Genomic DNA, 226153 nt, shown 5'->3' with positions numbered 1-226153 from the left:
GTGTGTGTGTGCGTCCACACGAGGCCACCAAGGACACTAACACAAAGGCGAGGTGGTGAGAAGAGGCTGCATGTGTGTGACTCAGTGTGCTCAGGACACACTCTTGACGTCAGCCTCTGGAAAACTCGATGAAAGCAAAGTGATTTGTCCACCATCACCAGCTCCCTTTTTCTAAACTCTCAGTCTCCGAGACCGCAAATGGGATTCGTTCAAGAAACTCTTTTTTTTTTTGGAGATGTACAAGTCTCCTCTCCTTGTTCACTTTTTTCCCTTTTTGGCCGAGCCACCCAGCTGTTCCTGTGAGCACATACTAACACACACTGGGTTTTATTATGCTGATCTGACATTGCTGAAGTTGGGAGGGGAGACAGCTGTACTTGTGTGGCCCTGGGCGCACCCGTCATTAGTGCCAGCCTCACTCCACTCCTCCTCCTCCATCCCTCCCTTGTTCCAGATCTCTCCCTCTCTCTCTCCCTTCCCTTCCTCCCTCCCTCCCTCTCTCCTACATTGTTTCCAGAACAACACCACACCCTTTTATAATATTTACTGACCTAATTTCTGCCAGTCTTCCCTCCTGTCCATCCATCTTTAACAAGACACACCGCACCCTCGCGAAGACACCTTCACCTCCCCGCCGTCTGCCGTCAAGACGACAGAAACAAGCCGCATTGTGTCGGTTTGAAAAAAGAAAAGAAAAAAAAAAGGCTGAGTCCTGTGTGAATGATCTGTTCAAGATTTCCTTGAATAGATCATTTCCAAATTGATTCATGCTGGGCTCACGTCTAATGGTCTGTGTGGGCTCTAATGTGAGCAGGAGATAATCAACACGCTGCGTTTCTCAGCTCGTTTTTTTTTTTTCAGACTGTGTCTTCATGCCCGTACCTTCTCTCAGGATCTCATCATCCTGCTCCTTCTCATATCTATGCACCTCTCTCCATCCCCATTTCTTGTGATACTATCTTGTGATACTTAGAGGTTGATTTCCCACTGTGCGTCATTAACCTTTTCTCTCTCCTCTTGGTTAAACCCAACCGTGTACGTTCGTCTGTTTGAGACGGAGGAGACTCGGGGAGCATGCTCCCACTCAAGTGGGATGGAGAGTTTCACCAGCGATCATAACTACATCCTTATTAGAAACTGAATTCACTACTGTGACGCCACTTCTTCTTCCACCAGTGTTTCTTCCTCCCTTTGCTCTGTGTTACATAATTTCTCTCTCGAACCTTTTTGTTTGCAGACGAGGTGTCGGAGAAAATGACGCTATACGTGATACAAATCTCACCTGCGTCTAGCCTTGTGACATAACACACCATGGTGGGCAAGAATGCACATGCCATGTGTCGGAGAAAGAAGATGACCCGCTTCATGAGATGTCATTCAGAAGATGCTTTCATGCCTCGAGGGAGGGCGAGGGAGAAAGATAATCTTCGTGCATAAAATAAAGTCTGTCTAAAAGTGTGTTTAATCACAATGAGTGAGGTGTAATTAATGTTTCACTGGTGCACTGTGTATGTGCAGTCGAGGACTGGTGGGTGAGAGGATGTAGTGTGCGGTCTCTCTAACAAGCTCCCACTCACCCCAGTGGAGGCAGGCAGGCAGGCAGGCAGGCAGGCAGGGAAGGCTGGAGTGACTGCGAGGCTGTTAGAGCAAGTGGGTTGCGTTGGACGTGTCCATGTCTGTGTGTGTGTGCATGTGTGTGTGTGTGTGTGCTCGTCAGTGAGTGTGTGTTAGTGTGTGAAAAAAAGTGTGCATGTGTGTCCTTTTGTGTGTGCTGTACTGGGATGTGGAAATTGAATGGAGCCTTTCAGTTCTACTGCTCGTCTCCCCGGGGGTGAGAGACTGGTTGCCATGGTTATCCTGGAATCCTGCCGCTAATGGGTGGGAGTTTGTGTAGCTCTGGCAACCTGGCCTGTCTAGGGTGGAATACGTGTGTGTGTGTGTTTGCATGTGTGTGTGTGTGTGTGTGTGTACCAGGGGGGTGTGGTTGGGTGGAGGCAACATTCTAGGACACAGGAGGTCACATATGTGAGAACACAAGCTTTCATTCCTGTACGCTGCTGCACGCACAAACGCCGACTCTTGTCATGTTTACACGTAACTTCAGAATATACGGCGTGCAAAAAAATAATAAAAAATCAAATCTCTCTCCGTCCACCATTTCATTTTAAAAAATCTACTCGCCCTGCACGGTGGATATCATAATCACGCGGTGATGAAATAATCTTCTACCTTTGCTACATTATTGCAAGTGTAAAACATAATGCACTGAAATAGTTAAGCCCTGCTCTCTCCCGTCATCCCCATTACCATCCTTTTACCCTCAGGCGAGTGGGACTCTTAACTGGGCACAGAGACCCCACTGAACAGGAACACAGTGGATAGTGGATAATGAAAACCTCCACGCAGAGTAGATTAGTGTAAGGGAAAGATTCACTCTTCTCACTCTGAGTGTTTCACCATTTCAGATATGATCGTGCACAAAAAAATCACAAGTGTATATATGTGTCTGTGTGTGTGTGCATCAAACAGCACATGCTAATTGGGATGTTTTATTCAAATTGAGACACTTTGTGGAGAATACACGGCCGTGATATGCAATGTGACCAGATAATCCTGGTCTCCCTATTCCCAGTGTTCTGGTAGAAGAGGATCAGTCTCTGCTAGTCACACAGATGTCTTGGCTCCTGCTCCTTTTGGAAGGCTGATCCATATGTTGCGTGAACCCCTGTGGATTTAAAGGAACTTGGCTTAGAGATCCCACTCTCCTCTCTTCCAGTCATTATGTATGGCCAGTTCACTGTAGCACTGGAAACATTAGGAAAATGTTTGTCTTGTACGGTGTCCAACGTGCATAAAAATAGAAAATAAAAGCGATGTTGTGATTACCTTCACGCGGGATACTTGGAGTATGCGCTGTAGGTTGAGAGACCAGAGGCCCGAGAGATGAAATCATCTGTCAGGAAAACTTGCTGCTGACATGTTTGATGTGGTTTGATTCATTTTTATTTGAGTGAAAAAAAAAGAGCACAGACTTTTCTCAAAAAAACAAAACGCAGTGAGCAGAGGCCGAAGAATGTGGGGCTGGACTTTTGTGGTCAAACCCAAAGCGAGTCATGGGGGGTAAGACGGGGACCGTGTAGACCCACCCTGTGCTCCTTAGCCCAGATTTATGCCGAACAGTTATATAATTCAATAAACACTTCCAAGTCTGTTGTTGGAAGTCCAGCCACAGGCCATCGAACAGACACGCACATGATCAGCAGTGTTACTACCAACTATTTATAGACGAATTAGGACAAAATGAAGCACAAGTATCTTTCAGCCTCCCCTGTTCACTCTTAGACGACCAGAGCGCTAACTCCGTGTACGTCCTGTTGAGTGAATATCTTATCTTCTATGTAATGCATTCCTTCCCTGTGTGTTGCCATACAAGCACGCAAAGGAGCAGTGACAGTAAACTTCGCGGTACTCACACCCATTTCCCCCCTTCACCAAAATCTCAGAAACCTTCTAACCAGGTCACTATGAGAGTTTCCTCTAATCCTTTATTTCGCATGTTCCCCCTCTCCTCTCCTCTCCCCTCAACCCCCCCTTTAGCCTTTTTTGAGATTTCCACTCACTAGCCCAGACAGCCTTAGCCTTGACTCCGGGCCACCCCATGCTCTCACTGTCCAACTATTTAACTAACCGCAGTGAAACAGCTTTAATTTCAGCTTACTGCTCAGCCTGGCTCAATGCAGCATCGCTTGGGGGTCTTTCTGGAAAAGCCGTGGTATGGGGCCCAACGGGCCAGGCCAGGCCAGGCAGACAGGGGAGAAACAACAAGCCCTGTTGCAGTTAGATCTCAGAGACCCTGGCGACACATACGTCAGTCAGAGCAGCCTCCTCCAGGAGTCGTTCGGTTAGTTACGGCTCTTTTAAATGCTTCTCTGCGCCTCTGCAGAGATGCACGGAGATGAGAGTTATTGGATAACCAGTAGTCAACAGACTAAGAGTGTACACACAAGCTTTGGTTGCTTTGTTCTAAGGATTACAGACATACAAGGAAGAAAACAAGACGTGGGCCATCGTTCCCATCGATGTGGTAACACCTCTGCTTTGGCAAAAAGGTTATAAATGAACCAAATAACGTAAAAACGAAAGTGAGCGTGCAGAAAACATCTGCTGTTATCGTAAGATGCATTGTGAAACTGTTGCACTTTCTGAACGTAAGCTATGGTGAAAGACAAACCGGGAAGCAGCTTTCACTTCTAAGAGATCAACATTTGGGAGAGTTAGACGAGGAGACTGATACTGCTCATATCAGTGTGATGAATATGCAGCTGGAGCCAGCGGCTGTTTAGCTTAGCCTAGCAGAAAAAACACAGGGGAAAGTGCCTGACCAGGTCCAAAGGTAACAAAGCCTACAGCGCTCGGACCAGTCACCAGGTCCAGCCAGAAATAGTTTGTCGAGTTCTCGTTTTTTACACTTTGGTTTTTATACATATTAAAGAAGAGAGATGTTTGTTACCTTTGGATAAACGTAACACCAGACACCCCAGGTCTGTTTGTTTCAAGGCTACACATACGGACAAAAGTATTCGGACGCCTGAGGTTTATACCAACAGGGACGCTGTATTCAAATACTTTAATTTGGAGCTGGTCCCTCTTTTGCAGCTATAACAGCTTCCACTCTTCTCAGAAGGCTGAAGTGTTTCTGTGGGAATGTGTGCCCGTTCATTCTGTAGAGCGTTTATGAGGTCGGGCACTAATGCTGGACGAGAAGGCCTGGCTCGCAATCCCCGTTCAGGTTCATCCCAAAGATGTTCGATGGGGGTTGAAGTCAGGGCCGGTTTAGTCAAATTCTTCCACACCGAACTCATCAAACCATTTGCTTTGTGCGCTGGGGCACAGTCGTGTTGGAACAGAAGAACAGGGGCTTCCCCAAACTGTTGCCACAAAGTTGGAAACATAATGTGTTGGTATGCTGAAGCATGAGCATAGACCTTCACTGGAGAAAACAGCCCCCATACCTCCAACAAGACAGGTGTGGCCAAATACTTTTGTCCATATAGAGTATATTAGGTATATTTCCCAAAATATTAAACTTTATACCAGACTTAAAGATGTTTCAGTGGAAGTTTGACACGTGAGTGACACATCACTACAGTAAGGGGAGAAACTAAAACACTGGAAGTCAGCAAACACTCACACGGAGTTTTAAAGTGCATCTGATTTCTGATTTAGCTGCCCTGCAGACGTCTGGCGTCATAAAATAGTTCCTCCGTCAGATTTATCACCAAAAACAACAACAACAATAACAAAATGACCCAGGTTGTAACAATTTTTCCTCATCTCATATTTCAAGTTGTGAACAAAGTGTAAGGTGAAACAAAAAGTGAAGAGTCTATGTTCCAGCAAAGGTGTGTGTGTGTCTGTGTGTCTGTGTGTGCATATTTTTGCTGACACAGTAGACTGTGGATTTGTCTGGATGAAGGGGAATACATTTATGGTTTTTGAGGAGTGAGGGCCCACACCGGCCACCCTAGGGTCTTGTTATCCTCTCCTATGCCTGTGCTCTTGGGGGCGACTTTAATGAATACTCCTGCTTCAGTCCTCTTCTGGCTCCAGTCAGGCTATCTTACAGGGGCTGCTGCTGCTGCTGCTGCCCCCCGTCTCCTCCTCCGCCTCCTCCTCCCTGACTGCGCCTTGCCTGTACGCCGGAGTGGGTCGTTCTGCAGCAAGACGACGGGTAGACTAAGACGGAGACAGCGAGGAGGCTAGGTGATCGAACTGAATAATTGATGTGAAGGGTTTCACTCGGGAACACCTCAAGAGTTTGTCTGAACACGCTGACCACCATATGTGCACTTGCTCCTGGACAGATTTGAAGGAGAGCGAGTGCTGAGATGGTGTGTAGGTTAAAAGTTTTGCCAGAAGTGCCTGAGATAAAAACTGAAAAACTGATTAGTAAAAATCAAACAGGCTGTGCTAAGGGGTGAAATCATCCCCCCCTCTCGCCGAGCCTGATAAAGGACACTTAGTGTCTCGAATGTGTACTACTGATAGGTGGCCAAGCAACAACAACTGCTGCTGGGGCGCCTCCCATTACCTCATGGATAATGGGAGTTGTAAAACTGCCAAGAAACACGAGGCGAGTAACTTCAACTCGAATGTTTCAACACCATATCTCCCCCTTTTATGATAAAAAAAAAAGAGTCTCAATAAAAAGTTCTGCACACTGGAGCTGAACTGAGTTCGAGGAAACGTGCTCGAGTCAGTGAGAGGTGAAGCAACAGCTGTGCGTAGATGTGATGTGTGGTTGGTCAGTTTTTTTGGGGTGGCTAAAATTGATCACATTTGAGATTTCTCTGGTGTCACTGATTGACATAATGCAGCTGAAACGTGCATAAAAATGCTCATTCTGATTGTATTCTGAGGGCACAGTGTGTCTGGATGTACAGTGTGTGTGCGTAGAAAACTAACACTTCTGGAATGCCCCCCGCGGAGCGAGGACTTCAGGGTTGGATGTGTGTTTATGGGGAGCGTTTTTTTGGCAGGAAGAGGCAGGAGGGACCCGGTCCAGAATAACGGAACAACAGTGGAATGTGGTACAGCAGGGAATATCCTGAGTCAAACACAAGGCAGTCCTGGGGTTTGAGGAGGAGCACTTTGTGGCAGGCACTTTTATAAACTGCGTTTTTGTTCTTCCTTCATATGAAGATAGATGACACTCGACGCAGCGGCTCTCTTGTGCGGCTGACAAACGCAGCGCGGATGCCTGCAATCGGTTTTTCTTTTCGACTCTTTTCATTTCACACCACAACTAAATTAGAAGACCATGTCCCATGGAATATCTCTCAAACCTGTGACTCATTCACTGAAAAATCTCTATCCAAATGTGAGAGCCTCAACTGTGGCGGTGTTGAAGTCACAGTGAATATGAAGTGTTAGTATTTCTCTTCAGGCTGTGCATTAGGCCGGATGCCACGCACCTTCGCCCACATGCCTCCCACGACCCAGCACCCGTATATAGAGGGCAGAATCTGAGCCCAAGCTGCAAGCAGGCAGATAAAGACAATCTCATTGATGTAGGAGCAGCCTCGCTGGTAAAAAAGAGACATCTCTGACACAACCCTGCTTGCGTTAGCCTTGCTACAGAATCAGATTAACCACTGCGAGGATATTGTTCTAAGGCTCGAAGGCGTAGAGTCAGCCTTTACATACATATATCAAGCAGTTACGGCGTATCTGCGTATGTGGATGTGTGTGTGTGTGAACCTGGTGGCTGTAGGGGAAGACCTTTGACATAAATACACGCTGTGCAGCCGGTGATTGACAAACTATCACGTCTTAATTTGATTTTATAAGTTCAAATGTGAGCGTGAACGCCTCTTTCGGGAATTCAAGGGACGTTTTCTATCCCACCTCACTACCTACCTAGCGTCTGTGAAATCCACACAATGAACCGATCAACTACCACAGTACCACCCACGTCACACCAAAGGACATTTCTGACAAACACCACCAACACCACCTCGGTGCCGTATCTCTTACGCTAAACCTGCCTTCAGAAGAATTCCACCTGCTTTGTCTGTTTTTTATCATTATGACTAAGATTTGTGCAGACTGTCACGAGCTTTGCTTTACTACAGCGTACGGGGCTGGGCTGGTTTGTCTTGCTCAGTCTCTTACACTCTTTTTTCTCTCCCCCCTCTCACTCCCGGTCTGTTTCCTTTCACTCTCTTTGTCTTTGCTGTTTTCTCTTGCTCTGCCTCTGCCAGACCTCTACTTTACACTCTCTCTCTCTCCCCACCACCACCTCCTCCTCCTCCCACCTCCTCCTTGGAACCAACTCCTTGGCAACCAGTTGCAGCGTCTCCCAGAAAGGTAGACAACCTCCCTGTAGTGCCACAGCAACCCAATGCAACATCAGACAGTGAGGCATGCTACATTATTAACCAGAAACAGCCAAGAGGGGCTGTCGAGGACGGGATCGTTGGACGTTGAGGGAGAGAGAGAGAGAGAGAGAGCGAGGGAGACAAAGAGAATCAGGAGGGGTGGTGGTGGGTACTACTCCCAAACTGCTGGCTGTTGCAGTATAAACTTCAGATGGGAAACAGCACTTCTAGCTTTTGACTGGACATGCATGAGCATAAGCACAGAGTAACACATTTGCACACTGTGTGTGAGTGGTGTAAGCATGTAGGAGAGAGAGGGAGGGAGGGAGGGAGGCAGATAGAGAGAGAAATTTTGGAGCGGTTACATTCAGCCAAACCCACAGGGGGATCAATAAGGAACATCTGGGTCTGGGGTGGACAGGGTGGCTTTTGTTTGCAGGCAGTACATTGGCCTGACACCTCACCCAGATTCTCTCTGGGTTTCTACACGAGGGGAGGGGAGGGAGGGAGAAATTGCTGGGGGGTGCGATCGGGGAGGGGGGTGTTTGCTTTTCTACAGGCAAAATGCGTCTGTTCCAAGGCCAAGGATATATACCGAGGGTACTCGTATCATAGTATTTGTGAGAAAATTAAGTCTATATTTAGATAACAACAAACAAACTGAGCGGTTGTAGTCGGTGATACGTCGAATTAATTCCTTCAAAATGCAAAATCTGTGAGATATCAGACGTCAAATTGTCTAATTGATTGATTCTCTGTAATTTTTACTAAATAGTTGATGTTAAAGTTCAAAAAATAATATACTCACAGTGCCAATGCTACCATAATAAAACACCAACCTTATTCGTGAAATCGACAGTACTAACATGGTTTTACTGTAACATTAGAAAAGGATATACCGTATTTATTACGGCACACCTGCCAGTTTCTTACCGTGAGAACATCATCATCATTTTACTATGATGAGTTTTTCCTCAATCCATGTTCTTGTTTTGCACTCGGGTCCTTGTGGACGTAAGAGACACAGGGGTCGTCCAGCAGTGTGTCAGACAAATCAGTCAATTCATGTCCGTCACACTGGGGTGTATTAAGCAAGGTCAAATGTGCAAATTCACTGAACAGCTAGCGTTGAATTTGAGAAATGTTTTTATACTTTATACTCAGCAAGGCTCTATGTAGGCACAGCTGATGTTTGTGACAGTATAAGACTGTGAAATATTTCATAAAGTGTGACTGTGTTCTCCTGTATACAGTAAAACACATACAGTATTTTAAGGGAATTTACAGAATAAATAATAAAGTAGTATTTTATATTAGAGACAGTAAAACAAAGTGATGTTTAGTTGCATATTTTACGGTCTTTTACCGTCTTGGTTTGGCAGTTTGTCCTCGTAACATTTACAGAAATATGGAATAAAACACCAACACTGAACATGAAGTCAACAGTACTAACATTTTTTAAAAATGTAATATTACAAAAGGATACACCGTATTAATTTCAGTAAAATTCTGGCAACCACAGCTGCAAGTTTTTTTTTACCGTAAAAACCACAGTGAATGTTTTCCATGAGCCTTTCTCAATCTGTGTTCTTGTTTTGCACTCGGGGTCCTTGTGGACTTAAGAAACATCATCAGTCACAGCCCGAGTACTGTTCCAATTCAAAAGGTACACACGGCCAAGTACAGTCAAATGCCCAGATGTGTTCTTGTCACGCCCGTTTTTTATCAGGGATGCATCGGGTGGTGACTCGCCAGCAAAGATTTCCCAGCATTCAGATTGAGAGGGAAACCCCCCAGAGAAGAAGAACAACAACAGAATTGGGGGTTTTTTTGTTCGACATTTCAACAATAAATTCACTTTTAAAAACATCTGAGGAGAGAAATCAACGGTGTTGACTTTATTATTGGCAGTTACACGAGAACTAGCCAATCAGAGAGAGGTGGAGCTGCCTGACCTATCATCAAGTTATTATTTTAATCTTTGGACATAATTCTCAGCCACAGTCCAAACCTTTGACTAGTACTGTATGTAGTGTCAAAAGTTTGGAGTATCTGGAGTGAACAGTGATAGCTGCAGTGGTTGAACAGACCGGGGATTAACCCGTTAGGGGGCTTCAGGGTAAAATTCAGCTGCTAGCCCCTATTGGCCCACCAAGATCTCCACAATGTATTTTATATGTATCTGGTTGCCTTTAATCACCCATCAGGTACAGTGCACACTGCAGAGCCCCAAAAACTGAGACCACCATGGCCTACCTGTGGCTTTGTCTATCTAACATATAGTGTACTACCCCTTTGTTTAATCTATATGCACTACACACGTGTACAGAGGAACAAAATGTACTTTCAGTCTCACAGGGCAATGAGTTTACAGACGTCAGTAATGATGCAAAACGACGGTGAATGTCCATGAATGTCTGAATTTGAGTGTGAATGAGATATCCTCAGTTTGAATTCACTTTGTCAGGTACATCCTGGAAACAGGTCCTCATAAGTATGTACAAATGCAGGCGGCTGTTAAATGCTTTAGACGTGTGCATCACTTGAACTGAAGGACCTTCTTTCTGAATCCACCACATTTTCACTCGGCCTCGTCTCGGTCTCAGACAAACAGAACTCTGTTTGGGTCTGTGAGTCTCTTAATTGCTTGAACATTGTACATTTATTCGTTAACGGTCTAAAGAGGAGATATAATGCAAATCCTCTTAGTTCCTAGGTCCAGAATAAACTGTATATTCCCAAAAGCATAATTGGCAGACAGTGTATGCCAGGAAGTTGTGGTTGATCCCCCCCGGGGCGGTCTACCTGCTTCACCTGGCTTGTAATTTTGCAATCTAGCCTTGGAACAGACAACAAGATGAATGCCACCTCTAGCTATCTGAAGTCAAGAGTAAAGACATCACAGCAGAGGAGTGTCAGAGTGTAACAAAACTTTCCACAGTCGATAACACAGGGTGCGATCGACACAAACATCAAATCTATTAACTTTGCTTCATTGTTTGACCACAGCACACCGCCGAATCCTCCGGTAAAGGGTCTGAATATGATTAAAATAAATGCCGAAGGGATTGTTCTGTTGTATTAGTGGTTATCCTTGACTGTGCTGAAGTCGCAGAGCTCCACAGAGTCACGGCGACGAAAAAGAGAAACATCATCTATTCTTCATCAGGTAGTCGAGTCTCTGACTCCGACAGTCTACCCTGCTTGATGTTCCTGGAGATGAGAATGTACTTTCTCCACTTAATTCTGCACCGCACTTTAAACAGAGGGGAAATGTTGAAAAAGGGAGATACAGACGGAGAGAGAGAGCACAAATATAAAGGGGCGACTGAAATGGAAAAAAAAAAAAGTGGAGAGGAGATGATGAGAGAGAGGCTGAAGTGGATAGAGAGAGAGAGAGAGAGGGGAAAACTAAAAAAACAGAGAGAAACAGAGTTGGAGGAGGGTGGTGGTGGTTTACTCAGAAAAAGAGACAGAGAGAGAGAGAGAGGGCGGGTGCTCGGGTGGAGGGGAGCGAGTGGAGGAGAGGTAATGAGGCCAGTGACTGGCTTTACACCTCGTCTCTGTGGAAACTAATTGGGAGAGAGCTGGAGGGCACTAATTTGAGCACTCTGCTGGGTAAATGTAGTGCAACGAACTATGAAGGGTAAATCAATGTACTACCTCTCCCTACACCTTGCTTTCTCTCTTTCTCCACCTCATACCCCCGCTACTCCACCCTCCAACCCCCATTATTGTTTCCTAATAAAAATTCCATTGACTTCAACTATGCTTGTGGGCATAAAGGTATCGACCCGGGTAGACATCATGCGTGCTGATGAGGTACAGCTCGCCCCGTGAGGAGTTCAGCTAGTTAGCCGGCTGAAAAAAATATATAAAAATATAAAAATACTGAATCATCAGGACTGGAGATCTCTGTTCAATCAAGCTGGCACTGTGAGGTGTTGGCATGTGGCATTGTTCCCAGCGAGCTCAGCTCTCTTACTGTACATCCTGTAGCGCCGTACGATCAGCCAGCAGTCTGCAGATACATTTTCTTGACACAGCCGCTGAGCGTCAGAGAGATGTAATGATCGAAAACCCCAGCAGTGCTTACTTGGAATCTATTATGTATCATGTACAGCATGTGTGTGTGTTTTCTCTCCGGGTGGTGTGCGGCGGTCTGATGGGAGAAAAGGGAAACAGAATGTATAGTTACCCCCTGTGGTGAGCCCAAGGGTGGCTGAACAAGGAGCCAGAATTTGGGAGGTCTTAAGGGGAATAATCCTCACCCTCAGGCTCGGGGATAGAGAAGGCTTTTCATCCTCACATAACAGGGAGAGCCGTACTCTCCTACATCGACGCACACGGCGAGATTCAACAATGCCGAAAGAGGAAAAAAAGGGAGGAAACAAAGGCTGAGCTTTAATAGAGAGAGAAGTTTGAGTGCCTATTGCCTATTCATCAGATACAGTCGGTCTGATTTGAAGTGCGCGTCATCGCAACAACTCACTCTTGGAGATATGAAGCGAGAGGAGCAAAGTTTCTGTTAGGAAAGGCACCACACTGACTGATTATGTTTGTCTAACTCCACCTTTAGTTGGAGGATGCTGCTCCGCTCAGCTCTGCTCTGCTCAGCGCCATCTGCCCCCCTCTCTCTCTCTCTCTCGGTGACTGTGCCTTGCAGCTTGGCCCCCTGGGAAATAGCTGTGGATAAGTTATTCAATTAGAGGGGCATTATTGGCCCCGCTCTCTCAGAGGACAGAGCTGATGATGCTGTGATTATACTGCTCTGCATTCCTTTATGGCTCGGCACCCCTGTCTGTGTGTGAGTATGTGTGTGTGTGTGTGTGTTACTGCAAATCAACAAATAATGTTTGTAGGGTGCATGCGTGTGAAGAGGGAGGGCAGCAGGGTTAAAAATAAGGATCTATCAGAGACGCTTGGGTGATTTCAAATGAGCCCATCTTAGTTTCTCGCACGACAAGTACGGGCTGACCACGCGTCGGCTTGGAGAGGATGGAGACGTGCCCCTTCTAGAGTGACTAATCAGTGGGATACGAAAGAGTCTCAACGCCCACCGGCTTCTAATTATCAGTTCATTTCAAAGTCGGCCTTTATTGCAAAGGAGAGCTAAGTTACAGTAGATATTCCTGATCATGCCGGATTCAGGTGTCACCAGAATACCAGTCACAACACGGCCCGAGACAAAGAAATGGAAGGAGGGACATCTCAGCAGGCCAACACACCCAAATCCAAACACATTCCCTCTCCGCGGACCAGTGAGGTGGTCTTTAAAGTGCTGCCATGATGGGTCTGCCCTATCTGCCCAGTGCAGACCCACAGATGCCCTCCCGGGGGGACAGGCTAGAGGGGAGCAGGGCAGCGGGCCTGGAGCCTCATCTGCTCTGCTCTGCCCAGAATACAAATAGGTCAGTGTGTGGTGGGAGAGGAGGGGCACAGGGAGGGACACACACACACGCACACACACACACACACACACACACACACACACACACACACTGACCACGAACAAGAAGGGGTCCTGCCAGCTGAATTCCTCCATTGGCCATGATGGGAAGGGCCATCTGGTATCAATGTGGGGAAGTCAAGCAAAGCTTGTGAGAGTACCACACACACGCACGCACACGCACACACACACACACACACACACACACACACACACACACACACACACACACACACACACACACACACTCATGCACACACTGCAAGCTTGATTCTGAATTTCTAAGAGATTCGGGACGGCACCTGAACATCATGTCAGTGACCTCTCTCACGCGTTTAGCTGAATGCACCTTGCAGCTTTAAATGTTGCAGACGTCCGCTTGGTGCAACCGACCTCGTAATGACGCGGAGCGTTTGATTACACACCATCCGCCTTCTTAGAAATACAATCAAATCATTAATAACCAAGCGGCAACACACGTGGCTGTGAAGTGAAGTGACAAAAACTGCAGTTCCTCTAACGTCCACCTGAGGCTGGCTCCAGAAGTGAGTCAGTCTCCATAAGTCCCCATGTCCAAATGTCCAACTTCACAGCAGAAATAAACATGTTTACAGCCTGGTACAAAAAACAGTTTTGGTCTCTGTAGCTAATTTCCCCGTTCATGACAACTGTACTGAGGGTGAATTTATATACAACTCACCTGTTCAGGTTATATTAAGGCTTAAAGTTATGCAGGATTAAGAGCGTGGACGCTTTGATTGACAGGTGGGTGTGGTTACAGATAGCGTATTAGAGTCATTAGTTCTGCTGAAGATCCAGGTGTTTGCAGAAGAAGGTGAAGGAAGCTGTGCTTGCATGCGCTGTCCATTCTTTATGTTGTCATGAAGTTTTATTAAAGACAATTTTTCTGCATTTTGGGTTTATTGTTATTCGAACGTTAGAACATGCATTACAGCTTTTTCCACAAGAAAACCTTCTGAGACAGAAACTTGGAGCTCGTCACAAAGACTCCTGACTCTACATAGATTGCAATTCCAAACACCCCTGGACAACGTTTAATCCCCGTTATGACCCGGCTTTTATGACTGCAGCTTAATTTAATTTTGCAGCCCTGCGCTCAATCTTACAGATTTTCTCCTGTTTTGGAAATTCCTGGAAGTAAGAAAAACTTTAGCCGGGGTAAAAATAGACATTGTTTGGCTGTGATGTAATCCTGTGGCTGTATTCTAAAGTTTTCTTTCTGCTTGCTGGTGCAGGCTCAACATATCGCTGAAAAGGGAAACTGATTTATTTTGGCTTAATATCAAAACCCCGGCCTGATGAGGGAAGGCTTGCACAGAGTAAATCAAGTAGAAAATAAGCAGGGTTGAATTATTTTCAAAAGCCAGCGTGCTATTAAGCCAGAGCAGGCCTGTGGCAGCAACTCATGAAAAGAAAACATCTCTGGGTTTTCCATCATACAGTTTCTTGTTCTTAATATCAGCACCTCTTAGTAGATACATAAACTTTCAGTAGGACACACAGAGCTTTACATCAGATGTGTATAGAAACATGTGCGCCTGCTGCACAGTATATCTGCCAGAAGCAATGCATGAGTAAACGAGAGTTGAAGAGGTCTGGATAAGCACTACTGTTCATGTACTCTGATGTTTCAGACACTAAGCTACAAGTTACAGCCATGCATCTGGAAATGAACCTTCAAAATCACATTAACAGCAAGCTTGGAACAAGGAATTGATTTGTCTCCCAGACATTCACGTCCTCTCAAGGTAGAGACTCAGCATTTGAAATTATTACGACCCCCCCGCTCCTGCACTTGCATTAGCAGGATAAGTTCTGCACCGTGGCTTGCAAATATCTCAAGCATCCTTGTCTCCGCCCACCACAGTCGTCTTACGTCTGGAGAAGAAATCATTTGTTGTGCAGCAATCTGCGTTTTTTTTTTTGATTAACACCCCCATTCTACTTCCTTGGCGTGCCCCCGCCTCACCTCCCTTTCTTCCTCCCTCTCTCTTTACGCACATCCATCTCTATGATTATTTAAACGGGTGCCAGAAAAACACTGTGACCCGTCTAATTTGGGCTGTGTGAGAGCGCAGAGAGGAGAAGGAGAAGGAGAAGGAGAAGAAGAAGAAGGAGAAGGAGAAGGGGGCCCTGCGATTTTCCACACTCCCTTTTTTTACCGAGCGGGGAAGTGGCGGGTGAGAGAGAAGCTGTTGCCATGGCTACCTGCTGGCAGCTTCTGTCCTTGTGTTTGGAGAGCACTGGCTGTTCCCTCTCTAACCAACGCCTGGGAGGGGAGTGGAGGGAGGTGAGGGATAAGGAGGTGAGGGGAGGAAGGAGGTAAAAAGGGGTGTGTGTGTGTGTGGAGGAGGAGGAGGAGGAGGAGGAGGGGTTGAGCTGCCAAAGGGGAACAACGCGAGGTCTCGTCGGCACAAAACTAACTGGCTGCTGGCTGAGAAAAGAGCAACAAAAGAGCAACACTGTAGGGCTCTGGTGGCTGATCAATCCACGCACACACACACACCAGTGTTGATGACAGGCTTGACAGCAGTGGGGGGATGTGGAGGAGTGACAGTGGATAATTGCTTCAATGCTGCCACATAATTCAGGTGTCTCTATTGCCTCTCTCTCTCTCTCGAACGCTGCTTGAACTCAGAGAAAACCAGCAGACTGATGTTCTCCTTTCATTCTTACACCTTTACATGTTTGGTCGGAGTCACCGTGAACCTTTCCCCGTCATCCTGCAGGTGTCAAGGTGTTGCATTTTCACTTCTCCCCGATTCCCCCCGATGTTTCAATTACAACCTTTTGCTCTCGGCACTTCTTGTGTGTGTGTGTGTGCACATACTGTAGGTGACTCAGGTATTTCAGGCTCCACCCTGAGTCTAGCCACCCGGTAAGATGATCCAGGTAACGGATAGCTGTGGAATGGACATAATACGCAGCGAGCAGTTTTAAAACACACAGGTCTCCTTGTTACTTTCCTAGCTACCCTTTCATCCTCTTAAGCTCGGGAGCAATAGTTACTCTGTGAGCTAATCCAAACTGTTTCCGTCCTTTTGTAGCTTTTCTTTTGTCTTATCTTATTTGCTGAGTAAAAAAAAATATACGAGGCTTGCTGCAGGAACCCCCCCCCCCTCCCAACCTTTGAATGTGTCCCTATGTTTATCAGGAATGTCTCTGTATCGGTGTTAAAGTTCATTCTGGGAGTGTGTGTGTGTGTGCAAGAGCTTTGCAGTTGCTATTACACACAGTGTGCCTGGTGGTCATGCTGAACCACCCCCCCTACGCCCTCCCCTCTCCTCCCTGCTTCCACCCCCCCCTGGCAGGAGGCTGACCTTGGCAGGGCCTGACAGAGAGTTGGCCTGGAGGGGGATCCACGGAGCTCCACGCCAGCCCACTGAGCCAACCCACTCAGTCTGTGCAGGTGTACTGACGCCTGGACAAACACACACACACACCACGGCCACTAGACCAGGGGAGGCCCCCTGAGCAAGCAGATGTCCTAACGCTCCATTTCTCTGTGTGTTACCTTTCTTCTGGATCTCCATGTTCTCTTCGATGAGACCCGCGACTGTTACTGTACTTGCAGCCTCGTTCACCGTTACACACAGTGGAAAATAAAAGTCCATAGAAGTCACACTTGACCGCACAGTGCCCACATACTTACAATAAATTAGCTGGTGACAAATGCACATGAATAAATAGACGTATTAAATGTATGTATGAGTCGATAAGTCACTCTCTTCAACCCGGGGTTTATTATTAACAGCATACATGTAGCAGAATATTGAATGACTCCTTCCGTGTCTAAACAGGTGGCAACGCTCGCTGTGGAAATTCAGCAATCTGTTGAAACAAATCATCTCAATTACATCAGATAACTTAGGAGTCAGCTGCAGCACAGAAGAAAACACAACGCGGCCTATATGAAGGAAGAGGAAATTATCTGTAAGTAAAAGGACAGATCATGATTTAAACTTATATTTATATATACTGTATGGACTATAGAGTCGCCAAGTGCTTGCTGGACTTGTTGAGTCTCTGTAGATAATGTTATAAAGAGCACAGCGTAGACCTGCTCTGTATGGAAAGTGTCATGTGATAACTGTTATGATTTAGTTACGGCACAGTGGTGCAGTGGTTAGCACTGTCACCTCACAGCAAGGAGGCTTGAACCTCTGTGTGGAGTTTGCATGTTCTCTCCGGGTACACAGTCCACGTGTGAATGTGAGTGTGAACGGTTGTTTGCCAGCAGACAACAGATGGATTTATAGGGCATATATCTCTCAAACAGAAATAATACGGAGCTACAGAAGACAAGAATGTGAGCGGGTCATCCACTGATCTAGATGATCGGCGGTTTGATCTCCAGCTCCTCCAGTCTGCATGTCAAAGTGACCTTGGGCAAGATACTGAACTCCAAATTGCTCCAAAGGCTGCGTCATCAAAGTGTCAATGTGTCTGATTCCCTAAGTCGCTTTGGATAAAACCGTCAGCCACAATGACTCAATGAAACAATAACAATTACATGGATTCATTCGCAGATTAAGACCTTGTCTGCAGTTGATTTCAGTTCCTGATGAAATCTCGTAAAGTCAAAGAATAATAAGTGCTCTTCTTACTGTTCCTTGAATTGGTGTGACCTTCACTGTGCAGAGTTTGCGAGAAGGTTTTTTCCACATTCACACTGAAGAAGGTAAAGTTTCTCCGTGCTGTGACACAAAGACAGTCATGACACGCATCATTCACCCCCCAAACGTAAGTTTTTGTCAAAAGATAGAAGATATTGTGCATGACAGGCGAACAGGCTGAGGCCAATCCATTGTACTTTTCAGATTTCATTGTGGAGCACCAAAAAAACAAAAAAACAAGAAACCTTGAGTTGTGAAGCTGAGAGCAAAAGCATTTTGTGTATGTGGGGCCCTATTGTGTTGGCCATTGGGAACAGAGTGGAACTGCAGGGGATAAAGAGAAGAGGTGAGCACTTTATTGTCTAGAAATCTGGGCTGTCTGACAGCATGAGTATACTGTATATACTCGTCCGAGCGTCCTACTTTCAAGGTTTCATGTTGATAAGATAATTTTCTCACAGTCACACCACTTTATTTATATTTTTATTCACATCCTGTCAAATTTGTTGACACAAATCCTTTGTGAAATATTCAAAAAAAGGAGATATAAATTATATTTCAGTGTGCCCTCGTCCTCATTCGTGTGTTTTTAGTGCATACATATTGATTACAGTGATATCCTCTAACTCAGTGGTTCTCAAACTGTGGTACAAAGTGGTATGCAAGCTCTTTTGGGTGGTATATGCGTAGGAATCTCTTAAATACATATATAATTTCATTAAAATAAATACATTTAGAAACATTTTATACCACCTTAAAGGTCGAGTGTGTAAGATTTATGAGTATTTCTTTGCAGGAATGGAAAATAATATTCATGAATGTGTTTTCATCAGTGTATAATCACCTGAAAAGAAGAATCATTGTGTTTTAGTTCAGACAAACCAAACACTGATCTAGATTTAATGTGAATTTGGCAGCCAGGCTTTTTTTTACATGCTTGTAAGGAAGAGGGTGAGGCGTGGGGAGAGTATTCATTTGGCTGCAATCTGCAACTTTGCTGCCAGGTGCCGCTAAATCCTACACACCTTTAATGCTTTGTTTTGAATGATAATTTTTTGCACTTCCTGTAACAGTTCTGCTGCTCTGCAGTCACGGTCAAGCAGGTAAGCACGCATACATCCATGCTTAGTTATGAGCTAACATGCAATGTGGCGGTAGGATAGTAAGACTTCCGTGGAACACAAGTGCGGATCAGGAGAACCTCTTTTGCACCCGAGCAGCTCTGTCAGTCAACAATAAAACCGAGCAGGGCCAGCCCACGCCGTCATGATGTCTGAACCTGGAGAGACAAATATCTTCCGAGTTGGTGTGAGGCGTGAAAAGTTTTAGAAACGCCGCTCTAACTCGACCAACATTTCAGATTCTCGAGTGTTTTCTCTTCCCTCCCTCCCTCCTGACTGTGCAGTAACAGGTTGTGTTTAGCTTCCCCGCTCCCATACTTCCTCGTCTGGCATGTCTGTTCTTTCAGTCCAGAGTCTAAAGTTCAGCCAGAGACAACAGGAAGGGAGCATCACATTGCTCACTTGCGGCATTTCGCAGCACACACACACACACACACACACATCCAGACTTCCTTCGCGCAGTAAGAATGCTCGCCCCCTCACTGTAGAAATTTTGTAGTGTGTGACTAAATGATGAATGGTGTTACAATAATTTGATGAGATTGGGTCAGATGATGCAAGGGGAGAAATGTGTAATGATAATGCTCTTCTTGATGTCTTACAGCTTATTATGCCGCCACACAAATGATGCCCCCAGACGCCCACGCCGTCTTTGAACTGCTCCTCACCCCAGGGTGACGCATTAGCAACCTATCAGGAGTTTGGCACAGCCTTGGGGAGAGGTGCTTGTGTCTCAGGTGTTTAATAAGCCCTACTGGGGGGGACCAGGATGAAGCTGGGAGCCGTGACTCGAGCAGCCCTTCGGATGCCTCCTAACACCATCTCCCATCACCCTCTCTCTCTCTCTCTCTATCTCCGTAGCTTCCTCCTCCGCCCCCCTCGTTTTCCGTCCACACTCCTCCCTCCTCCGCCTGTTTGCGCGCTCCTCTCTCTGCCTGCCTTCAACACATGCCAGGACTCCCGGGGCACCAGTTACACAGCGAGGATTTCATTTGATTGAGCTCCTCAGGACGTCATTATGAGGATCATCACTGGGCCTTATGGCTGATGTTACATTAGTGTTCCATCACACACACACACACACACACACACACACACACACACACACAAAGGGCCTATTAACTAGCCAACCCTCTCATCACGCAAATCAGACTTTTTCCACGAAATGATATCATCTCATATCAATCCGTAATCGACAATCGTCGTCTGTGAACCCGCTCAAAGCCAGGAGATTAATATCCCTGCCTGTGGTTTCTTCATGCAATTGTGCAGATTTACTGAAACAACAGGTAACTCGTGAGATTATGCCGAGAAGAGAGCGACAGTGGAGGAAGTTCGACAGTGTTCTGCAACCGAAACAACATGTTGCATTGGCTTGAAGTGTCACAATGTGCACAGACTTGATATCCCCGCACGGCTTCAGTTGCATGTCACCTTCTGTTAGTCAGCAATATGTCACATTATTGAGATTTTATTTTTTGCCACATGTTCATCTTCCTCTCACATCCTAACATTCCAGCACTAAAATGACCAGATCTGGTTTGTTTGTTTGTATTTTTTTTCCCACCCTCGAGCTGTTCTTGCGGTGTGATTGGTTGGTAGGTGGCTGGGTATTGTAGTAGGTGTCATGGAAACCACACACAAAAAGGCTTTTTTGGAGCTTTACTGACAATAGAAATTGTGTAACACGGCCTTATTTCACCCGTATTCAATGAAAAAAAGGGTTGAAGCTGATGAAATGCTCACTTTTATATCAGTATGAGCTATAATATGATTTTTAAAGATGAAATCTGCAGATAAAATGACACATATGCATTCAAATGTTTCTGAAAATTAAGATTTAACCACCATGGTTTTGCACTCTGCAATTAAATCCCATTAGAATTTACACCACGGCCAGATCATCCCTCTTCTCCATTATTCTGTCCATCCATTCATCCATTCATTCAACCAGCCCCTCTCCTCATTGGACACCTAGAGCCCCTCCTATCCAGGCAGCAGCAGCAGCAGCCCACAGAAATACACTTCTTAATTCACCCGCATACAATCACCCGGCCATCCCTCCACCTCCACCCAGGCCTATCCAAGCTTAATAATCTCGTCCTCCATCCCTTTCGTTCCATCCTCTCGTCTCCACCCAACCATTTTATCCTCCATTCATTGCAAACAGAAGACGTACAGTATCTGAGGTGAAACAGAATGAATATTAAGTGGGTAGCAGTTGGACCTCGCTCACTGTACTGTCTCTCTCTCTCTCTATCATCTCTGGCTCTCTCAATCATTCTCCTCCAGCTCCATGATAAAGAGTGGTGTGAGCTCCATCAGCCATGCAGATGAGTCCTGCTTCCTTTACCTTAATTAGAGCTCTCAGGGGACAGACAGGCTGTGGGCGCTGAGCAGCATCAGCCTCTCGTACCACAGAGATACCTTTCATCAACACCGGGATGAGAACTGACATGGGCACAGCGACGCAGAAGACCATTTAAAGGCATTCATTATGGAGAAATGTTCCTGCGCCTTAGTCGAGGCTGGTCACTCAAACAGCAGGTGGAAATGTGGCATTTCATTGTAGGAGCAGAAAGCCCACAGAGAGCAGAGAAAGAGTCGCTCTGTTATTCATACAAACTCATACCTCATAGAAAAGAACGACGAGTCGAGCAGCACAGAAATCAATCTGCAATTATGATCAACGTTTGCTTCAGCAAATTGTTTTTAATGCACTATTTATTTTGAATCTTATATTATAGTATGTTATATCACTTCTTATTATTAACAATACTAAACTAAATACTTAGAAAAAATAATAATATATAATATATATAATATCTATATATATATATATTTATATATATATCTACTATATTATATATATATATATGTTGTGTGTGTTGTTTTCTGTTAATGTTGTTAGTAAAGGTTTGTTTGTAACACAGGGGTTAAAAAAAACTATAATGTAATCTAATCAAAATGTTCATATTTTTAAATCAGACAATTTTTCAGCTGATATCAAAAGATCTAATTATTTAATTTAATTTATTATATATTATATATATATATATATATATATATATATATATCTATATTATAATACCTTGTATTTATTATAAGCCCTCTGGGTGTACCCTGCCTCTCTGATCAGCTCCACCTTCTGCAACCCTATGAGTATGTGTGTGTGTGTGTATGTCAATATATATACTATAAATTATACTATCTAATATAGTATAGTATACTACACTATATATATACACACAAATGAAAATATATGTGTGTGTGTATCCATATATATGTATATATAGCCACAAGTAATGATTATTTCCATTAGTTTATCGATTAATCATTTTTTTCAAATCATATTTTGAATTATTAATTAATTGATTAAGGGAAAAGAGTGTAGTGTGTGTATATTCATACATATATAGTAAGTAACAGCCAAAATTATTTTCTCATTAATCGATTAATCATCGGTTCAAAGGGCCCAAATGTGCTCTCAAAATGTTTTTTAAATGTTCGTATTAAAACATTTTAAAGTTCATCTTACTCACCTGAAACTCTCTCTCTCTCTCTCTGTGTGTGTGTGTGTGTGTGTTCCTACATGTTTTCACAGTGTAGAAGAATTATCATTTCACTTTCGACTCAACTCATTTAATAACAGAGTTGAAATCATCGCACACCTCCACCCTCTCCCTCCCTCTCCCTCTCTCCCTCTCCCTCTCTCCGTCCCCTTTAAACGGGGAGGCGCTCCGGTGCTCGCCCCCCCACGGCCCCGGGGGCTCTCCGCTGCGCTCCGGGAGGGGGTGTAAGGAGAAGGGAGCTCGGGCTGGCTGAGAGCGGACGCGTCGGAAACCTCCCCGGAGGGGCCCCGTGTAATTCGATGCATGCTGTTAAAGCTTAGAGTATATTGTCTTCCCTTTTGCTTATGAAGCCTCCACCCACCGGCCCACCCTACATTTAGCGGATCATGTGACTCGGGGTAAGTCATTTGCAAGTACAACAGTTCTCTGTGCGCTCCCATTCATTTCCTGAGAACTGCCTGAGCTGAGCAGCTGAGAGGCAGAAGGGGAGGGAGCTGCTCTCTCACACTCACACTCACACACACACACATGCATGCACACACACGCACACACATATACACACACACGCACACACATATACACACGTACATACAGGCAGAGTGAGAGGAGAGGAGAGGGAGAGGAGACAGAGAGGACTGTAGGAAGGAAAACAGTCTCCTAGTCTCCACGGCTCTGCAGCTTCTGACAAGGTCTGTGCATGATTTTATTTCTTTTCCGTCCTCTTCCTCTGCTGTGTGTGTGTGTGTGTGTGTGTGTGTGTGTGTGTGTGTGCTTCATTTGTCACGTTGCTGAGGCTTTGTGCTTGTGTTCAGTGCGTCTCCTCGTCTCAGCTGTCATTTCTCTGTCAACGCAGATGACAGCTCTGATCACCTATGGCATTGTGTTTGGTGTGTGTCAGCTTTGAAAGGGGGTGATCCTGCACGACACACACACACACACACACACACAAGCTTTGGTTGGTGGACATGCAACACCTATACACACCAGTGTAAATTCATAAGCTGTCATGACAAAGAGAGAGAGAGAGATCATACGCTGAATGACCAGCGAGCATCCTGACTTCACACAGTGTGCCGGCACCAGTTGTGTTGGTGGAAGTGTCACTTATTTACTTGGAAACAACAAAAAGCAGCTTGTTGGGAGAGAGTCGTGCAGCCCGCTGAGTGTCTGCTGGAGGAATTAAAGAGAGTGAAGTGAGACAGCAAACTCTCTCTCAGCACTTCTCGCTGGGAGGAGGAAAAAAAAAAAAAAAAAGTTTGCTGCTTGTCAGAGTTTTGTGCATAAAAGTGTGTGTGTGTGTGAAGCAATGTGTGTGTGAGAAAGAGGCTTGTTTGCCTACTGTAGCAGCTTAGAGACAGAGAAACCAGCAGGCTGTTAGCAACGGGTTAAACATTAGGAGGCTCGGGTAGCGGAGGAAGGACACCGGGGGTGTGTGTGTGTGTGTTAGTGTGTTAGTGTGTGTGGGAGTGTTGCAGGGGTGGTGTCTTGGATGTCATCGGCAGCGCTCTCACTTCCAGGGTAATAGTCATTGGTATTGATGGGTGGCTGTCAGAGAGGCAGAGAGCCACCAGGTTGGGGAGAGTGGCCGGGGGCTGGCCCTTGGCTGTTATTTTCAATTACAGGGGACTGGGGCAGAGCTGACAGCAAAGGCATTTGTACATCCAGCAAAAAAAAAAAAAAAAAAAAAAAAAAGGGGAGGGTGGAGGTGGAGGAGGTGGAGGAGGAGGGTGTGTGAGAGGAGAGGAGTGGGAGGGGGGATGAGACTCTGGCCTCTGCTCCTGGGTTTGATGTGGAAACTGAGCACTGACCTCTGTGACTTTACCCCCGCGTTGTGGAGAGAGGCCCTGCCTTTGCTGTAACTGTGTGACAAGCAGTATGGGTGTGTGTGTGTGTGTTTAAGTGGGGGGTCGTCTCATTCACAGGAGGGTGTGAGGGCGGAGGGTGGAGGGTGGAGGGTAGGGTGGTGGTGGATGAGACCCCCTGCAGCTCATGGATGTTAGCCGAGTGAGATTATCGCCCATTTAAAACTCTCACTTAAAGAGGCCTTCTCTCGCAGCGTGCATGAATAATCAGGCTGATATCAGCCACACAAGTAGACGAAGAGGAAGAAGAAGAAGAAACAGAAAACATACAAATATTTCCTGGCACTGAAGTCGGCGAAGCTTGTCGTAAGGAGTAGGTGCTATTATCTGAAAATAATATGACGATTCTGCAGAGAAGACGTCGAAGGATGCACAGACACCGAATCTTTAAACCGTATCGACTCGTCCTGTCACGTCAAGAATCGGCGGCCTTCAGTGTCGATGGAGAGTCTGTTGTTGATTTCCTCGAGAGAGAGAGAGAGAGAGAGAGATCCTGCTGCTGAACTATGAACCTTAGAAACTGTGTTTGTCTCTGCTGGTTTTTGTCCGAACCCGCAAACACACTGACGGCGTCACGGCTCAGTGAGCGGTGATGCATTCGCTAACCGATGTCCAGGCTAAAAATCCAGTTGGACAGCGACGGCTTGCTTGGGAAAAAAAGTGAATGAATTACAGCCGTTGACTGCTTTGAATTCAAAGTTCTTTGTACTTTTTCACCTCTGGGTGCTGTTTTCTCGCGGCGTCTTCATTGTTTTAAGTCAGTCTCAAATGTTTGAGCGAGTCCTCCTCCTGGTTTGCAGATTATACTGTTGGTCAACGCCTAAAAGCTGTGGTGAAGGTTTGGTTAGACATATTTTTAAAGCTATACAGGTATCAACCGTATGTTGTGGTACAGCCACATCAAGCTGCTGCTTATCACTCGATTCCTCCAGTGGCTCGACCCCTCACCCAAGACACGGTCCAGGGAGCTTACGATAGAGATCAGTGCAGGTGGTGGTGTTGGTGTTGGTGGTGCGGGGGGGGGACTCAATTAAAAAGCCAATCATCAACGGATAGACTCTATCTGTCCATCAACACCGCTCTAGCCGGGACATTTAATTGCACGACAGGATACCCCCCCCCCCCACACCCGACTAAAGGCATCATCTGTCCGCCACAGATCACAAATTGGGAGCGTGTTGACGGATTGAATCTTTCAGGATGGAAGTATACGCGATCTAACGAGAGATGAGAAATTCTCAGCCGGTATTACCGATAATCAGCCCGGGTTAACTGCCGGCATATTGACTGACATATTATCGATCCAGGTGGGTGTTATGGAGTGGATTGTTTGCAGATAGACTGCAGCGGCTGGATTCATTCGACTGTAAGCCAAGGCCAAAGAGAGGAACGAGGGTAGATCACAGAGGTCGTGTATGCACAAGGTATATTGTGGGACATCCTGTGGCCTCCCGTGGCGTTGCGTCAAACCTGGATTTTCAGCCACAGCACATACCCACAGGCTCTTACAATAGACTACCAAGTCAAGGGCATGCATATGCAATGTGTGAGACAGGCTGCACCCAAATAGATGGGTGACGTTGTGTAGGTGTACCTGCCCACAATAAGCTCGAACGACAGGGTTCAACATCCAAAAACGTGTGCAGTTATTTTGCTGCAGTTTCACTCTGAATATGAAGACATGCGTTGGTAGTCAACGTCGAACTTCCTGTGCATGAAATAAGTCTAATATGATGAGGTGACAGAGCTGCGAGCTGCTGTCTCACCCCCCTCGTGCTGTTGTTTCACCATGTCAGGAGATGACAAAATGTTCTCTCCCCCTTTTTTTTTTTTTTTTGGCAATCTCTCGCTTGTGGATTCAACCTTTGAACCCGGTGTCCAGCCTACGTTTGTTTACCACCAAAATTGAGTTACATGGAGTGCTAGAACATGTGTGTGTGTGGAGACGACTGAGAGAGAGAGAGAGGGAGCTCGGAAAGTATTGTGCAACAGCCAGTGACTCTGAGGTTAATAGTCTAAAAACTAACATGGGTGATTGCAGGAACACCAACATGAGCATTTTTTGATTTTTTAGCTGCATTGCTCTGTTGAATACTTAAAAGGAAAGCTATATTCTCCAACCAAGCTTATCCTATGGAAGGAAAAACCACCGTCCAACAACAAACAGGCAGAATTTAAGATGATGTAGCCCGACCGGCACCATGATCCAAGTTTTTTCTTCTAGTAATGACACCATCTCTAGAGCAGCACACGCTGCACTTACTGGAAGTGACTCATAGAGCAGAGCTCTTACCCCCAGACTCTAATTTAAGTTTGCTCGACATGTTTCCACAGCTAGGTGTGTCAATGAAGGGCCTTGTCTGTCTATCTGTGCTAATGTTTCCCCGTTTCAACTTAAGCGTGTATTTCACTTTTTTTTTTTTTCTTCTTTCTACGAGCCAAATATGGTCCGAGAACAGGAGGAAGTAAAAAAGGAAGGAAGCCAAGAAAAGAGGATGAAAGAGCACTCACAAGTCAGCAGTTTCTCTGTTTTGGACCCCCCCCCCTTTTTGTAAAAGATGCTTTTACAGGAAGAGTTTCCCTTTACAGATTCTTTGGGGAGCTGCATCTGTCTAGCCTCAGTGCAGATGGTTTCTGCAGACCTGTGTAAGGATGCTGCATGGATTACCGTGAACTCCAGTTTCCAGTTCTGCACTGTAGGTCAACTGTTAGGGAAAGGAAATTATGCAAACAACATGTGGAACCCATTTGGGGAGGTGGGGGGGTGCCTGTGGCATTCCACAGGCTCTTTGGCTTTTAATGTAGGTTCATGCCACGGACCATAACTCCTCTCAATTAGCCTGCTCTCCACCAGGTATCAGCCCGGTGCGGCAGCAGCATCGTCAGTCGAGGAAAGGGAGGAAAAAAATAATCGACGTGAAGGCGTGAGTAGATGAGTAATGGAGGTAAACACAGCTGCTGGCTTTTATGGAGTGGCGTTGGGAGAGCGAGAGAGAGGGAGGGAGCCGGAATGGGTCAAACCAAGAGGAAAAACTCGTGAGCGAAAGAATAACTTTGATGTAACAAGTGTCAGTGTGTTGGAATGTTTTGGTTGGTTCGTTTACTGTCAGTTTCCATGTGCCGTGCGTTTGGGCTGGATTTGGTGTCGTCAGCACAAAGCGAGGTTAGACGGGGCCAGGCAGACACGAGGTGATGCTGAATCGAGTGGACTCTGCAAGACCAGTGCGTGTCCGCGAGTCCGGCTTCGTTCAGTTGTCGCTAGAGATGGCGAGAAAGATCACAGGAAGAAACAGTGTGAGTTTAAGTGTTTGGGCTGCTGTTAGTTCCATGTGACTTGCTTACAGTAGATACTGTGGATGAGTCAGTGTATCGGCCGCCCGTGCACGCTCACATTGTACAGTTATTGTAAAACATCTAGGTCGATCTTTAAGGGAGCATTTGAGTGCACATGTGCTGTGATGCATGCAGCATGTATGTACACAGTGCATATGGTGGGGGAAGGGGTATTGCTCACACACAAATTACATGTTGTAACATAAGCGCACGCACACACACACATATACTATCAGAGAGCCTAGGGGGGGATATAAGGCGGTAGCCTACTCAAAGAACCCCCCATTAGGGCAGGAGTGTACTGTACTGTCATCCCTTGGGGAGGGGAAGGAGAAGAGAGAGTATGTGGGTGGTTGGTTGGTGGTGGTGGTGTAGGGAAGGATGCAGGTTATTGTAAAGATGTTAATCTAATGCTTCCCACCTCGCCGTTAGGACAAGAGATGAGAGCAGTGTTGCACTCTGACCGTCTTGCTACAGCCCAGCGCTTCTCCGTCTCGTAGTGGCATTCACAAGAAAACAAGCAGAGGTATTTTATTTACTGCAAATCCTGTGCAGGACTGTGCCCACGGTGCACCTCTGCCAGTTTGAGATGATTATGAAGTACTGCAGCCGTGGTCACCTCAACCTAGGACCTGTGCGCCCAGAGTAAATAAGAGACGGGAACAAAGTCACCGAGTGCATTTTTTATTGATTCGCCGGTGCTAACCTCTTTCTCTCTCTCTGTATCTGTCTCCCTGTCTATCGTGCGCGCATTACAGTGTGTAAACTTCGCCGCATGCAAAGAATATTGCGGTATCTTCCTGCAAAAAAAAAGGTTGTGCCAGTTACTCCTCACGTTTATCCTGGTTTGCCCAGCTCCACCTCCTCCACCTCCTCCTCCTCCTCCTTTCCCCCCTCCTCCTTCGGTACAAGTGAGGTTTTTGTGTCAGAGGCTATTTTAGATGCACAGCCACTGACCCTACTGCATTTACTGAGGTGTGTGTGTTTGTGCGTGTGCGTGTATGAAGGGTGTTCTAGAGAGGTCACCCGATTACGTTGAAGCAAGACAACCTCGCGGTGTTACTGGCTCTTTAGCTGTTTCTGTGGCGTCTTGTTTGCGGCGTTGAACTCGATCCAACCCTCGCGCAGGAATATTTAACTTATTCTTTCTCGTGATTACATCAAAATGATCCGCAATTGGACACAAACTGTCTGGAATGGTGTCACAAATTGCTTTGACTTCTAAGTCGAAGCTCACTTGAGTAATGCCACCTCACTTTAGCGCTGTCACGGTCACAGCTTGTTTAGCTGTTTCTCTCCTGCATTTGAGGCACATGATGCAAGAGGATGTCAGACTCTTCTGTTTACCTCTCTCTGGAGCACTGTGGAGGAGTGTGTGTGTGTGTGTGAGTGTGTTTCGGTGTGTTTGTGTGTGTGTGCACACTGTAGGTGTGTGTGGGTGGCTGTTTGTGTTGAATGGGCATCTTTATTCTTCTTTCATGTGCAGAGCAGCAATATTGAGAGGCAGAGTTGAGCGCGTCTGTCTCTTAATCTACGGTAAATATGGTTTATTGTGGGTGCAGACAGAGGTCATAAGGTTTGTGTGTGGTAGCCAGATTGTAGAACAGAGTAGGGGCTCAGGAAGTCAGCCTTTTTTAAAGATGCGCGTTTGACACACAGACTGAGACAGACAAACCAGACAGCGACCGACTCCTCTTTTCTCTTTTCGCTTTGAGTGTTTCCTCTCAGAATAAGTAGCTTCTTCATTTCCCACAGTTTCATTGGCGGAGGTGGGGAGCTTTCACAAAGACAAAGACAAAAAAAAAAAAAACCACAATACAATTCTGAACTACGCAAAACATTTCCTCTTTGTCCTTTTAAAAAACTCCTATTTGACACAGGCCGATGAAGAAATGTGGAGTTTTTATTAAAAACGGTTTGTTTTCATGTGGGTTGCGTCACTGTATGTAGTGTCAACTCAGCAAAACAAATTATTTTCATGTATATGTACGTGTGTGTGTGTGTGTGTGTGTGTGTGTGTGTGTGTGCAGTGGACTTGAGCTGCATCCGGCGACCTCATCCCCCTCATCCCGACAGGATTACTGACACAGGATCCCCCTGCCCCTGGCAGAAATAGCAAGGACCCAAGGGCAATCCACCAGAATATGGGAACTTCCGTGGGCCTTGCTAGTGTGCAAATGTGTGTTGTTTGTGTGTGTGTGTGTGTGTGTGTGTCTGTGTGTATTTACATGTATATCAACTCTCTATAAATGGAGCTGGTTTCCTCCCAGGTGCTGAGCCTCCGTGGCTCAGGCAAGAACACGAGTTTACTACTCTTACTCTCGCTCTCACACACACACACTCAACCCTCCGCATTGAGTTTACCGTATGTTAGGCCACTGCGTACTACGAAGGCGCGTTTTCATATAGGATGTGTGCAGGAACTTACATAATGAGGTCATTGCGCTGAGCCCATTTCCACCGTATCGATCCCTGTGAACCCGAGTTGGTCTAACCCTGCGTGGAACCCCCTCTGCATTGCACAGAATGCACGTCATCGAGCTAAACGGACTCTTTAGAACAATAAAAGCAAAGATCTGTAATCTATAAAGAGTCCCAGGGTGTGTCTGTTTTCCTAAACTGGGTCAGATTGTGCATTTCTTTTAGATTTTCATCACAATGGAGCTTGATTTGTACTCTTAACGTGCGGATCAATCAGATCAATAAGCACCCTTCGCCAATGATTTCAGCGTCCGTCATCGGCCTATTCACCTCTCTGCCTTTATTTCTTTCACCGTGCATGACATTTTTTTGACAAGCATTCGTCGATAATATCCTCCCTCATCACCAGCCCGAGCTTCGAGAGCGCTCATGCAAGCCCCCCTCCCTCCCCGCCGTTCTATTTAGTGATGAATCTTGGGAGTAATTTATCGCTCGGTGCTGAGCTATTTAAATAAAACGATGTTTTTGTCGTGTGTGTTTTGTTGCGGAGGCGAATTTCTTTGGTGACGTCAAGAAAAAAAGGCGCAGTAGGAAGCCCAGTCATTCGTGTACATCACATCAAACTCAAAACAACAACAAGTGAAGCCCAGATCGTATCAGACAGACAAGACAGGCTGACATTCAGGTTTTAAATTGATAGGACCTGATAAGCTCCACTTGTTTTTCTGTATGTCCCAGAGATGAAAACACCCAACACGAGACGTGTATTCTGTCTAATAATAGCTGTGTTCATAAAGAAAGCTGTGTTCCCTGCTCTACCTCCCACCTCCCTGTGGAACTGATTTCTTCCCAGAGGAAAAGGGCACGGTGTTTTGAGGTAAAGTGCATCAGTTGAGTGCATCTCTAAGGGGGTTTTAACCCTAAAGGGACCTTTCTTCTCTCCTTTTCATATAGCCATATAGTGCATACAATCTATGGTTTGATACCATTGTGCTCATTGGGGGGAGTTGGAGAAGGTTAGAGAAGTCCATGCTCCTACGAGCGGTGAGGTAGCAGCAGCTCTGCTCTCTTGAGCCCCGTTCAAAAATGTCCCAGAAGCATCCAAAAAGACTTCACTCGCCGCTCCTGCCAAGGAAAATACGGTTTATGAAATGGAAATTCTGAGACCATTCACAGAGTGCCAGGAATGATTAGAAAAAATAAAAAATAAAAAGAGAGAGAGAGACTATGTCCATCTGAGTACATCCAGGAGTGAAGTCTGCACGCACACACACACACACACAACAAACAGCATCATCCTGTTTACCTGGTATGTGCCGTTTGCTATCAGAAAGTCATTAAAGGGGAATTCCACCCATTTTACACATGAAGGTCAGTTCGTTCGTCACGGTGGGGAAAACAGTCGTTACGTATCCTCTCTGTGGCTCTGCAGGGAGTTTTGTCAGAGGACTTACCTGCGTTACACTTTGACAACATCACTTTAAAGCATATTTACCAAACAAGGCAAGTATTGGGTGCATTGTGGGAGATGTAGGATCCGGCGTGTGTTTGCAGTTTGACTCATACAAGTCAGCCTTTCAGCCTCAGCCTCGGCGGCTTTGATTTTGACAGACTTTGATCTGTCTTCTGTGCAGACGTTTAGGGAACTTAACAGCTCGTCTCAGGTTTCTGTCTTCGCTGAGAAAAGAAAACACTCCGTGAGAGCTTAAGTCAGCCATTTTTGGAGTTTTTCACTTCTCCTTTTTTTTTTTTTAGAAGTTTAAAGCTGCTTATTAAAAGTGTACATGTTGTAAGACGTTCACTTCACGCTATTCTATGTATGTTACACAATCTATGGCAACCCAAGGGGACTCGGAGCTGGGTAGCTTTTAGCAGCACTTGTTTATCTGGTGTTATGATTATGATTCCAGTTAGCGACTGACTTATTTATGTGGTTCAATAACAAAATAAATTACCAAAATGTCAGAGCAACAAAAAATCTAAATATTGCATGCTGAATAGAACTAAACATGTAGTTTATGCACTTTGCTTTTGCAGGGCAGGACCACAGACTGTATCAGAACCGTGACGTCAAACATCGGTTTGTGGAGTATCGTTTTAAAGCCTCTAGAGTTGCTGTATTTGTATGAGAGGGTGCAGCTGGTGACTGTAAGCGTGATCATAATCATCAGAATTTACCAAATGAACATGCAAACCAGTGATCGGGATAAATACCAAGGTCATAAATCACGTGAGAGCTGAGGTTATTTTCTCATAGAGCTCCATTTCTTTTTGCATCCAGTGGAGTCGCCCCCTGATGGACATTAGCAAAGACACACATTGGCTCACCGTACGTCCACGTCTCTCATACAGTCCATGGGGCAGCGCTGACGTCTGCGGGTTGAAGGTTCAAGTCTGTTGAACCTTCAACCACACCACGCTGTTAATCCGCCTGGGTGCAGTTACTCTTAAAGTAGTAGCTCTGCGGGGAACTATTCGAACGGACTCTCAAGACCAGAATGAGGCCAACAATGAGATGAGGTCATGAACAGTTTATCATGAAAATCAGCTGTGGCTATCGAGCAAGATGTTTTTCACCAAACATCTCAGACCCTTTATTTTCCAGTTCTCGTTACCGGTCTAACGAGCGTGGTCAGATCACCCGCTTCTCTGACTTGCTCAAAAGAGAGAGAGAGGAAGCGGAGGAGTGTGCTGGTGAGCTTGCAGTTGTAGGCTGGTTATCAGGCCAAACGTGTCACATCGGGGTGTCCAGGGGCACCGAAGAGGGGAAGTGAGTCGCGGCCAGAGGCGCACAACACCGAGCGAAAACACAGGAAACATCTAACATCACCTACAGCTCTGTCCTTTGTGTGTGTGTGTGTGTGTGTGTGTGTGCACGGCCATCATTTGTTTCCCATTTGCAACATTTTGAAATGTTTTTTTTCTTCGCTGCCTTCGTTCTCTCGTCTCTTTGGTAGCAGGACCGGGTGGGAGGGAGGGAGGGAGGAGGAGGAGGAGGAGGAGGAGGGGTCTGTTGGCATTCTTACACCGTGTGCTTTGCGCTCGACCGGGCCTTGGCTCCGGTCCATATCCCCTCTCTACCCTCTCTCTCTCTCTCTCGCTTCTCTGACTCCCTTCCTCCCAACCAAACACCCCCCTCTCTCCCTCAACCTCTTCAACTCCCCTTTGGTTGCTTCCCTAACCACTGCTCCTGCCAGCAACTCCTGCGCTCCTCGACAAGCCCTCCCTTACCCTCGCTCACTTCTTCCCTTGCTATCACCTTCCTTAACACTTCCTCGTGTATCTCCTCCTTCCCTTCCCTTCCCTCTCTCCCCTCCCTCCTACACCTCTTTTCCATCGCTCTTCCATCCCGGCCCTGTAGCAGCAGGTCCAGCCTCTGTGACACAGATGCACCCAGTTGCTCTGGGCGTTCGACATGGGAACAAAGCATTGGCGAGGCCGTCTGTTACAGTGTGTTTCAGGGTGTGTGTGTGAAAGTACTGTATGTGCACATGGGAAAGAGAACAGAGATGGTACACACACACACACACACACACACACACGAAATCTGGTTTGTTTAAGCTTAAATTTCGATGTGTTTCATTGCTGTTTGAACAAACACCCAGAGAGAGACAGACGGCGTTAGGCTGGATCTGTCTTCACACTCGCATGTGCTGAGAGAACTCACAGCACAGGTACGATAAAGCTAAAAGACATCTCGTAGATTAGATTCGTACATGTTTTTGGTTTGCGTGTGGACACGTGTGTCTTGAAGAAGAAGGTCTGAGGTCTGTCACCTAATAATTGATCCATGGGGGTCGGTTTATCCTGCTGCTGCTATCGCCACCCATCAGCACAGAGCGAGCCGATAGCCATCAGAGAACCTGCAGGTCCTGAGGTCACAGGCGAGCAGGCTGCGTGGTGGGAGTTTGACTCCATACTTGGAAATGCATTAGCAAAATAAGCACAAACAGAAAAAAAAAAAAAGGCAAAGAGGGCAGCAGACGGTGAAATATGTATATTTCAAGCATTTATGTCTGCGAGGACTGGCCTCAATCTTCACCTGCTCCCTTTACCTTTTTTTTTTTTTTTTTATTCTGGGGATTTTGGTGGGGACGGGAGGAGGGTGGGTCGGAGACGAGGGAGAGAGAGAAATGAGATGCCTCAACACTCCACTACCCTCCTCTCCTCTCTCCTCTCTCCATCCAACTCCCCCACACACCTGGGATGGCCATTTCATTTCAGAGTGCAGCAAATGGAAAGGTGATCTTAATCTACCCTGTTTCCCTCTAAACCCCCCCTCCCTCTCTCTCTCCATCTCCCACACACAGAGCCTCATACTGCTGATGGACAGCACACTGCCGGTTGCCTAAGCCTGCCACCAACAGACCAAATTTAGCGATAGAGAATGGCGGACACACATTTTGTTTTATTGCCTCCTGACAAATTCCCGCCGTGTCGTTATCTCGTGCGGCAGACGCGGGAACAAAAGCACGTCGACGCGACCTCTTCGATACGCGTCCGCTTTGTTAGCTCATTACTCAGCGTTAGGTCTCTCTCCCACAGTGCTGTGAGCTCTTTAATCATTACAGTAACAAGCAGAGGTATGCGATGGCTATTGATTTCCTATGAGTATCCTGCTTGCAGGCCAGTTCATTAAGCACAGTGATCACAAACCAGACTGGATTAACCCGACTCGGAAAGTTGAGAGATGTTTTTTGGCTGCGTGTCGCTGTGCAGAATTAAAACAGGAGAACAGATAAGTTTGGACGACGTGAACTTTTTTTTGAGTCCGGGGGAAATTCGAAGCGATTTTACGTGGAAAAGAAATCGATATTTTCTCCTCTGAACGTCGGTCATCTCGAGTAAAAAACAAACCTCACTCTCCTGCCTTGTCTCGGTGCACTCCTCCTTCTCTCCTCCTTCTCTTCTTCTTCCTCCTCTTTTTTCCTTCTCTTTAACACATGGCTTGAGGCTGGACCGAGGCTGCAACTCCTACCCCGCCCCAGCCGTTACCATGGCAACGCTATCTGGGCCTACCAAGACCTGAAGCCGAAGGACATCCTGGACAACAATACAATAGCACAAGCACAGCCAGGAGTACCTGAGGGACTTAGACCTGAGAGGCGAGATCTGGGGGGTTGCAGATTGAGAGAGAGAGAGAGAGTAAATCCTCCCCTCTTTCTTTCTCTACCTCCCTACCTCCCTCACACACACACACACATAAACACACATAAACACAGTCAGGATTAGCCTTTCGCTTGAGAATCTAAGAGCTAGTGGAACAATTTGTGGCACTAAATCATTTTTCCTCTCGCAATTTGTGGTGAAATCTGTAAAAAATAATGTCGATAACTTATCTGGAGTGGATTTTTTTGGTGTGTGACGGGCCACATGGGTATAACGTTGTGTTCAGCATCATCAAACCAGCTATATGTCATTCCTGACCAGCTGAGCAGCTTCTCTCTTTTGTTTTTTTTTGTGTGTGTCTCATGACGGCCGTGGTTTTGCTTTCAGAGGACGATTCTGGGCCACACATCTCCCCGCCGCTGGTGCCTGGCAGCGGAGAGTAATAGAGATGTTTAGAGTCTATTTGCCGTGCTTGCATTCCTCCATGTACTGCTGCTAAAATAATAAGAGGGAGGGTTACCTCAGGTCGGCCCCAGCTGAGGGATACGGAACATGCATTGTTGTCATTGGCTCCATCTGAGTATCCCTCTTAAAGCCACAGCGCGGAGCTGAGGAGCTGGGGCACTGCTGCCCACTTTAGCAGAGGCAGCGTGCACAAGGGGAGGGGGTGGATGTATGGACGCACCGAGAAGTGTGTGTGTGTGTGTGAGTGTCATGTGCACAAAATATTATCTTAAAGGGTCAAACATGATCTCCAAGCATCAATTATCGTCCTTACACGAGTGTTTAGAGAGTGAACATCGTCGGCTTGCTGTATATCAAAGCGAGTATTTGTGTTCCATTGAAGTGTTAAGAGGATTTTATTCAGCGTTATGAAGTGTTATTAGCCCTGCAGCAGCCCACCAGGCAATTGAAAATCTTTATTATGGCGAAGAGGGAGTCACGCTGTGCGCTGACTGGCTGAGTTTGCACAGTTTGTGTGCATCTTTTGTCTGTCAGCTTGTGACGGTTTTCCGAAAACATGAGTCCGTGTCTATTTTAAAAATGTGTTCGTCTCTCGGCAGGGTGCACACCAAACATTGTAAATGTCCATGTGTGAATAACTGAATGTGTGTGTGTGTGTGTGTGTGTGGGGGGGGAGAACCTACTTAGTCATGCTAAAACACCCGTCTTACACCTCCTCTGTATTCTTTCACAGGCGGCCTAAGAAACAGGATGTTAATGCTTGACGGAATGCCTGCAGTCCGAGTCAAAGCTGAGCCCCTGGAATCGGAACAAGGGGTAAGAGAGCAGTTGTTTTCCAGACCCCCCCTCCTCCTCCTTCTCCTCCTTCTCCTCCTTCTTCTTCACCCTCCCACCCTTCTTTTTTTTTTTCTCCCCCCCTCTGCTTTCCTCGGGCCCGATAATCACTCCCAGGCCTGAGCAAGTGAGTGAGAGACTCGAGTAAAGTGAGCGTAGGGGGCTAAGAGGAGTGGTCGGAGAGCATGGTAGTAAGCAGGAAGAGGAGAAGAAGAAGCAAAAGAAGAAGGAAGAGGAGGAGGAGGAGGAGGAGGAGGAGGAGAGCCACAGCAGCTGGGGCAGGAATGCATCGGGGTGTTTTTTTCGGGGGGCCAGTGTGCTTTGGCTGAGGGTGATTGTGCAGATGTAGATGGGATAGGATGGAGGAGGAGGAGGAGGGTCACATGGGAAACTCTAAATCTTATCTGTCTCTTGTCTGTCCCTGCCCCTTTACATCTCTCAATTTCCCCTCATCCTCCCCTAACACACACACACACACAAGTAATCACACTCCATTGCACACGTACGCAAACACAACACACCACTCTGAGCTCTTCAAACACTCTCATGCCTCGACTCTCTCTCTCGTGGCGTCGCCTCCGTCAGTCGATGTCGAGTTCGTCTCTCCAGGAATCGCATCTTTTCAAATCTTGCATTACCTTCAATCGGACTGCGTACGTTGACCATGTTTGGAATAATAAGAGTTACCTCATGCCATGGCCCACATTACAGTACCACTGCTCTCTCTGGTCCAACCAACATACCTCGAAATAAAGTGGTCTTGTTATGGAGAAGCTGTTGCTAGGTTACAGGGGCTTTTGTGTTGCTGCCACAGCTGTGTGTGTGTGTGTGTGTGCAGCGGGTGCAGGCCACTTAATATTTGTAATCATGACGAATTAGTGTGCGGTTATTATCGATTTCCGTTCATAACATATCGATAATATCTCGTCCCCTCTAATGTATCACCACAAGCACGATGAGCGAAGTAGTCTCTGTCGATACGAACCCAAGAGCATTAGTGATGGATGAGAAAAATACCAGCTGATCGAGTAACCTCAACTGTTTGGTGTGTGTGTGTGTGATAAGAAAGGAGTCTTCACATCAGAGAGGCAGCAGGTGGTTACTTTCTGGGTGTCCTGCTTTCAGCTGGAGCTCAAGGGCTCTTCTAGAGCCGTCGCTGCCTTGAAAACCCCGAGGCTTGAAGTCATTCTCCATACATGTAGTGATGTCAGTCACAGACAGGATGTGAGCACCGCAGCCCACACGGCTTTGAAGTGCACCGAGATCCAATCTCGCCCCTCCTCGGCAGACTGTGCTTCCCTTTCGACGGCAGTCACAGACAGACAGACAGACAGACAGTCAGTTTAGGCTGCTGCAGAAATGTGGTCTTCATTTGGGTGGCGGGGGGCCAAGGGCTTGCTGGAAATGGTCTGCCTCGTTAGACAATTCGCCCACAAGGGGCTGGAAAATCTGCCCCGCTAACCAGTATCCCCTAATAAAGACAATGGCATGTGGACAGAGGCAGGCAGAGGCAGGCGGGTCGAGCATATCTTTATACGTGTGTCAGCGCGTGTGCGAGTATGTGTAGGTTTGAGCGCGTGCGCATTGTTTGTATCTGTCATTACGAAAGCGGGGGGTGGTTCAAGTTTTCCATTCGAGCTGCTTTAGATGTGTCTGTGAGAACCTGAACCCAGGATGCAAATCACTTTCTGTTTTTCACTTGTGTGCAACATTAAAAACACTTTGTGTTTTTTTCTGACCTTTGCACACAGGTGTTCCCCTTTTTTGTGTGTGTCACGCAAAGGGGCTCGCAGGATTGGCCGATCTTATCAGGTCACATCAGTAACTGACTTTTACTCCAAAGTGTGATGATGATCATCACACATTTACATAAAAGCTCCCTCAGATGTCACTTTTGAAGGATGAATTTGTCCGACCACGTAATATGTTCTTTTCTTTTTTTGTGCTCATGAGAGAGACAGAGAGAGACAGATGTTTCTTAAACTAAACTACGATGGAGAATTGACATTGTTCTGGTGATTTGCGGGGCCCCTCTATGCTTCACTTCAGTCGCATTTTACAGTAGCAGACGGCCTCGCCGCTCCTGTTCCTGATTTACTTCTGTCAGATCGAATACGAGATGCTTCCTCGCGTTACTTCCCGAATGTTTTTGGCATCGTGGTTAAATTCTCCTTTTGCTAAAAAAGATCAACATGTTTGTGTCAGTTGCTGCTTGCAACCCCCTCACCTCACCCTCTCTGCTACTTCAGCAGTGATACGCATGAACAAAGTCAAAGCTTAGTTTGTCTGCTCAGGGCTACTGTACATGGCGGACTCTGTGGAAGAGGAGCCGCGGTGTCTGTAGATATAAAAGACTCAACACATAACAATTCTAACTTTCAGGTGATTATATACTAATGAAAACAGAGTTATGCATGTTATATTCCATTATGTTCTATAAATAGAGCCCCCAGTACAGTCAGATGAATAGGTTACACCTTGGGCTTTAATTACAAATTCAGTTTCATGAACAGGTGTGTGTATTTTTGCCACAATCATCAACATATCTAATTTGTTTTCTTTTATTTCACCAACCACTAAAAGTCAGTCCCACATTTACTCTTGTCCGGCGGCTTCTTGCTTCTTTTCTCTTCTCACCTTCCTCCGTCAACGTCCTCTTCAGTCTTTGCGCCTCTGTCCATTATGTCCATAGAGGCTGCTGAGCCCGGTTACATTGCCTGCTTGCCCAGCTCCGGTTCTGGCACGACACTGGCTCCACTCCTTGTGAGCACTCGCTCGGTGCTCCGAGCAGAGACACCATTCACCGGATTACACCTCAGTGTAGCATCAATGTGATTTAAAATCTGTTGGTTTATGGTACATCAAGTGATCAGAGCTTTAGTAGCCCACCAGACACACTGTTACTGAGAAAGATCATACTCAATGCATCTAATGACGTCAAAGCCTTCGGGCATACAGCTCCAGGCCGTCCGTGACAATCACATCCCGTATAGAAGACGCAAACACAGAGATATGACGTGCTGAAGCAGCTGGATGATAGCCTGAGGGTCTGTCAAGAAAGAGAGGACGAGAGGACGTTTGACATCACAAACATACATGCCATCAATTAAATATTACTTTTGAGATGCTTCTCAAGGTAGAGCTGCTGAGCAGAAAGTATAAATAGATAAATATTATGTATTATAGTCAGCAACACTTTGTTTTAAAAGGTCCAGCGTGTCAGATTTGGGTAAATATTGAATATAATATTTACAACAATGTTTTTGTTAGTGTATAATCACCTGATAAAATAATCATCGTTATGTTTTTATGACCTTAGAATGAGCCTTTTATATCTACAGATGTCGTTGAACACGTTTCTACAGTAGCCCACAGTGGACAAACTAAACCCTGTTTTTCTCAGCGTCTGTAGTTTCTTCTTCCACCCTAGGACGGATGAGGCAAGTCGATCAGCTACTACACTGCTAGAAACCATTAAATCTCACACACTGGTCCTTTTAAAGTTGCCCTATTTAGCATTTATACGCACTATAAATGGTTTACAACACACTATAATGCTGTGCTGAGCATATATAAGTATTTATTTGAGTATTTGTTAACAACTTAACTGCTCCCGTGGGCACACAGAAGCAGACACAGGAGAATATAATAACAAATGACAATATAGTAGTGAAATATAGTAGTGAAACACTGTAATAATACAGAATATGTATACATACTGTAGATCATGGGCGCATCATAGTACGGCTTGTTACATTAGATCCACAACCAGGGCACACATCTCAAAGTCAACTTTTCGTTTGGACATTTTCTGGGGGGCTTTAATGTCACCGTGCGTTCATCCGCCGTTGCAGTGCATTGTGGGATCTGTAGTATAAGAGGCCATTAATAACAGACGTATGTAATTATCTCTTGTCAACCAATAAACACTTAAAAAGTCCTAATAGTTGCATATAACTGCATTTTAAACCACGTATTAAAGGTGCAGTCTGTAAGATTTAGTGGCACCTGGTGGTGGGGTTGCTGATTGAAACCCCTCGCTTCACCCTCTCCTTTCTAGAGTGAAAGAGAAACTACTCTGGCCTTACTCATACCCACTAATATTATATGTCATATCTGTCATATTTTGTAATCTGACACACTGGACCTTTAAATGTTTGTTTACGTGAAGCATGACAGACTCTGATGAACTGAGAGGAAATCAGTCGCTATGCATTTTTCTATGAATATTATGAGAACAATTCATTCTTCCTCTGCAAAGTCACATGGTTGTATTATTTACGAGTCTCCACCCGTCAGAGTTACAACATTCACCGCACCCGACATGACTCCACGACTCAAAAATGAAGCTTGCATCAGCTGATTGGTATCTGCTGCTGCTGCTTCATTCATGCTTCATCATCACTGGCTCATTCATTAGCTGCCGACTGCTCAATATCCAATTATATTTTTACAGATAGCCATTACACCCTCACACCGATGGCCTCCTCCTCCTGTCGTGATATCTCGGGTTAGTTCTCCCCGTGGCGAGACCTCCCTCAAAGAGCAGAGAGTTTTTCACCAAATATAAATGTTTGCTATGAGTGGTCACTTCCCTGAGGGGAGCACCACTAGACTAGAAACACAACGAAAGAATTTTCACGGTGGAAGCATGAAGATTTCTTCATCGCAGCACAACAAAAATAATCTTTATGATTTCCACAAAGGCCGATGGTTGTCGTGTAAAAACCCACAAAAAAAAAAAAATGCTCGCTGGGTGGTGTGATGAATCAGAGCGTACTGTGCTGTGAACCTTGACCTGACATCACTGACCCTGAGCTGAACCCGCACCGGGGTCCGGAGGTCATCGCAGGGCATATTTCATGGGGTAGGGTTTGTTTTCCCAACTGAGGAGGAGTCACACACAGAGCGGGAGAGAGGGAAGCACGATTTGATTCATGGGGTCGTAACATTTCCTGTAGGACGAAAAACGAGTATACAAGTCTGGAGTAAAAATAGTAGTACTACTACATGGAATAAAACACACAAACACAACAACACACACACACACACACACACACACAGAGAGAGAGAGTCAGAAAAATTCGTTATTCACCACAGGCCCACTCTCAGCCAGCATTACATAAGAGGAAAGAAATGTGAGTCTCAAAAACAAAAAAAAAAAGTGAGGATGAAAATCCACCAAGATTTTTCATATCTGCTGCAGCTGTGACTCGGAGTTTGAGGTTTTCTCCCCTTTTTTTGGGGGGGGGGCTTTTAATGAGCTTTTCCTGTATGATTAGTAAAAAATCCTGGATGTGCTCGTATTCCCCTGATGGCCCAAACTGTGACTCAGCCCCTCTGAAAGGCTCCACTGTGAGGATCAACACCGCTCACCACGCACTCTAGCACTCCTCCCACATCGTACATAGTCAGTCTAGATCTGCTACATCACACGTAACAATTTCTATTTGACATTATAACAGAAGATCTGATATCAAAGATCCAACGTATGGGAGAGTCCGGAGAGAAACAAAATAGCTAGTAGCAGGGTGAGTGTTGTCTTTCAACTGTGTATGTTCTTCATTATCTTTTCCAAGTAAACAGGTTCCTGAAACTTGTGCAGACAGATGGAGCGGTTGTGTTACAGTCTGCTTGGTGTTAAGTGAAAGATGTGTTGAGGGATACACTGAGCCACCAGCGTTGGCCTTAGGAGGCCCATCGCTGAGAGACAGAGAGAGAGAGAGAGAGAGAGACGGTCAGGAAATTGAGCCCATATGATGTTTTTCCACCGTCACAAAGGAGATTTAGGAGAGATACAAGGAGGAGTGGGGGGAGAGCCAAGAGAGCTGCGATTCAGTGGGAGTGATGGGAAACAGGAGGAAAAAAGAGTGAGAGAGAGCATCCCACACCGAGAGAAAAGAAAAGTATACGACAGAGTGTGAGAGACGCTATCTTTACTCCTCTGCGCTTCGTCTGCGTATGACATCATGCAAACCGAGGGGACCACACGGGAATCAACATATTCTGACATATCTCTGTCATGCACAGTGTTTCTGATCCTGAAGCTAAATACTTGCACAGAAACAATCATCCTGAATTCATTACCATATCAATTTCTGGCCTTAAATAGATTTTTTTTTTTTGAAGACAGATTGTTTCAATTTCTTCCGTCTTGTGTGAGTCTAGTCCCGTTTTCTAACCTCAGTTCTTCTTCTCCTCCCGCAGTCACCCAAAGTGCGCCCTTATTCTGCGATGGAAGGCGTCCCCTTCTTCCTCAGCAGAGTTAAAGCCGAACCTCCGGAAGATCTGCTCGCTCACGACCTGCACTTCCACACGCAGACCGAGCCCGTCGACCTGTCCATCAACAAACCCCGGCCCTCGTCCTCATCCACCACCCCTACCACCGCCTCCTCATCTTCCCCTCTCAGATCCGCGTTCTCCCCGTCTTCTTTATCGTCGTCATCCTCCTCCTCCTCCTCCTCCTCTCCATCGGTTATCACCTCTGCCTCGTCGGTGCTCACGCCGGGCCCTCTGGTAGCCCCCGGCACCGGGGTTAGAGGTCAGCCGTATTTGCACATCCTGCACTCTGTGCCGCCACCTTCATCCAGCCCTCTGAGCCTGCAGGCAGCAGGGAAGCTCGCCAGCCATGTTCACCGCATCCCAGTTGTGGTACAGTCACTGCCCCTCATGTACACCACTGCCGTTCGATCACCCTCCAGCCTCAACAACGCCATCATGCTACCTCTGCTGGACGAGGTCAAATCCCAGGGCAAAGGTGAGACCACGATGTCCGAGCTTACTCCATATTCATGTGGCTGACTTGACTTTTGGTATTTCTGTTAAACCTCCTGTTTGTGGTGATGCATTATGATGCTACTCCCTCACGATTATAATAGTTTGCATAGCGACATAAGCTGTCTGATGCATCTAAAACTTTGGTAGACACACACACACACAGGTTCTTCCACCTCCCAGCTCCCGGCGGCGTGGATCATCAGCGGTGGAACCTGAGGTGGGCCGAATGATGCCTGGGTGCTCTAATAAGTCATCTGTAACAGCACCTACCTGTCAATCAAAGAGGCCACACTGTTAATTATGCAAAACTTAGCTATAGAGACCAAAAGTGTTTTTTGTACCAGGCTGTAAACATGTTTATTTCTGAGGTGAAGTTGGACATTTGGACATGGGGACTTATGGAGACTGACTTACTTCTGGAGCCAGCCTCAAGTGGACGTTAGAGGAGTTGCAGTTTTTGGCCACGAAGGTTGCTGCTTGGGTATATTCTTGCTTAAAAGTTCCTAAAATAATAAAAACACCTCAAAACTTTGATTGGAAACTGATTCTGACATGGTCCATGAGACTAATCATGTCTGTTTCTAGCTCAGGAAACAGGCGACTTCTGTAGTGACATCAGGCGATGAAGAATCAGCTGCATTTTCTTTGTGGTATGCCTGTTTACAGGAGTTTATTTATTTGTCTGCCTAGATACCCGACAGTCTTTAGTCAAAGAAGCTGCAGACACAACACTGTGAAAGCTGACAATGTGTGTACGTTCTTTCAGAGACGGCCCCTCAGGCGATAATGTTCCACCTTCAGAGCGAGGATGAGCTTCACAGGTTGAAACGCTCTCCCGTCTTTAACTGACAGAGATTTCACTCGGCTGTCTTGAATAGCCTCTGGTGCAAGAGGTAACCAGGGCGGCTCCTGTTGTTACCTTTCTTTCTAGCGAGAAGCAAATATCTGGGGCAGTTTGTGTGTTAGACTTCACTGGCCTGGCCTAAGACTGTGTTGTTGGTTTTCTCTCTGGGTGTGGTTTTACTGCCAACCACTGGACATGAGCCTACACTAGGTGTTTCTGTCCAACTCCTTACACAGGTCCAACTGTTGGCTATAAAAGAGGTCGCTTCTTGTCACTCCCTGCAGGTTGGACGTACGCGCTTACTGTAACTCACACCCGTGCATGTTCTGTATGTCTGAGCAAACAAACGGAGATATGTAATTAGAGCATGTGCTCAGACAGACACGCTCGGCCCGGCTTGGGTGGAGTGGTCCCCTTAGAGATGGGCGTCGTTGGATGTCTGCTCCTGGGGAGAGGACAGGAAAAACAAGACTTGCATAAGAGGGTGTGGATGGATGGAAGATGGGTGGCACTTACATAAACACACACACACACACACACACATCAGCTCTAGCCCGGTCCTGAAAGCACCAAACACAAAGGAAATGTTTAATTTTGGGTGTGGTGAGTACCGTCACTTTTTAATGAGGCGGCAACCAGTAAGCAAACAGGAACATTTAAGCGATCTGTTGCACTTAATGAGAAGATTTACATACAGATTCTCACAGACGAAGTCGAATAGTCAAACAGCTACGAGATCGTAGTCTGCGGACATCAGAGGAGTCGCTAACGAGAGTCATTTCCTCCCGTGTGAAGTTTAACGTTTACCTTGTTTGACTGGATGCAAACCTAACAGCCATGTGCAATGATGCAAGGCTCAGTCATACTGAAGCTTTCAACAGAGATACAAACACACACACACACACACTTCCACTCACCCTTGTGCACACACACACACACACACACACACACAGGTTGGCCATCCTCTTTAAGAGAGGGCGGGTACCCTTCCTTTCACTGCTGTCTCCCTGTCTCCGGCAGGAGGTTGCCATGGAAACAGGGCTTGACTGGAAACAACAGGAGAGAGAAAAGAAAGAAAATCCGGTGCTCTGCCCACCTCTCCACCACTCCTCCTTTGTGTCCCTCGCTCAAAATACCCCCTTTCCAACACACGATGCATTTCAAACTAATTACAGGTTTTCCATAGGGGTAGGCGAAGCTGGTGACCACTCTGCGAGTCTGTGTCAACAGTTAGAAACCTTTAAAAGCAAAAAAAAAAAAAAAAAAAGCTCCAACAGACTTACAGTATTATTTCTGCAACACCCCCACCCTCGCTCTCCTCCACCATCTACTCCTCCCCCCCCCCCCCGAGTAATAACACCATGTCTGCTCCCAACTCTAGACCCTTATTATGGGCCATTATGGCCACAGTCTCGGCTGAGAGGGCAGAGGGGGTGAAGTCCTGATCGCTTATAAAAGCTCGGTGCTTACGGTAAAGGGGGGGATGTTAGAGAACTCGGTGGAAAATGATCACAATGTAGCTGTGATGATCTCTTCTTTTATATATATATTTTTTAATTACTACACAACTTAATCAGCGTTTAATTGACTGCAACTTTTCTTTGACAAGTCTCTGGCAGGTTTTTTTTATTTTTTTATTTCTTTCTTGTTACATTCATCTCTTGAGTTACCCAGGATGTACGCAGCCCCGTGTCCATGGAGACAGAGATGACAGAATGGCTGCAGGCTCTGGCAGTGTATCCAATGAGTCGTTCAGGGGAGAAGTTGTCACAACTTGCAGGAAAACGATGTAACTTTGTCAAGCGGCTCAAGAGACGGAGAGCTTGTTCCTTTTTTTCGCTCGAGAGGGGTCGGGGTTAATAGCACGCTGTCCGGTCAACGTGTTCGACATGTGTTTTTTTTTTTTTTTTTTTTTTCCTGGTTGCCGTGCAAAAATAAATAAAAAAGAGGATTCAAAGACAAAGCTGGCTTAATGATTGTCAGGATGTTCAGTAAACACAGGGTGGATGCATCATGTGAAAGTTTGTCATTATCATGAATATGATTCTCTGTCACACACACACACACACACTGAAAATCAAATGAACAAATGTTCCCACTGACTCCTGTGTCCGTGTCCCTGTCCTCTCAGCACACACAGACCACAACGGCCTGTCGCCAAGGCAGATCAAGAGTGACAGCGATGACGACGACCTGCCAAACGTGACCTTGGACAGTGTTAACGAGACCGGCTCCACTGCGCTGTCTATAGCCCGCGCTGTACAAGAGTGAGTATTCTGATCTGTACACGTGTGTGTGTGTGTGTGTGTACTGACCCTAACAGCTCTAAAAAAAAAAAATCCTGTCTTAAGTTGTTATTTCTGTTCTGTCATGTCACAGGAAGATGTTTGCTTGGTGTGGTCTTGATCCTGACACTCCTCTCCTGTTGGCTGCTGGTTAAATCTGGCGATGCGGGAGGTTCAGTTTGTTTTAGTGTTGCAGTATTTTTAGTGCTGGAGGACGGTGTTTCCTCTCAAACTCTCCTCCGGTCACTCAAACAGCAAAGTAGCTGGTTAAAATAAATGCTGCATCGCACCTTGTAGCTGTTAAATCAAATATATATTTATAAAAAGAATGTAAAACGTCACTGCTCGTAGAAAGAGTTTAAGAAATTTATATAGTTATACATAAATGCAGATCTCTGTTTGGTGGCCCTCTTAGGCTGTTAGGTTGAAAATATATTTTCTAAAGAATAAATCAACATCCTGAAACAGTTTGTATTAGGCGTACAAAAAAGCACAGCCCACATTAAGCAGAGAAAGCAGAGCTCTGACCCGGCGTTACAGAGTTCACAGCACAGAGGTTTAAAATATTTTCCCTGACGCTCGCTCACCGTTGGTCACCCTGAACGAGGAGCTTCATTTCCATATAAACTCAGTGTGCTGTGCATATCTTGTGTGCTTTTGTAACTCTCGCACATTCGGATGTATCGGCGTGGGTGTGCATCTATATGCCTGGCTGCATATGGCTCAGACATACTTAATGCCCCGCTCGCTCGTTCGTTCGGCCTACAGATATCACAACTCCTGTGGTGCCAGTCCATCTGTGTTGAATGAAAAAGAAAAGTGGATGACAGCTTACAGTACCCCGATCAGAAACAGGAAATCTGACGCACAGAAAGCATTTGGCTGTGCCCTGCCCTCTTCCCTCCCCGCCGCTGCTGCCCATAAACCCAGAGCAGTCTTAACTAGCCTGGCCAGACTCAAGTTAATGCCCATAGGACTTTTTATTTAGACTAACTGTAAGGAAACTATTCCAGGACTGTGAAAATCCTGCTAATGATGTAGCAACATTAACAAGGCCGAGTCTGACAGTAGCCCAGCTACGCCTGGCTGTGTTTTGGTGGTAACCCTGGCATTGTGTACAGGACTCTGCATTGTCTGATTGTGCGTTGCTGTCTGTGTGAACATCTGCAGAACCGAAACTAAATGAGTTACTGTGGCGGCACTGTGCGACGCATTGTGGGAGAAACAAGTTCTCACTCTGGCTGTGCTTGTTCGGTGGTACAAGTAGAGGGTGCCATGTTTCAGGGAAGACGCTGACACTCTCTCACACACACACACACACACACACAGACACACACACAGACACACACACACTGTAGGACTCAGGTTTCTGTGCAGGTTATTGAAAGGGACAGGCGTGCCCCTGAGTGCCACATGTGGGCACTGGGTGGTCAGAGGAGAACAGGGGTTGGCAGGGCCTAACCTTTCACTGCCCAAGCTTTCACTATGGAGAGAAATCACCAGCCAGGCTTAGCAATGCCCTGCCAGGACCTGCCCACACACTCACTTCTCTGTGTGTGTGTGCAAAGTGCAGACCATGCTGTGTGGTATGAACTCTGTGTGTGTGTGTGTGTGTGTGTGCACGTCTGTGTGTATTAATCCTCCGGTGTGTTTTGCGCCGTATGCATGCATGCACGTGTTTCTCACGCAGTGGACAGAACAGCTGGTTCCAGAAGGAGGTCAGCCATTGTCAACAGGAACACAGACTTGCATGTTTGTCCGTGGAAAACAAGGCGGTCTGTAGTCTCCTTGAGTTACACGTTCGGTTTTAGAGGAAGAAGAATGTGCATTCTGTGTTGACACAACACATGCGCTCCGTGGACATCTGCACTGCAACAGAAGCCGACAGCGCTTCTTTGAAATGTATCAGGCCGTCGCGTCGCTGCTGTGTTTAATTTCTCTCTCTCTCTTTTGGTTTAAACGGTTGCAGCGTCAGCGTAGAGAAATAAACTGGCTTTATGTAATTTTTAGTAGCCACATTTAACACACAGACAGTCGGAATCAGAGAGGAGAAGGGTGAGGGTGGAGGATGGGAGTGCCTGCCTGCAGCTTCCAATCCAGGTATCCATATATAAATAAATGAGTGAAAGGAGAGAGTGAGTGTGTGTGTGTCATGTGCTTCTTGGGCAGCCTTCTCCATATTCATGCGTTTCCCTGGGGACGGGTGGATAGGCTATTGTGGGAGAGCACGAGTGAAAGAGAGGAAGACAGTCAGAGGTGTGTGTTTATGTGTGTGTGTGTGTGTGTGTGTGTGTGTGTGTGTTGGGGTCTGGGGGTTTGTGTTGGAAGGGTTGTCTTTGCTGAAGTCTGGCTCGTCCCCAAGGAGCTGGAGGCCACAGAGCGGAGCAGGTGGAGCGAGGAGAGAGAGATGGGGGGAGTGAGGCAGGGGTAGTATCCTCGGACAGGTACAGGAATGCCCAGTGGGCAGTCTTCCAGTGCACACACACACACACACACACGCACACACAAACACAGTCGCACAGTCCTTTTCCTGTTTTCTTGATAAATCCACTATTACTGCAGGCCTGCTCGAGAGCCGTGCAGTGTGTTGAAACGGGTCTGTTGTCATGACCTTGTTTCCTATGAGAAGTTAGAAAAACGTGTATTGTGTTTGCATTGTGGGAAACCCCTGTTACAGGTGACACACACACACACACACACACACACACTCCCTCGCTGTGTCGTGCGGATAAAGAGAGAGAGAGGGGAAAAGGGGAAACAAAGGAACCAAAACAGAGGTCAGCTCTGTTTGAAATGGTTCTCAGCTGTACTTCCTATTTATCTGCGCTGCTTTGGGAGAAACACAAACACACACATTCACACACATTCACACACATTCACACACATCCACACAGCCGTAACGCCGCGGTGACGCGGAGGTCAAGGCGGTGCGAGCCTGCCCCTGGGCTCACGTGAGAAAATACAACACACTGATTCTCACAACAGCAGCCGTGACATGTGGCATTCGAAACATATCACACAGAAAACTTTATGTTTATTGTTCCTGCCACATTTTTGAACGATTCTGTTATTAATTACACACGCGCGAGGATACTCGTAACTTTTAGTGTGAGCGAGCGCGGTGATCTTTCTACTATGGATTTACACGTACAGTAAGCCTGCTGATATAAATAGCAGCTGAACACTGATAGTAGCATCTTTCAAGACCGCAGTGGTGAAATCTTCTCAACCCACAGAGGAGAGGAAAGCATGAAAAATCCTTCAGCCGTGCTCGAAACATGACGACTTATGAGTTTGTTTTTTGTTTTTTTTACAGCCAGAATGTGGAAAATCTGAAAATTGACGACTGCATTTAGGCTTATCTTCTTTGTCAATTAACCTCGTTATCTTAAATCTTATAACTGCCTCAGTGTGTCAGAAACCAGTGAAAAACTGTCTGTCGCGGAGACGAGAGTGACGTCTTCTGAAATTGAAAACACAGATTTTCCTTTGGCGGTGGTACAAAACAAGAGGGAGCAGATGATTCTCATATTTGAATTACTGAAGGGATAAATGGATGATCAAAATAGTTGGTTAAGTCAAATAAATATTTGATTAATAAGCTGTTGTTCAGATTTTATTGCTATATTTCTTTTTTTTATTTATGTTTTGACTTTAAGGATCCTTAAAATGGGTTTTGTAGTTTCCAGCCTGTAAAGTTTTGTAGTTTCTTTGTTTTGCTGGTGATAACTTTCTGAAATGTTTGTGGACGCATATCTCACACGGTGAAATTTAAACCTGGAGATCTTGAAAACGGAGCAGTGATGACGACAGGCAGGAGGAGAAGCAGCCGTGGTGCATTCAATGAATTCATTTTTTATGAGTTGGTTCGTTGGTTCTTTGTTTTAGGGACCTGTTGAACGTTTCCTCGGTTATATCATCATCACGGAGTCACTTCATGGATGAAGTCAGAATGTAAACATCCGCCTCTTCTGCGAGATGTCTGAGCTCAGAGTCTTTCCACTGTTAATCCTGCCTCTCCTCTCCACTTCACTGCCCTGCACACACACACAGTTCAGATTATTAAAAAGGCCGTACAGTAATGAAAACTTGCTGTTTTCCTTCAGCTTCACGAGTGCGCTTCTTTGCCCGGGTTGTTCAGTTTTGACATCGCGTTGCGGCGTGATATTTTCTGAAACCAGAGGGGAACCGGAGTCCGCTTCATATTTGACCCGTGTGCTCATTTCCTGTACAGCTTCAGATTGGCAGTGAGCCAAGAGCAACAGGTGATCTGTATATATGTTAGTGTGTTTTTCTCTGTGTGTAGATTGCATGAGTCTGCATTTGACAAATCATGCACACACACACAGACAGGAAGTAGATTGTGTGTGTGGTGGAGACAGTTCACGTCTGGCAGCCTCTTGTTTTTCCCTCCTTCACCCTCTCTTACATCTTCTCAATATCCACAGCAGAGACTCTGAGACCTGAAAGAAAAGCAACCACGCTGCTGACAGTTAAATATATCCCACAGATCTTTACTCCTCCCCTCTAGTAAACAGAGATGTTCTTGTTTTCTGTCTCTACTGTATCCTCTTCTCTCTCTCTCTCTCTCTCTTGTGTGTGTCATGACTTTATCTCCACGTGAAACCAGTCAGCAATCACTGGTTCAGACGTGAACTTACTGTACTGACCATCTACCACAACTACCCTCTTTTGTGTCGTTGTTCCTTCCTGGATCTCTCTCTGTGAGTGTGTGTGTGTGTGTGTGTGTGTGTGTGTGTGTGTGTTTACAGCATCGTATTTAGAGAAGTGATGCGTGAGCATGTTTAGATGTAGCACAGATATGATACTACACTACACTGGCAAGTGCTCAACCAAGCTTTGCACGCAAGAGCACACACACACACACACACACTGCTCAGAGTGACAAATTATATAATCAACAGTGATATTGACTAATTATTAGAGAGGAGATGTCACAGCAGAGTGCATCGACGGACAGAAATATTGAACCTCATCGAACAGCGTTGAAAAAATAACTCCTTCATTCCTCCACCTTTGATTGATGAAAGTGCCGGAGCAGTCAGAATACCAGCCTTCTTACCTCATCCGCTTCCTCGGCCGCCGGACGGCAGTGTTACACTGCCACCTGCTGACAGAGCTGCTGCTCCACTGCACGGTGACTGTCTGCTGCACACTGGTTGTGGCCTGTGGTGTTTCATCTTTTATGAAAAAATGAAATAAACAAATAACAAATATTACATTTTCTTTAAATGAAAAGTCTAATTTAAAACACATTTTGAAATATGTGCCTTCATTAGACCAGGAGGGTCAACACAGGTGTTTCCAATGACACTAATTAAGGCTCCGTTCCTTTTATTGCAGCAGAGCCTTAATTAGTGTCATTGGAAACACCTGCGCTGACACGACTGTTTCATGTCCAAAGTTCCTGCTGTGTAGTCACATTCTCACACGTGCACTGCTCACAAAAAAGTTCTGGATATTTGACTTTTGGGTGAAATTTATGGAAACTGTAAAAAGTTCATGCAACAGTGACAGTAGGGCGTTTTAATTATTTAATTTAATTTCTTCATTTATTGAAACAAAAGCTAACAGTGGTGTGTATACCACAACAAAACATTTTAGTGTCTCAGCGTTTTGTCATGTATCGTAACGTCAACAGCGTGATGAAGAGGACTGTTTAAACTGTCACTGAAGCAGAACATTTAGTGGAACGTTCATGGATCAGACACTTGCATGTTGTGCAGTAAGTACTGAGACACTGAACAGTCGGACATTCAAACATTTAGAGAAGGTCAAATTAAAGTTTACCTGTAAAAAATTTCATCCAAAAGCTGAATATCCCGAACTTTTTGTGAGTAGTTTTGGGAGCTAAATGATTTAAGAACGCTGAAACGAGAAATCTCACGTACCACCTTTCCCCCACATTTGCTCTGCTTCTTCAACAGTCAATGATAAATAATCTTATTAGGAATAAACCTGCCTCTTGCGTATCTAACTGTGTCCGAGCAGGGGCAGCCTTCGCTTCTGTATTTTAACGTGTGTCATCATGGTGATACACGGAGACTTGAATATTTTCTGAGGTGACACGTGGTGTAAAAAGTTTGACAAACGCTGCACTGATCTGTTTCTGCAGTCTTGTCTTGTGCCGTTGGACGTCGGTCACAGTTTTTACACGTCAGCATGCAGCTCTGCAGTTCACATCCCAGGATCAGGCAGAACACAAAGACCCAACACTTCACCTGCAAGAACAAGAGACTTAAGTCCTCACTGCAGCAGCTCTTCACTTTATGTCATCTTGCTTCTTTCTAACCCATTTTCCAGTCTGCCTTCATCTGCTACTGTCAGATAAAGGTGTAAAAGTTCATCTCCGGAGATATGCATCCATAGTGTCTTTGAAATCAATCTAAAATACTGTGAACAGCTATTTTAAAATGACTTTGCCAGTACTCACAGCTTGTGCAGCTCCTCACTGTGTGAGAGCAGTGTCCATAAACGGCACATTGTCTGCGCCTCACATCGTTGTGCACGCTCACCATCATGGTCACAGTCTAACGAAGTTCTTTCATGTTCGTTCTTGTTGCAGTTCCATGTCCCCGTTCAGTATTGACAGCATACGGCGCCCCCGGAGGTCAGAGTCACCAGATTCCAAAAAGAGGAGAATCCACAGATGTGACTTCGAGGGCTGCAATAAGGTGTACACCAAAAGCTCCCATTTAAAAGCACACCGGCGGACGCACACAGGTCAGTAGATTTCAACAGTCCAAAGAGATTCACACGCTCTCACTTGTGTAAATATGTAACCATGTGTTAGGGTTACACATTTCAGTCAAAGTTAATGCGGAATCTAGACCCAGGTGCACATAATTCATCCTAAATGTGTCAATAAATGTTTGAAAATGATCATACAGTAGATGTACAGCTGTGTAAATATAATAAGCTGAGGTTGCTCTGAGGTGCTAACCACTGCTCCACCGTGCAAGTCAGCTATAAATCACTTTGCAGACAACGCTCGTTTATTTTCATATCATACCAAAAATGTATCAGCTGTTGAGCTTGTTTTGTGTTTCCTGTTTTATTTTGAAGTTCTCTGTCCCCGTCTGTGTCTTGCATTTCTACTTCCTTCCTTGTTTTTGATCATGCACCTGTCCTTGATGAGTTTCACCTGGTTAATGTAGTTCCCCGTGTTTCTCTGTCTGTCTGCACGTGTCCTGCCTCTGTTCCTGATCTTTGGTTACTTTGTTTTCTTTTGTGTTCAGCCACTGTCATAAGTGATGAGTTTCTTTCTGTGCTCATGCGTGCTTCACTCCTGAATGAACAGAAAACCACCAGGGGCCTGAAAACACTGTCACACAGACCGTTTGTCAGTTATACAAATGTGTGTACACATTACAAAGTAAGGAGTGTTAGACTTTAACACGCACACACACCGGTGTGCTGTTCGAACCCTCTAACGTCTATTACAACAGGTGGAGCTTTCTGTTTGTGAGCTTTGACTTTTGAGTGACAGAGTGTCTTCTGTCGTCCTCCGCAGGGGAAAAGCCATACAAATGCACCTGGGACGGCTGCACGTGGAAGTTCGCCCGCTCCGACGAGCTGACGAGGCATTACAGAAAACACACGGGGGTGAAGCCCTTCAAGTGCGCAGACTGTGACCGCAGCTTCTCCAGATCCGACCACTTGGCCCTGCACCGACGGAGACACATGCTGGTGTGAATCAGACGGAAAGAGAGAGAGAGAGAGAGAGATAAAGAGAGAGATCAACACACACATAAACACACATATACAAACACACTCATATACAAACACACACACAGGCAGGCAGCCGGGGGAGCGGGATCTCCCTATGAATGTTTTTCAGCTGGCCTGGACGCACATCCACACACCTATAGATGCACACACACACACCTTACACAAACACCTTATACACACACTCTCATCCGTCATGAAGGAGGGAAGATGGAGAGGTGGAGCACAAAACAGGGTCACTTCTGGATCCTCCTTGGTTTGGAAGGAATTAGACGGCAGGATCTGTTATTGTCATTGTTTGGAGTTTTAATAGGGAACTGTCTTTTACAGCACTGTTTGTAAATGTTTCACTTTGATTTTTAAGATGAACTCGCACTCTTTATTTGGACAAAAAAAAAAAAAATTATATATAATGCAATCGCAAAAGTTGTCTCTTTTTTTTTTTTGGTATCTCTCTTTTTTTTTCTTCCTTCTTTTCATCATTGTTCGGCTGCTTTTTCCAGCATTCATAATGTGAACGACCCCCGATTTTACAGAATGGGATTTCCCCGCGTGTGCAGAAAGACGTGTTGGACTGGATCACGCAGGAAAGGCCTCGGTTGGAGTTTAAAGGCAGTATTGTTGCGCCTCTGTGAGTCTGATTCGTGACCATCAGAGGGCGCAGTTTCACCACGGATTTCTTTTTTTTGCCCCTGCTGGAGCCTTCATTGCTGAGCTGGACGACTTTCACCTTTTTTCCTCACAGCCGGCTGACTAATAAATGACTTTTATCTGGAATGGAACAACCTCATCGACACTGATCAGTCATTGCTTTATTTCCTCCCCCAAAAAACTAACAAACTGGACATGCATCATCATCATCATCATCATCACACCAGCATAAAAAACCACCCGCTCACAGGCCCGGACGACTCCCTCCAAATCCCATCAGTGCTATTCTTTATGTTTGAGCCTCTTTTCCTTTAAAAAAAACAGACAAAAAAAATCTTTGGTGGGTTTCGTGCTGTGATTAGCAATCAGTAAAGTGCAATCTTAAAGGATAAATATACTTTCAGTATGACAACGTTTTAGTTTTTTTAGTTTTTTTTAAATGCCTGCTTATTGTTTGACTGAAAAATTCAACCCCTCATGTACAGAGAACTTTGAAACAATCAGAGGAGATATCCAGTATGTGAAAAGAAAAAAAAAAAAAATAGAGGCACCTTACAGACTCTGCTTTCACTCGGTCCTGATCTGTTTTATTTCATTTTTTATTATTCTGTTTTCTCAGCTGGGTTTGACAGTGAAAAGGAACTCGCCTTGTGTTTTTTCTTTTTTGCACAGCAGCACTTGAACATAAAGCTGAAACTGACGTCGGCTGCAGTGTTACAGGGATAAAGCGTGGTACCCCCCGGTGTACAATACAGAAGAAGCAATATGTTACTGAACAAAGTGATGAGAAGGAGACGTCGACCTCCTCTTTGTTCTGTTTGCTGATGTCAATATCGTTGGGCAGAGGAGGAGGAGGAGGAGGAGTTCCTCAAACTGGGCCAAACTCCTCGCCTCGCCTCGCCTGGCCCTGTACCACCACGACTCCCTCTGTTTGATTGGTTTAATCTGACGTGTTGTTGTTTGTCTCAAATGCAGACAGTCGCTTGAAATGTTCTCACCTCTCCAGACCAGATATACAGTGCTGCTCATAAGTTTACATCCCCTTACAGAATTCATGGTTTCTTGCCCATTTGTAAAGAGAAAATGAATGACGACACAAAAACCTTTTTTCCACATGTGTTTTTTTTTATTGTGAAAACAAAATAACAACAGAAATGACCCAAATTACCCTGATCTAAAGTCTTCAGTTCCTCTTACTTTCCATTTCTTAATTAGTGTTTGATCAGTGCTGACAGGCATTATCAAATGTTTGGCAATTTTCTTTTATCCCTTTCCTGATCTGTACAGTTGTACGACCGTTTCTCGCAGATCCTTTGGCAACTGCTTTGCTTTTCCCATGATTCTGCATCCAAGACATCAGAACAGCACCACCCGAGGGATACAAGGGTTTCTCAGGAGTCCAGCAACTCACTGACTTGAATACACACCCACTAATTACAAGCAAACAGATCACAGGTGAAGATAGTTACCTTTAAAAGCCATTCAATCCCAACTGTTTCAAGTTAGGTGCAGGTTATCAGGCTGAATTACAAAGGTATGTAACTTTTGATCAGGGTGATTTAATAGTTTCTGTTGTCATTGTGCTTTGAAAAGAGTAAACACAGATATTTCACAATACATGGCTTTGGCCAACCACTATCCAAGAGTGAAAGAAAAAACATTTTGTGTTATCATTCATTTTCTCTAAGAAATGGCCAAGAAACAAAACATGGTGTCGGGGTATGTAAACTTATGAGCAGCACTGTATGTTCAAATTATTATCATGCACCCGAGATTTGGTTCAGCACTGTATGTTCAAATTATTATCATGCACCCGAGATTTGGTTATAAAAACACTGACAGATGAAGGAATCACACATGCACACACACACCTACAAAAAAACAAAACACACACACATGCATGAATACATTTCCGTACGTCCAGTAAGAGATGCATTTACTGGCAGAGATCACTTATCCTCAATCAGGAAAATTCGATTAAAAAGTATATTTTTACAGTCATAATAACAGATATTTTCCAATACTCTTCTTGCTGTGTAAGACCCGCAGACATAAAAGGAGTATCAGGACAACTCGTATTATCTGATAGTGCTGCCGCTAAATGCATCTGTTGGAGCGACGCCAGTAAAGAAGAAACCTTTTTTTTTTCATAATAGCGCCTTGAAAAGCACACACACACTCACACACACACACACACACACACACACACATCTGCACACATCATCTGCAGTAAAAGTAGCTAAATCCTGGAAGTCCACACACACACACACACACACACACATGCATGTGTGACACCTCCCCACACCAGAGAATCATTTATTTATGTATATTGTTTGTGCACACGTCATCATTATTGCCCGGTTGTATTATCATATCAAAAACAAAAAAAGCAAAAAAGCAAAAAAAAAAAAAAGCATATCAGCACCTTGTTTGTTTTTATTAGTATGATTTTCAAATTATTTTATTTCAGATGTCAATTTATAAACAAATAATCGTCATCATATTTTATCATCCATATAATGTATGAGAACATTTTATTATTATTGATGGGGCACTTCGTCATTTGCATATAACTCTTTTTCTTCTGTAAAAAGGATCTTTTGAAATGTTGTAATATATGTGATAGTGAAGATAAAAAAACTTATTACAAAGTTCTACAGCCTGTATATACATTGGAATAAATAGGGCTTTTGATTAGTAGATGCAGGAAATACATTTATACATGTAAAGTCTTTTTTCAGAGACTGTAATTTATCTAATTTGATATACAGTGAAATGGGGCTAATGGTGTGTTCATCATGTAAATTATCATATGTGATGTTATATATAACAGTTTGCTTTCTTTGGTTTGTGGTTTAAATAAGTTCATGATCAAATCATTTTTTATTCCCAAGGCTGAACCAGTGTTTGCTATAATTAACAAATTATTTATATATACAACCACCGTATTAAGGTACTCGATTCCCTGCGTGTGCTATTTTGCTATACCCGGAAATACAAGAAATTATATCGATGGAGCACATATCAAACACCACGTGTACTCTAGTATTCAGCAGTATGACGTTGCATGCCTTAATACACCTGTTTTGTTTTTGCTCAATTCAATTAGACTTGAATACGGTGTCTCCACACACAAGGACAGGGTGTTATTATTATTATATATTTCCCTTCAGCATCTCTTTCCTCATTTTAAAGCATAATTTTGTAACGGTAACCAGGGTCAAAGTTATGCAATAATAATAATAATAATAATGAATAGTGCCTCATATTGCAAACTTGTAATATCATCTGCTCTGTGCAGAGTTTAGATTTCAACATTGTGTTGTTCAAATTAATCAATTTCAAAAAAAAATTTTTGGAGAAAGGAAATAAAAGCACAGACGACATTTATGCAAGGCGGACCTCTAACGTTTCACTTTTTCTCGCACTGAGCCTTATGCCATCGTGTCAAACTGCAGCATCCTCCCATAACAACACTTTCACGGGCTTGTTTATAGCTTCGCGTTATCACTTTGCTTGCAATAAGTCACTTCTCCTCTGAAGGGGGGAACAAAAACCAGGAGTTACTAAAGGAAGGCCTCTCGATGTTTCAGCTTCATCGTCACACGAATTCAAACATAGTGACTCCGAGGACTCGTACTCCTCACAGGGGTTCAAAAAGAGAAAAAGAATAAATCCTGTGGGCTGGGATTCTGGCTGTAGAGTGACGCCTTTGTTAATGAATACTGATCTTACACTTCTCTATCAGTTCAATATCTATTTTTTACTTTCTGTGTAACATCTGCTTTTGAGTTTGAAGATTTAAGTAGTGAAGCCAATGCCTTTTTTTTTCTGTTGTTTTTTCAAGTTTGCTGATATTACGTACAGTAATCGTTGTTCCTGTATTTATGTAAAGTGAGTGTAGTGTAAACATATTCAGATCTTTTCATTCTTACCGTACAAAGTTTTAAAAAAAAAATACATTTAAAAAAAAAAAATTGTGATATTGCTCAGCATCGCTTTCAAAAAGGGAGATTCATGGAATTCCACATCTGTAAAAGAAATTTTGAATCCTGATATTTTTGGAAAAACTTCAAGAACAGGTGTCCTTTTTTTTTTCTTTTTCTTTTTTCAAATTTTATTTTATTCTTTTTATTTTCCTCTGTTACACTTTTCTTTTCTCCAAGAGTTGTTTAAGTATCCAGTCAGTGTTTTTTGCCTTTTTCTCTGTATTTTTCATATGGATGGAGCTGTGAAATTAAAAAAAATAAGTTCAAACATATACATGTATATCAATATGAATGGAGGCATGAAGGTTAATAAAGTTGCATTTTGTATGTAACACGCTGGTATGGAGCTTAGTTGCTATATCTACGACTGAGACGGGTCGGCATGCGGGTTTCGATGTCGCCGGGACATCTGAGCACTGTACTCGCATTCTCTGGCATTCAGAAACCTAATCGTGGTATTAGGGGAGGCATTTTAAATTATAGGCGGTGTACAATACAGTAGCTTGTACGCAGAGGACATCTGATCACCACAAGAAGAGGAGAAAATCTTCCAAAAAAATATGTCAGTACCTGGAAATCCACAAGGATCCAAATAAAACATCATGTACGTCTGTGTGATATCATGTTGCTTTGTTATTATCTCATACCAATAGAGTGGTATTTTAAGAACTGGCATGTTATAACACAGCGTGTAGTGAATACAGTTTCAGAGAACAGGTTGCACTTAAAAGAAAACGCCCAGTACATCCTGTGCAGCACTCTATTATATCTGGATCTGGATGAATGTTTCTGTCAGCCGGCAAAGGATTCACATGATTACAATAACAACATTTTCAATTCCCACTCCACGAAGCATCTCGCTGTGCAGTATACATCGCATGCGTGATTTATCACTCACAAGAGCCTTTGCTCTGTGAGGCTTTACTGTACGAGCAGGGTACAGTACAGTGAGCAGAAGCTCGACGTTAGAAGAATCTTCAGAGTGCTCGGGACAAGCTCAAACAGCTTCTCGGCTCACCTCTGCGGTGACTCACGTCCAGGACATTTTCCAAGAGTGAAAGAACAAAACAAAAGAAGCTCTCTCGCTGTTTTGTTTTCATGACGTAGAATTGTTAGTTGGAACAAGTGCATTCAGGGCGTGATCCGGAATAATTATTATTAAACAGCTGAAGCCAAATCGCGTGTTCGTGCTGTTTGTGGTTTGAGATTATTCCACGTAAATGTCTTTGAATCTCTTTTCATTTATAATCAGAACATCTATTTGGAACGATTTCAATCTCTAATTGTAACTTTACACCTTTGTAAACAAAGAATTAAAACTTAATCAATCACTCAGTTTTAATCAAACAACTGTTTTCTGATGTTACACCCTTCTGATTTAAAATCAGTTTCTCACATCCTGACTGATCATTTGTATCCATGTCAGTGTTCATTTAGAGATGTAACATAAGAATGTTTACATTAGTGTATAATCACCTGAAAATCAGCCTCTGAATGAGACTTTTATATCTACAGACGCTGGCGGTCCTCTTCTATGTTGAACCGTTAAAGTCCGTGTGAAGGCAGTTCTGAGTTTTCTTTCAAAACACATTAAATATGTTGGACAATAGTTGCTGAAAACACGTGAAAAGACTTATTTACTGAAATGTGGAGTTAGAGGTTCAAACAGTTTTTCACCAGTTTTCAGGATTTTGTGGGCGGTCCTTAAAGGGTGGCTCGATGACACGCCGAGGCCACCCTGAGCAGAGAGACAGAGATGAATTCATCTCAGCTCAGAGTGTTTCAAAGTTAGTCATGTCATTTTCTGAACTCATCCGACACGTTTCAGTCGCGAGAATTCATTTTTACCCGATTTCATAAACTTGTCGATGTTTTTAATCATTTAAATTTGGCTGGGTGGTTAATAACACTTTGTTCTTCGGTCTGATAAACTAAGAACACATATTTATCATGACTTTACATTAACTTTAATATTTGTACAGCAGCCCAGAATGGACAAACTGAACACTGGCTCTAGATAGAGGGTGAGGAGACAGGGTTGCAATCAACAACTGAACTGCCAGATGCCACGAAATCCTGCACAACAGGCTGGATATAATACTGTGACACTGCGCTGAAAATAGACTGCAGTCATCAAGCATCCAAAGCTTAATCAGTAAAATAAATGTAATGTGGAAACATACGACTGCTCCTCCCACCATGTAAGAAGGAGCGCTACCACAGGTCCTTCATTCCGACACATGTCAGCATGACTTCATGACCTTCTTCTATACATTCATCATTTATGAATCATTTATTATCTGTATGCATGGAAAGTGTATATAAAGAGATAACTCCTGTTATGATTAGGTGCTATATAAATAAAATCACGCATTCAAAAAAACAAATATTCAACACAAAACTTTTATTTGCACTGTGCGCGTCATAGCACATTTGATCCGTTTGGACTACGTCGTCATGTTATGAAGCTATGACACAAAATATCGTAACGCCTTTCTCGTCCAAATATTTGTGTGTGCGTGTGTGTGTGTGTGTGTGTGTGTGTGTGTATTTTAAAAGTATTGCAACGATTCACTGGCACGTACTCCGCTGAGCTGCTATCTTGGCTGGCTGGAGAAAGTGATGACAGTGTCGAGACTGTGACGATATTCTATAATTTGATCCTTCGTAGCCAAAATAAAATTTAAAAAATAAAATAAAATAAAAAAAGTTTAAAATCTTTACACACCCGGAAACATTCAATGGATTGTATCCTCAGACAGCAGATACAAAATATATACATCTTAACAAATCAATTTTGTTCAACCTGACTCAAATTATAAAGAAACTTGGTCATAAATATAGATTTTAGAAGAGTACCTGAAAAAAGAACTTTGTCCCTTCATCCAAAAAAAGACAAAAAAAATAAAAAAAGCAGTTAAAGGCACTTTTCAGAAGGTGTTTGTGGATCGTAGTCGAAGAAACCAAAAAAGCTTCACGCAGACGTTCAGACCGGCGGGTGCTCGGTCTGAATCTAAAAAAAGAAAAGGCAGACGTTACTTTGAAACCACTTATGAAGACAAATCATCAGTAATATGATTCCTAATGTTCGGATACGTAATTAGCTACCGAGGCAAAAAAAAAAAATCGAGTGGGTCTCGATCTGTCTGTCGAGAAACGTCATCGACTCGGAGCTCTCCTCCGATGGCGTCGAATCGACAAAAACAAGCCTATAAATCTGGCAGTGTTAGACTCATGCTGTGAGCACTGCATTCACCACGTGGCTCGCAAACAGCGCTGCGTTCATATTTCGTATATTTCGTCCCACGACTGCGTCCTTTAATAAATCCACGACTTGCTTATGTACAACTTTAACTTTAACTGCTGTTACCTTCTATGTTACACATACACGCACACACTTTAGTTAGTCCTTAAAAAGACTTGCTGGCTAAAACAACAACACTCTTTAACCTTCCAGTTCATATCTGCGCTTACAGTATGGCAGTTTGTTACTTAGGTTAATTGGATAAATGCCCATAAATGACATGTCAGTGTTGACATGATCTGTACAGTTTATGCACTTTGAAACCCAAAAAAAAAAATTATACGGGACAGGATTAGGGCCACATGTGAACAATTTATCTGAGTTCTGACTTTATTCTCAGAATTCATTTTTCTAACTCAGAATTTTTATTTTTTTAAAGATTATTTTTGGCCTTTTCAAGCTTTATTTTGATAGAGACAGCTAAAGAGTGACAGGAAATGTGGGGAGAGAGAGAGACGGGGGAATGACATGCAGGAATGCGGGAAAGAGCCACAGGTCGGATCCGAACCCTGGGCTGGGACTGAGCTACACACTGTCCCCAGAATTTTGACTTTTAACCTCAAAATTCTGACTTTAAAATCAAAAATCTGACTTTCAAACTCAGAGTTTTTACTTTAAAACTTAGAATTTTGTCTTTAAAACTCAAAATTCGGACTTTAAAATAATAAATCTGACTTTAAAATCAGAAATCTGACTTTCAAACTCAGAGATTTACTTTAAAACTCGAAAATCTGACTTTCAAACTCAAAATTCTGACTTTAAAATCAGAAATCTGACTTTAAAATCAGAAATCTGAGATGATGTGGCCCTTATCCTGTTCCGTAAATTTCATTAGATCATTAGATTTGGCAAATTACTTTTGACTGACACCTCTCCGGGCATACATGTGGAAATAAAATAAGGCAACAGTATATATTTGATTTTTTTTTTTTTTTTTTTTTACAATAAAAGAAACAATTACTTGTGGGCCAGCACTGCTAAGAATGTCTCCACTGGGGAGCGAGTGGAATAATCCACAGTTTAATCTGTTTGTTTGCTGAGACGTGAGAAGTCCACGTTGACTGAAAACTAAAAACTTGATTTGCAGGAGAGGTTTTCTTTCTTTCTTTTCTTTTTTTCTAGCTCTGGTGTCTCTTCATGTGCAGGGCCAGATGATCGGAGCGGGAGAAGCAGCGGTTGCACACGCCGCACTGAAAAGGCTTCGCCCCGGTGTGTTTCCTGAAATGGCGAGTCAGCTCGTCAGAACGGGCGAAGCGCCACTCACATCCCTCCCAGGAGCACTGGTACGGCTTCTCTCCTTCAAACACACACATGTGAAAAAATATAGAAGGCAAACGAGGCTACAGCAGACACGCAACACACATTCCCCTCAATAAATAACATGACCTAAAAAGTATGGATCATTTCTATGTATCTCAAAACTGATGAATGAGTTTTGATGATGGAAAAAAAATCCCAACCGTGAGCCATAAATCACAGCGTGTCCTGTCTCTCTCTCTGCCCCCTTTATGAGAGCTGCAGGGTTTTTATGTGATTTGACAGCAGTGAGATGTGGGCCAGGTCTGTCAGCAGACAGAATGTATCTGCATGCCAAGTACATTTTTTCTGCATGGCAACATCTTCCAACTTTTCACCCCCCAAAAATAAGAAATGCAACTCCAACAACATTTTTTACCTGTGTGGGTCCGTAGATGAGCTTTTAAATGAGAAGACTTGGTGTATACTTTCTTACAGCCTGAAAAGATAAAGAAGAAGGAGCTCATTAAGATCAGAATATTGTTCTCTCAGCTGGGTGTGCCTAAAAAATCAGAAGCAACGCTCACCTGGGACGTCACAGTGGTGAATCCGTCGTCTCTCCAGATCAGGATTATTCCTCCTGTTGTTCTTAAACAGAGCCGACTGGGCCAACACCGGGGAAAGCGGGCCGACACCTGCCGACGTCTGAACTGGTGTCAGGGTTGGACGCTGGACGTGCACAGGACCCGGGCTTTGGACTAATCCACCGCTGGAACTCTGGTCTTGGCTTTGGATTGGCGCTGCGCTAGAAGTTTGCCCCGGATCGACGGGATTGTTACGGGTCTGAAAAGTTAACTTAGAGGCGATGCTGGCTTCGTAGGAGGGAGGTGGGGACAGAAGGAGCTCCTTCCCCCTGTCTGGACTCGAGGGCTCAGAGTTCGGCGGAGAAGGGGGCAGATAGGTCGGTCTCTGCTGATGGCCTGCGTGTTGTCGGAAACATTCATTCTGAGGGCTGCTTGCGGGTTTGGCAGAATTCTGAGTGTGGACGTGCCCGATGGGAAGACTTAACGAGGGCATGGGGATGGAGTTCAGCTGCGACCCGTGAACGAGCTGCTCCAGGTCAGAGTTCAAAAGCTGAAACAGGGGAACATCCTGGAAATCTGGCACTTCCTGCTTGATGAAAAAGTTACCACTACCTGCGTCGGCCGTGCCGTAAACACCCGGGTACTCTGGGAGCGCCGGCGGCCCCGCCGCCCCGTTGCCCTGACAGGCGGCGTGCATCAGGGAGTGCGGCGGCTCCGTTTTGATCTGTCTCACGGTCCTGCAGAGGCCGGGGCGCAGGTATGTGACGTCAGGGAGGAGCAGGCTCATGTTGACGCTGTAAGGGGAGGCGAAGTCCTCTGAGAAAGGCGGCTCCAGCATCAGAGCGCCGCCGTCCCTGCACAACATTTTGGGATTTACTACATCCTGCTGGTGCGGAGACAGGTAGCTGTCCATCTCGGATTTACCCTGCGAGACAGAAGAGAAGGGGGTGATCAGTAAAGCAGAGATGAGAGATTCAGGGTGTTGGATAGATGCACAGCCATGTGGGACCCCTAGTTGTCTTCACCCACAGTTCTCCACTTGTAGTCCTAATGAAGCATCACAGGACAAACACTGTTGTGCACACATTAGGGTCCTGCACTGCCACCTCCACCACCTCCACCCTCCTTTTTTTACAAGCAGCAGACGCCCTCCTGAAACGCTCCAGCCGGGCTGAAATTAGAACATCCAGTTGCTGCTGCTGCTGCTGCTGCAGCGTTATTTATCTCTTCAGAGCAAGTTTGTGCTGCTGGGAGCTGCAAACGTTTCACATCACATCCCTCCATTCCTGTTTTTTGTTTTTTTGTGCCTTTTTCCAGCCCCGCTTGTGATTCAAACAGCATCAGTGCAGGACGGATTTCAGTCACGTGTTTGGGATAATAGCTGTGAATATTAGAGCAAACACACACACACACACACACACACACACACGGGCCTGCCTCCATTATTTAGGCTTAGATCTGACAATGAAAACAGCCTGTTTTTTTTTTTTTTGCTCTCATCAGCAGCATCTCTACATCCAAAGCAGCAGCAGCAACTCAGATCAGTAAGCAGTGTGTGTGTGTGTGTGTGATGCTCTGATGCAAAAAAAAAAAAAACATAAATAAATAAAAAATAAATAAATGCAATCCCTCCTACCAAATTATAATCATGAAAAGAGGAAGTTCCCGGCATGTTACAGAGCACTTGTCCATGGTCTTCACCTCTCAGACCGTCGGCTGTCAGTGGCGGTGCGGCGGGGTTGGTTTTACGGAGAAACTGCGCGTCCTGCCCCGGAGCAACCCAAACATTATTCCTCACGGCAGCGGCCATAAAAGCGCAGAGAGAGACACAAAAACTATCCGAGATCTCTCACAGATAAACGAAGCATAGGTATTTCTTTTGTTTTCTGAGAGATAGAGACAGAGAGAGAGAGAGAGAGCCAGCTGTCAAACGTTCATTCTCTCTATTTTTTTTTTTTTTTTTTTTGCGCTGGCTTGTCAAATTACGCAACTGCGTGGAAACGGCGCGTCTCCTCTCCGCAGGGCGGGGCTGAACATGCACAAAATAAACAGGACAAGCGAGCGTAGATCAGGAGGGACACGCCTAATGTAATGAATACTGAGGTCTGTGCGGTGTGATGAGGTGAAATGGTTCGAAGGTTAGAAGAAGAAATGACACGTGGGAGGGTTAAAAAAGAAAAAAAAGGAGGTGTCAGTGGATCTGGATCTGGATCAGGTCTGATGTGCCTCCTTTAACACCTTTTTTTTGATTCTGTCTGACCTTCCAGTGACGTGTCAGTGTCTCACCTGCCACCTCAGCCAATCAGCTTCACTTTTTTTCCCCCTATCATCTAATGTAAACTTTTTTCTTTCTTTATTCTGAGCCGGCACTGACTGACTGACTGCTCCTGGTCTCCTGGTCTGGCATGTTAAAAACGCCACTGCAGTGCAGCTGTCTGTCAGGACTGCATACTTGATGCCAACATTCCTGAGCCAGCAGCACACACACACACACACACACTCACACACACTCACACATATACTACTGCCAGTGGATGTTTCCATCAAAATAGCTCAGCATTTCACTCAAACGCACGGTGTGGGGGTCACACTTACATTCAGCAGCGATGATCTGCAGTTGTCCAAACTTTGCTCCCTGGAATAAACCTGCTGCGTTTATTTTGCACCCTGTTTACGTGTCTTCTTCTTCTGGTGACCCTGCAGGAACTCTTGACATGTTTCTTTACATCCTTTTAGATACACACCAGATTTCTGGCTTCCGAAAAGAATCACAAAATCCAACCTCCAAACCTCAAAGCCTGCGTCTTTAGAGATCACGGTGACAGCAGCTTTATACCTCAGCTTAACAGAGACAGAACTCACTTGACAAGTGTTGTTTTTTTTCCCACACAGGTGTACAGAGTATTACCCCATGTCAGTGCAACATGCTGGAACTGGAAACACAGGTATGCCACAACCTTGGCACCGATGTGGACAAAGACTTATGCAGCATTACATTATAATAATAAATAAAAAAAAAAAGAATCACTGTCATTTAGTGCCACTCCCATCCATGTTTGACTTCAGGCAGTTTCTGTCCTCTTATTAAAATGTTGTAACTGCACCCACTGTAGGCCTGACTCAACAGGCTTTGAAAGCGAGGTTAGATCAGGTCATAGGTGGATAAAGCTTAAAGTAATCACACAGCATATGGAAAAACACATTTCTTACCATGCGTACATGTTCATCTGTTGCTTTTTATTTGAGTTTGTAAGTGACAGATCTTTGCAGCGCAGGACTCGGCTGTGAAAGTCATTTTCTTCTTATAAATTCATCATCAAAACAAGTTTTTAAAATCCTTTAACCTCCTCTGAACTCACCCTAATTTGTTATATTTGACTTATAATTTTAATCTAACATATTTTCCCACCTTTTGTTAGTGTGTCACACGTGTTCTGCTGAACTTTTTAAAACAAAACTAAGAAAATAAATCAAATATATTATGGTTTTGATTACACGACACAAACATCATCAGGACGAGCGCTCGCCAAAAGAAAATATCCATATTTTTTCATGAGTCAGTAAGATAAATAAATAAAAATAAATATATCTGAAAACATATTCAAATGACTGCTGATCATCCAATTAGGAGCTGACTGATTGGCCGTCATGTGCTGACCTTTCAAAGTGCAATCTAAATCCATGGATGTCTCAGCTCCAAGAGGAGCAACTGTCATTCTTGGCCGTGGCTCTTCCTGTACGGCGAATGTGAGCCGAGCCCTCCTTCCATATCGCCCACCCCCCAACGTATTAAAAAACCCTCACAATATGCCCAACAACTGCACAGCGGAGGAGAGAGAATGCACGGTATGTGCTTACAGCATCACAACTCCTCTCTCCTCTGCGCTCTCTCTCTCATGGACTAATATGGCCAGGGCCAAGAGGGGATAGGACAATAAACACATGAAGCACACAGCGTGTGTGTGTGTGTTTTTATTTTGAAAGGCTAAAATAACTTTCTGTAAGCAGATTGAGTTATTTCTTGTGCTTTGTGTTTATGGATGTGACTATCACATGTGTGTATACAGAGTGTGTGTGTGGCTATCCTATCCGTGTTTTGCCCATTAATAATATTAAATGTTATGACACTGGGTGTAACACAAGAAATACAAACAAATCTTATGCTCTATATATAGTCTGTCTTGGAGCAGGTGCTTGGCACTCCCAGCAGAGGGCAATGGTCAGCTGCAGTGGAACTGGTGTGTGTGTTTTTTAACGTACTGCTGAACCATCAAACTGTTAATGCGTCCCACTTTTTATACCGTGTGTTTCATTACTTTCCACAGAGCCGGTGAGTGGGAAACAAGCAAAGTGATGCCTGTTTTTATGAAGTCAGTTGACACTTTTATTTAGATTTTTTTCCCCCCTCACACACACACACACACACAGTGTCTTAAAGTGTTTTTTATGACACGTGAGTTACCTTTAAAACAAAGATTATTTTCATTTCACGTTTCAATACGAGCATCTTAAACACGGCGTGTGCATTTTTCTTTGACTTTCCATACTCTCTTTTAAAAACCTCCAGCACAGGCACTCAGAATTATAATTTATTTGATGTCAGCTTTTCAAAGTCTGCCCTTGAAAAAAAAAAAAAGATTAAAAAAATAGAAAATAGAATCAATAATTTCTTCTTTGGCTTTATTATTTCGTCTCAAGTTTTGGCTGCGTTACAAGCTTGGCTTGTTGACTCTGTGCGGCATTTATCTGATCTGACACAGTTTCATTAGGCATTAGTAATCATTTCCATAGCACACAACATTAGAGTACTCCTGTTTGTAAAACAGCAGATGAGGCTAATGCCGTCCTCTGGGGAGAAATTCAATATAATTCGTTAATTAAATGGAATAATTTAATTACAGTAACTTAGAAAGCATTCATCAATATAATTGTTTCTGGAGCCACCATTATAATTGAGGTTTAAGTGAAAACAAGTCCGTTTCTAATGTTGGTAATGTGCTGACATAGTTCTCCCACCCTCCATTTGTTCCCTCTCTCTGATCTTCCAGCATGCCGTTTCTCCACAGTGTTTTCGTTTGATAGCCAGCCATACCACATCAGCAAGACCAAAACATTTATTACAGCCATTTAATTTAACCTCTCTACAGGCACGGACAAGAAGACAGAGATGATAGCACAGCCGCTGCTGAAAGACTCTCGCTGTTCGCCTTCTAATCTGATCCTCTCTGTTGCCCTTTCATAAAGACACCGGAGTATTACCCAGACTCCAAACATACCTCTGCCATTTAAACTGTCTTGGATTTCACCACAAAAGACGACCAAATAGAGTCCAATTCATTCTTCAGGGCCGAAATAATAAAACATAATTTTAGTCTAATCTGCCTAAAGAATGTCCTCTGTTTGAAGTTGACAGTGCTCTATCTTCTCGGAGGAATAATTGCCTTTTGAGTACAGCAAGAGAGGCCACTGAGGTAAGCCTGTCGAGGGTCTGCACCTTACAGGTGTGCCCTTGGACAGACAACCTCCTCGTTGTTCTCAAAAGAAAGAGAGAAAGAGAGAGAGAGAGAGAGAGAGAGGAGAGACGGGGAGGAAAGCCAGACTGGAAGAATTCATCTGCCAGTTGAAACTTTACAAGGCAGCGGCACAGCGGCAGCGCTCTGCATTCTCAAATCCCTGTGTGGTCAAAGTGAAGTGAACAAAGACAACACTGATCTCCAGGTAATTCCTCCTGTCTGATGATGTCCTGCCATTAAAGTTTTATCTCTTTTTTGTTGTTGCACAGGTTTTCCCAGCTTGTAATCTGTTTGATTTTGGATAAGTGCGCCTGTGACGAACTTACTGACAGTTATTGTCCGGGAATGTAAGCTGTAAGCGGCGGCACTCCTCGTTTGTGTGCTTACATCTCAGTACATCAGCCCAGTTTGCCTACACGGCCATTGAAATCCTGTGTGTGCCATTGATTATGAAGTTAAACATTAATTTCCACATGATTTCAGTTAAAGTGTAGCTGTTTTTCTATATTTTTCGAAGCCGTCTTTATGACTCTGCTCCAACTTCTCCCTTGCTTTTTTTTAATGCCCATTAATTGAGCAGAGAAATCTGTCCCTTTCTGGAAACATGGCATTGAAAGCTGCTGAACAGCTGTCCCAGCTCTGGAGAATCATATGGAAGAATGCATTATCGGCCTTGTTTGAATATTCCCTTAGATTTGGAATAATCAGGCAGCTATTCAGCGGTGAGATGGCCACGCACAGATGCCAAAGCACAGCTGAGGGGGAGCACGACGCCGGTGTAATGCCGCTCAAACACACACACACACACACAGAACCAACTGCATGAAAAAAAACGTGAATAATGCAGGTGTGCTTTATATCTGTACAGTGTGCTTATCATACATAATAGCCAAGACGCTTTTCTTTCAGTCCCTTTATCTTCCTTTTCTTCCTTCTTGCCTTGTTCAAGGTGATCCTAGCTTTGCATATGGCTGATTAATCTTATTGCACAGTCGCTAACATTGATCACAGAAATGATTAGAAATGCATTAGTCAGCAAACTGTTTGGAGTGGTTGGGTTTAAGTGCTAGTGCCAAGCCATTTTCCATAGGTGTCCATGTTTTTAATTTTGTTATATAGAATTTTGCAAATGGATGCACGCGTGCCGCCCAAATACAGCATCAAAGCTTTAATGCTTACAGACATAATTTAATCTGGTAGATGGCAGGCCTGATGGACTGTGTAGAGAAGGCATCCCTGCTAAATTCATTATGCTAAAAGTTGCTAGATCTCACGAGCTGATGAGAGAGAGGGAGAGTAGCATAACCTGTGTTTGTATTTTGTGCTGTATAAGATATCCTGGCCCTGCTGCAATGTTGATAAAAGCAGACTGTCCTCGATCAGAGTGTCTGCACTTTTTTTTTTTTTTTTTACCAGAGAGCTGTCATCAAGTTACAGAAGTGAGTGGTACCAAGTTTACACGCAGTAAAGCAGCCGCACACACACGTTTAACGTCATATTTAGGTCTAATTTCAAATGCCTGACCACATATAGTGTAACACAGTGCTACTTAAGTGCTAATGTGTTTTTTAAAAAAAGTGACACTGCCACCTAGTGAATCGAATTAAGATCTGTCGAAGCACAAGAAGCTCTGAGATCGAGCTGCGGCATCGTGATTCCTACAAAATAAAAGTTAAGTGCAGAAAACCCTTTGCCTTCATTTTCTCTGAAGGCATTCTTCGTCTCTTCCCCCTGACCTTCCTGACTGCAGCCCCTCCTCCTCACTCATGGCTCAGATGCCTCCTTTAATCTTTCAAACAAAGTCTTTCTTTATTCGCAGAATTTCTCTTTCTCCGTCTGATTTCGTTGAGGTAACGCGAGTTCAAGTTCACTCCAAAACGCATTTTAGCTTTCTTTTATTTTTTATTTACCGTACCTCGGTATACAAGAGCATCCATACCAGAGCTACACTAAGTTGGGTTCATTATAATGACACACTTTGCAGAGATCATAAGCACTGGGGAGGAGAGCGAGCAGAAAATGAATTATTCATACCATTATTTTACTGTTACGAAACAGACACTGCAAACGGACTGACGCAATATGGCATATTAAAAGTAACTAAATTAGAGCTAAAGAAAATAAATCATCCATCAGCCGCGCTTACGTACATTTTGAAAACAACAAAAAAAATGCACCTGATTACTTAGCGAAGGGACACCTTCACAATTAAAAAAAAAAAAAAGCGTCAACAGCAGAGGTGCAACTCATAAGGGTCCCACCAAGACAACTCTTGCCACATGTTCAACACTCCCCATTAAAAACCTGGGGAAATTAATGAGCTTCCATTGGCACCCTCACAACAAAGGGATCTATAAAGCGAGCCTTAATGTTCTCGGGGAAACTTTACTCTTCAGTAGTTCCCAATCAACCGGTAGCAGCAGATTTTGTTTTTATTTCCCTTGTAACCTACAACGGGAGCTAAAAATGCAACTCACTGCATCTTTACATAAATGTTATCCTTGATTGGAATCGCTTTAAGCTCATTCCTAATCAAAGATTTGTCAATAATTAACCATGTTGGGTTGTCAAAATCTTAATTATGTGTAACTGTACTGTATATCTTTAAATAACAGCTTGGGAAAAATCTATAAACGTGTAAAATATTGCCAAACAACAATTATTTCTTCACACTTCTGCTAAAAGAGTTATGAAAACATGCAGAAAGCGGCGTACGAGGAGAACAAAACCCCTCTCGTGTCGCGAGCATTGATTTGTACTTTCTACCTGCTTGTACACAATTAAGAACACTTAGGAATCAAAGAGCGCAGAGGTTTGCAGAAAGGTATTAATTAGAACTTTATTTATGCAGATGCTTTGTAAATTTGCATAAAAAGCAATTCCACAGATGGGTTTATGGCAGTAATGACTGTTCCAGTCTGCAATAAAACATCTGCTTAATCACAACAGAGACAGTCAATGGCTGGCTGTGAAACGAAAAAAACAAAACAGGCTGTCCAAGTACATCTCAAAGAAAGTACTGAGGTGAAGAGATGGTGTGGACGGGTTAGGAAGAAGTATGAAAGAGAATTAGGTGGTAAAAAAAAAAAAAAAAACCTTGTTCAAACGCAGCGTTAGTTAAAAGAGACACACTTCTCCCAAACATTTGCTGGTGGTACTTTGAGCGCTCTGATGTTGAGAAAAATACCCTTATCGTGTTGGCAGAACAATCCACTTACTGTGTCTAAGAGAAGAGTTTTGTTCCAAGTCAAGCCAAGTCTTTGTCTGTGTGTGCCAACTATTTTGAAAATATTCCACTTTGTGTCTTTTTAATCCACGAGAGCCGCACACAGATACGAGCTTGTGTGCACACACACACATACACACACACACACACACACACACACACACACAGCAGTGTGGCTGCAAGGTCACTCCAAGTATTGATAAATCACCCAGCTGTGATTCCCTCCTGACAGCTCAAACTAACATCAAGCTGGATGGGGGAGAACAAAAGACCATCAAGCGGCCCTTTTCCTGACACTTTTATTCAATCACGGCCAGATTGCTTACGACAGCACCAGCAGCTGTTTCGTCTTCATCTTTCCCCATTTGATAAAGCGTGTCAAGTCATATTTCTGTAAGTACTTCACCTCACCCCATACTGTGCAGATCCGCAGCGATTCGGCATATGCACATTCCACATGAGGGGATCGTCAAATGGGTCAGGGAGTAATGACACCCCTCTGAAGGTCGCAGCACACTGGCGTGGGGGTGGTGGTGGTGGTGGGAGCAGGTAGGTGGAGGAGGAGAGGAGGTGGTGGTGGTGGAGGGGGGGACGCGCGACGACAAAGCAACAAGCTGAAGGTCAAAGATAAGAACAGCCGCAGAGATATCTAAGATAGCCAGCAGAAATTAAACAATGAGGGAAAGGCAGTGGGGCTTTGATTGTGTGATTGTGTTGTTTAAGAGAGAAGGGGGGGTTGTTAGTGCTCGCGACTGTTATTTTGGGATCACCGTCCCCCCCCCCGTTCACGGCTCTTCTGTTGACCTTGTTCCTCACGGGATGGAGGTCTGCGATAGCACGGAGAAATATCGCAGATGTCTATTGTTTGTTTGTGATCATCGGACATGATGAAATGAGATTTCCATTTCGCGGCTGCCTTTTAATGTTTACATGCAGATTGCCTTTACAGGCCTTCGCTTTCCTGTGCGAGTGTCTGATAACAATTACAGGTGTTTGAGTTTCGTGTCCAGAGGATGAATGCCATATTTGAGATGATAGCACCCAGGGAGGGAGGGAGGGGGGGTGAAGTACACAGCACTGCCTAGCTCTGATTGTTTGCATGCAATTATTTGAGGTCATTAAGCGAGGGAACTACTTTATCTAGTGACAACCTGCACAGAGCTTTCACATGCACAGTTCTTTGAAAAAAAATACTGATGCAGCACTCGTGCCAAACAGAAATAGCTTCGCCTGACTGGACAATCTAGCGTGTTATCAAACTTCTATCATACATCATTACAACAAGAGTCAAGCCGCTAGAACCCGTGAGCTCCTGAAAAACTGTGTCACCGCAGAAAAGATACGGTAACACACCTGTTCCGAGTCGCGCACCTTTATAGCACTTCATCTGAAATGTGTCTCAGGATCACCTCTTCAGCATCTTTCGTCTGAAAAAACAAACACCAAAACGAGATCTTCCAAGTCAGCTGCTATTTTGACCAAGGGAAGAGAATGGCTACTATTCCCGTGCACACACAAAAAAGAGAGAGAGACATGTAAATCAGGTGGAATGCAGGAGAAGCTGGTATCAAAAATGGGACAGCTCACTCCACTCAGACTTGGCCTGGCTCCCAGGAATGCAGTTAGCTAGCACACAATCACTGCCTATTCACGGTGGCACAGCTGCTGTGGACATATGTTCCCCACCAAAGGAGGAGGACATCAACCAGGCACACCTTGAACAGGTTAGCAGATGAATGGCGTTCGGTCCTTTGACAGTCTGCCCTCGTCTCGTTGTATTTTCCCTTGCTCGACAAATAAGTTCCTCTCCAGTGTGGCCTAAACTTTTTTCCCTCCCTCTGTACAATCATCCGTGACGAACTGAGGGCATTAAAACATGACGGGAACAATATTGTTCGGCGGTAACTTCTCTTCTCTGGCAATAAATATCTGAAATCTGCGACGTTTCTCGATCATTTGGGGTGTTTCGAGAAGGACAATGAACCTCACGGAACAGTAATGAGGAATATTAACAGTGAAAGCGCATACAAAGACTTTTTTTTTCCTCGCCCTCAGCAAATGACCATATGTGAGAGAAAAGATTACATTTATTCATAGCTGTCTTTCATCAAGAAGCTTAAAACCCAAACTTCGAATGTAACCCCAAATTATATGCATATTGAGCTGACCTCTTTCACCCTTTTTTCTTAAAGCCATGGCGGAGGTGTGATATGCAAAGAACCCCCTCGCAGATCCTTCAGCTCCTCATTTAGACCATTTCAGCACTTTTGGTTTTGCAGCCGTCCAAGGGTGATCACGTTAGTCACTAATAGATAAAGAAGAGGCTCCCCCCATTAGCATGGAGGTCATGTGTGTGATGTAAAAAAGAAAATTCTCAAACCTTGCTGTTATTGCAGTCGGAGAAAGACGAAAAAAAAAAGAAGAGAAACACAGCGCGACTTACACTCGAAAAATTCACTCGACGCAATGTCAAACACTTTGAATCATGAGGCGGAGAAAGCACTAGATAACTGCAATCCGTTCTCACATTATCCATTGTTAACACTCGCGCTTTTTGTCACCCGTCTCTGCAGCTATGACCTATTAGCTTTAGTGAAGTGCTCTGAGGCCACGGATGCCATGTGAAGGTTGTTCACCCATCCAACAGGGCCATTTACAGGAGAGAGAGAGACCCCCAGAGCCGAGCCGCGGCAGCTCTCTAATGACTCTATCAGCTACACTGATGGGAGCAAATGGCACCCAGAGATTTCAACACATTCCCTGAGCATGCATTACATTCGCTCGCCTTATTTTCGTTATTGTTTTGTAATGGTAATGCATGTAAGGATATTGTAAAACACGCGGAGCAATATCAGAAACACACACACACACACAGCAGGTTTACTCCACAGTTAATACAGTACGATGCCAACGATATTTTTAAGTTGCTAACACATCTTCAAACGATCTTTTAGCTCTTTAACCTAAATCCAACCTCCGTCTAATTATTGTGATTTCCAAAGGAAGCGGGGTTGATCTTGCACCTCAATCCAACAATTACAGGAAACTATGTGTAAGATAAAAACAGAATATGTTCTTCCCTTTCTGAGAGATGCTGGTGTAAAGTCACAGGAGTATTCATTAAGGCCTTTGTGTCCTGTTTGAAATAGTGCTGTTAAAGGCTTTAGCTGTGGGCATCTCTCTGGAAGAGATATAATGATCCTCCAATTAGAGACAGAATCATGAGACCTGTTTATTAGTCCTAATTCATCTCCTCATTGTGCTGAGCATATCAAATACCAGAGGAAAAAAAAAAATCAACAATTTGCCCACCATAATTACAGATCTATTAATAGTTTCACAACAATGACAAGCACAGCTATTCACATCATTTTCTATAGTCAAGAACAATGCTGCACCCACTGTCAATGTATCCATTAAAGGCTGCATTTATACCGGCTCGGTGACATCTCGCATTTCAAAGACAACTCCAGAGCCTCTTCAGATAAATTACACTTTTTCATTAAGCAGAATGGTTTTGGTATTATTAATTCTAAATGGATTTTCAGACACCTCTCTACATTTGTAGCTTATCATACAATAGCAGGCTTTTGTGGCTGTGAAGGTATTTTCCATTAAGAACAAAAAGAAGAAAAAACACACACACACACACACACACAAAAAGAAAGAAAAATGTATTGTTGAGGTTTCTGTTACGGGATGTAAAGGTAAAAAAAAATAAAAAATACAATGACGTAGTTAAATGACATGAAACTTGACTTGAGATACAAAAACATAAACATCAGATTGTTACGGCTTCATTAATTCTAAACGATGATGAATGAACACGAAGTAAACATCGAATTACTGACTGCTGATTAAACCTACAAAGGTACCGAGTGCACTGCATCCCTTACAACAACTTTCTAAACTCTGGGAAGGTTTATAGCTCTGGGAAGATGTGGTTGTTCATCTTTGCAAAATGCTTATTTAATAAATGTTATTTATGTAGACACTGATTAAACTAACTCAGTCAACTGATTCCAAAGTTTCATATTTTTGCCTGCACTCCATCAGCTAAAAGGTCCGACAATACAAATTTGTGCAAATCCCTCATTACTTTTAATGTCAATACAGAGCTCAACCTTTCACCAAGTTGCAACAAATTCGTGTAGTCAGGTATAATGGCACTGCAAGCGTTATGTGGCATTTTTCTTTTACTGTGGTACAGCTATGTAATGCATCATGGGGTTGGCCATGGTGTACTGTAAGTTAATAGACCATGGAACAGGCCAGCGTACTGGTCACGGTGTTATATGTTAACAGCCAAGACACAAACACCGCCATGGTGTCACAGTTATCACAGCAGCACTACACGCATCAATATGCAGTGCAGTTTTACTGCTTCGGTCATAGTATGGTGGTTTGTGCTTAAATAACACAAAGACATTAAACTCCACTGTGTAAGATTTAATGGAATTTAATATGCATAACTATGTTTCATTAGTGTATGATCACCTGAAAATAAAATTATTTGTTACCTTAGAATAAGCCTCGTATACCTGCAGACGCCACGGGTCCTCTTCCACGGAGTCACGGAGGTGACTACAAGTCACAAGTTTCCCATCTGGGATAATACAATATACAATTTATTTTCTTCAGTGTTTGCACTCTTCATTTTCAACATCTCATAACTCTGTATCACGACTTAATATGAACAGGCATGTGAGACAAACTTTGAATAAGGTTGCTTATGATCTGCATTTACATAACAAATTTTAAGATTTTTTAATGCATTTTTTTTATATATATCTGCAATGTTGTTTTTTTTTCATTGAATATTTTTCATTTAAAAAAGTTGAATGAGGGCCAATGTTGTTGTTTTTTTTCATTGAATATTTTTCATTTAAAAAAGTTGAATGAGGGCTTCTTAGAAATATAAAATAAAATAAAAAAAACAGATATTTACAAATTTAGATGCAGCTTCATCCAAACCTCTGACAGATGGCAAGAACTACAAACATGGCGGCGGCCAGAGCCACAGATTTTAAGCTTCAAAACGGCTTATCCTATGGATGACGTCACGGACACGTCGTCCGTTATTTGTATACATTTCATCCCGCAGTCCTTCAAATACGCGGCACGTTCACTATAGTCTAATATATGTTACATAACTGTGCGAAAATTTTGTTGTATCTAACTTTATAAGTTCTAACAGCAACCCACAAGATTCAGAACCAACGGTCCTGTTACACACCGGACCGTTTAAAAGAGGAACTCGCGGGCAGACCCGTTACCACGGCAACAGGCACGTAACGCGCAAGAGCATGCGCGTTCGCGCGTGCGGTAAGTAAAGAAGCTAACGGTAGCTGCTAACGGTTACCGTTAGCAGCTACCGTTAGCTTGAACATTATTTACTTGGACACCAAAGCTAACACCAAGATATGACAGGACTGTTTCTTTTAGCATCACCATACAAAACACACCATATATTAAAGTTGAGCTGAAAAGACGTTTGTTTATAATGTTAGCTGGCTAAAGGCTAAAGTTAGCCACCTGCTAACTTAGAGATAAAAAGCAGCTATGTTGCAGTTAGCTAAAGGCTAAAGTTAGCCACCAGCTAACTTAGAGATAAAAAGCAGCTATGTTGCAGTTAGCAAAAGGTTAAAGTTAGCCACCTGCTAACTTAGAGATACAAAGTAACTTATGTTGCAGTTAGCTAAAGGCTAAAGTTAGCCACCAGCTAACTTAGAGATAAAAAGGAGCTATGTTGCAGTTAGCTAAAGGCTAAAGTTAGCCACCAGCTAACTTTGAGATAAAAGTAGCCATGTTGCATTTAGCTAAAGGTTAAAGTTAGTCACCAGCTAACTTAGCAATAAAAGCTAACTTATTATGTTGCGGCTAGCTAAAGGCTAAAGTTAGCCACCTGCTAACTTAGAGATAAAAAATAACTTACAATGTTACAGTTAGCTAAAGGTTAAAGTTAGCCACCAGCTAACTTAGAGATTAAAAGTAGCTAAGCTAAAGGCTAAAGTTAGCCACCAGCTAACTTAGAGATAAAAAGCAGCTAAGCTAAAAGCTAATGTTAGCCACCAGCTAACTTAGCAATAAAAGCTAACTTATTATGTTGCGGCTAGCTAAAGGCTAAAGTTACACTATTATAATGAACTTTGTATCAGATATATTGTTGAGTGGATAAAGCTAACCTAATCTGTTGCAAAGGGGCTAAAACCTGATGTAACATTAATACTTTATTAAGCCACGGTGCCAACACGCACTTCATTAACTTGTCAAACTTGAGTAATGCAATGCGTCGAGTATTGTAAACCTAAAATGACATTGTTGTTTTTCAGGTGGTGGCCTATGTCCTGTTTGACTTCCACAAAGTCTGACTTTCCCAGTCATGGTTTGATAAAAATAAATGGACCCTGATGACTGCAACACCCAGAGCACAAAGCACACTGCAAAATGTTTAAGGAGGACCTGCCACTGCACAAATATTCTGGTATGTACTGTTAGACGATATACAGTATACATACATGGTTTTTACTGTTTCAGTTCATCCCCTGTTCATCACAGATCACATAATCTACTCATTTTGCTGAAAGTTTGGTCAGCATGATAAGATGGAACGACGGCGTGATAAAGCATTGTCCAAATTTCAAATACGTACATTTTGCAGTCTGAATATTTTACAGTCGATGACCAGAAAATATACCTCCAGTGCAATATAATGCCACCCAGCACAAGAGCCAGCTCATAAATCCTTAACTTAAAATACTTAAAGTCTAACATTTTTGTTGAGACTGTGTCAGAGAGGTGTTGATTCACCGTTATGGCTCATGATACTTTATTGGGTGATTATATTTTCACTGCATGAGGTGTCACAACCGCACCATCAACTCCTTCACAACATCGCATGTACTCCTTTGCTTTGGGGGAAAGGAACCAGAGAAAGTTTGTAAGCATGAAAGTTATTCAGACTGACAGTCATACATACGAGTTCATAGGTGTGCCATGATTTAACAGTTGAAATACAGTAGCATGGTAATTAAGAACCAAATAAATCCATTTCACAAATGACACTTTCCTCCTCCACGTGGTCGTAAATTTTGTCGATGCGACTGAAAGAGAATTTGTTTGTCTGTAGGTTTGCCGCCCTGTTGGATTAAAATCATGTGGTGAAGTTGCTTTTACATGGATTAAAGTTCTCTGTCGCTACGACGGATTTCTGTCATTTACAGTTCACAGAGGTCGTTTATGAGATCAATGTAATAAAAAATAATACATTTTATTTCAAGCGCCTTTCAGGACACCCAAGATCACTTTACAAATTAAACAAATAAGATAAAAAAAGTAAAATAATAGCAGTCACATATAAAAAAATAATAGTACCAAAAATACAGAATAATAGTGGACTGTTATTATCCCGACTGCAGAGTTCTGGATTAGTTGGAGGCGGTGAAGTGATTTATTTGATATATCATATATTCACATAGATAAGAGGGTAAAAATAAGTGTAACCTATAACATGTTTCACACATTGCCAAATTGGGAAATATGACATATTGTTGCTTGTCATATAAAGGTAAAGTATATAAAGTATTAGTTAGATTGGTCAGAAACTAAATATTGACATGCTGATAGATGTTTTCCCCTCATTTCTAACTTTTCACTAATGATCCACGTTTGTGTTGAAGTGTTATGGGGCTGGGTTTTAGTACTGTTTATTATTTTATCGACTTGTTTGTTGGACTTTACTTCAGCAAAAAGAATGAAAATACCCCTAATACTAAGTGTGATGTGAGTAATGCTAACAGCCTAATGAGACAACATGCTTTACATTTGCAGGATTTGGGATAATCTCAGTAAAGAGACTGCAGCACCTTGTCAGTACATCCATTCCTCCTGGCTCGAGAATATTGGCAAGCTGCTCAGATCCCCCCAAAATGATGTGACAAGTCGACCTCAAGTCAAGGTAACACTCATTAACGGATAAAATAAGCTCATAGTTATTAACTTGACAACGCAACAACGCCTGTGTAGCAGATTTGATGCTGTGTTCAGTAGAATTATCAAACCTCAGCCCAGCTGTCGTACGCGGTTAATGTTTCCTTAAGAAGAATCTTTGCTTCCCTTTTTATCACAAATAGTTCAGCTCATGACAGTAGATTCAGGGACTGCTGCCAGCTTTTTGAGAAAAAGCTCTGCGGACCAGCGCCGGCACATCAGTTTCACACGGCGCTGGCTTCCTCCTGAACTCCATCATATTACCAGCCAGAATGAGGCTACTGTGTTGGCACGGCAGAGACAGCGCGAGGTCGTCTTACCGGTAAAGTTGAACGCGGCCCAGCTCTTGCGACAACGCAATGCAACATCATCTGGCAGTGTAACTCGAACGGGGTAATTCTTAAAGTTTACCTCGCGATTGAGTTGTTAAATCCATTCTGTATAATAAAGCACCGTGCAGTGTTTGGGCATCTGACGGGGCTTCAAACTCATCGATCTATTACTCAAATCAGGCTTCCTGGATCGTATTTCCCTTCCGCTTGCATTATAATTTTTTTTTTAAACATTGCTGTTTACAGCCTGCATGTGCAAGTAACCTGAAACCAGATTACATTTCACAAAATTCCAGGAACAATTACACCTTGTCTTCGTGAGTGGTTTGCCATTTTTTATCAGTTTATATATAAAGCTATGCTCCGTAACAGAAATCCTGGGTGTTATTTGTTGGTGTTAGATTTTCCAGCAATTTTCAGCATGTCTTCATTATAATCTTCTACAAATAAGTAAATAAGTGCCTTGAGAGACAGATTAACCAATAAAGAACATCTCTTTATTTACAACATTTCCATAAGTCTGGAGGAACTGCATCAAACACATCTTTATTCATTAATAAAAACACAGAAACAGCCTTTTAATTTAATCCTTATCTTTATTCTTGCATATATTCATCTACTTTAATACATTCAGAAATAAGACTGGTGTCTTGTGGACTGAAGGTTTTTTCGATGCCATAACTTTATTTTTTTAGTGTTGCAGTGGTATTTGAATACATTCATAACATGGTCTTGGTAATAAAAGTTAATTATTAATTGGTAAGGTTAATTATTCTCACTTACTCACAATGTGCTCACTATAAATGTGTTAGGGTAAATAAACGCTGATAAAGAGAAACTGTGTGTTCGCCAGGCATCTAAGTGAGATAGACTGAAGCCCCGCTGTCTGCCGGGACAGGGCAGCTCTACTTTGGACAAATTAATCTCCAGTAAAGATGACTTAGATCAACTTTGAAAAACACTAAGATGAAAACCCATAAAATGATTACGAACGGCGGCCAGAATGACAAGTATTATCAACAAAAATTAATCAGGTGCATCTTTTCATGAACTCAATTAATAATGTGCAACAACGGGGTCTTTTTTCCCTGGAATGAAAATTAATTAGCAGGGGAAGGTCACTCGGAGATGCTGACATCACTCATCAGGCCGCTGTGGCAGTTCTAATTATTTGTCTTCCAGGCTTGGCTGATCAAAAATTATTGCCATACCTGAGCAACATTTAGAAAAAAAGCTTTGTTTAAAGCGCTTTTAATTAGACCTGCTATTTGATTAATGCCGTGTAAGCGCTCAGGATCGGCCCTCTTATCAGCATTTCTGACAAGTTTGCTGGGTATTGTTGTGTGAAAGACGTTTTACTGACACTAACCGACTGTTTAGAATCTAATTCGTTCACTTTAGTTGCAATTAAAAAGCTATTTACTGCGAGAGCACTTGTTGATATTAATATAGATGTTGTAAACTTTGACAAAGCACTCTGTATTTATACTTGAAATAAATGTGGCATTAAGTGATAGTAAGTAAATAAACTCGCGTTAGGTGGATTAGACCTAATAAGGCAACCTGCAGTATCACAACGCTGCTGCGAATTGTGCAACGATCACACAAGTGTGCACCCTGCACATTCTTGGAGAGAGAGCAAGTGCTGCTCCAGGATCTCGTACTTTATTGTCAGCCATAATTAATAACAAAAAGACAAAGGTCACGCCAAAGCCAACACGATTACCTAACCTCTGCCTGATAACATATCTAACCACTACAGGGCCTCGCACAGCAGAAGAGAGACGACTTGCCGGCGCGATCGAGGCTCTGCCAAAGCTCTTGCGTTTTACTTTTTTGCGAGTTATTGTGTCGACTCGTTTGCCTGAACTATCTTCAACCCTTACTACATCAATTCACATTACCTGCAAATTAGCAAAGTTCTACTTTCAAGCTCACAGTACATTTGATCCAAATAGACTCTAAATGCCATTTCTGTTCCTATTAACCTACGGATCGGTGTGGCAGATATTTTCATGAGGTTGCTGGGGAAAAAACACGAGGCTAATGGCTTGGTTGTGACAGCGCTATTCATGATGATTTATGATTCTGTGTTTAAGTTGATTACTCCACTGCTGACTCGGAATACTATTTCAATTAGTGCACTGAAGGTCACTCCACGAAATCCCTCCATAATCTATTCCTATTAACACTAATGCGCGGAGTATCCATATCTGTTCACCCTTGTTGATTCAAATCATCCCCACTCCTAACGGCCAGCTTGTTTACCAGTTTACTGGTTCGGACGTATCCTAGATGGTAATTTTCTCTCCTCCGTGTATCATTAATGTCTTCAGCCTTGACACATGGCTAGGAGGGACATCTCAATAGAGCTTGGGTGCATTTTTATTGCTTTTATTATTTCTAATTTGTTTTACAGATCAAGTGATATTTATGCTGAATGAAATTGATCCTGAAAGCCCTATAGGCAAACGTGGGTAATATTGTGAGGTTAGAAAGCAACAACCTCCTATTACTTGTCATCATGAGAACCAAAATAGCCTCGGCGTGATCAAAATTTTAGAGGTCTAAATTAATTTTACATCACTTTCATTCATACTCCCACTCACCCATGCAGAGGAGGAAATTAGCTACCTGTATTTAATCTAATATGTTCCCACTGTAAGCGCTGGTGGACATGATAGACTTAATCAGTTCACAGTGAATCAAAAAGCTCACCAGACAGCGCTTGGCGATGAACAATGTATTAAGTTTCAAAGAGCGGAGTCTCTGAGTTTAGCACCACGAATTGAGGCCCTACTTCATTTTACAGGATAGATTACCATCACAACACAAACGACATAACTGTTTTAGTTGTTCTGATTGCAGCCGAGGCGAGATATGAATCGGAAATCGACAACCTTAAACCTTAAAGTTCCTGTTTGGGTTTGCAGGGAAACGTTTTAAAACAACAGCCGACAAAAATCAGCAATAAAAAAGGTCAAAACCTGAAGTTCTTATCAGTCACAACAGGCCTCTAGGCCTCGGAGGAAAGGAAGCATCCTTTTTTTTTTTTTGAGAGAAGGGTAAAAGTGCTGACATTGTCACCAGTTGATGGGACTCTATCCAAGGGATAGGTGAAAACACTTGGGCACAGTGACATCAATTTTCAAGATGATTTAACTCCATGCTCCTGTGTTGGAGGAAAGAAACTTCAGACCCCTGATTTACCTCCGATGACAGCCACGCGGCCCCCCGAAACAATGTTTCCAAGGCTACTAGCGAATGACGAGTGGTCACGTCTGTACAGCCGTCCCCATTGGTTTGATTTATGTGACCGGGATCCAATAAAAATGGCAATCAAATCAACCCAGCCACTTTACAGGTAGAGGGCTGTCTGATTGAGTTGTCGAAGGCATGGCTGAGGCTCAGAATGATTATGCTAGGAAACGGAGAGGGGTCCATCTCTCCGCACCCAACAAGGACACCATACATCTCCCCATGCAGCTTTCCTACTCCACTGTGAAATGTATCCAAAATAACTGCACACCTACTGCTCGCCTGCCTCCCCTCTCTGAAGGTTATTTGTCGTCTGAAGGACTCTCCCTGTCAGCGCATGATGAATACCATGTACACAGACAAGAGCAGCGTCAGGTCCAGGATTAGCCGGAAAACTCACTGATCTGTGAATAACCTAAAAAAGAGGAGCTGAAGATTAGCAATGATGCTTTTAGGAATGATCCATCAAACTCAACTACCTCAGTCACTCAAATGAATCATCTCACTTGATTCTTTAACCCAGGCGAAGTGCGAGTGACTGCCGCGCTACCTGCAGGTCACGGAGATCATTTTGAGGATGTTTATTAAATCAGTGCTATCAATTTTCTTACTGATCATCTTTTATCTGTCCTGTCCTTGGGGATGAGTCAAGCGCACAATGATGTTAAAGGTTGCGGTATTCAACTTATGGCTTTCCCATTCAACCTCCAGAGCTCTCCGCGCTGGCACTATTGAATTACAGCCGTTGCCATAATGTACAAATTGATACCTGAAATACGCCGCACATTTGAGAGGGCCTGTCACTAAAGTTAACTCGCTGCCGTTAACAGAAGTATCGCACAAAGCGGGACACACACTCGCAAGAAAAAGAGAGCAAACAATAATCATGTACATGAACTATTTGCCTCAGCTTTGAACTAATGACAACTTAGGCAGGCCTGTTTACTGTGCATGAGGAAGCACACATTCAGGAAGTAAATTGGATCAAAGTACAAGCAGCTGCTTAAGTACTTACTCGCTTCGATAAGCAGAGTGAAATCACCATCATTGTTGCATTAGAGTGACTTGCTTCAGTCACCGCCAGGAAAAGCAGACAGGAAGAGGAGAGGGGGGAGCTGATAGTGTACCAGCTCCATGTGTCATGAAGGAGCTCGCTGGCTAACAGCCAGCCTGAAAGAGAACAATTGAACATCACTGTAGTCTTTTTGTGTTGGAAACACAATCACCTTGTTAGAGAACAGAACGCATTGTACAACAGGTACAAACACATCCTCTGGAATAATAGCCGAGCGTGTGGAATTTCAACAAATCAGTCCGCACATTTCGAGACATACATTTATGAGCGCGCTTTTTGTTTTCGTTCCCCTTTTTTGCTTCCCGTTATTTATTTTAAAAAAATAAGCGCAGCGAAAGTTCAGAACAACAAAATATAAATTTAAAAACGTGGAATAAGCTTGTCACCAGCTGTGATATATCCACCCCATGCCCTTTGAATATCTTCCTTTTAAGGGTCAAGGCAGAGACTGAAAACAAAAATTCTCTCATCCAAAGGATCCGAAATGACATCATCTTAAGTTTCCACTGAACTCCGAAGACCTTTCCTCTCAAGCGGCGAGGAACACACAAGGAAAGTTCAAGGATTGAGCAAGTCAGTCGGACTAACATGCCATGGAACAGGAAATAGCCATTCATTGATTTTGTGTGTGTCCAGAAAGATCAATTTTATTCTTCCTTTGTTTTCAGACTACAATGCACTAAAGCCTCTGCAGCAGCAGGATGTGTTTCGTACAAACGTGGTCCAAATGAAGCTATAAATCAAGTGTTGGAGCAGAAACACATAATGTCATCCCCCATAGACCATGTACTGTACAGCACTGCACCTCAAACTCCTCCATTCTGCCTTCAGCCTGTCTGTACAAACAGCCCTACAATGTCAGACGGTCTAATTAATATGACTGTCAAACTATCAGGAAAAAAAAAAGAAGCAACGACTGTTGGAAACGTAGCACGATGCAGATTTATTTCATCCGGACGTGCATTCGAAACTCTTCAAGAAGAAGTTAGTCACGGTTAGATTATGTTGCGTCGGCTCCTTTATGACTGTTATCTGCCTTCGACGTCGTCCTGTTGTTATGCAGTTTGCTGATTAAGTGCGCGTGTACGCACGCACGCACGCACGTCCGCGTGCGCACAAACTGACACTTCTTTAATTGTATTGCACTCGTGATATCTGGTGCTCGGAGTTAACTCGTAAAAAGTGAAGTCTCAAGCAGATTCCCAGCGTCTGCCTATTTAAGATTCATAGAAAAGACCATCCACCCCAATCAATATCTACTTGAGATTTAAGTTGCATTATGTGTCCCCTTCACAGGCATGATTTAAAACATCAGCACAAAGTATTCTTAATTTTATTGCCTGCCGTAAATTAAAATTAATGATGCTGACATCCACAATTAACAATGAAAAATGCAGATTCTTATAATTACTTTAGCAGTAATATTGTTTTCAGCCCGGGCTCAAGGTGCTCCTCATATGCTCCTCAACATTCAGTAAAACACAAAAAGACAGCTTCATTACATTTTATTTGCTATAGGAAACAAAAAAAAAAGGGTCTAACAAAAATCCACAGCTCATTTGGGAATATCTCGCCATGCATAATTAAGCAAATTTGATTGGAATTAAGCATGACTTCTTTTGGTTGGGTTTTAATGAATGCAAATCAGGCATCTACATCCCTAAGATTAATTTCAGCCAATTAAAAAACAAAGCTTGTTGGAAAGTGTAAAAGTGTTCAAAGCAGGGCAGCAAAGCAGTTTCGCTCTCTCTCTCTCTCCTCATCTCATCTTCATAACTTGCACTCAGGCGAATACCCCCCCTCCTCCAAACACACACACACACACGCAACTTTGATCATTAGCATGAAGTTACGGGCAAACAGTGTGAATTCAAATGTGGCACCGACAAGATCCTTCTACCTCCTTAATCTCAAAGTTGTTCCCCTTAATAATTACTTTGCACAATAATTGTTTAAGTAGCTCTGGTTCAACACCAACAGGACAGTCTGTCAGAAGATATACAAATACATAAATCCATACACACAAATAGTTTCTTTAGAGAGCATTAAAGATGTCGTCGTTCCGGGTTTTGACAGGACGAAATATGACAATTACTCTGCATTAGTCTAGCCCACAATAATGTTGGCACAACCTGAAATCAACCTTTATCAGTGTTCAAGAGCATTCAATCCATCTGACTTAAGCACTCAGGAGATCTCATCGTGGTATTTTCCATGTGAAGGCACCACCGCACACCGGACCAGTGACAAATAACGCAGCTCACACCAATAACAAATGTCAGTGTCAGGCTGTGTCTATGGCTTATGTAGGTGTTAGTCTCATTATGACAGCCTTACATTACCCTCCATCTTAAATGTTAGGCTGTGTTTGTGTGTGTGTGTGTGTGTGTGTGAGTAAATCCTGATTATTTGGAGAGTCAGACGTAAACGCTAATGATTGAGGGCAAGCAGGCACCTTCGGGGCTAATGCTAATCTGCCTGCACATTGCTCGGAGAACGCCGTGTACATTGATTTGATCTCTCACATCAAAAGACAAACAGTGGTGCAAGTCAGCACATCCCCAGTCAATGTCATTCCTTGAAGTGATCCCCCCCCCCTCCACACACACATACACACACATGCATCTTCATGGGCACAGGGAGGGAGCGGAGGGAGGGAATAGAGAATTAGGCAATCAGATGTATTGGCATTTCTTTAAAGGAGATTCATGGTGGGAGGACAGAGGAAACGTGAGGGAAAGCGGTTCCCCATTCACCTGCTAGCCAGAGCCAGTGGTGAGCGGCTTGCTGTGTTTAGATTGCATTAATCCTTCTGTCTCTACCTGTTACAGAGCTTTCATTAATGTTGTCTTTTAACATCAAGTCTCCTGCAGAGTGGGGAATAAGTGGAGAGTTCTCAGAACTCTGCAGAAAGTTCAAAGCGCCACGAGAAACCCTTTATGTGTTCCCCTTAATCATTCAAGAAGCCATCCTAGTATGCCACTTGCGTAGCTCCTCCATATGACGAGAAGAATTAATATTTGGCCTCTGATGCATTCTTTTTGAAAGAATAAAGGAATGTGAAGGAAAAGCATTATCTATTCAAGGAGCGCAGGGAATACCGACTGTGTCTCAGTTCTGTTGTAGCTGCTGCGTCTCATTTTGTCTGTCGCAGATCACAGGGCTGCAGACTGCTACGTTTCTGAGGGAGAAAGAGAGAGAGAGCGAGAGAGAGAGGGAAATTGTAGTGTTTTATTAGAACCCGGTGGGAGAGTTTTGTAGAGGCAAGCACGGCATTGAGCCTATTTGCATCATGCTAGCAGTGAATAGATATGATAATATTGTGATACTTTGGAATCGCTCCCACAAAAGTGGTTTATGTGATGATTTTTATGTGGTGAGAGACAAGTCCGCGCCGCCGTTTTATATTCATCTATTTGTACCTTATACACGACAGATCCACACCTTCAGACCAGAACTTCTCCGACGGGAAACACTTCCAAATATAAGCCGGCATAATTATTATTTCAGTCCTGTTCTGTGTCATTTGTTCTGTTCCACTTCTTTGTGTTTTTGTCTGTTAGTCCTTCACTGTGTTAATGTATTAACTCTGACGCCTTAGGCCTTTCCATTTCATTCAGTAAAGCCTCATTGCTATAGTGTTGGCCTTATGCTTACTTTATGCACCAAAGACCACATATTCAAGTTCACTAGAGCAGACCTACGCGCCTTTTGAAGCATTTGGACCGCGTTATTATGAAAGTATAGTGCTCGTACATTTGTAACTGCGATTGCGACTCAGCCATCAGTGTAAAATTTGCTATTCGAAGTTGCCTGAATGCAGCTGGAGACAGTGTGAGGTAAAAATGTGTGTACCCTTTTATTTTCACACATAATAACACAACAGAGATTATTATTCACGGGAGGAGAACCAGTGAAAGGCTATTCAGTGCGTTTTGTTTCAGACTGTCCTACTAAAAAACTGAAAAACTGGAGTAATCTGCACAAAGGCTTTAAACGTTTCTGTGCATTCAGCTGCGGCTTTTAAAAGCCTTTTAATTAATTTTCATTAAATTGCATTGAACTATTTAAAAAGAGGGTACTGTGGAGAAGAAGAAGGAAAAAAAGTCTGTCTGCTAGGTGTAGGGCTAAATTGTGTGGAGTGAAGAGATGTTACTGAGAGATGGGAAGCCCAAGGGACAAGCAAGAGGACAATGTTGTCTCTCGGGAGAATTTTATGCTGCTGAAGTGAATTTGAATACATAAAGGAGAACTCGGGTAAAAAGGAAAGGGGGGTACAACATAGCCTGTGTTCTCCTGGTCCCCTGTGTGGGAAAGGAGGCAGATTACCCTACGCTTTTTCTTTTTTCTTCTTCTAACGGTGGCCCTATTCTCGATTACTAATTTTTGCATTTTAAGGTCTGCAATTGTGCCACGAGTACATTAAGCTCAAGAATCGCATACTTTACTTCCAGGCATCGCACTTACACGTGTCAAATGTGTTGCTCTTCAGTGGTAGTGATTTATTTTTAATGAAAGTATCCATTACCACTTCACAGATCTGTTACAGATACAATACATTACAGTGAAAGTGTTGCACAGTTTTATTGCTTCCACTAAAGAATTTACATGTTTCCGCCTGGTTTCTGCTGGATATCTCCAAAAAAAAAAAAAAACCTCAACAGATTTGGGGCAACATTTGGTGGACAGGTGCCAAGAAGCGAAGGATTAGATTCTGGTAGCGTTCTGGATCTCGGATTTCCTGATACAAGACTGTTTAGTGTTAGCTGTAAAACCAACAGACCTGATCTGAAACCTTCCAAGGGTTAGGGTTAGAAAACCATCCAACATTTCAATGATAGCCTTGAAAAAAAGGTTTGTATTGTCCATGGATAGTTCTACTTATGCCCTTAATTGTGTATGAAAGGGCTCATTTGCAAAAACAGATTATTTATTTACCTATATCACTCCAGGGAATATCAATCAAACTTGTGTATGTTTTTTTTTTTATTTAATCTGTTTTTGCAGATGAACTCTTTGTATGCATAAACTGAACTGGGAGTGCTTTTCTGTGATTACTTCTTCAATAAAAAAACATACAGCGTGACATTACTCAAGCAAAAAAAAAAAAAAAAGAACATATTCGTATCAGCACATTTTCCTGCTCAGGCAGGCAACGCCCCGCACATTCTCCTTTCTTAGTTTTCCTGTTTGGTCTGCCCTCTTTACTTTGTCCCTTATCTAAGCATCATTCATTCCTCCTCCGTGATCCTGCACTTGGCTGTGGTCTGCCTGGCTTGGCAACCTCCCATTCCTCCTCTACCCCACTAAAAAGACACTGCTCTGCACTGTTCTTTGTCTCCAACTAAAAGCAAGAGGGGTTGGGGGTATGTGTGTGTGTGTGTGCATGAGGGGGCATTACTTGTTGATATGCAACAGCCTCACCTGTTTGAAGTGGCATCTTCTTCTAGTAAAACGAGCACAACAGTGCAGTATTTAATAGTGAAATGTTTACATGCAAACTTTCTCCAAATTGTGTAACCATCAGTAAAATTTAAAACTCCTCGTTGAGCCGGATCCAAAGGCGTCCCATGGTGAATGAGGAATCTTTCGTAATCATATCATACACTACGTACAGTCAGAGCATCTCTGAGAATAATTTTTGCACTGACTCAGAAACACAGAGCTTTATTTTGTAGAACAAAATCTGCCAAATTAAAGGCTTAATGCATCCAGTTTGGGGGTCCGCGACATGAAAGCATCCGCCATGTACATGCACAGGCATGTACCAGTTTTTGCACTAAGCATGAACTAGGTTGGCAAGTTGATGTGTGCCGGGTTCCTGTAGAGGTCACTGTTGTGTGGTGCCTTTGTGCCAGATACTATGGGATACTATCAGCAGCCCCAGTGCTTTCCTTTATAAAGTCTGCAGCGAGTGCTGTGACATTGAAACAGAGAATGTGAGGAAGAAATAAATTAAAAGTTCATTTTGTTTGCAAAGTCATAATGTCTGCTACAAACAATATTGTTTTTACAGAGGGAGGTTTGTTGACGTTTAATCTGTACAATAATGAACAGTAATTATTTCTTGTGTCAGTGTTAATCATGCTGTAGCAGCTTTAAGTTGATTTGGGCCAAATAAAGAATCTCGTGTACATATGTCTGAAGGCGTCTTAGAGTTGTAGGATTATTTCCTCTCTGGAAGAAACACGTCATGTTAATCACAAAATCCCCGTGTTTGTGTATCTGGGAGATGATTATGAGTTGGCTTTATTACCGAGAACACAAATTAGATAGTATGAATGACTTCATCCCGAGCATTTGTATGTGCCATTTAACTCTGAAATCCGTGTTTATTAAACTCCAATTGCACATATGAATCAAGTGTTCGGCATTAATCATGAAGTACAAGGGCCCAGATGGTACAATCTTAGCCAAGCTTGAATTAATACGAAAGGTTGAATTGCTGCTGCACTGAGATCCTCTCAAGGACCTTTGAAGAATGACATGAATAATCATTGTTGTTGGATGCATAGTTTATTAAGTCAGCAGAGCATAGTGACCTACTGCAAACTGCGAGGTATTATAGCACATGGTGCTGCCCTGCCTAGACTTTTTGATGTATTACAGCTCGGATACTAAAATGAGGAATGACTCCTCGTATGAACTCGTAATATAAAACTTTAGTATCATATCATGCACCATAATATCTGTATCATATGGTGATCATGATAACTAAACATGACCAATGTGGCACGCTGATAATGTTTACACATCACTGATTCCTTCCACTGTTAAAAGCCTGTTGATGCTTCGCCTTATCTCGCACAACGTACTGGTCTGGTATCAGTGCTGATACTGGACTGAGTATTGGTTAGACATGATCCACATTCAATACCAACAAGAACAGTCTTAGAACAATGTTATTAAGATTGTAGCTACAGCCTCATGTTGCCTCACGTGCAAAGAAATAATCAATCAATTAGTTCCTCACAGTTAGATCGACCGATTTCCACTATTAACCTCCGTTTTCTAACTGTAGAGGCTCAGCTACACCCAGTGTTTCTGTCTCTTACCATCAATGAAGCAGTGGTGAGTTAAGAGTTGGACTTTCAGTGTGACGTAAACCAACGGTAGCAAAGGAGAGCTGAAACGATTATAAATGTCATGTAACGTGAGCATGAGAGATGTTCTCAGTTTACTAACACACATAAAATCATCATGTGATCTTATACAACTTTAGCGTTTAATGTTGAAATCAGACTTTTTCCTCAGTTTATGACCATCACGTCCCATATTTATGTATATATACATATAAATATATGTAACCAGAGTCAGATTCCTTGTGTGTGTGCACATACCTGGCCAATTAAAGTGATTCTGAAACCAAACACTGGTGCCGGTATCCGTGTGAAAACCCTTCATTGAAATCAACTCTTGAACTTCCTTATTTCATAGCACAAGATTGGTTGCACTAATTCATCATGATATTCAGTCATTTAGCAGTTTATCACTGATAATTAAGATAATAGATGATTTGTTATGAAAATACAGTCAACCAAAGGTCAACCTGACACTATTAATATGTTAGTTCCAGTTGGAATCACTGTAATATGAATATTTTATTGTTATTTTTTATCTTATCTCACATCGATATCATTGAATATTAAGAAACAGTCGTCGACAGGCAGACAGCCGAGGGTCAAATGGCTAAACTGGCGTGTATACTACTTAAGTGCAATGAAATCGGAGCCGAGCAAAGAAAACTGTGTAGGATTACAACTTATTACATGAATATATATCCTGTCATTGTCTTTTGTTCTCTACAAAAACAGTCCTCCTCCACTTTCCTTTGGCCTCTCACTTAATGTATTCCAGCTGAGCTGATTTCCAGATTCTAAAGGACATTGCATCTCATTTCTTGTCACTTGTCTCCTAAATTCCTAAAGGTACAATTAGCATTTTGTTTGACGAAATGTTGAAAGGTTCATAGATTGATATTTGCAAAAATGTAGCAGGGTGTTTTTTTTTTTTCTTCCCCCCTTCCAAATGCAAATTCTGACATTTATTAACTTTTATTACAGATACTCTGTTTATGGATTGTAAAACTCTGCATAGATTTAATGGGAATAAAGTAAAATTACAATGTTTAAACACAATCAGTGTGGCAAACCAGCAAGTGTGTAATTTAGTGTGGTGTGGCAATGAAATGTTTTACGGGCCTTGATTTATGTCCTGTGCATGGCATTTCTAATGAGAGAGACCAACATTGCAGTGCGCCTGTGTTCCAGGAAACTACATTTACAGCAGATCTTTTTTCTCAAGAGTGTTTTTCCCCTGTGAAATAATGTCAGCACTTTCCCACCTTCAAAGTCCTTTTGTTTCCAGATCTATTAACAATTCTAATTGTACAGGAACACTTGTTAAGTAAGGCTGGTAAATAAAGCAGGAAACGCATTATTTCCTTTTAGTGCAGATTAAAGGTACAGCTATGCCGGGTTGAAACACATTAATGAGGTTTTAAATAAAAATGCTGGCAGGGAATTTACACCGCTGACTGGTTTAACTGCGGTAAGCAGTTGATTTTCCTTGATGTTAAAGGGGAACATTATTTCACCCACTAATGAAAAATACATCTTTCCACCCTCCTATCTGTTAATTAACGTGTTTGTGTTAAGGGATTTTCAAAAAGGGATACAATCCCTTTCAATCTGATTAAAGTAAGTGATACATAATAGGGAGGTTGTTTTCCTTGGGTCCTTCTGTTAATTGAATAGCTTTGTATGACTTGGAATGTTTTTCCTAGTCACAACAGTTTCCCTGGACCGAGCTGCTCGGGATGCCCCCTATCTTAATTACGGATCATACTCCAAATGTGGTTCAATTTCCTCTGCAGGACAGTTTCTGTTAACTGCTATTTTTAAGGCCAATAACAACGTCAAAGCTACGGATGATTAAAGCAATTAAAGTTTCCCTTTGTTTTCTAAGCACAGCGAGATAGGCCTGCCTGTTTGTACAGCATTTATTAAACATTTACTAAATGGAATTGAATCTGTCATCGATGAAGTTTTCCTGAGACAATTACCTTTTAGCATGGCAAACACTGTTTCACTCAGCCCAACGTCTCGCAGCTTATGGCTGTGATTAGCCATTTGATTTCATCAAGCCAAGCTGAAATCCTCCAGCAGAGAGAGAGAGAGAGAGAGAGAGAGAGAGAGAGAGACAGAGCGGGGTTTAAATATAATTTTACCATCGGAATTTCTCAATTAGCATACCACATTTTCTCCATTAGATAAACTGCCTTTAGAGAGCTGGCTGGTTTAATCTGTTTAATGTCCGTGTAAACTATAATCTCTTGATTCTAAAAAGAAATCCCTTAAGGACATCATTCGCATACACTCCTCATAAGACACTTTTTGAAAGACACGATGGAGTGTAGCTTTTAAAGAGGGATTGGCTTGTTACGCCTAATCGCGCTTTTTCTTCTCCGTGCCACGCGGATTGTGCGAGTTGCGGTCTTGCTCGCTCGAGTTTAGGCTAATCATTAGTAATTACGCTTTTACAAGCTTGTCCTTGCCTGACTATCACCAGAACATACAGTACATAGCTGCATTGTAGATGTATCCAGTACTGTATATGTTCAAGTCTCCCCTCTCGTCCTCTGAAAGATGATTTAGATTCGACACATGACATGATATATGAATCAAACTTTGATCTTAGATGCGCGCGCATGTCCATCGTTGCCAGTTAGTCTGTATGGATATAGAAATCAGGATTTGTTGTTATCCTATTGAATGATGAGCAGAGAGAAATCAGAGTGTTTACATGCATATCATTGCCTTCCATCATACACTGCAGGCTGTATGAATTAGGGCCCGCAAACACAGCCTCATTCTCCTTGCATCACGCCAAGAGTCACTCCATTGATTACCCTTCCCCGCTCCCAGGAAATGGCTCATGCATCTCGTGTACATTATAACAAATGTTCTCTTTGCATTACAATTGAATTGTGATTGTTATGTTCAATCAATGGGGAAAGGTCACGGGATCGCTCCTGCCAGCGCTTTAATGGAGAAGTCGATGAGGATTCATTTTAATCACTGCGGCTGTGGCAGAATGAGCACAACACTGAGAGACTGTCAATGGCCCGGTAATTACCGCTGTTTATACAGGTTTCTGCTTTAGCAATTTAGATATCCACAAATCTCTCTGTTTCTTGCACCCTGGTTATATTGGAAGCTGCGTGGCATCAAATGAAGTGCTGTAGGATGTGGGCCGTGACTGCTCTAATTGTGGGACTATCGGCGAGGCTTGGCTCTTTTTGAAAATGAAGCGAGCTCCATTTGCTCCTCTTTTGAGCAGTTACATTACCAGAAAGCTGTTACATGCTTTGTGTGGAGGAGCAGTTCTATTAGCTCAGTTCAATCCGAGTCCTGCCTGTAACAGTTGAATCGAGGGGGGTGAAAGATCGTATATCACCTAGATTTACAGCGCACGTCTGTCCAGGTTAACCCTACTGTGTGTGTGCAAATAGCTGTTGGTGCTAAATAATTCTGTAATGCCAGCCCTCTTCTGTTTGTGTACATAAGTCGAGATGAAGCTGACCAGAATTTTTCTTGTCACATGTGGCGTCCGTCTTCCTTTCTGATGTCTCAAACCTTTTCTCTATGCTTCTCTTTGGTCAACACGTGTTTTATTTTACACATAAGGTGACCTCACTTTAACTCGACCGCATCCTACAGCACTTCATTTGATGCCACGCAGCTTCCAATATAACTGTGGTGCAAGAAACAGAGAGAGGCCATTGACATTGACAGTGGTCAAGTTTTAAGTCAGTGGGCGAAAGTAGTTGGCGTACGAGCAACAACTGTGGAGCAGCAAGGGCTGCAACCAATGATTTGTATGATTGATTAATCTGCTGATTATCTTGTCAGTGACTTATTTGGTTGATATAATGTCAGGAAATTGCCGGGGGTGGTGTTCACAGATGCCTTGTGGTGTTCAAAACTCAAAGTCAATTTAAAAAAGATGTAAAGCAGAAAAAAAACTGCAAATTCTCTGAAAGCAGAAGCTGGAATCAACGAACGTTTGAAGTTTTTGTATAAGACTTATGGCTGAGCATGTGTTGTAGTCGCGGATTGAAACTGACAAAAAAACACGAAAGGCCTTATTATGTGGTGTTTAGTTTGTCCGCTGTGGGCTACTGTAGAAACAAGGACACATCTTTTCAGGTGATTATGCAGATTATATATTTATTTGTGCCATATTCTGTAAATATAACACACTCGACCTTTAATTGTTAATTGATCAGTTTTCTGCTGATCACTGTGTGATTTCTATCATAAAAACACAAAAACTGTTCATTAAACACTCAACACATGAACGTTATGAGAGAAATCTTACATTGATAGAACATTATCACACTCTCTCTCGCTCTCTGACATCTCCCCTTCACCCCAAGTGGTGTGTTTGTGTTGGCCGGTGTCTAAGAATAGATGGGGGTCAAGGCAGTGTAACCTTGGAGAAACAAATATTCATGATCAATAAGCGCTTTATTCCGAGCATCTAAATGATTCTTATGTCTGAAGACGCCCCCCTCTCTCTCTCCATCTCTATCTCCTTCTACCGCCATGCGGAAAAGTAGTTTGAAGATTTATGCAGATGAGGTAAAAGGACATTTTTAAAAAGGACTACATAGTATCACTGCTTTCAAATGTCATGTAATCATAGGTTAGGGGGAGAGTGCTGGGCCCAGAGAGCTAAGTGATGTTACAGATAATGAATTGCCTCTGAAATATAATACATCGTGAGTATGATTCTTTGTTCCAAGCTCTGTACACCCAACTCTGTTCAATTAAAGTTATTTATCTCTCTTGTTTTTTAAGTCCATCAATTATATTGTGATACACTTAATGTCCATAAGAGGATGATGTATGATTGGTCTAATTATTTCTTATTCACCATGCTTTCTAAAGCATATCAATTTTGTTAATACCATGTAATTAAAACACGTCAGTGCGCTACAAGTTGCCGGCTGTATTAATGACTATGAAAATTATTTTAATTAAATAGCCAATTATAGAAAAATCCTAACCATGAGAATTGACATTTAAATGAATTCAATTTAAATTGCTTTTCAACATTGTTTTATCAAAGCTTTATGGGCTGAATAAATTATTACATTAAACAATATACTGTGTCATTGATCATACACAAGTCTTGTCCCACATCCATACATTTTGAAACACTTTCCTGATGCCATACATCATGCCGGGTGATTACATTTTGACGTAGTCATTTGTTTGCCACAATCTCATCCACATGTACTGTACTTCTCTGCACTTCTTTAGCACAACTCCATTAACTGTTTGTGTTACTTTTAGTTGATCGAGTCGCCCTGCGAAACTTCATCCGTGCTGCTAATTTCAAACTACGTTTGCAAGGACGACTTGAAAGTGACACTACTTGTTTTGTCAGTGAGCTGTTTCCTTTCAGAAGACGTTTTCCCAGACATGAGTTTTCTTAATGATGTGTTGAATTATGTCAACAAAGTATTGTGGTGTAGTCTACAGCAGCGGCAGTGCACAGACTTTATTTTTTGCCGTGTGTTTTCATAACTGGGGTCAGACACATGCAAGCCCACCCAGCCTGTTGAAAGGGCTTTGTATCTCCAACATCATACATATCCTGTGGTGCCTTTTAATACCTATTAGGCTACTCAGGCTCATATATTTTCATTTTTTTTTCACGCATAATGTTAATGAAAGTCATTTTTCAGACATTACAAGCACAATGATTTGCAGTTAACCCGTGCAAACAAGAGAAATAGTGGGAAAACTGTTGTGACATTCATTGTATATAATGAAATCTTAATATGGTGCATATTTAAGTGAAAGGTTAGCAACATAAAGGGCAAATGGATTGCCTGGCAATGAATTTTAAGCAGCTATTGATTTTTACACTACGAGCTACCTCTTTCCCCTGAATGATAATTTTTGAAATGGCATACTGCTTATTTTTAAGCTGATGTGACACAACAGGACAACAGGAACCCGCCGAATATTAAGACGAACTGTGATCAGCAACACTCTTCTCGATGTGTCGTATGTGCAGCTGGATGGAAGTTGGCTTTACTCAAATTAATTAAGTGCTCACAACTTCAGTACAGCCTCCTTTAAAAACAAAAAAAAAAGCATGTTAATCTAAAAAACATAATAAATCCACACAACTTTACACAGTTAAGTTCCATTACTTAATTTCCCCTAAAGTAATCGGTTTAATATATATTTTGAAGTAACTTGTTTGAATTTACAGTGATGTACTCGGATACATCTCTGCGCAGACAATCTCGTAAAAGAAAAACTAAAAGAAACCACAAAACCACCTTTTTTACAGATGTGCCGACTCAAAACTGTTTCAAAACGTCACTTTAGTTCCCACAAAACTCCAACCAAGCTTCCTGCAAATCAACTCCACGTATGCTTTTCTTATTGCCTTAAATAATACATAAAATCTAAGTGTTTGACTCATATAATATAGTTTGTTTAGGGCACAGGTTATTAATGAATGATCCAAATTAGGATAATCCAGCTGCAGGTTTACACAGTCCACTAAGTAAAGTACTGTAATCCATGATAGTTAAATGCATATAAACTCCATATGAACGCTTACTGTACTCCATGATACAGTGCTGTACATTTCCTCCCTCTCCCTCTCTTAATCCTTCTTTCCTGTCCTGTCTGAGAGAGAGTTTGAGAGTTCATGCATAAATCCTGGTTCAGCATGCAGCATATAACATTCAACAAGCTGGCATGTCTGTGTGCAGGTCGTGCAGCGTACATGCATGCACCGTGCAAGATGTGTGACAAGTTTTTAACTTTCAAAATCTTAAATGTAGCAGGAGTGTGGTGCCTTTTTTCTGCACAGAACATTTGACATGTGCAATTCTTACATAGACAGACAGCAGAAAACAAACTCCAGACTTTTAATTTTAATATAAATATTTGCATGTATAGTGCTCTGGTTTGCATATGAAACAAACATTTCCCTGTGTTTTGTCAGGCTGTTAAAAGCTAACGCCACTTTGGCTGTGTGAATACAACAATAATCACTAATTAAATGAGACATATTTTCCTTTCTCACACAAATAAAGACATTGGACAGAAAAATCACATGTTTCTTTTTGTTTTGGTGCAGGTAGTTGGATAACAGGTGTAACCTGCAAGCAGTAACTGAATCTGTGAGTGCATAACAGGAAAAAAAACCCAAACATGCAAATGTGTGCATGATTATAATCGGACATAACCGTGAAAAACATTTGAGTGTTCGCCTTAAACAGCAGTTATCTGTGTTCTTCAAAGGCTCCCACTGTCCCCTAGCTCCTCCCTCTCTGCACCGTGTGACAACAACAACTCATCCACAGAGCGGAGCTGCACTTTTCAGCTCATTTTCCTCCTGTCATTCCTCCTCTATCTTTGATCATTGTCCCGCCGCTCGGCCCCCCTTTTCCAACCAAAAAAAAAAAGAAAAAAGAAAAGAGTCAGCACGCCTTTTTCTCCCCGGCAGCTCTTTTTACTTCACCAACTTATCCGAGGAGCTAAACTCTCGTGGATTCTTTCATTCAGGGGTGTCTCGGCAGGCTGGGTTTTTATACTTTGAACTTCGGCTCCTCTCTTCCCCTCCTGTAGGTGACCATGGCCGTACCGGCTGCTCTGATCCCACCAACTCCTCTCGTCCCGCCGCCTCCGATCTCGACTCCCAGCGCGACGACGTCCCCGCCGTCGACAACTTCATCACCGTCTCCATCCCTGGCTCCCCCATCCGGACCCGCACAGAACCTGTTCAGATCAGAGCTCCTCGCCACCGGCAGCCCGGGCATCCCGAACGCGGGTCTCCCCCCCGGCAAACCCGTGTACTCGACCCCGTCGCCTGTTGAGAACATACCGCAAAACAACGAGTGCAAGATGGTCGAGCTGCGCGGTGCCAAAGTGGCTTCTTTCACCGTGGAGGGCTGCGAGCTCATCTGCCTTCCTCAGGCTTTCGACCTGTTCCTGAAGCACCTGGTCGGCGGACTGCACACGGTCTACACCAAGCTGAAGCGGCTGGAGATCACGCCGGTGGTGTGCAATGTGGAGCAGGTCCGCATCCTCAGAGGGCTCGGCGCCATCCAACCCGGGGTGAACCGCTGTAAACTCATCTCCAGAAAAGACTTCGAGACTCTGTACAACGACTGCACCAATGCGAGGTTAGTGCGCAGCAGCTGCATTTCTTTTGGGTTTTTTTTTGTGTTAAATGTCTTCACGGAGAGCCGTGCGTAAAGGCGCGGGAGCAAGGAAGGGGGAGACATTTTTCCCTTTCTATAAAAACAGCAGCGTGATGCATCGGGTCCAACTTCATGACCGCTTGTTACCGCATGTGTGAGTGTGTGAGTGGAGGAAGAAGAGGCCCCACATCAGTGCGAACAAAAGTTGAGTGAAAGTTTGTTTTTTAACACGTGCAGGGGCAGAAAAAAAGCAGCGTGCCATGATGGATGGGCTGTCTGCTGCAGGACAAATGAATCGATAATGTTGGCTACACCTCGGCTGAGTTTGAGTAAACTTGAGGTGTGGAGGTGCCAGAGCAGAAACAATGCCAGAAACAAGAGAGCATCATTTTTTACTGTAAACCACCAAAAAAATCCAGAAACTTTGAGCTCAACTTTATTTTTAAACGACTCCTGAGCAGAAGTAGGTTACGCCTTGTTATTATGTGCCCTTGCTACAGGGAGGATACAATTTCCAATTATGATAACTCTGATTTTCCAGAACATAAACAAGATTATCATAATTAGATGACACCTAATATTTTTTCGTATGAATTGTTTTCTCCAGTTTTGACATTTCTTAAGGAGGTTACAGCACACGCTGACTACAGCACAGTGTGTGTGTGCATTTATTATTTTTTGCACTGTAAATGCTCGAGATAATTGTCACACACACACACACACACACATGAGGATGTGCCTTAATCAAACAGGGAAATTAATCTATAAAGTGAGCGAGGTAAACAGCCACACGTGCAAATTAACCCCACGTTACAGAGTCAAATATTTTGAGCTTCATATGTTTAAATACGGAATGATTTAAGTTGTTAAGTCAATATTTGATTAAAAGCCTTTTTTTTAAAATATATATATATATATTTTTTTTGCTGTCCTGTTGCTTTTGATGTATCGCTCAGTCTCACAGGACGGTTCAGCCTGGTCAAATTTACCATCTTACCTGTCACTATGATTGATTCCATATTGATCTCCTGACTCCCTCCCAATGAAATGAGCTCAAATGCAAATATGATGGAAAGGAAAGGCACACACACACACACACACACACACACACACACGAGTGAGGAATAGCAATAACCACTTTGAGGTATTTTCGGTTATCTCGGTTTTTTAAAAATCACACAGAGTGAGATTCGACTTGATTCTGACTTTTTAGATGCACGCAGCATTAAAAAACACACACACACACACACACACACACACACACACACACAAAGAGCTCGCAGATAAATACAGATGTCGCTGTGCAAACAGTCAATTTTTATGCACCATTAAGATCCTCGTGTGTGATGAGATTGAACACATTTTGACCCTCTGAGCGTTGTTTCGTCTGCAGAGTGAAGATCGGAAAATGCAAATATTTATATTATATTATTCCTGCAGCTTTTTGTCATGTAGTTAATTTATTGTAAATTATCAGTAGCGTGCATTATTTTATTTTATTTTTTTTGGTCTGTCCATGAACACAGTTCCTCTTCTCAGTCAGCAGCCTCACATGTCTACTTCCAATATTCGCTGCTTATGAATATGCCTCGTCGCGGTAGCTATCGTCTCAACAACTCACCTGTGCACTTTGGTGCTTAAGCATCATTTACATAAAGCATCAAGAGAGCAGAACACCCCCTCCTCCTCTTCTCTCTCTCTCTCTCTATAGAGAAAGGCAAACCGTGCGGTGATCCTCCTCTCAAACCTGGCGTGGGGCTTCAGGTGACAAAGTATGTGGTTGAACTCTCTGGGTTGTCAATGGGGGGATGGCCAGCGATGGGGTTAAAGGATAATGCAGTGCCTCGCGTCGCTTTAATGACGCTAAAGTGCTGGGCTATTACGGGCACACGGACAGGACTGTAATTGTCTCTGAAAGCAGCCAGGTACTCCCGGTGCTGGGCTGAAATCAATCACTCAGACCCCGGCCCTGCCCGCCTGCCTGCCCCATTTGGAGAATTACATCATGGAACAGTGAGGCATCCGCTTGGATAAAAGGCTTCTGTTACTTAGAAAAGAGTTGATTTTATTTGCAGGGATGTGTGCTTTACACCGTCTGTCATTGGATTGCTGCTGACAAAATGATCAGTCTGAGTAAACAGGACACAGGTTGCCCTGTAGGCGAAAAAGCAGAGCCCCCCCCCCTCGCTCTCTCTCTCTCTCTCGTTTCTTTTGCGCCGACTCACTGTCACGGTGAAAAAGTGTCTTGAGTTCACCGGTTAACTCGCTCGGGTTACACAACAACAGCCTGCTGCCTGAGATAGTTTAGCTTTTCATCTCAGCCCTATTACCACAATGTCACTACTCTCTTTTTTTTTTTTTTATACAGTGGCAAGAGCGCTAACAATGAAGTGAATAATACTCCTGTACAATGGGTCTTACTATTTCACATGCTGTTTTTTTCCCCTCCCACAGTCCATTGTGTTAAAACAACACTACTCTCATTTTACACACAGTGTGAATGTGAATAGCATCACAGAGCACCGCTGCATCCCGCTGTTTTAGTTTGGATGTGGACACAAACAAAAGCTCTGAACCAAATTGTTTTTTTTTTTTTTTTGGAACACGGTAAATGTCGTTTTAGAAATATTTTCTCATGGAAAATTCCTTCCGCATACTTCCACGGCGAGTGGTTGATCTGTGCATGCTCTCCGCCTAACAAGCAACAGCACGGTTATTTTTTATTAATTATTGCTCGTCTTTAAAGACGCCACCAGTCGTTCTTGAACCCTTCGTTTTCTTAAGGACTCTCGTGCCAGATTAGCAGTGTTCACACTCGCTTCCCAGACTGATCCAGGTTCAGTAATCTCCCTTACATTATGACTCTGGGCCCCTCCAGGAGACCCTCCAGGAGAGAGCTCCCCTCCTCTCCTCTCCCTTTGCTCCAGCTACTTGTTTTCCTTTTCATTTTCCCCGTGGTGGGATGGAAAAGGTTCTTATTGCTTTGTGACACTTGAACTCTCTGAAAGGTTATTATAACACAGGGGGGGCGGTGTAGAGATATCGCATATCTCTCATTGGTCTGCTTTTGTGGAAGGCAAGGCTATCCGATGCTGGGGCGCAGAAATGCAGCAGTTAATTGACAATCATTGTCTACCCCTTGAAGGTTAACCACACGCCCCAGACAATGTCCCACCACTGGGAATGGGACGGCGTTTTTTCACTTACATGCCCTTCTTAAATAGATTTTCCCCGGCTCGTTGCAGTCAGACAGATCTTACCCCCGAAATGTTCCGAGTGACAGGTCAGAGCGAAGCAAATTTCCCTTTCAACAGATATATTTAATTGATACTGATATGACAGAGTGCTACGAGAGCTCTCACCTCTTTTGTTCCCATTTCAAGAGTGTTTATGCCTAAACACACATATTTGCAAATGACGGTAATTGTTTTGTTTAGCGCTCAGTGTGAGCTGCCACCGAGGGTGCCAGCTTGTCTCTCTCCCTCCTCTCCTCTGCTGAGCTCTCTTATAATATATTTGTTTTCTACAAGGCACGGATGTGTTTACAGGTACTCAGGGGAGATTTCTGGATTCCATTCAAATCATTCCCAGTCAGAGTGGGTGCTAAGATACCCCGTCACCCAGCAACCACATCCAAGAGGGAGCTTGGGCGATAATAACTTCAAAAACAGAGTGACAGATGCCTGATTAGAGAGAGAAAGAGAGGGAGAGAGAGAATGCTATACAAAGCTGTTTAAAATCTATTCAAGTACTTTCTTGAAAGTCAAATTGGCTCTCATATTGTGTGTGTGTGTGTGTGTGTGTTGTTTCTTTATTGAAGGGGGAGAGAAAAAACATTTAAGTTCTCCCGTTTTTTAAAAACATTTTTAATCCTTCAGTGGGGCTCTGCTAAATTTGATTAGGTACAGTACATGTGCTCAAGTCAACTGTGCAGTTGGCAGATGGCGGCAAGGTGTTTTTTTTTTTTTTTATTATTTATTTATTTTTGTGTGCAAACAAATAGTCTCCTTGAAAATCAGAGATGCTTTATTGACTTGACATCCGTTCAGCTGGAACAAGCGCAAATTAAAACATTTTTTCTTTTTTTTTTCAGCATAACCAACAAAAGTAACCATCATTTTTTCTAAATTCTCTAAGTAAGAGCACTTTTTTTTTTCTCCCCCCCCCCCTTGCAGCTTACAGTAGAATGAATCTGAGCCAAGACTGTGGTGGAAAGCGCAGATTTCACTTGTTAGAGAGGCTTTGTTTGACACTGTCTAATGTCATTTTGTGGATTTAGAGGCTATTTGCATGGCAAAGAGGGCCTGCATTGTTAATTTGTCCTGTTGGATGCATTAGTTGTCCAAGCTCTCCATCTTATTTGCATGCCTTTACTGGATCCGCAACAGCAATTGAATTACCAATTAATTCCCCTCCCCTCTCTCTCCACCCCCCCCCCCCGTGCAGATGAAATGTTTTTCGAATCGCACGTCGCCATCAGGTCTTCACACGTTGATCAGTGCGTTTAAATGACCTATTTTTTTACCATGTGCAGCCGGCATAAAGGGGCATTAGCTTTGATTTTTATAGACAATAGACTTAAGCTGTTTAAAATCTATCTGTCAATACGACCTATCAAGCATATTAAAGCAGATTTGTTAACAGTGATTTTACCTGATGATTTTACACTTGAGACTGATTGCCTGACAGACCCAGCAATAGATTTTGGGTCACTCTGATTTCCCCCCTCCTCTTACTCACGGGCTCCTTCACATTACAGCACATTTAGGTGGAGGCATGGCGGAAGTCACTGACTGCTTGTACCCAGGATGTTAAATGCTACTGACAGAAGTTAGGAGGGAGCAGATGAGATTTCCTGATTGGAGAAGGAATGCAAGAGCCCTCGCCTGGCTCTGTCTAATATGGTCACATAGAGAAATTGATTTTCCTCAGAAATTAATTAATTTTTCATATAGCCCAAAGCTGGAGTTTAAAAAAGAGAGTGCACACTTGCTGGTTTCCTATTTTTTCCCCCCTTTTTTAAAGAATTATTGCCTAATCATATTAATACTTTTGCCCCAAGGATGAAAAGATAATTGTACAAATGCATTTGGAAATATGTATCACTGAGTATTTATGATTAAATTATGCAAATAACTCCGCTCCCATCCTTCGTGGGCCCAGATTGTCTAATTAGGATTGATATGGCGAATAGATGTTGGGGAATCTGAATACAAGCATGTCCAAAGAGCAGAAAATTGAAAATGACAAGGCTGGAATCCTTAAAAAGTGTGTAGGTTTTTTTTTTTTCCTCTCTCCCCCCTCTCTCTCTCTCTCTGTCTAATTCAGCGTAACTGTATCAGGAGTTAATTTTCCCCGGCTTCATTTCTCGTCTGAGCTGACAGGAAAAGGAATCCATCAGGGAAGAGATCTCAGATGGGATTCCACAAATTTCCTCCACTTGTTTTTTTCTCCCCCCCTCCTCACCCGCCCGCCGCCTCTCCTTCTCCCCGCTCTTCATTTTCGTGGAGGCTATCGGGGACGAATCTTCTCCTGAGTAAACATGCAGATGGTATTCCTCCAGCGTCGATGTTTTCGGAGCTCTCCTACTCAACACAAATGAGTCCTCCCTAATAATTGAAGTTTATTAAGAAAGGAATGTCATCCAACAAAAAGCTCTTTGTACTTTGGGAATTTCGGCATCATATCACAATGATAGCAACTCTTCTTTTCTTCTTATTTTACTGGAAGCACTCCGGCACAGATGCTTTTATATGAAGAGAATATCATCATCCAATTGACACGACATCTTATCTGGTGTGTGTTTCTGGCAGGATGCATGCTAAGACTCAATTTTCTCAAGAATCAAACAAATGTCTTCAACATATATATCGCTGTGTCGCTTCAAATCGTAGCTGGACCTGCCCAGACATACACTGACACACTCTGTACGCTGACACTAGTCTGAACCAACAGTTACATGTAATTTAACAACAGCCGTGTTCCTTGCTGGGCTCAGCGGTACATTACAGAGAAGAAATCAGGGGGAGGAAATGACATCGGTTTCCACTCTCTCTTCTTCTGTTGTTAGCTTTGAGATGAACGGCGGCGAGCACAGGAACGGCTCCAGTGCCTCCAACAGTATCTATTAAAGGGCCTGATTGTTATCTAATCTTTACCTGGCGCTAGCTGGAAAAGCCCTGAAGCTAATGACACTCGAGACTAGCAGCACCATTCTATGGCGGTTCAAAAGCATCTGCTCAGTCAATACCTTCTGATGAAAAAAGGAAGAAAAACGGCCCCACAGCTATTTATGTGAAGTCTGAATTCACTTAAACACCAGAAACACTTTATGCAGTCAATTTGTTGCATTGAATTATAACTAACAACGTGCATGAAATGAGTTCCTGTTGAGCAAGCAGGATAGACACTAAACTGCTCTCCTGTGCCTGGTTCGGGGGGCTTCAGAGACTCGATTCAGCTTTTACAGCGCGAGTGGGGGAAAAAAAAATAATTTTAAGGCAAAATAAATGATTTTAAAATGAAGCGAAAACCAAATCAGCATAAGCAAACGATTATGACGAGACACAATAAGTGATTCGTATTTAATTCCACTCATAGCCAGACACCAGAGTGTGCCACAAATATTAAAGGTCCGGTGTGTAGCTGGATTTAGTGGTGTAATCACCGCATTGCAACCTCCTCACATCACCCTCACCGACACTTTAAGGACCCCGATTAGAGTCACTGTTTAGTTTGTCGGCTACTGTAGAAACATAGAGGTCTGCATGAAAGAAAAACAAAAATATTCTTAATCTCAGGTGATTATACATGAGTTATGAATATTATATATTAAATCTGACACACTGCACCTTTACATTTATAGGTTCCTGTGACACGCGTTGGACACTGATCAGCAGATTGTTCCAGATCTGTCTTTCAAATGATGTTAAAAAAAAAAAAAAAAAACCCTTTGCTCAATCTGCTCAATCAAAATTCAGTCATTAATCTTGAGGTCAATGTCAGCTGGATATTTCTCAAATGAGGAAATGAAAAAAGAAATGTTATGATCTCCCACTCTGTCGACTAAAAAAACTATATATATATTTTTTAATGTATTCGCTTTATCGCTCATCTGTTAATTATCTTGATAAAAATGTAAAAATATGAATGTTAAAGACCGGAGATATTCTGTGTCTTATTCAGCGGCTCAGAATCATCCGAGCTGTCAGCAGTTCAAAGCTGTAAAACAATAAGCTCTGCTGCAATTTTGGATGCCATCCACAGAGATAGCCACACCCAGAGCTGCTTCCTGACGGCGTCGCACACCTGTAGAGGTTATGAGCGGGGGTATCAATATCCCCAGGTCAACACATTTTCATCTAATACTGACATCTCTCTTTGCCTCTCTCTCTCTCTCTGCTTCTGCCTCTCTAAGCCTAGTGAGAATATTGGTGGGAGTCTTTATTGGTTGCAGCGCTTGGGTTTCTCTCCTCGTAGACTCAAATGTCACCGTCTCCCTGATGTTTCTTTAAAATCGCCTGTGCCACCACTTGCTGTGGCGCCCCGGCTATTATTACCCTCCTCTTAAAGAGTGACAGTCGGGGGCCGTCCTCGGGAGACATGACACAAACCTCAGCGGATGGAGCTGTAGTGCTGTGTCAAGCCAACGCTCCCGGCCAATCAGATAGCGCCGAACAGAACCAGCGTAACACCTGGTATGCTGGGAAGGTTAGCAGACGAGTCAAGTGCGGCTCGGTTTTCAGACTCCCGGATAAATAAATCCAGACTGTTGCCGGTGAAATAAAAGTTTGTGTGCGTCAACTCGGCGCTGATGTGTCGAAACAACGACTTGTGCATGTTTCACAGACGTGTAGAAAATACAGTGAGACACATTCTCTATGGAAATAAACACGGTTATGATAATAAAGCAAGCCCTTGGCTTGAAATGTCCACATCCATTAACCCTCTGCAACTTTTACATGGAGGGGAGTGTGTGTGTGTGTGTGTGAGAGAGATGCTCAGTGAGCGAGAGAGTATGTGTGCGTGCCTCTGTGTGTGTGTGTGTGTGTGTGCGTTAGAGAGAGACTACTTCACATATGAATGGTCTTGTGTGAAAAGGAGGATGAATTGAGTCAAGCTGACATAGCATGCCAATAAGCTTTGTCTCATTTCCAATGCCGTATTCATTTGTGCCACAGAGAGATTTATTGCATGATTGACAATTATGAGAGGGTGACCTAGTTCTTTGTGACGGAACAAGAATGGTTTTCATCAGTTGCCTTTGCTGTCTTTTGCATTGTGCGTGTGATTATGTGTGTGTGTGTGTGTGTGACGCTCCTTGGTAAAGAATAATAGAGGATCGCCTCTGTGCAACGAAATACTTCTTTCTTTCTCTCCCCTCCTTCTCCTCGAACTATTTGAAACTCGCATTTTTTTCTTCTTCTAGTAATGGCTTCATATATTTTGCATAGAATCACATCATCCACTGTGTCTGTTCCACACGCAGAAAAAATGAATTTCCTACCCCATTAAGCAATGTGAGCCGTCCAGAATGGATCACGTTAAAGTGACGTTTTTACGAATGCTCTTCAATCTCCAACTTTGGTGTGGGGATAAAAAAGAAAGAGGGAGTAATTCTCTAAGTCTGTGAATATATATGTTTATATGTATATGTATCGTTATCGCACACACTCAGCTCGTTCTCTGTTATTGTTGTTACCTGATCACCCAAATCACAAATACACTCATCCCTTCGCCGTCGTGACTGTCAGTTAAAGTGCCTTACATCTCCTGATTCCTTTTTATTCTTTTATGGTTCATCCTACCTGTCTATTAGCTGTGTGTTTTCTGTGTGTGTGTGTGTGTGTGTGTGTGTGCGCCCAGTCAAGCTTAGATTACTACGACTGTGCAGGAGGAAGTCTCCGCACCTCCTGGGACTCCTGCTTGACTGGCCCCACAAATGATACAAGCCAGGGTTTAGTTGGGAGTTAATATCCTGCAAAATTGTCCCGCGCAGCCTCGGCAGAATGTGGATGATTAAATGACACAAGCATATCAAAAACATTTTTCTCAGACTAGTGACTGTTAAGTGTTGCAGCTGGTGCAGCCCGTCTCCCAAGGTTACCATTAAAAAGAAAGGAATATTCAAGTGTAGGTGTCATTGAGCTGCGTGTGTGTGTGCGTGTTATTGCACGTGCGCACCTGTATGAATGAGCGTGTGCGCAGATGCTTTAGATGTTTTGTGTAATGCCCTGTTTGAGTGGTAATAATATCTCAATAGGATTTCAGGGTCTCATTGAGAGCTTCTGTAGAAGGTTGAGAGGACATATGCTAATTGTGCCTGACTGGTCTCTCTCTCAGAAACACGCACTGAGTTTTCCTTGTACGCTGGATGCCAGACTTCCCCCGTTGACGAAAAAAAAGAAGGGGCTCGAGGCTCCGAAGCGATCCATTTTATCCTTTCTTTTTCAAAGGATGCAATGCTTTGTTTTAACCTCTGCAGGAAAGGAGATGAAAGGCAGTGTAATAAAGCCAAAAGGTCTTTCTGTACTTATCAAATGGCCTTTCACTCCTGACCTTTAAGATGCCACAGTAGGAACTGGAGACAATGCTAGAAATACAGATTGGATTTCAGACATCAAACACCCTCTTTGTATAGTTTACTTGCACGGAGAAGAAAGAAAGAAAGAGAGCAACTTTTCACGGTCCCGTCATGTCGCAGCGTAGGGGAAAAATAAAACCAAAAAAAAAAAATATTTGGGGGGGAAGAATGAACGGCCTTGTCAGCGCCCCGCACAGATCAAACACAAAGTAATTCAGCGACGGATACATTTGAGTTCTGAGGAGTTTCTTTATCTGATATCAGCAGTGGGCTTTGTATGACTCATCTGGGATTTGGCTTTTGAACGTGTCGGCGTCTGTGTGTACAGTACGCACGCATATACAGCCTCTCTTTACTTTATATATCAGAGGTAGTCAGTTCTGATTTCAGGAGGTCCGGATAGAGAGAAACACTCAGGTTCAGGTTCCGCAGCGTCATCACGTTTGAGTTGCATTACAATTATTTTATATATATATATCGAAGCAGCGTTGTCATTGTAGACATCTGCACCGTGTGAAGTCAGCGACTCAAATCAAACAAAGAAAGCTATAATTCAACGTCATGGCAACAATGTTTATTTTCAGTGACACTCTGGACTCTGGAGAGCTACATACAGTAATAAATAATAAATTAAATAAATAATAAAAGTCAGAGCAAAGTCAATTTGACATTCAACTCTAAAGCAAAAAGTACTTTCATGAGAATAATAATAATAATAATAATAATAATAATAAGTAATTGGCTGACTTGGCTGGTTTACCTTCCGCCGTTTAGCATACGCCATTGCGCGTTGACTCACAATTGGGCCGCTTTTCTACCCTGCCCGTGATTGGCTGACATTCTTGCCCTCCTCAGTCTTGACCGATCTGAGTCCTCCTCATGCCTAAACCCAACCAACTCGAACCGAAGAAGGCACCAAGTACCGTCCAATCAGAGACAGGTAGGATGTCCCTTTGTGTTGAGTAGTGGCATAGAAACACTGAAGCAACTCAATAAAACTCAGTGATATGTCGACCATGGGCCCAGTGTTCTATATCATTGATATAGCATAGAAAACTCCTTCCTGGGGTTGAACGCTGGGCTGATATTTCCACCGGAAAGCCTTTCACAACCTAAAGAAAAGGATCTGTGGCTGCAAGATGTCTTCTATTAATAGCACTCAGTTAATCTTAAGTTTCTGAGCTGCACTCTGAAGTCTTAAAACCTCAATTTACACATATAATAATCGTTCTGCATTAATTTGGCTCCTGCAGTATGATTTATAGTCGACGGTTATGGGCGTGACGTGGAACGTTGAGGTTGTTTCAAATGACAACCTGCTGCATTGTAATGACAAGCCTACAATACCCATCAGCCCACAGACGGGCCGACTACAAAGAGCTAATCATGCTCTTAGATGTAGAACTTTATCAGGATCCGCGATGGCACCCAGCATTCCTGTCATTCTTCACATTCTGCCGAGTGCCACTTGCAGTCTTGGGTTCTGTTTTAAGAGGCCCGGTCAGGGCCCGACCGGGGGCCATGCCTGTTGACAGTTCCTTGGCACTGTTGTCTCAGCAGGAAGACATAAGTTGGAGCAACAGAGAGAGGCTGCGGACGAAGGCCGTCTGGTCAGCGCAGAGAATGGAGTTGGAGAAGATTAGGCTTCACCCCGCGGGTCATTGTGTTCCCAGAGCAGGGCCCGAGCCCGTCGGCCCCGGTATTGTTAAAGGGAAAGGTCAGGTCCAACGACCAGGCTAAGCCTATTAAACAAGCCGCACCGCTCCTTCCTGGAAACCTGACTGTGCTTTCTCTTAACTACCGAGCAGGGGGAAAAAAATCAGCTTTGAGCAGCTGAGCTCGGTCATATCCTGATGTGAACTGGAGACCACGGCTAATTGAAAAAATAATATAACTGTACGCTCACACGAAAGCATTGCAATCATGCTTCTTTATAACAGCGGGCAGCAGTTTCATATTTTAACGTAGTGCTAATTGTTTTACGGAGCCCTGAAGTTGGTACTCTGTGCAGCAGTGTGTGTGTGTGTGCGCTGAGCTGCCGGAGGTTTGCTCTGACAGATCCTACCAGTGTCGAACAAATCCTCACATTTATATCCTCTCAGTGCTAAACGCTTATGTACCGCATTCATAAGGTCGTCTGAGCCCCAACACACTCCCATAAGTCTCCTTTAGCTGCAGTGATGGCTGGTGTCAGGGATGTCTGTTGAATGAAAGGAAACACAGGCAGATAGCGTTTGATCCGTGATGGAGATGAGTCCACATAGGAGCGGAGCCAGTGATTAATAACGGTGCATCTGGGGTAAAAAGGATGTCATCCCCTGGACGTCTAATGAAAGCTCTTGAACATATCTGGGAGAGGCGATATGTTGACAGTGGATGATGCAAATGAGGCTAAATGTGAGAGGAAACCTGAAATGAATCACCCCGCTGTCTCCCCTATACGCGTGCACGCGTATGTGCCCCGACTAGCAGCCAGCCGTTTACACCGTACAAAGCTCGGTGTGACACTCTCCCTCCTTTGTCTCAAACTGCTAACTGTATTTAATTTCACATCTTATCGGGCCGGGCTTTGTCTGTCTGTGAGTCTCTGCACAGTGGAGGCGACCCCCGGAGATAAACTCTGTCAGGCTCTGGGGTGATTTATTAAATTCTGATTTCTGTGAAGGACTTTAATGTCGAGGGGGGGGGGAGGCGGGAGGGTGGACGGGGGGTGTGTTGGCGGTTGTGGAGGTGGTGTGTGTGTGTGTGTGTGTGTGTGTGTAGAGAAAGAGGGGGGGGGAGAAAATATGTCGCAGGTGTCTCTGCCAGCCCCGGGCACTGTTCTCTCTCCATTACCAGCATTGTTAGGTATAGAGAGGCAGGAGAAAAGAGAGAAGTAGGAATCTATGCTGAATTTCCTGTCTTTGTTGTGGCAGTGGGCTTGTTTTTTCCCTCTGTTCTGGCCAGAACAGCGGTATCAAATCTCACTTGTGTTTGGACTGGAGATAGCGGGCTGGAGAGCGGAGAGTGGAACGTTCAGGGCTGGGTTATTTTAAACGTCTCCCCTCTCTCTCTGTGACACCTGAACGCAACCCCCTGAAACTCTTTTAAATCCAGAGCTATTAGCCAAAAGAAGAAAAGCCCGATCGTCGAGACATTGCGCGTGACATTTTCCGACTGAGTTCAGCAGATTTTATGGGGCGGCGCTGTTACAGCCGATCTGGACCCCGGCGCTTCAATTTAAAATATTTTCTTGTTAAGCACATTTCACAGGTCAATTGTGACCGCGCCGCAGCTCAACATGTTAATTTTAATATCATTTTATTCATCTCAAATGCATCGGCTCCTCCTCCTCCTCCTCCCCCCCCTTGAAACCTATTTTACATTTCTCTTTCATATCACCTTAATCTAAATTGATGTGTTATCATACATGGATCTCAGAGGAGGGGGGATCAAATAATGACTGTCAGCCGTGCATGGTGAACTGTGTTTTTTTTTCCCAACATAATTTGGTCCTCCGCGTTATAAAATATGCTTTAAAGTCTGAACCACAAGGTGATTTTCATACGACCCTCTCCTTTGTGAGGATAGTTCTTTTAAAAAAAGTGACGTGTTGCTCTCTGCTCTGATGTCTGTGAAGCAGTTTGATCCAAAGGTAATATCGACGAGGACGGGAGGAGGGGGGGGGCGCCGCCGCCGCCTCGTCTCCTTACACGTTTACTTCCCAAAGGGCTCTTTTCTCTCCGTGACACCTCGATTCTCTAAAGCGATGAGTGGATGATAAAGAGTCGTGGATTCCATATATTTATTTATTGCTCGTATTTGGAAGAAGTTAATAGAAGACTGCGCGGGGCTGCGGTGCGTGAAGGGCTCGCGCGGGGACAGGACTTCTTGTCTTAGATGCAGAAACTATAGAAAGCCAGGCTGAACACATACATCAAACCACACACACACACACACAGATGCTCTATATCAAATAGTTTACCCCCTCTCTTTCTTTACTCTGCCCATTTTTCTTCTCCAACCAGGGCATATCCCACTCTCAGTGTAGCTATTAAATCAAACCTAGAAGATGAGTTTGCAAAGCCAGAAACTTACTCCACTACTCGCACGAAAGGAAACATCCAGATCTCAGTTTGAACACACTCCCTCTCTCTTTTCCCTCTCTCTTGCAGGAACAGGAGTTTGTTTGACCTAGTATGCAAACCCTGGTTAGCAGGGTTTTGATTGAGCGGAGCCGGGGATCTTAGGGGCCGGCTCTCCTCTTGATACCTTAACGTCTCCCTGTCTCCCATTGTTCTCGGCGAGTCAGCATCTTTTGTCTTTGCCACTGATTTGTCTTTTGATCTGTGCGAGTGATTTATCTGCATGGAATCGTTTTTCTCTCTCTGTTTCCCCCTCAGGAAATTTGGAATGAGGCTGGCCTTAACCTTGCCAGGGCCCAAACAAAAGCCCGAGAGCTGATCTCATGTATTTTGATGCTGTTTGTGAAAACGACTCACACACACACACACACACACAGCTCAGACTTTGAGAGGAAAAGCAACCCTGATGGTGTCCGTTGTTTTTGTGTTTTTACCTCCAGTGAAATTTCCATTTGGAAGTGACATGTTTTTTAAACTCCAAATTATTAAATGCTAGTAAGTGGATTTAAGTGGATACTTCTACTAGACACCCTCTGGGAGCGTAAGCTCTGCTCGCTGTGGCTGAGATCACCAGGTAAGGGCTAATGGAACAGGGGTGGTGGTGGTGGTGGTGTTGGGTGGGTGGGACCCTGATGTCTTCAGACTGCAACAGTTTTCCCTCTGTTTGCCTGGTTAAAAAACGCCAGAGGTTGGGGGGATTGGAGTTGACAACCCTGAGGGGATTGGAGCTGTTTGCCTTGTGTGTGCTTTCTTTTTTGTGTGTTTTTTTTTTTCCACCCGCCCTCATGTGCAGCTGTTATAGCATCCTCCCTCCTCCTACCAGCTGCCAAAGAGAGAGAGACACACACACACATAGAAAAGACAGAGAGAGAGAGAGAGAAAGGGAAAGAGAGTGAGAGGGAAGGGTAAGGACGAAGGCGGGAGAGGGGGGAGTAAACACATCCACTCAACACCTGCTGCCCGGTGAAGAGAAAAGGTGTGTGCAGGAGAGAGAGGGGGGAGACAGAGATAGGTGGTTAGGGAGAGGCGACATGAGTACAAAAGCCTGAGAATGTGTTAATGTGGGAGTGAGGATTGTGGAAATACAAAGATTAGAGGAGAGGCAGGTGGGGGGATATGCAGGTAGGCGACAGTATCACACGCTTCAAGCTTTGGTACTCCAGCCCGCTTATCTTTAGTGGCAATCTTGGAAAAAACATAAATAGATATCTTTGTAGTCTCATTGCTCCAGATGTTTACGTGCTTTGATCAACATTGTTTTTGGGGTTGAGGGCCCGGCGTTGTTTGTCTGGAGATCTCCACGAGAGAGAGAGAGAGAGAGAGAGGAAACTTTTCCTCAGCAACGCTAATTATTTTTCCATCACCGCTCCGTCACCAGTGAGAACTCTTTCACGTCCACATCGCCTCCCAGGCAGCAAACAGAGCACGTAACACCAGGAAAAAGGAGCAATGGAGCTCTTGTGTTTGCACAATTAATGATTTTGGGCTGTGCGGGGGCGGGGGGGGTAGCTTTCTGTTTCCTCGTGAATTTAACAAATATTACGGAGCGATACCGCTCAGACGTTACGGCGATAAGATCGACGCAGAGAGTTCTTTGCGCATGCAGAGGTATTTGATTCCTGTCCAAAATATGCATATGCATTTAAATCAAATGAAAGTGAGCAATCTTCTTTTTAATCAGCTATTTTCTCTGTATCAGAGAAGTGCAGAAGTTTCCCCCCTCCCCCCCTCCTGTTCCGTTTGGGACCCAATTGTCAATTGGCTGACATTATCTAAACAAGAAATATTAAAACTAATTAAAGAAATGTCTCTGTAAAATCTTGATAAGGGTGAGGTTTTTTTTTTCCTCCTTCTCTTTCTCTCTTGCTCTCTTGCCACAGGCTTGTCTGAGCAGAGGAAGTTATGAAACTCCTACTGCTATATCATTTGCACAAGGAAGTTTCAGCCTGTTCCTCTGGCTCTGTTGACTAGAGTCCATAAAACAGCTTTATTAAAAATGACACCATTCCACTCTGTATTTGCTCAGCGGCTGCTCATCTAGATTAGGTCACATGTTTCTGTGTGTGTGTGTGTATTGTGGCCAACAATAGCCAGAGTTTATGACAGATAGCAGCTGTCTGGGCTGACTGTTGTTGTGATAACATATTGCATACTGTACATCTCTAAATCTGCTTGCCTCCTCATCGAGATAATCTGCTTCTGTTTTTCAACAGAAAACTGTCTCGACCACAATTCAAAAGCAAGTCAGCGCCGTTCCAATTTCCTGTAACCAACTGCACGCGATAGTAAATCATGAAGCCGAAGTGACACCAGCTCCGCGAGAACGCCGAGGCCTGTTCTGCAGAATTGATGTAACACTCTTACTTTATATTGCACAAGTTCGATACTTCGTTGAGGAAACCCGTCCCCGCTTTCTCAACCAAAACAAAACACAATCTGTACGACACAAAGTGCATCCAGTGGCTGCGTCGTATGTACAGGAGTGCGTGCGTGTGCATGCCCGTGGACGTATAACATAACACCGCAGGAACACGGAGAAAGAGGGGAGGGCGGCGAGCGCTCAGAATTATGTTATGGCTGCCTCCTGTTTAGCTTTTCCCAGAGCCCCGGGCGACTGGAAGGCATCAAGGACACCTGGGTGCGACTTTATTAAAGTATGAAATGAGAGGTCAGTGACGCGACGGTCCCACACATGACATCCTGCTGCTGGCCCTTTTCTTTTCCCTGCCTCCTCCTCCCGCCTCCTCCTCCCCTCAGTCCGGGGCTCTGATGACTCCTCTATGAAAAGTCTGTTTCATTAATCCCCCTGAGGGACCCCCTCAAACTGCTCTTTTCTGCCGCAGATACAAATTTAATTCCTGATAGGTCTGTTAGATGGAAGCCGCGTCTATCAAGGCTTTTAATTAATGTGGCACCTACTTCTCTGTGTATCACACTGTTTATCTGAAATTCATGACCAGGGCGAGGACGGACGGGATTGTTCAAAGATGGCTTGTTTTCCCTTTTTTGGTTGAAATGTGAATTTTAATTAGACACGGTTGTTACTCTGAGGGGCTGTAAAAAGAGGCGGGAGGAGGGGATGTGTGCTTGTTACAAGGAGGCGTGTGTGTGTGTGTGTGTGTGTGTGTGTGTAAGGTAATAGATAAAGGTGGCTTTATCTATTCACCTACTGTCACACTTTTCCCAGCGTGTTTGTTTTTCCTTATTAATGCTCCAGTATTTTGAAGCCAAACAATGTCGATAACGGGTTCAGGAAACTACCTACAAAAGTGCAGTCGGACTAAATTCTTTTGGGCTTCACTGTAAATCCAGACTGTGACAATGGGCTGGCCCAACAACTGTTTGTACTGGCAGGCTATTTCCAGGCTAATAGCTGCACAGTATCATTGTCAGCCTCTTATCGTGGCAGGCACAGCCCTTTCTGACACGCTGACACCTCAATGGTGTGTGTGTGTGTGTGTGTGTGTGTGTTTTGCACGCATACATCTCTGTCTGCAAATCATTTGAATGTTTAGGTGTGTGTTTATGTCCGCTCTGTTGTTCTAAGAAAAAGATGAAGTGCTGCAGCTGTAATCTCCGGGTCTCTAACAGCGTGGACGGTGCCTCGAGATGGTTTCCGATGGAAGATTATCATTTGCGGCGCACACTTCTTAGCACTTCTTATCCTCCTCCTGTCCCTGAGTCTAATTCGCGTCAGGGCTAATTTGTATGCTGTCCTTAATGGTTGTGTTTGGGTTAGTTCTGAGTAGCACAAAGCCTTTTAATTGTGAGGTTTAACATTTTGCAATTAAAATCTCCCCTTCGTTGCTCTGAGGAATGAATGAGCCGTCTTTGATGTGCTTTAATCAGCCGTGATGTATTGTAGTTTAAGAAGCATAAAGATGCCAGATACATTTCTGATTTTAAATAGACACACTCTTCCACCTTTGAAGATGATCGTTCTCTCTCTCTCTCTCTCTCTTTTTTTTTGAACACTCCCGCTGGCTTAAAGCAGCGAAAGCTCGTCGCTCCCTTGAACCCCGCTCTCGGATTCTGGGGGCGCAGATCTCTATCTAGCCTTTCTAAAGTGGCCAAACAGGATTAGGGAAGAGGAGGAGTGCTTCTGTTTCACCGGGACGCAAGGAAGCGTGCACGGCGCTTCACCAGAGCTTGACTAAAGGCCTTAGATGCACGACTACTTCCTCACCTGTAGACATCCCTCTGTAAAGACACGCTGATGTGATCAGAACTCTTGTTCCGATGTTTCCATTTCCTCCCTGACGCCAGTTTCTGTTGCACCATTAGCAAAACGCCGGAGAACCTAGATTATGGCGCCGCTCTCCAGAGGTATCCTTGTTTTGCTGTATTGTTGTCGGAACAAAAAACCTCATTAAGATCAGAAAGAAGACGGGGGAAAAATCTTCTTATCGGTGGAGGTGGCAGTTTGACGGAGGCTGATTGGGAGCATCTGGAGGCTGTTTTTTTTTTTTCAGAGGACACAGCCCAGAGTGAGCAACCCTGGCATTTAAGCACGGAGGGCCTCCGCTCCTCCTAGAAACTCAAAAATCTCCCAGCAAAGCAAATTAACGGGAGCAGGGATTTGGTAATAATGGAGGTTCTCGGCTTTTGTTTCAGCGTGACAGATGGACAGTGTTTGCTCAAATTGAATTTGGCTTTAATTGCATTGTGGCGTTTATAATTTATCTGCTCCACAGATTTTGTTTACAGGTTTATGGGGTCTTGAAATGCGTGTTTGCTCTCTTCTTCTTCTTTTTTCCCCTTCCTTCCCTCCCTCTCTCTATCCTCTCACTCTGTGTGTGTGTGTCTACGTGTCGGGCCAGATCCTTTTTCATCCTCCACTACAGCAGGATAAAGGACACTGTAATTCTCTGAGAGTGTGGTGTTCATTACCGTAGCAGTTTGCCCTCCAGGGTGAATGTGTTCAATAAGCGAGATTGTCTTTTTTCCAATATACACTTAAACGGTATAAGATTGCAAATGTAAGCTCCGTAGTGCCCGTCTGCTCCAATGCTCAATGTTCAAATCATTTGGATCACTTGGATAGGTGAACACAATATAATCAAATATCTCTCCTTTTGAATAACTCCACGCATGTTAGCCTGACAAGAGGGCACACACACACACACACACACATATATATATTTTTATATATATATATATATACATGCACACAAACAGAGCCACTCAGTTGCTTTGTATGAGAGAAAAAGAGCCCACTTGAGTTATTTCCTCCTGGGTGTCTGTGTAATTCTACATATGTTGAAGTGCTTCTTCCTGTGCCCAGGTGGGCACGGCGGTTGCTTCAATCCCCTTTCATGCAAATAGAAAATCAGGCACTCGAGCAGCAGAGGAAGCATTCAGATAAAGAGACATGATACAGCCACATAAAGCAGGAGACATCCAGCCTGACCGTGCTTTACTCTCTGCCGTGGCGGTGATTACTCAAATCTCATTCCGGACACGGATGTAAAGCCGCTTGCTTTGTCTCATTAATTTGTGCAATATTTTTTTTTTTTTTTCCTTGATTATTCCTCTGGACAGACCTCCCGCAGCATCTCACAGCAGCGATAAAGATTATATGCTTGTCTCCTGCTCCATCTAGCTCTTCTCTGCTCTCCTTATCCTAGCCTCTGCCACCCTCTAATTGATGCACCCCTGCCAATTTACACTTCAGACCTGCCTCTGACCCCTATTAACTACCTGGCCTCACTCTCCCAGGGAAAAGCAGTGCGTTCAGGGAGATCCCACCCCCACCCAATCAACTCCTCTTAAGGCTGCTGCTAAACACATTTTCATACTTAGCCGGGGAGAGCAACCGGCCAACTTTTATCTGGATGAGTGAAAAAGGATAAGCCGAGTTTTCCCCCTAAACACAGACACACACACACACACACATCCCACAACACGGCACTTTATCATAGGCCGATGCCTCACGGTCATTTGACAAAGGTTATTTATTTTATTTTTTTCCCCCCCGTCCTCAGATTACTGTCTTAGCAACACTGCAGCAGCCACTTGTCATTGTCTGTTTTTCACTTGTCCTAGATCGGGAGTATTTTGAGGAATGTCCGCTCTGTTCCTCCTGTACCTGTCCCAGAAGTCAGCCCATGTGGGTTGTGTGGGAGACAGAAAGAAAGAAAGAGAAAGTAGTCTGGAGCTGCTGCTGCTGTGTGTCTCTATCAGCTATGGCTTATTTGTGGTGGGCTTAACCTGCCCATATCTACTCGGGGGTTTTCACTTGACCTGATGTTATGTCATCACGAGCATTCTCCGGAGGGGGTCCAGACTCTGCACTGATTAAAGGACAGCAGATAATCGTGTGTGTGTGTGTGTGTGTGTGTGTGTGCTGCTGTGTTTATATTTAGACGATATGGCCGACTGAAGTGGACATATTTAGAGTAGGAACGGCCGGGCCGGGATAGGACGACACTTCAGAGTGTTGGAGAGTCACGTCGTTAGATTCCTGCAGCAGCAGACATGGTATGTGTACAGGGTAATGAAGTAGGGAATCATTCTGTGTTCTCGATTAACAGTAATCACAAAGCAATTGAAGCGTGAAAAATGAATTTGTTTCTTCCAATGCAGAACAGCTTCAGAACACACACACACACACACACAGCAAACTTATTAATTATACAGTGCTGTTGAGCTAGCAGAATAATATTTTTAAACGCTGTCATGTTTTGTCTGCTTAATTGTAAGGTATTGCACATGGTTTCTCCCCATTAAAGTTGAAGAGTGGAAGAAAAACACGGCAGTCAGTCGGAGTTTCTTTCCCTCCTCGGCTCCACTCAGTAGCATTGCGGCTGTTTAGCCACTTTTCTCTGGGCAAATTGTTTTTGTGACCCGTGGAATGTTAGAGGAAATGCTTCTTTCTCATTGGCGGTCCCCCGGGTGTGGAGGCCATGGCCCCTGTCATCGGCCCCAGTGCACACACACACACACACACTGACACACACACACACACACACATGCGCGGATCACTCTTTGCAAAGAGGAAAGCAATCCACCACAGGAGAGAGGGACCTCCAGGCCTTTTTATAGCACCAATACTTCCATCCTCCCTCCTCACCTCACCTCTCTCTCTCTCTAGACTCCCAGACGTGACATCACAACAACCGGAGATCATTTTCAGCGGTATCATCATAACCACACACACACACAAACACACACACACACACACGTACCCATGTTCTGTCTCCTCATTTCTTCCCCGCGTCTTTATTTACTCTCATTTCGTGTACGGAATCATCGTTAATTAACCCTTGCTTTGCACAAATAAACACCAGACAGTGATGTTTTTTTCTTCTTCTTCTTCTTCTTTTTCCCTCAACCCCCTTAAAGAGACGTTAAAAAGTAATCATGAACGGTCCCAATTCGAAAAGGATTTCCCAAGAATGTGCAGTGAAATATGCTCCTCAGATCAATTAAGTGTTTACAGCCTGTAAGAATCAGCAGCACAATAGAGAAGCTGTCTCTTCTGGACCCCCGGAGGCTACCGTAGCAATGTTTCATTAAGTGCACTCACTCCTGTGGCCCCCTATAAACACACATTAATTAAGGCACACAGAAAAAACACAGTCTCTGAGCTTGCACTATGGTAATGATGATATGACCCCCAAAAGGAGAGGTGCACCGAGGGGTCAGGGAATAAAAGCAGGGAGCGTTTAATGCCAGAGCTCGGGCTGATCTGCAGAAACACTGTCTTAACAGGTTCCAATTCAAATTAGGCCAAGATTTTCCTAACTGGCGGATTTAGATGTGCATGAATGTAGATTCATTTCCAGCACTGACTATGGCTCGGGTGTGTTTTCCACTGCCTTAAAAATAATGATGAGGGTCAATGACAATTTTCTCTATGTCAGCCTGATATGATAATTTATACACGCCGACAAAATGACTTAATAATGCGATTTTTAACAGAAGTGCTAAAAACTGTAATTCCTCGAGCGGCCACTTTTACAGCCTGGTACAAAAAACAGTTTTGGTCTCTGTAGCTAATTTCCCCGTTCATGGGTGAATTTATATACAACTCACCTGTTCACATTATATTAAGGCTTAAAGTTATGCAGGATTAAGAGCGTAGACGCTTTGATTGACAGGTAGGTGCCGTTACAGATGGTTTATTAGAGCACCCATGCGTCATTCGACCCACCTCAGGTCCCCTGATGATCCATGTCTTTGCAGATATTTAGATTGAGGTGGAAGAAGCAGTACATCCAACATGGGAGCGGGTAGTGCTGCATGTTTTCGGCTTCAAAAAGGCACTTAAGGTCTGTGTAAAGGCAATTCTTTCAAAACACATTAAATATGTTGCAAAATAGTTCACGTGAAAAGACTTTGAACGATATATCACTGAAATGTGGAGTTGGAGGTACAAACAGTTTTTCACCAGTTTTCAGGATTTTGTGGGCGGTCCTTAAACGGTGGCTCGATGACACGCTCAGGCCACCCTGAGCAGAGTGTTTCAAAGTTAGTTTTTCACCTGATTTTGACACCTAATTTCATAAACGTGTCTATTTTTTCAATTATTCAAATTTGGCTGGGTGGTTAATAACACTTTCTTCTTTGGTCTGACAAACTCACATATTTGTCATGACTTTACACTGACTTTAAGCTCTTTATACTGATAAAACTAGTTTATTCTGCAATGTTACTTTGAATTATTAATCATATTAACACCAAACAGATCTCTCCCATTTTTAATAAACAGGGAGGCTGAACATGTGTTCTCTGACATGCTGCTAACGTGAGATTGAAGATTTCCAGAACAGAGAGCTGTACTTTATTCGCTAATACAAAACTTACCCTGTAGACACGCTGCGGCTGACCTAAGATCAGCGCTTGCTCATCCCTCAAATCATTCCAGCTTCAATAGCAGTCACCTCCCATAGACAATTTAGGTAGATTTGACAGTGGCAAATGGGTGTCATCAATATGATCCCAAACATTGACATTTTCTTTGGTGGGCTAAGTGGAAAGTCCCATCCCATCCTCTCAAGATCTGCAGCTAGAGGCCAGGGGGCTGGTATCCATCTTCGTAACAGTGACTATGCTTGGGGAGGAGGTGAAGGAAGAGGAGGCGAAGAGATGGAGGGGAGGGAGAGGCAGCATGTCAATGAGCCTGCCCAGTGTCACTGAGCACCACACAGAACAGCCATCTGGAGAATCAAAGACTCCTACCATCTGGCTGCCTCACCCACTCTCTACCCCCACAGAATAAGAATCAAGCAGATAGTACTTTGCCATAACACTCCTTGGCCTTTTGGAGGGGGAAGAGAAAAAAAAAAGTCAGGTAAAACTGCATTCGACATTCATGAACACGGTAAAAGAAAACAGACTTTTGAAATTCGCCCTCGTTCATCAAGCCATCATGTGTTAAAATCAGACTTTGAAATGAACATGCCGATGCTCGTTCTACTGCCAAACCTAATATTTACTGATTCCATCTTTGTCGTGTGCCCCGAAATCACATCTGCATTGAAAACACGTGTGAATACCTCAGATCTGCAGCATGTGTCTGAGTTATACATAGAAAAGTTGTGGATTTACCCATAATGTTTTCGAACAAAGAATAACAGCATATTAATTTCATGAATTTTGTATTTTCTGATTTGCTCTTTTACTTAAATTTTCCTGGACACTTGAAGCTAAATTAGCTGGTTTTAATATCACCATTCAGACCAAATTTATAAAAACCATAATTTCATCTCCATGTTTTAAATCCCTCTGAACAAGGCAACACACACACATACACACACACACATGGACAGTCTCCCAGCTCCTAGTGTAGCTGCTACAACACAGGTGCCAGCTAGCAAAATTCACGTGTAGTTACACTTTAAATAGGCCGACGCTTGTCGAATGTGCAGAATTTCTGGGATTGAACCTCCGACGTCTCAATCTCTGACGCCCCCGACAATCACTGGACTGTAGACACTTTCCTGTTTTCAATTACGGCTTCGTCCTTGATTCCTTGCAGATATTGAAGTCGTCCGATTCCTCCTTTAGTGAAACCAGAAGTTCTGCTGAAGGAAGCAGCCGGAAAAGTGTGGCTCAAATGAAAACTTAAAGCTTTAAAAGGAATTCTTTAACGTTGAACAAGTCCTGCTGAGTGGACCTTGATTTAAATTATGTATGCTCTGTAAGTATGCGTTTGGCAGGAAAGCGTGGCGAGAAGGCGGAGAGGGGATGAATGCTGAAAAGTCATCAGCCATATTCCAAAAATGCCATTTCCGTGTTGCTGAGGTACCATTGTTTACAGGGCTTTGATGGAGAGGTGCCCTGATCGCCACTAGCTGTTTCTCTCCCTCTCTCTTTTTCTTCCCCCTCTTAGTTTGAGAGAAATCTCCTGACGCTGTAAAATGGGCAATGATGACATATGTGGATGCAGGCCTGTTCATATCTTTGTGGGGCCTTTAGGGAAATAAATATCTGAGAACATTCAGTGAAATGAAGCTCACTCAATAAATCACCATGACACAATAAACACTTCTGGCACATGAGCACCCCCCTACCCACCATCCCCTTGTGCCCAGCCCCCTCACACACGCATACACACAAACACACACACACACACACACACATACATACACTCTCTTCTCAGACACCACCTACCTCTCCCCGCCTCTTCTTGTGCTACCAAATGGTGCCTCCCCACAGGCCAGTAAATCAAATCCCAGCACAAATACAGTGGGAATTTATTTGGAATGGGCTTTTGTTCTCTTTAACGCCTGATTGTTAGGCCGACTAGGTTGCATGATAAATTTTGAGCAGGTTGTTTCTGTGCTGTGGTTGTGTGTACATGCTGTGAATCAACTCCACCCAGTGTGGAAAACAGCTTTCAAATGATCTGGACATCTCTAGAAAAGAGGATGTGATGCTTTACGTCAGTCAGAAGTGTGTTTACATCCACCAGTTTTCATGCACAATTTGAGTTTTCGCATTAAAAACAAACATACATTGGAAATGTTGAAATATTGAATGTTTTCTGATGTAGAAAAGTTGCATAGTGTAAAAACTGTAATTGATAAACACGCGGCACCAAAATTCACTAAAGAGACGAAAAATTGCGGTAGACAAAAATATTTCTGATGTATCTTCCGCATTGTTTTCATTTGTTTGAGTTTTGAGTTGTGACATTTTAATTACATCATTATGCCTTCTTCTTCTTCTTCTTCGGTAGTTTATCGTCGATAAATGTGACAGAAACATCCGTTGGTGAATTATTCATCACGTACACAAAACACGTGACGTGCGACCAGCTGCGTATTTGTTGCTCGCATGCTGCTTCGTAACATTTTATTTAAAGTTTTTGCATGAATGACCCCCCAGATTTTATGTGCAATTTGAATTTTTGGATTAAAAACAAACAAATAGTGTAAATATTGGAAAATCTATATAAAAATATAAATATAGTATAAATATTGAATGTTTTCGGAGGTGTGTGAAGTTGTTAATTATTCATCACGAAACACGTGACTCCAAAAATTCGCTGAAGAGACGAAAAATTGCGGTAGACAAAAATGTTTCTAACGTATTTTCTGCAAACGATCAAAAAGTAGAGCGTAAATATTGGAAATTTGATTTTAAAAAAGTTGAAACATTGAATATTTTCTGAGGTAGCAAAGTGAGTGTGTCAATAAATGCGACAAAGCGACAGAAACGTCCGTTATGAATTATTCATCACATACACGGAACGTGAAAAATTGCTATTCCTAACGTGTTTTCCACATTGTCTTTATTTGTTTTAATTTATTACCGTCTCCATCTTCAGTGGTTTAACGCCAGCCAACTGGAGAATCGGCGCCACCACCTGTGTTTTTTATTCTTTGTGTAACTATTGTTGCTTTTATTTAAAGTTTCCGCTCAGTTCGGATAGAAACAAGAACGCTTACGGTGAGCTAGTCAAAAGAACAGGACAGTGCTGTACATCGATCGTTATTAATTAGTAAATGGAAATGGAAAAGACTGTTTGGGTCTTGACTGTGTTAACAACGGTTCCCGACACCTCCTGAGTGACACCGAGCGATGGATGGACGGCTCAGCTTTTCCCTTGGCTCATAGATACCCAGTCAGTCTGCTGTGACAGCCGCTGTTTATGCAGGGGTAATATAAGCAGTAATATAACAGACTTTAATTGGTTTATCAGTGTTTGCTATGGTAACCCACATGGAAACAGCCCCTTAAACAATTATATTTTTAAACCGCTGGCCAGGATATATTTTGCTTTATCTATGGGCACTGTGGATATGATTGCTCACTGTTATAAATGGCACATAGTTAGTACACGGAGAGAAAGACATTGTTTACACTAGGCCTCATGCGGTGAATCTGTCCAGTGTAAGGTAATCTGCAGTAATAAGCCCCATTTGTTTTGTTTAGCTTTTAAGCTGAGGGAGAGAGGAAGGGAGAGGGGAGAGCGAGGAGGGGAAAAAAATCTCATTTCAAATCCTACCCACCTTCTTATCTCTATTTGTTCAGTTGTTTTTAATGCCACATACTGAAAGAATTTCAATGGCTGTTTTGCCATGAAGTCATTTGTTATCCTTCAGCAGGCTTTCGTCTCCCTATTGTGTGACAGCCCCAGAGTGCTTGAATCCTCCAGATGGAGCAGGTCAGACACACACACACACACACACAGACTGACTCACTTACACACACACAGGCACAAACACACACACACACACACACTCACAGGCAGGTTCACACACTTTCTTTCTCAATGCTTGACATAGATCTACTTGGCTTGTGACATATACGGAAATGATAATGTCATTTTTGGCAATTTGTCTTCCCCCCTCGACTTCTTCTGTTAGTTGGAAACGTGGCCGTTAAAAGCTGCCTGGCAGTTAGAACAGCGCATGTCGTGTTTACAAACAGTCCCAAAAAAATGAAAATGTTTCTCATTTTATGAAGTCTGTTACTCGCTTGCAGATTGTTGTTGTGTGCGGACGCCTCGCAGAACAGACGCACGTGTTTTTGTCTTATTCAGTTGTGCCCGAAAGAAAAAACCCAAACCCGATGTGAACGTGTTTATTTCTGAGATGGTTACACGCTTAAGTTAAAATATCTTCTTTCATGGTTATACTGATTGTTTCCTTTTTGTTTTCCATGTGCTGTCCTGCTGTGTTCCTGTTTGGATCTGATATACAGGTTAGTAGTCTTTATACTACCAAAATATAAAGTATACCCTTTGTACACTCAATCCTGTGATATATTATTACTTAAAGGTCCAGTGTGTAAGATTTAGGAGTATGTATTAGTATGTTTTCTTTAGTGTGTAATCACCTGAAAATAAGAATCATTGTGTTCTTTTCAATGTGTATTTGGCAGCCAGAGTTTTCAGTCAATGACAGTATAAAGAATGGACGGAGCATGAGTGACGTCACCTGCAGGTTTCTGAAGCCAGAAATAGAGAAGAAGATCATTGGTGGGCCGAATGATGCCTGGGTGTTTCAAACAAGCCATCTGTAACGACACTTACCTGTCAATCAAAGCGTCCACGCTCTTAATCCTGCATAACTTTAAGCCTTAATATAATGTGAACAGGTGAGTTGTATATAAATTCACCCTCAGTACAGTTCTCATGAACGGGGAAATTAGCTACAGAGACCAAAACTGTTTTTTGTACCAGGCTGTAAACATGTTTATTTCTGCTGTGAAACATGGGGACTTATGGAGACTGACTCACTTCTTCTAGAGCCAGCCTCAAGTGGACGTTAGAGGAACTGCAGTATTGGCTTTATTTCCCAATCATGGAGGTAGCCGCATGGAGTAGTTGTGTTTTTATTTATTGTCTTTAAAATGAGCCCTTCATGTACAGTGTGAGTCTACGGTAGCTCAGAACAGACAAATTAAACACTGGCTCTAGATATGGACGTTTTGCTTTTTCATGTGAATTTCACAGCCAGAGTTCATTTGGTTGCAATCTGCTACTAAACCGTACACACTGGACCTTTAAGTAATTCTTATTCATCTGTGTGTTTTTGATCATGCTGTAATGAAAGAAGAAAAAAAAAAACACTCTCATTTTGTTACGCATTAACTTATATCATGTTCCTGCGAATGAGACAGATGGCACGCAAGTACACAGGGTTTGTGTTTCTCTGCATTGGAGACAATCTAAAGCGGAGTTCCAGGAAAAAAACGCACAATAACTATTTAACATGAAAACAACAGGTGCGAGTCCGGCCGGCGTTCGCTTTCACTCGCCGCGCGACGGTAATAAAGGTAAGAGCAGGTTCCATAACAAGTGGAACGTAATAACCGTAACAGCCATCCTTAAATGATTTGATTGACTCACGCTAGACCTCATCGCTCTATTTTAAATCTAATGGAGTCTGGGTATAATTTGACCGAGCTTTGATTGACAGCCCCTTTCTCTATCTCAACAGTAACCCCTGACGATGTACATTAGAGTCGGATTAAGGCAAGGTGCTAACGCATATTAAAAAATTAAGCCAAGCCAGTGGACTGGCAAAGCCCCCCACCCGCCCCCTCTCACCTCCACCACCTCCTCCTCCGTTTTTTCCTCCCTTTTTTTTTTCTTACATTAAAAATTTCAATGGCATCAAGTACTGATAGGGACTTGTTAATACAGTCGCAACTTGCCCTTGTGGAAGAAATCAAATGACACAGTGCAGCAGGCCACAGAGGAAAAAGACTGATAGGACATTATACTGCTCACACACAGAGAGAGGGAGAGAGGGGGAGAGGGAGAGGCAAGGATACAACATCAAATATAACAATGTAGCCTTCATAACCGGGTGCTTAATTTGTCAAAATGCCTCACTTTTGTCTAGGGCATATTTTACAGTGCCTCGAGCCCTTGGCATATTTAAGAGGACCATGGTAGTTTTTCCTGCGGCAGGATACCAGCCTTATTGTACCGCTTCAGCTGCTGTAAATAGTAGTAAATCTTTTAGTGTTGCATTTATTCTAGCATGACACCAAAGCCTCTCCCCGGCTCGGAGTGATTGAATGTAACTTATTTGATTCTGCTTCCCTGCGTTCGCAGAGGGGGGATTTGGTGAAGAGTTTGGTTTGAAGACAATGAACTAACAAAAGATTGTTTTAACAGCTGCGCGTCTTTGATTACACGCGTCTTTGAAGTATCACTTTAACGTAGCCTTTGAACTTGGATGGAGATCAGAAAATGAATGGAGCTCCTTTTTGATGTAAGAGGAGGGGATTTTATTGTTGAGATGTTCGTAAACCGCTTCCAACCGTTTAGAGGAACAAGTTCAGTGTTGATTTTTAAACAGAGAGGCGAAGGGAGGGAGGAGAGGAGAGGAAAGGAGGAGAGGAAAGGGTGCTGGTTTCATGTTCACGTGCACGCGATGACAGGGGAAGGCAAACAGCGGCTTTTATTCCTCCTCCTGCTCCGTAGACGAGACTTCTTCGATACAAGTTCCTCCAGAAGTCTCCGACGCTGGCTTGTGTGCCTCATTAGGACAATATGCCATCCATATGTTTCACTAAATGGTCGTTATATTAGTTTCCCCACTTGTAAAGGAGGCGTGCACGTGCACGGAATATGAGCAGTTCCTCCAACAGTTATCAGCTTGTTGCTTTTTGACAGCGGTAATAATGCAGCGTTTGAGGTACTTCTGTTGTTTTGGACAAAACTCAAATTCTATTAAAGGATTAAGTAATTGAACACTAATCTAAAGGACTTGAGGTTTCTGTTCTTTGGTAATGCCTTTAATCTTGGCACAGTTTGAGTAAAAAAAAAAAAAAAAAAAGGCAGTTCAGTGAAGTACAGAGTCACTGAGGGAAAAGCAGATTAGTTCAATTTCATGTATTTTAGAGGGAGAACTACACTAGCTTAGATGGATTACTGTTGAATCGGTGCATTGAAATGTAACGACGCAAAAAGTGTTGTGCAAACATGAAGCTGTGTCGACTTTCTCTGTGCAAATTGACACCAAAATATGAATTTTGTGACACGTAACACTTCAAGTTTGCTTGAAGTGGGCCGACTGACGCCTGGTTGCTCAAACCAGCCATCTGTAATGGCACTTACCTGTCAATCAAAGCATCCACGCTCTTAATCCTGCATAACTTTAAGCCTTAATATAATGTGAACAGGTGAGTTGTATATAAATTCACCCTCAGTACAGTTGTCATGAACGGGGAAATTAGCTACAGAGACCCAAAACTGTTTTTTGTACCAGGCTGTAAACATGTTTATTTCTGCTGTGAAGTTGGACATTTGAACATGGGGACTTATGGAGACTGACTGACTTCTGGAGCCAGACTCAAGTGGACATTAGAGGAACTGCAGTTTTTGGCACTTCTGCATTGGCTTTATTTCCCAGCCAGTTGTGTTTTTATTGTCTTAAGAATGAGCCAAAAATATGAATTTCGTGACACACAACACTTCAAGTTTGCTGAATTCGGATCCTCGAAATACAAATTTCACAATCAATAAATGATACAATCATCTGTAGGCCTTTGTATCGTCTTCTTTCTTCACCATTTCCAAATTAATCATGCTCCAGATCCACTCCTATTGTTCAGTTTTACTGTTCGCAGTAGCAATAAAGAAACAAAAAAGTTGAAGAAATGGCTTGCCCTACATCTGTCATTGTCATTGTGAGACTGGCCATAATACTTTATTTATATTCCGCTCTGGAGATATGTGCTTTCTGTTGTAAATGTTCATCGATTCAAGGGCAGACAAATATACCCCCCAAACACCCTACATGACCCACATAGTGCAATACGTGCACCATAATGTCCATTAAAATAATATGATGGACACAAATAAAGCGTGTTATACGTTCGGTTATCATCGCAGCTAAGTCAAAATTACATTTTGAATGTCGTCCACTCAATCTCCTCTCGTCTTTTGTGCTTTCTTTGATATAAATAGACAGACGTTCAGGGGTCTGAGGAGTGGAAGTTATAGAAGAATAAAAAAAGGGAGAGGAAATTTAGATATTTTTAAATGATGTCCTACATTTTGTCAGCTAAAATCAGGATATTGCCTGAGCGGGGGAGAAGCCATGTTCTTCAGTTGTCAAAAGGCAGTAAGTAATGATTAAAATAGCAGTGTGAAACGCGGGGAGATTAAAGTGATGCTAATGATAAGTGAGAGAAGAAAAGGGCAAGCTATATTTTAATTCCTGGGAGAATGGTTAATGACTTCTATTGCCTGAGATTAAACTAAACCTGTCTCATCAGCTTTTTCTGCTCGCTGAGGAAAAAAAGAAAAAAGAAAAAGCCCCCTGCACTTTAATTTATTAAACTCTTTTAAGGAAGCACATTGATCTACATAGGTTAAACTTTCAAAAAAATTTGGGCAAAAAAAAAAAAAAAAGAAAGAAGACGACGCCCCATAAAAGCTGTCACGCGGGGGCAAAGCTGTTGAGTTGCTCAAGGCACGCTATAAAGAATTCATTATCTTCAAACTGCCACATTTAATCAGAAAATATCAATTATTTAAAAGGGGAGGTTTGCTCCTGTTTAGAGTATCAGGTTTTACTGACACCCTGGATTACACTGACACGTCCAATATATTTGCTGCGGTCACTGTGGTGATGCTGTGAACTTTCCCGTCTTCAGCTGAGTAAATGCTGCGAAAACTGGCTCCGTGTAATCGCATCAACGGTATAATATCGTCCAACAAGTAAAAATGTTTATCTCCTGTTTTCAGCTTGTTGGAGACTCTAAGACTTGCGCTCCGGAGGAGAGAAAAAAAAAAGAAATCCTCGCATGGCATTAACACAGAGGCGCCGGTGACCTCTGTAATGAAATGTATGGTACTGTTGACATGGCATTACAGCGATTCAACACTGTTCATTAATCTTTGTTTTTGCTCGAGCCCCCTTCTGGCATGTCCTTCGCCAAGGTGCGGAGCCAATGCCAGAAATTGTAAGGCTCACCACATATTTCTGATGGCAATTAGCATGCATTCCGATCCACTGAGCCCCCTCGCATAACAGCCCAATCCTTACAGCGGCCAGAGTCTTTATCAGCACCCGGGTGATAGGAGTCATTGAACATTCTGCTGACAGCAGATTATTTTTGTTTTTATACAGATGTCAGGCTTGAGTAGGTGGTGTTTTCCACTCTTTCTGTGGGCCCCCGTTGTACTCTTTTCATCCACAAAAGCAGAGAGAGAGAGAGAGATTCGACCACTTTCTCACTCCGTATTCGCCTCTCCCTTTATCTTCCCTTATCTTAACCTCTGTCACTGCAGGTCTGGAAATAGGTCTGATATTTAAAGCACTGGTAAAGAGTAACTGTCATCTGTTAGAGGACAAATAACAACACTCCACCGAGCGGCGAATCCTGCGTGCCTCTAAATTCTCAGTGGATCTGTCAGCAGGAAGCAGGCATGCAATTAATAAGCCTTTTACCTCTAATATCACAGTTCTGCCAAGTGGGAAAAAAAACATGAATATAAAAGAAAACTTCTGTGAGGAGAGAGAGAGAGTGAGCACATTTCCATAGTGCCAACAGATGGCCTGTGCACTGTATCGTCGTAGTAAGCACGATTCTGATCGATATCATCAATGGCCACTGCTGCCGTGCAGAATTTGATCCGGGAGTCTCATGCTAATGTTCGCTCCCGTGTCAGACACAATGTAATCTCTTCTTTTTTGAATCGGTGACACTCCTCCAGACGTAGATTTTCCACGTTTAGACAACCCGTTAATCAACGCGCCGCTCGCACAAACTCGATGCAAGTCCGGCGTCCTCGGTGCGTTAAAGAGTAGATCTGTGCCTCTCGTGACAAATCCAAATTTGAATCTCTAGATTTGCCTGAAGTCAGAGGACTCTGTATCATTATTATTATTATTATTATTATTATTGTGTTGACATATTCAGGATTTTCTTCTGCCCACCCCCACCAACCACCACCACCACCACCGTCGCCGTCGTCTTGTTGCGTGAAGTAATATCTGTGTTTCTGGGGACACATTACAATAATGCATTAAGAAATCACATTAATAATGCACATATTTTGTCACATATTTATAACTATCCCCAAGACATCAACATGTCACAGTTGTTGTTAGATCCCCTTTGGTTTCAATTAAAATCTCGCTGAGGCAATAAAAATAGCCAATTAAATTGGAGCAGGCTCTTCAGAGGTACAATTGGTCTGATTAGATTAACCTTGAACATCAATTAGGGTTAAAAATAAGCTTAAATGTATTTTAATAACTGCCCACCACATTCCACGCTCAACTCCGCCGCACTCGTATCACTCACATCAGCCGTATTGATTTCACAAGTGTCATTATTTAAACTTGATTAGCGCGCGTTATCAGTTATTTCCTCTCTTGCTTATTTGTGGCTTAATTATTTAGCCCAGAGTACGGCTCGTCGTGAAAACGTTGAGACTTCATTATCTAATTACAGGAGTGTGTTTCCAAGTTGCAGTACACAACAGAGATGTAATGATGTACAACAGGCATCGTTCTACATATCAATCAACACGAGTGTTGAAAGCGGGGTCACAATCCAGCTTTTTTACAGCTGTGCAACTTTCTCTGTCACACACACACACTTCCATCGCCGTAGCATGTCACGCTGCCGTCAGTGATCTCATCCCACCTGGTAACTAAGAAGCTGAGCATCCAGACGCTAAAAATACGCCTGACGCTAATGTCACACCCGCCTGCCATTTCCAGCACCCGGTTCCCAAAGCCCAGGCTGGTGTGAAGGGAGGGAGGGAGAGAGAGAGAGAGGGAGGGAGGGCCAAGCAGACATCTTTGTAATTCTTTTAATAACATGTGTAAATGGGCAAGGGGCCTATCGGTCTTTATCAGGCCTGGCGAGCGAAGCAGAGCAGCTGATACCACCTAGGGGCTGGGAAACGCCTGATTCATCTAACAGCCCGTGAAGCTGATTAATTTCACTCTTCATTAAGAATGTGTTGTGATGTCTTCTCTGGACTTCGGAGTGTCTCGAACGACACACACTCTCCTTTTTGGTCATTTTTTTTTTTTTTTTTTTTGCGTCTTCTCCTTCGCTTCAGCTCGGCTGCCTTCTTCCCTGGGCAGCAGCAGCAGCAGCATCAGCATTAGCGGCGGCAGTGGCGGCGGCAGCGGCCGCCCTCCTCCTCCTCCTCTTTTTGCGCCCTTGGCAAATGAAAGGTCAAAGACGCTGCAGTGATTAATGAGCAGTAGACTCTGGGATCTCTCTGTCAACCCCCCGCCATTCCTCCCCCTCCACCATCACCCCCACCCCGGCTCCCTCCCTCCCCGCCGCTCCTTGCATTATTTCATCTGCTAATCTCGCACAACACTTCTTAGTTAGCATGTCGGCGTTGCACCGTCTTCCGTCGCCACGCAAAACTCTGATGAACTTCTTAAAAGTGGAGGAGGGGGCACAATGTTTTTTGGGGTGCCCGGCTCTCCACTCAGGCTTTTTCATCTCAAGATGTTGCTACCAAAGTCTAATGATTTAAGTAGCGCGCTCTCGGCGTAGAAAAACTCCACAAAGCTTTTTTTTTTTTTTTTAATTGAATGTGGACGTCACCGCTCCTTTTCATGGGATAGATGACACTTCACGGGCTCAGACCAACTGTTTATTTGAAAAAGTAATGAAATATTTACTCTCCATTGCGGTACAGATTAGCAGCAGTAATTGACTGCGACAGAGAGTATGTGTGCGTTTTTATATGGCGAGAAAGAGAGCGAGAGAGCGGGACGGAGAGAGAGAAAGAGTTAGAGGGCCCCTCATGTTTGAATGCAGATCTTCAGCACACAATAGGCCTGTTAGTGAGGCTGAGTTTCTGCCTGTCACTTTCTCTCCACATGTTGCTTTTTCTTTCAGAGATAAGTGGGCCTAATGCTGAACAAATAGTGGAAATCAGAAGCCACTGAGAATCATTTGCCTCTCCTTTTCCCATGGCTCCCAAATAGACACCCAGACTCACACAGACGGAGGGAGTGACGATGAGAGAGGGGAGAGAGAGCGAGACGGAAGGGGGTGGATGGAGGGGAGAGGAGAGGAGGAGGAGTGGGAGGAGGAGGAGGGAGGGAGAAGAAAGAAAAACTCAATGAGCAAAACAATTTTGTCACCACAAGCAGATCCAATTGAAAAGTCTCCTGGATGGGGAAGAGCTGGAGTTGTCAGATCAGGCCATGGCAATGAATAGATCCAAGCGGGCTAAATTGGCATCAGGTGTGGGCTTCCCCTGGCCCCGGTGATAGGCTCCCACATTGTGCTGGCTAGACATTTGGCCATTTTCAAAATATAATAGGAGAAATGAATGCAAATGAGTGAGTGAGACTGAAATGTATTTAAATGCAGATTGAATAGGGGGGCTCTGCGTAGCGCCTGATAACAAGTTGCTTTAGGAGAAGGGCCACATTGTGTTGGATCATCCCACCAACCCCCACCACCGCCTCCGTCCACCAACACCAGCGGTCCTGTTCTCTCTCTCCCTCTCCGTCGCACTTGTGTCTCATAAGGGGCCATTGTTCACTGGGTAAACTCTCTCAAAACTATTTACATTACTCATTTATTTGAATTTCAAATATTTTGGCCTTCTTTTCTCTCTCTCTCATATAGACGCCGACACACATGCAGCCCGACGCCTCGGGGCTACCCAGTAAAAACAGTAATTGCAAAAAAGGACAGAAGCAGGGGGGGGGGAGATGGAAGAGAAAGCCGGAAAAGGAGGGGTTCAATCATTAATGATAATGTTGCTTATGTCCATAGCCTCATTAGAGGCAGTACAGCAGCCAGTAGCATGTGTTTCACAAACAAGTACCCCCCCTCTCCCACAGCTCCCCGACTGCCCACTGCCGGTCGACCGCTAGCCCACGGCGATCCATCTTCTCAAACGTCTCCTTCCCATATTTAAGGAGCTCTCGTTACAGCCTTTCCCAGACCTGTGAATTTATGGTGCACTCCAAGCGGTTAGCATAATCGCCGGGAATGCAGTCACTTCAACGGGAATGTGGGAATTAGGGCAGGAGGAGAGAAAAGGAAAGCTGTCGGTGTGTTAATTGAATTTCATAAGAATCCTTCGCGGCGGTTCTGCTGCCCCGTTCTCCGGGGCAGCGTGGACGTGAATCAAAGTCTCGGCGTTTCTCAGCAGCTCGTTTATAACAAACTGTTTCATTTCTCTACTCTCTGATCTCAGCAAATAGAACAAGTGAAGAGTAACAAAAAAACAAAAAAACATCTTTTTTTTTTTTTTTACTCATCTGCATTTAAAATACAATTTACATGCAATTAAATTTGATTAATTAGAGACACTAACCTCTGCCCGCCCTGTGTGCACATAATGTATCATGCATTTCAATGTCAACCAACTCATGTTTACTTCAACTTTGTGTTCGTCAGGAGTCACAGGCGTCATTCGAGGCATTTCAAAACAGACTTTCAAAATATTTGACACTTTGAACCCGTCAGTGTCGGCTTCAGGGAGTTGCCCAGGACTTCACGGTGTTTCAGTAACTTTAAAATAATCCAAGATCATTTTCATTCAAAGTTCGCCCTGTTAGCATAGTGGAGGGGGGCAGCTGGGGGCAGCGGCTGCAGAGATGTTTCAGTGTCCAGAAGTTTCCATGCGGTGATTAATAGGAGGGGTAATGTAGTGGGGAAATGAGTAAACACTCCCTTGCTCCTGGCTTTGTGCTTCAACGGCTTGATGACAAGGGCAGAGCAAGGTGAGAATTAAACAGACCCGCTGCAGAAGAAGAGAAAAAGAAAGAGAGGAAAAAAAAAAAAGGGCAGCAACCGGGCAGGAGGAGGGAGGAGTGAAGCATGACAGACCTGGGCAGTAGTGAGTGTGGGAGTGAGCGGGGGGGAAGAAAGAAAGAAAGAAAGAAAGAAGGCCGCCCTGACAAAAGTGGAAGTGGAAGTTTCTCCTGAAGAAGAATAATTAAAAGCGCTCAAGGGAGGGCAGTTTTAATTTCACGTGTAAGGGGCTAAAGATTTCATTTAAAGGCACGGCAAGTGGAGAGGAGGTTAATAAGATGAACAAAGCAGGGAATGTGAGAACATAGTGTGAGGAAGCACGCTGGACTTTCACCTGACACGTTTTTAATTATTGGACCTCTGATATTTCTCTGTCCAAGAGAGAGAGAGAGGGTGAAAAGAGAAGATTAACTGATTACCGGTCATGGTAACTGATTACTCACTCATGGGGAAATAGATGTAACTTCACCGCAGCAGCAGCGGCGGCAGCGGCGGCGGCGGCGGCAACACTTCTCTTCAAGCTGACAGTAGCTGAAGCTAAAAGCATACTCTCTCTCTCTCTCTCTCCCGGTTGTGCTGGCTGTCTCTGTAGCTGCCTACTGGGAACACAACCAGAGGATTGCATAATAACTCCTTCTGAAAAAAAAGTGAACTTGCTACAGTCGAATGTGCGCTCTTGATCACTGAAATCTCACTCCATTAGTGCTATCTGAAGTTGATGCATCCCAATTATCATAATAAGATCAGCTTGGTCCCGTACTCCACGGGACTCCAAACTCTCTTACTGCCACAAAATGATCAAAAGGACTTTGTGAACCAGACCCAGAGTCCCAGCTGTGGGCCCATTTGTTCAGTAGCGTTGGAAAAAAGAACTTTAATTGAATATGATGTATTTCTTTTTCTTCTACTTTTGGACCCGACAACAACAGAGACGCGGCAGCGGCGGCGGCGGCAGCAGCAGCGTCGGCGTCTTATCTCGGCTAGATATCGACCCCAAGAATACTTTTCTTTACTTAGATCACCGTTCAACACACTAATACAATTCAATGTTTGCCAAGCTAGTTACAGACTTCCTCTCTGCAGTCTGCTCCACAGGTCTTGATGTGTCCCCCCTCCTCCTCCTTCTCCTCCCTGTCTCCCCCGCACTCCTCCCCCCGTTTGTGAAATCATTAATATTGTCAGTGTCGAGCATGGGAAGCATGGGAATGAGCGTCGTGCTGCAATCCCAAAATCCTGCCCTCCTCCCACCGCGTCATCGCACTGCACACACACCGCTTGACACTTATGTATTATATGTTTATCAGTCTCTAATGAAACACTGACAAGTTCTCCGCACAAGGGATACTGTGTTCCATTAATAGCCCTTAAGGAACCTTGGGCACTCACACAAAAAGACTGGTCCTATTGCAGCTGACAGCAGAGGGGCCCTCAGCTCCGGCCCCCTGGAGAGGGAAGATATTAGCAACGTCTGCACTCTCTCCTTCAGTTTCTCTGTCATTCCCCCTCTCTCTCCCTCTCTCTCTCCCCCCTATATGCATCTGTCTCCCCTGGAACTAAAAGGTGTCTTATTCTATTTCTTCCGGCGCTCGTTTGCTTGACCACGGTTTGTGTTTTCGCGCCCGAGCTTGACAACGAGAAGCGTTGTCAGTTAATTTGTCAGAGAGTGTTTGTGATTGATTTATTCATCTAGGGCTCGACAAATGTTTGTACTGCGATGAGTCCGCCGCAAATTAAACTCAGGCCTCTGATGATACGCGGACATGCAGATGTGCGTGCATGCATGCATGCACCAACAAAACAAAAAAAAACAGTTGATTTTTGATGAAATTCAAAGTTGTAATCGCACCAAAAAAACACATTTTTTAAAGATATTTTTTTGTAACTCCAACCTCGCTCTGCAAAATTAAACTTAAAAAGGGCCGAGGTGAAATTTCACACAGGAATAATAATATTTTTGCATTTTCACCTTTTTATTTCAGCCGTTTTCTTTTTTTTTTTAAAGTTCTCATATGTTCTTGTTTTCAAACGTGAGAAACCGTTTCTCTCCCCCTGCATAAGACCCGCGATCTCTCTATTAGAACGTGACAAAACATTTGTTCTCACCAGAAATAATGGTCTGTAACATCCTCTAATGTGATTCACAGTTTATTTGCAAGTCCGTCGCCGTGTTGAAACGAGGGGCTTACGGCCGCGTCACACACACACACACACACACACACATATGGATAATTTTAAGCAGATGCATCTGGCGTGGACTACCATGCTATGATTAGTTTCCAGAGCGTTTGTGAGTGTGTAAACCATCGCCGACATGGATGAAATATAGCTTAGGTTCACTGGGAGTGCAGGGAGAAGAAATGTACCCTATCTGTAATACACTGTGTAGACTAATATCAGCTCCTTTTCTCTGATATTGCAGTGAGATATCGATCTGGTAAAATTGTCCCATATTGGAGCTGTCTGTTGTGATATTCATCATGCTGTCACCTCTCCCCAACACCTACGCGTTATTAGAAACCCGGGTTTGAAGAGGTTGAAGGGTTTTAGTCTCCGAGATGTAGCAAACAATTCATCATGAGAGAGAGAGGGGAGAGAGAGGGAGAAGGGGGGGAGAGAGAAAAGAATTCAGGTGAGGTGATGCTTGGGTAAGATTTATGTCTAGTCAGGCTGTACATTAAGAATTATATCATCAAGCAAGAGGACACCAGCAGCTTCTATCTGCTGAGCAGGCCTATTCGCTCCTGTGCCGGCCTCAAATGGAGCTTTTAAGAGAGATCTGAAGTCTCGGAGAACGGACTATCTCGCCCAAACAGAGTTATTGGTGAAAACACGCGAGAGAGAAAAAGAAAAAAAAAGCAATTGTTAGTACGTGAGCCTGACATTATGGTTTGCGCTCAATGCCAGTCACTCATCAGGAATAAAAGCTTACGTGCCACCTTCAATTTGGCCCAACTTCAGGGGTGGGGAGCTCCAGTTTGAGTTCCTGTTATTTCCTGTCTCTGCTAAGCAGTCATGAGATTCTTCCGGACGGATCACAGAGACGCGCACGGGCGGAATCCAATTCTTCCGCGGTCTTTGCAAAGAGGAGTCAGACTTTGATTCGTCTTTAACTCGCTACAAATGCTCGTCTGGGAATGTGCAGGCTGGGGGCTTCCTCTGAAGTTCTCTATGTGTGTGTGTGTGTGTGTGTGTTTGCACGCCAGGCTCTGCTCTGTTAGCCGCGATGTTATTGTTGTAAACAGCATTTAAAGCACAGCTGGCCAAATTGATCAGGGCTTGCGTTGGAGTGAACTTGAGCAGAGAGAAGTGGGGCTGCATAAACAGGGGCTGCTTGTATCTAAATATGCAAACACTCTCTCAGCAGTCGACACTCGGGGGAACAGACACTGTTACTTCTGATGATGGGGGGGGTGGGACAGTGAGAAACAGACTCCACTCTAACCTTTGCATGTATACAGAGAGAGAGAGAAGACGGGAACATTTCCCCGATTATGTAAACATTTTGTTTCCTCCCCTACATCGTTTTCTTTGGACTCCTCCAAAGTATTTACTTTTCATTAATTATTGACAAAAAAAAGGGAGAAGAAAATCAGTTTAAAAAAAAAAAAAGTGAATAAACAGGAGATAATTTTTGTTTAATGTTTCACACAGGATTCCAATCCTCAGTGCAATTAATGCTAATCACCGCCGTCTTCCTGTTTAGCTTGAACTCGGGAGTGTTTGTGAGTCGTTGCTGTGTCTCTGTCTACATCTTTTCTCCCTCCACCACCACCACCCGCCCTCGCTCCCTCCTCCACCATCTCTGCTGTTAGTCACCGTGTCTCCTCGTGTTATGATTACATCACCCTTTCTTGTCTGTTGTGTCCATTTAGACCTGAAATTAATCACATCCGACAATCTGGTGGTGCTATTCCCAAAGTTCAAAAGCTTTAGTGGTGAGAGAGAGAGAGAGAGAGAGAGAGAGTGATGGAGTGAGGGAGGGAGAGAGGCTGAGCAGGATGGAGCGCATCAAGCATGTTGGAGGTACTTACCATTTGTAGAGTACAGTATATTAATTGCTTATCGGTTTTTGATTTCAGAGTCATTTAGAGTCAATCGAACGCATAATTTTCACAGCTATTGTTCTTTGGGGTTTGTTAATTGTCACCCCACTGGCGGAATTAAAAGCAAATTAAAAGCCTTAACTATTGACTCTATCTGAAGTCACTCTCCACAACAATTTCACAAAACAATGGGGAGGATTAATGAAAATGCAGCTTGATTTCTGTTCTCCAAAGCTTTTTGCTATGGGGAACCAATTAACTACCCTTCAGGATGACTTTCACTTTCTAACTGCCGGTCTGTTCCACTGCCAGAAACTGGGATTAATTCTCAATTAATCCCTCCACCAGAACAACTCTGCCTTTGTCTGCTGGGGAGGACATGAGCATACAACACCGAGGTTACCCCCAAAGCCTGTTTGGTAGGAGGAACTCCACCCCTTCCTAAAAAGATTGATACACCCTGTAGACTGGCTCTTCTCAAGCTGAAAATAAGAGCCATTAAAAGAAAGGGGGGAATGGTTGACAATGATTTTAGATTTTTTTTTTTTTCGAGATTTCGAGCTTTATTAGCCATGCATATTAATGAGTCAATTAATTCCATTCGTCCTCGCGAGTGGTCTGTTTGTTTTTTGCCTGACCTTTTTATCTTAGATGCGTTCACGCTTGGCTCGCTTTAAGCACTTACTCCATACTGTGTTTCCCATAGCCTCACGTCCAAGAAGGGAGTTTTTATGTGTTTAGCACGAAGATTCTCCCCCTCTCTTTTGTTTTCTCTCTCTCTTTCTCTCTCTTTCTCTCATCCGTCCACCCTCCCTCCCCCCTTCTATCTCTCCCCTTTCTCTCTCCCCCTCTGTCAGAATGCCTGCTGGATGTATTCCTCTCTAAATGTGACAGGAAATATGCTATTATAGCATGCAGAATATTTGCCTGATGGGATTTGCAATAAAATTACTACATTTCCTTTCCATTAGGATCTCTAAAACCCCTCTCTCTAATTTATGATTACCCTGGCAAAAAAGACATGTTATATACATAAAGACTAAAGAAGCCCCCGGTCCACATTTAGCCCGTCCTGCTTTCAAAGTTAGTTGAGAGGACAGGAGAAATAATTGAAAAGTGCAGCTGGACTGTGTACAATCTTGTAAGGGATGCCTAGAAAATGAGATTAATCAGTGCGCAGACATTGTGGGGAAAAGTTTGCAGTGAATGCCTGACAGTCGTGCTCTTTCTCTCATTTCAAATGTTGGCAGGCTAGCAGGCAGCTCCAAGGGAAATGCGCTCCTTTCATACTTGAGTAATTGATGAATTGTATGCAATATGCAAATGAGAATCCATAAATCTTATGAATGACAGCTTAATTTATGTGAGCCTTAATGAATGCAGGATTAGATTTTAATTAAATATCCTCAAAGGCACCCTGACTGGGTAAGTTTTTAAAGCCTTGTTTTGAAGACTTGTTTCATATGCATCGCAGTTCATGAAAAAGAGAGATCAGTGCGAAGCGCTTAGATGAAATTTCCTCGCAGTTTGAAGATAAGACCTGTTCTGTTTTGCTAACCAAAGGCACTCGCAATTAATAAATATTGGAGCAAAATCATATCTACCGATCTCATTTAGGCTTTCCTGGAACTGCTCATTCTCATACATTTGATTAACTGCATTTACTTTAAGCGCTATCTGATTTCCAACATTTGGTACAGTATCTTTTTAATTAAGAGAATCATCCATTAGGCATGGAAAAAGTCAACCAATTAGGCTTTCCTCATCAGCTCCCGCGATGTAGGAAGTCTGCTTACTCATTATCGCAGTCTGTTGATGTGATACTAAACAATCTTGGACTCTGTAGTTACGGGACGTACAATTATGAAATCAGCTTTTAACATTAATGATGCATGGGAATAATCAGCAATTTATCGTGTTTTTGGATCTTTTTTTTTTTTTTTCAGATTCTGTTTCACAGCTGAGAGGCTTCAAACGCCTCTAATAGAATGTGATTACACGACTAAGGCCTTTGTAGCTACTGTAACGGCGCTCGAAGACGGCGCGAATCTGCTCCGGGTTCCTCCTCCTCGTACCGTCATGCAACTCAGCCCCAGCGTGGTTCTAATCAGGCCTGAGCCCAGACAAAAGGCAACCAGGAAGGCACCCACTCTCTCAACTACTACTGATCTCAACCCTGCACATTAGTCCACACAGGGATCAGAGCACAGACAGCACTTTAAAAGGGATTTTAGTGGGATTGATGCTAACTCTCCTCCCGCCTTTGATTTCACACCATTTGATCTGTGATATATTGTTCCGTAACAAAGGTTCACAGTTTGCAGGCGGATGCAGCTGTTCCTACCCCTAATAAATAAAAGTGTGTGTGTTTTCTTTCCCCCTCTTCTTCTTCTTCTTCTTCTTCGTCTCTCTCTCTCTCCTCGCACTCACAAACTCGCTGTAATCCAGCTATCTAGATCAGATAAGCGCGATGTGGCTACCTGTGCGAGGCGGTGTTTGACAGGTGCAAGGGGGAAGCTGATTGAGATAATCCAAGAATAGGTTCAATGCAAATACAGATACAAGATGGGGGTGAGGATAGATGGATGCATGAAAAAGATGGATGAGTGAATACATTCCCATGTATCACGCTGTGACTCTGAGATTATGATCATCACAACCAATAGACTGCCAAGGTCAGCAGGAAGTATAAATCATCTTTTTTTTTCCCGCTTTTTGTTGAAGGCAACATAAACTGTATGTTCCTGTCATCCACGCTGAGTCTGTCACTCATTCGCTGGTACGCAATTGTCATTATTTAATCAATATTATCGCGATCGAGTCGTCTGATGATTACTTTTTAAAACATTCATTAATAGTCCGGTCGATGGTTAAACAATAAAAAGTTAATAATAGCTGTTCGTTTATCCGTTTTCAAATAGAGAAACAAACCAAACATTTATGACGGCTCACACGGTTCATTTATCATCAATTAGTCAATGATTAGTTTTTTTAAATAATGTTTCCTTTACTCTCTTAAAAAGGAAGTATTCTTATTAATAAAACACTTCTCTGGTTCCTCATCTGTTAGAGGAAGTTCATCGAGGGTGGAACCCAGAGATCATCATTCAAATCAGCTGATAATTATTGGAGACATGGAGTACGTTATCACGACAGAAATCCACTGGTTCATTTTCATACTAATACTCGCATGTCAGACGTCTGTTTCTGTTTGCACAAAAGGAAGCGAGAGAAAAGAAAAGAAAAGACAAGTATTTTTCCAGAATTAAAGTTAAACACTTCATCTTTCCGCCTCCTCGCCCTGCCGTCTTATCTGCGGGGATTTTTAAATTGGTAGTAACACAACACGGCCATGTTATCCCTGTCTTTCAACAAACATAGTTAACCTCTCGGGGGGGGGGGAGTTGTGCGCATGTTGTTAAACAGTTTGATTGAGCCCAATAAAATTAAAAATAAAAACTCTAAACTCGGCATATTCAGGCCCCCCCTGGATGGTCTGAGGCCTCTGAATTTCTGCCTGACCCGGCACTTAAAAGGTAAGGAGCTGTTTTGTTTTTATCAATAAGACCTTGTTTTCATGGCTGGTCACCACCTCGGCAAACCAATCAATGGGGCATGCTCTGCTATCGCTGTGAGAGAAATGAAAAATAAACCCCAGATAATCCTTCAGTTAAAAGGTTACTCAGGGCGATAAAAGCTATTTTGTTAATTTATTTACTCTCTGCACTGAAGAGATAAAGAAAAGGAACAATTAGGGAATTCTAGGTGAGAGATTTTAAAAGGGCAATGACATTGGGTTAATATTTTATAAGGCCTGATTGGCAGAGACCTGGAGAGGCCTTTTGTTTACACAAGCCCCAGACGGAATGATTCACTCGCTTGTTTTGGCCGACTGGGCGGAAATGGAATAAATATCTTCATCCTTACCTTTTAGAAACGTCAAACAAAAGACCGAGATAAAAGGTTAATGGCTCAATCATAACCAGCAGGAAATAATATTATGCTCTTTCTCTGCAAACCGGACTCACTATTGACATAATCAGGTTGAATTCCTAAAGATATCCGAACGATGGGAGCAGCAGATGATTTTTGTGTGTAACTGAATCCACTGAAGGGAGTGCGCCCACTTTGGACTAAACATTACATTTGTGGTTTGAATTGATTTATAACAGATCATAATCACTGCATTAACGGCGTTCTGGGTAATAAGATCTCAGTCACTGCTTCCGTCGACAGAAAAAATAAAAAAAAAAGTCTGATAGTGAGATGTCAGAATTTCTACCACGAGATCAAAAAAAGCGTCCTGATATCTCGTGTGATATTATACCTCTTATTATTATACGCATCACCTCGTGTCGGCTTCCTGTAAACGGGGGTGAGAACGCGAATTTAATTATTGTGCTTTTATTGCATTGTAGCGCTGAAATTGGACTCGTGTGGAGTGTATTGTTGGGCCCCGTGTAATCTGATTGCCTTGCGCAGTGTAGTGTGTTGGATAGTATCAGGTTCCAGCCGACTCTGCTGGGTCAACACACGGCCGGGCCATTAAAGGAAGTCTGGTTCAGGGAAAGTTCACCGCTTATTTTCTTTTCACCATGGTAGCGAAACAAAAAAAAAAAAGAGAAAGAGAGAGAGAATAGATGTGTAACATATTTGTGGCCCCAGCCCAAAGCTGGCGGGTCCTATTTTGTTTCCTTAATTGAAGCCAGAGATATGAGGGTATCTTTAGTATAAATATAAATAAAGCAGGGAATAAAATTCTTTCCTGATTGACCTCTAATACAGAAATAATATTGTCCAAATAAGTCCAATTTAAAAGCCGGAGGTTCTTATTTTCTCAGACATATTAAAAGTCGAGAAGGGAAAATGAACGGTGATTAGAAAAGACAACAGCGGATGAAGGCATGAGAAGTAGTGAAATTCCAATCATAAATCCAGTTGTGCTATCTTTTTTGTTGCAATAATGGCCTAGTTTGGAGCAGTTTCTGTGCCAGGCTATTTAGGGAATCAGCATCTGCTGCTTGATAAATAGCCTGGCTCTTTTGTTTGAGGCCAGGTTGAGTTCCTCTCTGGACCTCGGCTATGGCTCTGGTCATGTAGCAGCTCGTGCAGCCGGCGTTGCGAGGGAACAAAATTAGACGTTTGTTACGAGACGATGCGATGAATAACGGAGGAAAGTAGCCATGGCACACCCTCTGTCATAACGCAGTAGAAACACACACACACACAGGCAAAGGAGACAATAACCTTCATTTCTGTGAGGCTTTCCTGTTGCGCGGAGGTTCCTCAGTTCAAAGCTCCTGTTCAGTCGGTGTATTGCTTTCATGGCTAGCCAGTAGTAGCTGAAATGCTATCCCTTTAAACACACAGACAGATTCCTTTGCAGCCTATCTAAACATTACCTTTACTTAACTGGGTCTTTGTACCTGAGTTCACATCCTTTGACATGATCTAAGGTTGATGTGACATTTTTTTGTCCATTTGAGGTCCTTTTGCTTTCAGTATTGTTGGTTTAAAAAAAAAAAAAAAGCCTTTTACCCATCACATACCCTCTATTGAGGTCTTTCATAAATAATTCAGCCAGAGTACAAGTAAAAGTGATGACAGCAAAACTGTGTGCGATCTCTCCCTCTCATAAGATCAAAGAGGTGCTTCTATAGAAATAGGAATTACATTTCCAGACGTTCCTAGGTTGAGCTGGCACTCATTTCTCTCTCTCCCTTCTTGTCATTCGCTCTCTCCCACTCGCCACTTCTTTCTATCACTTTTTGTATTTTCCCTCCAAAGGGACACAGTCGGGCGAAGGTCTGCTTTTAGTCCTGAAAAAACCTCCAGAGCCGGCGTATATGAGAGAGTCAGCACATTCAGACAGATAGAGCGAGTGCACTCTATTAGCAGGACTGAGGTAAATAAACCTCACAAGACACGGCTGAATAAATTCAACTGCTAAGGCTGTGTGGTATCTCCACTAAAAACACTGCATCACTTTGTAGATACTGCCTTTGGGAAATGTAGTGAAATGTACTGTAACACAAACAGTCTCATATACTGCGCTGGTTGATAAAGTCCAGAACGAGCCATCATTGTTTAAATACACACACCCAGAGCAGCTCATCAGTCGGTTACATTAAATTAATTTTAAACTTTTGTTGCTCGTAAAGCTTTCAAATATTAAAATCATGACAACAGCATCAACAAACGATGGAATCAAAGCGCTGTTTTATGATTTTTGTGGCGACGCGTCGTGCCTCCAAAATAAAGGTGCACTCTGCAAAATCTTCAGGATTAGGAAAACATGGAATATAATATTTATAAATATGTTTTCATGCATTTCCTTGTCTAGGAAGGTGAGGGTGATGTGAGGAGACTGCAATGCAGCGATTAGTCCACTAGATGCAACTAAATTCTGCAGACTGGACCTTTAAGATTTATTCGTGGAGAGATTCGTCAAAAGAAACGACACCTTGCAAACAAACACACATGTCGGTGTTGGTACCATGATCGGCACGTGGTTCTTCTGAATACGTCACACAATATGGTATCTACGGCAACACCCCATTTTCACGATTTTCATGATAGATGCCCGACATAAATAGGAGTCCACACAGTTTTTTGTTGCTCCATACCTGATGCCGATCACCGAAACAACACGAAAACCAACTCCGTCAACTCTCTGTTTATCTAACGTTTATTAACGTGCTGCGTGTATCTAGTTGTGCTCGTTGACGTCGCAGCAGATGAAAGATCTGGTACCTGCACCGGCACACCCCTTTCAGACCTTATTAACAGAATTACAGATTGCAGTCTTCTTAGCTGTCACGTCGCAGGTTTGATTTCCGGCCCCGGCAGGTTTGATTCTTCTTCTTTTTTTCTTTTTTTTTTACAGATTTCCACCCCGTAGTTTGGACTCGCTACGGAAACCCTTTGGTGTTTTAAAGATGGATTAAACTCAGTTCATATTAGAGGGGACTTAGTATCCTGGTGTAAAGCTTAAAAAATGTATGTGAAATAATGTATGAAGCCAATATGTCACCTGTGTCAAGTCACCATAATTCATCTTCAGCTGAGACATCCAGCTCCTTGTTCATAAAGACTATACCTCTATAGGATCTCGGCCCCTTCATTATATGCTCTTTTTTATTTTTTCACCCTGTAGGCTTTTCTTTGTAACTATAAGCCAGCAAAGTAGGTATTGATTGCAACTCGAAGCTGTATTAATAAGTGAATGAGTAAGATGTGTGGAAAGTCAGGGGTGTATCTGCTTCTGAAGGCCTTTTCTCCTCCGCGGTGAGGTGGCACAGTCATTTATCACGGCTGGATCTGTGCCCCTCGTTTGGTGTAATAAAACTCCCCCATCAGAACCGTCCAACAGGTCTGAATCACTCTGTCACACCACCTTCCAGCTAAGGCGCGCATTAAATCAAGCAAGCAGAACATTTCCTAAGGCAGCCATTGCCTTTTAATTTCCTGAAGAACCTTAAAATATCATTCATTACCAGAACTACACATATTTGGTTTTTAAAAGTCTCATAAATCAATAGTGGCCTGACTGCAATAATTATAACAAGTTAACATGTAATTTCCAGGCCGAGGGCCGCGCGCTGGATTTTAGCATATGCAAACGAGGCAATTCAAATAGTGTGGGGATATTAATACGGAGGAACAGGTAACGAGGTACGGGTTATGAATTATGCATCAAAAAGTGGTTGATCTTCAATAAAGGAAATGAATTCACCGTGTAATCTAATTAGTTATGGAAGTCTATTATGTTGAGCTGCAGAAAGCAACTGTCCTTGAAAAGAAATTTATTTACAGTACATGTTAGCTGTTTGGGATGGAATTGCATTCTGGAGTGCTCCAAATGTTAACACCCTCCCCCCGCTGCCGCCACCACCACCACCACCCACACAACCCTCCTCCTCCTCCTCCACCTCCTCCTTCTCCTCGTCTCTCACCCACGTTCTCTCTCCCTCCTTCTCTGTGCCCGGTGTTTTTAGCTCCAGACCCGGCCGGCCTCCGAAGAGGACCCAGAGTGTGACATCGCCGGAGAACCCCCACATCATGCCCCACTCGGTCCCCGGCCTCATGTCCCCCGGCATGATGCCACCCACAGGTACGTTGTGGCCTCAGTATGCTGTAGCGCTCTGTCATTGTTGCTAAGGCTCTGATTCACTCTGTCTGCCTGCTTTTTTCTTTCTTTCTTTCTTTCTACACACACACACACATACACTACACAACCCCCCCGCCACCCTCCACCACCACCACCACCAGCGGCCTCCCTGCAGCTTGTCCTCGAAATGGCAGCCAGTCCAAAGTGACACATGCACCCAACCACCAGACACCAGCCGCTCACTCGTTTACCAAAAACAGATCCTCTGCTCGCTCAACCCTCCGGAAACCCAAGAGAGGGGGGGGTAGAATAAATTGGAGTGGAGATCTTTTCTCTCAGATTATTCCAGTAGATGTTGCATTTTGCCTTGAGTGCCGTCTAATTAGTGCGATTAAATCCACTCCACTGGTATATGTACATAGGCAGTGGTGATGCTAAAGCAAGCTTATCGCCACAAGAATCAACAACAAGCGTTTGTGCCCTAACTTAGCCCGCGGGCCAAGTCTTATTGCGACTAATGCTTTTGTTCTATTTGTGGCTGGCTTCATTGTGACTGCTTTGATGTCGGTGGCTGTAAGTGCTCTCATTTGCATATCCTGCTTCTTCTCCTTCTCGATATGTCTTTAATGATACTGTTGAACAGAGCTGTTTGAACGCTCGCTCAGTGTACAGTACAGTGTTTGACCAACTGTCAGCCGGAGTACAAAGAGATGAAACGCAGAGGGCTGTGTAACAATTTGGATTTCCCTCCATCACATTTTTTTCTTCTCCCCTCCTCGAGTATCATCTGTGAGATCCTTGTAATTCGCTGCACCGGAGGCCTCGCAGGCCAGTGCTTTGAACTCTGGGAACAGGGCGAGGTCACCGGCTATCTTCGCGCCGCCTGTACAGAAGGCGAACTTAAAGGCCGCGGTGAACACAGAGGAGGACAATGATGAGAAAGAGCCGTGTTATTTAGTGGAACATAAAGCAACAGAAAAGCCTTTTGATATCATCCCCCCTTTAAGCCCAGAGGGACTCTATGATCTTGACATTTAGTCGGGGTATTCAGGGGCAGAGATAAAGTAATTGAGGTTTTCTTTTTTTTTTTTTTTTAACCCGCCGTGAGCTTCATAACTGCGCCAACTTTTCCCATCAATTCCCATTTATTGTTTCCAACGATAGCATTTAAGCGCCGAAGTGTCAGAGGAATTTACAGATTCTGACAGATTAATAATGAAGTATAATTGACCACACATAAGTTAGCATCTAAGCAGGCGGCTAATTGATCCCCCCCCCCCGCCCGTCATGTCCAAATATTCTGATTGATGACAAAAAACGAGAGAAGACGTCTTGAATAGTTCCACTATCGTGTCATGTCGGATTAGTTCATTTTGCAGATTTGAGTTAGCGACTTCAGCCGTCCTGCAAGACTCCACGGAGTCAGGATCTGAGTCACAACCACTTTATTGTCCAGGTGTGTGTACACACACACACACACGCACAAGGAATTTGATCAATGCTCTCAATTGTACATACAGGTGTGGACATAAGTACAGTTTAAAACATGACAGGTAGGTGCAACATGAGAAATAACTCTACATATTTAAAAGATATATATATGCATAAATATAGATGTATCTATATACAGACATTTGGATAAAATGATAAATAAATAATAGATAATAAATCTTAGTTGTACATGAGGTAAGTGAGGATTAATAAATATATATCTGCACAGGTTTACTGTGTACTATGACAGACATGCAGAGTAATGTTATTTTCACCGTGTGTCCGGTTGTAGCTGTCGATCGCAGTGACACAGCCTGCATGTTTGTGTGAGCGTGCAGAGTTCTTCAGTAACAGGTTGTGTCCTGACTCTGGACACATGTAAGTTCACGGATGGGATGGCAGGCTCCACCCACCCTCCATCCAAACTCTTCAGCAGTCAGGAGAGAGGCTGAGCTTTTCGTAAAAAAAAAATAAAAAAAATTCATTATCTGATCTGGTTTCCTTGGAGGGCAGCGTGTGACACGACACTTTGTTTTTGCCAAACTGTAATCTGCAAAGATATTTGGACGGAGGCTGGAGTCGTGTTAGATTTAAATCAGATGACCACGATTCAGCGCGGTGGAGTAGACGTCTTCTTCTTCGTCTTCTTCGTCTTCACACTCTAACAGGACCAGAGAGGCCTCTGTGAAACACATTGTTAACATATGTATCTTTGCCCTTGACACCGCTTCCATTTAGAAAAAGGACATCTTAATATGCTTAGCTTTCCATTTAAGGAAATACTCTCATATATATATATGTGTGTGTGTGTGTGAAAGCACATGTGAGCGTTTGAATGTGTGTGTTCATGCCCCGCGGGAGGAAGAAGGGGGCTGATGGGTGTGTGTGTATGTGTGTGTGTGTGTGTGAGTGTGGGTGTGTGTGTGTGCTGGAGCCTTTCCAGTTGCTGATGCATTACAGGCAGATTGGCCCCCCCAAATCGGATTATTTGCTGTGGACTGACACCACACTGAGATGACATCTCCTTTAAAGTGGAGAGGGGGGGGAGCCTCCACTCACACTCACACTCACACTCACACTCTGGCCACTACTTAAGCAGCAGCTTCAATATAATTCATTTATGTCCTGGATATGGCTTCAACCTTTTGAATAACGCAGGAGTACTGCATTTACCATTAGAGAAATGAATGTCACCTGCAGCCCACCGGGGTGCATGCTGTACTTTACTGATAAAAAACAGTATTTCCTAATGCTGACTGGCTCTGCCTTTACTGTACGAACATATGTGTGTGTGTGTGGAGAGCCTCGTTCATCGCGGCGGAGACGTATTGTAATATTTATTAATATTAGTATTTATGTTCTTTTGATGTACAATTAGCACGTCAGCTCCTAGAGTGGATCATCTAATCCAGCGCCACTTCAGGCTGCTTTAAAATAGATCCCGGTATGCAGCAGGTAATTTAGTGTCACTCCTTTTGTGCCTCCCCCCTCCCTCTTTCAGACCGCTGCTTGTCATAAGGTTAGAGCGCTGTGTAATTGATACTAAATTTGTCATGATGTGGATAGCACGAGTTCAAGTGGCACAGTGTACCTAAGAGTCGCGTCGTTTCCCAACCCCAGTTTGTCATTGCTGCTGCGCGCCGCCACCGGTCCATGCATAAAATTAGGCGGCCATGCTCATTGACATGGAGTGTTTCTCCTCTTCTCCCCCCTGCTTATCCTGCTCGCCCACGATAAATAAAGTGTGTTTTCATTGTTGCCCATGGTGCAGTGCCTAACAGAGACAGAACAGAAACACAACAGATAAAGCTCTGCTTATTTTTCTTACACCGCTGCTAGAGAAAGTCGTAAAAGTCAGTCTTTTGTGTACTGATGTGAAGTTAATCTGATTTTAATTTAATTATACGAGTTGGTTGCGGAGGGCACAGGCATTGGGGTGTTTGTTGTAAGAATGTTCTGACATTGGCGCAGGTATGGGGCAGCTAGCATGTTAATTAATGATGAAGATCCTGACAATATGCAGAGGCATGACAGCGTTAAGCCAGTCGGCTGCTGCTTCCTTTGCATATTAATAGATCCTTCATTATTATTTAATATGACAGCTGCTCCAAGGGCTACCATCAGACCTTGTCTCTGTTATTTGCTGTTTTGTGCTCCCCATGTGACAGTGCCATGCTATTCTCTTATTTGTTGAAATGTTCCCCCCTTTTTTCTCTCCTCTGACCGGCGTGGCTCTCTACATGCGGCCGCGATGCGCTGTTTGTTCGGTACTCAGGAGGATTGGACACTGTCTATATGAGAGGGGGGGAAAGTGTCTGAATCTAAAGGTGACTTTGAAAGAATATATGAGGCAGGATTGTTTTGTTTGCATAGTAATGAATGCAGATTAGCACTGAGTGGGATTGGTCTTGTTGACGTTTAGACTTCTAGTGGCTTAATAGACTTGTTGCTGGGCGCCCAACATCTCCCCCTGGCCTTCCTTATTACATCCACTCTATCGAGGTGTGTGTTACGCAGGATATGACAATTGATCTGCCCCGAAAATGAAACAATTATCAGAACAAAGATTTTCGATTCATGGAGAGCGTCACTTAGTCACAAGGCGGGGGTGTAGGCGTGGAGCGGCGTGATGAATAGGAAAAAAGTGATCGTCTAATCTGTTTCACAATAGTACAAATCGATTCCTCAGCCTTTATGTACTCACCTCGTTCATGGATTCATTTCCCCCTTTTTTTTTTTTTTTCTGATTTTGTTTTATGGATATGTGTTTTAGACGCAGGCTGCAGTGCAATAAACCAGCAGCCAAAGTTAGAGAGGGAGAGCATCAGGATAAAAAAAGCGACCACTGCGGCACTCCTTTGAGCGGCACCTGATTTGTGGTGGGGAATTTATCACACAAACAGCCCAGAGGTGATTTCAATATTTACTCGGCAGTCTGTTCTGCATACGTCTCATTTGGAAAACAGTTGACTCTTGCCCATTATACACAAATGAAGGCTGACCTTCAGACTGGGCAGAGGCCACATTCATTATGTGGAGAAGTATCACCTTCTTATGAGGCGATGTCCCCCCCTCCACCTCCACATCCACACCACCACACACACCACCACCACCACCCCTCCTTGCTCTGCCTATGCATATTGAACAGCAGCCAGGGCCCATTGCAAACGAGAGGGCTCTGGCTGACATGATGTATACTGTACGTCAATATGGTCCTGATGTATTTTAAGATGCAAACAAGGCTTTAAATTATATGCACCTCCATGTCAGTGGCTCAGAGTGACTCTCGCCATCTGCCTATCAGCTGGGGGATGAGAGGAGAGGGTGCCCGGGCCGGTATGTTCTTGTGTACAGGTTTGTACAGTGTGTGTGCGTGCACGCTCGTACGTATCTATTAGAGCCACATGTTCGAGTTCTACCTTCTCTCCTTGTACTCGTGTCTCCCTCCCCTTTTTAGATGCATGGCTAATAGCTGCTCTTGAGTCCCATCACGGAGACGTGACAGCTTAGCGATGATAAACGCAGACGTTTGCCTTGTTCTGCGTCAAACGTAAGGCAAAACCTGCATATCCAGTGCGAGCAGCTTCCCTGAGAGGGCAGGTGATACAGCGTATAGCGGGAATATGAGTGATTCCACTAATAGGTACATATCTATTTCTCCACTTGCGTCTTTGATTCTGTTGCTGGGGGTTTGGCGAGAGGAGTCGTGGGACTCTCCTGAGACACAGCAGCAGGCCTAGAGGAGCTTTAGCACTATCTGTCCCTGCTGTTCGAGACCGGCCTCATGAATAAAGATTTCAGTCACGTTCGACACAGCAGAACCCTGGAAATACCACAATGACAAACCAATGCTTTATGATCTCTGCAGCGCGCTCGGCATATGTGTGTCTATAATCTCAGACTATATCAATCACACCAAGTCCGTTTTGATCACCGTGTCAAATATTGCTATTGCCGGTATAGAGTGGAGAGAGATAGCAGTGGAAATGTGAATGATCATTTCAAATGCAATGTCAATAGTCATTTAGCGTGCTCGTGAGAACAGCAGCCTCGGGCCTGAACACAATCCATGTTCTCAGAGAGATTTGGCATGTTGTCAGAATTTTTCAAGTGATCATGCATGCTGAAGAATTTAAGATTGCCGTGTCGTAAGAGACATTTGTCAGGGTATAAAACTTTTTATACATCGATAGTGTTTTTCTGTTTTATTTCAAACATTAACGTCTTAAAAACAACAAAAACACATTATGTTGTGATCTAATCTTTTTGGGTTGCTGTGACTCACCTCTACCATTTGTAACTTATATATCTGTATATATTTATTTGTATATTGTAGCTGTTATGATTACCGTTTGTTAACCGTAAATTCACTTCACTGATAACGTACATGCACATAACTACCCCGGCTTTGTTTGTGTTCATATATATATATTTACATTTCTAACATTGTTAAATTGAAGTTAACACAATAACAACAAGTACATTTATTATTGGTATTTTTTTTTTAGTTACTTTTCACGTCTTTAACGTGACGCATTAGAGTTACGAAGACTTAGTTTGTCCGTGGTGTCTGTTGCGTACAATGACGTTACCAATTATGACGAGCAGACACCACATCAAAGGAGGTAACGTGTTGATTATTTTATTTTTGATGATGCATTTGTGCACCCTGGGAAATTTATGTTTCTCTTAAGCAATGATGAGTTGTCCCACACTGTAGTCGGATGCAGCATACAGACAGGTGAGAGAGTATATCGTTTATCCAGGATTAGTGCTGTTGATGAATAAATACTTTTATTTGTTTAATTTTTTTGTTGTTTTTCACATTTTTTTTGGAAGCACTATGAATAAACCTCCACCCATGTGGACCTCCAACCTTACAACCAGCCCTCTGGCAACCACCACCCAGCCAACAGAGCGCCTGATTTCCTGATATGTTTTGTTTTTCTTCCTTTCTGAGACATGATATTGAAAGTTCAATGATTCCTCCACATTTCTTTCACGCAGCTTTATTTAAGTTTCACTTGTGGCTCTCCTTCAAGTGCACTCAAAGCCATTTACTCACAAGTATTAAAGAATAAAAAGCAGTTTAATCCTCGGCCCATTGTTTCGAGTTTTCCATTCTTTGCTTGATGACTTGCCTTGACTCTCAGAGGAGCCCTGCGATAGCTGTGAAGGAATACCAGTATCTGCTGAGTACATTAGAAGGTATCATTGAAACACACTCAATGAGGAGATTTCTTAAGACGCGGCCTCGCCTCGTGTCACACTGCATCACTATGCCTCTATTATACATATGCCTACTTTGTGTATTTTAAGTGTTATACACAAAATGCTTACATCATGCACTATTATGGTGACTGCATCTGTTCCCATCAAGGTACAAATACATCAATACAGCGGCGAGTCTGTGAAACATTCATAAAAATCATATGCTGCCACACACACGGGGATACATCCCATCAGCATGACGGCCCGCTGTGAAGATATCCCTTGTCAGAAGATGAAAAACCAAGCTGTGATCTCATAGGCGCTTATTCCCCACAGTGTATAAAATTATTCATTGTTTTATTATTTCAAACGTCCTTTTGCTTTGTGTGTTTTTTTTTTTATTATTATTCAGCCGGGCAGGTTTCTGAAAAAGCTTCTGCAGGTGCAGTGGCTCAGCCCTAGCAGAGACATGTAAGCGCTCGTGTCTCCTCTCTCTTCTCCAGGCCTGACAGCGGCGGCGGCAGCAGCTGCCAACGCAGCCATCGCGGAGGCCATGAAGGTCAAGAAGATCAAGCTGGAGGCGATGAGCGGCTACCACAGCAACGCCAACCACCACGGGGGCGACGGAGAGAACGGAGACCTCGGCTCCAGCGTCGGTGAGGACACACACACACACACTGTCACAAACACAAACACATAAACAGAACTATTTTATGTGCCTGTAAAGACACATTAAGATTTAGATTATCACAATTTTCTCACAAAATGAGCTATTTAAATAGTTGATAAAAAAATATTTTGATACCCAGAAATCTGCATCTGGATCAAAATCTACTTACTGGGGGTCGTCCCTCGTCTCTCCACTGTCTGTGTCATTATAAAAAAAACATATTGATTCAAAATAATGCAGATTGACTGATGACAGGCGATGATTTCCGAGCACCGTCAAATTCTACCGACTGGAAACATGCGTGTGTGTGTGTGTGTGTGTGCCTGCCAAACTGAATTGTTGTGTCGAAGGGGTTAAATCAGTTTTTGTTAATTAGGCCACTCGCAAAGGAAAATTTGGCAACCAATTATTTGAAAATGGGTAAGGCGTATCACAAAACTGATAATTTATTTTTGTACCAACTTTGATGGGGAGTTGACGAAACGTCTTGTAGGAGCAGCTGCAACAATTGTTGCAAATGGTTTCGTGGTTCGACCCCCTTGAGTTCCTTGAACCCGGCCCCTGACTTTCCAGCACATTTCATTGAGTTTTGATATCCTGCTTATTAAATATCAAGGCCCTCCGAAAAAAGAAAGAATCTCCAGAGGTACGCTACAGCTTGACTTATATGACTATGTCTCCATGACACTTCTGTTTTCTTCTACAAAAAAATGATGAAACGCTGCTTTTGTTCAGCCTGTGTGTGTGTGTGTGTGCGCTGTAAACATCCACCCCGGTGAGGTAAGTCTTGTTTTCTCTTGAAGTGTTACACTTTTTTATGTTGAAAGAAGAAGTAAAAGAACACAATACTCTTTAATAGCCAGAGTGAAACTGTGAACACAGTTTCCCAAAGCGACCAGCGATTTTAACAAGGTCTAATTGAATTGCTGTGAGAGCATGGTGCCATTTCAATTAATTATTAGCCCTAAAATGCAGACGGATTCTCTTAATATCACAGAAAACCACTTAGTGCATTAAAGAGAATGATAATGTATGTTCGCGGCCCCATTCCAAATTATAAACCAAAATGTAATCCCTGTAGCTTTGCTTGCTAAATGGGAAGGTTTTGATTCACTTACTGTAATAATAAATGGCTTTAGTCCTGAATACATTTCATCAGTAATACTTGACACCAAGCGTGGAGCTCGTGTGTGTGTGTGTGTGCGCGAGATAAAAACAGGATGTGTTTCTAAGCAGATTTAACAATGCAAAATGCATAAAGTGTGAGGTCATCACTCCGAGAGAGAATGGAGTGTGTTAAAAGAAGAAGAAGGGGGGAAGAAAAAAAAAAAAACGAGCCTACGAGGTCACGGAAATAAAGATAAATGTGAGTACCAACAGCAAGGCTATGGCAATGGAGCTAATAAGAAACTGTTTTATCTTTTTACAATTTAAATTGTAACCTTGAGCCCACAGTCAGCCATACAGGCTCCCAGTAGAATCATAATTCTGGCAAAAAGAGAGGGGGGGAAGCAGCTCTAGGTGTGGGTGCACGGGGCCACAGCATTAGCTCCCTGAGTGAAATATATGGCAGTGACGCCTCTCGGCCCCATCCACAATCAATTGGATTCTTTTCCTTTAATATTTACTCGCAGCGATGAGATGCTCGTCTGCATGGTGATGAACAGTCTGCCACTGGCGTTTGAAGGTGACCTGTCAGTGAGTATGGACAAATCTCTCGCTCGCAGAAATGTAGAAAATAAATCATTAGGGGCAGGCAGTCAGACAGGGGCCTCTCTCTCTCTCTCTCCCTCTCACTCTCCTCGGATTTAAATCAGCTCAGATTTATGATTTGAATTAATGCTTCGTTTGGTCAAAGGAATGGTCGCAGAGACAAATGATGTTTGGTACTGAAACCATCCTAATATTGATTACTGGGTGTCGCAGCAATCTCTTGTTTATATCAAGCACTCTCCTGTGACAGGGTGGCCAGCAGGAGTCATCCTGATAATACGCCGGAGAAATATGGCCCCTGCTTTGCTCGGCACCGACCGCGAGGGGCCATGAAACACAGCTTTAAAAAAAAAAAAGAAGAAGAAGAAGCATGCTGTCTTCTTCATCTAGCACCCGGGCTTCATCTCACATGTTTAGTTTTAATGAAAGTGTTTTGTAATTTCACGAGGAGGAAAAAAACAGAAATAAAAAACGAAGTGACAGAATTATTTAACATCCTGAAAACGTCTCACTCTGGCCTGGCTTACACAAACTATTTCAGAGCGTGAATGTCGAACTCTCACACCGCGATCCAAGCGTATAAATCACTCGACTGATATAGCATGGAGTGGGCAGAAGGTTGGCTGTAGCTTTTGTTGGGACTGGACTGACTGACTGTTGTTCCCCGGCGCTGACTAGCCGATGACTTCATGGTGTTTTTAAGAGACTCAGGCCACAGCTGCTCCGAGGAAATGGACCGGAGTTTTATAATCACGCAGCTTTAAAACTAAGACTCAACAAACAGATGTGTTTACTTACACAAACGATGTTACCGACCGCGATAGGGATTGATATGATAATGAGCGTGCTTCTGATAATACCACTAAGGACACGGATCCATTTAATTTAGAAAGAGCTACTACATAAACCTCCTCAGGGCTAAAATACAGGTGCCTCATCTCTGTGTTTGTCTGAAGCAGATCTTTGTGAAGCACTTAAATCGAAGCGGAGCCAGCCAGTGAAGGACACTCTGTTCTGTTTGTAGAGTTGGATTGCCTGTCGCTGTCTTTGTGTTGATGTAAATTGAACAGGCTAATATTTCTCCCTCGCATTAAATATTCATCACAATTAGACCTTCCTGTTTGCATCAATGTTATTAATTATAAGGAAGGGGAGGAGGGAGGGGGGGGAGAAAAAAAAAACAGCCAGTTCAACTCTCAGACAAAATTACCAAACATCCTGAGTGAGTGAGAGGAGAGGAAGAAATAGATACGTTTGAGTGTACGAACGATAGAGACACGACATAAAAATGTAACAAGAGATGGACTAAGTGTGTGTGTTCCTGTGTGTGTGTTTTAATTTTCCCTCACACTCTTTAGCCGAGGCAGAGGGAGCTCGCTCTCTCTCTCTCTCTCTCTCTCTCTCTCTCTCTGGAAGCACAATGTGGATTGTTCCTGCGCCTCTCAGGAAATGCCACAATTACAGATCACAGACCAAGCAAAACACGTGTGGCGCTGGGCCTTGAGGGGGATAAACAGCCCGCCATTCCCCCCCTCCCAGTGCATTGACCCCAGCCACAACCTTCATTACTGGGAGAGAAAATATTGTCAGCTGCCCACTAACAAACACCTGCCAATTTCAAGAGAAGGAATTGCTTTTTTTTTTTTTCCAGCCGCGGAAAGAAAATAAAGTGTTTCTTTAGACCGGCGAGAAAAAGGGAGTGGGAAGAGAAGATAAGGCGCTGTTCACCCTTGTCCTCTTTTCTGTGTTTTTTACTGTCTCGCTTTACGTCTCCGTCTCTCACCCTCCGTCTCCCGTCTTTGGCCACTGGGTGCTGCCCTGCCACTCATCTGACACCTCACCGCACAAGTCTAATGGAGCCCAAATCCTGTTTGTAATTAGATATGGGAATTCCACTGTCATCAGCCAGATGATGCCACGACAATGCCGAGCAAATAATTTGCAGACAGAGGAAGGAGAGGAGGACAAGGAAGGAGACTGTACATTTTGACTGTAAAACGCCACAACTAAGCTCTGTGAGCAGTTACATTGTACACACACAAACACCTGAAAGCCCTTTGTCTCACATCTGTGGCTTCGGTCCAGGCTGTCTGTGCCCGACAGGGAGTGGAGAGCCACATGCTAGACCGAGGCTGGACGGATGGTGACAGGTACCTGGAGTGTTGCCTGACTTGAGAGTCGCGAGGAGAGGGGTTCTGGGTGAGATGATGAGGAGGCATCATTCTCTCTTCCCGGGGTCATCGGGCTAATTTCTGCAAGCCCCACCCTCATGCTTGTATGTTTGCCTGTATATGTGTGTGTGTTAGCGTGTGCACGTGCTCGCGTGAGAGAGAAAGAGAGGGGGCCTTGGCCCCTGAGAGCGCTCTGTGAGGAGACCACAGCTGTACACTCCCAGCAGCTAATTGGTCCTTATCTAGCTGTCCCATTCATCTTCATTTTTTACCAATTACTGAGCATTATCTGTGTTCTCAGTTGGGTATGGGACTTAATCCTTTTTGGTTAAGCTGGTGCTACAGCTTGCAAATTTCAAATGGAGACAGGGAGGGGTGGGAGGTGGTGGCGGTGGTAGGGAGGGGATGGAGGGAAAGGTGGAGGGGAAGGAGGGGAGAAGTCATAGCAAAAAACAAACTCTGAAACTTCCCGTCATCCCTCACCGGCAGGAAGCGATCGATGGACAATGACATCACGCGAAGGGGAGAGGAAAAAATGGAAGGGATCAATTATCGGCGTTATAATTCAAGTCCTTGTTTGCAAACGTTGCAGCCTCATTGATTAGGCCGTTCTTGTTGCACTCACCATTATTGACTTGTTAAAACCATATTTTCTCATCATCAGTGGTTTTACGTTTGCGGTCGCACAGATAACAACGCTTTAAAGGCAGGAGGGGTTGGGGGGGGGGCTGCTGCCTCGTTAATTATTCAAGACGTATTCATTTTAAAGCACAGCGAGTCCAAATCATCCTGTTTACTCTACAAACAACGCGAGTACAGTACATTGCTCGTCCAGAAGGTACATCAAGACGCCGCAATCTGGGGCGGTTAGCCTTAATTTTCTAAGATCAATGCATAACTAGGCTCCTCTCTATATGGGGTCCGCGCTTGGCCATGCTGCGGAGCGTGAGTGGAGTCAGCCCGGAGACCACGCACTAATTACTGGAGTGTTTACTGCTCTGCTGGATAGCATTTGTACCATTTTGGATCATATCAGTGAGTCAATGTGCTCGGCTGCTCGACAGATAAATAAGACATTAAGGTGACAGTGTGTATGAACGCAATTACAGTGGGAGAAGGGGGGAAAAAAAAGAAAACGATAGTCATCAATTATAAAATAAACACAAACTGGGTCAGATTAACAGGCACACATGTATGTATAGTCAGAGAACACACACACACACACACAGAAAGCAGGACACATATAGAGACAGTGCTCCTGCACTTTGATAGGGATCTGTTTGGTCACACTCTCTGCGCCAGCTGTCAGCCCAGCTCCACTGCTGCGATTTAATTAGTCTGTTTATGTCCTTTCTAATAATAAAGCTCTCTGGGTAGGAAGGACACATCCGACTAGCAGCTAGCTGCTGCGCTCTCTCTCCCAACCAACCAACCAACCAACCAACCAACCTGCTACAGTAGCTCGCTGCACACTTAGTGCTGGTGGGCTTCAGCTCATGCTACAAAAAAAAATGTGGGCCATGATGGAGGATGGTGGCTACTTCCTGCTCCTCTAGACAGAACGATGGCCCTCAGGCTTAGATCTAGTATCACCCCCTACTCAATCCTAACCTTAACCATTAGGGGATAAAGCACACACTGACCTGATATGAGTGTCTAGGGGCAACTTCATCCATCTTCCTCTCTAGCTCTCTTGTGGGAGCCTTTGTCAGCGGAAGCTCTTGAGAGAGACTAGATTGTAGCCATAGGCTGAATAGAATTCGTTCCACGAACATATCATAACACCTCTTTGGCTGCGACGGAGTATCGTCTCCTCTGATTTATGCAATCACGACGAGGTCTTGTTTTTGACTTTTATTCTGATGCCGAGGCCCACGGACAAAACAGAGTCAGTCCGAGCTGCGAGCGTTTGGGGAAGAGAGAGAGAGAGGAGAGAGTGGCAGACGCACCGAGCTCTAGACGAGAGAGTGGCAGAAGCAGACAGACAGCTTTCCAGTCTGAGTAAAGAGCTTGATGGGTCTCTGCCTCTCTCTCTTGGGCTTTGGCCCTCACCATCTCTCTATTAGTCTGCCAGGCTCATGGGAGCCAGGTGACAGATAAGTGAAGAACGACACACACATTTTAATAGACATTTCAAAAGATAAACCTGATAATCATTTCTCTTTTTAATGAAGTCTAATGTCCTCGTTCTAATTCCAGTTGCGTCGGCTGTTAAGCATCGGCGTAACACTTGAATATGCATGATTGGGAAATTGTGAGGCGCACACTGATGTAGCTACAAAACACACAGACAAACTGCAGAAATAGATTACAATAACAGAGGGGGGGGAATTGATTAAACATTATTTCCGTAATGATCCATATCAAGTCCTATCATCTTTGAGTGGCGGCCTTACGGAGAAAGGAAAGGACGAAGCTCGCGAGTCGTGGAAATATTTGTCTGATTGTCTCATGTGGTTAGTTCACAATAGCAGCAGCAGAGCTATAAAAAACAACTGACCAGTCGAGTTGTCATCCCTCATCAACATTAGGCCTCATTCTTCATTAATTGGATAGATTAATTTGGAGCGCTTTGATGCGGAGGGTGATGCATGCGTTGAGGCTGTCCCCTCCTCACTATTCTCTGTCAGGTTGAATTTAGCCAGGGAAGGGGGCTGACCTTTGAAAGTGAAGAGATCAACACAATTTGAAAAGACAATGTCACTTGTTGTAAATGTGATACGTGTAATAAATGACATTCAACCTTTCAGTGATGATGAGCTTTCGCAGGTTGGAGCAACGTGAAATATGCACGGAGCGGTTTGCCCATGCACGGCCGGAGACGGTGCCGCGTTAGAGGCTCTCATTCCACCGTGATTACGTCTAAGAGGAAACATTAGCATGCAGTAATAATATCGCCGTGTACACAGTAACAGTAATGACAATACAAAACGACAATCTCTGTTACTGTGATTACCCCGTGAACGACTACACCGCAATCAGGCGAGGAATCAGAGAAGAGCGTCCGCGTGATCGAAATAGTTGGTCCTGTTCCACGAAAGCACTCTCTGTGTCGTTTTTTCGGCCTGAACCCGAAAGGTGTTTCTTCTCAATTATGATATGGGAACCCTCATCCAAATAGAGCTATCAGCCACGCTGAGCCTCAGACATCTTCACCATCACACAGCCTCTCCTCTGGGACCAAGATAAAGAGAGGAGAGGGTGAGCAAGTTCAAACAACGCTCAGGAATTTCACAATCTCGCCGTGTCCTTCAGCAAACAGGAGGGAAAGGTATTTCTTTAGAGATCGCGTGACAAAATAACTGAAATAACCTCAACATGATGTTATTTTTGTGTTTCATCCGCCTGCTTTTAATGTCAGTCTCGGAATAAAAATTCACATGTTACAGTCGGTTTCACCTTGAACTCATTAGCACTGACGTAAACTGTAAAGTATACACTGCATTACTGATTTTCTCTCACGAGGTGATCGTACCGGTGGAAGCGAGAGCACAGGAGGTAGTGATGCTAATTTTGTAATTAAAACGGATGATCTGATGACCACATGCAAACCGATCTCACCCCCCCCCCTCTCCTCTCTGCACTCCCTTCATCTGAAGTGATATGACGGCAGAGTGGGCCGTGATTGATAACGCTCGTCAATATATTTCATTTCAGGAGCCTTAGTCAAATGACAACTGGTTGTCATTGACTGAAAGCAATCTTTTTAAAAGGGGAGCCTTTGCTAAGTATCAGATGAAAATGATTCCTCTGTCTGCTTGGGTGTCACTGTCTGTAGGAGCTTTATTGATTGGGCTTGAATATATTGCACCCGCAGTAGTAACAGCTGCTAGCAATATCTCTCCTCTCCTTCTGCTCTCTCCTCTCTCTCTCTGCTCGCAGCACTTTCCGTGCCACGGCTTATTGTCAGCGATCAGATGTTGGTGCTCTCTCTCTCTCTATCTCTTTCCATCTCTCCATCTCGTGCCGATGTTGCATATTCATCAAGAGTGATGTGTGACAAATGTAAAGTGAGCTCGGTTCCGACCCAAATTAGAGGAAGAGAACACGGGTATCTGCTAATGTGTCCTGAAGGCCTGGCTTGTTTTGGCCACCACCCTACCCTCCACCCTCCTCATCCATGTGCATGATTGCGTTAACTATACCCACTATTGTCCCCCCCACCCTCACCCACCCACCCACTTCCAGCCTTCTCTATACGCTGTGTGTTATCAAGCACAAGGATGCTGGCATTGGCTGGTAAAGGTCATTTACTGTAATGAGATTTGCCACATGCAAGCATATGGCTTGATTATTGCCCTGTTCGTTAACATTTTCAGCAAAGAGACAAATAGACAGCTAAAACAGGGGCCGATGCCGGGCGGGCGGTTGGTTGGTTGGTTGGTGGGTGGAGGCGGGGAGGGGGGCGACGGAGAGAAACGTGTTTAGCATTTTCTCTTCAAAGATAGCAAGAAGTTTGTTTTTTTTGTTTTTTTTTACAGATCTGCCACAGACATGATTGATCTTTCAATTTTCATAAGGAATGCGTGCCATTAGAGCCGAGGATTTTAAATTATCCCATAAAAAGTTGCCTGCCTTAGATTTCGTACACTTAAAGGACAAACACCTCTGTCTGTCTCCTCGGATAATTTCTACCACATGTTACACTCCAGTGGGTTTTGGGGTAGGAAAGCAATTATGTTACCTCATCAAACCAGAAATGTTTTCTTATCATGGCTTCTCGTACATTACATTAGGCATCTTGGCACGAAATCTTTGCCCACCTGAATCATTGGAAAGTGTATCTCTTCATCCTGGATCAGACTGAAACGCGTCCAATCGCTGCAGCTCTTATTGTTTGCACGTGTTCCGCGCACCTATACGCAATTATCTATACGGCGTGGCTGTCTGAGCGCCTATGTCTCCATGTTTACCTCCATGCTTTCCGCATCGAGACGTATTCTTTTTATGTGTCTGTGTGCACATGTGAGCGTGCAGCAGGTATTTAACAAAGCCAAGATGTTTGCTTTATTATCAACATTAAGTGCGTAAACACAAAAGGCTTCAAAGTTTCATTCAATGACACCGAGGGGCTGTGGGTGGCTACATCAAAGCTCGATACCTTCCTCTCTCTCCCCCCACCCGTTTTAATGAGAAACAGGACTCACCAGCCTTGACTGAACCTGCCATCTGTGTGTGTGTCTGTTTTTTTTCTTCTTGTTTGCGTGTGTGTGTGTGTGTGTGGATGTGGGAGCAGTTGTGTTTCTGTGCATATGTAAGCATGTGCTTGTGTTGTGTAAAGTGGCACCGCGATGCCAGGCAACATATTTATGGAGGGCTGTGTCGTATGTTTGATCTAATGGCTGTAAGCCTCGCCTCCATCTCACGTGGCAGACGTGGCTTTTCTTTTTTTCTTTTTTTTTTGGGGTGGTGGAGATTAACAGTTATGGTAAAGATGAATAGCTGATTAGTGCCACGGACAGACCTCTAAATGTCTCGCAGCATTGACAGACACTTTGTCATGAGCCATTCATTTCCTTTTTCGGGCGTGCAGAAACCCTTGATACGACCACAACAAAGACTCTCCATGTGCGTGCACCGCCCGTCTCACCTTTGTCGGAGAAATACGTACACGACATGGGGGCATTTTTACAAGCGCAATTAGGAGATTGTTTTTGCAGCGGCGGGGCTGCATATGCATTGTGCAAAGCGGAGTCAGTTCATTTAGCTGCTCGCCTGGAATGGTCCTGTTCAGTTTGACAGATCAGAAGAGTGGAAAAAAAAATATCTCAACGCCATGAAAAGCAAAGGCTTAGCGCCTGAGCAAATCAGCCCTTTGTCTTGTTCAATTCAAATCAAAGGATAACCAGGAATGTTTGTTTGACAACAGCATTTACAATGCATTGTTCTGAAGCCCAGAGCCTCCCAAACAAAGACAGATAGGCTTTAAACAAGTCATTTAATTAGCACCGGATCCCCAGCTTTAGCTGCGCCAACCAATTATACATTCCTGAGGCATGTGCAGGTCCTATTTCACGGGAGCGAGAGGCAGATCCTCTCCAGCCCCTGTCTCTTACAGTACATCTCTCGCCTTCCATTTAAGAGAAGGTAAATAGCCCAGACAGACAGCTTCATTAGCCAGCGTCTGAAGAGCGCGGGGCCGATTGTCGCTTAAATAGTGCGCTTTTACTGCAGGCCCAGCCGGCGACCTCCGATCAATTACAGCTGACATTATTGTTTGTCGGGAGCTTTTTTTTCTCCTGGACAGAGGGAGTAAAAAACGAGATCAGGCCTGAGCTTTGGCTGGAAATGTAATCTTCCCCCTCTCTTTGGTTCTTTCGCTCCACAAACAATAAATCATTCAGTTGAAGAGATAATAAAGTGCCAAGTAGGAGCTAGTTTAATTTTTGTCAGGGGAAATCTGTCCACAACAGAGTTAAGGGTAAGGGGCTGGCTGCTACCTCAATACTGTTTTCAATGACAATGGCTTAGTTCCTTTTTTCTTATTTTCCTCTGTAGGGTTAGACGTCCAGAAAGAGGCTGAAGTCCTGTTTAGATGAAGATTAACGGCCGCACAAATCACTGCAGGTTATCATTTCTGTCATCAAAATGAATTACTGCTCTCTTTTTAATCATTTTAAAACATTCAACATTCAATCTTTTTTTTTTTTTTCCCCGGTGTGATTCTTTTAAGTATCGGACCGTCAGACGCGCCGTTTTGGTTCTGATGTAACAGCTTTTTAATCACGTTGTTACCGAGGGCTGTTTTAATTCATTCAATTCATCCTCCGCGATTCGGATCTTTGCTTATCCATGCGTGAACTCCGCGAGCACTGCACGACATAATAGCTGAGCTGTTTATATTGGTATTAAGTGATTTGTAGTTTTAATGATGGTAAATAGGAGTTCACCTTTGCAGGTCCCTCAGGCTTACTTCAGGTAAATTACTCCAAATGCATTGTTTATGCCCTTCAGGAGGGGGAGGAGGGGTGCGGAGCTTGTGGGATTTCACCTCATCATCAAGTCTGAACTTCTGTATCAGAGATAAACACAAACTGACAAATATGTTTCCAACGTTTTTTGCCCACTGGAATATCTACACAATATCTGCGTGATTAATGAGTCTGATTAATGCGTGTTGATTCTGTTTTTTTTTGTTTTTTTTTCGGGGGGGGGGGGGGATCCCTGCACGTTAAAAACTATTTACTGTTTTTATTTAACGAGAACAAATCCAGCAAACGGGATGAAGTTGCATTTGAATGAGGGCGAGAAAAACACTTTTAAAAAATTCCTTGAATAAACCAATATCCTCCTCACCTGGCTCCTTTCAGCCACAAATAAAGGGATTTGTTGGACCCTTGTTGGGTCTGTGGCACATTCCCCTACAGTGGCTTGAATGGGCTTTTATGGGAGAAACAGCGCTTTAGGGATGGGGTGACATGAAAGGGGCTGGACAGGCACCGAAAGCGAGACTAATACCCCTTAAGAGCGAACAGAGGTCCAGTGTTTCCCCCACACCGGGCTTGTCTGTCAGGTGGACACGTCGCTTAAGTACGTACAGCGTCGAGGACGAAATACAACAAAAATACAAGCAGACTGGATCTTCCACTCTTTCTTCGTGGTTTATTGATCTGGTGTGAATTTGGCTGTGGCGCGTCCTTATGCATGGAGCTGTGTTTGATTGGATGGGTGTAATATATCCACCACAAAGGCAGAATAAGTCTCTTCACTCCGGCCCTTGAGTGGCCTTGAAAGGCTGATAGGTAGCCTAAACCTCTCCACGTTGTCCTACAGTAAAGTACCCCTGCAATCAGGCCCTCTGTGGTGTTTTTTAATTGAGCTTAGCCCGCTGAGTGGTAATTGATTCAGTCTGAGCTACAGCAGAGGCGCTGATACAAGGTGCTGCTTGGCTTCCGCCTTTCTTTAATCTCCTCCCCTGCTTTATATTGTTTGGGAATACTCGCCACTGAGAAACTGCATGCCATCTTTCTTATGGAAATCAATGCTTCTTTTAGAAGGAGGTGAATGACAGAGAGGAGTACTTCTCATGTCCTTTCATTTTTCAACCAGTGTCCTTCTCTTTAGAGGCTTCGCCATGCAGATCTCCTTGCCCTTTGGCTACTGATGTTTTGTCAAAAAAGAAGAGTTGTTTTGTGGATCAGCTTTCTGTAGTGCTTTCCTCTTTTTTCTTTCACGCAGCTTCTCGTTTTTTTTTCTTACCTTGAACCGAGCTGCCAAGAAAAAGAAAAAAAAAAAATCAACAGAGAGGCTCAATCAGATCCAATAGTGTCTATGAGGTTTTTTCTTTAAAGCATTTGAGGAAAAGCATCTGAGTTGGTAGAGGAATGAGACCAAACTGTTCCCAGTCACTTTTGATCCTGCCAGTTCAAAGTCCCCATAGAGCAGAGAGAGAGAGAGGGGTGGAGGGACGGGTGGTGCTGTGGTAAGGGGGAGTACAGACACCTAGCTTTGACCTTCTGTCTGCACTCGTGTCCTTTGAAAGTTGGCTTGTTTTCATTAAGCCATTCAGAAGCGCGGCGTAAGGGCCACAGTTTGACTCGCTTGCGCTATCTTTTATTAGACATTCTTTACATTTTCGGGACTACTAATGGTTTTAATTTCGCCCAATTAGGCGTCTGTTGCTCGACAGCAGATTGAATAATTGAAAACATTTGTAAGATATCTCTGATGTTGTAATGGAATAATTTAAAAAGAGAAGAAAAGAAATGAAAAATCCCATTATTGTGCGAGCTGAAAGTGACTTTACTCTCTCGTTTCTCGTCTCTTCTCTCTTCTCTCTCTCTCTGGTCTGGAATATAGGCTGCTATAATTAGCCTAAAGTCATTGCCATACTGTGGTCTGACGGTACTTGTTTGTCATTAGCACATTTAACTAGTCATTTGGGTAATGGCTTTCAAGATTGCCTTTGTTTTTACAGAGATATTTTTTATATGTAAATATTGAGATCATTTCCATAATGTGCCCTTTTTTATTCATCATAGAATAATTGATGCATCTTTACTGCTGTGTAAACTTTGGTCTTTGAATGACTGTGTATATAGTTATCATCCCGCCGTTTTCTTTATTATTATTGCAGTAGTATCTATTATTAACGTGTGTTGTAAAACATTTATGTGTATTATGTTAACGTGAAAGATACCAGAGAGGCGATTTCATTTGAATTATTCCATTTTTCTGCTAATGGACGGCGGCGTAAAGCTTTAGTGTTATTGGACACTGATTTTAAAGGCGATCTCAGTGGTGGGAATTAACTGATTGCTGGATTAACAGCAGCAGGTTTTGAGTTTCCACTCCAGACCGTCAGAAGTTTTCCCCTGCGAATATCTCACTCATAATATGCATCATTGAGTAACCAACGACCTCTTCATGTGTCTCAGGCCTGGAGCTCCCCTTCATGATGATGCCACACCCCCTGATCCCAGTCAGCCTGCCCCCAGCCTCTGTCACCATGGCAATGAGCCAGATGAACCACCTCAGCACCATCGCAAACATGGCGGCCGCAGCACAGGGCCAGAGTCTGCCCTCCAGAATGGTCACCTCTGTTATAAAGGTAATTCTTAAAACTGAAACGTCACAGCGCTCGGATGTTTTAACTCCCTCGCTCCTGCGTCGTAACGTTTCGCTCCATACTGGATATTTATGGGATTTGTGTTTGTTTCTGTTGCTGCTGGGCTTACAGGAACGTGTGCCGGACAGTCCCTCCCCTGCGCCCTCCTTAGAAGACCACAGGAGGCCAGGCAGTCACCCATCGTCTCACCGCAGCAGCAGTGTGTCCAGCTCCCCAGCCCACACAGAAAGCTCCTCAGACAGGATACGTACGTCTCTTCATACCCTCACAACACAGATAAATGGTGCTGTTGTTTTGTGTAAATACATCTTCCTACTCGTGTTCCTAATGTCCTGTTTTGTCATCCTCTCTCTCCAGCGGCACACCACAATGGCCTGTCCATGAACCACGCCCTGCTAGGCCTGTCCCCCAACATCCCCCCTGGGCCTAAAGAGGGAGACCTGGCCCACGACATGAGCCATGAAGCAGCTGCACACAAGAGGATGCACGCCGACAAAGGTGAGCTTTCATTTAATATACAGTACGCTTGATAGGGTGGCGCAGTCCAGAGATGTGGCCGAGCAACAGCTGAGCTCTTTCTCTGCAGGAAGGCACAGCTGGATTTTTGCTGCTGTTGCTGCATAAATACACACGTGTTTGACTATTTATAAATACGATTTTATTTGTGTAGAATCACCTGAAAATAAGAGTTAGAACGAGACCTTTATATCTGCAGAGGGAGCAGGAGGTCCACTTTCTTTTGCACCACTTGGAAGGCACGTTGAGGCACGGGGTATTCAGTTGGCTGCAACTGGCAACTCCACCACTAGATGCTGCTAAATCCTATACACCTTTAAATCATCATATAATCCTTTGAAACTTTGGTGTGTGACTTTTGAAGTTGTGGAAATGATTTAACTAATAACAGATTGTCACATTTGCATCACACTGTGTAGCATTGCTTCATGTTATGTACCACAGCTGGCCGGCTAACATGTAGGCTGCAGGGTTAGGAATATTTGTTTCAGGTTAGACAAACAGTCCACTGTGTGCTGACAAACATGTTCAGTATGCCCACTAAAAATCGACTTCAACTCTATAGGAGTTAAATATATACGAAATCCCTTCATTTTAAGTTCACAATCACTCTGAGAGCATCATATACAGTAAGTTGTTATTCTGGGAATTAAGCCTGCAGAAGAATCTGAACCAAGTTAAAGTTCACGTAAAGTCAGAATAAATTTCTGAGTTTGTCAGACCAAAGAATAAAGTGTTATTAACCATCCAGCCAAATTTAAATGATTAAAAATATCGACAAGTTTATGAAATCAGGTGAAAATGAATTCCCAGCTCCAGGACTGTGGGGGCGTGTCTCTGCTCAGGGTGGCCTCAGCGTGTCATCGAGCCACCCTTTAAGGACCGCCCACAAAAATCCTGAAAACTGTTTGAACTCCACATTTCAGTGATATATCTTTCAAAGTCTTTTCACGTGTTTTCAGCAACTATTGCCCAACATATTTCATGTGTTTTGGAAGAAATCTCAGCATCAGTGACTGACTGAACTTTCGGTTAACGTGTAACCGAAGGCAGAACAGCGATCTGAGGCTGGTCACGTTGCCTTCAAGTGTCATCAACTTCGATATAAGACTTGAAGTGGAGTTTTATTTGTAAATATTTTACATCGCTAAAAGAAACACTTCAGATTTCTTAAAAAGGCCTTGAATATTGATAATAGAATTTCATAAATGTTAAGCCTCTGACAGGATTTGCAGTCAACCTTCAAGTTATCCCATTTCATAACAATAGGCCTTACACTTATAGAGACAAAAACACCGAGCATGCTCTTAAGATGAGGTAACCTATAGTGTAAACATGTGTGTGTGTGTGGATCGCACATGTTCTGCTTGTATGGAGATACACAGAAACACAGTGCTACAGTGTTTAGACGCTTTACATTTACATCTTACACATTAAACTGCAGTGTTTTTATCAATCTTCTCAGATTTTACATTCCCTTCTGCTGCGATGGGACACCGCTCTGTCAGTTAGAAAGAAAAATGGTTAAAAGCAAAACATAAAAAACATAAAAGAGCCGCTAAGTAATCACAAAAACATTCAATTATTTACTCGCTGAATGAATCCTGATATCTGTGCATAAATATGTTACACGTAGAACCCTTAACATATTCAAATCAGCTCCCATCAAATCGTCCTGAGTAAATGTCGTTATTAATTGCTGGCGTTATTTCATTAGAAATATGCATTTAAAAAAAAAAGATAGAAATCTACGACGCGAGGCAGATTAAATACAAAATGAAGCAAATAATAGATTTTAGTATTCTCTGTTGGTTTTGTGCAGAGCCGTGCTGAGCTGTGCTGTGCTGAGCTGTGCTGGGTGATACAGGGTGGGGTGAGGCTGATAATGATATTAAAACCACTATGGAAATCATTGGACTGTATGTTCCCTGTTGGCTCGGCTGACGTGAAGATCAGTGTTAGACCTTCACTCGCAGGGTGTGAAGCAGTGAATAGTAATAATTAGCAGGATCATGAGCTGAATTTATGGGTCACAAACTGTCTAACTGTCTGTGCGTGTGTGTGTGTGTGTGTCAGGCAAACAGAGCAACACAAACAGAAGAAGAAGAAGAATTAACCAAGTATCCACACACACTAAATCAACCCAATGTTTCCTCAGCAGCAGAAATCTGACTTCTTAACTGAAGTGCCTCCTCCATACTCGGATAATCAACACAAATGGACTGTAATTTCTTTGCAGTGTTAGAGAGAGAAAGCAAATGACCCAGCAATCCACACCAATTCTAAGCTAGTTGACCCACACATACATCTACCCGCAAACACACGCCGTATTATCTCCGAGATTGTCAATTCCTAATATGTCACTGGACTTGATTAGGATTCTGAGCTCTCCAGTGTGTGCACCAGAGGTCTCGGGCTGTGGAAAACATTTTTATAAAATAACCCATTAATGCAGAGGAGTGCAACTAAATTAGTTACCAATTTGCTGAGCATGAATTAATGAAGAGAGCTTCTCCCGGCTCCCACAGTTGTAATTTTCATAATAACCCCAGACCTTTATTTGGCAGGTTGTTTAGTTTTTTCGTTTGAAGGTTTTCATTAGTCTAATGAGGACTGTGCAAGGGCGAGCAGTCAGCACAATTTACATGAGGAAGCTATCATAATAAATGAGGCAATTTGAATAACATGCACAGGTTTATGCAGCGAGATAAGAGAGATTGTAGCAGCCAGATTCAGAGGTAACCAATACATTAGAACCAACTAATAACCAAAGTAATTCCAATAAAAGCTTTAAGTGAAGGGAATAAAATTAATGATAGATATATTGAACTGTAATGATATGATACATGATGCATTAGATTAATAAAATAAATGTGTTCCATTGTTAAAGAGGGGAGAGGCCTCGCCATCCGAAGCTTTGTTTATGGTGAGCTTTTTTAATTAGGCTTGTTCATCGCATCAGTTTGTTTAGATAAATGAGATAACATTCCAATGGTTTAATGATATCTCTCCACTTGTTTGATCTTTATGATCCTGGCAGAGCATTAAATTAATCTCTCGCAATGCACTCTCTCTTCAGAAGAGAGCACAGTGGGCGCAGAGGAAGGATGCAGTGCCCCGGCTCATATGGAAAGGCTATTTAAATAGCCCAGACACCTCAGAGACAGACACTATAATGTCACATCACTCATATCCTATGAACGCGGCTCATCTTTTTCATGTCATCTCTGCTGATGAAGGACAAAGGCTGTTTGTTGTTGTCTAAAGGAAAAAAAAAAAGGCAGTTTTGCAAAGTTGTGTCACCAGATGGTTACTCTGTTTTTTTTTTGGGAGGGGGGGGTGTTTGTTTGAACTTGATTATTTTTTGTCCAAATTTCGCCCGACGCAAAAAAAAAAAGAGGCGAGATTAGATGATGTGTGATGGGGAAAAGGAGGGGGGAAGAAAGGGGGCTAGTAGAAAGCTAAGTGTTATCTCACATGTGACTAATTGAATTGCTTCAAACAGAACAGTCTGCGGCGATGGCTTCCGACAAGCCTCTGTCTCGTGAAACAGCAGGTAGCTGACAAACAAGGGTGGCGGCGGCGGCGGTGGTGGTGGTGGTGGGGGTTGGATTTGAAAGGTACGGAAGCCTTTGGCTGTAAACTCACTTTGGACATCAAACACTTGACATCATTTTAGTTCCTCGGGGGAAAAGGTGTTTGAAACGCAAGCCATATGTATGTACATCCAAGTATAAGAGTTTTCTGTAAATACCATGTGGCAGTTTGAGCATTTTTTTGCCAACAACAAATTTCCACCACTTTACCTCAGCCCTCCCACTGCAGTTAAACATGCCACTTCTCTTTTACACGGAGCTAAAACGCCTGACAGGAGAGTCGGCGGCGGCTACTACAGTATGTAAGCTGATTCTGTAAACCATATTTTAAAAGTGGGTGATTCACCGGTAACATGATATTGGCACTTCCCCGGTAAACGTTATATATCCTTGTTGACCCAACAGGAGATGCACTCATAATGTCCTCCCGAGCACAAATGGATGCTTGTGGTGTATTATGTCACCTAGAGGTTCATACCTGCTCTCAACTGGGCAAATCGTTGATGCATCCGTGCCGCCGCAATGGACGCGAGGCTCGATTCGCCACGCCTTTGTCTTTGTCAAGGCGCCGCCTGGATGTCCGGTTGACATCTCGCTCAGCAGTCCGCAGTTTACCGTCTGAATGATGAAGTGGAGCGGATACCGGTGTCACAGTCTATTACGTACAGCTGCTCTCGGGCGAGGACCTGTGGACGCCGATGGGCTCGTGCGGAGAATGGAGATGAAAAAGTGATTTCTGGCCTTTGTAGTCTTTGCTCTGCGTCTTCTTTGCATAAGCATTCGCAACCATAAAAAGGAAGTTCGGGGGACTTTGGGTCAGGCAAAAGTTTGGGCGTCGGTTTTGAGCTTTTTCCGCGGCGTAAATATTTCACTGACATTGATGGTATCTTGGTACAGTATCATTAAAAGTTGGATATGTTCAGTGTAAGCTCCTTCTCTTCATCTTTCTGACTTTAATGCATAGTGTTTTGTTCAGTCCTCCCGATGTCCTTGGTGTTGCAAGCTTCAAACACATGCTGACTACCTGACTTTTCCCTAAGTCAGGAGGCAAGATCATTAGCCATCACAACCCTGAAATGTGACTTGGCAGACAATAATGCTTTATGATCAAACAACTTGTCAGTGCGTCCTGTTGAAATGAAAGAGTGCAAAAAAATAATTCAATAGAGGATCAATCAAATTTCCCCCAGCCCATGTGAGAGAGATTGCTGATGGTGCAGAGAGGGGCTATTCCTCGAGGACATGGGAGTTCATTTGGATATTTGTTCTCTCCCCTCATGAATGTTCCATTGCGTGACACCATCTCCTGCTAATCACATTTCACTGAAAAGGGGGGATGCTTTTAGGGACGTTGAAAAGAGAGAGGTTCTTTTTAATCTTTGAAATGCCTCAAAAGTGACAGAATGCTTTCTCCTGCCAAGACGTGAGCCTCGGATGGGGAGATAAATATGCTGTGGTCAGCTAAGTGTATCTAGTGAGCAGAGAGGCAAATTTAATAATGCATTATCATTCACTGGCGAAGGTGAAATCTCCCTGTCCATCAGAAGGCTGAGGCCTGTTTCATGTTACCCTTCACTGCAAATGAACAAGTGCTTTACTCAGCCATACCAGAGATGCACAGTAGGCACCGGTGCTTCTGCTATATAGGCTGCTGCTCCGGACTGTCAGGAAAACAGGTCTGCAATCAAAGCAATCATCTCTCCGTCTTGACTGGAGACATCAGTGATCACAGCCCGTAATCCTGATAAAAAATAAAAAAAGCTGTTTTGAACAATACCCTTTTTTCTTTTTTTTTTAAAAGTGTGTGTCTGTGTGTTTGTGTTTTCCCTCTTTGAGAACACAAGGTGCGTTTTACATATCTGAGCATCTGCTATTATGCAGATTACGGGGAGACGCATTTACACGAATGCCCTTGGACAAACGGCGTTAAACAATTATGAAGATTATGTACAATGCAGGAAATTTGCGATTCAAAACAATTCATATCTTCGCCGTGTGGCAACTGTTGCAGACAGATAAGGTTGACCCTGAATATGTATTTCTGTACTTTTTTTTGAGACATTCTGTGCGGCTTGTTTGTATAATTTAATATTTACATGTAAACAGTAATTAAGTGATGCTAGCGACATGCCAAGGCCCGGGCTCTGCCAAGGTAAACACCAGCCCTCGTAGTTTGCCACAGTCCATCATGTTTACAGACTTGCAGAGAGCCGAGTGCTGTTTGTGTGCTCTTCCCTGGCAAAGCCCATAAAACACAACCAATTGGACGGCGAGTGTTGAACACAGTCACTCTTATCGTCTGGCAGTCTACTCGCTGACTTGAGGACATTGTGAGTCAAACCTTTAAATTTTCACTCTGCGATAATTACGCCGCTATACTTGAGCTTTTATATCCTTTCACTGAGAAAGTAAATCATTCCTAATAAAGAGAGGAAGAATAGTGGGTGGAGGGAAAAGTGCTTGAGGACTAATTCTCTTCACTCCCTCCCTCTCTCTGCTCCCTCTCTCTCTCTCTGCTCTCTATTCTGCTTTTTGAAAGCCTTTCTCTGAGTATTCCAGTCACCTTGACTTTGCAGCTGCAGCCTTATAGTCTGTTGCTTATCCTGCCTAACCCCAGCCTGTCAATTAGGTGTTTAAAAATTAATCTCTTTAACTGGAAATACCATGCCAGCTTTCTTCCGTCTGTAAATGAAGTGTTATTAATTCACACAGCACAAGGCCAGTGTTATGAATAATGTTATCAAAACAGATTTCCACACGTTTAACACGTCGCTCCTATTAAAACCTCTTAAGCATTTTTAGAACTGTGAAACCGGGACCACTAATGGATTTGCATCCTTTTTTCTTTCTTTTTTTTTTTACACGTTTACACCGAGACAGAGAGTGCCTCTCTAAACCCGGCCCCCCCCTTTTCTTTTCTTTTTTTTTAAGTTTTACATTTCCCATTTCCTCTTTTGTTCTTTTCATCTCGGTTTTTTAAAAAGCAGCTCAGTATATCCAGTCTGGATTAGCGCCAAAGCCGTCGTCGACGCTCGTTTTCCAGCAGCAACAGCAACAGCATCGCCTCTCCCTGTAGGATTGCAATGCCAGGCAATGACACCAATGTGTCTCCCGGCCTCCCTCCCTCCCTCCTTCCTCCCAAACCTAGCTCTGATCTTAGTAGCAGACTATCTGGCCAACCACACCAAGCCTAATACTTGTTCCATTAAAACCTGGTGATTACGGGGGGATTTCCTCTCTGTTTGTTTGTTTGAATGCTTAATTATCAATATGTAATTGGCATGTGTATTGTGATGTTGGGGTTGCGTATTCGGGTGGCGTATTTTACCGGAATGCACGTCACTATCGGGCAGAAACAGGACTCCCCAGTCACCGTCTAAGTTAAGCTGCATGAGAAGTTGCTCTGATGAATTAATAAACGCTAAACAAAAGGGAGAACTAAACAAAGAGTGAGAAATAAATGGCTTGATGATTAGTGGGTCAGAGAGATTAGTGAGGTATACAGTACAAATGATCCCCTCCTGAAATGGCAATGATTCAGGTAAAATACCCGATCGATAGTTTAGGCCAGTTTAATCTCAGGGATTCTTCTGTCGATAGCTGGACCCGGTCAACGGAGGTCAATATGCAAAGACAATCCAAACACCTTCAAAGAGCCTCACTATGACGTCCTTCTCCCTGTATTATCTCTCCTGACAGTTTGGTCTCACAGTCGATAGGTGAATTACAGAAATCTATGCAGCTCTGCTTGGCTGTCATTTTCTCCTTTTTCCCCGAGCCACAAGTTTATTTTGTCGCTCCTCTTCTTTAACGCCAGCCTCGCCCTCCCGAAAGCGAAGGTCGTGTCGTTTTTAGCGCCGTGATCTCTGACCTTTAATCACCTTGCTACGTTCCGACTGCGGTCGCGGCCTCTTCTACAAAAAAAAATGCCATTTTTGTGTCTCCGGCCGCTGCTGCTCGCTTTAAGAGCTCATTTGAAGGTGTGCGCTGGCAGAAACAAAAGTCCTGTATGCTTTTATGCAGTCATCACAGTCAGCCAAGCCTGTAATCCTCAGAGGTCCGATAATGACATAGCCCCTGCATTTATTACATGGAGGAGAGGAGAGAGGGAAAACGCTGACTTTGAACAAATGAACACTCTGACCTTTATGCAATAAATATGACATGGGCCGCATAAAAAGACAAGATATCTTCCTCCTGAATGGAAGTCAACACATATTCTGCTCCCTTGCCTCTTGCTCTCTCTCTGTTTCCATCTCTCTCTCTCTCTCTTGCTCTTTCTTCCAGCTAACAGTTAAACAAGTGATGAAATTGATTTTAATTGTTTGCGCCATAATATTGTAATCCATGCTCCAAAAGCTCCATTTGTACTTCATAATTTCCCGCGCCGCCGTGCTGTTGTACATGATGTACATTGCGGCATATTATGGACAGTCGAGTCTTCTAATCTTCATGCATGATTAGATTCTTTAATGTAATCGTAAGTGGGTGTTTTCACAGCAGTGAAAGCAATAAAGAAATATTCTTTATCCACTCCAGGAAAGGAGAGTTTTAACAGAGAGAATCAACCTTTCACTCTTGTCTTTTGTAATCTCGCCGTGATCCCAATTGAGCATCGCGATTGTCTTCTTTTGTCACCTCAGACCGCCTCTCTGACAGTAAAGGATTTATGGTTATTTCCTCCATGCAGCCTGTCCATCTGTGGCTCTATCTTCATATGGCCTTGAGAATACGATTCAATTTATTAAGGCAAAGCAATGGACTCATTACTTTAAAAAGGTGGCAAGAGAGGGAGTGAGAGAGAGAGGGAGAAGTGACACACTGAATTGGTTATTAATGGAAAGGCACAGCCATAGGGCAGTTGAAATTTAATGATATCCTACAAGAAAATATGAGGGTGTCACTCTCCAAAAAGTCATGCTAAATGTCAACATTTTAAGGTCCCGACGCTAATTTTATGCCTGTGCACAGTAATGTTTTGGAGAGCATTTAGGAAACACGGCCCAGTGGCCAGCCTGATTATCCCGCTCACCTTCTCTCCTCTCTCCAAATGGGTTTGTGCAGCAAGCGATTTCATCTCTAAGTGAAGGGAACATTAGGGAGGGGAGAAAAGAGAGAGCGATAGAGGGAAAACACGCGGTTTGATTTTCATGCTGTGATAAGAGAGTGGGAGCCAAATGTTACCTGTTAATCTAGCCCAAACCGACCGGGGCTCTTGACTTTGTCCCCCAGCAGGGATGGGGCAAACACTCATTTTCCTCTCTCCGTGATGAAAAGGAAATTAGCTTAAATGTGATGAGGGCACATTAGTGTGTGTGCCGTGCTTGTGCCTAATGAGTGTGTGTGTGTGTTTGAGTTTGGTTTTTTTTTGTTTGCATGCGTGCGTGTGTGTTTTCTCTTTCTTCCCGGTGTATACAGTACTTTACGCACACATGTGCACAACATATGCATGTGATAGTCATCCTAAAGGAATTTTCGTCTCGTATGGATCATCACACGCCGCATGTGCCTACTTTAAAGGTGCAGTGTGTAAGATGTCAGGCGGACATGGACTATGATATTCATAACTATGTTTCCATGCATGTTTAATCACCTGAAAATAAAAAAATCTTTTTGTTTTTGTCCTTTAATATCTACGGAGAGAGCGGGTCCTCTTTCATACTGACTCCAGACAGATTGCAACTAAATTCCACACACTGGACCTTTAAGAAAAGTGCGTGTAACCCTCCAGATTAGTTCGAAAATTGTGCAAAAATTCTAAGGCATGAAATAATATCTACTGATGCCACATTTGAGCCAGTGCCGCGCTGCGTCACGCAGTTAAAGCTGGATTTATTTGGCCTAACAGACCCTCCAGAGTGCAGACATCATTTGCAAGATAAGCTCAGCCTCATGTTTTTTTAAAGTGCTCAAATTGCATGCGACCACAGCTCTGCATCGCTGCGTGCGCGTGTGTGTGTACCAGTAAGACAGATATTTCCCCTGACAAGATTTTTCCAAATCCGGCGCTTTAAGTGCAGGTGGAATAACGCTGTGTTAGCTGCTAATGGCTGTCCGAGAGGTCATAACTACTCCATTTGAAGGAGGCTGCTTTCTCCGCGAGCCCTGGCAGGTCAAATCAAATGTAATTGTGCAGTGAAAAAGCAGCGCCTTGCTTTGTGTTGGCTGTGCTGACAACCTCCAGGTTTAGCATTCACTTCTCCTGCTGGGAGGAACACAGGTTTGCAAGGACAAAGGCTTCACCTGTCAATATATCACACTGACTGGCCAGCCAAATGTACCTCTGCTCTCCCTCCCTCTCTCCCTCTCTCTCTCTCTCTCTCGCCTATCCCTCTTCCTCTCTGTCAGTCTTTCATTCTCTGCACACCCATTCTATTCCAGCCTCCTCTTCCTCAGACTCTGCCTCACCTATCTATCCATCCATCCATCTTCTGTCTTCCACCATCTATCTCTCGTTCCTGGCATCCTTCTCTTCCTCTCTCTCTCTCTTTGTGTGTCTTTCTGTATCTTCCTCTCCTCCTCCTGCTCAGCTCTTGCTGCCTTCGTGTGAGGACTCAGCTGAAATGTCCTGAGGGACCCAGTTTCAAACACAGGAACCAGAAACATATGGCACATTTTCAACTCCCAAGGTCAATTACAGCTATTTATCCAGAGATTGCAGCTAAATTTCCCAAGGTTTCTTCTAGATTTACCACAGATTGCAATGTGTGTCTGTCACATTTTAAATCAGGCCAGTTTCCTCTGCTTCTCTCCGCTCCCTGTGACTTTCCATCAAATATTTCAAAGGCTTTCAAGTGGGTTTTAGACATGTTTTATCTCTGGTTATCATGTGCCCCATCTTTTTTTTTTTTTTTTTTTTTTTTTTGCTAGGTCCAAGTGCCGCTTGCAACACAAATCTAATAACATGTAAATTGGAGATAAGCCCAGATCCCTCCAAGTGATATTTTTTACATTCATAGTTTGTCAAGTCAATTCCTGGGCCCCTGTTTTAGCAGCACAACACATGAGGAGTGAGAAAATTAACTGGATAGGTGATTCATCATTGCTAGCACACTGTCAAGGACTCCCTCTGCAGCTATTGAGAGCAGGGTGGAGGAGGAGGACGGAGGGAGAGAGAGGGAGCGGGTGGAGCAGGGAGGGGGGGGCGGCGTTGTTTTAAATTATGGCATTTCATTCAGAATGCATTGTATTTACAGCGTCCCATTTTTATTTGTGGCTCCTATTATCCGCCGAAACAGTTGTGCATGAAATGTTATTTGTGACAGGGGTGACCTGCGAGTGTTTTTCCACACAGTATTTCATAGTGGGTTGGGGTGGAGGCGGCGGTGGAGGTGGTGGCGGTGGAGAGGGGGGGGCCTTAACTGTACCTTTACCGTACGGTAAGCACAAGAGGCTGTCACAGCTGCTGTTGGCAGCCTTGCTTAGTGGAGAAATATCACCTGGAAACAGAGTACTCCATTTCCACCGGCCCCCATCACTCTAACGCCTGTCGCTGTAATTAAGTTGAAGTCAATGATTCTGGAGCGATGGTGAGAAATAAACATGCAAACACATGCCAGCGTTTGCAGCCAGGAACGGTGGAAAAGAGGGGAGGAGGGTGTGAGAGTGGAGAGAGCGAGAGAGCGCGGATCCGCGATCGTGTTCGGCTGGAATTTACATCTGAGTTTCATTAAGCCGCTTTTTGATTATATTGATTAAATTAGTCACTTATTAGCTCCTTGTTTCTTTCTTTTTAAAAGTGCCCACGTTTATGCATCGCTCCTGGTGGAAATGTTATCTGACAAGGGGTTGCTGTACGGCAGTCGGAGTCTGTCGAACAAAACACGCTGTTTGCTTTTCCCAGAGCATGACAGGTTGTTTCCCCTGCAACAAAGCCATCAAATATTCTGTGTGATCCAACATTGTGTTGGAGGGGAGGCCTGCTGAGTGGGAAGCCGGAGTTTGTTAAAGCAATGATTTATGATTAATGCCAACACTAAATAAGGGACAAAGTGCCTACAGTACAAATCAATTACAAAGCTACAACAGCAGACCTTTCCCCGAGGTCTACTAACGTCTCTAGTTGTTATGGTGATTTTTATTGGAGGTGGGTGATGCAAGCATATAATGCATGCAATACATCTATATCAACCTGAGCTGGAGCCAACTGTAATGCTTTTGATCTTTGATTAGTTCTTTTATTGAGATAAAATGGGACTTTCATGTTGTGCCACAGGATGGTTGCGTTTTTTTTTTTTTTTTACATCTCCACCCAGACGCCCACCTCGAGAACGCACAGACAGGACTGCACCAAATAAAACAAATTACCACAGGAGTGGCTTCTTAAAAGTAGGCAATTCATTATTTTTATGAAGTCAAATTATAAACAAATTTTAATCCATTAGGCAACCATCCATTCTAATTAATCAACAGGAGTGAACTCCATCTGAAAAAAGGAGAAAGGTTGTTTACTCTCTCCACGGACCAGCGATGCATATTTCACCATCTTCTCTCCTCTCTCTCTGAAAGAGAAGAGAGAGAAGAGAGAAGGAAAAAAAAAAATGCTTCTTCAAATTACAAACCTAAACTGTGAATCCTAACACTCGACTTTTGGCGCGGAGATGTTTCCAGGGCATTTGCAGATGCTTGAAATAATCTCCAATGTTTTTGCTCAATCTGCTCTGAGGATGGGTGAAATAAATACTTTAAACTAATTAATGTAAGACCAGCTGTTCCCAGCACTTGGCTGGCGTTGGTGAATATTGATGGGAGGGAGGGAGAGAGAGAAAGAGAGAGAGAGAGGCAGGGCTGTTCAGCTCCACTCTGCTGTTTGTACAAGATTCAGCCTGCCACATAAACAGATATGAATACTGGATGAGAGCAGAGAGGTGCTGTGCACGACACAGCCAGGGTTCCACATTACAAATAAAACTTTTTTCCCCCTTTTCATTAAATTAACAATTAAACAGCTGATGGTGCAGACGTCCTGCCGAGACCTTTTTTAGACTGGATGTGTTTAATGAACTCTCTCGCTGCAAGATGGTAGCACTTACAAATCGTTGGCTTCGTAAAAAGCTCGCCGGACAAAAACATGTGTCAGATCTGATGGGGCAACAAACGGCAGCGTCTGACATACTGTTTTAGTTTGACCAGGCTGCGTCTGTGTCTGCCCCGGTTTTGCCTCCTGCTTTCTCTTCCCCTCCCCTCCTCCTTGCTCCTCTTTCCTCCTCTGAGGCCTGGTGGAGAGGCTGGACAGCAGATGGCAGGGCCCTACCCCTCCGCTGCCGCCGCCGCCGCTGATGAATGGAGGATGATGTCATCTTAGGTTTGACAGGCACCCGTGCGTGCATACACAAAAGGAAGCGCGAACCTCTAGGGGTCGAAATGCTGGGCCTGCTCCTGATTTTTGGAGTCCACATGACTTCTTTAAAGCTGGATTTATGTGCTGGTTCACACACACACACACACACACAGGCCTTGAGAAGAAGCAACACAAAGGAATCTCCACTACATTTCTGAGAGCTGGGATTGGCTACTTGAGATCAATACGGACCCGGTCATTGCTCGGGATCGATGATCTGTCAGCAGCATCACCAAAAAAACTACTCACACATTCTACCTGCAACAAATAATATTCCATGAATGATTAATCAGCTTTGTGTGTTATTATTTGTCTTTGCAGAGGACAACTCAATGTGCACCCCGACAGCGAGAGATAGCTACGAGAGGTTGTCATTGGCCGGCCAGGCTCTGCCTCCTGGCTTCCCCTCACCATTCCTCTTCCCAGACGGCCTGTCGTCAATAGAGACTCTCCTCACCAACATACAGGTACTGTCCGCCCTCCTAACAAGGCAGTTAACAGAAGTTGACACTTCAGCTCCTTCCAGCGGTTTGTACAGTGAACCGTCTCTGCGCTGTACCTTTAACCTCTTCAGGTGTGATCCTTCTTTGTTTTTCTAACCACTCGGGGGCGCCAAAGTGAAACATCCTGCACGTAGTCGCTTTAAAGATTTAAAGAGGCTCTATTTATATGTTTTCAGTCGTAATAGTTTTTGTTTTTGTTTTTTAGAAATGAGCCTTTGATATCTGCAGATCCCGAGGGCCCAGAACGGAGAGAACGAACCGATTGTTCACGCGTTCTGCAGCCACGATATTTTCTCCTTTACACGAGGAAGGGGAGGGCGAGGCGAGGGTGTTACAATACTCCAGATCAAGATCGTGAAGATCAGGACCACAGACTATTTCACTTCAACCCTGCTGTTCTTTAACCAGATAGATAGATAGATAGATAGATAGATAGATAGATAGATAGATAGATAGATAGATAGATAGATAGATAGCAGTGATGCGTGGGTCCATGTTTGATCGACCTGCACCGACCGACGTTTTAAACTAACCCGCCCGAACTCGGACCGCAGCAAATAATTGTGAAATATTGTACCCAACCCGCTTCCTGACCCGCATTTTAAAAAGTAGTCTATACTTTCTCTACCTCCTGTAGAGCTCGTGGCATCTTCGCCCCAGTTATTGAGCCAATAAAGTCTGTGTGTTTTACAGAAAATTTGGTCTACTGCATAAATTACAAAACTTTACTCGGTATCTTTATTTTAAACGACCCAACCGACCGCGACCCGAATATCATTAAAAATATTGTTTGGTGACTCGTGACTGTGGGCGACTGCGGGCACCCGCTTAATTTGGATCAACCGGCGCATCAATGATAGATAGATAGATAGACAGATAGACAGATAGATAGATAGATAGATGTTTGATTGACCTGCACCGACCGTCGTTTTAAACTAACCCGCCCGGACTTGGACCGCAGCAAATAATTGTGAAATATTGTACCCGACCCGCTTCCTGACCCGCATTTTAAAAAGTAGTCTATACTTTCTCTACCTCTTGTAGAGCTCGTGGCATCTTCGCGCCAGTTATTCAGCCAATAAAGTCTGTGTGTTTCACAGAAAATTTTGTCTACTACATAAATTACAAAACTTTACTCGGCAACTTTATTTCAAACGACCCGACCGACCGCGACCCAAATATCATTGGTTTGGTGACTCGTGACTGCGGGCGACCGCGGGCTCCTGCTCAATTTGGATCAACCGGCGCATCACTGATAGATAGATAGATAGATAGATAGATAGATAGATAGATAGAGCTGGAAATGCTCATATTTTAAAATCTAAATCAGTAAAAACACTCTAATAGAGAACCAGATTTGTCCCGCTGAACGTTTTCTAACTCAGTCAGGAGTGAGTAAATGTTCAATAGTGTCACATGGCTGTTACTTCACCTCCGCCCTCCTCCTGACCTGCATCGAAAGGTCGACAACAAAAACAGGCAGTTCAGTGAAAAACGGACAGACGAGGCGCCATCGCGACCCAAAACACGCTAGCTTCAGTGCAGCGAGAAGATCACGACTTCATTCTGCCGCATCATCATTCATCAGATAAATATTATTAAGGGTTGTTTATGAACTGGCTTCTGGCTTCGAGTCATTTTTGCAGCAAGCAAGCAAGCAAGCTGACTCTTAATGAGTCTGATTATTAAACGATGTCGGTGAAAGTCGCGGTCGTGACGCGGACTCTCCTCTCCTCATCCGAGGGTCAACGCGAGAGGCCACATCTGTAAATCTGCATACCTTAACAACACCCATCTACTCCGAGTGCCAGTTAGTCTCCAGCTCAAACCCCCTCAGTCACAAAGATGAATGTATTTGCCTTCTGTCGGGAGTGTAATGATGTGTGCACACTGCTGCCCTTCTCATTGCACTCGTACCGCTGGCATCAGAGTCCTGGCGCTCCTTTGGCTTCGCGCGGTAATTAGAAAAGTCATGAGTAAAAAAAAAAACGTCGCGAGTTCCCCAACACTCCACTAAGTCATCTTTGATAATGATCTTCGCCTTGAATATTTATATACAAATCAACAAAATGAAACCAAGCAGAAAATTAAGATAAAGCAACTTAGAATAAATTGGGGTCAGAAGAATCAACAATTAGTAAGATATAGCCCAGTGCATTTGATATAATTGCGTGTGGATGGGGAATAATTGTGAGGCTGCACGACTGTCAGGACCGTGTTTCCAATGGCAGTCGTGTAATTGATACATGATGAGACTTGTCATTCGTGTTATTCATCCCCGCTGTGTGTGAGGAGCTGCACACAGACTCATACTGTATATTTATACCAATCCGCTGACACTTGTCAGCTGTGTACTTAAATATGAAGATAAAGTCTCTGACCAGCAAAGGTTACGTTGTCACGGTGCTGGACTTCTCTCCGGTTCAGTCCAGGTGACTATAAAGTGTGACGCCTATCTTGCATTGCACAACTTTGACCAAAAGGGGTCAGGCATGCCCGTCGCTCTCGCGCCATTATTTTAAAATGTGCGCTCGTGTTTCTGGATCTCCCTGCTGAAAGATAGCGACGCGCTCGCGGATAGAAAGGTGTTAATGCAGCTGAAAAGGAATCACGTAGCAGCAGTCAGCTTCTGGCCCGGTGTTCAGCTTCGCTACTGTGGGCAGCACAAAGAACTGCTGTGACACACTTTCACTGTGGTTTGCTGTCACTTCATCTTGAAGCTCTTAAATAGCCCACATCACTCTCTCTCTCTCTCGCCGCTCTCTCTCCATTCCTTCTGTATATCTGTGTGTGTGTGTGTATATACTCATTCCTCTATGTGTGTGTGTGCAGGGCCTGCTCAAAGTGGCGATTGACAACGCGCGGGCTCAGGAGAAACAGGTGCAGCTGGAGAAGACGGAGCTGAAGATGGAGCTGTTCAGAGAGAGGGAGCTCAGGGAGACTCTGGAGAAACAGCTCGCCATGGAGCAGAAGAACAGAGGTACCGCCTGACGACTACCTGGCACTGTCAGCTGTGTGTGTGTGTGCGAGTGTGTGTGTGTGGGCATGCCTAATGTGTGTACTCCAGACTTCGCAGGCCTGCGCTCACGCAGCAGCAGACGTGATAGGTCCTGGATGTACATACACACTCGTGCATGTATGTTTAATGTTTCTTATTGAAACGCTGACACGAGCCGCTGTGTGTTCCTTTGTGCAGTGATCTGCTTAGGCACCGGCTTCCCCTTGCTCTTTGTCAGTTAACATAATTGGTAGTACACATTAACTTAGAGAAATTCACTCTCAGCCTCATGTTAAATGCATCGGCTTCATATGCTAAATGTGTCGTTTATGTTTAATGAGAGAAATTCATGAAAAATATCCCAATAAATGTTTCAATTTGCTTTGATTCCCTGCAGCAGTTTGTTAAGTCACACTCACTGTTTTATTTTATTAAGGAAGATCCTAATATATCATAAAATATTTAGCTTTTTTTTTCTATTTCAGCGTGCAAGACTTTTAAAAAACGAGGTTATAATCTCAATCCGCCGTGTCTTTCTTTCCCCACGCCCTCCCTCCGTCCGCAGCGATCATCCAGAAGCGTCTGAAGAAGGAGAAGAAGGCCAAGAGGAAACTCCAAGAAGCTCTGGAGTACGAGTCCAAGAGGAGAGAGCAGGTGGAGCAGACTCTGAAGCAGCCCTCGCCCTCCGACAGCATGCGCTCACTCAACGGTCAGCCAACGTTTTTTACATATTTTAGAGTTTCCAGTGGGACAGATGAGATAAAACATGAGTCTTTAATTGAAAGTAACTCTCATCTTTACTCAAGCTTCACGTTTACAGCAGCTGAATATGAAAAATCAAACCCCGAAGCGTCTTTACGTCAGTGTAAACGGCCAAAGAATGATCAGTTATTAATAACAGAACACGTGAACATAACTGGCCACATATTGTATATCCAGACGCAGTTATTGTTCATTAACAGGAGCTGCTAGTTCCTGTAGTTTCATGCAAAACATGTTGAGCTCATAAAATCTGATTTACTGTCAGAGTTTAAAGCAGCCAGTGTGTCAGGAAATGTCATTTTAATATGTCAGTGTTTTTTTTTTTTTTTTTTTTTTTGCTCTGTCAAATCGAATCTGCTTCAGCAGTCGTCGTTTCATCATCAGTTCAGCGTGCAAACGACAGCACGGAGTTATTAGACCAAATATGAGTGTTATTATTTACCTTTGACACACCGACGAGCAAATGTTTTTTAATGGATAAGTGTTAAATCATATATTTTTTAATAATAATCATACATGTGGTGGTTGTTGGGGAGGAGGAAGGAAAGAAGGAAGGAAGGGGGGGTTACAGCTCGAAGGCTCAGCCTCTTGTTTTGAATGAACGATGCTGCGAATGTGGCGTCGTGATAGGTGGATGTCAGGGATGTTTAACGGCGGTGATCCCTCTCTTCTCGCAGACTCTCTGACCCCTGAGATGGAGAGTGACCGCAGCAGTGGAAGAACAGATGCTGAAAGGACAATACAAGGTACAGGGGCTCAGATGAGACAATAAATCTCTCTCTCTTTCTCTCTGGCTCTCACTCTCTTGCTCTCTTTCTTTCTGCACTCCCTCCCTCCACAGACACACACCCCCACTTCCTCTCTCTCGCTGTCCCTCACACACACACACACACACACACACACTGCTTCAGTTTATGAACATTAGTGTTTCTGTGCCTGCTGTTCAGGCATACAGCTCACCATCTGGGCCACAGCACTAGGTCAAGATCATTGGTTTTCTGCAGAAATAATATTGTTCTTTGACTCGACTTTTTAGCGGCTTCGCCACGCTTTTTAGAAAAAGCAAAAAGATCTTTGATGGAGCGAAACTCGACACAATGCCGCGGAAAACAACGAGTAAAGCTAAGAAGGTCGGCGAGACGGAATGTAAGAAGTGGTTTGTTTACAGCTCAGGAAGCATTAATGAGTCATAAAACCACAAAAAAGCAGGAGGAATCCCCCCTTTGATAGTAATAAACGGGGCAAATCAATCCAATTTATGAATAAGCCTTGTACATTTTTAATGGTTTGTTTGTTTGTTAGCCTTGGGGGTGCAGTATGTGTTTGGGGAAGGGCGCTCCAGCGATAACCTCTGCAGACTGTCTGCTATCTGTGTTTACCCAGATACAAGACACCTTGCAGAGGTTGAATATCCTCATTATTACTCGAACGTCTTCTTCTTTAATACGCCTCGGCTTCGCGTCTGCTCAGAGCCGCCCTTATCAGCGGGGAGAGGTCCCAGTTTATCCGAGGGAAAGAAAACGCTCCGTGTAATTTGCTGTGAAAAGTGTAAAAATATTCATCTTTGTGCGGCAAGAATAAGTTGAGTCCTCTTTAACTCTTTAATGTTTGATTAGTCTACTTGAACTGATGTTTTGTGAAAGGGCAAAAAAAAAAGAGAGAAAGGAAATGATGACTCCTCCTTAATTAAATGTCATTCAGTCACTGCGGGGATCTGAAACAGTTTGATGTCCAAAAAAAGGAAATCCATATGTCATCATTTAAATACAAAGATAACTTCCAGATACAGAGTAATTATAGCCCCCTATTTCATACCAAATTAGTATATTTAACCACTTTAATTTCTTTACACTCGTGTGAAGAGCTGGGCCCTTTTCGTAGTCTAATTGTATCAAATTAAACGTGTTAAATCTTTGCACTTAAAGTGTAAATATATAGCCGAGGTTGAAACAAAACAGTTTTCTTTACGTAATGCAGCCGTGCGGCTTTTCCGCCGTCTCTCAATCACTCCGCTCGTCGTCTTGAAGAGCCGAAAAAGTGAAGGAGGGGAAGAAAAAAAAAAAAAACGAATAACAGGGCTTTTGCATTTTGTGTTTTTTTTTTGTTCAATTAGAGAAGCATTTGTCTGCCACCCATGTCTCCTCTGCTCTACTCTGCAAGCCTCGCTGTATAATTAACCTCAAATGGCAAAAAAATGATGTTGATAAATTACACAAGCAGAAGGGGAAAAAACAAGCCTATCACTCGCATGAAAGCCGAGAGAAATGTGTGGGTATATTCACAACTCCAAACTAAGGGAGGCGATGTGGAGAGAGAGAGAGAGAGAGAGGGGGGAAAAATAATGAGGGCATAATTTTAGAGAACTAATTATTTCTATTTGTCTTTTGTCACACTTCTCTAATTCTGCGATATTAACACAGTCTGTGTTTATTAATTGCTTTTACAGTGTTTTGAATCGGGTCCAAGAGGGAACCGTGGCTCTTTTCACAGTCAGGCAAGCTACTGGGACTGCACACACCTCGCCAGTACTGCCTGGCAACGGTGCACATGCGAATATCTTCCCCCGGTATCTGTCTCCGAGTTCCCTGCCGCTTCCCCACTCGACGTGTTCGGCAAGTTTACACGACCCTGTGCGCCGAGATAAAGTTCTTTGTTGCGAGATTAAACATCAAAACAGTTAAAGCGAAATTAAAATTAAATGAATGAATGTCACTGAAGCAAAAAAGACTGTAATTAATGGATCCCTTAATTGTCTTCATAAAATATTTGCATGGGCATAATTTGCATAATTTACATGTATTAATTAATCTTTCAAAGGAATTTTATGCTGAGAGAAGCCAAAAATTCCCTTTGTTTTATTTAGCATCTAATGAAATATTTATTCTCTTTAATGAACTTTTCATCTTGATTTGAATATAAAAATACTTTTTAGCTTTAACATATTTTAATGAGGCAGTGTCAACACGTCACCGACGTTTCTCTCTCCGCGCGTGTGAAGCAGATGTTTCAACATTTGCCGATCCGATCTATTGGAAGTGGAAACGCCGCGATATCCAACCTCCATCCTCTCCGGCGACGCGTTTAAACGTCACCGTAATCGGACGGACTTCGTTTTCATTAACACCCCCCCTCCCTTTGCGAACCGCCCCAACTGTGAAGCCGAGGCAGGTAGACAGACGTGCGAGAGGTGAACGTGTGATGTTTCATCTGCTCTTGTTATGAAAGCCGCTCGTACATACATACATACACGTGTGTGTGTGTGTGTGTGTGTGTATCAAGTCTTTTAACACTCTCCGGCCCCCTCCCCGGCTGTCTGCTCTCGTCTCCATAGCGCTGCATTCATGCTGTAATGACTTTTACACAGAACTCAGTGGTTGTTGCTTGAATAGAGGCAGCCAGAGTGCAATGCCTCTGAGACCTACGGCAGTGCTGGGTAATTAGCCTGTGTGTGTTTGTACGCCCTCCCCTTCTTCTTCTTCTTCCCCCTCCCAACACACACATACTGTAAACACACACACACGCACACACACAACAAGCCTTTGTTGTCTCCACTCTGCATGCACGACAATATATAAAACACAGGCTGAAAGGGGGAGTATTGATAATATGAAAAGGTTTTAAACTGAGCTCAGTTGTGAAATAAGTTTTTAATTATAGAAAAATAACCTGATGCTTGAAGCTGAATACTCTCCGTGTCTCTGAGTCAAAGTGTCTCTGATGTCCTGCGAGGCTCGTGTCATGTCCAACAACTTAACGTCTTTGTGTGCGTCTCTCTTTAACGCTGAATTATTTAGGCGCGCTGCCATAGAGAGGTGTGCGTTCTTTAAAGGCATTACTGTAGCATTCTCCGGGCGAAAGGAAAGAGAGGAGGAAAAAATCGTGAAGGTAATAAACGTCAAACATGCTCCTGAGCTGTGCCTAACAGATGCTTTTACCAGCTCAGCGTCGGAAGCGGCGCTTGCTCGCTCAGGCGAACACTCAGACAAGAGTGTTTCGCTGGAAAATGGACAAAGCTCGTTAGGTTGGAGGTGTCTGGAGATAACGCGGCGGAGGAATGTCTGCCGTTTTCAATAAACACTATTTCCACGCAGGAAATGTCACTTAGAGAGCGCTCGACATCATGAGTGCGGCATTATGTTCAAACAAGCGTATCAGCGGAGATGTCTTAAACACATGTGGCGTACAGTTCTGATGCCTGGAGTGCGGTTCACAGAGGTGTTTGTACAGTGTGTGCTTCATTGGTAATAAAATATGCATGAAACAGTGTGATTATATTTATATGTCCTGACTGACGTGCTGTGTATGATCCTAAATACAAAGGTAAAAGTACTCTCTATGACATAAAGATGTGTTGGGGGTAATAAAGCGACTGTACAGGATGTTTAATCACGTTTGTCACGGTCACTAACTTAATCTTATCCTTAAAACGCTTTTATGAATCCATAGTAAGTGAGACCAGAGGGCAACATTTTGAAGTTACGTCTCGACAACAACAATCACATCCTGAATAGTGCATGTGTGCGTCAGCAGGATGTTGGCTGTTGGCTAATTCCTGTGTGTCCTCTGTTGCAGATGGAAGACTGTTCCTGAAAACCACAGTGATGTACTGATAAGGCCGCGAGGAGCTGGAGGAAATCAAAAAATTTCAGAAAAAAAAAGAGACACACACGAAAAAAAACAGAAAGAAAACCCATGAAGATTCTCACGAGCCCTTATCCAGGCTGATTTAGTAGAGGAGAGAAGTCGAGCTGCTTGTAGGAGTTCAATGGAAATGCTGTGTTCACCCAGAATGCTGGAGGAGGTTGTGTCTGAATGTTTTTAACAGTTTTGACGGGGGCCAGCGTGAAGGATAAACACATATATTGAGCACAGTAAAAAATGTACCCATGGTACACTGTTGGTAATAACTCGTAAAAAAAAATTGTCAGCACTGAAGATTTTTATACTGTATCTCAGCCAGCGAGAAAGCTTCGAAAAAGAAAAAAAAAAAATCCGACTGAAGTTTTTTTGTTTTGTATTTCAAATTGAATTTTGAGACGCTACAAAAAAAAACAACAAAAAAAAACGACAGATGAACCTTGTGAAGAAACGAAAACAAACAAACAAACAAAAAAAAAAAGTGAATCGATCCATGTGTTCATCAAAAAGAGAAGACTGATGTTTGATTCTCATGTTTTCTAAATTAGATGACGATACAATCAAGTTTCCTTTTTACCATTGTTGTATATACAAGATCTGATGATAATTGATAGAAGAGGTCACTCTATCGAGCCCGAGAGGATTGATAAGGTATGTGTATATAACGTTAAGAGGTATTGTGTATGCAGTAGAGCTATTAGGCAAACAATACCACCATTTATATAAACCTACCGTTTTGTTTTGTTCTATTTCTGAGCCATCATCCTTTCCTATAGCTGCCATTTTTTTGGTGAGAAAGCATGCAGGCATGTAAATGTTTGTCCTGGAATTATGATATTTAATAAATCCTATATTGTGCTGAACAAATACTAGGGTTGACTCACTTAAAAGCCCAAGACGATTTTGAAAACATAATTATCAAACATTTCACTTTCAAAAATGAAGACTTTTGCTGTCGATAGTACTGTAATCTTTGTAACAGAGGTAATATTTCTTGGATCTTACTGTACATTTTTTTTTTTTTTTGTCATGAGACACACTCAAAAATCACCTCTCAATGCTTTTCTTTTGTTTTTGTTTTTCCAAAAAACAAAAATTATTGATCAGCTTCAATCAGTCACGACACGTCGCTCGAATCTCCCGTTGAACCGACACAAACACACGTTTCTTTTATTTTCCGAGTGTTTCATGATGAAAGAGAGAAAAACATAAGTTATACATTTTTGCTGTTTTCTTTCCCTAAAGACTTTTTTGGATTTCGGTGCTGAAACACCTGTGTATATTCTCTAGACATAAGCTGATGTCAGTCCTTTAACTGCAAAACAGTTTAGACCTTATGTGTTACAATCAGGAGAGGAGGAGGTGGAGGAGGAGGAGGAGGAGGAGTGTCCCATGTTCACAATGTGTTTGTTCTTTTTGTTCTCAATGGAGTGTCTAGGTCTGTTGTCACTGATAACTTATATAGCTTCTCGAATCATCTCTTCATTGTACTTCAAATTCAAATAAAGTTAACATGTTGATGATAAGCTATGTGAGTTTAAACTATGTTGCTCGATGTCTCGAAACGCACTCGATCTGCCGCACAGCAAACAAACAAACAAACAAACAAACAAACAGACGCGTAAACGCGTGGATCGTCTGCAAACGGGTTGAGATTCTGTCAAAGAAAAGTGTCGGGGGCAGCTCCTTTTGCTTTGCGATTCTGAATCCTTGTTTTTTTTTTGAGACATTTACAATCAGCCCTCAGTCTTTGAACTCGTTTCTATGTGTTATGAATGGCCTAAAATAAACTTTACAGGTATGCTGTGCTGTGGAAACTGAATCCCATGTTTTTAAAAATGCGTAGGCCATAATCCGAGCTCAATTGTGTAAATGAGGGTGTGACCAAGCTCGCTGTAAATAAATTATTTCATGTGTACTTTCAAGTGTATGACACTAATTCACCATATATCACCAGAAAATAAACAACAGTTCGTTTAACCAGTCGTACGTGCTTTCAGGGTCGTGCATGAAATATAAACTTCCAACTTTGAGGAAGTTGTTCTGTGAGTTTTATTTTTATTTTATGGCCTTTCATACATTTTTCTTTGTGCGTTTGTGTGTGTTTAATGATAATTTTCATCTTTTCAGAACAACTGTAACTGGTACAGCTCTTAAAACCCATAAAAAAAAAAAATGAAATCGACATGGAGACGGATTTCTCCTGTAAGCAGTTCTGAGTGAAATGTGTTGACACAGCATGCTTGGCCCATTCCCCATTTTGCATGCTTTTTAAAGCATGGCCGTAACACAGTCACAGAGATGAATAATTGACTGATTGCTGCATAATTCAATGCTGCATTGTAAAAATTCAAGGCCTGAAATATTTCAAGCTTTCTTTCTTTTCTTTTCTTTTTTTTTTTTTACTTTATTAAAAATGAGGTTAAAGTTTCAATCAACCTTGAAAGAACAATATGACACACAATGGGCAATCAATCATGAAGCCATGCTTCTCGTTGACTTCTCTCCAAACTTAAGCTCACTCTGGAGTGAAAGAAACTGACATCGCGTCTACTTCATCCATTTAATGACTCAGTCCTTCCTTCTTTTTATTTATTTTTTTTCCCCTTTTGCTTGCTGCAGTGAAAGATTCACTCCGCTCGCCTCCAATGAGCTCGTGAGACGTGGGCTGTTCGCAGCTATTACTCAGATATTCTGTTTATTTTCCTCTATCTGATGCCTTTTTTTTCTCCTTGCACTGGCATCTGAGAGCAGGAGAGGCCCTGCAGCTACATGTTTCATATCACTGCACATTTTGTAATAAATTCAATTCAGTACAAATATGACCATGAGGCACGGAGACTTTAAATACCAAATGTGCATTATAGCTCGCGTTGTGCTCGCTTTTGACTTTTGCTGTAGTGCGGAAAAGCACGGCGCCGATTGCATATTCAAAGACTTTATTTACTTGGCTTGACGTGGTTGGATGTGCTCATGAAGACATCATCCAGACGTGATTATTCCGCATCATCTTATTTCACTTGTTCGTCACGTTGCACAATTTGTTGTTGTCGCTGTCGTGCGCTTGTTTGACCGGCTGAAGGAACGCGTCCATCACGACGGATTTATTTAAACTTAAAGGGACAAGAAAGTTTTTGTGAACTTCAGCAAAAGCGCCAACTCCTGAGCTAATTCCCCGCTCTTCATCACGACCAGGAGATGGCCGTTTAGTGGAAGCAGTCGTGTTTGCATGTCTCTTGATAACTCAGCGGTGCCCTGAGTCTGCGGAGAGACATTAGCAAGGTGCAAGGCTGATCAGTCTGAAAGATAGGACTAATGTCACCTAATCAGATAGACCATTATGTATTAGCGAAACTACAAAACAGTTTTATCTGACAAGGGCCAGGCCACATTACCTAAATTAACATTTTGCAAGCGTGAACATGGAAGACCACAGAGGCGAGGGGAGGGCCAGAACTGTGGCCTGCGCTTAGACATTCGGCAGTAATTATTAATTTATGATTGTCTCTGGTCTTAATGAAAATGAAAGCCAGGAAAGAGAACAGGGAGGGATAATGTGGCGTGAAATTGAGTTTCATTTGTACAGGGTCCACCTTTTAACTCTGCGCTTCTTAGGCGGAAATGGAGCCGAGCGCTTCCCCCCTCTCTCTCTCTCTGTCTGTCTCTCTCTAGAGAATGCATTTCAGTGTTTTCCTTTTTTATCATGCTCTCTCTCTCCTTTCAGTCTTTCAGTCGAAGCTTGTTCATATTCTCTCATCCTTTTGTGATATTTGGGGCCAACACGCCCTTTAACATCTCCATTACTCTCATAAGGCCTTTTCAAAATGACACAAGGCTCTTTGATGCCTGATAACTAAGTCAACAAGTTTCTTGAATGGAAATGTCTCGGCGCGGTGCTTCTTTAATGTCAACAAGGCAGCGCAGAAAGGTCTCGGGCCAGGTTGGCATGAGATGGAGAGAAAAGGTAGATTGATTTACACAAGATTGGATGAAGTATAATGCCTTGTTGATATAATACCAGACTGATTTTTCTTTCTTTCTTTTTTTTACATAGGCAGATAGAGGCGGTGTTGATCTCTGCAGATTGTGCCGTCCCAGTTTAAAGCTTGTCCTCACGCTACACTGAAGTGATAATGGTTCAACAGGAGGTGATAAGAGCCCTCGCACAATCGTATGCAGAGATGATGCGCGTTAGATTATGTAATTCTGGAATGAGTTCATTCAACGTTTAGACAAAATATTGTTATTCTGCACACGAGCTCGTTCGTAACAGATGTTACAGATATAGATGTGATCTATAGAAATGTTGCATGTCCGTTACCTTTACTGTCTGCAGAGAGGACGTGTCTTCTTGCACAGTCCAACATGTTGCACCGTCAAACAAAACAAACATTGACTCTCGCTTTTGCTGTTTCGCCGTACTTTCTCCTGCAGGGGAGGGTGAGGCAAGAGGTATTCAGTTGGTTGCCATTCACAGCCTCGCCATTAGATGCCGCTAATACAACAGAATACATCACCTCCGTCCCCATGTGGGATAATGACGTATAGCACAAACACTGTGTGCATTGTTACACTTTTTGGCCACTAGGGGTCGCTGATAACAAGCTGTGAAAATCTCCTTTTGAGCTGATCGCACGTGCACAGACTCGTTTATCGATGTCCAATATTATATATTATTTTTATTTATCTCTGTTTTTGGTCATGACCAGCTGCAGGAAACATCCTGATCTTCAGCTGCTGCAAAGGTCTCGCCTTCCTCTCTCCCCTTCTTAGCCACGGAGGCTGTGAATCACGCGGAAAATGTTTCTAGAAAAAACTTTTTTAGTGTTTAGTTTTAACATGACGGACTCCGTAGAAGAGGTCACGCGGCGTCTGTAGATATAAAAGGCAAAAACATAACTATTGTTATTTTTAGGTGATGATACACAAATGCAAACTTTAATAAAATCAACCTCTATGAATTCAATGAACGTTTATCTTTTATTTTCATAGATAATTCACTTTACTGCGACACGACGTCTTAACAGTAATATTCATTTTATTGTTTTAGAGTTTAACTCAAAATACACACAAAGGACACACACACACAGAAAAGACAGTCTTGACCTTGTGTTTTTTTCTTGATCTTGACGGTAACTTTGTGTGACACATATTTCTGTTACCATAGAAATGAGTTCAGTGAGGAGGACGTGAGGGACGCACTGTAAACCGGTTAACTAACAAACTACAGTACATCATTAGTTACTATAATTTTCACAGTAACTCCATAGTTACTGTACTTTTTGACTGAATACACAGGTAATGCTTTACAGTGATTTACTGGGCACAAACACAGAAAATGATTCTGGATTTCACAGCTGGAATTTACAAACATTTATATTTATATGAAACTATTTGAAACATTTCATTTCATGCACCTCACAGCTGTAGGACATGAACCAAAGTTTGGTTTGAACCCATAAAACCCTTGCTGATCAACATTATTACACATGTGTGTAATAATGTTCATATTTATATATATGACAAAAACATGAATCCAAAATTTCACAGTTTGTCTGTAGTTGCAGAAACTCCCAGTTATTCATATTATATTAAATCTCCCACCATCTCTACCTTAAAATAAGATTTCAAAACATTTAATGTGTGATTTGAATTCTGCCTGCTGTCACAGAAAACATCAGTGAAATAAAGAATTATCACAATATCGATAACTCACCGTGTGTCACGATACATCAGCGCGATATTAGACTTCGAAGACGCTTCGGGTCTGAAGTGTCGCTTTGACAAAATTACTCACAGAGTTTCCAAATCACCAGGGTTGGTTATATTAAGTCAATTACATTTTTACAATTGTGAGCGAGGGATGGTTAATTTAGTTTGACCCAAGAGCCTCCCTCCACACACACACACACACACACACACACACTCACTCCCCCAGATAGCAGATGGATGGAGACGAGTGACCACAGGCGTGAGGGAGTGTGTGTCTGAGTGTGTGTGAGCCCGCTGGATTAGTCTTCATTTGGCGCCTCTGTCATAAGGGAGAGGAAGAGCGAACGCTGGCGTGGCGGAGTAAAGAAAACACACACAGGGTCAGTCGAACACACACAAACCCGAGCGCGCACTATTAACCTCCCCCTCCCCTCCCCCCAGCTCATCAACTTTATTTTGCAATCTTCCCTCAGAACCATTAGAATACCCTGAAGAAATGACTTTCCAATTAAAGGGGATCTAGAAGAAGAAGAAGGCTTTTTTCTTTTTCTTTTTTTTTTATCTCCGTCTCCTGGAGTTCTTTATTCCAATAATTTAAATTGGAATTGATTTTTCAATTTACCCGCTGACTGCTACGGACACAGAGCGCGGGGCCAAATAGAGCTTTGGTTCCCCGGCACATTTGTCATGACAGCGTGCTACATGTAGATTTGCACCGTCCTCCTAAATAGTAATATATATTTCCTCCTGTGAAGACAATCAGCGCCGGACAACACGTCGCTTTATTAGTCTGATTTCTCTCTAATTAGCCCGGGGAGCCATTTTTATTCATTCCTGCAAACAAACACGTTAAAGTTCAGTCATGATCTTCACACTTCCTTTTTTTATCAGACAGATTTAGCGTTTACGGGGCGCTCAGGCCAAACTTTACTATTACGCAGCGTTTCCCACGTGCTCTCAGGAGGCGGCAGGAAACAGTAGTCTGTCCCAGGCAATGGGAGCTCGGGCCTCACATGTTTAAGTTTGACAAACTACGCCTATGAACTCCGCAACAACAGCAGCTCCAGCTGCGTTCTAATGAGCATTTATTGTGTTCTCTACTGCAGCGAGCGCTTCGCGAGGAGCCCCGGCTTCAAAGCCCGGCCGCATTCTACTCGAGCTGTTTTACAGATGCGTCTAGAAATCCGAGGCCGTTCTTCTGTGGACGAATGGTTCTGTCTTTTGCTCCTGACAGCTGCGCGGGCTTGTTGTTCGCTCTCTCCTGAGTTGTTTTAATAAAGTTGTGCTGCAGGAGTAGTGAGGGAAGATTAATGGACGCACAGGAAGTGTGGCAGTTGTGAGAGGATGCAGGACAGAGCGGGCCAGCAGCCATCTGTTCCCTCTCCTTTACAGCTCTCTTAATGGAGAAGCAAACCAAACAACATGGATCTGAGCCCTGCAGACAGACACACATGCACACACATGCACACGCACACACACCTCAGTTGCACACAGCTAAACACAAAACATCACTTTATGTGACAGAGATGAGAGCTAGGCTTTTGTCATTGTATTCCCCCTTGTTGGATGTGTGTGTGCACATATGCGTGTGTGTGTCTGTGTGTGTGTTTCTCTGTGTGTGTGTGTGTGCTCTTTTTCTTTTTTTTTCTACCTTTCAGCGAAATAAAGTTGGGCGTGAGCCACGGCTGTGAGATTTAGATGAAAGACACAGCCTGGATGGAACGTGATTAAGAGATATGTTCTTGAGGCAAAACAGGACTTGGCATTTGCTGAGACAAAACCTAATCAAATTAAAGCAAAAAAACACGGGGCCCATTGTTGTGGAGTGTGTTCTGCGCTCGTGTCACGTCTGAAATGAAACAGTGTAAAATAGATACGGGGGCTCTGTGTGTGTGTCTGCGCTGCATCACCGACACACACTGCTTTTATTCACATCTACACGCGAGGCACTGACTAATGACGGCCGTGCCCAATGATGCCTAAAGCGCTTTATAGAGCTGTCTGGGTTGTAAAAAATGTTTAATATGATGGAGCTGAATGGCTCGCTGAAAGAGTATTATTGTTTACAAGTTATTGTTTTAGATTAATTCACTCAGCAGAATTGTTAAATTCTCGATCTAACAGGCACCTCAGCCCTCGCGCCGCCGTCACCCCGTGAGTTCTCGGAGTCTGCGGCGGCGCTCCGTATTTATTATTAGCTTCTAATGAAATGTATAAGTCCGACTGTTTCTCATTTTGTTTGTTTGGAAGGAACGCAGGCCGTGTCACGTTAAATGACAACATGCATCGTCTTCCCTCTTCCTCCCAGTGAAGACATCTGTACGACATGATGAAGTTTCCTCTCTGAGTATCAATCCTGTAATTGAGCTCAGGGAGAGGAGACGTGATGTGCACACAGAGGAAGTGAAAGGCCTCTCTCTCTCTCTCTCTCTCTCCATCCCTTCTTCTCTCCCTCTCTCACCACACACACAACGCTGTGTCCTCCTTTTTTTTCCCCTCCTCCCTCCCTCCCTCTTCCTCTCTCTACCTGCTTTTACATTAAATTTGTCAGTCAGCTCTCTTTAGATGCACATCAGCTGAAATGAGTGCATTAGCATGAGCTGCCATAATATCACTCAGCGTTCAGAGGGCGGGCTCGCACAATGGCCCGGGCCTCGGCAGAGAAAGAAGAGAAGAGAAGAGGGACACAAGTGGAATGTCGTAACAGCAGCAGCGGCGTCGACGTCCTCTCCTCGCTCTGCTCTCACGATACCGTCGGATCATGAGGAACCTTGAAGTGAGACCGGATTAAATATTAACACAAACCTGACGCAGTCCCCAGCGGAGCTCCCGACTTCTCCAACTTCACATGATACAATTAAAAAACATTCCCCCACATGCACCGAGCGGGAACACTTGTCAAGAAACATGCCGCTTTACACACTTAAAATAAATCTCTCATACTAATCTATGGAGAACCTGACAGGGAGGAGGCCAAGGTTTCCATGCAGGCACTTAGCTGAGTAGAGAGTTGGAAAACACACACACACACACACACACATAGAGAAAGATGAGGGCCTTACATTATTTATATGTGCTAATGGTGGCTCTCTTTCTGTGTGTGAAGCAGCTACAGGACAATCTGCTAAAATCGACACACAGCTGTAATCAAGGCCGTACGTTCCCTCTCCTTCTCCTGTGCTCGGGTCAATTGGAGCCAGTTTAGCAGCATTTGAAACTCTTGCAGTAGATTATCTCCTTTTAATGGAGATTGCGATCGCCAAAGGAAAAAGATTACCTCTGCAGACTAAATATGTGCGTGGAAAAAGAAAAACCTCACACGGCTCATGAAGATATCACTGCACATCCAACACAGATAAGAACAATAGCTCATGTGCTTAACCTAGTTTTGTCCACAAAAGGAATCCATTAGTCTTATTGTGCAGCCCTTAAGCTCGGCGTCACAGGGGGGAACCCACTGTTGCGCTGCTACATCCACGCACATGTGCCTCTCATTTCCTATGGCAGTCCAGAAGTATCCTTCAACATCCTATTGTAAAGTTTACCAGGGGAGAGGTTGGTGTATTAAAGTGCCCTGAGAGAAACGCTAAATGATGTAAACGCAGGCAGCTGCTGGCTGCTAATGCCGTACAGTAGACGAGGAGGCCCAGGCGAGGCGGGATGTGTACAGTATCTATATAACGTTATAGGCTCGCTTTCATGTCCTCGTGCGCTCTAATGGGAACAATATGAAGACTAATGGTATAGTAAAAGTGCAGGGAACAGAACTGCAAACCAAAACATCATCCTGCTCTGCTGCTTCAAACACAACAACACGTCTGTACAGTGTAAATGCAAAACGTGGAAATATGACAGCGTTATTTATCCAGGAGTCTTGTGGTGACACGTGAGTTTTGGCGCTGCCCCTCCATTAACACCACCCGCCATGTTCCACATATGATCATTCGAATCGGGTTAAGGGCAATGACAGAGCATGAGCTACGTCACCCAGCGCCGCTTTGAAGCTGAAACTGGATGTTGGCGGTGTGCGATGCTGCATATTTTGGTATCGATCCGATACCAAGTAAATACGGGCCAGTATCACCGATACCGATACTTTTCAATAAAAAAGGTGGATGCGTGATTGAATTGCTGAATCTTAATTCATTTTCATGACCTTTTTGAGATGTTTCCTTTTTTATTATTAGATAGTTAAAACCCAGGACAGAATCCGGACAAAGTTTTATAATTAAATAGAAAATGCGCGTCTTAAGTTGCGCCGTCACGCGCGACATCTAAACACAAGAGGGTGGAAGGACACAGGAGCGGCGAGTCCGGCGACCTGGCTGTTTCCTCTTTGCCGAAACTGCAGCATTGGAAACAAGAGCGGAACTTAAAGTAAAGAATCGATCTCACCAGGCTAGTATCGATCCGATACCGACTTGGTATCGATACTATCGATATTTGGATACTGGATGTGGATGTGCTGCTTCTTGCACCTTGCACCGGCGAATCTAAAAATCCGTAAAGACGCGGATCAGCAGCGAACCTGAGACGCCGTCATGGTGCCGTTATCGAACATTGACATGCTACAGTTGTCATGAACGTGGAAATTAGCTACAGAGACCAAAACTGTTTTTTGTACCAGGCTGTAAACATGTTTATTTCTGCTGTCTAACATGGGGACTTATGGAGACTGACTCACTTCTGGAGCCAGCCTCAGGTGGACGTTAGAGGAACTGCAGCTTTTTAGCACTTCTGCATCGACTTGGTCAAGTTTGGTTCATTAGCTAACGATCACAGAGCCTTTTCAACACTTTTATCTGGATGTTCTGCTTTGACTTTAATCAGTCTTAACCCTCGGTTATTAATTTTCAGATATAAAAAGATGAAAAGACACTTTTAGATATCTGTTCGTTTAAGCTCTGTTCACTGCTAACTAGTTTTTTCGAGCACCGTCAGTGTTAGAGGTGTTACAGCTGACTCAAGATGTGTGAACTTTAATTATAATCTATATTGTGTCTATCTGTACACACACCTCCTGTTTACTGCTGCGGCACGTTTCGTTTTTTAACATTCAGAAACAGCGTGACGCGTAAATGAACACAACACAAACTGCAGAGGAACACGTTTTTTTTTAAATCGTGATAAAGATAAATAGTCCAACAAAGCGCTATTTAGAAAAACAAATACAGCCACGCTGCCTCTGATCATCATTTGATAGTGTGCTGACATGCAAACTCTATTAAGCTGTCTTCAAATATGCAAAAATGATATGATTTTACAATGATTACATATTCACTTCCCCAGCTGGCTGGCTCCAAGCGTCTCCATTTGTCATCGACTATTGTGTCCAATTATATGATTAGCTTTGAACACTCCAGCACTTCGAGAGCTCTCGTGTGTTCTGCCGCGGAGAGTGATTCACAAACAAAGTCATTACAACATGTATTCACACATATCAAATAACAAAACAGATGGCCAGTGCGCTCGCCGCCTGATTTGTTTTCCACACGAGTGCTAAGAAAAAAAAAAAAAAAAAAGTATTTTGTGCGAGCTGTGTTTAATGCTGACTGTTTTTATTCCCAAAGAAGAGCAGCTGGCTGTCGCGCTGTTAGATCAGCTCCTATGAAAGACAATCTTGTTTTCATTAATTTCTCTACAACAAAGGCACTTGTTGGGAAGATTTAGAATTACAGCGGGTAAAGCTTCCGGATAATTCATCACAGGGACTTGACAGGAAACTTAATTGTTTTAAATGCCAGTTGCTGTGAGCAGCGTGGCTGGTTTTTCTTTGATGCCTAACAGGTGGGACAGATAGATGACTCTCTGATGTTTCATTTGACCTTTGACCTCTCCGTTATAAATCCACTTGTAGTCTAAACCGGGCCAATAAACCTATCATCGTGTGATGAACCGCACTTCCCAGAATTCCACGTGAGATGGAAATCTTGTAGCCTAAACGGCGTAAATCTAACCGTGACCCTGAAGTCTGGACACCTCTCGACCTTTGAACCGCGCCCAAACCGGCAAAGAACCATCGTCTAACCTTTAACTAACCAACCCGAGTGAGAGCCAGCACCTCTTTACGACGCTCTTTATTGGATTGTGTTTGCGATTGATCATCCATACGATAACTGCTATGGTGCATGTGGTTACACCACAGGGTGCCTCGGCTGTCTAATTGCATGAGACACTACGTAGTTACTCAGCTACACTGACTCACTGTCTAATCCGGTTAAGACCGTGTCGGCGTGACAGACACACTAACTTGATTATTTTAGCAATTGGAAACAGCAAATCAATTCTTAGCCTGGGTTGATGTTTGTGAAGGACACCGGACTCCTTCATTTAAACATTCAGAACGCTCTAACTCATCACTCGTCTGTCACTTGAGGAATAAACTGAGGATAAACTGCAGGATTTCTGCGGCGTTAAAGTTTCCCTGTGCAGGTTTTTTCCTCTTTTCAGGTTAAGGTTGCTTTAAATCTAGTAAATAGCCGCGCTTGACATCTCTCGAGGATGTTACTGTAAATGCACTTTAAGTGACTGAATCATTTAACATCTAATCAATACGATTCGCATTGCACCATAAACACACTTCAGTCTGATTCGTGGCCGAGGAAGCAGTTATGACTGTAGTTAACAACTTCTCTGCGACGAGGCGGGATGAAAAGTGCAAAATATATACATATATATAGATAAAGAAGAAGTTTGAGTCAGAGATGTAGCAGTTTCCACTTCAGAGGTACAGACAGCACCGGTTTGTCTTGCTCTTGGCAGGTAGATGGGATCTAGCTGTGCCATGCTGCCATCACCTGGTCGGTATGTTTACAGCAGCGTGTGTGTGTGTGTGTGTGTGTGTGAATGTTCTAATTATTGCCCTGTATCGAGTGGCTCGGCTTTGACACCACAAATACGACAGGGAAAGTTTATCTGCAGCCCGTGTGCATGACATCATGCAGCAGTCGAAGGCGTGAGGTGCCTCAGACGTGAAGTCTGCAAAGATCCTGCAGCCACCGAACGAAAAGCTGCAGTTAGAAACCCACCGTCGCTTCCTGTACGTCTCCCCCACACGCAGCAAGCCAGGTCACCTTTATAGATGTTGGCTGACAAGGCCGAGAAGAGCTCGGGTGTTTGTGCTGTGTACTAATAAAGCAAACACTGCGATACTGTAAGCTGTGTTTTGTTTAATGATTAGAAGCTTTATTCATGCCTGCATGTATCACACCTGAGCCGCGGATCCCCGTGCTTTGTCTGCCGGAGCAAAGATGCACAGAAAACATCTCAAGTCTCATGGGTGAGTCAATCAGCTCTGAACACAGATGTTTTTGCCACAACAGCAGCACTCCATACTGTGAGTGTAAATTACACCTTGGAAATTAATTGCAAGTTTTGATCCTTTTGATAACGAACCATGTACACAGTGATGCATTCAGTGTTACATTGTGCACAGTACGCTGCGTCGTCTACGTGAAGACTTTGATGGCTCGGTTTCATATCATGGCGCTGGTCACGTTGCTCATTGATCGGACGCTGCCCGTGTGTGTGTGCCTGCTCTTGCGTCTCACGCTCCTCAGATAGTTCCTGTACAGGATCACGCTGATCACCCTGTCCTGGAACTGCTTGGAGACGATGTAGTAGAGAATGATATCCAACACTGTGCTCAGGTTCATCAGGAACGTGGTGAAGACCGCCCACGTGCTGAACCCGCCATCTTCACCTTTCCCCAGCAGGCGGATCACCAGGCACACGTGGAAAGGCACGAAACACACCAACATCTGAATGATCAGCGTGATGATGATCCGGATGGACTTCTGCTTCACTTTTGGTTTGAGCTTCGAGGTGCGGCCGTGGACCAGATTGTCCACGATCACGATGTAGCAGCCAATCATGATGCATATGGGAAGCAGGAAGAAGAAGATGAGTCGCACAAAGTTCACGGGGTTGTCGTGGCGCATGTAGATGATGTCTTGCATCTTGATGCAGGTGGTGTAGTTGGAGATGCGGTCGGGGTCTTTCTCAGAGAAGAGCAGGGGCACGGTGGAGCCCAGAGTCATGAGCCACACCCCGACACTCGCCACCACGGCCTTCGGGACGTTCCTCAGCTCTTTGCCGTGCTTCGGCTGCACGATGGCCATGTAGCGGTCGGCGCTGATCAGAGCGAACAGCCACAGAGCCATGCAGGGGTAGAAGATGGTGAGAGCCGAGCTGACCCTGCAGAAGATATCTCCAAAGGGCCAGTAGTCCTGGTGGTGGTAGACCATCCTGAAGGGAAGCAGCAGGATGAAGGTGAGGTCCACCACCGCCACGTTTATCATGTAGATGGTGACGGAGTTCATCTTCTTGGTGGTGAGGGCAAACACCCACAAAGCTGTGAAGTTCACTATGACTCCTATGCCGAACACGAAGCAGTAGAAGATCAGGCCTGCCATGCGGTACTCCACCGGGCCCTGCTCCGGCCTCGCGGCATCAGACTCCAGGGACATGTTGGAGACGTTTAGATCCAACTTCATTCTGAAACTTAGAAAACACAGCAAGATGTTTCCATTCTTCTCTCATCGTGAAACCGATTCAGTCTAAGATCAGCTGCAGGAATATTACATCAAAGCTATAAAATGGATTCTCTAATTCCCATTTTGACCAAAATGATGCTTGATTTGAAACGCAGCTTACCTTCGAACATCATGTAGAAGTTATCCCTCCACGAGTCCACGAGTTTGAAATCTAAGAAACAAGCAAACATTATAACACATTCAAAAGTTCTGTGTGTGTTTGAGAGAGAGAAAAAAAAACGACGTGTCGGTTGAATAAACGAGAAGCTGCTTCTGAATGCACACACTTCTTTTTTTTTTTTACAGCCTTCTGCTTGATCATTTGAATAGTTATTCTTAAAAGCGGTGCAGCTGTGCCGTGAAAGGAAGGAAGACAAACAGAACGCGTCGGTCTCGATGTGTGATAGCGTAATTAAAAACGACATAAACAAGCAAACAAATAGCAAAAATATATATATAAATAAATATATATATCAGACTAGAGAGAATGGAGCTATTGTAGTCGTCTGCGGTCGGGTGAAACATGGAAGTGAAATTCAGATAGTGTGACTGATAGTAAATCATGTGACCTGATTTTTTTTTCCACTGTCCTGTCTGTACATGGCGTCTTGAATCTTAAAATCAGGGAACAGATTAACGTAAAGCAAGTGAGTTAAACAAGTAAGATGAGTGACTGACATCAGTTAAAGCGCTCACACACACACACACACACACACACACACACCAAGTGACTATAAAACACATCTGCCAAAATGACTTCCCTCTCTCTCTGTCTCTGTCTCTGTCTCTAAAGGTCAAACAGATCAGGTAGCCCTCGCCTGAACAATAAAAAACTGCACTTACCACAGAAATCACACAAACATCTTGACAAGCTCTGCGCCAACAGGTTTATGAAGTGGCACGGCCGATTTATCTGAGCGCTCAGCCAAAAACAGGGAAGTGGACGCTTTTCTGAAACAGGGTAACGTGTGACGAGACTACAGCACAATGTAAAGCCCCCTCCATCACTTCCTGTGTAAGACTTTCTGGTACTTTAGATTCCTTTACTGTATCTACGTAGTTGGAACACAAAGGGCTACAGCTTTCCACAGTCTGCAATTACACCCCCTTAAAGAAAATGATGTGCCATTAGAAGTGGGAGTGTGTTTGGCAGGCAGAGAGATGGCAGATTTAGGGCGAGTTATTGATTGGAAAAGTGGGGTCTGTCACAGCACATTAGTTCTCAGGGGAGTAATCCACAGCAGGTTGCTGTGAGAAGCATCTGCTGCTGGAGAGAAGTAATTAAAAACAGGATGTTGAGGCAGTTGCCATATAAACAGGAAATAAGACGGTGGTAATAGACACTTCACGCTGATGCTGTGAGATGGTTTTACACCACGTCGACTTAATGGATGCAAAGCGCATACCTCAGGTGAAAAGCTCAAGGTCAGGCCGGACCTGGACTGAATACAGATTAGTGTGTGTGATTAATGTGTGTGTGTGTGTGTGAGCTGGTAACAACTTTGAATTAGGACGTTTGGCTCAGAGAACGATCTAAACTTCTTCCCCCTTCCCTCCTAACTGCTACTTTCCACTCCCATAATGCAGCGGAGTGAAGCTGAAAATAAATCACACTTTCCCACGACTTAACATTTCCTCTTTTTTTCTGTGTGTGTGTGTGAACTTCTGTCTGTGTTCACTATTTTTTTTATCGCAGTGTTTATAGGAAGCCGGCTCATTCAGTCTAATTTTTATTCCTGGGAAATAATTATCTATCCGCTTGTCCTCTCGATGTGTCTTAAAAATCTCACAGCAGATGGTACTTTGTGTTCATTGCAATATGTTGTTATGACAACAGTCTGTGTGATGTTTTCCTCTCTTTGATACTTGTCATGCGGTTGCCTCAGCAGTCTTCCACTTCATAATAAATGCCTGATCTTTATTGTTTATCATAAACAGTCACAGATATACATTCAGACGTCACATGCTGTCTTTGTGTTTTCACGCTCTGCTGTCTGTGATTAAAATAAAAGATGCTGAGACTGTGAGTTTATTGAAAAAATAAAAAGATGAAGTGATGCTACATCTGTGAATATGTCTCTGTGATATACTGTGAAGAGCGTCAGCTCTTTACCCTGGTTTATACTGCCCTCTAGAGCAGGAATGTGATCACTACAATGTGCTCTGAGGTTTCATTATTCATTTATTATTGTGCAAGTAAGACTGGCCTAACATGATGCATGACATTTTCTATCTGTGGCGGTTATTGCAGAACTTAAAGCTGCAAAACCAACAAGTCCACTTCATTTGAAGTCTTTCCAAACTGACTTTATATTTTCATTGTGCAAATAGCATAGCATTGTAACATTATTTTAATTGTTCTGTTGCTATGTGTCCTTGTCTTCATCACTGCTTAAATTCAAAAGTGTCGTACGCAGTGTGTGTTTACTTATTTTATATCATACATACATTATCTGTAACCGCTTATCCTCACTAGGGTCACGGGGGGCTGGAGACTTTCCCAGCTGACATTGGGCGAGAGGCGGGGTAACACCCTGGACAAGTCACCGGTTCATCACAGGGCACGTAGAGACCTACGGGCATTTTAGAGACACCGGTTAACCTGTTAATGTCTTTGGACTGTGGGAGGAAGCCGGAGTACCCGGAGAGAACCCACACCGACATGGAGAGAACATGCAAAGTCACCACCACCACTGCACCACCGTGCTGCCCTTATTTTATCATTCTGTATTTTATTGCTGCCTTATTTAATGTTATTTTATTTAATGCATCAAACAAGACAACAAGATATTACTTTGAGTTTTAATGGTTTTATGTTGTGCTGTCTTTTACTGCGTTCTTAAATCTTATTTATCCTGTTTGTCACTTTGTAAACTCTGTTTTTAAAAGGTGCTATATGAATAAAGTTATTATTATTGTATCATTAAAAGTTAAAGGTGAGATATAAAAACACTCATCTCCTGAATAATAATGTGTGTGATGTATGTTTCCACTCGCAGCAGGAAGGTTCCTGGTTCAAACCCCGGCTGGTCTGTGCGGAGGTCGCATGTTCTCCCCGTGTCTGCGTGGGTTCTCTCCGGGTACTCCGGCTTCCTCCGCCGTAGGCGTGTGAATGTGAGCCTGTGAGTTATGTTTCCTGTTTTATTTTGTAGTTCTCGCCTGTCTGTGTCTTATATTTCTACTTCTTGTCTTTGTTTTCACCTGATTAGTTTCACCTGTGTCGAGTTGTCCTTCCTGGTTATTTCGTTTTCTTTGTTTCGTGTCTGAAGGTGTCCGTTACCTGTGTGCTCTCCTATGTTCCCCTTTTCTTTACTAGTTCTGGATTTTGTTTCGTGGATTCTCATTTGTAGACTGCCAGCTGCTTTGACTTTGTTTTGTGTTTCACCCTTTGTGAACCTGGTAAGATATTAGAGTTTCTTCTCTCCAGCAACTGTGAAATATTGTTCATTTCAAAAGTTGGACACGAGTTTAGGACTTGACACAAGATGTGACAAAGTCTGCAGTATGTTTGGAGCACGACCGACTCGTACACGCATTAAACTCAGATTTCAGGTGAAAACAGAGAAACTTTCCGCTGGTTTCCGCAGATGAAGATAAAAACATGAAAACAGCTGTCATCATTCTGCACAATGCAGATCAAAGCTTTGAGTGGAGGCGTAAGTCGAAGAAAGTTCAGAGAAAGTTATTCAGATCAAGACTGCACAACTCATTTTCTGGAAAATACATCATATCACTGATGTTATCTGATTACTTAAATATTCATACTGTATCTTGACGTCAGAGATTCCCACGTTAGAAACATCATGTTAAGTTCTCCGACGACGCTCCCGCCCCATCCAATTACAACAGACACTTTCCGTTAATCCCCAAAGAAGTCGGGCGATAGAGAAAAAACAGGAACGATGAAGCAGATGGCAATTATATGTGTGAAATACAGTGTTCACTGCAAAACAAGTAGCTAGACAATTAGCAGGGGACGTGTTCAAAAGTGTAAAATAAAGCATGTAATGCAGATAAATAATAACACTTCTTAAATGTTACAGATTTTAGTCTTTCAATTTCCACAGAAACAGATTGAAGGTGAAGTGTGTGTGTTTGTGTGTGTGGGTGTGATCTCAGATCTGCTGTACAGACCAGGGGAATCACTGCAAACATTTCCTGTAACTAACAATTACTTTCAGTATTGACTAATCTGCTGATTATTTTTGAATCCATTAACCGTGAACTGTTAAAGATGCTGATCACATTTCACCTGAAGATAAAGGTAAAACTCCCTCCTCTCTCTTCCCGTTTAAATGTATTCTTTTATAAATGATCTTTCCTTTACTGTACGAGCATGTTTTGCTCTGTGGTTTTGTTTAGGCCTCGGCTGCGGTTATGCCCGATGATGAGATTGCCATCAACACGATGAAGCTGAACTCTGCTGAACTTTCCTCCAGTGCTTCAGCCTCGCCCGGCTCTATCTTCACGTTTGTCTTGCTCGTCTTCTTGTTGAGGCTTCTCGGGTGTCTAAGTGTGATGAAGGACGGTTGAGGTGAGTGTTGCAACGATGTAACAGAAGTACACTTTCTTTGGAAAAAAAAACAACTGACTCTTTTGTTATTTTGTAACTGAGACAAACCGACCAGCCGGATCATAATTTTCCGTTATGTAATCTTTGGACTAAACACCAAACTGACTTGAAGGTATTTGTCAAACACGCCTGTTCAGAATTTGCATTACAGTTTAGACTCCCAACAGTTAGTGGTGGGAGTCTTAACTCCATAAATATAAGTCATCATAAAAACTTACAGAGAAACATTCGAAACACTTTTGCAATTCATCTAATCATTTAGGAAAATAAGTCAGAACCGAGATGGATTTCTGTTTTCAAGAACTTTTCTATATTTTTCTCGATTTATTTTTTTGGACGAAATGACACATATTTCCATAAATGCTGTTACAGTTGTCCCAACAACATTAAAAGCAGAAGATAAAATATTTTGGTAGCACTCCAAAAACAAGTCCACTCACTACTGAAGGTTTTTACACCTCTGGCAGTGCTGTGTCTTTTTAACGTTCCCCATTTTTTTTCAGCATTGTAACAGCATGCATGCACACGTGATGCAATTTCACAGTCCTACGTGCGGTTTCACAATATTCCGCTGATCTACAAGTGGTTGTAACACACCAACATATGCAAAGACGAGGAAGAAGACTGCAAGCTGGTAAACACGGATGCCAACGGTGCTGAGTTGTAAATAGTTAAAACATCGGCTTTGCAAATGTTCTAGGACCTTAAGGACACACACAGTGCATTATGGTGAATAACACTGAATTCAAACAAGAAAACTCCACAGGTCCCCTTCAAATTAAAAGAAATCAAATCACTAAATGCATGTTAAAGCAGACAAATGTGTGTTTTTCCAGATAACTGCATGCTTAACCGAAACTTGAGATAAAAAAATAAACCCTGAGATTGTAAAACTGATTTCTGCTTCTGTCTGAAACTGTGAAGGTTGGCTGTGAGGTCTTTGTACGGTTGCAAATATTAAACTGTTGCTTTTATTTCCAGGTGAGTATGCTGTACATGAACACACATTTTGTCTCTTTCAGCTCTCGGTCTTTATCAGTTCGCTGTCCACTTCCAACATGCTCTACTTCGTGCATGCTTTATGAAGAAGTAGCTGCAATAATCTCAGCTTTCCTGAGTAATTCACTTATTAAAAAGAAACACGGGAAGTGCTGAATTGTCCTTTCAAGAGTCAATCTGTTGATGTTCTTTAAAAATCCAAAAGCCCTAAATGTCCAGTTTCTGTGTAGCTGCTAAAAGTCCCTGATGGCATGAGCGAGTCACGTTATTTGACCGGTCTTGGTTGAAGCAGGCACACGCGTAAAAAGGTCCTTCCTCTTGTGTAACTTGTCTCAGTTCTCTCATTCATTCATGACGCGACACGTCACGTCTTCTCTCCGTGAGCCTCTCACTGGTTGTACCCATAATCGAACTGTTGAGTTGGATCTTGTTGCCATCGATAATATCCTTAGAGGAGCCTTCAGGCGACGTCCTCGCTACACTGGAGAAGGACATGCTGACCTGTAGCTTCAGCAGCTTCATGAGTTTCCTCTTGTAGCCCTTGCAGGCAAAGAAGTAGATGAAAGGGTCTAAACAGGAGTTGAGGTTCATCAAACACACTGTGATGTGCAGAGAGATCTGAAAGGCCGTGAGGTCGGCGCAGTCGGGGCTCGACACCAGCTTGCGGATCATGTACTGCAGGATGTCAATGTGATAAGGGCTGTAGCAGACGACAAACACCAGGGATACGCAGCAGATCACACCGATGACCTTGCGGCTCCGGCCTGACTTTTCTGTCAGATGGTTTTTCTTGGCTGTGAAGTGGAGTTTGTAGCACAAGACCGAGTAGCACAGAAGGATGGTCACCACAGGAAAGACGTAACCGAGCATGACAGCGCCAATCAGCGTTGTAGCAATGTGGTCGACCTTCTCAAAGTTGGGGTATTCCATACAGGTGATGTAGCCATCAGGTTCCGCATTGGTCATAGGCATACCCAGCAACGGGAGGGTCTGTACAAGGACCACCAGCCACACACCGACACAAATGTAGCGCACGTTGCTGACCCTTCTGAATCTGCCAAAGCGCAGAGGCAGGACCACGGCGATGAAACGGTCCACGCTGAGGCAGGTCATGAAATTGACCCCCGCGTAGGTGTTGATGTAGAAAATCAGGCCTGAAATCTTGCACACCGCCTCACCCAGAGGCCAGTGGAAGCCCAGGGCGTAGTACGCGATCCTCACAGGCAGAGAGAGGGTGAAGAGGATGTCTGAAATGACCAGGTTGAGAGAGTACAAGGTGGTGGAGTTCATCTTCTTTAGATTGGGGCGGATGACGTGGAGGGCGAGGCAGTTACCGAACAGTCCCACGACAAACACGATGCAATAGAAGAGGGGCATGAGGATCCTGGCGTAGTCCCGATGGGCGTACAGGGTGTCACAGGTAGAATTTGAGTCATTGCTGGAGGTCAAGGTCACGGGCACGGTGGTGGAACCCATCTTAATCATTTAGGGACCAGTAACTGCAGGAAAAAAGAAAAGAAAATGTGTTAATGATTTGTGTTTTTTTATCTTCTGATCAAAAAACATAAGAAATGCTTGTTAAACGGAAACAAAGTCATTTTGAAAGAGTCTTTGTCTGTGTTGAAATGAAACTCTCTCTCTGCCCAGAGCAACCCTGGCACAAGAGCACAAACAGGTTCACAAAGACATCACTTTCAAAAAGGAAGTAAATGAAGTGGCAGTATTTCTCATAACTGTTGGCAAATACTCACAGTTTCCTTAAAAAAAAACAAAATACTTGACAATGTCTGCCTGTAATAAAAAGAGATGGTTTCTTTGGATTGTAAGAAATTATAAAACACGATTTTGAGGATTTCACCACACGCTAAAAACTCTCATGGAGAATTAAACGAAGACAGAAGGGCGTTGTACTTATTTTACCGTCAGGCTTTTCAAGCAGCGCAACAGCTGACAGTCAAGTAATGCCAGGCATGCCTGGATGGAAGACGAAGTGTTTGCAGTGTGTGTAGTGCCATCTTGTGTTTTTTTTGTGAGCTAACGCCCAGCAGAGGTGAAACTCCTTGCATCAGTTTTAATAAGCAAGGCTTTGCACAATCGAGCCTTCACGTTTCTTAGAACAAAAAGACTGAAGGTCAAGATTAAAAAGACTGAAGGTCAAGATAAGATGACATAAAAAAGGTTTAGAGGGTCTGATATGATCTAGTGTCTGACTGAAGTTGTGCGTTCTCAGTTAGATGCTCTTCATTCAGTAGTTTGACACAAGTCGTACCTCATTTCTTTGGACATCAGACCATAATTTAGATAATTCTGAGTGCTTTTTTTCTTGTGTAAAGGATTTACCTTGAGCGTTCTCTACAACTATTACCCTCATTCCAACACTGATGTATGTTTTTGACTCACAGGATATGCCACTTGTGGCTAAAAGTGACACGAAGGAAGTCTGCGAACAATAACAAGGCTTTACTGTGATTCTGAATGCAGCTGCAGCACTCTCACATTTACACTACAAAAAAAACCTGTTGAGAGATGGCCTTGCTTATGAGGAAGTCAGCTTCCCCAGGGTGCTCTCTGCCTTACAACGGCAGTTGGAAAGTTGAAATAATCACCCGCTCTAAGCACATGGTGCGGTCGTGAAGAAGTCTGGGTTTCCCGGCCTTGTTAACAGAAGTCAATGTGGCAAACAGCAACTTTTCAAGGGCTCAGATTTTTATATATCTCATCAAAATCAAGTAATATACATAAAAACAAATCTGTATTTTAATGTCAAGGATATTCTCTGTATTGTGAAAGTGTGAGTGTAAGTGGGATTGATTGCTTTCACTCTTCGACCACTGAATTCCCCTAGAAGTCCCAGAGTTATTTCGTCATCTAATATCATTCAGAACATTCTCCATTAAATATATATATATAAATACATATCCATTAAATATAAAGAATGTAGTTTGTTTGTAAAAAATTTGAAAAAGCCAGGCTTGTTTTGCAAGCGTCAGTTTCAGATGTTGGCATGTAGCCGATATCCAACTCTGGAATATGACACAACAGTAATCTATTACAGGTTAAACTACAAACTGAAACAGTTATACATGTATATATATATATATATATATTATTCAAATACATCCATGTCACCAGAAATAATCCACCAAGTGTAATTTGGAAAGGAAACTCACCTCACAGAAGTTTTTTTCTTGATGTTGACTACAGTCTCATTGATCCAGAAGACATGACACTTAATGTGCAAAGTTTCTCTCAGTTATTAGGAGCTCCGGTCCTGACAGCACTGCAGCCACGGTGCCCTGAATGAGAACAGCGTGACACACAGAAATCAAGATCCGTATCTGCTGCCAGTAACCATAGTGACAAAATATCCTGTTGCTCTCTCACTGTCTTTCTCTCTCTCTCTCTCTCTCTCTGTCACGCCTTGCCTCTGTCTATGTCTCTCTGCCTCTCTCACTTTTGCCAAATCTCTCAAACTATCTCGCGGCGCTTCAAGTTTTGAAACACCTACCCACTGCAACTCAATCGTGTCAAACGTCATGTAACGCTGATCTGACGTGCGGAATATTTCATTTGGCCTTTTGTGATTGCTTAAAAAGTTGCAGTGTGTTTATGTGTGTATGTGTTTGAGGGGGTTTTGCCATCTGTGACATATTTTGGAAGAGGAAAATCTAGGTCTTATGCAGCGTGATATGCCATGTGTGTACTCTTGGGAGGATGTGGCTTCAGACGTACCCAGATGAGACCATCAGCAGTTGTTTTTAACCACTAATACTAATGCCAAAGCTGCTTCAGACTAAAAACTCTATTCTAGTATTTGAAAAAGTCACACTTGAAGTTTTCATTTTCCTTTCAGCCTACACGTGTGACTGACGGTCAGAATGAGGAACTTCCCCTTTGTATCAGAAGTGCCTTTGTTTTGATGTTTTGCGCCCAGAATGACTTTTAGAAAAGGACAGCCACGTGTGACTCATTTCTCTCGAGTTATACCAAACAATAGATTGTTTGTGTCATGAAGTTTTTTATTTGCAGCACGGGGTTGTTTTTCTGTCCGTCATCACGAATGATTTGTGGTGAACGCACTAATGCTGCCACAGAGTCGAAAAGCCTCAGCGGGCGATGATTTATAACGTGTAGTGGCGGCAGAAGCGTGCGGGTAAAACACACATGGGTTAGAATGAGAGATCAGAGAACCTTTGAAATGTAAGATGTGGTCAGGCAGGAAACATAACATGGAGAAACAAGAAAACGTGACTCAAACAGTGACCGGTTACACTTTCAATCTGATTTTTAGTAGTCTTTCTTTGACAATCTTTCAGAAAAAGTTCCTCTTATAAGCTTTACTGCTCAAAATACTTGGACTGGGGGTTGCTGAACACGTTTTGTGTATATGCAAACAGTTATACTGTGGTTTCACACCTTTGAGGCGCTCAGCCTCTGACACACTTCAGCTACAAGATACAGAACAAGGTGGCACATGCACGGTGGTCCGTATCAACATTTACCTGTAACCTTGTTTTACAAACGAACCACTGATTTGTGAGGGGAACTCTGACTAGACTAGACTAGACTGCCCCATATTGACTCATATACAGTATAAATATGTATATATACTCATTCCTGGGAAATACAAATACATATATATCTACAAGAGCCAAATTATAGTCAGAATCGTGCTTTTGTATTGACCACAACCTTCCTTTGTTCAAAACAAGTCCGGCGGCGAGGCAGAGGAAGCAGTTTAACTTCCTCATAGCCTGGCCTTGTGAATCTGACTCACTGGGTACCAGACGACCAGATCCCACCCATCGCTGACAGACAAACAGTCATGGTAGACTGCCGTGGTTATTCATAGAAGACAATGGGGCCTGAATACCAAAGAAAACTGCTCTTAGACTCTGTTCTTGTCATTATTGGGATTGTGTTGATATAAACAGATGATTATGGTCATAATGATTAAATAAAAACAGGATAGCACCTTATTTGGACAGTCCGGCTTTAGTTTTTAGAGAATTTTAAACATTTCAACAGCGTATTAGTTGAGACTGAACAGCCGCTTTGTAATATTGAACCACTGCGGTTAACAGTTTTCTAATCAAGAGAACTTAGGAACTGTTACATACACTCTTTCACTCTATCTTTCCAATATTTGCAGACAAAGTGCAGCAAAATAAGGTGTCACAGGATGTGATACTTATCAGTTTAAAGCACATCCTGTAAATAATAAAGGAAGTTATGAGAGAAACTTGCAAACTTGTCTTGTTACATAATTTCAAGATTGACCGATTTGAGTCTTCAGATGATTAAATCTTAAATTTGCTTAAAGTTGATGAACAGTTACCTGTTCAGAAGCGATCTGACGGTGCTGTTTTAGTATAAACCCACTTATTTCTTTATGTATCTATCTAATATGGCTGTAGTACTTTATACTATTACTACTACTATTAGTACTATTTGCAGTTTGTGTGACGTTGCTGGCTGGAGGGAAAACACCTCAGCAGTGCTGCTGGTCTGTGCAGATGAACGCGTGGTTCTTAGTGTCACACTAATAACTGAAATTATTATAAATCATATCTACTGAAAATGAAAAATAAATCTGACTATATGCAGGAACATTTTCAAGTTTTAAAATAGCATAAATTCATGAAAGTGCTTAGTGTATTGGTGCCAGGCGTTCTGCGTGGCGGTGTTTAACTTCAGTAGATCTATGGTGATGAATGAAACGTCAAAGGGTACATGAAATTCTCTTTGCTGTTGCTCAGTGTGTGGTTGAGATAAGATTGCAAAAGTGTTACCGGAAACTTCTGTGGCTGTTTTTTAGAGAAAAAAAAAGGGGGGGGGGGATGTTTGTCTCACACTATTTAGTCTGATAAACAGATCATATTTTTACTGCTCTTCTTCTAATTTAAACTTAATAACTTTAATAAAAATATCGATGTTGTTTGTCACCCCCCAAAAGTTTCAGTTTGACACATTTCAACAAGTCCTTCACACGTCTACTGAGGTGCTAATACATTTATCAACCATAAAATTACAGTAAATAACTTTTGTCCAAATGATGCATCGCTCGTGTAATACACAGGACAGTGACACATTTTATGTTTCGTTAGCTCTGCACACATTTCATTTAAAATAAACTGAATTAAATCTTTGATTTCATTAACTTCACGCTGTTATTTTGAAACTTTGTAATCAAGGAGGTATAGTGACTACAACTATACCTCCTTCATTACAAACTTTCAAAATAACAGCGTGAATGCATCATGCTCTGACTCACTGAGGGTGTTTTTCACACCTTTAAATAAGCTCGCTCAGTACAAACTACCTGACCCTATGTCAGCTCTATACTGCTTCAGAACTGTTACATATGTGTTGGTGTCACGGGGAGGAGAGGGTGGACCCAAGTGCAGGCACGGGTAATCACACAGAAACTGACTTTAATAATAAAACGGTGAGGGATGAACACAAGGACAGCACAGGAGCAGGGTAGAAAAACCAGGCAACACACAAGACTCAATAACCAACAAATAAAAAACAATAAACTGAAACAATCTTTGAGGATAGATTTTATAAAAAACAATAAACTGAAACAATCTTTGAGGATAGATTTTGTGAATTTAAAACAGCGCAGGCCTCTTTTTCTCCATTTCCTCTGAGTGCAAAACATGCAGTTTTAAAAACCTTCTCCTCAGACGAACAGTGCACTCTTCTGGCAACAGTACTGCAGCTACTGAGGTTCAGATCCCTCAGTTCAAGGAGTATGGTGTAGGTCAATGATCTGTGTGTTTAGACTCGTGCTGTGACTTCAGTGAGTCACATGATGGCAGCAATGTGTTTACTACAAAAGTTACTATAGCTACTTTAACTACATGCAACTAAAACAAGTGTCATGCATTTTATTTCACATACATCTGAAAATGTATTCAAATAATGCAGAATCTTCTTGTATGAAACTGAAAATCACAAGGAAACGACAGAACATTGTATTGTGTATAGTCTAGCTTTACGTGTGACTCATATCTGTGTGTCTACAGCAGCATTGGATATCTGACAAAATCTAATCTAACCTAACTAACATGGGAGAGTTTGGCTTTCGGTGAACAATGACACCAAACCAAAAACCACAAAAAAAGATCCCACTTCTCATTCTTGTCGAATACATGTCAGTTCTATTCCCCCGACTCTTTCTACTGCAGGGGCTTGTAAATTATATCGATGTCTCCCACGAAAACGCACACAACAACCAAGGAAAACCACAAAAATAGAAGTCGAACCTGCAAAACTGAAATATGCAACTTTGTCTCTGCGCCACAACACATTACCCCCGTCGAAAACTGCACCTGTCGGCTCTGCGTCTCCATTTACATGTGAAAAGACACATAACAATGACTAGGTTTCTAAAGATCGCCTCCCTACAGTGCTGCAGAAATGGACTGCTGCACTGCACTGTTGGCTTTAGTCTAACAGCCTTGTCCTTTAACATGAGTTTATCTTTGACTGCGGCTTTCTTGGTTAGTCAATGACGGATTTAAATAACAGATTTGAATCATAGTTGGAGATGCTATCTTAATGTCTGACCCTGTTTTTCCGTATGATTAAATGTCACCAAATAAAAAACCCCTCTGTGTAACATGTCACCCAGATGTAATCTTCACATACAGTTTGCCAATGCGTTGAAAGTGCTAGAATAATATTAAGTGTGTGCCTGACTCTGGCCCTGTCGCCCCCATACATTAAACAGCTGTCAGCATGTGTGTCTGAGAGAGTTTCACAAAGTTTTTTATTTTGAAGGGATTCTTATTTTGAAAGCCTTTTGTCTTGTCTGTGTGTGTTAGGGTAGGAATTAGGATTTTAAGGTTATACCGCTCAGCATATCTCAGATTTCTCTTTAATCATCGTATGAAATGTTTATATGGAAGATTTTAAATGTCAAATTTAGCTTTTTGTCTTTTTTTTTAATCGTAACACATAAACAGAGTGAAGAGGTCTGATGATGACTGTACACATGGTAACTGGATGTTTAAAATGCTGGAATAGTTCATTCTCCTGTGTGAAAATTCTGCATTTGACCCGTTCATCACCACCCTCCACCATGCAGACTACTGTCACTCTTCATATTACGTTTGTCTCCGTGGCTGTGAAGTGAAGCCTGCTGAACAGCCTAAACTGCAGTTCCTCGAACGTTCACTTGAGGCTGAAAGTTAACCTTTTACACCCTTAAGGTGTAAAAAGATTGTGATACTGATTTGATACTGAGAAGACAGACAGTAACTGCCACTTCTGGCTCAACAGCACGATTCTGTGCCTGATTTTAGAAAAACTACTGTGAGGACCTTTTGTTTTTAATTTAACTGGACAAAAGCAGCTTTCATCAGTAGACGTAATGGTGTGTAATGTAACATACATCCATCTTGTAATCTCACATTCACACCTTCAGAAGATTCTAGTTATCTCCTGTACCTTGTGGACACTTCTTAAAAGATCCAGTGTGTAGGATTTAGTGGCATCTAGTGGCGAAGCTTCAGATTGCAGCCGACTGAAAACCTTAACATAACATAAAGATGAAAACTACAGCAGCTGTGAGAAAAACATGAAAGTTCAAAGTCTGTAACTGACTCTGATTTCTGTGTTCAATCAGTTTTCATTTGAAGGTCCAGCGTGTAGGATTTAGTCGTGGATTGCAACGCCCTCGTATCACCCTCTCCTTCCTAGTACAAAGGAAGAACTACGGTTAATCTGTCTGTTCTGGGCTGTAGAAAACCTATACCAAAACATAAATATTCTTAATTTCATGTGATTATACAATACTTAATGCATACTTATGTATATCAAAGTCACATTTTTGCACACTGGACCTTTAAGCGTTTAAAATCTTCCAGATGTTTAAGGTGATTTTAAGGTAAACACCTCAGAGGATTCAGCTCCTTGTCACTGCCAGCACCTGCAAACGTTGTTTGACAGTTCCTCTTCACGGGTCATGAAGGGTAGCAGACCAGACTAGAAGACCAGAAGAGAGCTTTGGCAGGCAATTCAAAGAGCCGTATGCAGACGAATGTCACGAAGAAAAATGAGCTGATAGTGGATGATGGTATGAGAAGCCACAAACCGATACTATCCAGGGTGAGGAAGTGAAAATGTTGCAATCTAGCACGCACACATATGGGTGTGCATCAACAACAAAGTTGACTTTTACTAAAGGGCAAAGCACGGTAAGTTTTATGTGTTTAACATGCTTCACATGAAGATAAAGAACTAACAAAACAGGAAGGAGAAGAAGGAGAGAGGCGGTGTGTTTTTTGGCATTTCACCCTGAGAATAAAATGTTATTTTTGAAACAAAATCACTTAAAAACAGAATATTGATCTAGATATCTATATACCTAAAGTGGTTATAGATTTACTAATCCTCAGTCAACATTTTGAGGGGTTTGATGGGCGGGGCAATCAGAGAGTGATTTACATAATCTGTGGATAGGACCTTACTGCTCCTGAACCAGCCGATCCACTCTGAAGCCATGGTAAGTCTGTCTTCCATTGTTTCAGTGAAAACCGGACTGTGGCTCAAAATTAATCCAACATTAACTGATGGAAGTAGCACTATGACAACATAGGACAGTATAAGGAATGGACAGAGCCTGAGTGAGGTCACCCGTAGGTTTCCAAAGCGCCGCCGCCACCTTGTGACTGCTTCTTACGTCTCCCGGCTAATCTACCAGGCTGTAAACATGTTTATTTCTGCTGTGAAGTTGGACATTTGAACATGGGGACTTATGGAGACTGACTCACTTCTTCTGGAGCCTGTCTCAATCAACCGCTTGAGGAATTATAGTTTTTAGCACTTCCACATTGGTTTCATTTTGCAGAACCTGAGGTTGCCCCCCTGGTTTTCCCGTCTGTCTCTGTCTCTGTCTCTGTGTCTGTCTCTGTGTTTGTGAGCTGGTGTGGTCTCTCTTCCTCTCTCTGGCTCCAGCCTCTCTGCACACCTGCCCATTACCTGCAACCAGCACACCTGTCTGCAGTCAAGTCATCACCCCTTCCTACAAGCGCTTTGCACAAACAGCCAATCCTCACTGGACCTCATGGTTCTGCTCAAGGTTAGTTTATGCGTTATGCTTCTTACTATGATTCTAGTTTATTTTTGCAGTGGTTTAAGTGGTTTAGTCCACCCGCCTGCCTGCCCGCCCCTCTGACTGTCAGACTTCCTGTCTCAGGATTATCTGCCTGTCTGACTATCTTGCCAGCCGGTCAGCCAGCTCTTATCCATGGGATTCCCTCCAAGCCTCCACCTGGATTCCCTCCGCTTCACCTCAGCCAGCCACATCTCTCCATTCCTGCTGGTATTCTTTAATAAAAGACTTGTTTTCACCCTAACTGTTTGTCCTGGGTCTGCATTTGGGTTCGGCAGGTCCAGTGAAACGCTAAAAATGCTCATGCTGGATGCTGATGATTGCTTCATTGCTGAGGTGTTTGTGTGTCACAGTTATGACTGCAGAGCCTTTCAACTCAAAGCTATGAAAACTTTCCAGAGTGCAGTGGGACAGAGAGCTGGACTGGTTGTAGTAAAGAAGATGAACCAAGAGCAGATTGTTGAGGACTTTCCCGTCCGCAGGGCTCACAGAATGACGCTCAGGCAGGTGAGTAACATCACAAGTAGATACAGACCAACAACCACTGCGCTGCCTAGCAACATATTGTGTGTGTGTGCATGCTACACAGTCTGAAAACGTTGCCGCTCTTTTTGCTTGTGTGTTTGTGGCGGTGGTTGCTGTGGGATGTGTACAGCTGTGTGTTGTTGCTTTGGTGATTATTTATTCTGTTGTTAACGTGGTCAGATGTTTCTGCAGACTGATATCGCTTGTTGCACCTACTATCTTTTACAAAAGTGACATTTCTTTCTTTAGAGTAACAATACTTTAACAAATCTATCCATCTGTGGCTGAGACATTAACACATGCACTAGACTGAAATTAGACTGACACTTTTTATAAACAAACAATGAGGAAAATATTATTAAACGTACCTGGCAAATTTGTTGACATCAGTAAAAATCACACAGATCGACTCGACTTTTTGTCTCGATGTCGTGGCACAAACCTGAACTGTCTGAGAGCATGTACCGAACTGAGAGATCAGGTCTGAATAAGGTTCATATACTAATAACATGTGGTAGCATCTGAAGATGGGGAATGAACAAGCAATAATGCCAGCCTATCTCAAACAGGATGCACATTTATGCAGATGATACCCAGATTTAAATCATCTTCTGGACTAGACTTTTAATGATGTAATTTGTTGCCTTTATTGATCCGTATCTTGACAAATCAACTGCACACTAATCCTGAAACCCATCAGTAACTGCCAGAGGGCTTTAATACTTCATGACTCAAACTGAGAACTTTACTTTCTATGCAAATTCATAGAGCTGCTTTTTCCAAAAACCCAGGAAACGTTAAAGGTTAACTACTTTTAAATATGGGACTGTGCACTATAAAGAGACATCATGTGCACCTGCTTAAATCTGTAAGACACACACACACACACACACACACACACACACACACACACACACACACACACATACAGCAGCTCCACCACAAGATGTGGAACCCAGCTGGATTGAGGCCTCTGAGGGGGAGCAGGAAAGGTAGGTGAGGAAGTGGTGATTGTTGTCATCTACGCACACCCACACAGAGCTCAGATGTGGGGTGTGAAAGAGATTTGCATGAAATGTTCTCATTTTGACACCGTACATAATATTAAAAAAAAGAAAAAAGAAAATATATATATACTGCTGTGGCCAATATATGTTTTTGTTAGGAGAGCACGCATTACAGGTTTGTCTAATCATAAGACCCATTAACATTTACATGATTTCTGACGACGCATGGCAAAAAAAACACAAAGGAAGTGAAAGTTGCTGTTGCAAAAATGACAACTTTTGTTACATAGTTGAAGCTTGTTTGTCTAGGTTGGGATGTTTCATTTAGAATTACAATAAGATACACTTTCATGTAAAAAGAAAAATATAATACATATGGGACAATACAGTTAAACCTTGTGTTCCACTCATCACATTATTCGTAGGAGCCTAAAAATAAGCTGAATCTACTGCTATGTACATGCACAGTTGTCAATGTCTTAAGTGAAAGACTCAAACGAGGGCTTCAGCACTAAAAATAGGCATTCTTGAGCTTAAATGAGTAAACTAGGTCTTCTGTGACGCTGGTGGTAGGCGCATCTCCTGCAACCTCAGCTGTGGTTTCTCTCAGGTGTTACTGCTGCTATTCTCAGCTGTCATTTTGGAGGAGGCTGCAGAAGTATACAGATAGTCCTTGAACAGGCTCAGCACCCGCTTCTTGTAGGTCTTAATGGCGAAGAAGTAGATGACTGGGTCCAAGCAGCAGTTGAAGTTCATTAGTGAGACGGTAATCTGCAGGGAGAAGATGGATTATGAAAAGGGAAAATTGATTTAATGTTTTAAATCAAATGAAGAAACACGGCTCCTACCTGTAAGGACACTTTAAAGGCCCTCAGCTCCTCGCAGGTTGGCTGGTGGTGTATCTTCCTGGACATAAACTGCATAACGTTGAGGTGGTAAGGACTGAAGCAGATGAGAAAGGTGAGGAGGATGAGGAAAATAATGGTGTTGGCCCTATGATTCCTCCTGGATCGACCGGTTATAGAGTTCTGCTTGGCTGCGGCTCGCAACTTCAGGTTGATCTTGGCGTAGCAGCCTGTGATGATGATGAGGGGACAGTAGAAGGAGATGGCACAGGCCAGAAGCAGGACATACGGGGTGAAGCGGGAGCCCTCGAAGTTGAAGTACTCCATGCAGGTTCGTCTTCCATGGTGCTCGTGCAGCATGCTGCGGAACAGCAGAGGAGCTGTCTGCAGGGATACCAGAAACCAGACCAGGCAGCAGACCCGGCGAACCACCCTCACACTCCGCAAACACTGGAGTCGGTGTGGATGCACCATGGCCAGGTATCGGTCCAGACTGATACAGGTCATGAAGCCAATACCTGGTGGACATATAATGAAAATGTGAAACAACACAAAACAGCCATTCCACAACTTTGTAGATGTTTTTTGGTCGACACACTTTGTGTAAAGTAGCTTATACTGCTGTAAATACTGACTGACTGCAAAGCCTAAAAGTTCAGAATGGAAAAATAAAGTTATCTGATCCTGATGTGGAGATATAGTTGCGTATGTAATGAAGCAGAAAGAGACACATATGATATAATACGATGGCAATAAAACCACTATTACCTGCATAGGTATTTGCAAAGAAGAGAAGCGTCGTGAGTCTGCAGAGGAGGTCACCAAATGGCCAGTCATAGTGGCGGATGTAGTACGTTATTCTTCCAGGCAGCGCCAAGGTGAACAGGCTGTCAGACAGTGCCAGGTTGACCAGATAGATGGAGGTGGAGTTGAACTTCTGCTTCCTCTGGCAGATAACGTACAGCACCAAGCTGTTGCCACACGCACTGATGATGAAAACCACCGAGTAAAAAATAGGGAAGAGGACGACTGCAGCTCTTTGGTAGATGAACACATCGCAGCTGCTCTGGTTTGATGAAGAGATTTCAGCTGATTCCAGGGTAAAATTTCCAACAGCCATCCCACCTGTCATTTGAGAAAATGATCACACTGTAAAGTAGAAATCATTAGACATAATCACATAAGCAAATGAACATCACTTAGCTACAAAGATCATCACAGTATTACTCACAACAAGAGCGAGGGTTCCCAAGATCACTCAGTGTGACTGCTCCAGGTGGAGTCGAGTGGTTGTGGGTGTAAATCGAGCTGCACTCCTTTAAATACCACCAAGTTGTATGCAGTGTTCAAATCCCACCTCTTTTTTTTGACATCATGTGTCAGTCTTT

The 226153-nt window shown here is 43.4% G+C and overlaps 6 protein-coding genes across 14 annotated transcripts; 2 read left to right on the top strand and 4 right to left on the bottom strand.

Moving 5' to 3' along the window:
- The first annotated feature begins 22837 nt into the window (after positions 1-22837).
- Positions 22838-55559, top strand: klf12b (Kruppel like factor 12b). 3 transcript variants are annotated; one of them, XM_019255768.2, is made up of 6 exons: positions 22838-23057; positions 36583-36665; positions 42891-43440; positions 46436-46571; positions 53176-53333; positions 54124-55559. In XM_019255768.2, the coding sequence occupies exons 2-6, from the start codon at positions 36600-36602 to the stop codon at positions 54303-54305; spliced, it is 1092 nt and encodes a 363-aa protein (XP_019111313.1). In that variant the 5' UTR covers positions 22838-23057; positions 36583-36599; the 3' UTR covers positions 54306-55559. The 3 variants fall into 3 exon arrangements, with proteins under 3 accessions (XP_019111313.1, XP_019111312.1, XP_019111314.1); XM_019255767.2 differs by lacking the exon at positions 22838-23057 and adding an exon at positions 23067-23348; XM_019255769.2 differs by lacking the exons at positions 22838-23057; positions 36583-36665 and adding an exon at positions 23067-23348.
- A 7643-nt stretch (positions 55560-63202) lies between these two features.
- klf5b (Kruppel like factor 5b) lies at positions 63203-66999 on the bottom strand. 3 transcript variants are annotated; one of them, XM_019255764.2, is made up of 4 exons: positions 66698-66999; positions 64106-65027; positions 63958-64017; positions 63203-63579 (listed from the first exon to the last, which is right to left on the bottom strand). In XM_019255764.2, the coding sequence occupies exons 2-4, from the start codon at positions 65013-65015 to the stop codon at positions 63401-63403; spliced, it is 1149 nt and encodes a 382-aa protein (XP_019111309.2). In that variant the 5' UTR covers positions 65016-65027; positions 66698-66999; the 3' UTR covers positions 63203-63400. The 3 variants fall into 3 exon arrangements, with proteins under 3 accessions (XP_019111309.2, XP_019111308.2, XP_019111310.2); XM_019255763.2 differs by lacking the exon at positions 66698-66999 and adding an exon at positions 65739-66282; XM_019255765.2 differs by lacking the exon at positions 66698-66999 and adding an exon at positions 65804-65879.
- Positions 67000-77934: 10935 nt separating this feature from the next.
- On the top strand, positions 77935-192871 carry dachd (dachshund d). Of its 5 annotated transcripts, none has more exons than XM_027290857.1 (14): positions 77935-78166; positions 79174-79325; positions 80672-80798; positions 100162-100718; positions 149158-149273; positions 156476-156628; positions 169904-170076; positions 170206-170341; positions 170452-170592; positions 183868-184013; positions 186882-187029; positions 187613-187756; positions 188487-188555; positions 192382-192871. In XM_027290857.1, exons 4-14 carry the CDS (start codon positions 100168-100170, stop codon positions 192417-192419), a joined length of 1815 nt encoding a protein of 604 aa, XP_027146658.1. In that variant the 5' UTR covers positions 77935-78166; positions 79174-79325; positions 80672-80798; positions 100162-100167; the 3' UTR covers positions 192420-192871. The 5 variants fall into 5 exon arrangements, with proteins under 5 accessions (XP_027146658.1, XP_027146657.1, XP_027146656.1 ...); XM_027290856.1 differs by having other exon boundaries at positions 170197-170341; XM_027290855.1 differs by having other exon boundaries at positions 170194-170341.
- Positions 192872-203262: 10391 nt separating this feature from the next.
- gpr18 (G protein-coupled receptor 18) lies at positions 203263-207689 on the bottom strand. Its single transcript, XM_010734009.3, has 3 exons — positions 207537-207689; positions 206815-206865; positions 203263-206661 (listed from the first exon to the last, which is right to left on the bottom strand). The coding sequence occupies exon 3, from the start codon at positions 206652-206654 to the stop codon at positions 205635-205637; it is 1020 nt and encodes a 339-aa protein (XP_010732311.2). The 5' UTR covers positions 206655-206661; positions 206815-206865; positions 207537-207689; the 3' UTR covers positions 203263-205634.
- Positions 207690-211553: 3864 nt separating this feature from the next.
- gpr183a (G protein-coupled receptor 183a) lies at positions 211554-215716 on the bottom strand. Its single transcript, XM_010734010.3, has 2 exons — positions 215436-215716; positions 211554-213764 (listed from the first exon to the last, which is right to left on the bottom strand). Exon 2 carries the CDS (start codon positions 213748-213750, stop codon positions 212611-212613), a length of 1140 nt encoding a protein of 379 aa, XP_010732312.2. The 5' UTR covers positions 213751-213764; positions 215436-215716; the 3' UTR covers positions 211554-212610.
- An 8346-nt stretch (positions 215717-224062) lies between these two features.
- Positions 224063-225885, bottom strand: si:ch211-184m13.4 (G-protein coupled receptor 183). The gene is made up of 3 exons (XM_010734021.3): positions 225534-225885; positions 224769-225283; positions 224063-224691 (listed from the first exon to the last, which is right to left on the bottom strand). The coding sequence occupies exons 1-3, from the start codon at positions 225883-225885 to the stop codon at positions 224527-224529; spliced, it is 1032 nt and encodes a 343-aa protein (XP_010732323.3). The 3' UTR covers positions 224063-224526.
- Positions 225886-226153: the final 268 nt, after the last annotated feature.

This window comes from Larimichthys crocea, chromosome XVIII, assembly GCF_000972845.2.
Source record: "Larimichthys crocea isolate SSNF chromosome XVIII, L_crocea_2.0, whole genome shotgun sequence".
NCBI lineage: Eukaryota > Metazoa > Chordata > Actinopteri > Sciaenidae > Larimichthys > Larimichthys crocea.
The sequence above is the reverse complement of the archived record's forward strand: the minus strand, read 5'-3'. Positions and strand labels throughout refer to the sequence as shown.

Bases quoted from the DNA above. Each gene is read 5' to 3' on its own strand.
- klf5b (XM_019255763.2), bottom strand. From the start codon at position 65,912: ATGGCCGCTGCCGTGAGGAATAATGTTTGGGTTGCTCCGGGGCAGGAC. The intron at 65,028-65,738 runs GTAGGAGGGATT...TCTGTCTCGCAG, and splicing joins CTTTTCATGATTATAATTTG to GGTAAATCCGAGATGGACAG. The intron at 64,018-64,105 runs GTGAGCGTTGCT...TTATCTTTTCAG, and splicing joins TCACCACTGTGACGTCCCAG to GCTGTAAGAAAGTATACACC.
- gpr183a (XM_010734010.3), bottom strand. From the start codon at position 213,750: ATGATTAAGATGGGTTCCACCACCGTGCCCGTGACCTTGACCTCCAGC.
- si:ch211-184m13.4 (XM_010734021.3), bottom strand. From the start codon at position 225,885: ATGGCTGTTGGAAATTTTACCCTGGAATCAGCTGAAATCTCTTCATCA. The intron at 225,284-225,533 runs GTAATAGTGGTT...TATGTCCACCAG, and splicing joins CTTTGCAAATACCTATGCAG to GTATTGGCTTCATGACCTGT. The intron at 224,692-224,768 runs GTAGGAGCCGTG...TTCTCCCTGCAG, and splicing joins CCTTTAAAGTGTCCTTACAG to ATTACCGTCTCACTAATGAA.
- klf12b (XM_019255768.2), top strand. From the start codon at position 36,600: ATGTTAATGCTTGACGGAATGCCTGCAGTCCGAGTCAAAGCTGAGCCC. The intron at 36,666-42,890 runs GTAAGAGAGCAG...CTCCTCCCGCAG, and splicing joins CCCTGGAATCGGAACAAGGG to TCACCCAAAGTGCGCCCTTA. The intron at 53,334-54,123 runs GTCAGTAGATTT...CGTCCTCCGCAG, and splicing joins ACACCGGCGGACGCACACAG to GGGAAAAGCCATACAAATGC.
- gpr18 (XM_010734009.3), bottom strand. From the start codon at position 206,654: ATGAAGTTGGATCTAAACGTCTCCAACATGTCCCTGGAGTCTGATGCC.
- dachd (XM_027290854.1), top strand. From the start codon at position 100,168: ATGGCCGTACCGGCTGCTCTGATCCCACCAACTCCTCTCGTCCCGCCG. The intron at 100,719-149,157 runs GTTAGTGCGCAG...CGGTGTTTTTAG, and splicing joins AACGACTGCACCAATGCGAG to CTCCAGACCCGGCCGGCCTC. The intron at 187,030-187,612 runs GTACCGCCTGAC...CTCCGTCCGCAG, and splicing joins CATGGAGCAGAAGAACAGAG to CGATCATCCAGAAGCGTCTG.